The 288,358-nt window shown below is 39.0% G+C and overlaps 5 protein-coding genes across 20 annotated transcripts; 2 read left to right on the forward strand and 3 right to left on the reverse strand.

Moving 5' to 3' along the window:
- The first annotated feature begins 3,614 nt into the window (after window positions 1-3,614).
- Window positions 3,615-65,460, forward strand: PSPC1 (paraspeckle component 1). 5 transcript variants are annotated; one of them, XR_015257493.1, is made up of 11 exons: window positions 3,615-4,100; window positions 5,930-6,231; window positions 8,863-8,958; window positions 9,976-10,172; window positions 14,807-14,891; window positions 15,996-16,104; window positions 56,583-56,660; window positions 58,104-58,359; window positions 61,431-61,534; window positions 64,069-64,263; window positions 64,466-65,460. XR_015257493.1 is itself a non-coding variant. In XM_086739541.1 (9 exons), the coding sequence occupies exons 1-9, from the start codon at window positions 3,720-3,722 to the stop codon at window positions 42,427-42,429; spliced, it is 1,584 nt and encodes a 527-aa protein (XP_086595667.1). In that variant the 5' UTR covers window positions 3,616-3,719; the 3' UTR covers window positions 42,430-48,005. The 5 variants fall into 5 exon arrangements, 1 of the variants encoding a protein (XP_086595667.1); XR_015257491.1 differs by having other exon boundaries at window positions 64,069-65,460; XR_015257492.1 differs by having other exon boundaries at window positions 64,103-65,460.
- Window positions 65,461-66,197: 737 nt separating this feature from the next.
- Window positions 66,198-92,650, reverse strand: MPHOSPH8 (M-phase phosphoprotein 8). 5 transcript variants are annotated; one of them, XR_015257489.1, is made up of 15 exons: window positions 91,767-92,648; window positions 87,383-87,538; window positions 85,623-86,477; window positions 82,567-82,663; window positions 81,179-81,427; window positions 80,610-80,735; window positions 80,435-80,523; window positions 76,871-77,011; window positions 75,982-76,068; window positions 73,710-73,864; window positions 71,388-71,542; window positions 70,147-70,274; window positions 69,334-69,417; window positions 68,160-68,440; window positions 66,198-66,726 (listed from the first exon to the last, which is right to left on the reverse strand). XR_015257489.1 is itself a non-coding variant. In XM_086739538.1 (14 exons), exons 1-14 carry the CDS (start codon window positions 92,001-92,003, stop codon window positions 68,399-68,401), a joined length of 2,601 nt encoding a protein of 866 aa, XP_086595664.1. In that variant the 5' UTR covers window positions 92,004-92,648; the 3' UTR covers window positions 66,198-68,398. The 5 variants fall into 5 exon arrangements, 3 of the variants coding, with proteins under 3 accessions (XP_086595664.1, XP_086595666.1, XP_086595665.1); XR_015257490.1 differs by lacking the exon at window positions 66,198-66,726 and adding an exon at window positions 69,766-69,916 and having other exon boundaries at window positions 68,389-68,440; XM_086739538.1 differs by having other exon boundaries at window positions 66,198-68,440.
- Window positions 92,651-94,071: 1,421 nt separating this feature from the next.
- PARP4 (poly(ADP-ribose) polymerase family member 4) lies at window positions 94,072-156,269 on the reverse strand. The gene is given in 35 exon segments (XM_086760252.1): window positions 94,072-94,686; window positions 96,063-96,195; window positions 97,077-97,179; window positions 100,298-100,399; window positions 101,539-102,219; window positions 103,678-103,809; window positions 107,929-108,024; window positions 108,467-108,547; window positions 109,913-109,993; window positions 110,386-110,556; window positions 112,145-112,244; window positions 114,281-114,468; window positions 115,926-115,996; window positions 116,235-116,430; window positions 117,435-117,572; window positions 117,979-118,060; window positions 120,308-120,354; window positions 121,769-121,933; window positions 123,548-123,634; window positions 123,857-123,988; window positions 126,227-126,351; window positions 126,901-127,063; window positions 127,831-128,014; window positions 128,226-128,324; window positions 130,764-130,901; window positions 131,908-132,068; window positions 134,377-134,550; window positions 136,567-136,704; window positions 138,054-138,200; window positions 138,958-139,071; window positions 139,663-139,741; window positions 141,432-141,555; window positions 142,876-143,071; window positions 145,210-145,342; window positions 154,596-156,269. Coding segments are annotated over 34 exon segments (4,905 nt in total). The 5' UTR covers window positions 145,336-145,342; window positions 154,596-156,269; the 3' UTR covers window positions 94,072-94,535.
- Window positions 156,270-157,827: 1,558 nt separating this feature from the next.
- On the forward strand, window positions 157,828-172,282 carry CPAP (centrosome assembly and centriole elongation protein). Its single transcript, XM_086742395.1, has 16 exons — window positions 157,828-158,253; window positions 158,514-158,637; window positions 159,453-159,728; window positions 160,873-161,017; window positions 162,385-162,490; window positions 162,779-164,402; window positions 165,895-166,027; window positions 166,821-166,986; window positions 167,899-168,138; window positions 168,760-168,859; window positions 169,819-169,907; window positions 170,618-170,719; window positions 170,808-170,948; window positions 171,060-171,144; window positions 171,244-171,364; window positions 171,961-172,282. The coding sequence occupies exons 1-16, from the start codon at window positions 157,828-157,830 to the stop codon at window positions 172,151-172,153; spliced, it is 4,071 nt and encodes a 1,356-aa protein (XP_086598521.1). The 3' UTR covers window positions 172,154-172,282.
- Window positions 172,283-173,350: 1,068 nt separating this feature from the next.
- On the reverse strand, window positions 173,351-225,995 carry RNF17 (ring finger protein 17). Of its 8 annotated transcripts, XM_086739548.1 has the most exons (38): window positions 225,582-225,645; window positions 225,125-225,213; window positions 224,373-224,464; window positions 223,609-223,667; window positions 222,538-222,593; window positions 220,186-220,285; window positions 217,884-217,964; window positions 217,114-217,214; window positions 216,117-216,288; window positions 214,645-214,721; window positions 212,239-212,313; window positions 210,791-211,065; window positions 209,517-209,594; window positions 207,595-207,756; window positions 206,474-206,663; window positions 205,860-206,025; window positions 204,304-204,494; window positions 203,140-203,278; window positions 202,489-202,642; window positions 201,635-201,750; window positions 199,536-199,656; window positions 198,706-198,823; window positions 195,907-196,128; window positions 194,780-194,930; window positions 193,303-193,421; window positions 192,435-192,525; window positions 191,476-191,591; window positions 190,856-191,163; window positions 189,463-189,626; window positions 188,510-188,629; window positions 187,368-187,448; window positions 186,696-186,821; window positions 182,092-182,202; window positions 179,023-179,179; window positions 177,595-177,730; window positions 174,703-174,892; window positions 174,230-174,331; window positions 173,351-173,874 (listed from the first exon to the last, which is right to left on the reverse strand). In XM_086739548.1, the coding sequence occupies exons 2-37, from the start codon at window positions 225,199-225,201 to the stop codon at window positions 174,233-174,235; spliced, it is 4,791 nt and encodes a 1,596-aa protein (XP_086595674.1). In that variant the 5' UTR covers window positions 225,202-225,213; window positions 225,582-225,645; the 3' UTR covers window positions 173,351-173,874; window positions 174,230-174,232. The 8 variants fall into 8 exon arrangements, 7 of the variants coding, with proteins under 7 accessions (XP_086595674.1, XP_086595670.1, XP_086595669.1 ...); XM_086739544.1 differs by lacking the exons at window positions 187,368-187,448; window positions 225,582-225,645 and adding an exon at window positions 225,962-225,995; XM_086739543.1 differs by lacking the exon at window positions 187,368-187,448 and having other exon boundaries at window positions 225,125-225,209.
- Window positions 225,996-288,358: the final 62,363 nt, after the last annotated feature.

The raw sequence follows: 288,358 nt of genomic DNA on the forward strand, positions 1-288,358 counted from the left end.
AACTGCTAGAACTTGCTCTCCTTTGTTCAGTGGACTCAAACAGGCCTAGGGTGGACCCGCTGCTGGTCACGGCCGAGCCAATCGGTAGCAGATTGCGATAATGTATTTAAGAAGGGGAAAACAGGAAAAAAAGAAAAGTGAAGATGTGAAGAAGCTGAAGTGGAGACAGAGAGGGGGAGTCGTGGGCCTTGCAGGCCTCACCCTCTGGCCTCCTGCCGGGCAGCCAGTTGCAAGAAGTAGAGAGGAGGTGAGATGTGAATGAGATGTGAAAAGATCCTCACAGGCGTCTGCCAGCCTGTTGTGAAGAATTTTTCTTGTGAGAGGAACGACTGCAGATGCCAAAGTCAGTTCAGAAGGAGGGGGAGGAGAAATGCTGCTCCTGGCCAAAATTCCCCTGCAGCCTGTGGTGATGAGCATGGTGGAGCAGGTTGTCCCCTTGCAGCCCATGGAGGTCCATGGAGGAGCAGAGATCCACCTGCAGCCTGTGGAGGACCCCATGTTGGGGCAGGTGGATGCCTGAAGGCAGCTGTGGCCCATGGAGGTCCTGCTGAGACAGCTGTTCTGGAGGGACTGCACCCTGTGGAAGAGACGACCCATGCTGGAGCAGTTTCAGGAAGGACTGCGGCCCGTGGGAGGGACCCCACACTGGAGCAGGGGAGGAATGTGAGGAGTTCTTCCCCCGACCATGAAGCAGCGGCGTAAAACAACACATGATGAACTGACCACAACCCCCATTCCCTCTTCCCCCCTGTGCCGCTTGGGAGGGGGAAGGTAGTAGAGATAATGTTAAACCCAGGAAGAGGGAGGGGTGGGTGGAGGTTATCTTGTTCTCTGTCTCATTATCCTGATGGTTTTAGTAATAAATGGTTTTCTCCAAGTCGAGTCTGTTTTGCCCGTAACGGTAACTTTAAGGATTTTCTCCCTGTCCTTATCTCAAACCTCGAGCCATTTTTTCCTTATATTATCTCTGCCTATTCTCTCGGAGGGTGGGGGAAGTGAGAGAGAGACCGTGTAGTCTGGTCCTGATCGGGGCTGAACTGTAACAGCTGCATTCAAAGTATTAAATACCAAACTTACAGAGAGTGGCTGAAACAGCCTAGCAGAACTCCTCTGTGAGTTTCAATTAGTAAATAATAAAAAATTTAAGTGGATGTTTGTAACAGAAGGAAAGCATTGGAACAAGAGCATCAAGGGATCCTTTCTGTCTCCTTTCAAAATGTTTTTTGTTAACTGGTGACAGTGGCAAGGTATAGCAATCATCAAGCCACAAAGACTCTGGGCAGTTGTGTAGGAAATGAACTGTCTGGCGTTACCCCGATGTTTGAGTACAATGTGAAATAACATATTGTAAATGAAGGTGAGCAAGTGATTGAGCATAGAAGATACCAGGTTCTTTTTGTATATCACCCTAAAATGCTTGACTGTAGAGCTGTGCAAATTGCTTCTGCTCAACAAAGTTCAAAACCAGTGCAACTCTGTGCATTATGGTTATAGCACGAGTCTGACTAATGAAGGTAAGCTATGGATGCATGAGTATATTAAATATACATTTATCTCTTCTTTGCAGATATATTCATTATTTTATTGTTTCTGGAAGTTGCGATTTTATTGAGCTATTTTACTGGATTATCATTTACTATTCAGACATTGCTACAGCCAAGGAGAGGTAAGAATAGTACGTAAACTATTTGTAAACACTCTTTGCTCCTCCTACTGACTTTCTTATAGTACACAGGAAATCATGGTTGTATATTTAAATGGTTGTAGCTTTTATTACTAACCTGATTTGTAAAGCAGTGTCTGAAAACTATGACAATTTTATTACACATCATTGGCAATAACTTAACAAGCAGACTACCCTTTTCCCATCTACTGAGCTTTCAGTCTCTACAATGTATAGTCACATCATTTCTAACATGTATTTCCCTCCCTTTACATGCTTACCAGTTTTTAAAAGCTATTGGTTTGCTCCAAGTAATTCCTTTTTTTTTTTTTGTCTTAACAGTTGTTATTAAATCCCAAATATGCTACAAACCATAGCTCTTTAGACAGTCAAGGTGATTAAACTTCAGGGATCCTATACTGCTACTCTAATACTTCCCGCATGTTCCTACACTGCCAGAGTTCCTGCCTTTGCTGTGAGTAGATACTCTTCCTCTAATGACTGTATTTTCTGATTTTCAGAGGTTTAAATATGAGTTGTTAAATGCCCTACACCTACTACTAGTCCACTTCAGAAATAGGTGGATTGATAAAGTAATACATGATGTCTGGGAGCTTGTTTTCTCCAGATCCTGGTATGAGCTCAGAGATGGGAGGAAAGGGACTGGGATCTTTCCTGTGCCACAAAAGACAGAGGAACTTAAGATATTCCACAATGATTGCGGAAATCCCTGAGCAACGGTTTCATGCCCGTTGTAGAATTAACTTTTTCTTGACCATGTTGCTGTTTCAAAAGAGTAGTACCTGCCATGCACTAGCTGAAGTAACTATTAACCGCATGAGATTGTCTGGACATTTTCAGTGCTATAGTTGTATTAATAAAACAAATACAGTTATTTTCTCCTGAAGCCTCGCTCTGTTGTCTACTAGTTCCCCCGCACAATGCAAAGCTACACAGACACTTGAAGCACTCCAGCTACTATGGTAATTAGCCAAGAACTGATTATTATCAGGCTTTCTATGAGGCCCCAGTCAGACTGCTGAGCTCTTTATCTGAGAAACTATGCACCAGTTGAATTACTGGTTGAAGCACACAGGTCAAACCAAGCAACTGGGCATCTGGCAGGCGAGGAGAGAAAACCCTAATCTTATGCTGCAGACGAGACTTGTGGTCCTAGCTACAACGGGTGCCCAAGGAAGAAAGCACTGACTTCAGACCTCTCTGAAGAAAGTAATTCTCTTTATAATGAAAGCTGTTGCCCTGTAAGAAATTGTTCTGTGAGCAGCAGATGTGACAAGGCCTCTCTCCACTCAGATTTGTCTCCCCCATCTCACGCGGTGAACGCTTTCCCCGCGCTGCCCGCAGGCCGTCCCTCTCGTCCCCTGGGCCTTTCCCTAGCGCTCGGGCGTTCCTCCCCCGAGCCGTTCCCCCGCAGCCCCCTCAGGTTACAGCCCGCCTCCCTCTCCCGCAGCGACCAGACAGACACCCCGCCCGCCTGCCCTTCTCTCAGGGGAGACTGCGACAAGGCGTTCTTCGGCCTGGGGACGGACAGTTCGCGGAGCTGGCAGGCTCTGAACGCTGCCGAGACTCCTCCTCTAATCCAATATGGCTGCGGCTGCTCTCCGTGCGGGCGGGTCCGGCACCGAGGGAGCCGAGCTAGTAAGGAAGCTTCTGGGCAGGTTATCCTCTCAGGCAGTACAGCCCGCTGGTCTGTCTCTGTAGAGGCAAAGCCCGAGCTCTCGCGATTCGAGGCAGACTGGCCTGCACGCCAGAGCTGAAGAAAGAGCAGTGCAGAACGCCATGGACGGACACACCATCGCCACCGCCGCACAGGACAGCGCATGCGCAAACCCCTCCCCGCGCCCAGCAACGAGCAAGGGCAGTGGCGGGGAAGGCAGAGCGAGCGGCGGTGGGTGGGGCTTTCCTCAGGGACCTTACAACTCGTCGAGGTTAGTGGCGGCGCCATTTTGAATTGGCTGAGGGTCGGAGGGGGTTGTTGTCGAACCGGGCTCGGCGTCCCCCGAGAAAACCAGGGAGACAGGAGCGAGGTCTGAATATGGCAGCGAATAGGAACTTGAAGCAAGTACGGATCGAGAATAGTTCCCCAGCGGCGCCGCTCGGCATGGTGGGGGGTGGCGGCGGTGGTGGCAACCTGAAAGGATTGCGGGGCCTAGAAACGGAGAGCGAGGCAGCGGCGGCCATGGCGCTAGTGCCGAGCAAAGAAGGTGGAGATGAAGAGCAGGAGGTTGGCTTCACCATCGATATAAAAAGCTTTCTCAAACCTGGCGAGAAGAGTTACACGCAACGGTGTCGGCTCTTCGTGGGGAATCTGCCTACTGATATCACCGAGGAAGATTTCAAGCGCCTCTTTGAGCGCTACGGGGAGCCTAGCGAGGTCTTCATCAATCGGGACCGTGGCTTTGGCTTCATTCGCCTGGTGAGGATTCGCGCGAGCCTCTGTGGCTGCCCTGTAACTCCCCCCCCCTCCCGCCCTCCCCCTTTCCTTGTCGAGCGGCTGTAAAAAAGGACAGTAGCTGCCCTTCATCCTCTTTCTTTCTCCTTGCTGCTAGCGCTGTTCCCTCAACTTCCTCTTCCTCCTCCCCCTCCCCTATTTGCCTCTATATATCCAAGCCAGAGGCCTGCATTGTGACCAGCTTTCCCAGCCCCTCGCGTTCAGGTTCCCACCTCACTACGCAATACTCGGCTGGTTTCGGGGCCCCTCCACCAGTGACCATTTACGTGCTGCTACCACGGGTATACCTGCAGCCTGTTAGTCTTCAGTGGATGGAAGATGTGGTTGCGCGGTCTGCTTTGTTCGTATAATACCTGTATAAAGACTTTCCTTATTTAACTGGGAGAATTTATCGTATTTTAGGACTAGGAAAAAATTCTTCTGTGCGCAGAAGCAAATTGTAGCTTGTACATAGTTTGGTCTATGAAAACACAGTTAATTTAAAAGGTTATATTGTTTCGAAATACCACTGCTCACACATCGTGAAAACAGAACCTGTAATCTCAAAATTGCATAGAAATGGGGCCTTAGGTTGTTTAAATTACTTGTGTCCACATAAGACTAGATTTTTAGGGCTAATACAGTATTCGACTGAATAGGCTCAAGTCAGCATACAAAAAAGGAATAATCTGAAAAGCTTACCATACTGTATTTAAAAGTCAATTTAATGTGTGGCATTACTTTTCGTGACTGCCATGTCTAGAATGCACTGATTTATATCACTCTGGGAATAGCTTTAGAGTGCTTTGGGTGTCTCTAGTTACGATTTTTCCTTATATTTTACTAGTTAGGATTTTTTTCTTTTTGGTTGTCACCTTAAAGATAAGTGCTTGTGGCATTCTGCAGTACATCTTTTACCCTGAGAATCCTCGAGCCTGAAACAGCAATTTTTTAAAGGAAGTGTGATACATTTACATGTTATTACTCAGTTTTGTATGTGATATATAAAGTATAGCCTTTATCTGAACTTCCTCTTTCTGCTGTGTTTAGGGAATATCTTATTTTTTAACAATTTACCTAGTCAGTTGAACTGTGGAGAAAATTACTATGATATACAGAATAATTTATTTAAATATAAGGGATTGCAGGTATCAAACTCTGAAAATCTCTGAAATAGGGAAAGAGGCAGTTTTTGATGCAGACTGTCTCATGGATGTGGGTGCAGAAAGCCCATAAACGTGAGAAGAATGAATACATGAGGAAAGAAGGTAATTTCATCATTTGTTGATGAAATTCAAGTTGGACATCCATTGAGAGTTCATCCAACAGTGGTAATGAGCAAGGGTGGTATTTTCACTTATTTAAAACAAAAACTCAAACCAAAACCACCTTAGATCCTGTAGTGTGATCTTTGAAAATACTGTTTCCTGCTATATGGACCTAGGGATGCGAAATGTAGACATTTGAGTAGGTAAGTGTGAAAAAGCATAGAGTTTTCAACTCTGCTGAAAGCCTTTACGGGGCAGCACAAATTTATCCATCATAATGAGAATTTGTTGAGTCCTCTATGGTGCAACAAAATTTTTTGTCTGTCATTTTTTGGAATAAATTATAGGGAATGACAAATGAGTATTTTCTTCTCAATCAGTGAACAGGAACTTTGGGAGGGGGAAGGAGTTGAATGACCCTGATGCTAATGTGCTCAAGTAAAGGAAAAAAAAATTGCTGCTTTTCTGGGGAGGGGGGAAACCACTAAAGTGATACCTGTTATTTTTGAAAATAAAATATATAAAATATTTTATATCTTGAAAAAGGAATCTAGGACACTTGCTGAAATAGCGAAGGCAGAACTTGATGGTACTATTTTGAAGAGCAGACCACTTCGAATTCGATTTGCTACACATGGAGCTGCCCTAACTGTCAAGAATCTTTCGCCTGTGGTTTCTAATGAGCTACTGGAACAAGCATTCTCTCAATTTGGGCCAGTGGAAAGAGCTGTTGTTGTAGTAGATGATCGTGGCAGAGCTACAGGAAAAGGTTTTGTAGAGTTTGCAGCAAAACCTCCAGCACGGAAAGCTCTAGAAAGATGCAGTGATGGGGCATTCTTGCTAACAACGTAAGTTCACAGACTTTTGTTTGAATTTATATTGAGTATGTATTTCTGATGTGAAAGAAAACGGCATTCATGAGTATTCCCTAGTTTTATTTTCAAACTGTGAAAGCCATGAGGTGAGAAATTAAGGTGCTTTACATGAATACCCCCAAATACTCCTGTTTGTTTTTTTTTTTTGGTGAGGAAAACCATCTTTTTCTGCTTGCTGTTTACAAGACTTGTAATTACCATATAAGATTCTGATAGCAATATCTTGTTTTTCCTTGTCTATATGCAATATTACTTTTCCTTTAGGAAAAGTCCTTTAGGACTTTTTCTAGTGGCACTGATTTTCATTGATTGCACTCTGGGATCACCAGTAACAATGTGACAAAATAATATTTCTCTATTTCTTAGCGAAACGGTGCACTACATTTCTTACATTTCTGTAAACTCAAGAAAGTATTCCTGTGTTTATTTCTGTCATGAAAGCTTATGAAGACAGAATCTGCAGAAGTTTATGGCAGTGATCTCTGGAAAACTTTCTATTTCAAGAGCAAGCAAGCTTGCAAATTACAGCACTTGTGTCTTGCATCTCTTATTTCTGTACTTGCTGAAGAGTTGTTAGCTGCTGTGCTTTAACACATTCAGTAGTGACATTTTTAAATGCTTTCTTAAAGATGGTGTGAAATTACAGATAGTTGGGATTTTTTTTTTATTATTTTTTCAGACTCTTATTTGATAAAATAAGGCTATGGTTCCATAGTGTGGAAGCTTGCTGACATGAAATTGGGGAACTTTGCGTTCTGTTTCTCTTCCTGCCCTGGTTGTGCTGTTTATCTTTTATCCACTAGAAAACTTTCTGATGCTTCCATAAGCCACTTGTGCTTGCTAAAACAACAGAAAAGTGTTCAACTGTTTTTGTTGGGTTCATTTTTGGCTATTTAAGCACACGAATATGCTGATATGGGTGCTGTGAACATCAGGTCCAGGAGAGGATAAGGCACGAGGAGATTGGAGGTGGGGAAAGGTCTGAACTTCTCTTTGTTATTATAATCTCATAAATTTTGTGTGCCACTGAACTGACCTGGTGGCTATGTAGTAAATTCATAAATTCAATCTAAATATGTCTTTACTGTTACCCGTAGGTGCCAGCAATTTGTTCTTATCCTCTGGGTTTTCTTGGTGTTAGTATTTGAATAGAAGCATGGTAAGCCAAACCAGGGAACTAATATAGTTCAGTGTTACATGAATGCTATTCTTGGCATGAGAGATGTGTGACGGAAAAAGAAGCTGGGATATGAGAGAGGGTATTCCTGTTTTACCAGATTGATAGATACGTTAAATTGAAATGACCATCTAACCATGGCCTGAGAGAATAAAAAGCACTTGAGTTTTGTCTTGCTTAGGTGGCTGACATGTTCCCTAATGCACAGTTGCAAAGATAATTAGCAGGAATCTGCTGCCATGATGCTTTGATATTTTGCTTCAGAATCTAAAATTTTACATTTTTAGCTGAAAACTCTTTGCCTGATCAGAAGAAAATCTTAAATTCATGGGCTAAATATATCAAAACTAGGCATTTGAAACATTCGTTTTGTGATTTTAAAATGTTGCTTTAAAAAATAACTTATTAACACCACAGTTGAGTTGTGCTTAAGTAACAGAACTGCCAGCAATTGCCATGCAGATAACATCAGAAGAAACAGTTGCTGAGTTGTGCTCTGGGATTCCAGACTTTATCTTTTTAATTTGCACTTGATGCCCAGAGTTTTCTTTTTCAGCTGTTGATGTAATTAAAATATATATTTTTTTTTTTTTTCTGTGAAAAGATCTACAAAGTGCAATAAAGGTGTGGAACACAATAAACAAGCACTGGCATTTTGAAAATAGTGTCTCCAGCTCTTTGCTTGTTGCTTTAAGGTGTATATTATAGGTTGTGCTCCCAAGACTGATGCAGAGAGCTTTTGACACAGTTCAGGATCCTTATACTGCTATCCTTGGCAGTACTGGCTAATATGTGCCTCTGATTACATAGATAATGAGAATTCAAGGAAGGTATTTTCAAAGATAAATTAAGATTGTGGTTTGTGAGAATATGGTTGTTCACCGAATTAGTTTTTAATAACTTAATCAGAAATGTTTTTCTAATTATCACTGGAATTTTAATGCCAAATTGTCAAGCTGTTTTCAACTGTAGAGTAACTTTCAAAAGTAACTTTTAATATTCTGTGGAAATATGAATAGGTTCTGTTGCTCTATTTTGGGTTTGGTGCTTTCCCCATATAATCATGGCCCCTGCATTGCCCCACTGTTGAAAACAAAAAGGTAGTTCCTTCCTAAATATTTTGTATTTGTTCGTAGATGACTTCGAGATTTTTTTTTTTACTCTTTAAATATTCCATAGCAAACAGAACTACATCAAGTAAATTGTGGTTTCTAGGTAGAATAGCTGGTTTTGTGTGTAGAAACAATTACTTTCAAAGATAATTCTTAAAATCAGGATTTGTCAGAGTTCTGCAATTTAAGAAGAATTTGCAAGACATGGGAATGGTAGATGACATGTTAGCTTTCTGGAATGTTTCCTCAAAATACTAAAGTAACTTTTAACTGCTTCATTTATGTTTCATTTATTCAATTGAAACTGTCTTCCAGAACACCTCGACCTGTTGTTGTAGAACCAATGGAGCAATTTGATGATGAAGATGGGCTCCCGGAGAAGCTAATGCAAAAAACACAACAGTATCACAAGTAAGTTGTGTTTAGCTTTATTTTCTAAAATGTGATTTATGTTACTTAGCTTGGTAAATATATGCTAAATTTATTTTTGAATTTGTGTTACAGGAAGTAGTGTTTTTTGTGTTGTGCTGTTTTGTGTCAAAGGATTTGATAGGACCTTGCCAAGGTTTTCTAATCATAGTAAAATTCAAACTTGACTTGTTGGTTTAACAGTCTGTGCATTTACTAAAGTAGATGGATTCCTGACCTACAGTGAAATCAGTTGGAGCTTGTTGTCAGTTCTGCTACAGCCTTTTATGGATTGGGGATGTGGTCTAATCCTGCGGAGATCTGTATATCCACAGATACATATTTTTTTTTCTGTAACTGTAAAGTGAGTGGGGTGTAAATATTTGCAGCTTCCACAGTTCAGATAAAACTTGGAGCATGACATGAGAAAGTGAGTCTTGATCGTGAAGTTGAAGTTACCTAATCTGATAGTACTGATTTTTAATATTGAAATTTGATTGCCATTTAGAGATCGTGTTGCTTGAAGCTAAAATACTTATTTTGATAAGGCTATAGAATACCACTTTTTAAAAATGTGTCACTGATAGTTACAATATTAGTATTATAATGTGAAATAAAATGTTGGCACCTTTTAATGTTTAGCAATTCTGGCTAATATTTTAAGCTGTCTAGTAAGGTTTGATATTTGTTTAAGTAACTGGTTTTATGATTTGAATGCCTGCATTAGAAGACTGAACACAGTTAATCTAGTGTTGCAGCTTAGTATTTTGTCCTGATTTAAATATGAATTTTTATGTTAAAATTATGTAAATTGAACAGATCTTTATGTGGATGGTTTTGCTGATCATATTACTTGTCTTAACAGCCGAATTAAGCTTTGACTGGTTTAGAACATAGTCATCTGACAGGTTGATTTAAAGTCAGACCTACACTTGAAGTGATTGTTTATGAATTCCTTCTCTGTTGGCAGCTGTTGATCTAAATGTGTCCTGTACATTTTAACTGCAAAATTTTTATTAGGGAAAGAGAACAGCCTCCACGTTTTGCTCAGCCTGGAACATTTGAGTTTGAGTATGCTTCACGGTGGAAGGCTCTTGATGAGATGGAGAAGCAACAGCGTGAACAGGTTGACAGGAACATTAGAGAAGCCAAAGAGAAACTAGAGGCAGAAATGGAAGCAGCTAGACATGAGCATCAGCTAATGCTGATGAGGCAAGGTAAAATCAGATCATCTACTAGTATTACATTTGTTTTGTCACAGATTTTCTTTGTGTTGCGTATTGAGCTGTATGTTAAAACTTGGAGATTTTGCCCGATACTATCTAATTAAATGCATTGAACTGAGAAAAAGGAAGTAATATTTCTCCTTACACATATTCCTTGATGATTTGCAGAGATGGATTAAGAAACTGAGAAAGGGGTGATTGTCCAGGTCTGTTTTCTTCACTTTTTAAAAAGCTTGTATAGTGTAAGTAGTTTATGTAAAGAAATTGAATGGTAGCTTTACATGCAGAAAAATTATTTTCCATTTTTGGTGTTGCTTATGATACTAGATAGGACTAAACACTATTTGTGGGCCATGTGCAGGAAAAATAAAAAATGATAGCTCGTACTTCTTTTGACTGTTCTGTGCACCTCTGGTATGATTTGAAATGTTGCAGTAGCTAACGTTACTTTTTTCCTTTGAAACCCAACTGAGAAGTCTGTGTGCATAGTATTATATGTATGTAACAACTCAAAATAACTCACAGTTGCCATGAATTTCAGTCGTTCTTGAAATTTTAAGATCATGTATCCCTCTTCCGTAATTGTTTGGACATCTTGTCTTCTGCTAGTATTGGGGAAAAAAAAAGTCCTCTAACAATTGTTTTCAAGCCCTATCTTTAAAAATGGAGGTGAGTGGAGCTTGTGTTTCTTGGGCAGGGAGGACAGTAGCAGGGCTAGTATCTAGCACTTTCTGCTTGTTAGTCTTCTTCCCAAAACATGTCTTTCCCAAAATGCTGTGGCCATGCAATCACTGCGTTTTAGAACTATTGAACTACTACTTGATTTTAGTTCCCTCTGTATGACTGCGAAATTGCAAGACTTGAGTGGGTGAAGTTTAAATATATTGCAAATCTGTCGGAAAGGATCTCGAGGTTTGTTGCATGAAGGAAACACTGAAGTTGCTTTTTAAAAATATTAATTTAAGGGAGATCATGGCTACCTAAAAAAATTCTTGTCCCTAAGAAACAACACAATAACAAGCTTGATAGGCTGAATGAGTGTCTTGTTGTTTTAAAGGGATTTTAACTTAACGAGATTGTAAGTATTGGATGCATTTCAAAACTTAAACCCAGGTAACTCATACAAGCTGTCTGCTGCAATTATTTGGCTTTACTTAATGCTTGGTGTTAAGAAAGGACATTTTTGTTGGTAGTAAGACTTCCCTCTGTGAGGGTGATTTATCTTAATTTTTTTCTGCTGACTTGAATGACATGTTGAAAATACCAGTATGAGCTGGATTAGAATATTTGCTAGGTTGGTGGAACGAAAGCACCTAAATGCTTGGATATATTTAATGTAAACACATAGTCTGTTTTAAAACATTTTTGTAACTTGAAGAGATTTTTATTTTGTGTATATGTGTGACTTTGTTAAAGATGGTTCAGTGCTGAAAATACAGGTTGGATAAATTTACCATTAACTAATTGTTAATATTTGACAGCGCTAATGATCCAATTCTAGAATTTACACTCTTCAGATTTTTTTAGAATTGATCTACCTGTTGCCCATGCTTGACGGCAAAATTAGGGATTACTTTTTCCTAAATTGCCATGCCTTAATCATGTTTTAAACTGAGACAAGAAGACAGTAGCCTGTTTATTAAGATAGAAAAGGTCTTGATGGTAAAACATGGGAGAAGAACTTCGGTATGTTGTGTGGATATTAGGGTTTCTTTTCAGGACATGTGAAGGAAAAATGTTCCGGTTTTGAATATCTGTGAAGCTCCAGTTTTATATGGAAAAGGAAAAGAATTATTCCTTCTGTTAAAGAGCCACTGGAATATGAATGCTTTTGGTGCTGATATTTCAGTGAGGAAACTTGCTTTTTGTTAATGTGGGAAGAGGGTTTTTTCCTTCCCCATTTGGTTAACAGAGTACTTCTCTTTGGTACCAAATAACTTGGGATTCTGTTCAGATTATTAGATGTCCGCTTATGTATGCGCAGATGTTTAGCTTGCCAAACTCTAGGGGTTAGTAAGTGTTCCTTCTGTTCTAATCACATCAACTCTCCAGCTTCAGTGTATATGAAAATAAGATGTTTTCTTCCTCCTGTATTTGTTTTCAGACATTAGCTGGTTCTAAATCTTGCTGGTCTGAACAATGTCTCTGGATATGAGTTCAGTTAATGAGATTGGATCGCTGGGTTTGCATTGGAAAGGTGCAATGAAACTCTTGAGGCATCCAAACCTAGAATTAATATTTTTGTATACCTGAGGCACAAACCACAGATGTAGACGTGTATTGAGACAGTTATTCTGAAATGTGAAATATGGTATATTAATTATCTGGAGTTAAAAAGAAGATATGAAAGGTGAGCTTACTAGAGTCCGTATATTCCTGCAGGTGAAGATTTATAGGAGTTGCTTCATGATAGCTAGTAGGACTTGAACACGTTGGCATAAGTGCTCAGTTTGTCATGGTGTGGTATTAATACTGAAGGTAGACTTAATTCTTTTGATATGTGTAATTTTTCACTTTTAAGTGCTATGTTTTGACAGATTGAGTAAGAAGTAATTTGTAAAGCAGAATTGTGTTTCCATGTGTAAGTAAATTGGCATGATTGGTGGTATGCTTCAGACTTGTGTAAATATTCCCTCATAATGGTGGTTAAATAGTTAGTGAAAATACTGGAAAACATGACTGAAATTAACCAGAAGCTTAATTCTGAGTTACATGGAAGCTGAGTATTTGTTCTCTATCAACTTAAAACAACTTAAAAATCTTTTTGGACTTAGTATTCTTGCTTGTAGGATTAGCTTCTGAGGAGAGAGTACACTTTCACCTTCTGCCCTCTGCAGAAGGTTGAGGATAAAATGAAGACCTTGCACTTTTTTACTTCTTTAAGCACAAGAAAGTGCAGAAGCTAATAATAATGCTTTCTGTCTTTCTTTCACAGCTGCTGTACTGCAGTTTTTTTTTTTCTATTTGGAGAAGGGGCTTGTGTCCAACATGTCAGTCCAGAATTACCATCATTGCAGATCTTTTAATATGATTGGCTCGGTGCACAGCCGGAACTTCTAGATCTGTATTTTCATCTGTCTAGTAAGGTTTTGTGCCAATGTACTACCTTAATCAAATGGTACTTGATCATAAATTGCTATGTTGAACTTCAAAATACTAAGAATTTCAGGAAATGCAGTAATCAGAACTGTGCTGTGGAAAAAAATTGAGAGGACATTGGGAAAAGTAGGACTCTACTAGTGGTAGAGAGGAAGTAGGAAATCCTGTGCCAGTGAAATAACATGAGAAAAAGGGAATGCTACATAAATTTGAAAGAACAAAGAACTGACAGGGAAACAACTTTTCCAGCAGCGTATAACATTGAGCATAGAATGGGTCAGTTCTTGATCTCTGAAACAACCTAGAGGTTAATTTTAAAAGGAAGAAGTGTACTTGTACTCTGAAATAATATAAAGTGGGTTTTTTGGGTTTTTTTTTTTTTTTTTTTAAAGTGTGCTTGTGGCACTCCCTGAGATAAGAGTGGCCAAGCCTGCTACAGCAAGCACTATTGGAAAGAAGCAGCCTTCAGGCTTTGTGATTTGAGTGAATCTTCCATGTAATCATATTCTGTTGAAGTGTGAAATGTGTTAATTTTGCAGAAGAGATTGGAAAAACAAGCCTACGAAGTGTGATGGAGAAAGGACTTCTAATGTAAATATAGATACTGTGAGAGTAAAAATCTGATAATAATATTTGTTAGGGAAAAAAAATACATGATATTTTGGTGAAGTGTATTGGTCATTGTAGTTGTTTCTGAATATTAAACTAAAAGGTTAAGTTATAATAGATGCTGATGCAAGGCTGAGAAAAGTGATTTGCATAGGTAAAAAGATGCTTTAATTAGAATAGTGAAGAAATGCATAGAGAAATGTGTGGAGTAGTTGAACTAAAGCATAAAAGGCATATAATAGGTGGTATAGTGGAATGTTTCTCAGTGTCTGTAAATAACATCATATGGCCAATATCCTGTGAAGGTGGAAGAGGGAAACAACTGCTTTCTAACAAAAACTTCTGGGCAGAAATCAATAATGTGACTACTCAGAAACTACTACAGCAAAAGTAATTACTGTTGGTAGCGCCCTGCTTTTTAAGAACTTTTTAAGTGCTTTTTAAGAGGATATGGCACTTGAAGTTCCTGTCACTTTTTTCTGGTGTATGCCATGGTCTGCAAGAAGTGGTGGAGAGTATAAGCCCATATATGTTGTAGATGTTTTCTTACTAGTGTGAATTTAGCAGTACACAGCATTGTGAGAAACTTGATGTCTCGCCCTGGATGTAAAACTAGGATGTGATTTAAGTGATATAGCGTTTTTTCTCCTTTTCTGTTTTTGAGGACTTGAGATTTGTTTCTGTAACTTGCTTGGGAGGCTTTGCCAGTCTTGTACCTTTCTGTGTTTCTGTGAGCTATGGATTCAGTGTGTTTTTTCATATACTAAGCTTTATGGGAAGAAACTAGTTAAGTGTGTTGAGAAAATTCTGTACAAATTGAGTATTAGGACTATAATCTGACAATAATAGCATTTTTTTTGTGTTGCCACGTTGCTCATTGGCAGCTTTTATCTTTATTACATTTTAAATCCTATTAGATCTCATGAGACGTCAAGAAGAATTGAGGCGTTTGGAAGAACTTCGAAATCAAGAACTTCAAAAACGCAAGCAGATACAGTTGAGGTATTTTATTTTCTACTGTGCAAGGATATGGCATGTAGCTGTTGTAGGCCTGTGTGAATTTAGATACTCCAGCTTGTAGAGCCTCCTTTTGATATAAAATTTTTCTTCTGATATAAAATTTCTTCTGCTTCTAAGAGTTGCTTTTCAAAAGCATAATGTGTGATGTTTCTGAAATGTTCTTAAGCAGAAAAGAGTTCAGTTATGCTAATATAAAAGAATAGTTTCGGTAATATAAAAGAATAGTTTTAAGTATTTCTTGCCTTTTTTCCTTTTTTTTTTTTTTTTTTTTAATTTCAGCTCTACTGGTTCTGTTGTAAATTTCCGAGCTTTCTAAACAGTGTAGAAATGTCTTAACATATTTTTTTTAACTGTGTGACTGAAGCATAACTGTAATACAGCTATAATAGACATGCACATGCTCCTAAGATTTATGGGCAAGTGATCTGCATGTGGAATAGTATTACAAATGTGTAGTCTGACATGAGATCTTTGGGGGTGTTTTCACTTGATATTCTGGTATGTTGCAAACCATTTTTCCTTGAAGATTTGATTCATACAAATATTTGCTTTCATGCCTGTGCTGAAATTTAAGAAAACACAGACATAGTATCATCGTGTTGACTGAGTTTATACTTTTAATGTTAAATATCACAAGAAATGTAGACGAGGAAAAATAATAACAAAACACAAACACTTTGTAGGGTTAAAAATGTCTTTTGGCTGTATTGAAATGTTTTAATCCATAGTGGCTTGTTAAAAACTGGAGTATTTTAACCTGCTTACTGATATGTAGCCAGAAAAACAGGTATGAAATATACAGGTGTTGTAATTACCTGTATTCTGGTTAAAAAAAAAAAAACAAAAACAAAAACCAAAAACCCCAAACAAACAAACAAACAAAAAAACACAAACAAAAAAAAGCCCCAACAAAATACTTTAATAATATTCAAATCCATCAGGTGGAGTAGATTAGTACTTTACACTGTATAAAAAATTAAATAATGAGCAGTTTTGTTTATATCTTTGATTTTATTTCCTGAGACTGAATACAAGCCTGAACAGGTAAAGAATCTAAGTTGACATAATTTTTTAAACATATTCCAGACATGAAGAAGAACATCGACGTCGTGAAGAAGAGATGCTACGTCAGAGGGAGCAGGAGGAGTTACGACGACAGCAGGAGGGAGGATTTAAGCCAAATTTCATGGACAATGTAAGTAAAAGTCCAAATTGTAAAATATTATTTTTATTACAGTATTTTTATGTACTAGCTATTGAGCTGCTGCCTTCTTTACTGTTTTTCTTTCAGTATTCCATCATTCTCATGAGTGGAGTGGTACAAATTTAGTAGTGTAGTTATTCTCTAGTATGATGGCATCACTGTTACTTTTCCTACAAGCTGGTGATGTAACATTTCAGTTAAGTGAAAATGTTCAGATAATAATTTGACTTTTTTATTCAGGAAGTGATTTTTGCCAATAAAATAGAATTTTTCTAAGTGGGAGGACATTTCCATAAGAACGTGCCCTAGTTTGACTGAAGGTTTAAATTTTAAACCAGTTCAGGCTGCTAAGCCTGTTTGAGTTGCTTATTTTGGTAGGTGCTTAACTTACTAAGAGTAATGTATTTCAGAAACAAAATGGGCAGTATTAACTTCATATGGAGCCTAAAATAACTCTCCTCTTTGACCCTGCTCTAAAACTACATGAGGGTAACCTCCAAATCTTTAGTAAAGGAGATTGAAAGCTTATAAAGCTGGGGAATAAAAATGGTCCTCTGCTATAATTTCTACATTATTTATATTAGTAATTTAGATGTGTTCTACCTCTGAAGATTCATCCTGCAGGAGTAGCAAAATGGTAGTATCAGAGGAGTCGGCTTCTAAGTTTTCATGATGATCTGTTTTGGTCAAGGGTATGGTTTTTTTTCTGCCAACCAAAGCAGTTAAATGAATCCAACCTGTGTTGTGAATTCTTTAGTTTCCTGTGAAAAGGCTACCTTTTATAGCTATTCTTAGTGAGGAAACAATGAATAAGTAATACACACAATGCTCTTCTATATTATTATAACAGCTGTAGTCTGCAGAAGGGAATTTTGCTACCCCTTACAGGTACAACTTGATACACAGATTCAAAATAAACGCGGACTTCTCAGCTACTTTCTGATTTTGTGTTTTGTGGAAGAAATACCTATTTTACATTCTATACTGTAACTTTTTCTGTAGAGTTGAGAAGAATATATTATGTGTGTTCTGAGACATCCTAAGATAAGTTAGAAAATAAAAGATTTCCTTTTCTCAGCAGGACATCTTTTTTTACCATCCTTTGTCCCTTAGTGTTTTTAGTAAAGATGGGGAGGAGGTAAAATAGTTCCTTTGATGTAACTAACAGCTCTCCGTTGATTTTGCTGATTGTGTTTTGAGAAACTTGCAGAAAACAATCAATGATTTATTTCCATATGTGCTCAACTGTAAAAGAAAGCTGCTTTCAGCATATCTCTTCTTTGGGATGACGGAGATGAGGAATTCAAAACTCAATGTCCTTTAGTGTGTTTCCCCGTCTTACCAAACATACTTTGTGAAATAGCACTTAACAATTGTTTGATATGATTTAGAAGTAGCACTTATTGATTGTGGCTTCTGTAGTGCCAAATAAGAAATTTCATTTCACCTTAATAGCTTCAGGTGGCGTCTTTTGGGGTGGCCTGACTTTCAGACTTACCGTCAAAATCCTCCTGTGGCTGATCTGCGAGACCCATGCTACTTGCTGCAGGAAGGGGAAGCTGGGGAGTCAACCCGCATATTTGACATGCCAGTAGCTCCCTCAGATTCCATTGCTGTTAAGGGATTGTGGCCTATACTCTGCAGCTTGGGTGCTGGAAAACTAGATAATGTTGACCACAGCAACCTCTACTGGTTTTCTTCTTGCAGCTGTCTTGAGTTAATGTTACTTAGCTGCTATGCTTCAATTGCTTGCCACAGTTTGGCCATCCTCGTGCTTATCTGCATCTTTAAATTCTGAACTCTATATGAATAGAAACTGTTCAATTTGGTGTGCTGGACATGGCAAAAATGCAGTGTAAGGAAGAGGAATGGTTCAACTAGAAAGCACGTCAATCACCACACATAATTTTTGTAACTTTTATAGGGTTAATTTTTTGGGATGGAAAGGTAAAAGGTGGAAGAATGCTTTGGAAAAGTATAGCTTTTCCATTGAGTTATATTACTGGAATTTTGTATTAATCTGCAACTAATTAATACATTGCAAGCATATATAGATGTAGCTGTGCAGTGACAACCCTATCAAAAGTGTTATAAGTTATGTAAAAGAATATATAGTATAGGTGGTTTTTTTTAATGTCATATGAGGTTGAAGTGGCATATGCAAAAATTTTAAAAAATATTTTCTCTAGTCTTTAGTATTCTGCTCGTGTATTGACATGTTTTACTTCTAATGTCCTTTGCACTTTAAAAGAGGAGGAATTGAAACAAAAGTGGAGGTGATGTATTTATTTGCTTTCTTAAGCAACTGTTTCTAATAAGGGCAGCTATGTAACTCTAAGCATGGCCTGTCATTTTATAAGCTTTCATTATAACGTGTCTTTAGGTAATTGTACGTAAGTTTTTTGGTATGAATGGCAATTGAAAAAACCTTTGCATTTTGCAGCAGAGAAGAATTGTAAACCATTTCTGGAGATTGCAAAATGATACATCATATCTTTTTCAATTTAGTAGAGTTTCTTATACAACCAAACTTAAAAAAAATTATTCTTACTAATACTTGTTTACTGTGAACAACCTCCATCTCATCATTACTTCTAGTCTCAGATTACCATTGTACATACATTGAACAATGTTATTCTCTATTTTAAGGGTTTAAAAGTTGCCTTTTCGTGAAAATTGCATTTTATGATACTGGTGGATGGTTTTTACCGTTTCAGGTCTTGATGAACTCTTTTGGCTTAATCCTTATAACATATTAAAGTTTTCTGCCAACAGTGTGTTTAGAAGGAACAGAATTGTTTCTAATCCTTGTTCTTGTTTCTTAAAAGCTTTGAAAAGTAAGGTTCCTTCACTTACATGCTATCCCTTTTTACTGTTCACTATAAAAGAAGGACATAAATGGTAAGTGTAGAATTAGAACCTCTCATGTAAGGCTGCAGTATTAGACTTTCCTGTTTAAAATGTCTTTTCCCTGACTTGTTAAACTTGGTTTTATTTTATTTTTTTTTTCCAAGTATAGCTACTTTTGTAATCAAGTTTAATGCAGTTATCAGTTACTCAGTTTAGTTACAGATGATAAAAATATTTTCTATGTGAGGATTTCTCTCCCTGAAGCATTCTTGTTCATGGTGATGTATATTAAAAATTTGATTGCGTTGATTCTTAATCTAATGGGCAGCCTAGTGATGGCTAAACAATTTATTAATCTAGTTCTGTGATCTCTAGTAGATAAGTTCTTGATAAACACTTTTATATTGGTTAGGGTTTTCCCCTTGCTTTCTAAAAGTTGATTAGTTGAAATCTGCTGTTATAACTTAATATATGCCTTCTAGTTTCACTACTGCTTAATCAGGAAACTTGTTTTTCTGTAAAATTTTGCTGATTTTTATTTTGCATACATATTTTTTGCTGAAAGAGGAGCTTGCTGATGGTGATTGGAAGCAATATTTTATTTTTCAGCAGCACAAGTATTTTTTAAAAAGTATAGTACTTCTAAGTACTAGTAATACATTAGTTAATCAAACTGTGCAATGGTTACTATCCAATTTTGAATGGCTTACATAGATTTACATTGTTAAATCTCAGTCGAAGCCTTTTTACCAAATAATTCCAGTTTCAGGAACTACTTTTATTCATGTCATCAACTTAGAACTAAGAGTGAAAAGAGTGATTTAGATTTATTGTATTAAAATATTTTTTATGTGTCTAGAGATGAGACCAAAATATGTAGGTGTTGTCTTAGTTTTGTGGTGCACAGATTTAGTTCTGTAGTAACACTGCAAAATAGTGTCTGGTGTATGTTGTACTTAATGAGACAGTAGCTGTGATAATGACGTGCAGCTTACAGCTCTTTTCTGGTGTTATAAAGAGGCAGTAGAGATTTTTGGGTGTCCTTGTCCTCTTCCCTCCAAGGAAGCTCCTGCTTTTTCAAGTGTAACTTGCATGTGTAAGGAACTGTTTCTTGTGAGTTTATCAGTTTCAACTTCTGAATGCTTACTGTTCTTTCATGTAAGAATTTGTGTGCTAAATACTTAACTTTTTTATCTCCTAGTCTTTTCAAGAATTATTTCTGGATGTTGTTTTGCTTTCCTTTAATTTTTCTTATACAGAAGCACTGCTGCTCAAGTATGTTGTGTAAGTATCAACATAAAGTGGCAGCCACTGAAGCAGTGGAGATTAACTCAACAGCAGAGATTGTAGTGGACTTGGATCAAAAACTGTAAGATAAATGAGAGCAAGGGAGTGAAAAAGCACATCCCAAACCAACAACAAAGTTCATAGCTTCAGGAATGCCAGATTGGAAAAAAACCCATATATTTAGTCTTTATGTTAAAAGCTCTGTCCTTTGGAGTGATTTGTAAATGTTGCTTCCCGTTTCTTTGTTTTTTTAGAGCCAACTGAGGTGTATCTTATCCCTTACTTCTACATCCACTTGCAAGTGAAGTAGTATATGTTTCTGAAACAATCCTGTCAGGTTTCTTTGGACTTCTGTAATCCAGGAATAGGTTTTTTTTGCACCTCTTGACTCTTAAGTTAATAGAACTGCATTTTTTTTCGTCTTCTGACTCCATTATGCTCAAAAGCCCCAGTTATTTAAGAAGTTTGAATTTACATGGAATGCAGAATTGTTTCCTACCTTATTCAAAACTAAGCTAAGTTAAGGCAGATTTCCAATAGTAAGTAAATAATTCCAAAGATATTTTCAAATTTGATGTTTTCTACAAATAATATATTTTTATTACTTTATCTTGACAGCCTAGTGTACTAAATAAAGCTGATGATGGTGAAATTTTGTGAGGTTGTATGAATAAATTATCTGTTTCTTAACAAACTGCTATAAAGCTAAGCTGCTTTATAAAAGCTCTTTTGTACAGCTTGGTTGGGAGAGATGAATTACCTCCTTATTACAGTCCAGCATACATACTGGTGGAAGTAGTAGTTCATGTCTGACACCGTAAAAGCCTTTTAAGGTAAAACTGGCTTGGAGAAAGGCAGATCATTAAATGTAGAACTAAATAAAAAACCAACCTGATAAACCACTGCCAAGAAAGCAGAAATGTTTTTACTTCAGTTATCAAGTTTCTTCTTATACATAAAGCAACATAGGCTAGGCCTTTGAGCAGGCACTTCATAAATACGCAGTATGTGTTTTTATAGGTAGTCTTAGTTTTGGCAGTAGCGCTATTTTTTTTTTCTTAAATTTTTGTGAGATTGCAGTGATATATATCAGTAGACAGATACTTAAATCTTGTGTTTATTCTGTTCCTCAGTGGTTTAGATACTAAATTTGACGCTTGAGGCAAGAATAATAGTTCCTTAACAGACCTTAAAATAGTTGCATTATTTTCAGAAACTAAATAAATTATTTTCAGCCTTTTATTACATTGCCAGATGTAAAAACTGTTTTAACTGTCATGTCTGCTTTTAGTATGAAAAGACCTTGCGTAAAAATTAAGACAGATCTTTAGCTATCTATTTGTAGTATGTTATGTGTTTGTATACATAAACTGAAGCTATTTGTGGAATAAGTTTGTTTTTGGTTTTTTTTTTTTTTTTTGGTTGTAAGTATTTATTTCATGACCTTTATAGGATGGTTCCATAATGACTTTCTGGACTATGTTTTTATGTATACCAAAGATGCTACTTAAGGTAATTTTTCAGTAATGGAGCAAATAATAATTTCAGTGTTACATTTAATTTATAACTTTATCTTTCATTCTATGTGAACCGTGAATATTTAAGGTAATGTGATAAGTGTTCCTTGTATTTAGTTATGTTATAGATATTTAAGAGACTAAAATATTTTGTTCTTTTATTGTCTTGTATTGTTTGCACAAAATGCTTTAGGACATACTGATATTTACGTCCTGTGAACTTGCAAACAGAACAGGTGACCCTTCATAAGTATTTTTTATCCTTTAATGTGCTCTTAAATGCGCATAAATCTCCAGTATGATTTTAAGTCTTGCATTACTGCTTGTAAGTGTTCCCAGGTTTGTTCTTTTCTGCAGTAATTGATAAGGAATATTTTGTCTGTGTTCTTTTAGATTGTCTGGTTTTGTTTATGACAGTTTTCTTTTCAGTAAGACCCACGGATCAAGAAACTGAAATAACACTTTTCAGCTACTTCATACGCAATGGCAAAATTACGTTGGTCTTTTTCAGTCTTAAGTGTTTCATGAGGCCTCAGATTTAGCAGGTGCTATTTTTTTTTTTTCAGTTATTAATGGAAAGACTTCAAATGCATCTGGTGTGCTTGTTTGTGGAATACTCCATTTGCATGCTTCTATTTCATGGGTTTGACAAAAAATGAAAAAAATCTATTAAAGAGCAGATTTAATAAGTCTATATTCCATATTTTTAATACACTTTCTGAAAATTGTTACTACTTGCAAGTTAAAAAAAATCTACTTGCCTAAGTTTCTCAAGTACAGAGTTCTTAAATTTTTTGTCTTCTGACAAGTAAAAATGAGACTTTCGTAAATAATTTAGAAAAATCCTTTGTTAATGTGTTTGATAAATGCCCTATGTATTTTGAAGAAGCTAAAATTAATGTTTGCGTTAATAACTTTTGTTTTTCTTCCTTAGCTACTGGAGTTAAGTTTGACTTGAAGTTTATACATGTATATACCCAGACTAAGAAGAAACTAACTTTCAGTTTCAGTTGTCTACTTGATACCTATTTTGGACTCATCCACCTGTTTAAATCGTGAGATCTTATTTGGTGGCATTGAGACAGCCAAAATAAGTTTCTCTGCTTAGAAAAGTTTGTCGTTATTCAAAGGATCTGTGTTTAAAGAAAGACTAAAACACTCAAGAAGCAATATGTGAAATTTCTTTAGAAATAGTATTTTTTTGATGTGAGGAAACCTGTTAATGGATCTCTTGCTTAGTGTGAGGGAAGCTTGTTTATAGATCTGGTTTCTCTCTCAAGAGACTGCCTTCTGAGTAGTTTTTTTTCTTAGTGTGAGCAGTAAGCCTCTGACCTTTTGCTTATCCTCTTAACATTTTGCTTCTATAGCTGTCATGGAGTGGAAAATGTTAGTAGTGGTAATGCAGTAAACTCAAACATAGAAATTAGTTTGTCTTAGTGACATTGCCTGTCTTTTGATAACAGACTAAATGCTGTATTTTAATTAAAATATTTAGGATTTTTCTCATTAATATTTCACAAGCCTCCTTTCTCTAGTGTAGACATCAAGTAGGTTTATCTCATTACCAGAGCTAATGCTTGTTTTGGGTTAAGTCTTCCATGAGGAATATGGAATTTAAGTCTAATATTTCTCTCTTCTATCAAGTCTGTCTCTTTAGGTTCCACTTTAATTTTCCAGAGGTCAGGTATTATTGTTAGATGAATTAGCATTTTTAATAAGTAGTGGTTTTTGGGAAGAAAGATGAGATGAGTTTCTGTAGAGCTGTTTTGTAACTATTCAGATGGGGAGTTTAGTATCTTGATTAACATAAATTAACATTTAAAGAGTCAAATATATTTAACATTTAACATTTAAAGATATTTTTTTCTGAACATTATCATAGAATGATAGACTTTTAGATTGGAAGAGACCTTTAAAGGGCATCTAGTCCAACCCCCATGCAAGGATCAGGGATATCTCCAACCAGATCAGGTTGCTCAGAGCCCCATCCAACCTGGCCTTGAATGTTTCCAGGAATGGGGCATCTACCACATCTCTGGGCAACCTGTTCCAGTATTTACCCTCATTGTAAAGGATTTCTTCCTTATATGTAGTCAGAATCTATCTTCTAGTTTAAAACCATTACGCCTTGTCCTATCACTAGAGACCCTACTAAAAAGTCTGTCGTCATTATGATTTCCTACAGTGGCTAATGGCTCACAGATTTAGGCTTAGTGTTGTGTAGGATGAAAGAGTATTTGTATTAGTGGGTTTTTTTTGTATATGACTAGAAGTACACTGCTTTTACTAGTGTTGCTGAATGCAGTTCTGTTTATATGCTTGTGGCAGGTTACCTGGTAAGTGTCTTTTCTTAACGTATTATTACGAAAGATCTGAAAAAGACAATAAGTCAAAATTAGGTTCTTCAGGCTTTGTTTCTCTTTTGTATGTAGTGATGGTTTTTATAATCCTTTTAAAATTCTATTTACTTATGGAGTCCCTATGTTTGTTCCCCTCTGCCCTTTTCTGAATTATTAAACATTTGTTTGTCTGTAGGGGAACCTGTATGTTCTTTAGGTGAGAACCAGCTATTTTTGTTTGTCCCTATTCATTGTGATTCCCATTGTTTCCCTAACATGATTCTGACCTTTGTGTCTATAGTACATGAATAAAATAGTAGTTTTTGTTAGATATGTTTTGATGAAAGCAGTGCCTTTCTTCATTCAGGTCTGCCTTGTCTTACTTGTGTTTCACAGTAAATGACCTCCAGGTTGTGTAAAAGTACTAGCTGGAAAACTATGGAGAGCTGGAAAACTATGGAGACTGGTTTCATGCCAGGAAGTTTCTTTGATGCTTCTTTGTGTTTTGTATGTCTAAGCGCTGCATGTGTGACAGGCCAGATGTTGAGGAAATTTTAAACATTGAATTATTCTGATTGCAAGCAACATTCTTAACATATATAAAAGACTGTGGATCTATTTTAGAAGTTTCTCCTATAGGACTTCTTTGTAGCAATGAAAATATGCTTTGATCTTGGTTTAAGACTCTGGCTTTCAGTTTCTTTTTGGCAAATACTTGCATATTCTAATCACTTGGTAACTAGATTAGTTAACGGGATAGCAACTAGAACTGGACTTTTTTTTAATTACAGTTTTGGTCAGTGTATATAATATCTACTTGGTGAGGAAAAAACGTTAATACAATGACCTAGAAAAGAGTCATATTTAATGTACTGTGGCTGTAACTAGTGCTGCTTTTTGAAGTGTTTTCAGCTGATTTTTTGCAATGTTGTATCTGACATTCCAGTTAAGAAGTAGATTTTGACATAAAGACATAGTGATAAAGGATATTCTTGACTGGTTAATTTTTCTTCTGAGTAAACATTGATGACTTTCACTTCATCTTATCCTTGATCTTGCAGTTGGGGAAAATTATTGTTTTGAATCAGTCCAGTGTTCACTCTGTTTGAATATTGGCCTAGATTTCTTTCATGTGCAAGCAAAACTTAACATTTGGGAAATCTAAAATGCAGTATTGTTTTATAACACTCAATTTTCAGTTAAATATTTTAGTGTATTTCTCCATGATGGTACAGTTAGCCCAGAGTGGGCTTCCATGGATGTCTGTTTTGAGATTTTAATTTTAAGCTGCAGCATAAATTCTCTAATACAGCTCTGAAGATGTGAATGTGATGTGATTATGTTATCTATATCAGTTGTGAACTTGAAGATATGCTATATATTGCTTTCAGAAAGTAGTTTTGCAGGTAAGTAAACAGTTCAGTGCTTGATTACAAATGAAAAAAAATACTTGTTATGTTCAACTGTTGAACTGTATTTAATTTGTTCTAAATTTCATTACTGCCATTCAGAAAATGAAGCTAATAAAGGGGAAAAGTGTTTTTATATATTGGTTCCAGCTACCTAAAGTGGCTCTTAACTCCAGTGGAACCGATTGACTGACAGAATGCTGTAATGAGGAAAATGCAATCAAGAGAGTTAGTATATGGATACTTTTTTTTAAATGATTTTTCAGATGTGTTGAAGTGGTTACCTTCTCTAGGCATCTTTGTCTTGTAAAAAATTATTTCTGAATTTTACTTTAAAATATTTGAGAAGCGGAATTTTACCTTCTTGTGAGTGTTAGTTATTAGATCAAGGGGAAATTTTGCCAGAATACTTCTGTTCCTTTTTGCTCTCACATGGTCAGCAGTGATGGCATTTGGGGGGGGGGGGGGGGTGGAAAATCTGTCTTTGCAGTTACACCTTCATAGAGTGCTTCATCTGTATAGCCAGACACAGTGAAGGGACATGGTAGGGTTTTCCTTTGCCTGAACAGGTGATGTAAAGATTGAATAGAGGCATGGAATTCAAGTCTTTGGATTTTATTTCTGGCTACTGCTTATATGCAGTTTGTTTGGAACCAGATTTTGCCACCTGGATGCATTATTTTTTGGCTAGTGAATAACATTTTCCACAGATTGTGAGAAAATTAGGAGCTATAGTTAACTTGCCTTTTTAGTCAGTTTTGTTCTGTAGCTGTTGTATATACAGTATTTTACTGTATTATAACAAATGGAAGTGGGAGATGTGAGGGAAAAAACTCAGGAAATAATGATATATTAAAGCAGTGTTTTAAATGCAGTATTAAAATTCAGAGAAGGAGCAAGTAACTACATGACAAGTTAATGAAGCAGAAAAGGCATAAATCTCAATACGGAGCAAAGTCCTATAATCAACAGAGTAGATTCTATTGCAAAAGTTTAGTGTCTAAAGTCACTAGATAAAGACATTCAGAAATTCTCTAGGCATGTAGGCAAATCCTGTGGTAGTGACGGCCGGTTTTTATTATTGAAGATGGGTGAATATCTCTGCATACAAATCAGTGACTGAATTCTCATTTGTCTCTGTGATAAGTGTCTATTTGTGAATGTCTGAAAAAAAAAAAAGTTTCTGCTACTGCCTTTTCTGAGTCAGACAGTAAGTACTGTTTTGTTCACTTGTTCTGACATGAAGACCAGTAATGATTATTCACATTTAAAAAAAATAGTTTTGAATTTCATCTGTTTTTTCTAGTTCATTTGCCTTATTCCTGTAGTTCAGAGCAGTGGTTATTTTCTGCTTCTCATGACATAGGAGAGAGAAAATGTCTGATTGTATAGCAGTTGCAAGTATTTTGGAGTGTTTTTCTAATCTAGTTAATTTTCTACTCTAAACTTAAATTTTGAAAAAAATATCAATTTTTGACAGAATTTTAACAGTTTGCTGAGAGTGACTCATTACTGCAGACAAGTTTCACTCTACAGTATTAGCTATTCTCAGTTGACTTTTTTTTTTTAAACAGCTTCAACCAACTCTTAACTTGCCTTTTTGCATTAGTATTTTTCTACAAGATTTTTTAGTCTTCCCTTTGTTAATTTTGAAGTGGTAGCTGAAATGTATTTCCAGGCTGGAACAAGCCCAGTGTGCCATATGGAGGTTGATGAATAGCATGAGTATTTGGGAGTCTTTTGTGTTGTGAAAAATAAATGTACTTTTGTCTTTCAGTGGTGGTGTTTTGGTCCACGTTTAATGAAAAGATTTTTTTTTTAATCCAGTTTTACTTTTTTGATAGATATACTCGTGTTCTACAGGATGTCACAGATTTCTGTCTTAAAGGTGGAAATAACTAGAAAATTTTGGATTTAAAAAAAAAAAAAAGAGAAAGGGACACCTGAAATGTAAGTAAAATCTAGTAGATAAGATAATGGTTCTGCATTACAAAGGAGAGAACAACACGTGGACTGCTGTCTCTTATAAACAGCAGTTGTATTTGGAAAGTATGAAATACAATTTTTCTTGGCCAAGATACAAGAACAGCAAGTATATTAATATACTCAGCTGTCCTTTGACTTAGATTCTGAGGAAAACTTAAAAATCTTACAAGTCTTGTTGAAACTAATCTTAATAAAAAAGATTACTTGCAGCAGTATCTTTTAAGATAGTAGTGTAACAATTCTTCATTCTTGAATGTTTCCAGTACTTGTAATCAGATTGTGTTAATAAGACTTTGCAGCTGTTGCAGATGACAGTCTTTTTGACTAAATGCATACACTGGGATCTTTCAGTCTTCTTGATGCTCACAAATTGGAGGGGCCTCCAACTGGTCTGTGTGCTTACCTCTTTTACATTAGCCTAGTGACTTTCTCTTCTGTATTAAATAGTGTTTTCTTTCAGGAGATTGTTACGTGTTGCTACTTAGTGAGATGTCCCCTAAATGTCTTTGTAATATGAGTAATAATTGTGCAATTAAACTGCTTTCTTTTCCAAAACTGTCAGTGTAGACCTGATTTAAGCATCACATGAGCATTGATATGTTGAAAGGAAGTCACTTTTTCTTTAGATTTGGTTTTGCATAGAACTGTAGGAGGATGACTTAAAGACCAAAGCATACAGGGAGGATTGGAATTATTTAGTGCTGTACTGTTCCCCCTAAAATCCCAATAACTTGCATGTTTTGGAAAGTAGAAGCTAATTTTACATAAACAAAGGAGGGTCTTCAACTGTCTTCCATCTTGTAAAGATCAGAAATGGCTGGTATTAAAACAAAGGTAAATTTAAGAGAATATATAACTTTCTTTTTGAAAACAGTTCTAAATCTGGAAGACAGAAGTATTGAGTATACGTGTGTTCTCTTTCACACATAAACTGCAATCCATTTCTGTCTTTTCCAGTGTTAATGTGTTCGGTGATGCACTGAGACACTTTTCAATACCTAGTTAATGGAGTACTGTCGTACCCAATTCTTTGTTAATTCTATGTAAAATATACAAGTCTGTGTTACAAAGTATATTAAGACTGTCATTTTTAATATACTATAATAGCTGTCTTGCCAGTTAATATAAATTTAGTATTTTTTTTATTACAATAGATCTGTGATTTGAAAACATTGAGGTAAAGTATTTTTTGTGTTTTTAAAGAATAACTTCAGCTTAGAGTAGGAAATATTTTTGGCTTTTTTAAACTGCATTTAGGTTTTTTTTCTGTGAGGTTTAGATGCCGAGGACTACCCTCGGCAACTGAGTGCCCTCCAAAAGATAAAGAAGGGAAATGAAGGCAGGCCCCACAGAAGTTGAAGACTTTTCTTGTTTGTTCCCAAAACAAAAAAGCAGAGAACAAAGATCCTAGTGCATGGAGGATCTTTTCCTGTTAATTAGTTTAAAATATGTTTCCCTAATTTAATAACATTGATACTTCCTTTATAGTATTATTGAAATTATGGAGATATTTAAGGAATGCACTAATAATAATTCTTTATTTTCTGTAAGGGAAATAATTTTTTTTTTATCAACAGTTATAATTGTTATTACCATTGTGAATGTTTTTCCAACTTGTAGTGTTTACTGGAATATATGCATCTGCATACACACAATGTGTATTCCTGTTTTTACTGATGTGAAAGATTTTTTTAATATATAGGGTTTTTTAAGTGCTATAACTTAATGAGTCATCTCCATCAACTCTCTTCATGACTTAAGTCACCAGGGAGGAAATTGGCTTTAACTATCTGCTGTAGCAGATAGTTTTTCTCAAAAACCAAGTCCTGTTAACAACTGTTAAACCTAATGAAAAGTCTTTTCATTAGACTTGCTATTTAAAAATAGGGTTGTGTAGTTTCCTGTATGCTACATGTTTTATAGCTCCTTTATAACAATTTTAGTTGTTACCTAGTTTAATGTATTTGCTTGTGTAATTTTGTGTTGGGTAAGACAGCTTTATTCCCAAACTCCTGAGTGGGAGCTGTCATTCAGTTTGAGTACTGAGTTTGGAAGAGATCTCTTGAGTTATCTAGTATGATACCCAGCTCAGAGGAGGAATTAGCTCTGGATTTAGGTTGCAGTGCTCAGGAACACAGATATCTTACATTTTGAAAGGAGATCAGTACTTTTCATTTTAAATAATTTAATACTGCGTGTCATGGAATAAAATGAACTATTTTGGAATATTTTAACTTTTAGTTCTTACATATAGATCTTAGTTGATGGATCAGTCAAAAAGGGAAAGGTGACAAGACAGGTGGGTGGAAGAGAAGTCTTTTATTACTTTAACTCCTCGTTGGCAGCTTAACATGCAGTGAGCTAGTCATTTATTTGAAGCAGTGGAGTATTCTGAGGAAAAGACAAATATTGCACAATCAAAAGGATCCCCCAAATTCTAGTTTTGAGTGCCAAACTAGTGATTTTAATCACTTGTATTATTTATGTCTTTAAAATATAGGTATATTTAAGTAAATTACTATTTTATGTAAGGTTTAAGGGACTTAAGCCTCCTGGAGAGGCCTTTGGAAATAATTTTTCTTTAACTAGAAAGAACTTAATGAAATAAACCATTCTAGAAGGGGGTTATGAATTCTAGTGAGAGGTATAGAAATGTACCTATTTTGACAAATACAAAGTTTGCTAGAGAGTAGAATTCAGTTTCCATGTTAATGAAAACGGGTGAAAATCAACAGCACTGTTAGTTATATTTTTCTCTACACGTACAAATTGGGGAAAGTGCTAATTAAGTTACTGATTTTAATGTACAAGTGTAAGTTTGTGAGGTAAGTGTTTTTTTGTGGTTGGGTTTTGTTTTGTTTTGTTTTTTTTCTTTTAATAAGGGATATTTTTGATTCTCTGTCTTAGTGTTATTTTGACCACCATTCCTTAGCAAAAAGGTGAGTGAATAGTCCTGTGTTAATTGGAAAGTGCATCTCTTGGCCACAAACACTTGAAGAAAACTGTATGATCTGTCGTCTTAATATTTGATATCTTGCTTTTTGCTTTTTGAAAATATTCCATGCCATATTTATTCCATACTATATTTTTTTGACAGTTTTGTTACCATGAATGTTGCATCATTTGGAGTCAAGATTTTAAGTTTTCTTCAGACTGATGCAATTGCAAGGCCTGTTTTGGGGAAAAAGTGGTATTGTTTTATCAGTTAAAAAACCAGTTTTATAACTGCTTATATTTTTATTTTTAAGATGAGAAGGGAATTGCATCTGATATGTTCGCGTGTGTCAATTCTTAGGTGTCTTCTCAAAACAATTAGTTTCATGGTTTTATATTTTTTTTAGAAATCAGAAGAATCATCTTGGTGGTTCTCTGTATACTTAGGCAGCTGGTATCAGTGGTGATTGAGGTGTAAGAATGTTCTGCAGGGTACACCTAAAATGCTCAAGAAATCTTGTTTCTAATATTTATAAAAAGGGGAGAACCCATACTTATTAAATGTACATTATTTGTGTAATTTGAAAACTGGATGTAGCTATTTTTATTTTTGCATAGATCTGCTTTTTACAATAAAAGGAGTTGGAATTGTGAGAGATCTCATTTTTAGTGCCTACATCTAAAGTCATATGCCAGTCTAATACTATAGTTGCGATCATAGCAGTCTTTCTAAATGCAAGTTACTCAGGTGAATCAGACCTTGAGGTTTGTTTGGCTTAGTGAGTTCTGAAGTATTTTACAAGAATCCCACAACAGAAGTCATTTGGAAAGGTTTCTTTTGAGTTCTGTGAAGAATTATCCTTTTACATGAGATACTATTCTTTGCTTGCTTCCCTTTGTTTTTTGTTTGTGTTTTTTTAATCTTTCCAAAGGTTAAATGACTACATGTCCTTCGTCTTATGGCTTTCTTTTCCCCTTGTAGTTGCCTATCATCCATTTTTCTTGTTGTCTTCCAGTTTAAGTTGTTTTCCTAGGTACCAAGTGACTTCAGAGGTTCTTAATCACCTCCATACATATTTCTCTAGTAATAAAGTTTAGCTGTCCACTCTTGCTGCTCAATTTTAACTCCCTGTTATGGGTAGTTATGAGTGGCTTCAGGGAAGGAACTGAAGCAGACTGCTACTCAACAGAAGAATGGGCAGTCACATAGTGAGGAAAAGAAGCTCTCAGAAGATAATACTATCATTGTTATGTTCTGCAAAGGGTTTGAATGTCCAAGAATGAAGCTCTCAGGTGGGCTGAAATTTCAACAAGCACTGTTTTGACTACTCTGTTGTAACTGCCTCTTTGGTATTCTTTTCTCTGTCATATTTTGGGCAAAACCCATGGAACAGTTGACCTAACTTACCTGCAATAACTTGTTTATGCTCACATAGTAAATAGCTGTCTAGGATATGACGTATGTGGGATAGGACTGAATTTTTATTATCATGTAGACTACTGCAAATACAGACTTTGACCAGTCACCTAAGTACATACTTTTATAGTTAATATGTCAAGCATTTAATTACATTAATATTATATGCTGTCAGTTAACATTTGAAACAATATTTTCTGTTACGGGACTTATCTTAAATTTGCTAGTTCTATGTTAACTGTATAGAATTTCCTCATGCTGAAATTTGAAAAGAACATAGTAATTTGTGAACATGCAACAGTAGGAATAATAATAATTATTGTAGGCATGTTGATAGATTAACAAACAGGCAGCAAAGATAATACGTCGCACTTAAGGATCTTGAGTCTATAGCTGAAATTTTTTTAATATGGTAATTATTCCACACCGAAGTTAAAGCTACAAAATGGCAAATATTTACTTTGGTTTTTATAACAAAGATTAGACTACACTAAAAAAAAGTGTAGAAATGACAAGTTCTACCCCTTTTTTTTTTTTGTTTTTGTACTTACTGTTAACTGAAGACTGGTAGCATTTCAAGCTGAGAAATGAAACAGTGGTTTATTGCTGGGAGGAAGTGTAGTGTGCTTTTTAAAAGAGAGGTATATGTTACAGCTTGCCAATGCTTCTATCCTTTGCAAAGAAAACTAGTTAAGTTCTAGTAACTAGTACAACTTTATAACTCTGTACTTAACATCCTTATCTAGCTGGTATCGTATTTGGCCCTGCCTTATATGGCACATTTCACATTAAAAAAAAACACCCACTAACTTGCAGTTGAACCTGAGATGTGTGAAGTTAATGTGCAGTACTTCAAAATCTGGTACTCTTCCTTGTAGCTAAAAAGTATCTCACAGGTGTTTGTGGCATGTCCTGTTTTCACACACGCTTGCATGCTTACATGCACGCACAGTCTGATTGATGTAAACTGATAGCCACAATGTTTTTCTACCATGCTGGGCTAGGGATTGACATTAGGGATGTCAGTCCTTCTGCTTCTTCATGTCAGGGCTGAGGTATAAAAGCAGACTGATATCAACAAGGTTGTATGCTGATTTTGTGACTTACTAATTGGTATCAATTTATGGTTATGGTTGCTTAAAATAGGGATCGTGATTTATGTAGAATGTCAGTTGACATTACTGTGAAAGGTCTGACAAAGTAGTTGCATGTTCTCTTATAAATGTTGATTCCAGAGTCAGAACAAGAGGTCCTTATTGTTCATCCACGTCCTTTCGTAGCTGGACCTTAAAACTGCCTGTATCTTTTAGTTAGGAGGCCTTTTGCTTTACATGCTAAGCCATATTCCTTTGAAAATATAATCTTGTTTAGTTCATTTTCTAGGTTAATATGACTTACTAGAAACAAAGTTATTGACCTCAGAGCCTTTTGTCATGTCTCTTACGGCAATTTCCCATACCAGGATATTCTTTAAAAACTATTGACTCTGTTCTGTCAAATACTGGTGTCTGCTGCTTTAACTGCATGAAGATAGAAGACTCATGTTTGGCATCCCAAATGTGATTGAACAAAAAGGAATTAAATCATAAAAATGCTAAGAATGTATTTGGATTTGATTAGTGTTTCAGTTTAAAGGTTGCTTCTAGCAAGACTGATTCAGTTGCCTTGACACTATTGAATTGTTTCAAAGTGCATCTGAACTTGTGAATCATAAGTGGAATGATTTTCAGAATCAGGTACATTTTTTTGGATATGCTTATTCTCAGCACATGTATGTTCACTCAAGAGTGTAATTTACGTTAACATTCTTGCAGAAAATTCATAAGAATTCTTGGTATAAGTTTCATTACTTTTAATTTTGAACTGTAAATTTGTTTCTATTTCATCATTTTGATGTAAACAGTAATGCTAAAGTCCCTTGGAAGGATCTGTGATAGGTGTACTTTGTTTCCCCCAAAGTAATGGTTTTTGCCACCCCGGGTACTATCTTTTGAGTATTGTTTCACAGCAGGCCGTGGTTCATGATCAGTAATGTCAGAACTCTCGCTGTTGGATGAGCGAGCATTAATGTAATCTGGATCAATTTGGTGTGTTATTTGTCTAGTTAGTATAAATGCATGTTACATACATAGTTTGTGTTGTTACTACATTTTTATGCTGGTTTCAGAAGGCTGTTTGGTGTCTGAACTGACATAGCAATAGCATGATACAATTTACCAAAAAATATACCACTGCCAAGTTAAGTCAAAACTATTTGAACAAAGAAGAACTGGCAGATTTGAGTTTATATACCATAATATAACGCATCAGAGCTTGGTTTCCAATCAACAAAAGCATTTTTTGAATCATGAAGACAGATTGATTGCATTGTTGAACGACGGCCTTTAGGCAATACTCTAATAAGACCTTTTTTTTTGCAGTTAAAATGTAAATATACTACTACTTATTAATGAAAACCACTAGGTGAAGAATGATTCATTTGCAGTTGATCACAGAACTATCTGAGAACTTTAGACTGCTGCATCTGATAAATTAAACTTGTTTTAATTAACTTTTACCATTATGCAAAAATGTACAACATTCCTATATTGAACTTACTGTTCCATTTGATTTTATAAAAATAGAGGTGTACGGTTAACTTTTTTCCTTGTACGCTTTTTAAAACAATGGGCACTTTTGATACTTGAAAATTTTTATTTTCATGGAGTAAATGGGAATGTTTTAAATTCTAAGAATGATAGGTTGACCATGAAAACTATGTTTGCTTTCAGAGAGAACAGGAAATGAGAATGGGTGATATGGGTCCTCGAGGAGCAATAAACATGGGAGGTAGGGATCTGAAGGAAAAAGGCTTCTATAATGTAAAATTTATTTTTCTTTGGGACTGTACATGTTACTCAAGCACTATAAATTAATGACAACTGCAGGTAAAAAGGAGTAAACAGTATTATGAAATAAAAAAAATTTCACATATTTTGCTTCTAAACAGCTGGGGATTTTTTTCCAATGTGTGTCTTTATTTCGTTGTTTTGGCTACCTGTGGGAGAAAAATAGGTTGTACAAGTTAAGAGAAACAAAAAGGCAGGAAAAGATCATGCTCTAGAAATTATCTAATACAAAAGAGGAATTTTCTGTTCAGAAAGTATTTGACGTTCTGTTGGAGGGACTGTAATTGCATGCAGTGAAATGATGTAGATCTTAAAATTGGTAAGTTCTTGTTGATGTACCTGACAAAAGATTAATGAATAATGTGGTTTGTGTTGTACTAATTTATTGCAAGTTTGTATTTGCAAATATTCTTAGTTGACTTTTGTGACTTAAAATATTGTCACTGCTAAAAACTGTTACTATGAAGTCTGGAAAAGTATATTCTTAATAATTGGTGGTTGCTCTGTATACACAGACTGAAACAGTTTGGAATCCTACTTAACCAGAATATCTGCTTTTAAACAACATTGAAAGTTAGAATGTGTTTAAAAAAAAAAAAAATTCTTACTGAACTGTATTAGCTGTCAATATATATCTCTTTGAAGCTTCCTGATGTTCATTTAAAATAAATTAACATTACAATTTTAAGAAAAGTTAATACAATTTTTGCATATTTTAAATTTGAAAGTACATACAAGACTTAGTAAACATTGTAGCTTGAACTTTTGAGTAATGTGAATTTGTAGATTAATGAATCTGCTCTGTCCAGATTTTAAAATACATTATTCAGCATTTCCTTGCACTTATTGAGACACATAGCTGCAAAATAGACTTTTTCTGTTGGTGAAGATCTGGATTTTAGATTAGCTCACTGTAGAGATATTTTTTTCTCCAGCCCATTCAGAACCCCACCACTACAACAACAACAAAAAAAAAACCTGCCCCCAAAAACCTGCAGTAGACCTTTAAATACTAGACCATTAATTGTTAATCTTAACATCCTTTCTCAATGTTTCTCTTGGAATTCTAACTTTATTTTTAACTAGCCTTTACATTTGCCGTTTGCAATTTTTCATTGCTGGAGTTTGTTCAGGAATAGAAATAGAAATATCTGCATTATAATGTTATTAGAAAGCAAGGTACCTTTGTGATGGATTTAATTAGTGCTGGGTTGACTTGTGCAGGGCTTCTTTTTACATTGTTTTCTGCAGCAAACAAGTTCTGACAAAATCTGTATGTCTCACCATAGCACTTAACTGGATCTGTAATGCTAGGTGCAGCTGATAAACTTTGCAATACGGGAAAATAGAAGGTTTTTTTTGGGAACTGTCTCTGCATTGATGAGGATTACTGACTGTGGCTTGTTGCTCCCTTGGCATGTGCAGTTTGGACACTTAGAGTGTACTTTTTTAGCCTTCCAGGTTGCAGAAAAAGACTTTTTTTTAGTGTCTGTGCATTGTGGCACGAACACTGATGGTTACTTTCCATCTGTTGCTGAACCTGGTCCAGTGAATTTAACTGCCATCATCAGTGTCCCACCGACAAGAGTGGTCGATCGAGTGGTTAGCTCTTAGGGTCTGTTTTGGAGCTAGGAGGACATCTGAGGTATAGCTAAAATGCCATAGTGCCCTCATACTGAAACTGCAGGTCCTCACTCCTTGCATTACGCTCCCAAGCTGTCTTCCTGTCAGAGCTGAAACTGGCTTTAATAATACAGAGGTTTGATAGTGTAAGGTCACCGTATGTCACCCTGGAAGCAATATTGGTGCATTTGTATGATACAGAGGATAACAACTTTGTTGCAGTTGAAGGATAAGCGAACACTACCTGAGTGTTGCCAGCTGGCTAAGTTTAATTAGGCTGGTAAGCAAACGGATAACAGGTAGTTGAGCATTGACTTCTTTTAGTTAATGGCACTACTACTAGCACTAAGCACTGCCATCATGATAGTCCTGCAGAGTACTTCCAGGCTCTGAAAATAAGGTATTTGTCTTTATATTGGCAGTTTAGACTTCTCTGTTTCTTTCCACATTTAGTCACCGAATGAATGACACTTGAAACAGTTTTAGAGCATGTTCAACTGTAATTCTCTTGAATTGTAACACAGTCTTCTACCTGCTACATGAACTGATCTTGCTTGTGGGTAGGTAAGAGGCATCTGATGTGTGCGTGCCTTTGTTCTGGCTCAGTGTCATAGAGAAAAGTCTTGAGAGTTTCTCATTACTAAGCTCAAATGAGTTTTGCTTTTCAAAATTACAGGATTTTCCTCTATCGTATCTAATAAACTTGTGTAGCACTTTATGGTTTGTTTTTGTTAAGCAGCTTGCCGTTGGCGTTATGTATATGATCAAGCCCAGGTCTACAGTTCTAGCAGCCATGTCTGGGTGGAGTGGTTTCACTCACTACTGTGATATGTGTACTCAAAGCAGGTAATAAAGATGCAAGTTTGCATATGTACAAATAAATAGTACTGTATCTGTGCTAAATGGCCTGCTTACAATGACGTACATTTATATATCCCTTACTAAAGAAGTTAGAGTTTTGATGAGAGGGGAGAGATTGATTTTTGAAATAACAAATTTATTAGTCTAGCCACATGTCAGATTTCTCTATACTATCGTATGTTGTCATGACTTAAAACATAGGCTAGATTCCAAAGGCATATCTTCTTCCATTATCAAATTCTGCATGCACGCTTTTGGCTGAAAAGGGTGAATTATCATTGTGGGTGGAAAAAACCACATCATCACCAGTCTTAAGGTTGATGATATTTCATAATAGCAGATGTAAATGCTATATATAATCACACTTTTTTTCTGTCTTACAACAACATGAGAAAACGTTATGAAGGCAGTTTTACCTACCTGTTGAGTATGTTAGTGGGTACTGGCAGAGTGGTGTTTCCTAGCTCATTATTATAGCTAAATGATCTTCTCAAAAGATGTCTTAAGCTTTTCTTCTACCTTTTATTGTGAATCAGAATTGTGGAGGAGACTGTTCTGTTACTTTCAATTCTAACAAAACTTCCCTGGTTTTGTATTCTGGTGTTTTGCTGTAATAGTTTACATTTAAATGCAAGATTTATTTATGCCATATTACAAATAATTTATTGTAAAGTTGAGTGCTGTCTTTGGTGTTGATTTTAGGTGTTAGACTAATATACTGTAACACTATATACAGTTAACATAGTACTGGTAGAACAGTTCTTGCAAATGTATATTTAATATGTCATGATCCCTAGAGATCCAAGTTGCCGTAGAGCTACTAATTATTGCAAAAATCACATGGGATTTTTCCTAGTTTGTGGTGTATGTACTGCATGTATATGCTATCTGAACACTTCAGTTCCTGCACAGAAACCATACAGCTATATTTAGCTGTAAAGTTCAGGATTTTGAAATACACAAGGCAGATTATGTAATGAGAAATAGTAAGGATTAATGAAAATCCGTTTAAAAGCAGATGATTGAGATAAATGTACAGTCTCAAAGAATTTTTTTATTTCAAGTATTGGAAGTCTTGTACATTTGGCTTTTTAAATATTGTAAATTGTTTGTTTATTCTTATAAAATTCAGATAGGACAGCTCTAAGTATAGATTGTTTTGCATAGATGCGTTTAGCCCAGCACCTGCTGGTAACCAAGGCCCTCCTCCAATGATGGGTATGAATATGAACAACAGAGGAACTTTACCTGGCCCTGCAATGGGTCCTGGTCCTTCCATGGGACCAGAAGGAGCTGCAAATATTGGAACACCAATGATGCCAGATAATGGAACAGTGGTAACGTATCACAAATTTAATTACTTCGAATAGCTGTCATGTCTCATGGCCCATTTTTGTTACCGAAGATATTTTCACACTGCGTAAGAACGTGTTACATGCTTTGTATCTTGTAAAAGTAATTGATAAAACTTGTTCATGGGAATAAATTACAATACAGAAGGGAAATCTTTGTTTGATACTACCTTGAAAATCCTACTTCCCTTAGGAATGGGGTGAGTGATCTGTAACCAGGCTTTAAATTGAGGTTAAAATATACAGCATTTGTGGCAAAACTTGACATGTATGACCTGTCATGAAAAACTCACTGATAGAAGGAAATAACTTCTGTGAAGGAAGGAAAAACAGGGTAGAGTGATCTGTAAACTTAGGCATTTGCTGTTCTTTCCTTTCTGAAACTAAATTCTGTGTATTAACTTGTTGGGGTTTTTGATGCACAGTTAAATGTTGGAAGTAATGTAGTGTGAAGATATCTTTGTGTAAAATATTTAATTTTTTAAAGCAACTTTAATTTTTTTTGTATTTCCTTTCTAACAGTATTGAAGTATGAGATTATGACAGTAATTATGCCACTTAGAAAATAAGTATGCCAACAACTGTTAGGTATAACTGTCATATCAACATACAGAAAATAACATTGCCCAGTTGCCAAGAGTGGTAGGGAATGTCTTGTACACATCTGGAATTTTTTATCAAGAGCAAGTATGCCATTGGGATGCAATTAAAGCACTAGCCATTTTTGCTCCGTTCTCATAGCCAGTCACTTTTCCTAGCTGTAATGTCTTCTGTGGAGAAACAACTATATAGTTTTTAATCTGAGTTTTATGTATTTTTCAGTATTATTATGTAAATAGATAATTGGGATGTTCTAGGAGTGGTGTGATATAAATAAGTATATAGTATAAACAACTATTCCATTATAGTTTTATTGGAACACAGAAGAATTTTGTAGCTGTGTTTTTCTTAAACCTTCTCAACAGTATCTGTCTGTGACTGAGCAATCTCTATAATGAAGTTTGGACAAAATACTTTGTTCCTTAGGGGAAAAGGAGATTTTGATTGAGCACAAAACACATGATGAGTCTGGTCTTTAGCAGTAAAAAGAGAGGATCTCACCTCACTTAGAATCATAGAATACTTAAGGTTGGAAGGGACCTTTAAAAGGTCATTTGGTCCAACCGCCCTGCAAAGAACAGGGACATCTCCAACCAGATCAGGTTGCTCAGCGCTGTCCAGCCTGGCCTTGAATATTTCCAGGAATGGGGCATCCACCACCTCTCTGGGCAACCTGTTCCAGTATTCCACCATTCTCAATGTAAAAATTTTTTTCCTAGTATCTAACCTGAATCTACCTCCCTCTATTTGATAAGCATTACTCCTTGTCCTGTCACAACAGGCCCTGCTGAAGAGTTTTCCCATGTCTTTCTTATAAGCCCCCTTTAGGTACTGGAAGAGAAGCCATCATAGGAGTCTGCTCATTTTATCAATTGTATCATTTCTTACAAAGCATAGGGATGCTATTCAGAAAATAATGTTTTCAGAGATGCTTTTGCTGGAGAGCAGTGTGTTACTGGTCACCCCTGGAACATTCTCTTGTGGTTATATGGGCACTCAAAAAGACATGTAAGGAAAATAACGTGGTACCTATCTCAAACTGTTGTTTTTCTACAAAAAGTCATTCCAGCTATGGAAATGTAGGGGATAGACTGATACTTCAAAAAATATATGTTTAAAAAGTTGTTTTTTTTTTTTTTTTTTTTTTACTTCCATTTTCTTCTGCATACTACTGAAGGACAAATGAGATTTTTTTTTTTTTTTTTTTCTCATTTTGGAGTGATTAATTTGGTGAAGAAGTTCCTGCAGAAAGGCATAGTCCTATTGTATTTTTGCTGCTTCTGGAAAGACACTTTAATGATCTTTTGAGGGCTGTGCACTGAAACACTCTAAGAGTTAATTTAAATTTTCACTGAGAGAAATGGAGAATATGCTTTATAGACCAGAAATGCAGTTTTCAGTTTTTAAATTGGATGTTTTTCTGAAGTCTTTTAGGTAAAACTGGAGCAATCTTTTTGTTCCACTGCAGTTTTTTGAAACATAGATTATCTTTGAACATTTTAAAAACAGCTTTTTTTCCCCCCTACTTTATTGTAGATGGTTAATTACTGCAGTTTTCTTGTTAGCTGAAGAGGAGGGGTCCTTGTTAGGAGGAGGACTTGACTTTTTGTCTTAATGTCAAATGGTAAAAATTTTCACGAGTGTGTGATAAGCTATTTGTTGAAATTCGTATCTATCGCTAACAAGCTACGTGAGTTAAAAATAATTTCTAAACTATTTGTAACCAGTGCTGCAGATTTTAAGGTACTTTGGGACAATAGTAGGTTTTAATGTAGCTGTTGAAGTAACTTTTTTTCTGATTCAATGTTACATTTTAAACAATGCGCATATATATATATACACACACAACAATGATCTAAGTTACATAAATTTTCATATATATAGATATAATACTGTTTTAAAGTAATATATATATGAATTAGCAGACTTTAGAACTGTTGAGCTCTGCTACTGTTACTTAAGTTAGACTTTCAGAAGAAGAATTTTTTTCTGATTCAGGCACATAAATAAAGTGCTAGTCTTGAATGTTCTTTTTGAACTCTGAATACCTGGGCAGTTAATGTAGGTCTCTGTACAGAAGGAGATTTCTTCTGAAAGTATAACCGTCCTCAACAGGTAAATTATCAGTTATTTCAAGATCTGGTTGTACCATGTATCTGTGCTTTTACTGGTTTATGTTATGTTGAGTTAATGTTTTATATTTCATCATGTAAGGTTCTGTTTTTAAACACTTGCATAAATAGTGAACTGTAAGTGCTCAAACGCATGTTTTCTATTTCAGGTCTTAATTGCTATAGACAAATCTGTGTAACCACATACACTTTTATTAATATTAGGCACAGAACTAAGGAAAATAAATGTGGAACATTAACAGAATTTTCATCTAATATTGATAGTTAGGCTTTAGATATATGTCATGGGAGTTTTTTAAGCTAAGCGTAGTCCAGTTATGTATTTTATCACTAGTTGTGTTAGTTTATTTGGACTGGATTTTAAGTCTTAACTAAAGATTACTGAAGTGTCATACAAAAAGCTGACTTCAGGTAGTATGGACTGAAATATACTTTATCCACAGATATGTGGGTAGATAAGTCTGCAGGTTATATTGCTATTAAAAGAATAAAAGTGCAGTCTCTAGAAATATAATGTAAAAGCTGATTTTTTTTTTTGACAGTGTTTCTGTGTCTAATTTATTTAAGGGAGAAGCATTGTAGTTGGTATTAAAGGCAGAATAGGACTCTGGTATTAAAATGTTTTGCTCTCTCTACTGTTACATAGAGAATATGTATTGCTTCAGATGTGCTTGAAAGGATGAACTTACATTCAGCACCAGAGTTGGTCTTAATACTTGCTATTTAAATTTTTAGTTTACTTTACAAAGTTGGAGCGTAATATTAGCACTCTTTAATTTCCAGCTTTTTTTCCATAATAACTAATTGAATTGCTCCTTTCTTCCCTCTATGTGTGATCCTGATTCTGCCGGACTATCTGCTGAACTTCATGACAACATCACTTGTGGTTTTTCTTGTAACTCACATTTGGCATGTTCCAAATGGACTTGTATTAGCATAATGAGAGATTCCCTCAAGGAGGTCCATCACAGATGGGTTCGCCTCTGGTTAGTAGAACGGGCTCTGAAACTCCTCAGCCGCCAATGAGTGGTGTAGGTGCCGTGAGTGGTGGACCTGGTGGCTTTGGTAGAGGAAACCCAGGGGGCAACTTTGAAGGACCTAACAAGCGTCGCAGATACTAAAACTTATTTCATTCCTTACTGTTTAGAAATTCCAGTAAAAATATACAGTGATATGCCTTTATAATTTTAGCTGTTATCTGGAAACGGTTTTACTGTTACTGTAGTCAAACCAGTTTATTTTGTAAAACTTTTTTTGTATTCAGTCATAGGCTTTGTAGTATAGAGCAGAAGTGATGCAGATCATTATGTAAGGCAATGTGTTTGTGACTCTAGCAAAATACAATGTGTGACTATGCTGTAAAATGTGCGGTTATCTGATTACAATAAAATACAAAATCACTTGAAAGGATTTTGGGAATGTTATTGATAATAGTGGATGAGAATAATTTTATGCTTGATTGTGGGATATGTTTCATTCTTATGTAGTTTCTACTGTGTGTCAAGAAAGTTCCATTCTTAATAGTGAATCTGTTTAGCTAAACTGCATGTTGCAGTACATCGTATGAACGATTTATATCACAACTGCTTTTGTTTATTTTGACTTCTGAAGAGCGTCAAATTTTATACAAAGTGTTCTCGTTGATACTGTGTCCTTGTATCTCAGCCTCCCTTTGCAAACTTAGTCACAATAGGCTTGTCAACAGAGTATGGCCGTTACTCAAATTATTGAAAAATTTAACTGGGGGGAGTGTGCAACTTCAGAAAAGGAATATTTATGTATGCTTTATTCATAACAGTATGAATGAATTTACCTAAACCAGAAGAAAAATTGTTGTGACATCTGTGCATTCTACTGATGGTTAAAATGTCCTGTGATTGCAAGGAAGGGGGCATTTGTGCAAGCTGCTTTAAAGCCCACTGTATAATGCATCATTATAAGTATGCATCTCCCCCAATGGTTGGTTCGAATAGAAACGAGTCTGTTATCAATGATTAACTGTTTAATTAGGAGGCAAATACATGTTTTCAGTTAAAATAATTGTTCACTTAGAGTAATATACATTTGGAAGGATTGCATGTGAATATTCTTGATAAATGCTTAATAGAATGATGAATTTGAAAAGTACCCATTTCACACACAACTCAGGCTACAATTGCTGATTGAATCTTAAGATAAAACTGATGATAAAGCTATTAGGAAGCTGCTTATGACTCAGATTTTGTCAGTCGTGGAAGATGATGGAAAAGACCTATTGGTTCTATTCCTGCAGTGGTAAGAAAGTAGGGATATTTTTGGTTACTATTGCTTTTTTCCTGTGCAAAATAGTTGTAAAATATTAGTGATCTGTTTTTATCAGGTCACATTTTCAGAGATAGAAATTACTAAAATTTGTCTGCATGAATAGTGATATTAAATTGATTAAAAACCTGATTTGAGATAATATGATGCCATAATTATATCAAATGGTATGTACATAAAGCATAGGATGCAAGCAGCGGAGAGAGCATGTATGTGTTACTTCTTAACATAGCAGTGATGGTCTTGGTGAATTGAATTGTGAGCAAATAGGTAATTGCAGCATTGCTGACTTTTGGAAGCACACTGTTTATTTAAATTGCCAGTGTTATGTGGCTTAAGATGGAGATTGTTTTTATACGATTCAGGAGTCATCACTTGTAGATTCTCAACTGTGACATCTGTAACTACTGAGCATTTTCCTCTAGACTGTCTTTAATGTTGCCATTTTTTCTTTTTTTTTTGCTCAGCTTCAGATAGATGCCAGACTTTATAGTTTCTAATGCAGTAGTGAGTTGGGTTTAAAGTTTGAAATAATCTTTCCCCTAATTGATAAATGTGTCAAGCTGCAGCACTCGTTCTTCCAAAAAAAAAACCTGGAACTGATTTTACTTAGCACGCTATTCCTAAAACTTAACATTTGGGAAAATGGCTGGTTTTTTTCACTAGGTGTATGTTCGTGTTTGCATATAGCAGCTACCTAAGCTCTCCACTTTGGTGTACTGCATTCAGTTGAAAATGCAGTTTACATTGGTGTCTAAATATTACTTTTGTTTCATCTTTTCTGCCCTTGTACGTGGTGGGTTTTATGGGGATTGAGAAGGTGCTGGTGTAAGTTGGTAATTCTAAACTGTAAAGCTGTAAGGGGTACATGTTTTAAATATAACTTGAAGTAGATTAGAGAGATCTGTTCAGTTTTTCAAAGGCTGTGTCATTCAGGCTTTTGGCTAACTCTCCTGTATTTGTTCAGATATATACACCCTCACTCTTGTAGTATCTGAGTATGTTTCAGAAGTATGTTAAACATGCCAAATCTGCAAACTGTGGTTCATTCTTTTCCTTGCTAGCCTCATGCTGTTTTAAGCGCTTGTTAGTTCCACTGCACTTTTGTTGTTAGCAAGCAGAGATATTTATGTATATGTTTGAACGTTATTGAAGATTTTCGTTAATATTATTGATTTTCATTCCACAGTTGTGAGCTACTCATCCTTTAAAATTCTTGACTTGGATGGCTCTGCTGCATGGTAGTGTTGGGTTTGTCTGCTGCCCTTATTGCAGAAAATAATCTAATATCTTTTTAAATATCCATGAACCAAGCCTTTAAGTCCTAAAAAGTAAATACTGAAATGTTGAATTTGGGGACACTTTAACGATTTCCTGAAGAATTCCTTTTGTAGCTGATGACAGACTGCCAAATTCTGCTCTTAATAAGAGCTTTCTTAGGGCTACCTGGCCATATTGATTGCATACAGCTCAATGGTGAAGGCAGTGATTTTCATTTTCCCATATGTGGTAGTAACTGTCTCTAGCTATGCAATAAAAACATAATTTTGTCAGGAAAGGAATGGTCCCAATTTGGTTCTTAAAAATGGTATGTAGATGCGACCAAGCAGCGATTTTGCTTGGTGCTGCCCGTGTGCTGGAAGTGATTAATTTTTCTTATTCCTCATCTGACTGATCAGCTTATCGTTTTTTATGTGTACACAGGTTCTTAAGTTTTTAACAATCTTTGGTCTGTTTGACTAGAAAGCACAGTGAAGTCCTGACTGTTTCTGCTATATGCTATGGTAAATCAAATCAGCTTGGAGAGGATATGAAATTGACAACTACAGTGCATTCACTTTTGGTTGTACTTCTTGAGTTTTTATATTATTCCTGAAATTTCCGTCTAAACTGCTTAATTCTCATGTGAGATACAATTTTAAAACTTAAAGATAGCAAGACTTTACTATTCCATTTAAGTAAAAGAATACACAACACCACTACAATCCAGCTTGTCTAACTGCATTTGCATTTATCTCCTCAGTCATTTGAAGGGGAGCTATTTGGCACTTAAAATTAATTTTGATTGTGAGTTAGTTTCTATATAGTTTTGTCTAGTGTGCTCATTAGATAAAGTACATTGATATATTGGAAAGCAGTTCAGATACACTTTACTGTATTTATTTCCTGAGAAAAATACTTTAAAATTACTATGGATCACCTAGAATGAAAATTCCTAACCTTAAGCTATTTTGTGTGTTGTCCACGTCTATTTATCCAATTGGACATAAAGATACAATAAGCTAGACACTCTTATTAGAACAAAAGGCTAACACAGATGGAAAGAAGACAATAGGAACTAAATGTTGTGTTATTTTAATTTGAACTGTAATCCAATAGGACTTTATGGAATGTATTCTTTGAGGAGCATTCTGATTTAAAGTATACTGTCATATTTTAAAATGTTATACTAAACTAATTCCCATTGTCCACTTTTGATTTCAGATTTTTTAAACTTGAAAAATAGATTAATCTGTAATTACAAATTCTTTTTAAAGGTACTAAATACAAATGCGTTGACTTGACTATGAAGTAGTGATTGATAAATGGTCACGATGTGCCTTGAGATAACTTGATTCAAAAATACTGAAATAACCAAACTAAAGGAAGATTCTCAAGTGAAAAACAACCCCCCTTAGGCCTTTTGAAGAGAATATGCTTTGAGGTGAGATGTTCAGCAAATGAGTGGTATGCTTTGATGGCATATGAAGCTCATTTTTCTTAAACATGTTGTGGAAACTGATCTTTTTGCATACCTCTTAATGTATAATTTTTTGTCTAACCAGTTGGATCGTAGTTCTTCCCTTCTCAGTGAAGACAAGTAAAAATAAACTGTAATTGAACTATTAGAATGGCAAGGAAGACTGGGTAGCAACTGATGGAGTCAGTTTACACTGAACTGCCAGTGTGAATGGATTCTCAGTCCCATTCCTGAGACTTGAAGTGGTGCATATCCATAGGTGGGTTTATAGAGTCTGCATCCAGCAACTGTTAACTTGTGCTTGAGGCTGAGACTGGGGGACTTGAGAGAGCACATATTTCAAATGCAATTTAATTGTCTTAAGAGCCCTGAATTTATTAATTTAGCCACTGTGTTATCATTAAAATGCAGAACCATCTTGGGATTTTGTGTTTTCCTCAGGCTGTTAGCTCACTTGTAGCATAAGGGAATATCAGTCCAAACTTCCGTGATTCTTGAATAGTGAAGAGAGAGTGAGTATGACCTATGAAAAATGTAGAGTTTGGACATTTCTCCTTAAAATTATCAGCTGTTTAGTGCTAGGTTAGTAACAAACTTTGGGCTGTTTTCTTAGAAATGCATTTATTAAAATGTGAGAACTTAATAGAAGGCTTGACTGAAAACTTGCAATACTTAGTGGCAGGTATAATTTTTCCCATTGGATTAGCTTTTTGTTGCCTTTTGGGATATGCAGTAAAATATACTTAGTCTTAGTAGGTGGTCTTAATAATTTTGTGTTTTCCTGTTACGAAGAAATCTGTTTTGTTAATAGTTTTGGGTTATTCCCTATAAAGTATTTTAAAAATCATAGCATTTCAAGTTTGTTTTCATAGTAATCCATGAAATACGGAAGCTTATCAAAATTAAGTTACCTGTGTCTAAAGTGTGAGTTGTAGAATAGATAAACTGAGCATTATGTTTTAGTGAAAACAATAGTTTTGATGATTTTAAATGCATGGAAACAAGACCTCAAAGTGTTAGTTTTCAGTGGGATAGATTTAATAGGTCTTTTCCATCTTGAACTTCCTTAAGCTACTATGAAAATTAATGTAATTGAAATTTGGAGATATTCGTATTAATGACCTCAGCCTGACTTCGAGAAACATTTAGGAGGTAGGTTTCTTCAGAGGAGCAGTTTAGAACAGCAACTGTTTTTTCCCTAATTGAAGAAGCTAGTCAGAAAAGTTTAAGTTCCGAGATAAGCATACTATACTTACAGGTAAAACCATTTTTAAAAGCTACTTTCATATATTGATCATTTTATACCAAATTCACATTAAAAGAAAAACAAATCTTTGTAAATGTGGGTAAAAATTTACTGATTTATGTGTAGTCCCTTGAATAGAGGGACAAAATGATCATAGTAAGAGGTATGAGATTCAAAAGGAACTTAACTGTGTTACTGCATACATGTGTTGAGGTTTTTCCATTTGTTTTAGTAAATGACTCGTCTAGAGCTTCTATTGTTCCTGATTTTATTAGTGTGCTTTTATATCTTAATTTCTGTAGAGTAAAGCATAGCTGTAAAATTTGATTGAATTTACATGCTAACTGTATGCGGGATGTTAAATGCTCGACTTGGAAGAAGCGCAGTGAGAATAAAGATACTGTTCTTGCCTTCAATTTCTCAGTTAAAAAAAAAAAAATTGCATAAACCTTGAACGGGAATAAGTGTGATGAGTCCTGTATGTAAATTGAAAAAAGATGAGGGGAGGGGGAATAAAGTGCCACAATAAAAATGGAAGAAATGTTTGATTTTATATCTACTGCAGATTCACAAACTAACTTCAAAGCTTGTGAGAACCACAAACTAGCTGATTTTTGATGGAAAAGATGGAAATACCAGTTACATTAATGTCTTGGATTTTTTAAACTTTGAGTTTAGTGTTGTGCAGCAGGCCAAGGAATATGAGAATAAGTGAAATGAATTAATCTTCTAAAAATATTTTAATATTCAGGGGGTGTAGGATGGGATCACTGCGTTTGGATAGGTTTCTTCTATGTTCTTGTTACAAAATTGTTCCATTGATTTTTGTGGCTGTGTACAGCGTACACACCTGGTGTTGTCGTAAGTATGAAAGAGCTGATTTTGAGATTCTTAGCCTCTCATGAAACCGGTGAGAATCCAATCTTATGCCTATGTGTCATAGCCAGAAAAGCTCCAAACAGGAGATGGTGTAAAGGAAGATAAAATTGTGAATATTAGCATCTATGGGATAGGATTAAGGTATTTTCTTTAGTTTTTTTCCTTAATTTTACTGTAATCATTTTTTTAATTTATGTGAAAGGGAAACTTAATTTTTTTCTCGGTGAATATTTGAAAGAAAAACACCAAAACAAAATACCCCTCCCAAAACCTACCAAAACAAAAAAAAAACCCATGCCTAACCCCCCAAGCAAAACAGGTTTTCACTCTTTCAATAACCACGTAAACTTAAGCAAGTTGGAAGAGGAAATGTAATTTAGAAAGATGTGAAACCACAGGAATTTATTGTCATTCTTTTTGTAGCTGTTCGCTCTCGGTGTTTTGGGCATTTTAATATTTCTTTTTAACAACTCTATTACTGTTAATTATTTGCTATTAAATTATTTATTCTGCAGTGCTGTTACTAGGCTTTAAATATTTTTATCTAAGAAAAAACCCTGCATATGCTAGCTATTGCAGTACTGTAGAATGTAGTTTTTGAGCTGCCAGTTGGTAGTGGTTTTAAAGCTGTTTGCAAATTTTTAAATATTTGTATGCTAATGGGAAATTTTAAATCTTCGTTTGCATATTTAAAATAAGAATTCAATACATGCTTTGCTGCAGATAGGAATAGCCCTTTGCCCTCCTTGGTGCTTGGTCCTGCTTCCTGCCTGCTTTGTGCCACCCTCACATCTCTGTGCCGGGGCAGTGAGGAGGGTAAAAGGAACCCAGTGACAATTACCAATTCTGCTCATTTCTGTGTAGAAGGAAGGAACAGCAAGGAGTGGGCAGTAGAACAAGACTATTCCTAACTGTGCAGACATAGGTTAGTTAGTGCTATATCTACATGCCACATAGAGAATGTAGTTTTATATATGTTCTCGTTAAGTGAGTTTGGGTGACTTTTCAGTACTCTAAGAAATACCTTGCTTAGAAAATAAATATGTTTAGGGCTTTAGATATCTGAATAGCATGGTTATGTTTTATGTTCATAGTGATAGGTGGCCCAAGAGGACAAGTATTTGAAGTAATAAAAACCAGACACTGAAATGTTGAGCTAAATTATACATGAGCTTGATCTCTCTGTTCAGTTTCTGCAGTTGCCAAGAAGGTTACATGCAAACCAGTGAAGTACGGAAAATAGTATTCTTCGTGATTTCTCCAAGTAAGATGATGTTGCTTTAGAGAAGCAAGTCTAGTCATAAGTACTTTTTCTTGGAAGAAAATAGGTAAACTGCAGTTGCAAAGATGGGGAAGTGTACTGTCTTTTAAAATGGTAACATTCTTCATTCTTTGATAAAATAGCACTGCATTGTTCCGTATATTATGTTCCTCTTCGGAGTATGTAAAAGGTAAGCTGCAGCTCCAGTTTCAATCCACTTCAAATCAAAAGCCTTTTCCAGAAGGCACAGAAGGAAAACTTCTGTGAAACAGTAGTTCATCTTCAGTTTGTTCCAATGTGAAGCATTGTACTTGTAGAACTTCCAGCATTGTATCAGTAGCGGTTCCACATCTGATATTTTCAGAACCAGAACTGTTGGAGATAATAAAGTTTCTGCTTTTAGTGTGTGAAGAATACAATTATTACATATAAAAAACTAAATGTTCAGAGTTTTGAAAGGAAATATGTAAAATAATTGCCATATATTGAATTACTGGTTTAAAAGTGAAATTATGTTAACTTGGCAGTTGGGATAGTTATGCTTTTGGAATCATTTTGGTGTATGTGCCAGTTTATAATTGCCATGTTATGCTTTGTGTAGTTTTTGTAATATCACTTAATGCATGTTCAGCATCATTCTTGCATCACGGTTGTGTACAGTAATATTTTATTCACGCTGATGAATGCAAACGTCTGTAGAAGAGGGATGCTAGAGCGTTCGTGTAGTATTATGTAACTTGTTTAGGAGAATTTTTCATTGCCAAGCTTGCTTTCTGTTCTGTGTTCATTCTGCATGCTTTGTGCAAAATATGCTTTTTCTATTGCATATGGGGAAAAAAGTAGAAAGTCATGAAAAGGTTTTTGTTATCAAATTAAACAGAAGTCCTGGGTGCCTCTTACTGTTTCTAAAATGGCAACTGGCTCAGGAGAATAAAATTACTTGGTATACTTTCCTGCATGATTACATCTAGATTTTTTCTGCTTACGAGCCACTTCAGTATTAAATGTTAAAGATTAAAAAAAAAAAAAAAATCTGAGTTTAGTTTCCATAGATAATCTAGTTTTAAGCACAAGCATGTGTATAAGACAGTAAATTAATCACAAATGACTTTATGTTTGCCCTGAATAGTACTGTAACTCCCCAAGTTGTATTAAACATTAAAAAAAAATAGTTTGAGTTTCATCATTTTAAAAGGAAACTTTAAAAATTGTATAGAGTGAGAGTAAGCCAGTCCACTGGGTGGCGAGGGAAAGTACAAATCTGTGGAGAGTCATGCTCTTGTTTTGAGTTGCATTATGTTACTGGACATGCATTTTTTACTGTTTAAATTCGGACCATTGTGCAAAACTGTTTGTTATAAAGACTTAACAAGAAATACAATTTATCTTCTTTTACCTGCTTATAAGTATTTTTTTCCTTCCATTTAACCGTAAACCCGAATTTCCTAGATGTCTGATATTTTGGGGAAATAAATACTGATTTAAAAACACTGTGTCCAGAACCTTCATAATAAATTTGCATTTCTGGTTTATTGCTGTAATAGTCACAGAAATACTCACAGGTTTGAAAGTGTTCATCTAGATTTTTGGGGGAGGAAAAGGGATTGATTATTGTATGTTGCTTAACTCTTGAGCCCTCAGATGGGAAAACTGCTAATGTAGAAAAATCTTTATATTCTTGTAAAAAAACAAACAAACCCAACCAAAATTGTTTACAAATCAGGTATCTCTAAAACTGTCACTGTCAAGGGGCACTGTAATTTTAGAGAAGGTGGGAAAACTTTATTTTATTAGAAGTCTTACATATTTTGTGAAGTATTTGTAAATCTTTCACTAGTCTGACATAAAGGGCATTGTGACTCAGCCTAACCTTCTGTTAGTATTATGGTGAAAATTCTGCAAGCTTCTGCAAAGTTTTAGAAGTGATATGAGGAAGTATTGTGATATACTGACTGTAGGACTGGGCCAAATCATTCATCTTTGAAGATTGTCACTGGCCAGCTCTGGGTATCCTTATCCATTCCATTTAGGACTATGTTTCCTATTCTGTGTTCCAGGATTTCTTTTACTGTAAAATACTCTAACTTTTCCTGATGATGGGAACTTTGTTTGGGGGTTCTAGTACTAAACTTGATGGAAATGGGTTAAAGGAAGAAATCAGATGTTAGATGCACAGTAAAAACAGTTCTTTATGTGATTTGACAAGTCATTACATACCTCTCCATGTATATTTGTTAGTATATGGGTATAATGTATGTATTTTTAACTTGTGTCATTTAAAAGGATTTATAGCTCTTCTTGAGGGGAAAAATGACTTTGTTCTGGATGAATTTAATTTTGAATTTTCTCTTGTTTAAATCTATACATAATAACTAAGTGGCAGAATACATGAGAACTTAAAAAAATAGGTACCCTTAGGTACCCTTTCTTGACTCATAGGTATGTGGAAATAATAGTAGGGAAAAGTAAAAGTAGGTAAGTACTCTTAAAGGATTTACAGATGGGGGAGATATTAATGTGGAAAAGCATGAAGATGTGATTTGATCTCATCTTTCAGTTTCTTTCTTCTAAAATTTTGTAAGCTACCATAGAATTAAAAACAACAAATATGACTCTTGATAAACACACTTAAGAATTTTAGATTAAGTTCTGCCTATAAGTTAAACTAGTTCAGTGTAAACATGTAAATAAAATACATGCTTTAATGGACGAAAGTCCTGTGTTTCATTAAGATACAGAGAAAAGTAATGTTATTGGAGAGTTGACTACACTTTCTCATATTTTTTATTTTTGTTTATGTAATGTTGAAGGAACAGAGGTGGAACTTTATTAATGACATGCAGGTTAAATATACAAGAGAAAATTGTGCTGGGAAAGGACTGAAGTTCAAATATATATAATTTAATTTACTGATGCTTCCAGTAGACGACTTCTGTCACAAGTTTAGAGAGCTCGCATTTAAAAACAAATGGTGTCCAAATGTGGTCCTGCTCTTGTTGCAGGAAAATATCACCTTTGCCTTGATTGTGACAAAACAAAAATAGGACTGTTAAGATTTAAGTTTATGATCTTGCCACAGTGATAAATCTGAGTAGAACAGTGAACTGACGTGGCTTGTCTGCTGGTTGGGTATGTGTACAGGTACACAACGTACAGTCTTCCCAGGACTTTGAATATGGTAGTGCCTTCAGTTGTTTCAGCAGTTGCTTCACTTGTCTTCATTAATTAAGTTCCTTTATGGCTACGGGGATGCTTTTCAAAGTCTTCGTCTCTTCTGCTTAGCAAATTTCAGTTGCATAAGTGGCAGCTACTGCTGTTGTTGGCTGAGGGTGGTTATAGTCATGGAGCGCTTAAATCCGCATTTGCTCTTGCCAGTCGTCTTAGTTTACACCTTTTCAGTCATTGCAGTGCGCTTCCAAACATTACCTTTCATGGATTATAAATGTGGTATTCTCAATGAGGTATTGATCTGAGCAAGCTTCAGTAGACACGTAAAAAGTATTATGTACAAATTTTTGAAAAATACAAACTGGTTACACTTGTACTGTCAATGACACAAATTCCTTTGATAATTTGAAGTGTTACAGAAAAGTTGGATGGTTATTTCAGATTCTCTGATTTTGTAATGAAGATGTGAAGACCTGGTTTTACCTCCAGGTGCTGAGGTTCTTCTTTAAACTATTTGGATATCTGCATTTATTTTAGTTTACACAGTGTGGTGCAAACCAGAATCACTCAGACTTTATGGATAAATACACCGTGTCAGAACGTACTTGGCAATCAGATGCTGGTCAGATGTGAGATTTTGCAGAGCTCAGGATGGAAGTAAGCTGACTAAAATAGGCTGTTAAATGATGGAAATAAAGTTACAAGAAGGCAAGAACCAGGTTCAGCAGAATAGGAGAGCAAACTGTGAACTCTTTGAAGATGATCTGTAAAAAGTAGTGGGATAATCTGATAACAGGTAAATGTTCTGTGAACCTTTCAGAGAAATTGATGCATCAGTATGCATGATTTGAAATGCGGACTTGTGTATATCAAGTCACAAACAGGTAACTGAAGCTTTTATGTTCTAGTCTGTGTTCGTAACCATTTTCACCTTAATGTGTTTATGTTTACAAATTTGTCACCTGACATAATCCTGATAACTTATTTTAATACATATTTTAAATGTGAGAATTAAGGTATGATCTTGCATCTTGAAATATGGATGAACCATGATGAAAAATAGTGCCAACAGTGAATCTCTTTGACTTGAAGTATTTTAGTCTTTCGTATGATGTCAGCGGACTACCTTTGTATGTAAGACGATAACAAAAGGAAGTACCCTATTTCTTACTATGTGGTCTTGGCTTAGTCCTGGGCAAGCAGGGTTTCATCATTAAGGCCTTTGTACTTTGTTGTTCTCAAGTGAAGGAAGTTGTAGCCAACTGGAGTGTGGGTTGGGGGGGGGGGGGGAGGGGGCAGTGTGTAGATGGTGGAAGGGTTAATTTTAATAGTATTCCTAACGTACACTGAGATGCCTGATAGTTAACTTTGTTATTCAAAGTTGAAATTATTCCTAATGTGCTTTTCAGTCCTCTTCATTACATGTTAGCAGGTGCTTCCTCAGCTCTATGCATATGAGAGTTGAGGCTTAGTGCTTTTTGATACTTGCTTAGAAAGCTATTTCACTCTGGGTAGGAACAATAACTTTATCTTACATGTAGTATCCACTTCTACTAAAATAAGGAATGTAAAATGGTAATAGAAAGTTGAGATAAATCTGGTTTATTGCAGCATCAGCAGTAATTGTCCAGTTGTGCAAGTAAAGGACAAAAAGCCTTGAGTTCCAGCTTGCCAGACGATGGAGCTTATACAACAGTAGCAAGTAGAGAATCTCTGATCTTCAGTTTTATGTATTTGAGTTCACTGCACGTTCTGCCTTAAAAATGTTAACGGATTCCTCCGTGTTAAGCACAACTTTTTAGCCCAGGTCTGAATAGTAATCTGCTTGGACTGGGCACATGTAGGCTTGGTTTGTTGCAAGGACCAGTTATGTCATATTGAAACAGATCTGTAAATGCCTTAATCTCTGCAAAACACAAGTTTTCATGAGAAATGGTACTTCTGTTCAACATTGCTTTGTGGGTTTTTTTGTAAACAGGTAAGTCTTTATGTCATTGGACCAATATGCGATAAAGCACTTGCAGGATTTTTGTTAACCCTGCAGTTTGTTAATACTGTTATGTTGTCTTTGTCTTGAAATACAGATTCCACTTCCTGTGTATGTCAAATCTAATGTAAGATTTTTTTTTTCTACCAAATACTTTATTATGGTGCAAGCTAGAAGCTGGTGTTCTGTATTTGCCATGAAGTAATCAGACATAAAATTTCCCACTGAACAAAATTAGCATAGGAAGGAAGTTACTTAATTGCACAATGAATTACTAAATCTTTTGACAGAACCAGAAGCAGTGGGCACAAACTGAAACACAGGAGGCTCATCCTGAACATTAGGAAAAAAAATTTTAATGAGAGAGCAACTGAGCACTGGCACAGATTGCCCAGGGAGGTTGTGGAGTCTCCATCCTTGGTCTGGACTGGACCGGACGTGGTCCTGGGCAGCCGGCTCTAGGTGGCCCTGCTTGAGCAGGGAAGTTGGCCCAGATGACTTCCAGAGGTCACTGCCAACATTAACCCTTCTGTGATTCTGTCATCTAAATAAAGCTTTGACTTCATTGAACTTTATATGAATTAATGTTAAAAACCTTTATATGCTTAGGTATTTGAATGCTTCCTTACTAGGTTTCATTTAAATATAGATGTATATATTGCTTAGTATTGTTAAATTTTACGTTTTCAAATTAAGCACGTCAAAGATTAAAGCTCTTTGAGTGAATCTTAAGTTGTTGCTCTTTATAAGGACCATGCAAAGTCTTACGGCTTCAGAGATTTTAGCCCCACAAAGATAATCAATTCTGCTGTCATTATTTTGGAAGAGGAGGTTAGGACACTGGCCTAACTTGGCACCTGCTGCAAAAATGACAGGTAAGGAATCCTACAGGAGGGAATGGGGAGTGTTGTTTGAAGTTGTGTAAAGCAGCATTGGTAACACTTCGGAAGTAAATGTGCTGTGTATCCCAGTTTCATAATTCCTTGGAAATGCTGTTTTTTAAAATTAGAGAAAGTCAGATTATGCACCATCTAGGAAGTTTCCCTTGAAACTTAATTCCTTCTTAGTTTTTGGAAGATCCAAAATAGCTTCAAACTAGTGAGGTCATCACATCTCAACTATATATAGTGTATTTTTCTATAAGGCAAAGTTTATGCTGATTTTCTGTAGTCTTAAAAAAATGTAAAATCTGAGAAAACTGTCTTTTAGGTTTTGCCTATACATGTTGTTGCTACTTTAAAATAATTTTTAAAAATATTTTGAAATCAGACTAAATCAATATTAATAAAACTACCTATTTAAATGTCTCTAAGATTTTCATAGTGATTCTCATCTCAGATTGCGTAATTGCAAACTTGCGCTACACACTGTGCAAACAGTGATAACTTGGCTTCTGTTAAAGTAGTAAAGCAATACTACTTTATGCTAGCTGTGCTGGTTTAACTGTATCTAGTTTACAGCAGACTTTTCTTAATCCATTTCAAATTCTGTGTGTAAAGAAGCCCTAAGTTTCTGTGATAGGTGAACTTATTTGAGAATTTCTAGAATCTGACATAAAACAAGCTAATGAAATTTTAAATCTTAACTTCCAGTGCAGACTGATGCAATGGTTTCAGATGCTGTTGATCTGTCAGGTTTCTTAAGTTTTCTTGGTTAATTGGTGAAGTCACCTCTATACATCATTATTTCTAGGTGAAAGAGATGATGAGGGTTAAAGGTTATTCCCTTGCTCCTTCAACAGTTTTGTACTTCTTAGCTGTTCATAATAAGGTAAAGTATCACAAAATGCTCAGGAACTTTGCATCTCTGTAACAGGGCACATGAGTTCTGAATGGAGAAAATGATCCTGTTACTGGGATGTTTTCTGAGCTACTTAGCATGAACACAGTCATTGAAAGTAGAAATCTGAACATCTGAAGACATTGCTGCTGCAGTAACATCAATATGTGTAGAATGGATAATTATAAAGATCGGTGTCTGATTAGCCAGCTGTTCTGGTGCTGCCGTGTCTTCAACTTGACATGAGAATGTCAGCAGTATAGGGGAGGGGGCTGTATTCAAAAATATGGGATTGAGTTGCTCATTATTTTAATGACTTTGTGTGCCTGCAGCCTTACAGTTCATATAAATTTGCAAAAAAATGTGTATATATATAATATATATAAAAATACAGCACTTTACTCAGGCGCCTACCGCACACTATAATTAATGTTAAGAAGTTAAAGGCTTAATTTCTTCTGCTGATCAAATTCAGACTTCTTTGAAATTGTAGGGAATCTTTTTTACAAAAAAAAAATTGAATCCTCCTTTTGTATTAAAAGTACAGTCTTACATCTAGGAACATAATGATTTGCAAATGAACAATTTCTATTAAATTTACAAAGTACTACTAAATTTCGGCATCTTCAAATTCAGACCTTACTTAAGCTGCACAGATGAAATCTTTGTCCTTTCTCTTTAAATCTTTTCAGACGTACTCATCATTCCCCAAATAATGAAGAACAGTTTTAATTTCTGTATAAGTGAAGTTTTTGTAGTCCAGGCAAAACAGAAAAATAACTGTCCCTTGATCATAGTACTGTCACTGGTACAGGTTTATTGCCTAGCCACTAGTAACTGCTACCGTTTTTTTTCTTTTTTGAAGTCTGATTCCAAAAGAGGAATATTACTACATGTTCCTCATTCTGTGTAAGATGCTGACTTTAGATACTATTTGCCTTAAAAATTGTGAAATAGATGTAAAATGTTTTTAATAACCATGTCAAGGAAATAAAATGCCTTGCTGGCTCAATTCAAGTAATTGCCCTTTTGCTTTTAGGAAGTTAATTTTCCTTGTGAGCCTTAATTTGGTAATATTCACTTTTTCCCTTAAATACTCATTTGGTTCTAGCTCTCTGCAAGTATATGCTGTTAAGGAGAGAATTTGGGAAACATAAGATTGGGAAAGGTTATGTTGCAGTTTCTCCTGTCATCACTGGCAGCTGTGCAATGATGCCCAGGTGACAACTGATTTACTCTCTAGTTTTACTGTTGCAAATGTGTGCTTTTGTCCTCAGCAGGGACTACTCACGATTAAGGTGAGCGGGCCAGACTTGGTAAAAACTAAGAGAAGAATGGGGAGGAAAAGATTGCTTGACCATTTAAAAATGTCTAGCATTGTGTCTTCTGTTAGTACATCAGCAGCCAACATTGTTATCTGTTACCTTTTGATAGGTAAACCTGAACAAACGCAAACACGAACACAGCTCTGCGGATCATCTCGGGTTCCCTTTGGAAACCCCAAATAAATGGCCACAAGGGATTGTGTGTTTTCCTGAGAACAGCTCAGCACTGGAGTTCTTCCTTTCTGTGTGATGGATAGTGGCTCTGCTACTCTCACAATGGTCCCTATTCCTGCTGGTGCAAAGTGTCGTACGGTCCACTTCAGTGGAAGTCAAAATTTACCTGTGCTGCTGTTCTGTGTCGCTAGGTAATTTTTAAAGTAGACATAAAACAAAGGGGGAAATGGAGGGACATATAGGGGGGGAAGCTCTTTGTTACAGTAGCCACAAAAAATCCTGGTTTTGATTGTTTTTTTTTTTTTTTAAAAAGCAACTTGTTCTGTCATGAAGCTGCATAGCATCAGTGTGCAAGGTAAATGGAAAATGTCCTTCGGTGTTGTGGATTGTCACAGCTGTTTCTGATGGTATGCTGCTGTGGTGACTTGGAGCTTGTCTCGCACAGCAGTTCTGTATTGGAAGGACAGCAGTGGAGAGTACTTCATTAAGCTGAATGTGCGTTACTTGAAATAGGTTGTACTGAGGAGCTGGTTTTCAGTTTTCGATGATAATGGCACAATATGTGCGCAATGTCACTCAGTTTGTGTGATGCATCTGTTCTCTTCAGTACAGGCACGTTCTCATGCTGTTAGCCTTAGAATATTCCAGATTTATTTTTCTTGGCACCATACCAACTTTGAGCCTTAATTTAAAGAAGGGCTTTATCATATGAATGAAGATTATTCGGAGTCTGTTACTTTAGAAATAACTGTTTGCTGTGTTCCTGCTCACTCTAACAAATGCCTTTTTTTTTCAGCACTAGCTGCTGGGATACATTCGGTTCTAACAAAGTAATCACTGTTAATCATAAACAGTAGGGTTTATATAGGGTAGAGAGATTGGAATTATCTTAATTTCTTGTAGAGAGAAAATCCTGAAGAGAGGCAGACAGATACTGTTAAAAAGTGCACACACTATAGTAATTTTTAAAGTATTTGAGTAAATTATTAATTTGTAAGTATTTGAGTTATGGTAAATAGTTAATTTGTAGCACTGCCATATGGTCTTACTGACTGGTTTTAGGAGTTGTCTTCAAAAACATACCAGATTGATTTGGCTACAGTTTTGTCACTAGTATCCACTAGTTGCCAAGAATCTGGCTCACTGCTTTCTTTTCAGTAAATCTGGGTGGCCAAGAAATAGAGTCTGGAGAAGACTGTGTTAGGTATTTGGAGGTCTTAGTCTTGCTGGGGGGCGTGGGGGGGAAGCCTCTTTTTTTCATAGTATTAAAATAGAGACTGAAAGATGTGCAGTTTCTAATTGTAGCTTCCCTTTAAGATGGGTACGTACCTGTCAATAGCTGGATTAGTTTCACCGTGTGGCGGTAATGTCTCAGGACAGTAATATTTGTTCAGATGACAATTCCAACCAGGTCCTTATAGCTGATAGTCATCGCTGTGGCCATTTTTGTATTTGACCTGCAAAATGCTTTTAATAGTAGCCGTTGTAAAGTTATAGCTCTAGTTATAAAGGGTTGGTGGGTTGTGCTCTGTCATATTTGCTTTAGGAAGAAAGTATCCATCTTGCTGAATGTCTGTGTTATGGAATAGGTAACAGAACTTTTGAAATTGGATGTATAGCAAGCTGCACCGTGGAGGGGAAAAGATGAAAAGGAAACAAATGGGAGGATTGATGAATTAACAGCACTTTTAATAGGACTCAGACATTAAATTGTGCCAACTTTGAAATCATATTTATTCTGTGCTGCTAGCCTCTGCCTTTTTTCAGCTGTATCTCATAAGGTAAATGTTACCTTTGTTGTAAATGTTTGTGGTCATGTGTTGTAATTTGCACATATGTCACTTCTGAGTTGCTTTTTAGGGCTGCTCCTGAGGCAAAGCTAGCCTGAAACGTGCAACCTGTAACAAATACTTTGCAGGGTGTGCTAAGTTTTCTGATCATCAAACAAGACCTCAAGATGTTGGTAAATTGTTTTAAGACGTCTTTATCTGAGAGCATACAGAGCTCTTTGTCCCCTTGCAGTGCTGCAGGCGGGGCTTTCCAAGCAATCTCCCTCTCTGCAGAGATTTCCTTAGGGTTTCTTAGCTCTGCAGTGTGTTTCTGTGTCTGCTTTCCCAGCCCGAGTCATGGACTATGTTAAAAGCTATCAAATATTGCAGTATTTGCATTTCATTTTAAAACAGATATTTGTGGAGAAGAGGTGATTTTTAATTGGGGGTGGGGGAGGAGGGAATGTGTGCATATGGGTGAGAGCTGTTTTGAAGCCTGAAAGCCTGGGACAGGGAGCTGTAGAATTTTAAACACTTCAGATAATTATTTTGTATGTGGACTCTGGAAGCAGACACACAGAGTTCAGGATGAATACCCTTATTAGTGCCTTCAGTTTTTATTTAGGCCTTTTTGAATTAATTACAATCATTTTAATTATGAATTAATAAATGTAATAGGAATAAAAATTATAATCTGACTTACTGGTTTTGCTTCCAACTGCACTTACTGCAAATGCAAGCAGATGTATTGCAGAAGTGTGAAACTTCTGCATCAGTTTCTAATGCTTTTAGTAGTAAAATGTATTTTAATGAGACTTGTATACGGTTCTGTTCTAAGATGTTGTTCTAAAGTAGGACAACATTTCACTCTAATTTCATATATAGCTTTGCCCCTTTTAAGTATCCGTTAAATGCCGGTACCACAGCAGGCTACGGAACAGGGAGGAGATGGTATTTGTGCTTCCATGCCCTCAGTACAACTACAGTGAGAGCAGTTAGTTCTCAGGTTTCATTAATAACTCTGTTGTGTGCAGGGATACTAATTATTATAGTGGCAATAATATGAGAAGGATGAAATGTCACTTTGGCCACATGCATTGGCAGACCTAGAAGAAGACAGTGTGGTGTTTCACATGTGTGTTTTAAAAACCCTGCAAAGATAAATGACTTGGGGCTTTTTGGAACAGAACTGCACTTAATCTACTCTAAGCAGAGGTATGAAAATCTAGGAACTTGATAATGTTCTTGGAACAGCTGGTTTTTAACTGCTGAGATAGTAAAATTAAATTTAAAATCTTTAGAGAAATCTATGTAGTACAACTAAGTGGTAAGAATGGGTAGAGAATAAATGGATTTTTTTTTTCTGTTAATGTGAAGTTTTATTATGGTTTATTTCTCCATATTATACTTACAGGTGTTTGAAAAGAGAAGCTACTATATTTTCTAGTTTGTTTGAAGTGTTGCAGTTATTTACTGTGTCTTTATTTTTTTAGGTTACTATTAAAATCTTAAAGTGCAGATGAAGACTGGCTTGTGCAGAATCCTTCTGCTATCTTACGCATACAAAAGAGGATCCTGAACCAAGTGTTAATATGAGGTATGTATTAGGATATTTGGCTTTATTCAGCGAGTACTACAATTAGGAGCCCTCTTCTTGTTGACATTTGAGATTTGATGTAGAATAATTCTGCTTCTACGCTTCAACTAATACTTGCTTTCAGATACTGTAATTCCTTGCATAATTCCTGTGACACGTTAACCTGTTTTCAAAGAACTTGAATATACGTACACAGCTTTTTGCAGACAGCTCAAAAACTGGCTCATGATGTGTCTTAGATCCAGAACCATCGTGCCCCATTAATAATGACGCTGTGTCTGAGCTACTGGATGTTACCCGATACATTGCACTCAGAATACAGTTTTTATGATCAACATTGTAGTTTCTGATTCCGAATGGTCCTTGGGATTAGCCAGTAGGCTAATTAATAATTTTAAACACTGACGGGATTTAACTGACATGTGCACGTTCTGGTGATAAAGCAAGAGGAACGTGGGTTCGTTCTCTTCTGCGTTCATGTGGCCTAGTGAACATACTCTGAGTTGTCTCTATAGTTGTGTTAACAGTAAGTAGAGAACTAGCTGTATATAGAACAAGATACATTGAGCTATTTATTAACGACATGTGAAAGATGTCCCTGCCCACGGCAAGAGGGTTGGACTACTCGACCTTTAAAGATCACTTCCAACCCAAACTATTCTGTGATTCTGTAGTAGTAGTCTACATGATTTATTGCTCATTAGAGGGGTCCTTTTACGATTTCCAAGTCAGCTAGTAAATTAAGTGTGGGAAGTAAGCAGGTAAAACTTCAGAGAGTTGCATGGGAAGTATAAACAAGAAGGGGTCCTTAGTCTGTAAAAAGCATGGGAAGGGCAACATGAGAGAAATCTTTCTGCAGTAATACATCCCAAACTGTTCTGTGAGTTGGAACTCACACTGAAAAATTGCCTGCGTGGTCTTTGATTCCCTAGACTGAAATAGTTCAAACTTTCTACTCAAGACAGGCAGAATCCTATTATACTCTCCACAGAAGCTCTGTCTCCTTTTTTTCTACCTTTTACTCTCTACCTGCTATGCCTTGTTGCATCTTTCACTACTCCCAGTTACCTTCTTGTTGTTCTTGGTCTGGAAGTGGTTTCCAGGAGTAGCTGGTCCATCCCCTTTCCAGGGCCTGTAGTTCCCTGGGTCCTCCTTCCTGCCCTGCTTGAAGATGGGAGTGACAGTTGCTTTCCTCCAGTCCTCACACCCCTCTCCCTGATAGTGGCCCTGCTGTGCCCTCTCCCTGATAGTGGCCTCCCAGCAGTGGCTGCCAGCTCCCTCCCATCAGGCCCAATGCACGTAACTTGTGTCCAGTTTAAGTCTTCCCTGTCCTGGACCCTGTCACCCATTTGATACTGAGGGGAGGCGGGGCAGGGCAGAGGACGTGGGAAAACTTATGTGCTTTGTTTTGTGATTTTTGCCTTGCCCTTTACGAAGGAGTTCCCTGTTACGTTGTAGTAAAATCACCATCAAATTGCAATATAATATGATATAATATAATATCACACAATAATGTGCAATATCCACCAGGCTATGGAAATATGCAGGCTACAAGCATTTACTCACAAAATCTAAAAAAGACAATACAGTTAAAACTCTTCAGTAGCAGTAGTAACAGAAGAAACACTTGATTATTTTTTGCAAAGTTTGATTCAAAAGAGATTTGTCTGTCCAGCTGACGTTTTGACAATGTAGCTGTTGGGAATTCAGCCTTCTTGCTTGCCCTTATGGATCAGGCTGCCCCTGTGCACAAGAGCCATTGAGGAGCCTTGATGTTTGGCAGGGTTCCCAGGTGTCTCAGAATTTTTCTGTCCTCAAATTTCAGTTTCCTTCCTGTGAAGGGAAGAGCAGATGGCCAACGTTCCTTGGCCATACAAGTGTTTCTTTGACTGTCTAAATAATGACTCTTTGTCTCAGTGGAGTGATAAAATCCTTTCTTTCTCTTTGCGCACTGTTCCTGTGTGTGCACTTCAGATTGCAGCATGAACCTGGCCGACAAAGCCTAATGGCCTAATCACATTGTGTTAAAAATTGAGGGAAGATAAAAATGTGAGTGGATTGCATTGTATTTGGGACATAGTGTGCAACAGCAAACTGTGAAAAAGTTGCAAAAGACTGGGAGAGCCAGCCAAATCAGTCACATAAAAAAAAGTTACACCTGGTCAGTTTGATCTTCCGTAACTTGTTGCTGAGCAGTATTTCGTGGAGGTGAGAGCTGGCCTTGGTGTGTCACTGCCTTCCCCTCTTCAGCTCTGAAATAAAGCTGCATACAGTTCTGTTCTACCAGAAAATGCACTGGGCTCCAATTTCGTCTGTAGTGAGGTCAAAATGTTCTGCCAGGCTGCCTGCTGCTGGGGTTCTTGAACAGTGGTGGAGGATTCCAGGTAACCTCTTGGAAGGGCTATGTAGGAAAGCATTAGCATTTCCCAGCTCTTTATCCAGCTGTGTTTGCTATTTGAGTATTTGCTCTACTTTGACGACAAAAGCACGTTTTCAGGGAAGTTACCACTGAAGTGTCTCTTGTAACTCCTCAGCCTGGATCACGCTCACTTTTCTCCATTGCATCAGGTCTTCATGAAAACCACTGGTGGCTGTGAACCCTCAGAACTGAAGATGGCTTTCTGCTAAACCATGATCACGTGCAAATGCTGCTCTTCAGGTTGGAATTCCAGGGACCATCGGGGTGAGGATATAATCATGCTGTCACTCATTAGAGCACTTAACAGTGGGTGTGACTTTTGTGATGTAATGTTCCCTTTATGTTCGGTTATCAGTCTCTTTTTGTATTACTTTTGTGCTTAATGTGCTTTTTTCTCTCTTGTTCTCTGTGCTCTTGGGCACAAGAACAATGCTGTTATCAAATAGTAACAGAATCTGTGGAGAGGGATGAGTGAATGACTCTCACTTAAGCTATATTCTTTCTACTTGCAGCCAGGTCTGCCCTGTGAGACTGGAGGGAACCTGGCCGTTTGAAATTACGGGAAGAGCAGCACAGAGGTGGTGTGTCCCCCACCAGCACGCCAGACTGGAAAAGACACGTCAGGAGAATCTGAATATGATGTCTGCTTGTGATGTGAGGAGATGAGTTACAGCTTTTGTGACGTTACGCTCTTCAGCCTCCGGCAGAGGTGCTGGTAGCCAGTGTTAACCGAAGCTGAGTGTTTAATAGTAAAGCTGATGTTGGCCACCTCTGATGTGTAACTGAGGCCTTGGCCCCCATTTTGTCTAGACTGTACCAGAAGCAGATTTTCTTTCCTGATCTCCAGTACTAGTGCTGGGAAATGGTGTTGCTAATAGGATTGAAGCTTGTACATGCTACAACAGGAATCAGCGTAAATGTTATATTAAAAGGCTGCTCCTTGGCTAAATGAGTTTGTGACAAAAGTTAGGAAAGTGGTGGTTTTTATATGGAAAGAAAAAACAGTAGTGGGGATTGTGTTGAAGTTGCAGTAGAGTTTAAAAGAGAACAGAAGTATCAGTTACCTAGAGAAGAGTGTATGAGCCAGCAACAGCTGAAAAGGACTGGAAGGAAAGTAAGGTTTTACTGTTTGTGCAGTAAATTTGAGCACAGCGCAGCAGGGGCAAGGGAAGCAATCCTTCCTCTCTGTTCAGGACTTCTGAAACTGCAGCTGCAGCACTGTGACCAGTTCTGGGCTCCTGAAGCCAAGACAGGTATGGGGACAAGTCCAGTGGAGGCCACCAAGATGATCGGGGGTTAGAGCACAGGAGCCGTGGGGATCGATGGCACGGTTTGTTCAGTCTGGAAAGCAGGAGGGTAGGAAATCTTACTTCAGCTGTGTAACGGGAGCGGGTAGGGATGATGGAGCCAGGTCAGTCTTAGCGGTGCACAGTAAGGAGGAAGTCTTCTGTAATTTTCAGTGTCTGTTAATGTTGCGTCTTACCACTAATAAAAGGAGCACAAGTCAGACCTGTGTTGCTGTACTTGATTGGACTCCCCACAGTGGAACCACTGGGAGTTACTGGTAATGCTTCTGCTTCAGGAAGGGTGGATGCAGGGGACCCAGTCGGGGGGGTTTGTGTGGGGCAATGGCCACTTGTGCTTTAGGGATCATCATCCTACTGGTCGCACAACTATCGGCTGTTCCAGTATTAAGACAGCAGAGACAGATCAGGAACGCAAGGGAAACTTCAAATGCTTGCACATCTCCTGTGCAAACTTTTCCAGATGGGTTGTCAAAACCAGCCTGGTAAAGCCTTTTTAAAAACAAACTAAAACCCCCCCAAGCAAGCACAGCCTTTGCAGGCTGGGGCTCAGGCTGCTTGTTTTTAGGGCATGGACAGCAGCTTTTCCCTCACAATAGCGATGACCTGTGGTAGTGTCAGCTGTGTCACCCACCAGTGTTCAGGGTCTGTGCAGGAAGCCAGGAACACAAGTACTGCTGATGGTGCAGCAGTGAAAGATAATGAATCCGAGCCTTCAGAACAATTTACTGCCATTGCAGTTTAGAGTAACTACAGCTGCTCAGCTTGCTGACAGAGAGCAGCAAGGAGAAGTGGAGCAAGTACTTCAACGGTACTTCTCCACGTGCTTGAAGAGGTGTTTTTTATTATAGCTACTTTCTCTTTTATCTACCAAAACCTTTTTTCTTAGCAAATGGATAAAAACCATCAAGTAAAATCAGACAAAAACCAGCTTCAAATATCTTTTCATACACCTTTTATGCATCTTCAGTAGGGAATATGAATTTATATTGCCAACTAAAAGAGAAAAATCCCTTCCTCAATACAAGCATCATGAACCCAAATTTTATTCTCATATTGTATAAAACTCCTCCCTTGCTCCCAAATGCCTCAAAGAAAAACAACAACAACAATAAAAAAAACCCAAACAAAAACAAACCCCCAAAATCAGCAGCCTTGGCCAAACTACTTGCTGTGTCAACTCTTGTTGCATTACTAGACGTTTTTAGGTTAGACTGCACAACAGTTTCTAAACAGCATCTGCATTATATATGGACATTTGTTCACAAACCTGCTGTCCCAGCCTCCAACAGCTCGAGCATTTCCCACTGACGTGTGCTGTACAGAGCTTGTCTCACACTCTGTACCGTTGCGTGTACAACGCAGGAGTAACTGAGGAAGGGGCAGCCGCACACATGAACCCAGCGCTCTAACGTACCAGAACACAACCGGACCCTTTCCTTGCTGATCTTCACGGTTATGCACAGCGACTAAAATGAAACACAGCTACACAAAGTCCCAAGTGCTCAATTCTCAGGCAGTGCTCTTCATGCAGTTCAGGTGTTCACACTTAGCAAAATGAGGTATTTAGTGTATTTAGAGAGGTGGAAGTAATAAAGCTGTTCCAAACCCAGCCTTGTTAACAGCTCATCAATACTGTTTGCAAAAAGACAGGCGATTATTCTAAACTGAAACAGAAATGAGTTTTTGTATGTTATGTTGCTGTTCTAGTTTTATATAGCTTAATGTGCATTCTGCAGAATTGAAATAACGATGTGCTCTGTTACTCATTTGGCATCTCTGAAATATTAAAGTTTTAAACTTTCAAGAATCAAAAATTTAAAACCTGGTTACTTGAACTTTGTATTAAAAAGTCACAGTTCTAAAAGGATACTTAATACATCTGCACCATCTTGAAGGTCAGCACTCAAATACAGAAAGAATTTATCCACAACAGTTTTGCTAGTAAGATAAGAGAGGCACATAGCGGCATGTAAACTACACCTGGCAACCAGAACAGCAAAGGCACAATCTGGATTTTTTTTTTCTTTTCCTTTTTTTTTTCTTTTTTTTTTACTTTTCAAGATGTTAATTTACAAAGAAAAAATATTCTATACTTCATGCAGAAGTATTACATTTGTATTTTATAGCACAGGACCATTACAGAACTGCTGTCATCTGATAAAATAGGACACTTAAATTATTAAAAAAAAAAAAAAAATAGCAGCTCTTTGCACTGAGGAACTGAATTTCTGAATTCAAGAGCAATATACGTTCTCATCTGTCAGGCTGAGAACATCTGAAATCCTCTATGGATCTTCTTGTCTACAGAAAGCACTGCCTGCATATTTTAAGGTACTTACAAGTTTTCCGATTTGCTGTTTTCAGCTTGTATTTGTTTTCCCATTTGTCACTCGACTAAGAACTCAAGATGCTTCTCTAACACAAAAGTAGGTTTAAAACAACGCTGTAACTCGGAATCTGGTTGTGATCCTCTCTGAGTTGAGCCTATTCAGATGTCTATGTTCATACGTGCAGGCCTAACTGTGTTTGTTCCAAGGGAATCACTCTAAGCGCAACTGCTTCTCATCAGGAGACAAGAGCAGGAAAAGTTTCAAACCAGAACACAGCCCTCAGCGATTCCAACATAAATGTAATGCAGTGACTTCAAAGTGTAATTTCTGCCCACGGCTCGAAGAATATGACAGTTCTGCATTTTACATAGAAACATTACAGTTAGAGTTAAGTAGAAAATTTTAGTTTACAAATGGAAAAGATCTTTCTATTAAAAAAGACATTTCATGTAGTTACTTTAAATAGTTCTTATATGCACCATTCCACATTGTGGAAAAGCTGAAATATGCAGTCTGGACTCCACAAGTTAAAGAAAACCGGAATTATATGTATTGGCACAAATACTTACATCTACATCTGTACAAAGTAAAAAAAGCTGACAGCCCAGTCCCACCAGTGAGCGTATCAAACTGCTCTCCAACACACACTGTCCTATGTGACTGCCAGCGAGTGACAGCGAGATGGGGACCTCAGTCTTAAGAGCGTGGTGCCAAAAAGTTCCAAACTGCTTTGTGAGTCTCTCAACAGAGGAATCAGAAGTACAGCCAGAAGAGTGTCGGTCCACTCAACAATGCTCGCAGCCTGAGGTCACTGCAACTGCACTCGGTATGCGCCTATCAGCAGCTTTACCTGGAAAAGCAAACAAAGGTCTCATATAAAGATTGTTCACATGCAACTACTGTGTTAAACACTTCTAATGTAAGAAAAGCATGAGGAAAGGCACACAATTGCTAGAGATTAAGGAAAAAAAAAAAAAACAACAAGTTACAATCTGTGTTTAATTAAATCAGTTTGGGCTTGTAGAAGCACTAAGTAGAACACTCCTGCGTCAGGTGGTGTTCAAACAAGCCAGCCCCAGATCTGAACTAGACACGCACATATACTTTCATCTGAATACGAGTTCAATTTTTTCCCTTAAATAAAAAAAAAAAAGTACAATAAACATTTAAGAGTTAAATTTTAAATCTGAAGATCTAGAGAATTTACTGGTCCATATTCCAGGGATAAAAATAAACGTGGCCAGAAAAGAATCCGTTACGGGTTTTGCAGCATGTAGGGGGACTACTGCCTGCACCACCTGGAAAATACAACCGACTGCGCAGGCTATTTAAAAGCAGACTGCGTATCCTAGTAAACATTCCCAAGTCCTCCTAAACACACAAGCCAAAACATCTGTATGCAAAATATAACTGACACCCCACGTATCTGTTTGTTAGTTACTCAATTTACAAAATGGACGGGGAAAAGCGTTGAGCTGTAACATTACTTTATCCTGGTGCGTGAGTTATTCTGCCTGCAGCACAAGAACATTTAATTATGACAGAACTAACACCCTTGGCAATGCTCCTAAGTTCTGGCAGTGTCACAGGATGGAACTGCAACTGATGGGAACTGGGATGAGGAGACAGTGGGAAGTCCTTAGTTTTACATCTGCAACATACAACTGGGAAGCATTTAGACTACGGAAGAATCACTGCACAAGTTAACATACATACAGATTTAATTTTCAGAGCATTGCGTACCTTGGCAGTAGGAGCTTCTGCCAACCGTATAAAAAGCTTGTTAAGGCCTGCAGTAGGGCTGAAGGAATAAATAAAGTGACTATCCTGAAAGGAAAACGAAAAGGGACACAGTTAATGGCAGGCTATGGCTGGAAGTGCTATGCGAGTGGAGTAACAGAACACAACATTTTAACTATGCATGTTTGGAAAGAAAGGTGTGCATACTGCAAAGAACCTTTGGTGCAACCACAGAGAAAACAAGAGGACTTTAAAAAGTGTGCATAGTGATGCATTTAATAGATTTTTAAAAACAATTAAAAATAGGAATTAATAATTACAGGTATGAGGTAGGTTGTTAAGGCAAAGTAGTTATGTTTAAGAACTTACTTGGGTCAAAAATTTGAGGCTATGTGAACTTCAGAAGTGAAACAGCTTTAAATTCAGAATCCTCACCTGCCTGCTCAAACCCTCAGTTCTGACGTCACAGAATCACAGAAGTGTTGAGGTTGGAGGGGACCTCTGGAGGTCATCTGGTCCAACCAGGCACCGTCTGGTGCGCAAGCAGGGCCGCCTAGAAGCGAGCTGTCCAGCACCATGTCCCTGCCTTTTGAGGCATAAGTTTTTGGGGAGTCTAGTATATGCAAGGTTTGTAGTTCTCTCCATATACAAAGAGTTACGTTTCATTAGAAAAAAACCAAACCAAACCAAACAAAACAAGCCTATCATGATAAAAAACTACTTCATCACAATACTTACAACCCAAATCAAGGCACTAAGATTTCCCAGACTTTATAAAGCAGTTTTGCAGTCAATGAGTTGTATGAAAAGATTTACCAAAAATACAGGGAGCTGGAATTTGTCGTTTAAAACCACAGCTTGTACACTGCATGGTCCACAGAGCCGAGCAACGACGTCTTTACCAAAGAAATTTGCATGGAAAACAAAGAGAAGAATTCCAGATCCTGAAAAGGAAGGCAATTCAGTCACATGAATTTGAAATGAGATGTTATTCAGAACAACTGCATACACTGAAAGTTTGAGGTCAGTTAGGTACAAATATATATATAAATATAAATATTATATAGTACCTATTAAACACCAATGGAGTACCACAGCAACATGCAGAAATCCAATAAGCAACAATCTTCAATACCCACAAATGCCTCACTTTCATACATAAACTTCTATATAATGTTTCTTAATTCTACAAAGGATACCTATAATCAAGAACTGGAAAACTTACATTATAACTCCTAACAACCTGAAAACCAGGGAGGCACAACCACGTTCCATCTTAGCTGAAGTAGTATTTCAGTCACACTGATGTATTATATCAAGAAAAATCAGTATCAGTAGGTATTTTCCTGATACACTCAAAGGTGAATAAAAATGATTCAGCTAAGCCCAGCATCAGAGATTAGTTTCTGCGTTCCTGAAAGAATGAAGAACATTCTCAAGGAGCCTGGAGAATTTGATTCCCAGCTTTTTCAAAGGGTCTCTGGGCAAAACAGAGTTGACTGATGCTGGCTTCTTTTTTATAGTATTTCAACACTGCATTTGTATCACAGTGCTGTGACTGTACTCCCAAGACTCCAGTGCAGTAGGTACTGTTTAAAAACATGATGATCCACTATGAGAGTTTCAAAGTTATACTTAGATTAAGATTTTTTTCAAAATTATTAATTCTAAGGTAAATTGCTCCTTTCCTGTAATACCTGTTGCTTAGTTAATGTAAGCCTCACAAAGCTAACTAACCCACAAACAGAAGCAAGCAGCTGTTTATGTGGCAATAAAAAAAAACCACCTCATAAAGAGATACATACAAACCCCACCCACACTGCATCAAAACATTGCTGCTCTCCCTACACCCCATAATCAGGGCATCCTTAATGTTACGTACTGCAATATAATAGTCATACAAAAATAATTTTGCAGAGAGATACTTTTAAGACATACATCCATTTCTTAACACACCATTCTACCCCCCCCACTTTACAAAAAAAAAAAAAACAAAACAAAAAAAAAAACCAACAACCAAACAAACAAAAAACCCACCACAAGAACAAACCCCTTACCTTCTGGCACATTTTGTGGGGGTTTATAGTTAAAATCTGTAGAAAAGTCTGGCCCTTCACAGAGTCGGTGACACGCAATTGGAAAGACTGGCTCCAGCAAAGCAAGACGAGCTTCAAAATAATCCCTGATGGTATCTTCTGCTACTCTTGAGAGCCTAAAAGACCAAGCAAGTGAGGCCCATACTTCACAGCGTAAAATTACTTTACCAGACAGACTTCATGACAGCTGACACAAAAAAGGATTCCAGACGACCCTTTTGGATTCTCAATTTACCAGACCAAATGCCTTCATCACTTCATCATCATTTACGCATAGATGAACCCCAAGTCCCAATACTTTGTCAATAAAACATTTTATCAGTGATCTGTTCATGAAATTAATCTACCAGGTCCACAAAACCAAAAAGCTGAGACAGAAGTACTGCAGGAGATTAAAAAAAAAAATTCCAACTAGCCATATATTCTGAAGGCTCTTCATGCAGAAAGATGTCACCGAAACATCAATAGGTACCTCGTGGGTAAGCAGACAACCACTTCCCCAGCATGGCTGATTTATCAACCTCACTGCAAAATAAGTAAGTTACTGTGCAATTTTACTGGCAATACGACTGGAAAAAATGCAGTTCCCAATTAACTCTACTAAAATGCACTACCATTAAATAGCCAAATTGGAGAGTTCCGCTTGTTTGTTGGGTTGGGAGAGGTTTAATCTAAGTGAGGAGCCTGTCCTTCAAAAGAGAGACCACATTAACCAGAAGTTATTTGGCAGTTTTACAAGCATGTTACTAAGTAGTCCTCTTCAGAAAGCTGTTTTGACGCAAATGGGTTTTAAACACTTTTGCAAGGCAAAGGTCCTGACTCTCTCAGCTTTATAGCTTTTTGAGCTATTACTCAGCACACACTTCCCCTCCACGCTACCCAAAATTACCATCTGCAGAATCTAAAACTTAAGTGTTTGATTGGAAAGAAACCACAAGAATTGCCGTACCAAAGCACGCCTGGAAGCCCAGCTAGCCTGGTTTCCAGACGCTAGACAAACCTGGATTAAATATGGGAAATTAAACAGCTATCTTTTTTGGGTACATTGTCCTAGTTTCCAGCAATCTAATTTAGAGGCATCCAAAACTAGAGACTGCAGCTGAATCGTACCTCTCCTTAGATCTACTCAAATCCCTTCTAAAAATCCCATGCATTTGTGATCACAGCGTTCTGCAACGAGATCCATAACTCAGTTTTTCTGTGCAAAAATATTCCTCCTTTTCAAACCCACCACTAAATCATTTAACAGGATGGCCAGTAAAACCTGCCTTTTAATCTGTCCCAAGGTGACGTGTATCCCTCGGTCTGTCCTCACAGAAGCTGTTCTGTATCTCTAATCATCTTTACTTTTCCTTTTTGCTTCATCTGTTTTTTAAAACAACGTAACTGGAATGGCATGTGCTATTTAAGGCATTCGGACATCATGGATTCGCGTTTTATTTTCAGCTCCACTACTATTGCATTATCTTCCTTTTTGACTGACAGAGGTACTGAAATGATACTTTCATGTAAGGAGCCCAGAAGCTCCCATAATTGGCAAGAGCTGTGTCACTCCCTGTACAATTCACATTACTACAGTGATACGCCATGGACATCACTTTGCATTTATCAGTATTTAATGTCAAATTTCACTGGCAAAAATTACATGTTTGAGATCTTCCAAACCCTATTATTCATATTAGCCAAAACTGAAGGTGGCAGATTTTAAATACGAAACAAAGTGGAAAAAGTCATCAAATAGTGAATGAGGGACAAAGTTTCAATACACTGCACAGCAGGTACCAGACTGCTTTTATCTCCACGCTTACTGTTGCCTTCAAAACCTTAACTCACAAGTCACGATTTCCTTCCCTGGGAAAGAATCAGCATACTCCATTTACCCACTTCCACTGCCCCTGCTCACTTTAACAAGTTTCCTATGTTTGAAAAGTTACTATTTACATTCAACTGTCCAGTGCTTATACACTTTTTAGTTTTTCCCACTGCTGTATTTCTAGTTTAAAAAAAAAAAAAAAAAAACCAAACAAAAAAAACCTAACAACTTTCATTTCTAGCAATTCCCTTTTCTGCTTTTCCACCTTTTTACTCAGGGTTTAAGCAAGTGTCTGCAATTCTGTTAGCTCACACCATTTTCGTTTCTCGTGATTTATTAGTTAACTTTCTGCCCAAATCAGATCTGTTTTCTTCCCAAAATCTCCTCTTCCCTGTGTTTTAAACCAAAATTATGACACACCTAGTATTGCAAACTTCACCAGAACAAACTTCAAAGTACAGTTTACTCACGTTTCCAAATGACTCTTGAGCTGCTCATACACCAGTACGTTATTACATTGTTTAGCAAAATGCAGTGCACTGTTCTGATGGTTTGACAAAATGTTACAGTCTGCTCCGCTTTCAATCATAAGCCGCACTATATCCGAATTCCCTCTTTTACAAGCCTGTGCAGAAAGTGAGGAGATGGAAGGATGGACAACAATGACAAATTCACCGTTAGAACAGAACGTAACACTGAAGTAAGGAGAAGTGCAGAAATCAATTATAATCCAAAATCAGTTACAATTCAGAAAACAAGTTTAGTTATTTGCTCTGCACATGCTAACACAACTCAAAACTCAGGATCACATTCCAAATATTTTGTCTCTGCCCACGCAACACTACACACCTGATCCCACAGAAGCAGCAACACCCAGGATTACCAAGTGGATTTAATTATGGGGGGGGAAAAAAAAAGTTAAAAAAATAAAATAAAACAAGCCCTCAAAGTTCTGTGAAAACATCTAATCTGCTGGAGTTCTGTAAACTTTCCTGCAACTGTTTACCTGAATAAATGGGTTTCTGCAGAAGTATTCAGAATGACTAAAGTAACACTTACAAGTGCCTTGTTTCTAGGAAACTCAATTCAAATGGTAATTCAAGTGTACAACAAATTAACAGAATTTGCCCCACACTGTATTTAGCTGTGTTAGACACTCACTATTATCAACTGCCTAAGTGTCCAAGGCTGTTCAAAGTTACTTACAGCAAGAATTTCACAGATGAGGCTCTGAGCAACCTGATCTGGTTGGAGATGTCCCTGCTCCTAGCAGGAGGGCTGGACTAGATGACCTTTGAAGGTTCCTTCCAACCCTAACGGTTCTATGATTCTATGTCAACCAAAGACTTGACAAAATACAGGAAAGTCTAAAGAAAGCTTTACTTTGAAGAATGCAAACATGTGCTCTTGGTTGCTTGTTTTCAATCATTTCACTCAGACAAATTAGGGAAAGACACAAGAGAAAAAAAATGTTATCTTCATGAGGCCTTTCAGAAGTTAACTTCTGAAATTTGTCTCAGCTCTGAACTTTCATCTGTGCTTTCAATCCATAATGTTCCATAAACAAACTCACCTGTGGCCTCCAAACAAAAAAAAAAAAAAAAAAAAAAAAAACCAACCCACAAAAATCACATACCAGCTCAGAAAACGCAATTAAGTGCCAAGGCTTTTTTTTCCCCCCCTATCCTAAGGGTTTTTCCCCCCCTTTCCTCAGGGATCAGGGTTAAATAAGAGTGACTTGATAAACACATTTATATGTTTATGCACACATGGCTAAACTTGTTCCAGTAAGTTACTGGAAACGAAGACCCTGTTCTTTCCATCTGCACAGCAAAACAAATATCCAGAGTAAGTCACTGCAGGCTGCCAGTTAGAAAGTATGTACAGCTGTGTATCAAATACTAACAAAACCTTTAAAAACAATGAAGGTCAAAACTGAGGTTCACAGAGGTGGCCAAATTACAAAAAGATTTTGGATTAAGTGGCTGAGGAAACCACAAGTGTGTTATCACTTTCTTCACAGAAAAATGAGTTCCCCACACTTGTTAAGCCTTGCAGAGGATAGAAGAGAAACAATATCACATTGTCTTGGACAGAAAAGGTTTTGTAACCTCTTCTGCAAATGAAGTGCCTTAAACAGCCTACATATAAATACAGCAAGTTTATCAGGAAGGAGAACTTTGGTGAAATTATTTAATATAAACAAAAAAAAATATTAAGAGGAGCACAGACTGTTTTAAGGATCTTCAAATTTTCCCATAAAAAAAAAAAAAAAAAGAAAATTTAAAAATTTCCTGGGGGATGGGGAGTGTAAAGGTGCAGAACAGGCAATGGGAAGGAGACTGCAAACTGGTTATTTTATTTCTGGCCTGCAATGAAACGACAAGTCAATCACAGCAACATCCAACGGAAAGATGTCTCCTCTCTGGAATTTTTTCTCCTCCTGCTGAAAACCAGATCATGTTTTAAGAACACACCCGCGTTTCTTTGAGCCAAGCAATGGAAGAGGACGATGAGCCACATTTAGCACTGTACACTGAAGGCATTTGCATTTATTGTTTAGATATAACAGTACATTTAAAATAATTGACTAAAACATTGCATAGAGTAACTAAGAGTAGCATTTGTATTTCAAATATAGTATATGTTCCCTAAATCAACTCTACAAATACACTTTTATGTTTTATTAGTTTGTCAGAAGTATTCACTATTAAACCATATCAGGACAAACATTAGATTTACCTTCATTAAAGCAGTTTCACCACTGCTCTGCTGCATGTTCACATATGCCCCAGCTTCCAGAAGAATAGCTACTGTTGTCAGAAAATTCTGGAAAAAAAACAAAACCACAAGACAAGTAAGTAGAAAATATTCTGGTTTTGTTTCAGAATATAAAGTGACATTTATTTATAACCCATCAGTAAAATCCAAAGCATGAGGCATAACGTAATTAACAGTTTGCTCCCATGGCTAAAAGTGCAATTCAGACTTGGGCAAGTAGATAACCATGAGTATTTACAATTCTTATTTTTTTCTAAATCTTGCAATAGTGAACACCACAGGAAGAAAACAGTATGTTTCCATTAATCACTAAAGTGCAGTCAAGCTCCCTTTTGGCCTTGTATCTACCGGACATGGGAAAACACACAGACCGACTTGAACAGAAGAGCGCTCCCATGAAACATCCTCTGACTTACTCATCTAGTTGATCTTAGTTTGAGAAGAGCTTGCCACTGTCTCCACCTCTCAACTCTCAAACAGTAAACCCTGCTCAATCAGAGATTTGCTCTCAAAGTCTCCCAAGTTCGGATCCTGTGTAGCCAGAGATCACAAGAAGCAATTCTAACACAAGAACCTCAGCCCCCGTGACAGACAAATTCAGAGATACCATCTGCCTACGCTTTCCCTCTAGGTAGACCAAGGACAGTCTCTACTCAGGGCAGGGCTTCTGGTCAGAATTTATTTACACCGCAGTAACCACAGCTGCTGAAATTATGCAGTTAAGGTCACCCTGCTACACCCTGCTGACTACTTTTTAGGCATCATGCAAGGGAAAAATATTATCTACCACTTTAAAATGGAAGTAAAAGAGCCAAGAAGCACAAATACGATAAACAACAACCAAGCCAACCTTTTCAGCTGCGTGTATTAATGCAGTTGTTCCATTTTTCTGTCTACCGTTAACTTTAGCTCCTTTCCTGATTAGGACTCGAAGAAGGTCATCGTGCCCACCAGCAGCAGCAAGCATTACTAGGGTCATTCCACTTGAGTCCTGCAACAAAAATCATTGCCATTAAAAAAAACCAACCAAACAAACAAAAAAAATCTAATACTTCAAGATAAATCAAAGCCAGAAGACAGAAACTGCAAGTGCGTCAACAAATTTTACAGATTCCCCTTCCTGGCAGAAGAATTCACACATACATGGCTGCCAGATACTGACAAATGATCACCTCCCACTTCTCTTGCCCACAGGGCTCACACTCTGAGCTCTATAATCCTCTATAATCTGCAAAACCTGTAAAATTCCGAGGACCAGAACAAAAAGGAGGAAAAACAGAATGAGCCAAGAAGAAAGGCAGCAAGGTATTTGAGGGTGGGGAAGACAACAAGACAGTAGAAAAAGAAATCAGAAGCCACCGGAGGAAAAACTCAATGACTTAAGTCAGCCGCTACCACAATGCTGCTTTGGGATTTTATGAAGAGTATAAGTATGAAGAGACTTCTGTGAGTGGCCAGTGTCCTCACTCATTCTTGCATTTTCCACCGTACTCTACAATTCAAGGAACACATGCTTGCCTCATAGTTCCTTTGACATCTTTTCTACTACTCTACAGAAGTGTTAACATAATGTATACTTCTCAAAATGCTACATAATACAGCTGCACAAAATCGCCAGTGAAAATACTGATATCAGAGATTTTAATCCTCAAAAATGGAGCTACAGTACTATTTAACAGGAAAATAGATCCTTGAAAGAAAAACCGCTAAAAACACAGCTGATGAAGAACTGGCAGAAAACTAATTATTCATGGAGTGAAGCAGCCCCAGTGAAACAGAACATTAAGTCTTTTGGGTGCTGTTTTTTTTTTTTCTTTATTTTACATAGTCTAGCCACTTGACCTCATGGGTATCATCATTCCTTATACCATGTAAAGTTCCAAATTTAATATTTGTGGTGTAACTGCCACAAAGAGTCACTCGCCAAGGCAATCAGCTCCAGTGCAGGAATGCTGGGGGACTGCAGCACACAGCAGGGGGTCTCCCGAGCTGGGGAAATCCTAGGAGAGCACAGAGACCTGCCAGGAGCCAGCAGCTCTGACGAGGCATAGGTGGCAGCCACCCCCTACCCCCAACAAGAGGCAGCCCGAGGGAGTGCTGGCAACCAGGATGGGCAAACGGGGCACGGTGTGGCAGTCTGTGCAGGAGGGCACCTCTTCAAAGGGGCGCCCCCATTCCACGGGGCGAGTGGGAGGCTTCAAGTGCACATAACCTCGCAACTGAGCGCTGCTCTCCAACCATCAGCACAGGTCAAAGACACTCATCCTACCTGACCCTCCAGGCAGAATGGTCCAAGAGAAAAGGCTGCAGCTCTGGCTGGGTGAGGGGTCTGCACCATCCCTTCCAGCGGTGGCCAATGCCTCCACGCAGATGGAGCTGCTGAAGGGAGAGGCAGACCTCAGACTGCCTGGAGCTTTCTCCTGGGGCAGGGACAGGCGGCAGCCCTGCCTGCAGAAGGTGTGCCCCGATGGAGCAGCTCCCGCAGCAGGCCACTGAGCTGCTGGATGTGGTTAAAAGGCACTGTAGCACCAGGGAGGCTGAGAAGGAGTTGGACAGCTGGTTCCAAGTGCAGTCTGCAGTGCACCCACAGCCCCTGGCCAAACAGTCAAAAACTCCCCCACTGGCACACAGAGAAGCCGGGGGGTGGGCAATGATGCAGAAGAACGGAAGCTTGCAACAGCAAGGATCAGCAGAAGGAAGAGACTTCCCCCGAAGCCTGAGGTGCCCTTGCAGAACTGCTTCACTGCTCTGCAGACTGAAGAGGAAAGAGCTGTCACATCAGGAGAGACACTGGAGCTGAGTAAGGCAGCCCAACCTGCTCCCCATATAACGACCAGCGCAACTAAGAAAAGGCAAGGGGTGACAGCGTTGGGTGACTCTTCTGAGAGGTATGGAAGCACCTATTTGCTGACCTGATACTCTAGAGAGGTGTGCTGCTTACCAGTGGCTTGTATTAGTGATGTCACCAAGAGACTACCAAGACTCGTACAGCCCACTGACTGCTACTGAAGGTCAAACAAAGTATATCCCCCTGATAAGCAAGACTGGTGAACCGGTAACAACGGATGAGGAGAAGGCTGAGGTACTCATCAGGTTTTTGTTGTGTGGGTTTTTTTTTGGTTTTTTTTTTTTGGCTCAGTCTTCCCTGGTAACCCCTCTTCTCAATTCTCTCAAGCGGATGGACCACAAGACAGGGACTGGGGGAGCAAAGTCCCCCTCGCTGCAAGAGAAGATCAGGTTCGTGACCACCTGAGGACCTGAACATACGTAAGTCTATGGGACCTGATGAAATGCATCGCAGAGTCCTGAGGGAATTGTTTGATGCAGTTGCCAAGCCACTCTCCATGACATTTGACAAGTCATGGCAGTCAGGTGAAGTCCTTGGTGACTGGAAAAAGGAAACATTGCAACCATTTTTAAAAAGGGTAGAAAGGATCAGTGGATAAGGTCGAGCAACTGACATGATCTACCTGGAGTTGTGCAAAGCATTTGACACTGTCCCACACAACATCCTTCTCTCTAAAGTGGAGAGACACGGATTTGACAGACCACTCAGTAGCTAAGGAACTGAACTGAAAGGGATGCAATCAGTGGGTTGATGTCCAAGTGGAGACCAGAGACGAGTGGTGTTCCTCAGGGGTCTGTATTGGGACGGGCCCTATTTAACATCTTTGTCGGTGACATGGACAGTGGGATAGAGGGCACTCTCAGTAAGTTCGCTGATGACACCAAGCTGTGTGGTGCTGTTGACACGCTGGAGGGAAGGGATGCCATCCAGAGGGACCTCAACAGGCTGGAGAGGTGGGCCTGTGCAAACCTTAAGAAGTTCAACCAGGCTAAGTGCAAGGTCCTGCGCATGGGTTGCGGCAATCCCAGGCACAAATACAGGCTGGGTGGTGAGGGCAGCCCTGAGGAGAAGGGCTTGGGGATACTGGTAGGTGAAAAACTGGACATCAGCCAGCAATGTGCACTTGCAGCCCAGAAAGCAAACTGTATCCTGGGCTGCATCAAAAAAAGTGTGGCCAGCAGGTTGAGGGAGGGCACGCAGTGATACGACAAAGGGTGATGGTTTTAAACTGAAAGACGGTAGATTTAGATTAGGTATCTTTAGCATCCCTTCCAACCCAAACCTTTCTATGATTCTATTCTATGATGCGGTTAAATCCAGTGGCAAACCTTCTGCAAATCCAGCTACTGTGACGCTTCTACCAAACTTCATTTTTTCTTTGGAAGAAATGGAGAGCAAGTATTGAAGCCTCAAATTCTGTACTTCCTTTTCTTACCTTGTGCTTTTTTTTTCCAAGGTGAGACAGAATTGTGCTACTAGCAAGACAGGAAAACTTTTCAAACAATCAAAACCTGTACTCTTCCCTCCTGCCCCACCCCCCCTATGCTTCTACTGCAGAAAAATTACCTCTTGATCCAGATTATATTCCTCGTTTGAAGAAAGTGCCATCTTCACTGTCATATAATCTCCACTTTTAACAGCATCCCTCAGGAGAGCTAGAAAATAAATTCAATGCAGTTATAGGATATTTCACTTTGAAACGCCAGCTAAGAAATGCCCCTTCCTCCCAGCAACTACTCACTACTTGATATCGGTTCTGCTGACACATGGTTCTCATCTTCTCCATCAAGATGCTTCTGAAAGTCTTCTAGTGTCAGCCATTCTAATTGCATGTCCATACCCAAACTCAAGACTTGTTGCTTGCCATCTATCAGGCATTTGGTTTTACGGAAGAAAAAAAGGCAAATTAAATCATAAGTAACGTATAAATTTCCAAATCATTCATTGCTTGCCATTGCTTCAATGATCAGCATCTTAATATAGTACTACTATAGATTCAAGTATGAACCTGCAAGTCAGTGTGGAATTGTTCCAAACAATGAAGGTTACGTTACAAACTCACATAAAATGCTTTTACTTGAAACAAACTGTTTGTTGTAATAAATGAGGCTGAAGTGATAAGAGAAGGCGAACACTTTGTTACTGTAATAGCAGAAACACACCGAAAAGTTATCAGTGAGTTGTAAAGGAAAACATCATTTCAGCCTTCTGGGGAGACAAGAAATGGAGCACTAAAAGACGCAAACAAGAATGGATGAAATATTAACTGCCAGTGCTCAACTTTCCCCTGCGTTTGTTTCTACTGCTCACCAGAGTTTTCCATTTGACACACATCCACTACTTCTCGATCACCTTCTGCAGCAATGTAAGTCCATGTGTCTTTTTCATCTCTTATGTTCCTCCTTTCCTTGTACACCTTGCTGTCTTTTGATTTTAATTCTTCTATGATTTTATATTCTAGCGAAGATTCTTCTCTTTTGCAGTTATTCTCAGAATATTCACTTTTTTCTTCTGAAGCTACATTAAACAAGTCAAATGCACTTTTGATGTCCTTAAAGCCTAGAATATTAAGACAGTTACCAAGAGTGACTACTTGAGCCACTAAAGACTACATAACAAAGTTTAAGTGAGTGACCAGAGTTAATTTACAAAATGTCTGTTCTCTTTCCATAGGTTAATAATTGCTGAAGCGTAGGAGCAAGCTTAACAAAAGCCAAAAATCAGGAGAGCTAGTTCATCTCAAGCTACCCTGGTAAGTTTGAGCTCTGACTGCTTTCAACAATCTTTTTAAGAAATGTAGTTTAGAATTATGCACAAATTACTACTTCGAAAATATGGTTCAGTAGCTGTGATGAACAAAGGACTCATGCTCTATAAGGAACAGTAATTAATCATTCTGTGTGTTACTACTTTTCTTAAGTATTGTAGGCATCTTTCCTACTTTCACAGAAAGATGTTTCTCTAGCCACAGCTATCGAAGGATCACAGCTCCTCCTATATCCATTCATGATTATCAAAGGGGGAGTTACCTAGTTTTCCTCAGTTTGTTCTCATCATAGTAGTGAGGGAATTTATCCTGAATAGAATCACCCAGAATTGAGATCAAGAGTGGTAAAATTAATACTCCATTATACTACTAAGAATATAAATACAACCTAGACATTTTCCTTCACGTATCAAATAATCCAGTCCTGGTGATATTCTAAGGGTCGTATAATATAACTCATCATTATGGCTAAAGCAAGAAGTTTGTCTGATGGGAACCTCTATTAGTTTTCCTAAACATAGAAAGTGTGTATTCATAGTATCATCAGAACATTTCTGGAAATAGCCCATACTTGGATGGTTTCCTCTAAATAAAAATAAAAATTAAAAAAAAAAAAAAAAAAAAGATTACTGTTACTTGCCACAGAAACATAGTTGACAATATTAAACGAAACAGGGCAAAATCTTGACTTGTCTACAAAACCAGAGATTTCTATAGACTTCCACGCTTCATACATAAAAGTAAATAATTATTCTCATGAAGCATATAATAACAAAGCCATTAAAGAGCACACTTTTGCTTCCTAAAATAAAAGTAGAAATTCTTGTTTCTAGATATGTCAAAAAACTACACAATATCTGCTCCTGTAGAAATAAGAAGATAACGTCCTGAAGGGTCTTTCCATTCTCTCTTTTAAGCAGGTAGCACTTACTTTTTAGGCCCTTTTGTTCTTTTCTGCTCTTTTCTTCTTTTTCAGACTCTTTTTTTTGAGATTTTTCTTTTGTTTCAGTTTTCTTTACTTCTTTCTCCTGAGATTGAGAAACAAAGATCAAATTGAAGTGGTAGAGAAAAAATGGCAAATAAACTTTTTTCAGCACTCCAGTGATAAAATAAATTTAAAATTAATACTACTGAAATCTGTTTATAAAAGACTCATGGACATCCCTAGGGAAAGAACTAAACAAGGAGTCAGGAGTTAAGTCTGTGAAGGCTTCTTCCATATGAGAAGAAGCGTTATTTCCAAAGTAAAGCAACTTCAATTCAGACTTTTACTGCATCCCAGCCATGCAAGCTGCTTTATGGCATGAGGTGCAGATATGCCCAAACCAGCATTCTGAAGGAGACTGAAATTCATTTGTCCAAATACTGAACCTGAAGAGAATATAATTATTTCAAAGTATTTAACATCTTTGTAGCACCATATTCAAAGCAGTTATCATAGCACTGATCTGAACCTTAACTGAGAAAACCTGACATTTATACAGAAGGTTCCAAGTTTTACATTTTATATATACAGAACATTATGGCAATACTCATTTGTGAAAAACAGACACTCAAAAAATCCACCCAAACCCGCCATTTCCACACAGAAGACTGAGCTTAGCAATATCCAGTATCACAGAAGAAATTTACGGTAGATGTAGACATATAATCAAATTTGCCAAAACAGAATTTAACTGCCTCCACCAAAAGTTGCCTCTCTTCTGTAGTTCTCTCTCTCCATTTAGCCAGCAAATTCCAAACCGCAGAGTACATTGGAGAAGGCCCCTTTGCATGGCTTTGTATCAGCCCCTGACACAACCTGGTACATGGAATAGCACCAGCTTTCTGAAAAACTGCCCCAAAAGAAGTCCCAACAAGAACTACAGATTGAATTTATCCTTAAATGGTACAATTTCTTTGACATAGGAAAAACTTAAATTAAAATAGACGGATTTGGTGTATCATAATGTGTTAGCAGAGCTGAGACATTTAAGAGTCTTTCTCCCTGCCCCCAAACCTCTGCTTTTCATCACTGACGTGATTAACTAGTAGCACAAACAGCTGCTAATCCCAGCAGATGCCTGGTATTCAGGAGACCCAAAACTTACTAAAGGGATTACTGGATACTTGCTACACACAGGGGCTATTAAAATCAGCAGTCTTGAATTCTAGTCCAGATTTGCAATACTGATCAAATGCACAATGTACACTATACATTTATTTTTGGAGGTAAATTGAACAGAAAGAATGGTTTGGCATGCAAACTGACTCCAAACAGAGAATACTGTATTATAAATTGACACAACAGTGTTCTGTAATCAAAGCTACATAAGGAAAGACAGGTAGCCGAAACATACACAATGATTTTATTTCAGAATAATTATCTGCTTTGGCCAGCAATTTAGTGAAGCCAAAAAAACTTTCAGAACTCTCCACCAAACCCTTTCATACAGTAAGTCTACAGCTGCTCTGGAGAATAACTAACCAGTTACAGAAAACAGTGTTTAAGCCTCCTAGACTAAAAATAAAAGCAAGGAGTAGAATGCCTTCCTTGCTTCTTTGGAGCATGACCATGAGAAAGACAGAGACAACTCACTGAGAACACTGCCTGAAGAGCCATAAGCAAACCAGCTTTCATCTGCTGTTGATTTCTTCATGTTTGGGGTGACAGGGTTTTTACACTACTTGCAAATAAAACAGAATTCCAAAGATTTATCTGATTATTGTCATTGATCTCTCTTGTGAATGATATAGCCTCGAACTACAAGAAAATACCAGAGTAATAAAGGGCCATACCGCTTAAGTTATTTAATTATGTTTTTGGAACTGGGCTATGCCTCATAGTAACCTTGTTTACACGAACTTTCACAACTGACCTCCTGCAAAAACACTACTTTCGTGTAACTCTGCTCTGAGATTATGCCATATAATTCTCCACTGCAAAATCAACTTCCCTATGTTCAAGGTGACCTACTCCATCTACACAACAATCTTAAGCAGAGGACCACAGTCAAACCTACAGAAGAAAATTGCCACCACAGAATTATGGCTTCAGAAGAAGTGGGGTATTATTCAGTAAGTATCAAGGTATTTTGGCTCCAGTCTTGGTACAAATCAGAAAGGAGTTTCTCTGAACAGCCAAAGTTTTATGAACTGCAAACTGTATTAGAACAGTTTGAAGCAGCTGAAAGAAATTATATTCTCAGAAACATTCCAGAAATATTGTTTCATTTTTTCCCTTTTGTTTTTTTTCCTTTTAGCTTTATTGTCCTGCCTTTCTTAAAACACTACTGTTTAAGGAAAAATAAATATGCCAATATTTGCTTAGCTCATTTCTTAGAACAGGTATAGCAATTAAAATTAACATGAAACTGTGTCATGAAACGAAGCATTTTCTATACGCACCCCAGGAATTCTAACAAGATAAGCCAGCTGCACAACTATCTGGGAGAGCTGGGTTTAGAAGCAATTTCAGTATTCCAATTCTCAGGTAGGTGTTAATGCATGTAAGGTATAATGGAGTGTCTGGCTTTGCAGAGAGATCAAGTGTGTGCTTCCGCTCAGCAGTGCACTTCATTGTGCAGTGCTGGACAGACAGCTGCTCAAGACTGAATGTCGTATTACACAAGTAGAAAAAAGTCAAACTGAGGCAACTGTTGAAGGTGAGGAGGAACAAAGCTAAAAATGACAGCATGCTTTGAAGGAATAGTAAATTTAGTTCTAAGTAAGCACACAAAACAAACAAGAGAAATTCATACTTTTGCATTTAAAGACACCCTTATCTCCTAAAGTGTTTCCTCCTTTATAGTGTTCAGAATCCAGAAATGTTTCACTCTGTTCTACACATTGTGCAGTGGGCCCTTCTTTACCTTCATCCAGCTCATTAACTTTCCAATTTGTATTTCTCCCTTTGCCATCATGAACAGTAGGCTTTTGAGATATCTGTACCTCAAAGATGTTTGATTTGATCCCCAGCCCCCACTCCAATGTCTTAACATTGCTTACCTCCCCAGTTACATCAGTGGACTTGCGCCCTCTTTCATCAGCACTCAACTTCAAACTCTTCTGAACTGCTGAAGGAGCAGGTAACATTTTCTCCAGCTCTCCCGGTACCATTTTTACTTTTTCTTGACCTTTTTGCCTTTTGTGCATGCTTTTCTTCTCTAAATAGGTATCGTGAGTTTCCCCCTTTCTACCTTCCTCTTTATAATCTTCAGTTTTCTGAACTTTTTTCTTCTTTCTTTTAACCTTAATATCAACACTATCTTCCTCATTACTCACCGATCCATCAAGATGCCTATCAGCAATGGAATCTTTTTCAGTAAGTTCTTCTTCCAATCTCTCTTCTCCACTTATTACCTTCTGCTTCTCGTCTTTATTTTCAGAATTTAAGTCTGAACTTTCATTATCAATTCCTTGAAAAAATACATCATCTAGAGTACTTGATTCTGAGTCAAACTGAACATCTCCATGCTTCTCCTTCCGTGATTTTTTATTTTCTTTAGAATCTTCTTTAGATTTTATTCTTACATCTTTAACTTCTCCCTTCTTTTTCTTGATTTCTTTAGTATCTTCTTTCCTCTGCTTCTTCGGGTCCTTTGAATCCTCCTTGGTTTCTGAAGTCCTTTTTTTTGGTTTTGAATCTGAAACCAAAGTATGTAAGGAATTTTCACATTCTGTTCTGGGCTTTTCTTTAAGTTTTGCAGACTTAGATTTTTTCTTCTTCAGATTATCTGGACTTCTATCCTCTGCATCTTTTGATTTCTTCTTTTTCTTCTTTGGTGAAACATCACCTTTTGTTTCACTTTGCCAGTCACTGTCAGATTCTGCTTCAAATACATCGTCATTTAGAGATAGTTTCTAAAAGTTAGGGGGGGAAAAAAAAAAAATATTTCTTTCTCCATTAAACTGTTATCACTTTGGTGTAAACTATATAAAAATAGTAGCGGTGGTGCTTGGCAAAAGTAAGTTTTTAAACATGTAAAGCTTTTTGTTGCTGCAAACATCATTCCTCACTGCCAAATTGTAGAATTTGTAAATATAACTCTAGCTCACTTACCTAAATTACATTACTGCTTGGATGAGAATCAATACATAAACAAGTGAAGTAAACCAATCAGACATCCAACAACTAGATTCCAGAACAGAACCAAATCTGAACTATTTTACATCAAAAACAATTAACCTGATTTTGTAAAATTTAGCTATAGGTTTCCCAGAAGTAGGGTACCAGTTTTCAAAAAAATTCTTAGGCTTCATTTTCAAACTGACTGAGCAGTTAAAGAGAAGAAAAAGCCATATGTGGTGTTCTGGCAATTAATATTTCTGTATTCCTGTCTTACCAAATTTAATGGTTAACATGCAAAAATTCATCAATCTGCTACAAAAAGCAAGAGGGTGAACTGAGCAGTGCTCAGCTTCACTGACAAGACAATATGCATGCAGGTAAGAAAGGAGGTTGTTTATGTTCTCAAGAATAAACTAAAATAACCATATATAAAATTTATATAGTCCCACTAAAAACTGAGATAAAGTTTAGATGGATTTACAGTCTATAAGCACACTTGTCAATTAACAAAAAAATCCCTAACCAGAGAGCAGCAAAACATTCAGTTTCACAAGAAACAAAACACTCTGAGATCAAAGAGATTCTTTAAGTCTTGTTAATTCCGTACCTCAAACATCTTCCCTTCTCCCTCCCCCCATTAGCAGAGCCTACATAGGGAATAAGCCTTCAATGCAAGACACTGGAAGGTGAAACACACCTGTATGTCTTTTTTAACAGGTTTAGGCTTATTGTCCACAATTTTTTTTCTGAATTCAAGCAGCACTTCTTTGCAGTCTTCCAAATGAACCTCTGGTTCCCAAGTATCATCATCAGAGGTATATCCTTTCCACCGTACTTTGTAGAGAATTTTACCCTATAAGACAAAAACCCAACATTTAATACAACACAGCATAATATTGCATCATCTACTCAACACTTGGGGATCTCAGTGGATATATAATTTTGTGTATATAGAAATGAATATAATGGGAGTTCAACCCAGTGTTGACATAAGAATTCCCAGGATTATTTCCATCTGCATCACATACTGAACTAAGTAGGTTGTAAAATGTTTCAGTAGTTGGAGTGGTTTTATCTGAAATATTTGTAAAATGTTAAATTTGTTCAGAACCACAGCTATGGTGTAGAAATCATATACTTCCAGTCATTTTACTGAAATGGATTTTCTGACAGCTATGAAACGAATTTTTAAAAAGTTTTAATATTTCTTCCATAAAAATTGCAAGCTTGAATTGCTTCTCTTTGTTGAAGAAGTTGATATAAAACCTTATGACTTATAACGCATTAACACCATTCACCTAGTTTTATATCGGAATTTATAACTTATGTTGGATTTATAATCAATGCCACTTCTGATAAACTGAAATATCAACAATCAGATTAAAAAATCCGACCCGCAACATCAAGTTAAACCTAGCCAAAATCTGAGTGTGTGTGTCTCAATGGAGTTAGTTACAAAGGTTTTGGTAAAAAATTACATATGAAAGTCCTAGACCAATTGTTTCAAGTATTTAACAATATTTAACTTCACTACAAGATGAAATTGCACCTTTTAGTCTCTATCTTGTTTTTTCATCATTAAAAAAAAAAAAGCTTGCCATCAAATTATCTCTTGCCTTTCTTCTAAATAAATCAAGTAGTCTGAATCCTTATGTTTCTCAAGATGGACTCCTTTTCTTGCTGACAGGCAAGGCTTATTAGCTTGGACTCAGCATGCTGCTGATATAGCCAGATAAGTGGCAACTCAGGGCCTCCTGCACCAAGCTTAACTGAAAAGCAGAGACATGTCCTATGAAATCAATGCGGTCACCTTTACTGATTAAGCCTGCAGTCTCTTTAAACAGATATATAACAAAGCTAGCACCAAACTTAAGAAAATCCATTGTCCATATAGATAAAGCTAATAATGAATACATGGCAACATAGCCGTTCCTGAACTTTTTTTTTTTTAATAAAAAGGATTAGCAAACGTGTTAAGGAAAGTACCTTTGGAGAGGCAAAATAATACTCTCTCTTTCTTTCCAAAGTAATAGTAATAATGCTCTGAAAGACATATAAAAATAGCCTAGATTCAGACACACTAGTGTAATACCTCTCCAGTGATAATTTAGTTTAACCACACACTCTTAATTTAGGAATTAGTTTTCAAAGTCATGTTCACCAGCCTCTCTTTCTTCTAATGGGATTAATCATTAAATAAACAACTAGTAACTTTCTTACTACAGTCACAGAGTAATTTAGGGTATAAGGGATCTCCAGAACTAACAAGTAAAATGCCCTGCTCAAAGCAGGACAAACTACATCAAGCTGCTCAGAAATCTGCCCAGTCATGTGTATCTATTCAGATTTCCCTGTGTTTCAGCTTGTGTCCGCTGCCTCTCTCACGCTTTCACTGTGCGCCTCTGAGAAGGAGCTGACTATGCCCCCTCTACATCCTCCCATTAAATAGATATAGACGCCACTGTGATCATCCCCGATTCTTCTTGTCTTACAGCAGAGCAAACCCAGCTCTCTCAGCCTCCTGTGATCCAGCTCCTTAAACTGTTCTCATACCCCTTCGCTCCAGTATGTCCCTGTCTTTTCTGTCCTGGGGAACTCAGAACTTGACACAGTACTCCAGATGCATCTCACCAGCGATGAGAAGAAAAGAAGAAGGATCTCCCTCGATCTGCTGGCTACGCTCTGGGATGCTGTTGGTCCTTTTTGCTGCAAGAACTGCTGACTCACATTCAACTTACTTGTCTGCAGGGACTCCCAGCTCCTTTCCTGCAAATCTCCTTCCTAGCCAGCTGGCTGTTGAATGACTCTACATTCAGTACACAAAGAGTGATACAAAAACACTGCTTAAGTGAAGACAGGGGATTGATCACTGTCCTGAAGATATATAAACAGCTTTACACTCAACCTGTCAACATTATTTTACTCAACATTGTTATTTCTTTCCCCTGTATCACTTAAAAATAATACAATACTTCCAAGCATTTTTATACTGCTGTAGCTTATATGAGAACTAGTGATGGGCTAGAACCAACTCCTACAGAAAGGGGTACCAGCATGTCATTAAAGAGCAGAGTTAAGGTTACCCATTTCCACTGGGGAACATCATGATTTGCACTGGAGCCTGTTGTTTTAGTATAATTAGTATGGAAGGCCTTCTAGATGTACTGAGAGGAAGCATTTCCAAACTTTTATTGCTTGATCTCTTAAGTAGGACATCTCAATGTTTCATTTATCAGCAGGTCTTAACTCCCCAGCCCAATACCATCCCAAGAGTGCTGTCTCTCATGCTACCTTTACTACCAGCTCCAGTAACACCAGGGCTGCAAATGAAAAGAGCTTCTCTGTGCGGTGCTCTCCAGCTCTCTTGCTTCTGCAATTGTGAACACATTGATTGGCCTTATGCTATGCTGGACAGTGGCCGACTTGATGTATCCGCTTGGACTTTGTATCAGACTTGGGAATCTGCAAGCTGGGAACAACGAGTCTAAAGCAGACTACATAAAATATCCTCCACTGAATATGACACACAGCTTTTTCCAGCCATTTTGTAAGTTAGGATTGGATGTATCTGTCTTGCCCTGCATTTCTGAAGCACAGGAGCATGGCTCCCATTGAAGAGCAAAAGAAAGGTGATCTTATGCAACTGGAGCCCATGCGACAAAGCTACAACCAACACATACGGGGTAAGGCATGTGCATACACTAAGGCTAGCTACACTGACCCAGCCTGGAAACCTCAAATGCATGTGGCTCAGAACCTGTGTAAGACACCTTTTTACCAGCACATGCTGACATTTTAAGGAGATTGTACTAAAATGTATTCTAGTATTCTTTAGAGGTGTGTGGAACACTATTATTCCTCCCAGTATATAGATTTCAGGTTCCATTCACTTGGCAGGGTGAAGGAAAAAGAAAAAAAAAAGTGGTGATTCTGTCTTCAAGCCTGACTTACTATTTTGACCAACACTTCATACACGCAAGCTATAAATTCTGTATTACCTTGAGAGCATAACGTTCTTAAGCCATAGAGACATTTCAGCCAAGATACAATCTAATCATGACATCATCACAAATATGTAAGAAATTATTGATCTGAAGGTTCTCCAGCCTATGGGTTTCAAAACCCTGATGTTTTACACTAAACAGGCATAACTCTGTATGATCATATACTTGACTGAAGCCTAAAACAAAAACCATGAATTAATTAAAATACAAAATTTTCAGACATCATTAAAAAAAAAAAAAAAGAGCTGTGTTAATAATTTTTTGTATTTGAGGTTTAGGAAATTTTAGAAGAAATTCAGCCAACCTAGGCTGTTTTCAAAGAAAGACGAGAAGGTACAATATTTCTGTTTAAACAAAGCAAAGATCACTACAGCAAGTTACTTTAATTGGAAGAAGCCTCTCCTATTTTAATAAGTCTTCACTCATTTCATAAGCCAGTAGACACAGTCTCACTAAACATACCTCCATGTTCTCCATTATATTTCTGCCCGTTTCTGCACTCAGACACTTTACAACAAAATACTACTGCCGTTCAGCCATAAGACCAAACAGTAGTTTAACAATGTAGACAAAAAAAAAACCTTAGTAAATATACTCTATGTTTAGCCTCTATAGTCAAAGCTGTAAGATACAAAAAGCTTGCTTGCAAAGCGTTTTACACTACAGTTATAACGGAGCTACTATTTTTCCATGGTTCTCGCCCAAGTATAAAAGAATCGGGCAGGGAAATCTGCCTGAACAGCAGTCTCCGCCTGTGCAGCCCGCACAGCCCGCCCGCACAGAAAGCGAGGGAAGAGGACGAGACAACCAAGCGCCCTCAGGCCCGCCCCGCTGCCAGCGCATGCTTCGCTGCCGCGCTGCCCTCCACCTTCTCGGGGAGCAGGGCGAAACCCGACCCCGGGGCAGCCGCCGGCCCCAGGCGAGGGGCGGCCGGGCTGCCCGCCAGCCCCGCCACCGCAGGGCGCAGCAGCCCCCATGAGGGACCCGCCGCCGCTGCACCACCCTGGGAGCCCCGCTGCAGCCCCGGGAGAGCGGCCGGGGGCGCCGGGCTGACAGGCAGCGGCGCCGCCCACTCACCCCCTCGGTCTTCACGTCAAGGATCTTCTCCACCTCGAAGACGTCCTCCTCCTCCTCGCTCTCGCCACCGCCGCCGGCCTCCCCTGTTGCCGTCGCCGCGCCCACCGCCTTGCCAGCACCACCGCCGTCTTCCTCCCCGTCCTCCTCATCCTCTGCTGCGGCCGCCGTCTCCTCCTCTTCCTCCGCCCCCTCCAGCCTGGCGGCCGCCGCCTCAGCCCCGCTCCCGGCCGCCGCCATTTTGGGCCGAATTTCAAACGACAACGGTGAAAAGCGGCTGCGACATCCACCTCCGGGCCAGGAGGGAGCGAGGCGGTGGCCACAGCCAATCGGCGCCCTGCCAGCCCGTGACGCAAGGGGCGGGGCCCCGAGCCCGGAGGCCTTCGTACCCTCCGCGCGGCGGCCCGCGGCAGCCAGTGGGCGGGGCGGCAGGAGGAGGCCCCGGCAGGGTCCGGTGACCGCGGGCTCCCGCTGGGCCCGCCCTGCGGAGGCGCCGCTGCTGGCCTGGCCTGGCCTGGCCTGGCCTCCAGCCCAGTGTCTGCCGTGGAGCCGGGCGGCAGGAGCGGGCAGCCCGGTGCCGTCCCGCTCCGCCCGCCCGCCCGCCAGTGCTGGCCGTCGTGGGTCTTGGCACTACGGCTGCCGGGAGCCCCGATCGGCACGCTGTCCCGGGAACCCCTTCCTCGAAAGCGTGACCGAATCCTAGCTCGGCCCCCCTGTGAGGTTTCGCTGCCTGACGCGCAGGGGCCCTTCTCCGGCGAAGGGAGGTGGTTCCCGGTGGCCGGAGGCACTCACAGGCACCTTCACACTGTTGACCTTTCTGCCAGGAGATCCGGTGCCCGGGTGGGCCTGGCTTGTCCAAATAAAAGCAGTGCTGAATATCCCGGTACGAAAGTATTTTTTGCCCTCAGCTGGATGAGGTTTTGGGGAAACGCACAGGAAGGACGTACACAGACACCTCAGGCCAAGGTCCTGCTGAGGAATGGGGTTTCTCACTAGGAAAAAGAATCCTTTAAAATTCCGTAGTATTTTGCATGTTAAAAGAACTGCCTATAAGCAAGCACAGCTTCTTTTAGTTAACATGCAGGAGAAAAAACAGACAATCTTGTAAGTAAAAGCAAATAAACCACACCCTGTTTGCTTATTTAACTGCTTTTGCTAGAGCCAGAGTGTTAATACACTGCATCTCAGAAACAGTTTCTTAAAAGAACACACATCACTCAAATGAAACACAGGCTTCAGTGTGAATATATACTTTTCATACACGCCCATATAGGATGTATTATTGCAACAGTGAAAACATCAAACTATTTGAATAATGAACTGCAGTGAAGGAAAACAAATTTATTAATTTTATTTATATTTTTGCCCGCACTTCCCTCCCATGGTAACTCTAGTAACGCAGCAGTTGACAATAGGGAGGCTTAATAGCAGATATAGAAGCTAGTTCATCACTGTCAACATTAAGGATTCTTTCTAAGTTCTGAAGAAACCCATATCTTAGCTCTTTTCAAATAGAAAGTGTAGTACAAATCTCCTTTGCATTATTTACTAAAAAGAGCCAGTATCTTACACACATGAAAGCAAGGATTCAGAGCACCTTAGAAACAGAAGGACCTCAGGATATCCCTCTTACCAACCTCCTCTACAAGATGAAGTGTATCTACTCCATCTTTGGCAGATGTTTCTTAAATTCTCGTGAAAACATCTATGAAAGAGATTCCACAGTTTTCCTTAGTAACCTCTTACAACACTTCTCTATTACTGCTAGGAGCACTCTCCGTTTGCAAGGGCAGTGTAACACATTACCTGTGGTGGCTGTGGAATCTCCTGCTTCTGAATATTTTCAATGGTTGGACAAATAAGTGTAAAGTATGTTCTGGACACACTTGGTCCAGCCTCAGTGCAAGCAACTGTACTAAGTCTCTAAGTATATCTCCTTGGATCACAAAGTGCCGAAGTATAATTCCGTGCAGCTCCTTAATTTAGAAGAGGTAACGTGTTTATTCAAACACCTGTGAAAAGCCTATTAAATTAAAATAAATCACTATTAGTCTGGTTTTGTTATTAGGCTTCAGTGTTTGGTCCACTATAAAATAAAACTAATCAGTTTTTCATCAGAATAAAATCAGAATACAGAGTAACAGCAGGGAAAAAAAAAGAGAACTCATGCCTCCTAACAAAACTGACCTATGTATTCGCAAATATAACTGATAAGAAAAGCAGTGCAGGGAAAAAATAACTGTTCTGCTGTTTGCATTTCAAGGCACACTCTAGGAACTGCAAAACCATCCACAACTGAAAACACAGGTATGTTATGAAGATATTTATTTGTTCTTTGTTTATCACATTCTTTTATCTGTCAAAACATCTCCTGCCACATTGAACTGAGTTACTACATTACGCTTTCTTTACTGTGCCATTAAATGAGTACGTAAGATTTTAGGAGAAATCAAAACAAATATATTATAAAAGTACTTTTATAATCTGCAACGAACCCAAGATATTAATGTAAAAAAGTGAAATTTAAGGTATTTTTAACAGAGTTGCAGGTAAGTAAAATAATACATATATGTAAAATCAAGACCTACTAACTATGAGACCGTTTATTTCCATACCTTTAAGTCTGTGACTATGAGAATTATTATTCAGGAATAATATAAGAGCAAATGTTCTCAATGTAAACATTTTACACAAAACTACAAGGAATGCTAACTCTGCTAGTATCGTAAAGAATTATGTGATTAAATATTTTAAGTAGAAAGAGAACTGATGTTAGATACACTTGATACCCAGTATCTTCTTGGTGGCAGTATCCCAGTCTTTCCCAAGTTCAAGTCGATAGCAAATAGATGGAAATTGCCTCTCAACTCTTCTTACCCACTCTACTGCTTTCTTGATCAACTCAAAAGCCCAATGAACACCACTGTGTGTAGAAATGAAGTTTTATTATAATAAAATATTGTAAATCCACCAAAGGAGCAAGAAGAAAATAATTTATTCTAACTATAATTTTCTATAGTACCATGATCCAGCCTGTATAAAATACCATCTGATGCAGATGCCGTATCTTTTTAGAATCTTCCCCATGGGAAGTATGTAGACTCCTAATCATTACTTGCATTTATTTGCATTATTCCAATCAGCACAGTAAAGTACTATACATTTCATAAAGGCAAACTTGACTCCTTTATTGTACATTCACATATGTTAGAATTCTTTTATTTTTTTTTGGTCTACCCAGCCTGCTTTCATCCAGCAGTCAATGCAATTTTATTTGTGTTCCTGACTAGAGCAGCCAAACTAATACAACCAATTTTTCCCTCTGTCAAGGAGTTTCAAAAGAGAGAGGAAGATTTCCAGGGCTCACTTGTCTGTTTCTTTATCCTGTTCCTACATAACATGTAAAGTGCCTAAAGCTTCCCATTTTGGCACAAGGAATCTGTTGGTGGCTAGGGCAATCCAGATTCACTGGAGATCTATTACTTCATGAGTCTTTGAAGACCTTTGTCTTTCCTCTATACCAAAAAACTGGTCAGCTGCTAATTGTTCACTTCACCCTCAAAGAAAGGGAATTTCCAGATGCAGGGACCCTATATTCAAAAGATAATAGAGTACTGGCACATACAGCAGTGAGGGGGATGGGGTTCGGAGTGAGCCAGCACCAGTATTCCCCCAGCTAAAGGAAATTGTGCTGTGAAGAAGCATCTGCTCTAATAATTTAAAAAGTCTTGTCCAGAATATTTTATGGTGTATACTTGTGAAGAACACAAAGCCATAAATATAATCCTGAAAAAGGGTGCAGACTGACAGGCACAAGTTACATGAAGGAAAAGTCTGATATAATTTTTTTCCTAATTTCTAAAATAAGTTATATTAAATACTGGAAAGTTGCCCTTAAAAAAGTTGAGGTTGATGAATCTCCATCTTTAAAGGATATTTAAAACTCAGCTGGGCAAGATCCTGAACAATTTATCCAACATCTGAGTTAGCCCTACTTTAAGGAAGAGATGACCTCCAGAGGTCATATCCGACCTGAATTATTCCATTATTCTAATAAGAAGTACAAAATATCTTTTACTGCTTTGTATACTTCTCAATTTTTGTATAATATTTTGCAAAGTATTCCTTCCTCCATCCATTCTCTTAAAAGAAACCATATGCCACCAATATGATTAATACCTTTTCCATAGCCGTATCCTATAATACAGTCACTGACTCTCCATAATGAAATTAATCTTCTGTATGTTGAGAAGGTTCATATTACTACATTAAATTATAAGATTTTATTTAAAAGCACACCTTGAATTAGATGAATCATCCAGTTTCATCAGTGTTTTGAAAACTATCCCTTTCAGTTCCTTTGTGCAGCGTATGAACTGTAGCACAAGAAGAGCAGCAATCAACTGCAGTAGCTTTTCCTTTCCGTTTGGGCCTAAGGAAGAGGAAAAGGGAAGCAGCATTACTATTTAAATGCTTTCTTGACCACAGAAAAGGTACTTTCAGCAAAGTACTCCATATTACTTTAAAACACCAGTTGTCCTAATGCTATTTAATTGTTTCACCATACCATCTACTACTATCAAGAGTATTCATATTAGTGATTTGACAAACATGCTCCTGGCTTTCTGACTTAAATTTGCTAAGGCTTTGTTGGGGTTTCTGCAGTTTGTGTTTGCTTGGGCTCTAATCTACTTTGATTTTAACACATGCAGTAATGGTAAGCATGTTAAGATTTCTGTCTTTTGATGAAGTGTTGCATGCTCTAATAATTTAGAAAGAAGGAACTGCCTTTTTATCCTCCCGGTTTTCTGGTCTGCTACCAGCAAAGAGAGCACCAGTTGACTGAGTCAAACAGCAAAGTGTGTGTAGGTGGAGGGCATACTGAATGCTGCAGTGTGTGTGCGGGGAAGAGTTATATAAATATTATTCATATTATTTGAAATGTGAAAAGCAGAAGTGATCTCTGCCTCTCTCCTAGGAGAGACTTTTCTTCCGTTTTTTTCTTTAGTAGATATTAATATAGCAGAGACAATAATTGAGATAAAAGAATCTCTGTTGCTACTCCAACTATCTCACATCCTCCACATATTTCTCCAGGAGATGTGCTTACCAATCAGGACACTACATTGTCAGAGAAGTTGAGAATAAACTGTATTAGTAAAATCAGGCACTTTTGTAAACTTTAAGAGATCCATTTAAGCATAGATCTGAGCATATCTTATTGAGAGTTCCACTAGACATATAGAGTAATAATAGATACAGACAGGAAATATAATACAATGCACTGTTTTTTAATGACAGAAAAGTATTTACCAAGTGACTGAATGCCTTTTTTAATAAGGACATTGTTAATTAAATGATCAACATCAAATTTCAAGATTTTTCCCAACTGTGGACTGAGATTCCAAGAGCCATCCTATGAAATAAACAAAGATATGGATAAGCCAAAGATTCAGGACACTGAAAATATATTTGACATGAACAAAATTGACATAAGAGAATAACCTTGAATATTTTTTAAAAAGCTTACACAAACACAAAACCTGAAATCCACATAATCAATTCAGGTGATTTAAATATTAAACTTCAAAAACCTTTGATATATCATCAAATATCTGTAATTGACCTGGAAAATTGACCTTGTAAAAAACTCTTAAACAGTAAGAACAAAGTAATTTTGAAATCATTCCCATATAAAGTATGCACAATGACAACACTAGCCGTTTTCAAATTTATTTCAATCAAATTCCTTCTGAAAATTATTTTTTAAAGTTCTAAAAACTAAGCAGTCCTCTTACTCAAAAGAAACAATAAAGGATCCCTCTGCTCTGCTGAGAATGCAAAGTCTCTACAAAATTGTTCACTATATATGTTGTTAAACACAGTTATTAACAAAATCCTATTTTATCTGACTTCCCCTGACAAAAATTAAACAACTCTCATGATTAAAATTAACTGCCAAATTGTCTGCTATGCTCAGATCAGATGGAAGACAGGCTTTCAACAGGACGTTCAAGTAGTTATTCTTCAGTATTGTGAGACAATGGCTAGGGAGGGAAATTAATTTCTCTAAGGTTCATCCGAATAGAAGAATTTCTAGGGTAAAATGCAGTTGCTACTTCCAAGAGAAAATGTGGTTGGCATGCTCGCCACAGCAGTTCCCTAGGCAACACACCCCACCTCCCTTAGCGTATGCTAAGATGAACTGAACAAACAGAACAGAGGGTGGAGTGGAGACACCGTGGCCAAACTCTGTTACACTCCCTTGCTGGGACAGGAACTTCATGGTACCTGGTGGCTAGTAGGCCATACAGTAGCTGATGAACTGCATTGCAACTGTCAAACAGTAAGAATACCAGTTGCTGAGCCAAGAATTGTGGCAAAATCCTGTCCTTTAGATGAACTTTGCTCATTATAATGTCATTATAATACCAAAACACACCTCTATCCCAAAAGCTACCTGCCTCCGAGGTGCGACCACCCCTCACTGAGCATGTGTTCTGAATTTCTTTTAGTCTATAGCTTTAAAAGCAAAGCAAGAAAAATTGACACCAATCCTAACAAAGGTATGTGTGACTAGAGTCATTCAAGCTCCACATAAAAGTAAAAAACCGTATAAAAATGGCTTAAGAAAAGGGAGATATTGGGGAAGGCTTCCATTGGAATGTCTGGGACCAGTTGACGGGCTGACCCTCTCTATCCCCCACACAGGGACGCCTGTTGGGTAAGAGCTCTGTGTTATGCGCCCTTAGATACCAACATCTTGCTAGCTATTAAAGCTTATCACAAGTTCTGTGTGTGTGTGTGTATAGATATATATTGTTTCAAGTTTGTTTTCACAGTCATTATCTTATCACCGGCTGTCTTCGAACCTTTATCATGTCACAAATATATATAATAACATTTGTTTATCTAGAAATATAAGTTTCTGGAAACTTTAATAATTGATATAGGGGATATAAGGGATTTGTCTTAGTGTCGTGGCCTGTGAAGAGTCCCTGAACAGGTTAGGCGACCACCCTCCGACCTTGCGGGCTGTCCAGAGGGATTTGTCCCCGTGATGCTGTCAGCACCAGCCTGACAGGCTGGCCAAATGGCAAAGGGTTCGAGGAAACCCCCCTTGTCCTTAAACGCAGTGTGGCAGGCTGGTCGGATACGAGAGTCTCGTCTTTCTTGGGAAACTGGCAGGCTGGTCAAATCAAAAAGCGTTCGAGGTAACTCTCCTCTCTGTTCTCTGTCGACACAATATCGTGTCTTATCGTGACAAGTGTTAAATACTTTTGAAACTCTACCTATCCTTGCAGCTTTATTAATTAGTGTAAAAACCTGTGAGACACTTTTCTTTTTAAAATTAAACAATTGGCAATTCTGTTGAAAAAGAAATAATCTTGAACTGCACTTCAGGAGTTAATGCCCACAAGAGTCGGTCACAAGTCTACTACTCTGATTCCCACTGTATCCATGTGGCATATCATAATGGTTCAATGTTTACAAATAATTTGATAAAAGTGTCCTGTCAAAAATGTAGGAAAAATACGTATCTCTTCTTGATGCTGACGTTGGCTATACTTCACTATTTTCACATACCAACTTCATACATAAAATAGTTAATTACACACAGAATGAAGTAATGCTTTTAAAAAACAGCAAGAAGGAGTCATGAGGATGCAAATACTAAGTGGACTCTGCTGCACAAAGGAACGGGAAGCTGAGGCACCTGGAAGAGTCAGTGAGTCCAGTGTACAGGGTGTATTCCCAGCAAAAGGGAATTCAATATTACCACCATGCTGAATAGCCAATCTCTGCCAATAAACAACAGGAGTCTCCACTGAGGGCATCCCACGGTGGCTTCTTCAGTTGGATCATGTAATACTCCTGAAAACCTCCTTCTGTTTATTACTTACAGATATTGACTGTGTGACACGCACTATCACCCCTTACGCTGGTAAGATGACCAAACCGGTGATGGGTTATGTGGAACAGGGACTTCTCCCACCACAAGGGGCATACCAAACCAACACAGCTAAACATTACCTGCTCTGACTCCTACCTGCAGGATTCTTGGACAGTACGGTTTCATTCAGTTTCCCTAGCAATTGGTCTGACTTTCCAGGGGAAGTTCCTGCTGCAACATCTCTCAGTCCAATCCTCTAAAACCCAACTACTTTTTATTTTCCTGCATAATATGCGTTATTTGCATCCACTTCTTCCACTTATTTTCCCATGTATGATTTTATACTTGTCCCAGGAAGTCCCCAAGCTGCAAATTGATGGAAGCTGTAAAAGGTTCTGGAGGTGTATAAACTACCTGTTGGCCCTGATTTTATACTGTTCCTTACACACCTTGCTGAGTTACCCGTGAAGCAATAAAACATAGCATGACTGATGTCATCATACACTTGTAAATTCTGTTTATAAACATTTTATAAATGTATTTTACTTTATCTCAGGACAGGGTTAAAGTAAAACTATTTTTTTCCTTCTACCTATATTTTATTTTTAAGTAATGCACAAATAGACTATGGGTGCTGTACCTGATTCTGGAGCGCAAAAATTTCTTTCCAGTTCACAGAAGTCAACTCAGTTCTCTGTTGAATCCATTCTTTCTCTGTTGTTATAAAGCAACTTGATGGTTCCTGGAGAGGATAATGTTCACTAAGAATCTTACAACTATTACCCATGCAGCTACTGCATCATGATACAAAGTAATTGCATTTAAAAGATTAAAAAACACTCCTCTTTAAAAAGAAACCTTTTTTTTCTGGTTGAAGAAGGTGCATTCTCTCCCACTTAGGAAAGCATTTGCACAAACATCATCTACAGCTGGAGAAAGTTCCTGTTTAGCAAAATGACAAGGAATTAAATAATTCCAGAGTGAATGAGATATTTTTTCTCTTTTTAATCAAAACTGTATGTCTTCTTGTATTATGTACATTATCATTATACTGTCATTTGTATGTTCAAAATGAAACTGTTTAAAAATAGAAATTTCTTACCCTGTTCCACCTTACACTGGGCAAATCCCGAGTAAAATTTGATTGTGGAGACGTTATCACCACTTGTTGGCTCTGATTTTATACTGTTTCTTAAGCATGATGGATTGCCCATGAAAGGAACAAAAAATAGCGCGACTTTGATGTCATCATGCTCTTTATAAAATCAGTTGATAAAGCAAAGAAAACAAAATAATTTACAAAATGTTTATCTCAGGGCAGGGCTGAAGATACTTTTCCCTTCTACTGCATCTTATTTTTAGGTAATGCATGAATAGAGGATCAATACTGCATCTGGTTTTGGAGCTCAGGAATTTCATTCCTATTTACCAAACTGAATGGAAGTCTTAGTTGAATCCTGTGTTGGCATAAAACAGCCAGATTGTTCCATAGCAAACAGAGTCATGTTCATTAAGAATCTTATTCTACCACTATTACCTGTATAGCTACTACTTCATGATACAAAATAACTAAATTTAAAAGTTGTCTATTAGAGTAGTAGGGAACAAGCGGCAGAATTCAGAGTATAATATTTATCACTTTGAAAAAGAATAACTAAAATCCAACCAAACAAAGAGAATGCTTTCTGCATTTCTGGTTCAGATTTCTTGAACTGGAAAGCAGTCTCATTACCAGCCTTAGAATATTATTTTTTTGGCTGTACATCCATGAACCTTGAAACACAAATGTAAAAGGCAGCTTTCTTTAGCTGAATGCAGCCTGGATTTCAACATGACATGTGCAGCATTCTATATATAAAAGACTACTGATGGAAGACTTACCACAACCTTAAACTCCTCAGTAAATCCTCCTTCAGGAACCGTAACAGCACGCCGACATACTGCCTTTTTCTTACACTTTAACCATGGCAATGCTTCTTTTCTATTTGCTTGAAAACCAGGAAATTTGTGAATAACTTGCTTTTCAACATTAGTCTTTTCAGAATTTGTGCATGTAGAGGCAGATGAACCAAACAGTCCTGAACCCTGCATCGGAGCAACAGAAGAAAAAGAAACTGGTTCTGTGCCTCCTGCCGCTACTTGAAAGAAGGGAGCTAAGGGAAAAGCAGATGCAGAAACACCCACAAAAACATCTGTTGAGAGTGCAGGTGTCTGAAGTGATTTTTGTTGAGTGAAATCAATTCCTCCTCCTGGCTCAGGTTTAAAAGCAAGTAATGAGAGAGGTTCAGCAACTTCCAGCAGATGAAGGTCATATGGTGAAGGTGACCTTGTTCCAGATGATCTCTCCTTTGTGATATCTCTAGCAAAACCAAAATTTGATTTGAGGCTGCAAGGACTACTTCCAAATTCAGAAACATTTACAAAGCCCTGTGCTGTGCTTTTTGCTGAGATGCGCTTTTGAATAATAGCAACTTCTTCAGGCTGAACTTGGCAGCTTTCAGGTTCACCTTCCTCACTTAGGAAATCAGCTGAACAAACATCGGCTGCTGCTTGGGAAAATACCTGTTTAGTAAAATTACAAGGAGACAAAATAATTCCAGAATTAGTAAAATACTTTTATCTTTTTAATCAAAAAATGGTATTTCTTTTTATATTGTGTGCAGTATCATTATGCTGTTATTCATATGTTCAAAATGAAAGCAATATATTAGTTAAACTAAACATTTCTTACCCTATTCTGCCTTACACTGGACAAATTCAGAGGAAAATCTGACTGTGACAAAAAATGGGAGCAGAGAAGCAGTTTGCATTATTAAGATAAAAATGATTAATATAATGATGATTAGAAGCCAAGGAAATTCCACTGTACAATACTGTTGTATATACATAAAAGACAGATCTACGCAAAGTGAAGCATGGATTCTGGTTGTGCTGACTCAAGCTGGGAAGTTCACATGTTGCACAGCAGTTCTGGCAGATGTACCAGCTGAGGTCCAGCAGCTGCTGCATACAAGCTAGTGAGCCTGGCCTGTACTGACACCATACACCGACATAGATGTTTGGTACTCTTCTGCTTAGGAATTCTTTGGCCAAAGGATCAGGAAAATGGCTTTATATGACTTGACCTAACTTAAAGAACACCCAGATACCGTTCTAAATAGCTCACAATCTCAGTACCTTACAGACTACAGGCTGATACGATATTCCTGAGTTGTATTAAATGCACATCACGGTCATGTGCACCATATTTTAATAGACAAGTAAGTGTTTCCTTGAGTCCCCTACACAGTTTGGAGATGTAAAGCTTTCATCTGTTATGACTTCACAGACTGACAGAATTAATACCTGCTGGCTAACGGATGCAGACATCTCTTATATTTTCCAAAGTCAAGACAGAGCTACCATAACTAGCAAACATTGAATTCCACTAGTTAAAAGTTTCTCTCGTTGCTCCCCCCTCATCGCAGAGACTGTCCCATTGCATGCTACCAATATGTCCTCTTCTTCCAGTCAAGCTTATCCCCATTCCCAGTAGTCTCTCTGCTTTGCCTGTACCTCTCCTCCTAGTGGAGACTTAGTTATGGATAAATAGTTTTCTTGAAACTCTGCCTCCCCTCATCCCCCAGCTTCTTAGAGTTGAATTTAAGGCTTTATCTACACTGGTCTATTCTTATGAAAGAATGCTCTAACAGGTGTTAGTTTCTTCTGGAAGGGAGAAGTAGTCTGTATTATCATATTGTCTCTCAAAACTTCTGCTGCACTCCTGATATTTTTAGGTGTACTTTATTTTTGGGACAGATTCCTCCAAATTTTCATGTTTATATTAAAATTCCACACGGTACTTGTGTGACATTAATTATATTCAAAATAATTAAAAATCGAACAGATTTCATTAACAATTACTATATGGCTGAACATACAATACAGCACCACAACTGGATAATATACCAAAAATGTTAGCAATAAGAATATATATTTATTAAATGTAGTTACCATGTTGCTAAAGGCAAATTAATCTGAAAAGGAAGAGCGAAAGGAGCCAGATTCCATTGAGTTTTGCTCCCAATCCATGTAAGGTAAAAAATCTACATCTTCTTGAGCTATAATTTCCAGTATGTTTGGAGCATCAGCGGAACAAGTTTCATTAGCATCCTAAATTAAAATGCATCACAGTTACGAAACTGAACATTCTCTGGCATTACAGAGACAGGGCATTTTTCTTTGTGAGCTTGAAATGTGCTGAAAACAGGGAATAAGTGGATAACGCAGTACATTAAAAATACACAGTATATATACAAAAAAAACCCAGTAAATGTGACTTGGCATTTTTTACTATATTGAGGGACAATGTATTGTCAGTAATTAGATTCACCTGAAATGTAAAGTTGGACAGTATATATTTGTATGTATAATTTGTTCAAATCCACGTAATTGAAATAAAATGCTAATCTTATGCAGTTCTTTTTGCCAGAATCCTATTGCCACCCTTTAAAGGAAAGCAACCATAAGCATCATTATAGACGTGCTTAAAATACATTGCATTCTGCAAAATCATGTGAAGAAGACAAATTACATAGCATATACAGTGCCAAGCTGAATGGGCTAGTCTGGGTATTTCTGCATGGTACTGCATTGCGTTGTGTAGGTGCTTTTTCTTTAAGATGTCTACAATGTTTTGTTCCACTGGGTCAAAAAAGTAATTCTAGAAATGAGATTAAAGCTATTATATTTACAGACATAATTCAAACATAACATTCTAGAAGTCTGTTTCTTGAGAGGCTGTGTTGGCTTTATTTAGTTGCAGTTCCTTCTGCTGGAAGTTTCCCCTTTGTCTGCTGGACTCGTTCGGGTCTACGGCAGACCCACCACTGGGTCATGGAATGTTTAGTGATAACGTATTTAAGAAGGGGAAAATAATGAAAAAAAAAGGAAAGGAGTGAAGAAGCGGTGGGCAGAGAGGGGGAGGCGTGAGCCTTGTGGGCCTTGCGGCCCTCACCCTCTGGCCTCCTGCTGTGCGGCCCACTGGGCCCAACGCGGCCCAGCAAGAAGTGGAGAGGAGATGAGATGTGAAGAGAACCTGAGAGGTGTCTGTCTGAGCCTATTGTGAAGAATTTCTTGTGAGAGGAACGTCTGCAGATGCCAAGGTCAGTGAAGAAGGAGGGGGAGCAGTAATGCGGCTCCTGGCCAAGATTCCCCTGCAGCCCGTGGTGCAGCCCATGGTGGAGCAGGCTGTCCCCCTGCAGCCCGTGGAGGCCCACGGAGGAGAGTCGAGTCTGTTTCACCTGTAACTGTAACTTAAATGATGTCTCTGTGTCATTACCTCAAACCTTGAGCTTTTTGTTATATTATCTCTCCCTCATTCCTTCGGAGAGTTGGGGGAGTGAGTGAGAGACTGTAGCTTAGTCCTGAGCAGAGCTGAACCATGATAAAGGCATCATATTGACAAGGGGAAACTGAATCTTTTGAAGAATTCCAAAAACAGATACATGAAAATCAGAATGACAGATAATAATCTGTTGACATCCTTCATAAATAGCTAGTTCATGAAATCACACAAGTTTTCCCTTGCTAATCTGCAACATATCTTTTCTTCTTTCTTCTTCCTTCTTTTCTTTCTGTGCATTACAGAAAGATATTTAAATTGACTCAGTTGAGTTATCTTATTTTGAAAAGTAGTCCTGACCTGGGAATTTCTAATAACTTCACATCATTGCATTTTATAGTTGCTTTTTAATCAGATGCTTTTTGGAAAGTATGTCTGTCTTTTGATCTTTAACTGCAAATGTTTGAGTTGTTACTCAGGAAAGCAATATTTCCAGAAAAATCTAACTCTTATAATGTACATATGCTACTGGTACTGCTTTTTTTCATAATGTAGACATCAAGATGAAACAGTAAAAAATAGGAAAAGGTATTGTTGTTTTATCCAGCATCTCCATTGAATTCTTCATTCAGGCCTACTTTTATTTATGTTAATATACCATATGAAATAGTAAATTGTGGTGATGAAAGAACTGTTTTGGACACTGTAAAAAGCTGTAAAAATTATCTGTTTTGAACTTCACAAGGTTCCTGGTAGCCCATTTCTCCAGCCTATTGAGGTACTTCTGGATGGCAGCACAACCCTCTGGTGTACCAGCTCCCCTTCCCAGTTTTCTATCATTAGCAAACTTGCTGAAGGTACAACTCTGTCCCATCATCCAGAATATTAATGAAGATTTTGAACATGACAGGCACCACTATTGGCTGCTGGGGTCACTGGTGTCCAACTACACTTCCTGCCACTGATCACCACCCTCGGGGCCTGGCCATTCAGCCAGTTTTCAATCCACCTCACTGTCTGCTCATCCAGCCCATACTTCATCAACTTCTGTATAAGATCATATGGGAGACAGTGTCAAAAGCCTTCCTGAAGTTCACGTAGACAATATCCATTGCTCTCCCCTCATCTAAGATGTCAGTCATTTAATCTTCAAAGTTTATCAAGTTGGTCAAGCTTGACTTCCCCATGGTGAATCCATGTTGGCTACTTCTGATGACTTTCTTATCCTTCATGTGCCTGGAAATGGTTTCTAGGATTAGCTGCTCCACCACCTTCCCAGGGATCAAGGTGAGGCTGATCAGCTTGTGGTTCCCTGAGTCCTCTTTCTTGCCCTTCCTGAACATAGGAGTAACACTTGCTTTCCTCCAGTCTTTGGACACTTCTCCCAATTGCCATGATCATGCAATGATTTTTGAGAGTGGCCTCCCAATGACATCAGCCAGCTCCCTCAGCCCTTGTGGGTGCATCCCATCAGGGCCCATGGACTTATGTATGTCCAGTTTGCTTAAGTATTTCTTAACCTGATACTCTTCCACCAAGGGTGCATCTTCCTTGTTCTAAACTTCCCCTATGGTCTCTGGGGCCTTGAATTTCCAAAGGTTGGTCTTGCTAGTAAAGACTGAGGCAACAGAGGTGTTCAGTACCTCAGCCTTTTCCATGTCCTGTGTCACCAGTTCCCTTGCCCTATTCAGCAGCAGGCCTACATTTTCCCTAGTGTTCCTTTTGCCACTTATGTACTTACAGAAACCCTTCATGTTGTCCTTCACACCCACAACCCCACGTGGACTTCAGCTTTCCTAAAAATGTCAATGCATAGTCAGATAGCGTTTCTGTATTCCTTCCAGGTTACCCGTCCCTGCTTCCACTGTCAGTGCACTTCCCTTTTATGTTCGAGTTTTTCCAGGAGTTCCTTTTTCATCCATGTTCACGCCAGGCCTCCTGGCATTTTTGCCTGACTTCCTGTTCATTGGGATCAACTGCTCTTGAGCTTGGAGGAAGCGATCCTTGAATCTGAAATAGTGACTACAGGTAACTCCTATAATCAGTGCTGAGAAAACAACCTCTTCAGAAAATTCATCTGAACTGGTTTAGGAATTGAACTTTAGTATGAGATGAATCAAGCTCTAGAAGTATCTATTTATTTCCATTGACCATGAGAGGAAGGCAAATGTGACTGATTTATTGCTAAATGTACACACACGTATTTGGTCACATGAATTCCCATTCTCTGTGCTCCACCTAATACTTAATCCAATTGATACCATCTTGCTTATCGTGATACAGCTTTCCATTTGAAAACTCTTCTTACCAAGTTTTGAATTTCAAGGTTGTCATTTATATGTACTTCTTTCCATTTGCTGCAAAGCCTCTGTTTCTCCTACCACTGCCCTAACACTGAAAACAAATGAAGAGGTTCCATAGTTTACTGCAATATTAAAGAGAGATTTTTCAAGTTTTGCTTTCCTTGTGACTTCCACCTGACACAGACTCCCCTAGAATGCCTTTTGCCAATACAAAATCCATTACTTCAGCAATTCATGGCTAGAGTGGCCAGTTTGCTATAGTCTGGCATCCGTACTGTTTATGAGAAAGGGTTCTGTGGCTTATGCACTGAGGAGTGCTCTTCATCTGGCCTTGTCCTTTGACCTGTCTGGCTCCCACAGCAATATTAGGAATTACAGCCCGTGTAGAAAATCACAGCAGGAACACATAGATTCACAAACTTTGATTGTAAAGTAAGGACAAGCAATACAAAAGAAAAAAAAAAGGAAAATAACTTGCTATATTGCAGAAGAAACCGAAATAATGTCAAAAATAATAGTTTTAGCTCTATTGTAAAGAATAATCATTGTTCAGCAAAAGGAAGACTGGTTTTGATGTGTACAAGGCTAAGAATTTAAGAGTCTTTTGACAGAAGCTAATGGGAACAAAATATATAGAAAACATACCCTTTTCTCAACTGCAACAAAGCTTGTAAACTGGCTTATAATCGAGTTCTCCAAGCTGAGGTGAATAATCATGTTTTTCAAGATTTGTTTCTTCATCTAGATTGTTAAGTATTAACAAATGGAACAGGTAGAAAAAAATGATCAATTAAAAGAAACATTGATGTAAAACTGAACACATATAAACTACAAAGCACACTTATGTGCTTTTGATTTTCACAAAACTAAAACATTATGTGTCACAGGAAAAGAAGAATCACCAATGACCTACAACAGGGTATAGATTAGGAAAAATATGAACACATTATGCCAATAGAGGACATTCTACATTCTTACGGTGGGGAAGAAGAAAAGACTGTCCCAAAATTTTTTAAAATCTTATCTGTGAGCATATTTCTATGTGGTGACTTTAACCTTAAACTGATATTAGAATTGTAACCTTCTAGTTACATTTAACAAAGCACGAAAATCTTCTCTATTCCACTGAAATGTGTGCTATTTAGCATTTTAAATGTATACTTTTTATTTCAGAATATCAAACCTCATGTTCTGTTTCATCCTCATGAAGAATCCCATCTTCATAGTCATTAATGAAAGCTCTTGCTGCGAGTTTGTGCAGCACCTAGAAAGAAAAGAAAGTAAAGATAGTCTAGCATGTTCAACTTCAAAAAAATAATTAGGTCTACCATAATAAAGTAATTTTTGACCCGAGGGGCTGTATGCAGAAAAGGGAAATACTGAACTGTATTAATCAGAAATTACTTTTTTTTTTAATTAAACCAGTCTTTCATGGAAAAGAAAAACAATTTTGTCTCGTCAATATGTTAAAGCTAACAAAGAGAGGGAGCTTTGTGGGAGCAATTTGGTGAAGTTCAGCTGTATTCCAGTTCCAATTCCAAAACATTCCCCCTGGCTCATTTTTGGAAGAATAGATTAGATGCCAAAGAGAGCCACTTCGAAGAAAACCTCCTAAGCAAATAGTTACTTTTTGAGCTAAGGTAAATTGACAAAAGAAACAGGTAGGAGTTCTCAGAGTTTATCTAAAGGATCAAGATTTTTTTTTTCTAATTTTGACCTTGTTTTTACCATTTTGCCATTTCAGTTTCAAAACTGTTTTTTTTTTTTTTTTAACTCCACCTGGAATTTGTAGTACAGGTATTTTTATAAAAGCAAAAATTTATTACAGCAAGCTTCTGCTTGCCAATTTTATTTGCCTGTAGAAGGGCACATCCCTGGCAGCTAACCGTCCTTATGGAAATCAACGCAACTGACATGTCCATGGAAACCAGCCCACAGTAGCAGCTTTCAAAGTGGATTACACTAAATAGGGAACAAAATAATTTCTATTTGAAAACAAATCAGCTTCCCTTAGTGGGGAAGGGGTGACAGTCATATCAGAATTATTACTGAAGGTTGACTATTATTCTGACACCTGTTAGATTTAATAAATGGTTCTTTTTAGCTTGTTTTCCTTTTCAAAATGGGTGCTGTGTTTTCCTCTGCACAAAGACTCCTTAATTCATTGTTACTGAATGAGAGAAAAGGCTAGTAACACTTTACTGCCTCTTTTTCCACAGATTTCTAGAGATGACAGACTAGAGATGAGATGTTCCACATAGCAAAAATTTATAACATGAAAGAGAATGCTGCAGCAGCACATTCCCAGAGGTCGCCTAAAGAACAGCTAACCCAAAGATAAAACTAGAGCCCAAACAAGCTGCCAGAATAAGAAGCAGCAGTTCCTATTTTGAGGAGCTTAAGTTTTGTGTTAGAAAGCACAGAGAAAGGTGTCACTTCTATGTAAAACAGTTTCCCTTTAGAAGTCTCAAAATTGAAGCTCTGTTAAAACATCAGAAATGAAAATAAGAGTGCAAGAGCTGCTGAAAACAGGGATTTCAATTCCTTCAAAAGAGCATGAGGCAGTACATAGTTGTTTAAAGCAGCTTGTCTCACTATGGCATGTACAAATAACGTTGGCCAAACTCACTGTTCCTGTCGTCTTCTGTAGTTCAGTAGTTGACACCACAGTCTCTAGCTCTTGGTCATTTAGTACTGCTCTTAAGGTGGCCTAAAAGGAAAAAAAATAATACTGTTTCCTTCTCTCTCATGCTATGTTACCAGCACACATGTATGCTGTTCTATCTCCTGAATGTAACGCAAATCTTAAGTCTTCGCATGTCTAGGTTTATAAATACTTCTCCTTACAGTTGTAAGTAATGGAATCCTGTATTTATCAAAGCACAATGACAGGAACATTAAATTAAGTAACTTTTTCCTCTCTGCTTCTTAGAGGGAAGGCTAATAATGACAATTAGATAGTAACTTAATTATATTTAGGAATGAAAAAGAAGCTAAGAGCATGCTGCATAGTGGATATATAATACAGCATTATATTTCCTTTGTGATTGTTTTACATATGAATTTCTATCCAGTATAGTGCATGTGTATTCTAGTCTTTACCTGAGTACAGTGAGGGATGAATCCATAGACAAGAAGCCTCTCATTGTTAAATAAAGACTGTATTTGAGCAGGAGCTTGCATTGGCTCTGGTGCACCTGTATTAAACTGTTGCCATTTAATAGAAACTGAACTGCATCCTGGAGAAAATATTCTAGATACCTGGCTCTGTATCTGTGTAAAGAAGGAAAACAAATTAGCTCTGTTTGTTAGCAGGCTTTCAAAAGAAAACATAATCTCTTAATAGAATATAACATGATTCCCATGTGAATGGCACTAATTTCCTTTTTTTTTTTTTAAACAACTAAAACAAGCCACATGCTTGTAAAAATTAGTCCAATGTTTGAAAGTAATAAGGAGAATAACTCAGCCATTATTCTACTGGCTTCTCTAATAATGAGACTTCTTTTAAGTAAAAGCTCAAATTTGAGAGTAAAGATTCTATTAATCAGGGTTGTCAAACAGGCTAGGGAATCTGGCTGGCTACACTTCGCACCATCTCCTGCATGTGAACTCCAAGATATGCAAACAGTTCTGCACATCTCCATGGCCTGCTCTGGATAGTTCTGCATAGTTCTTGAAAGGAGGTTGTAGAGAGATTGGTGTCAGTCTCCCAAGTAAGAAGTATTAGGACAAGAGGAAATGGTCTCAATTTACACCAGGGGAGGATTAGAATTTATATTAGGAAAAATTTCTTCACCAAAAGGGTTGTCAAGCATTGGAATAGGCTGCCTAGGGAGGCGATGGAGTCACCATCCCTGGAGGTATTTAAAAGACGTGTAGATGTGGTGCTCAGGGACATGGTTTAGTGGTGGACTTGGCAGTGCTCAGTTAATGGTTGGACTTGATCTTAAAGGCCTTTTCCAACCTAAATGAGTCTAGGATTCTATATCACTCAAATGACAGCTATAATAGCAAGAGGAGAAATCTATGCTGTCATCCATTCCCCCAGGCAAAAATATGCCAGACGCTAGTCTTGCTGCAGCACCTTCCTTCCTGTCACTGTTCCAGGAGGAACCACATGCAAGGCATAGGATAGTGCTGTAGACACGTAACTGTAGAGGGAAACTGAAAAGCACAGATGGGGTTCTAGATTGCCTGAAACTTCTAGATGCACCAACAGTCAGAACTTAGAGAATAGAATTGCTGCAGGTCTCATCACTACAGCAGGGACAATGCTGTAGATGGACTGTGACCTATGACAGAAGTAAAGCCATGTTTTTCCCTTCAGGGACAATTATTTATATAGCTTGAGATTTTAAAAATTTTTTCCAAGTTGGTGTTACTGCACAAGAAAAGTACAGGAACTCTCTCAGAAAGAATAGAAGAAAAAAAAAGTCATGGCTTCCTTGTTTGCTTTTACACATTCAGTGACCAATCTGAATGAGGCGGTAGGGCAACTACAGTGACAAATTCCCTTCCTTGTCAACGAACTGAGGCTACTCTACAGCTCTCATATCCCTTCCTATAGCACTCGTGTTCCTGCTGAAAATAAAGCACCTTTGTAATACTCAAACTAAACAGTTCTATTTCTCACTTGATATCAATTTATATTTAAAATAAAAGAAGGCTTAACAGACAAACATCTCTCCCACCACCTTCTATCAAATGTTTCTTAAACTATCTTATTGTAATAGCAAAGCCATGAGATCCCATGAAAAGTACTAATTCCCATTTTGAGATACTAAAGATATACAGTATCAGGTATTGATATATCAGACAATTATCACATACTGAGTATAGTCAAGATTTATAAATGTACCTTTGCCTCCCAGTTTGACTTTGACTTTGAGTCGAAGTATTCAAATGCTCCAGCACCATACTGGGACAAGGATCTCAGCATGTGTCGATTTGCTGTGGAACTAACAAAACCAATTCTTTATGTACTACTGAATTAAATTGTTCACCTGATACTATTTCTAAATATTTTGGTTTTAATTAGTACTGCAAACTTTTTACATTTGAATGTTTTAAATTTTATCCCTTTTTCAGGGGACAGACCAAAGGAAAGCAACCAAACCAATGACTGTGCTGCTGTATTAGAGATTTCTTAACATTTGAAGAAATTACATGGTATAGGAGTTTTTACATGTCTTCGTGCAGAGCTGTGCAGAGAAATTAACTTAGGTCCAAACACCAATAAGGCTGCATCAAAATAATCCTAATCTTGAACTAATTAACCTCAGTCTCAGCAGAGCTATTTAGCAAGGACACAGCTATCTTACAGCTAAGTCCAGTGTCAGCTAGGGAATGTTACTATCTGAACAACTTGGATATAACCAATATGGTGACACTTATTAGCCTGCTAGAACAGTAGGCTCTGCTCACCAACAGTCTGACTGTTAATTAAGCAGATGAGAATTCTTCTGGGCAAGAAACAGCACAGTATATCTCAAATCTATGTTGCACAGAAAATAGACTAATTCCTCAACAGGACGTCTTAGTGAATTAGTGAATCCTCACCAAAACCCCTCAAGGCAAATTTAAATTGTACAATTGTGTCTATGCCAAGAACACATAACATCTTGGGTTTAAAGTTTACTGCTCTTTTAGAAGTCTTTCTATAGATTTTGCTGCCTTGTACAACTCTGTAAAATACAAATCTTGCACTATTTAAATATTTTTTTTCATTTACCCACAGAGAATTATCACAGATAAAACAGAAGTAGTGTTCTGTATTAATTCAGCCTTCTAGAAAACACTCTCTTTGTCTACACAGGAGTATGAACCAGAGTGAAGTTCTCTTTTACATTACATCTTCACCATTATTACTGTACCAATGCAACACATTACATGCAGATTGTGCCTACTGAAAGCAAATTGTTGCACATTAGCACATTAATGTTAGTGGTCTAGAGGAACCATTAAAAGCCATGCCCTCTCGGACTACTAGCACTGAGGTAATCCATCGCCAGGCATAGTTCCATCATATCAATAACCGATAATCAATGAATGTAAATATGCTTAACATGAACGTAATAGGAATGTAAATATGTTGAAGATGGTGTCACTGTACTGCTAATGGACACATTCTATCTGCTCTTTATTGTGTGATGATGCAAATTCTATTGTAGTCATAACGCATGATTACTCTGGAAGAGCACTGGGATATCTGGTATGGGGCCTGAAGGGTGTGCTGGGAGAGGGCCCACAGCCATGAGTTCTGGGGAATGTTGCAGGAGCTATGGTGAAGGTGTAATTAAAAAAAAAAAGTCCTAGAAGAACATGACCCTCACCACTGGTCTTTATTTTGCCTCACAGAATATGGTAAGAACCTAACATCTCCCTGACCCTTTCCCATGTATGCCTTGCAATCTGAAATATGTAACTGACTCTTTTTTTTTTTTAAAAAAAAAAAGTTGTTTCAGTTGTTGTTACTGAAAACAGTCAAACTCCATTACAATGAATTTCAGTGAGGTTTTGTCTGTTCCTCTGATTGCTGAGAAGTCTAGAGCTTACTTTGTCTTTAAGTAATACTTTACAAACAAATGAAAATTAAATAATAAAATTATACAACTATTAAAGTTGCATTGAAATTGCACTATTAAAATGAAACTATACCAAAACATGAAATACAAAGTTTTAAAATGTTAACTCTTGTATTGTCCAATTATACTCTTAAATAGTAAAGTTGTAATAATAGAAAATATATGAATAGGTAAGACTACCTGGACATAGAATGAATATTATTATAGGCATCTGAACTTTGAAATTCCTTACATATTTTCCATTCTGTTATTAAAGGTATGCAAACACTTCTGTATTTAATCTAAACATACATATATATTTAACACAGTATACTCAGGCATCTGTCAGTTCTCAGCTTATTAACTTCTCATTTCAAATAAATTATCAGGGATTTAAAACAAATGCAATTGCTAGCTATCTTCATACTTACTCAACACCACATGTAAATAACTGCGTATGTTGGACATTATCTTTCACAATCTGGAAGGTCACACTCTCATTCTGAATGTGTCCATCTGATATAAGAAGAATGTTGCGATGTCCTTGAGAAGGAAATAGCAGACTTAAGTAACGTAAGGTCTTCCATAAATCAGTGTTTCCCAGTGTTGCAGTAGCAGACTGAAAAGTAAAGTATTACAATTTTAGTTTGAATTTATTTTTTCCTAAAATAACAAAATTTATAACTTAATCTTTAATTATACATGACTCCTAGTTTCAAAATATAAATGATTAGTTCTGAAGTGTTATTTGTTCCTGCTCTTCCATAATTACTATTAGAGACAGAGCTTAAGGCCCATCTAGTCCTGTATCTTTTCTGGCTTAGGCAAAAGGTGCAGGCAAAATAGATAAGAAAAAATGGTAAATTCTTCTCCTACGTTATTTTCAGAGCTTTCAGTAACCACTGGTTTGGGGACTTCTTGAACTAGAGTTTTCATCCACACTATTGCATCTAAAATGCTATTTACTGCTCTGCCTTTCAATTTGCCAACCTGCTTTCTGAACTGAATTACAGTTTAGCCTCTACATCAAGCATGACAAGAAGTTCTGCTATTTATTATGCATGAAAAGGACTGTTTGGGTTTTGGTTTAGATCTGCCGACTGATCATTTTGCTGGGTGTCCTGTGATCCTGGCAAGTAACCATCCCTGTTCCCCTTTTCTTCTGTTTATCCTGGAAAAGAGATTACTCTGTAAAGATTCAACAGAGGCTAAAAAATTCAGGATGAGTCCTCTTCTTGTACAGCAGGTCTTCCATATATCTGGCCATCTTTGCTTTCTGTCTCTCTAGCTCTTTGCTTTGAGATGGAGTGACCAGAAGCATACAGAGTATTCAAGATGCCAGAGCGATACAGATTTATACAGCTACAGAAGTGTTCTACCTTTTTGACTGCTGCTGAACACTGGGCTACTATTTAAAAATGACTGTTCACAGTGGCTCCAGCATCTCTTTTCTGGGTGAAGCCCAACATTGTACAGGTACAGGTAGTGTTGTTTTCCCTTGTGCTAATCTGTATTGATGATCAAGACATCCATTGTATGAGTATCTTATGCATTTGCTAGCATCAAGGAGCATTAGTTACAGATGAGAAGCCCAATTCTGGCACTGACAAGATACGGTACTAATCCAAACCTGTTGTCTTCAGTAGTCTACATCTGATCTTCTGGTGCCAAAAAGCATTCTCCTTTTCACTGAAAGTCCTTTGGCTTAAGCACTGCCTTCATTTACAAATTATAGATTTCCAGAAGGAAGTAAATAATTTCCTCTCTTTCTGCTGTGAGCAGGCAATGAGAGGTATGAAATTCCAAAAGATAAATTTAGGGAGAAACACTGATGTCCTAACACTGATAGCTACTCAGCTTCAAAACAACAATGTAAGCAATTGCTTAAAGCCAAACTTAATATTCAGATGTGGCTGTGCTTTTTACTAGGGAAACAGACTAAATTACAGAAAAAATTTAGAAGCTGCCCTGAAGAAAAAGAAAAAAAGAGGAAAAATTGCATAACAGAGTTTTGCAATGATAAGCATCCCATACAAAGAAGCATTCTTTAGAATACAACCAAACTGATTTACTTACTGTAATAAACTCCTTCAGTGATGCCAAATCATTTATGATGTTCATTGAAAAAGAAGAACATTCTGTGAAATCTGTGAATAAATATTGATATTAAAAGCATTAAAATATTAATCATGTAGCAACAATATGGAAATAGAAGTTCAAGTTTTATGACTGGAATGTCAGAGTAGAAATATTCCATACTGCTACATGTTCCAGGTTGCAATTCAGTTTATTATGCTGGTTTGATAATAATGATGTGCATGAAGTTAAGCCATGACAAGAAGGTAAAAGGTGGCTTTCAGGTAAAAAGGAAATAGAGAAACTCACTTGTGCCAAATTTTATTACATTCACTCTTTGTCTGAAACAAAATAGTTCCAAAGCGCATAAAGCAATCTGCTTTGTTTGGTGTAGAGCTGAACCTGCCATAGAATTTGAGCAATCTAATAAAATAATTATTTCACTGGACAGGTGCTCTTCTTCAAATGTAGTTTCAAACTCTGGTTGGAATACAAGCATGCAAGCCTATCGAGGGAGAAACAAAATCATCAGCACAGTGGACAAACACTATTTCATTAGAAGTGTACCCATTTTTCTTATTATAGAATAAGAGCAGAATATAGCCATATTTCAAAATTTTAACAAATATATGTAATTTACTCTTAATGCCTGAGAAGTGCAACTTCTCTGTCCTTTACCTATATCCCAGGTCTCACATGAAAAACCAAAAAAGGAGTTTTGTGGTTTCACGTTCCTATCTGATTCACTTTTCTGCAAACAGCACTAGATTCTCTTCTACAAGTTAAAAAACAAACAAACAAACTAAATCACATGTATCACCTTTTACAATCATCACTGCCACCATCAGTTTGTGGAAAGTACTAGAATTATAAAAAATATCTAAACCAGAAATGCATGCTGTCCTTGCTATGAACAGAGATGCTATAAAAACCAAAGATTTTCAAAAGTGGAACAATGAAATGCTTGAAGGAGTGAAAGTGTTTCCAATAGGGAAGGAAAGGTTTGCAGTTTGGAAACAGAAACAGGAATCTCTTTCTTTCTCCTTTCCTTGGGGGAATATCAGTATTATTGCAGTCATCAGAAAGAAATCCCTAAACTAATATATTTAAACTAAGCAACTCAGATTAAAAGGAAGAAAAATAAGACATCATTGGAGGAAGGAAAACCATCTTATCTGTCATTTTACTTATTTTAATCAATTTCAGCATTGGACTGACATATTGGTAATATCAAGACTTTACATTTCACCTCAGCAACATTTTATCTTATTTAAGGAAAAAAAAAAAAAAAAAAAGAGGATCTAAAAATGCCACAGACTTCACTCCACAATAAATGTGGGAGAATGAAAAAGCTTCTAATATCTTGGAATCACATATTTCAAGATGATACACTCTTAAGTTTTAAATTTATTTCTCAGTGTCCTGGTTTCGGAGAAACTAAACTGTTCCTATTTGTTATGTTTTAGCATATTCAGTATTACCTCACAAACAGTACAAGTTATGCAGTACCTCACTCATTTTGTTAGGATGCTTCTCTACCCACATTCGAGGTAGGTAGACCTGAGAAATCCAGATATCTAGAACAAAGCCGCTTTCATCCAAGGAGCTATTCTCCACAGTCTTAATTACAGCCTTGCAGTCTGTTCGCTGGAAGAAAGGAAAAATAGGCATTTAAATATCTATTTAATAACAATACAGCGAATATTATTTACTTTGTGAGGACAGGGAATGACAACAGCATATTTAATAGGGATAGTCCCAAAGCTTTTTGCCAGAAAGGTTACAGACAGTTTAGAAGGTACAGTTTCTATTTACGTATTACATTCTTTAAAGTATCATTCACTTTCCTGAATATATTTTTAGACAAGAAGACAATGAAAACAGAAGGGCTTCAAGCACAACAGAAATTTTCAGAGAACCAAGCTGTTTGCCGAATAAACAGTGCACAAAGCCAGACAGATCTGGCACAAGCGTTTTCTAGGATAAAACTTCCATTTAAAATACACAGCAGAATTACCAAGGCAGAGACATAGCTACAGTGAAATTAATTTACCTTCATTTTAAGTTTATGTGTCCAACTATGTATGCGTTCAATACTAGATGGCATCTCAATAGACATACCCACAGAAAATCCACTAAATAAAGAGAAAAGAAAAAAAAAACCTGAATGGCACTCCAGAGACGATGATATTTAATCTGCATGCCATGACGTCTCCAAGAGAAGGAGCCGTGTTTCCTGTCCTTTTTAACTCTTTGGATGAAAGTGGAGAATACTGAACCAGTTAGACAAGTTTCTGTCTCTAGGATACCCAAAGAATAACCATGCTGATTCACTACGGGTATTCATAGCTTAAAAGGTTAGAGGGGATCAAGAGGTCATTTGACATGATCTCCCCTAAAACACGTTACATAACATTTTAGCCAAATATCTCTTCATTTAACATAATTTTTTATTTTCTAAAGCAAAGTTTCATAGCAGACAGCCAAACTGGATTTCAGAGAAGGAAAAGTTCATTGCTTTCCCTGGCTAACTGTTCCAAACCTTACTGCTAAAACTGCATGTCTTTTTTTCTTACTCAGCTTAATTTCCAGTCTTTGCTTATTAGTGTAGTTCTACAATGACATTAAAAAGCAATTTGATAAGAGCAAAGATACATACATAAAAGACATAAGATACCATATGACGTCATGGAATCACCTCCCAGCTTGCAGACAGAGATCAATGCGTTGTGGCCTTGAGGCTGGGTTTTTTTGGTTGTTGTTGTTGGGTTTGGGGTTTTTATGTTTTGGGTTGTTTTCATTTTTTTTAACATCTTCCAATTGGCACTTTGGCAATTTCAGTTGGTCTTGCCTGACAAAGTAAAATAATCTTCTCTCTTTGATACTTCTTGGTTTGTGTATTTTGGAATTGCATTAGCCATTTTTGCCACAATATCTCAACAGTTGTTCATTCTAGGTTGTTGCCTTACTGGGTGAGGAATAAACCCTGGTTTAGTGGTAGTCTCTGCATTCCAGGATATCATCTTCCAAGACACAGATGCATATGGCTGCTATCAATTCATCTCCGTTTAGCCTTGCATTTGTCAGTCTTACAGCATTTTTGTTACATGGGCCCATTTTAATAAATATTCTTGACTATTCTGAGTCCTAGCCTCAATTATTGTTAATGTACCATGAATCTGTGTAGCCTCTGCATATCATATGAGCAATTATTTTCTATTTACAGCCACATCTCCATTATCCTTAAGATGCTTCTGGATAAAACATACAACACATTTGCACAGCTCCAAAGTATCTGCAGAGAGAACCAGCCTACAGCCAGAAAAACTTACTATGTTAATAATATAATATTAGTAAGTTTGCCACTAACTTGGATGTCTGTGCTGCTCCTTCTAGAACCTGAAGCTAAAAAGAGTGAGGTAGAGATACCTGATCTCCATTCTCACACAATAACTATCCTTAAGTGTTTCTTAATTTTTTTTTCATATTTTCTCGTTGAATTTCCCTGAACATTAAAAACTAAATTGTTTTATCGCTTTAAATACCTTTTCTACAACTGGATGTATAGTGTCTGAAACTTGTTAATATAGTTCTGATATATGGCAGACAGCATCAAATCTTTAACCGATCAGTACAATATTTCTACTAACCAGTAGCAATTGTACTAAACAAAACCAAGTTAATAATAGGAAACACCATTTCAAGATTAACCATAACTTTAAAAAAAATATAACAGATACAGTTTTGTACCTGCTTTGCAGACAGAACAGAGAAGAAACTAGGACATGCTCATGAAAAGCACTTTTCATGGCTTTTAGTATGGAAATACGAATAGCATTAAGTTTTGACACATTTACTGCTACTACTACCTGCATTGCTTGTTATTCTGGTTGAGAACGGCCGTATGCGGAAATGTTACTGGGAATACAATTATAATACTCAGTTTACAATAAGTCTTAGTTTACCAGCAACATCACAGTTTCAGATAACTGTAAAATTTTATTTAAAATAAAATGCAAAGAAATGCTAAAATATTAGGTGCAGTGATATTAAAATAAAAAAAAAAAGAAGATCATGGTCTCATTAAGTTTTGTGATTTGGGAATTTATATATAATCCTTAGTAACAGAAATGTTTCATAAACAAAAGGAAGTATTTAGTGAAGAAAAAGAGTGTAATGATTAAATGCTATTTCCCTATGGTATTCCCTAAGGATAACAACATATCAGAGTGAAAGATGAAATTAAGCTACATTCTTGATAATGCAAATTACCATCAAACATTCCACACAAATAGAAAAACATTAAATTTAAATGTTTTACCTTAATCATTTAAGGTATTGATAAAATAAAGCAGATAACAATATTAATGAAAGCAACTTACTTTTTCAGTGGTTTTACTTCTTTAATACAAACCTTTTTTATTGTGTCCTACAAGGAAAAAATTTTTTTTTAGCTGCACCAGTTATGAAATATTTGTAGGTCATTCCTGACACTTTTATCACCATGGAGCTCCTTTCTCTTATTATATCACTAAGCTGGGATTGCATGCAACCCTCTTTACTTCATTTAATCATATAGCTGTTATCTGAGTATCATAGCAGCAGAAGAACCCGCGCACGTTTCTCTCCCAAGGACACAGTGAACTTCAGAATTCAGTATAATACAGCTCTAAAGCAGAAGGCGTGTGTATTGGGTTTCTGTGGCAAGGTTTTGGTAGCAGAGAGGCTACAGGGTGGCTTCAGTGAGAAGCTGCTAGAAGCTTTCCCAGGTCCAATGGAGCTGACGCCAGCCGGCTCCACGATGCACCCACTGCTGGCCAAGGCCGAGCCCAGCAGCGACAGTGGTAGCAACTCTGGGATAACATAGTTAAGAAGGGGAAAAAAACCTGAAAATGCCTGAAGGAGGCTGTGGCCCGTGGAGGGCCTGCACTGGGGCAGGCTCCTGGAAGGAGCTGTGGTCCCGTAGAAAGAGAAGCCCCTGCTGGAGCAGGTTCGGTGGCAGGACTTGTGACTCCACGGGGTACCCACGCTGGAGCAGTCTGTTCCTGAGGGACTGCAGCCCATGGAAAGGACCCATGCTGGAGCAGTTCATGAAGAACTGAGCCCATGGGAAGGATCCACCTTGGAGAAGTTTGTGTAGGACGGTCTCCCATGGGAGGGACCCCACGCTGGAGCAGGGGCAGAGTGTGAGGAGTCCTCCCTCTGAGGAGGAAGGTGCGGCAGCAGAGACTGCGTGTGATGAACTGACCGCAACCCTCATTCTCTATATCCCTGCGCTGCTGTGGTGGGAAGAGGTAGAGAATTTGTGAGTGAAGTTGACCACAAGGACCATCTCTGGCTCTTTACCAGCATTTAAACACAGAAATTACCTCCCCTCCCACCTGGACAATTCAGGAGCCTTGATCAAGGGCATCCAAACAAATGGATGGGCAACCTTGTCCCTGAAGCAGAGAAGGACAATAGCAGAGTGTTCAGCAGATGCTCAGGTGCAGCTTCATGATGGAGATAATATAATGTCTTTGCAAGCCAAAGGAGGAACAGCAGCATAGAAACAGCCGATAACTCAAAATATGAGATCTAACACGTGCCAACTCAAGTCAACTTTCTAAGCCCTGCAGGAGTAAATACATCCTCAGAGATAATTAGAGGCTTTCTACCAATCACAACATTCCTAAGTTTGTTTTCACATTGCTTTATGACAAGAATGGTTACAAACAATTATAATCTATTAAAAGAGAAGAAATGAAAAGGAAAACAATCACTTGTATAACTACAATCCCCTAGGCATGGAACTTTTGCTTCGAAACAAGAAGATGCTATTTTAAGACTGTACTTTAACAAACCTGTGTGTTTTCATTTAATGCTTTGTCCTGTTGCCATGGTGACACAGAAGCAGGCATATGAAAGGTGATACAACCATGCTCAAAGCTCAGTTCAGTGATATAGGTGATTTTGATCACAACTGTAGAATTTGGAGGTAAGTTTCCAACACTTATTACAAAAATATCCTAAAAAAAACCAAACAAAAAACCACAAACTAGCTTTAATGACATAATTAAGGTCTATGTTTTCTAAATCAATTCATTTGGTGTTTAGGCACAGTGAAACCAAATGCTAACACAGCAACTACTACTTGGTTTTGCTGAAGTGTAAGGAAAAATGAGATTATTACATGAAATGTCAAATGTTCAATAATTCCTTAATCTCTGGGAAAAACTGATCAACAGTAACTCAATAAATCAATCTTTTACAAAAAAAACCCAAAACAAAACAAAAAGGAAACCACCTGAAAGAGAAATATCATAGAATCATAGAATAGTTTGGGTTGGAAGGGACCTTTAAAGGTCATCTAGTCCAACCCCCCTGCAAGGAGCAGCGACATCTCCAACCAGATCAGGCTGCTCAGACCCCCATCCAACCTGGCCTTGAATGTTTCCAGGGATGGGGCATCCACCACCTCTCTGAGCAACCTGTTCCACCATCCTCATTGTAAAATTTTTTTCCTTATATCAAGTCTAAATCTACCTACTTCTAGTTTAAAACCATTGTCTCTTGTCCTATCTTAACAGGCTCTGGTAAAGAGTTTCTCCCTGTCTTTCTTATAAGCCCCCTTGAGGTACTGGAAGGCCACTATAAGGTCTCCCCGGAGCCTTCTCTTCTCCAGGCTGAACAGACCCAACTCTCTCAGCCTGTCCTCATAGGAGAGGTGCTCCAGCCCCTCTGACCATCTTCATGGCCCTCCTCTGGACTCTTTCCAACAGGTCCATGTCCTTCTGATGTTGGGGGCTCCAGAGTTGGATGCAGTACTCCAGGTGGGGTCTCACCAGAGCAGAGTAGAGGGGGAGCATCACCTCCCTTGACTCACTCGCCACGCTTCTCTTGATGCAGCCCAAGGTATGGTTGGCTTTCTGGGCTGCAAGTGCACATTTCTGGCTCATATTGAGATTTTCATCCACCAGTACCCCCAAGTCCTTCTCCTCAGGGCTGCACTCAATCCATTTTCTGCCCAGCCTGTATTTGTGCTTGGGATTGCTCGGACCCACGTGCAGGACCTTGCACTTGGCCTTGCTGAACTTCATGAGGTTTTCATGGGCCCACCCCTCCAGCTTTCCAGGTCCCTCTGGATAGCAGCCCTTCCGTCCAGTGTGTCAATGGCACCACACATCTTGGTGTCATCAGCGAACTTGCCAACACTGTCCATGTCACCAGTTAAGATGTTAAACAGTGCTAGTCCCAGTACTGATACCTGAAGAACATCACTCATCACTGGTCTCCATTTGGATATTGAGCCATTGATTGCAATTCTTTGAGTGCAACCATCTAGACAATTCTTTGTACACTGAGTTGTTCATCCATCAAATACATCTCTCTCCAATTTAGAGACAAGGATGTCATGCGGGACAGTGTCAAATGCTTTGCACAAGTCCAGGCAGATGATGTCAGTATCTGTTTTATGTAAGCCATAGCACATATTTATGGAAACAACAGTGGTTTAAAAAATGTTAAAATGTATGGTCCAAATAAGTTCTAGTAAAAATGAGTTTCCCAACAAAGACATGATTCAGCAAATTGAGTAGCTGCAAAATTTTCAAGTAGGTACTAAACCACAAAATTTAACATACCGGTGCATCCTGGTCCATTAGATAAGCTCCATCACCCTGACTGATAGCTTTCTGATATTCCTTATGTGCTTGTTTCTTTTCTTTAACCTATGAAAGATTGTTCCAAAATAAGTCATTTCACCTCTATAGACAGAAAACTTAACCAATATTCTCTTAAATGACATGACTACCTTGAAATTCAGTCAAGTGGTAACAACAAAAGACATGAGAAACCAAAATTAGTGTTGCACATCTTCATTACTAATTAAGGGCTTTCAGATCTTGAGACTGAAGGAGCTACATCAAAGGCAAAATACAACAACACTTTACCTCTCCAATGATGTGTTTTCCATTGATAAAAGCTTCAAATCCACAAACAGCAGCTTTATCATCCAAAGGAAAGACATATTTGGCTTCAGTTGGTTTATTGGCTTGATTAGTGTAGGTCTGAAACATTACTACCTGAAATGAATATTTTTTGCATAACTGTAATGTTAAAATGTACTTAAGACATCAATACTTTAAGTAGAACAGGGTACCTGCTGAGCACTGTGAAATGTCACTATGTATGCCACAACCAGAACTTCTATTGTACCTTACAAATGAAGGTATGGCATTCACCAGTACTTGACAAATATGTATCTCCAGAAACATGCAAGGAACTATAGAACTTCTAATCTCTATATCATTAATCAGATCTCTTCCAGAAGAAGAGCAATCACAACCTTCTAAAGGTTATCTGATATACTGGCAGAGCTGGAGCTGTCAAGCTACAAAAGAAGTCACCACTGCAATCCATCTGTAATAGCTTCAAGCTAGTAAGGACTAAACAAGAAAGAAGAGTAAATCTCCACAAAAAAAAAAATTGATCTATTTTTATGTTATACTAAACGAGGTGTTTAGAAAAGCCTGTTAGTTTTATTTGTATAGTATCCATCTTCTAGTGCCAGAATTTCTGTCTCTGAGGTGGCAGATTGCATCTGTCTTTCTTCTCACATCTGCTCTTCTGTTTACTTTCTGTGTGTCATAACAAAACTGTAGCAATTCCTTATTCCCCTTTGTTGCCATTCTTATTGTCCCTTGTCATCTGATAATTTCTGATGTATGCTCTGTATTGGGTCATTGCCACTGGATAGTAATTCATTTCACAGGAAACCAGACAAAAACCAAAACAAAACAGAACCAAAAAACCAACATCCCCCCAACAATCCTTCATGAGAAGAACAGTTGTTCAAAGGAATCAGACTGATCAGACAACACCTGTGAGTGTTGGAACAGTTTAAGCACAAACTCATCTGTAAACAATTATTTCAGATCCTTTTATCTCCTGTTTTCCCCTGCATTCTTTTTTAAGGCTTTAGCAACAACGTATAGAATCATAGAATGGTTAGGATTGGAAGGGACCTTTAAAGGTCATCTAGTCCAACCCCCCTGCAGACACATCTCCAGCCAGATCAGGTTGCTCAGAGCCTCATCCAACCTGGCCTTGAACATTTCCAGAAATGGGGCATCTACCACCTCTCTGGGCAACCGGTTCCACTGTTCCACCACCCTCAGTGTAAAAAATTTCTTCCTAATATCTAATCTAAATATACCTCCCTCTATTTTGAAACCATTAGCCCTAGTCCTGTCACAACAGGCCCTACTGAACTGTCTCTCCCTGTCTTTCCTGTAGGCTTCCTTGAGGTATTGAGGCTCCCTTCCGCTCCTTATAGCGGAAGACCGCTATAAGGTCTCCCCGGAGCCTTCTCTTCTCCAGGCTGAACAGACCCAACTCTCTCAGCCTGTCCTCATAGGAAAGGTGCTCCAGCCCTCTGGTCATCTTCGTGGCCCTCCTCTGGACCCTCTCCAACAGGTCCATGTCCTTCTTATGTTGGGTTCTCCAGAACTGGATGCACTACTCCAGGTGGGGTCTCAAAAAGCATTATTTGCTTTTATGAAGCTACTTTGGCACTAGAAACCCCTGAACACACATTCTTGTGCAGAGACATAGATGTGACAGAACTCAGTAAAGCCATAGCTTTAGCATGGTTGAGATAGCTCCAGACAGGATGCAGTCAAAGTGTGGGAGGGAGACAGGAATTATGCTCTGGGATTGGGAACGAACTTGACAGAATGTGTTCTTAGGGCATATGTACTAAAAAAAAGGTGGGCCCTTATTTTAGCCTACTTGGCTAGCTTTTATTAGTTAATTTTTCAGAACAGAACAGCAAGTTCTTCTGTATTGATTGACATTTTGCTTGTGACAGCTAATTTAGGTTGTCTAACCGAAGTAAAAATGGAAAACCAAACACATTTCCAGAAACCTTTAATCATCCTATGTATTTCTCACTGGTTTATAATTCAGCTAGCAAACAGATCACCAAGAAGGTCTTTTAAAGGGAACAGAATGCGTACACTGCTGCAGAAAGTTTCTCCTCACTGGGGACATGATTACGCATAGGCAGGAAACAGACTTAAAAATAAAGCCAAGCCTTTCACTGACCAAAGAGCCTTTGGCATTTGTTTGACTATACATCTTTAAGAATAAAAACTATTTACACTCAGTTTCAGGACTTTCCTTAGAGACTCAATTACCTTTTTTTTTTTTTTTGCAATTAACTAAATACTAAATAACATTTTGACTAAAATAGTATTTAATAAATTGATTACTTTTTCAGGGCTGACTTATGGAAGAGGACAATAAATAGCATACTCTACCTGTGCTACAAAGTCTATTATCCTCGCCTTGATATGAATACCTTCCAGAGGGACAGGATTCCCCAATCTGTCCTGAAGACCAGTTTTTACAGGATTTGAAGGATTTGCATCTGGTAATGCATAGCCTAAACAAAGAGTTTACAAAAGATTAAAAAGGTATTTCTTGAAATAAACATTCGGGAAGGACAATTGACACTGATCCTATATCAATGGCCCATGTTTATTTATGCAATTCAGAAACAGAATAGTTACAAAAGTAACAATTTCTGTTATGAATACCTGTGTTGTATTGCTGAGCTGTACTGCTGTCTGTCTAAGGGACCAGAAGTTCATGATAGTTCTTTAAGGTCTTACAAAGTCTTTGTTTAGAACCTTGCATTTTAATTACTTAAAGACTATTTGATGATTTATGCAAAAGTGCTTCCTGTGCTTGTCTTGAAACACACTGTGACAGGAGGAGTTGCAACTGCTGTTGGTAATTATGCCTACAGGAAATCAGTAAACAGATGCTACACAGACGCCATGTGGTAATCACTAATTTGGTAACAACCGCAAATAAACTACAAATTATTTCTTATTACGTTATCTTCATACAAGTACTCTAGAAAGGGTTCTGATAAGTATTTCGGAAACTCTGGAAGCAAGGCAATCTACAAACAGAAAACTTTTCTTACTCTCAGGCTGTAAATGACATTGTGACTCTGGCTCACTGTTATATTGTTCCAGTTCCACTCCAATGGCAGGCTGAAATGGTTTTACTTGATCTTCAGTGAGGCAAAATTTAACAACATATCTAATTTTAATCTGACAGGTTTTATACACAACAAATTCATCATCCTGGTAGAAACAAAGAAAGGTATTTTACAATAAAAACAAAGCTGTAGATAATATCTAAAACAATGCAAATTGATTAAGAGGTCAACCTAAATGACACATCATTTTTGAAAACGATAAGAATCTGACAGCTTTTATTTTCACTCCCCTAATCTCTCTGTATCAGTACCATTTACATCTCTTATCTTCTTACTTTGTATTCTCCACACTCCTCTTATTTCCTTTTCTCCAAAAAGCACAATCATTCCTCAAAATAACTACAAACAAAAAAAAAGTAATAAATGGGTGGATATCTAGACGGCAACTTTATCTGTTAGTGTGCCACTACAGCTATCATCCCTGCCTTAAGAGTACCAACCTATAAGGACAGGGATTTTTATCAGCTGGATTTATTTACAGAACAATGAACCTTCCATGGTACTGATTTCTTATTCCATACAAAGTAGAATATTCTTCCAAATATCAAATTAAATATCACAGACCCGATATTTATACAATTATTCAGTTATAATAAAATACAATATTCACATCTTTAAGTACTGTTTTCTTTCAAGAATTCTTTCAAGAATTCTTTACAAATAGTCTTAGAGACTTAGTAGTTTCATTCACACTTTACAGGTGCAATACAGACAAAAGCGATTTTACGCATAACTGCATAGAGATTTAGTGTCTGAACTAAAATGCAGGTTACATTCATTGTTATCTATCACTGGTATAATAAACCCAAACTTCGGAGCCTTTTCAGGTGCCCAGTACTGCAGGACCAGTACCTCAAAGTCTGAAGAGACGTCTGCTGTTTTACGGACTCCGTGCACACTGTCATAACCTGATGGTGCATTATTTAACGAATAATCTCTTTCATACAAATCTAAGCAAGATCCAAGTGCCACATCACAAACTGCCAGGAGCTGAGTTCCATCCATTTCACTGGGTGAAGAATACTTAATACTGGTGCTACATGTAAAGAGAGGTCATTCACATTTTATTAGAATTTATATTAATGTAAATATCATAGGAGTTTAAGAATACACAGGTACTTCTGAACAGATGGATAGGAATAAACTTTATAACTGAATTACCTTAAAAGTATTAAGCATTATATCTACTTAATTTCAAAAGTAAAAAGAATAAACAAAGGATAAAGAGATATTGTTGTTACTCAGACCTAACAGAATCACTGAAGTAAATGCCACTGCCCAGATTCCCAATGTCAGTTCTTTCCAGGCCATGATGTTCAACAACCACTTCCGGCATTAGGAGTCCTCTAGAGAAAAAAAAGTCACACAATGAATGAAGTACAAAATACTTCTGCATATAGCATATGGGCCAATACACATTGTGCAATTACGAACCACAAAGGATTAAAACAAAGTACACTTTACAGAAACCATTCATAGACACTCAAGGAAAATAAAGTCTATTCATAAAAAAATAAATCCCAAAGTCATATTAATCACCAAGACACTGATTACATAAGCAATAAAGACTGTTAGCTTTTCTTCATTTAGCAGAAAAACAATGCATTTTCCAGATTAATTGACAAATATTCAAAATAATTATTTGGTTATTAGATGAGTAGTTCTACATTTCTAGCAGCTTAGCTGTATTTCCTTTCAAAAAACTGTATGAAATTTTTGTATCTAACAAAAATAAAGTATGAGCTTTAAAGGTAAAATGATGGGGAATGGATACCTAGAAACTTTTCCAATGTTTGATTTGCAAACCTATTAGTGTAGAGATACCATCCTTAGACTGTTTATGAGAAATTAGAATTACTTCTGATTGATGCCCACAGAAAAATTTTATATATTTCTATATAAAATATATTAAAAATGTATAGAATGTAAAAAGACATTATATTTAAATAAGTTCAACAGTTTTCTGACTGTTGTGGTTTTGTTTCGGGGGAGGGAGGGGGCTACGGTGGCAGCTTCTGTAGGAAACTGCTAGAAGTTGCTCCCCTTTATTCAGTGGACTTGGCCAGGCCTAGGGCGGACACACTGCTAGCCAAGGCCGAGCCAATTGGTAGCAGAATGTTCTGTGATAATGCCTCTGTGACAACATATTTAAGAAGGGGAAAACAGAAAAAAAAAAAAAGAGAAGATATGAAGAAGCTGAGCGGGGACAAAGGCACAGAGGGGGAGGGCTTTGCAGGCCTCATCCTCTGGCCTCTCGCCAGGCGGCCAACTGGGCCAACTCGGCCTGGCCTGGCTGCAAGAAGTGGAGAGGAGATGAAATGGATGATGTGAAGAGAACCTGAGAGGCGTCTGCCAGCCTATTGTGAAGAACTTTTCTTGTGAGAAGAACAGCTGCAGACGCCAAGGTCAGTTCAGAAGGAGGGGGAGGAGTAATGCGGCTCCTGGCCAAGATTCCCCTGCAGCCTGTGGTGCAGCCCATGGTGGAGCAGGCTGTCCCCCTGCAGCCCATGGAGGTCCACAGAGGAGAAGAGATCCACCTGCAGCCCGTGAAGGACCCCACACCGGGGGAAGTGGATGCCTGAAGGCGGCTGTGGCCCGTGGAGGGCCCGCTGGGACAGCCATTCTGGAGAAACTGCACCCCATGGAAGAGATGACCCACGCCGGAGCAGTTTCATGAAGGACTGTGGCGTATCGGTGGGACCCCATGAAGGAGCAGGGGAGGAATGTGAGGAGTTCTTCCCCTGAGGATGAAGCAGTGGCGTAAAAAACGTGTGATGAACTGACCACGACCCCCATTCCCTCTTCCCCCCTGTGCCGCTCAGGGGATGGGGGAAGGTAGTAGAGATAATGTTAAGCTTGGGAAGAGGGAGGAGTAGGGGGAGGTTATCTTGTTCTCTGTCTCATTATCATGCTGAATGAATAGCTTTCCCCAAGTCCAGTCTGTTTTGCCCGTAACTCTAAGGATTTCTCGCTGTCCTTATCTCAAACCTCGAGCAGTTTTTCTTATATTATCTCTCCCTATTCTCTTGGAGGGTGGGGGGAGTGAGAGAGAGACTGCGTAGCCTGGTCCCGATCAGGGCTGAACTACGACACTGACTTATTATTAAAATCTGCAGTATGAGGAAAACAGATGCTAATATGACTTGAGGTATTTGAATTCTGATGGTGCTATATATCAGATTTTTAAAAATATCTTTAAATTTTCAGTGGCTGATAGTCACTTCCAACATGCTATGATGAAGATTTAAATATGTCAGGCTACCAGAGGTTATATTATTTTAGCATTATTACCATGACTGAGTGAATCCATGGTATTCAGTCATGGAACTAGATATTCTGCTATTCCAAGAAATTACAATAATCTAAAAATATGCCAAACAAAGTAGTTGTGGGTAAATAATGTACAGAAGTGGAAGGAGGAAATTGTCAATGCAGTTCTTTCCTAAAATAGAATAAATTTTCCACACAGCCATTGCTCTCCTACTCTCTCCATTTTATCATCTTTCACCTCAATTTAAACCATACTCCTCACCATCATATCCAAACAGCTGCATCTCAAGCCTAATCTACCTGGAGAGTATTTAAATTTATCACTACAAAAGACTGATTTTTCCTTCCAGAGGTCTGTAGAAGTATATAGATGTTCATATAAATGTTAACAGTGAAAAAAAATAGGCTAAACGTAGTACAAAAGAGCTTCCTTAAAGCAAAAGAAAGTCAAAATATATTTAAGAATATAGTTAAGTCTGATTCAATGTCACAAAAAATGGAATGTAAATTTTTACCTGGAAAGAATTCCCATGAAGTTGCGCACAGATGATGCATGGAATAAGGATCGAACATTTCCAAGACTACTCAGAAATTCTGCTGTTTCACTTATTCTGCCAACCCTATACACTTGTAAAATTTTCACTGGACAGTCACTGCAAGAAATTTGAAATAATCTTTGAGATTTCAAAACTTAGAAAGTGCATTTAAGATCAATACACTGCTAAAAGAGAAAGTGTTATTCTAAATTTCAAAGCAATGTTCAACTTTTTTTTTTGTTAGCACTTTGGGTGGCAGTTATTAAAGAAAAATGTAGCATAAGAGAACAATCACCAGATATTAAAAATTTTATTACTAAATTCAAGACCTATTTAGACATTTTGGAAGACATTGGAAATGTGTTTTGATGCTTAAAGTAATATAAAATTATCTTATTTGACATTTTGGGATCTAAATTCAAAGATGTGACATACAAAATGCCATAAAAGTCTGTGCAGCTCAGAGTCTGTAAGTGTATAAATTATTGCCAGCAAATTTAACTTGTACTAAAAATTATTTTACTGAGAATACTGAGACACTTCACTGTGTTGGCTGAACTACAAACATCTTAGCATCACAGTTCAGGCTATCTGGAGCTGGTAACTCTCAATTAACAAAAAACTTGGGAGGAAAACTTGGGTTGCAATCCCACCTCCAGCAAGATTTATGCATTTTACATACAGTAGATACTAGACAGAGCTGTCACCAAGATTCTTGTCCTTCCCTTCCTGTGATTACACACAAGAGAGTCAGATTCTCTGTTTACCTCTTCTTACTTTTATCCTTACCAGCTGAATGCTCTACTTAGCTATTGTGTAAAGGTCTGAGTGCCTAACAGTGTGCTCACCACCTTCCCTCTGCATAAGCAGTCTGCTGCGTACACACGCTCGGAATATACTTCCTCAGATGACAGATTCTGGACTAAGGACTGAGTGGCCTAACAGTATAAATTTACCTCCATTTTGTTCTAGTATAAGTTATGGTAAATATGCCAGCTCTGCAACCCCATTAGTGCAATCAACACTGCACAGTAGCAGACCCTGATAATTCAGTCCTCTTTAGAGGTATTTTGTACATTACACCTTAAACGTTACTGGAATTGCGTAACTATGAAACACTCACTTGTAATTGTTTTTTAACACTTGTCGTTCAACATTGAGAAATTCACAACTCGTTGAGTCAACAGCTTCAATCTTGCACCTCAGAGCCCTGTATTTGGCCAAAGATGATGGGTTTGGGCATGACATATTTGTTTCATGTATATTCAGCATGTCTCTGATTAGCTAGAAAATACAGACAGACATTTATGAATACTTCATACATTTTAATTAAGGAAACATGCAAATCAGACTGAATTTTTATATAAACTTATAGCCAGATTGAATTATATAAAGTTACAGTGTAGTAACAATGAAATGGAATACTCAAAAGAACATTTCCACTTGTTAGATACAGTTTGGAACAAAAGCAAACAGCTATAGAGTGCCGTGAAAACAATTCAGAAGAAAAACCTATATGAGAAATAGTGTTAAACTGCTTCTCTACAACTCCAAATCAAGATTTGGATAGAGCCTGCTCACAACAGCTCCAAAAACCAGTATTTGTGCTTAGTTACCATTTTGATTTTGCTTATGAGGCAATCCTTACTTGTTAAAATCTGGCATGTTGTCCCTGACATCACTATCCAGCTTAGGGCAGCAGCACAAGGCACCCATGTGATTTTGTTACAGCAGAAGAAAGGAGGATATTGAGCTTTGAAGAGACTGTACAGTTCACTAAGCCATGAAAAAGCTTTATGAGACACTGGATTTTTATATATAAATATATATCAGAAATATTAAAAGATTTTAATTATCAAAAGATTTCCAAGTTTAAAGGCACTATTAACATTTGTTCTTTTAGAACAGTAAGGAGCCTCTTTACCTCTCCCCCTTTATATTTTGTAGCTTACAGAAGACTGACTTCTGGATGTCCTTTGCCAACAGAAAGGGGTATCTCTGGCAGAATCTATGGAATTTACATTATAATTCCAATACAAGGAGGAAATTGAATTTGCTCTATAGTTACAAGAGTGATGTAGCCATCAGAGCCCTGAATATCTCCTGCCTCTCCAGAGGGCCTGGCTGCTTCAGCTCAGGACCAGCTTTGACAGTGCAGCTGTGGAGCCTTGAAAGAGAGCTCTGAGAATACTCAGCAGATTCCTGCCCCTCCTTTGCTCAAGAGATGCCTTTGAGCTTAGGCTCTTGCCCTTGGTCTCTTGGCTGAGTTATGTTGCCGATACACCTGCATTCAGCCTCCCACCTCCCTGGTTCTGACCCAGGTCCTGTGGACTTGAGTTCCTGGTTTGACCTTGGACCTGCCAGACAAGCCATAATGAGGAGGCAATCTACACTGATGCTGGCTACCATCACCAGCAGTCACTGTCACCTGCTCTTCCTATTTGGGTACTGTGGGGCTGAGCCCCTGCCAGTGGTGTGACTGCCCTGGCCTTGCTCACTTTCACCCCCTGCCCCATCCAGCTGCCCTTGTGGAGCAGCCAGCCCTTGCTGCTGAGCACAAGGGCTGCATCTGTGTGCACTCAGCACACCTCATCAGCAATCCCCCTGGCTGGCTGAGAATTTTCCCGCTAGTTTCTGCAAAGATGTGACAATGTACTGACTTGCTGCACAGTAATTGAACTCCCTATTGACTGAACTGCTAGCCAGCTTAAAAATGAAGGATCTGACTAAATAACACAGAAACTGAGGGGGAGCTACGTGGGAGATCCCTGGAGATTCCCCGAGGCAGGTCAGCTGTGCTGAGATCAACTGAAAGATGTTATCTGGTTATAGATGTGCTGACTAAGTTCTTGCACTAACAATCCAGGAAGTCCAGGGAACTCCCCCCAGGCAGTCTGTGCTGTAGGAGTAGGAGCAGATCAAGCTGTACATAGATTGGTAATTTTAAACAGTCTCTAGAAATTGTTCCTGCATATGTAGGAAAGCAAAGGGTACACAGAACAGTCTTTGCATACAGTTAAAATAGCTTATATTTTTTTAATATACTTTAAGATAATAGAAACTCATTATATATATGCTGGAGTAGTTGCTAGGGTCAGCTGGATGATAACAACAGTTCTGTGACTCTCATTTGATCCAGCTTTTCTGTGTCTCAATAGTATGTCCAGAATATCACTCCCTATAGCATTTCAGCATGTGAACATGTCATTATACACTTTAGATAATGCCAGGAAAATGCATGCGACTATAAGGCAGGTGCATCCAGCTCCTATAAATAGACAGATTTTCATAATTAAGTAAAAAAAAAAAAAAGAGATAAATACCCCACCAAAAGTGAACAAGACAGAACAAGATGCCATCACAACAATGACTGCAATGGAAACTGCTGTCGCCGTCTGGACAACAACTGGTCTTCCTGTTCAAAACAATGAATTCTCTCCATTCAGAAGATTCCAATAAATTATTATTTTTTTTAAACTGACAGCCCTATGACTAGCTGTGCAAAGTATCCCATGAATTTATCTAGTGAGCTCATTCAAAAACGGTGTAGTGCAGTGCAGATCAGGGCTTACTAGTAATATGGAAAAGTTACCTGACACAGGTCCTGTTTTCTAGATAGCAGATTTTTGGAAACTTTATAGTCTATTTCAGTTTTGTGACGTATAACTTGATAGAATTCCATCATCATCTCTTGTAGTGCTTCTTCGCCAGCTCCCTCATCCAGTGCATTCTTTACTTGGAGTAAAATACCTTCTGCTTTGCTCACCTTTAAAAGAAGATATTATTAAACTGAAAGCTATCACAAAATTGCAGAAAGAGGGCAAAGCAATAAATACTGAAAATGGATTGTTTAATTCCACATTGAAATAAAACTTTAACTCTTGTTAGTGCAATAGCCACAAAGTATTTTCTTGCAGCTAGGATATGAAAACAGTATTTCAAAGTTGGATATCATTCTGCCCTTATACTGGGCTACTTGCAAAGTACCTCAAGCAGAGCTAAGAGACACTAAGATAACCTCCCTGAAATAAAACGGAATGTGAATCAGATAGAAAGATAATGTTCCTTAACATCTTGTTGATTCATATTGCCAGATTTAATGCGTTGATGAAATAACAGAAAGTAGAGGACAACAAATTTCTTACTAAATGTCTAAGTGTACTAGTTCATCCTAAAATATATAAAGCAGAGTAGAAGTCCTATTTATAATGTGCAACCTACAGATGAAATGAAAGTAATGATTAATTTTAGACAGTTTGGCAGACAGACAGGATATAGATTTTCTTGTATCTGCATATTTCTTCTCAATTGGAAATTTTTCACTGAATATTCTACATGATTTTGTCTTCTCAAGGCACAAGGAAAAAGGCAAAATGTTTTTTAGTTTACATGAACCACAGGCAACAGCTAGTAAAATGCTGACATTAGAAGCTGCATAGCAATGTCTAACTGCATTGATCCAAGACTGGTCTCTGTCTCACAAATGCCTTCGAGAAAAAAAATGGAGGATTAATCTAATTGAATGGCAATCCATTTCTTAATTATTGTGTTTCAAAAATCCAGAGATTTTTTTCTCTCAATACAAATGTTATTTTTCTTTCAAATATAATTATAAGTGGGAAGAGTTAGTGAAAGCAGTTTTATCATATTCTTACAGATCGATACATTGAGATACAGAATTTTTTAGGTCTAAGGTTCAGCTCTTGCAAAAGCTACCCATGACTGAATATTATTTATAAAATTTCACCTACCTGAAATATGTTAGGAATCTTAATATCCAAACAACTGGACCTCATAAAAAGCATTTATCACAAACAGCATTTCCTTATGTTTGTTGATTTATGCAATGTATTCACTATTGTCTCTGAGTACATGTATACAATATTTCTCATGTTCTGCTTCCTCACTAGAACCTACATAAATGTGTATTATTTCCACATCTAAAAGTAAAAGGAATATTCTTCTACCACACATCAATTGAAGAGCATCAAAAGTAAGTTTCACATAATAAGATTAAGGCAAAGTCATTCCAGAATTGGGGATCTTCTACCGGCAAAGCTCTTCCAATTTAAAACCAACAAATCTTCAGGTAATTTTGCCTTCAGTGATAACAGAGATGAACAAAACACTAATCTTAAACAGCTATTTTGTTAGCCATTTGTTAAGTTACATGAACTTAAATGACATGAATAAACATTACCCTCTTATGTGTCTAGGGAGCAAAGCAAAATAATTGAGGTGTGTGGGAAACTGGGATTACATGAGCCATAGATTTGAGAAAGGAGTGGATAGGCAGTTACTCCTAATAACAGCTGTAATATCCAAAGGCCTTCAAGAGTAGCTGTGTGTTAATTACATGTGCCATCTGATAATGCAGACAGGGACTATAATTAAAACTATTTTTCCATGACAAGAGAATGGCTGACTGAAGTATGGTTGAAACATACTGGCAGGAGACAGTAACCTGCTATTATGCATTGCCTTCTATGACTATCTTCTTCTGTGACTTGACTTATCTTGTGGAAGGGATCCTCCCATCAGAACTGTGTAAATTGCTATAAAATGGAAAAGGCCTCGGAGGTACAGCGTGTTTTTAGTGTCACAATTCTAAAGCAAAATTTAAGACAAAAATTTCTGAAGCATGGATTTGCTGAAGTGCAGGAGTATCAAAAGTGTAATTACCAGTTCCAATCTGAAACACAGCATACATGTTTGCTGGGAAAAAATTACTTCTAACAGCATTTACGTATTCAACCGCACAGAGTAACAGGAATTAACTTACATCATTTAGGCTTATGTTGTTTACGGATTCAAGCAGTAAACTATACAGGTGGCCAATAGCTTCTGCCCAGATCAATTCCACAAAATCACTAACTTCCTGACATATAGCACTTGAATGGATGGCTTCTTCTAGAAGTAACTGTAGTAAAATAAACACAATTCAGTGAAAAGACAAAGATGCAAGTCACAGCAGTGAAGTTCTTACAGAGATAATTAAACTTTCCTATTGTCATAAACAATACAGTGTGCAATGCTCATTCATGCCTAATATAATTTCTTCAGTCCCATCGAACTGAAGGGAAGGTTTGCTTTTATAAATTCTTTCAAGTAGAGAGCATGGCAGGCCAAATGGCCATGACCTCTCTTGAAAACTGAGACATAAAGTCCTGGAGAAGACAGAAGTTGATTTGCTTGATATCTTTATCAGTACATTGTACTATCAAGAACATGGACATAACAGTCTGCAGATCCCAGCCATTTCCTTTTTTGCACAGGTAGTAAAAGAATAGGTGGTCCAAAATGGCCAGTGTTTTACAACATCTCTAACAGATGACACTAGATCTCTAATTTAGAAAGCTCTAGTGGGAAATACATTATTCCTGCAAAAATAAAAAATTGGAACAGCAAAGCTACAGGAGAATAGTGAGGCCATGAAAATCAGTGCAATTCTTACACCAAAAAGAGTTGTGAATACAGTTTTTCTCATGTTTTTCTGAGGAACACTGTTAAAGCATTACTTGAGCTTTTTCTCACTGTTCTACAACTCCAGAAGATGCCATTAAACTTGATGCCATTAAGCAATTCTCACACAAGTTTGGACACTCTACATTACTTTTTTATATGGCATCAACCACACAGCTTCTGAGATCACTACAGGACATATGTGGGCCTTTCACCATTGCTGAATATAATCCATGTGCCAGCTGTCCCCTATAACAGAAGCTAACCATGATGGAAGACAGAAGTATATGAAGTACAGTGAGAATGTAAATGGGAAGAAAATTTCTGTCACATTATGACCATTTTTAAATAGCAGTAAAACGCTGTCTGAGGACTACTTTAGGGAGCAGAATCCAACTGCTATTGCCAGTGGCGGGAGTCCTGTTACTGATTCCAATACGATCTACATCAAGCCTGTGACATCTGTATAGTGTGCAGAGTAATTTGACAGTCATACATCACACCACAATTCTGTTTGCTATATTAGCACATCACTTTTTAGGTATCACATTAGTTTATAATGCATCTACTAAGAAAAAAAACAACTATAATGAATATGATTACATTTGCTTTTAATGTTTTTAAGTACTGGGAACATTCACTCAATATTCTGAAATAAAATAATTTCAAAACATTCGCATATTAACAGTTTCCCTTAATTTATGGCTGTATCACTGTAATCTACACAACATTTACCACATTGAGAAAATTGGAAACTAAACCAAATCATTAAGGACAGAAAAGTGTAAACATGCAAGTTGTACAAGCCTTTTGCAATTTTGAAGAAGCTAAACATTCTGCTTCTGGTGGGAAAGATTCTTTGAGCAAGAATTCCTGGCTCTTCAAGTCTGCAATAAAATTCTCATACGTTTCTCTTATTTCTTCAGCAGTACTAGTTACAAATTGTTTATTATTCTGTAAATTGAAAGAGTAAAGTTAGTCAAAGAAACTATATAGAGACTTAAAGAATAAATTTTAGCATACACTGCTCTAACAGCTGACAATCCACACTTAACTTTTGGTTTGTGATTTAAGAGGCTTCCAACAAGGCAGTGCTTTCATGAGGGTTCACAGGACAGGAAGAACAAGCACAGGGCTCCATATACAAACCCCACAGTGACAAGACAGGTTCATCTAAACATGTGCTGCAATAACCTGTTCTATCAATGGAACTACTAAAAATTCATCCCTGATAGAGCTCCTTTGACTCGAGTCTAATGTTACAATGACACAGATTGCAAGTGCTATACCAGAGTGCATACACTACTTGCATGGTGAGAAATATGTTTAGGCTGCCCTTGAGACAAGCTTTTCTGTCTCTCAACAGTATGTCCAGAATATCACTTACTATAGTATTTTAGCATATGAATATGTCATTATACAGCTTAGATATTGCCAGGGAAACGTATGTGACTATGAGGCAGGTGCATGTGGGACCACGCTGTCCCGCTGCCAAGTTCCAAAACAGTTCTTTTGAGCAAGCTGTAAGCAAACGCACAGAGCGGAGGAGCCAACTATAAATCAAACGTTTAATGACAAAGCTTAACAGAGTGACCTGCTATTATCTATATCTAAGAATTACCCTGCAAATAAGAATGAAAAGCATCAGAAGCTCTCTAGAATGTTCAACGTGCATAAAGAAACACAGGTAACGTCAAAGAGTATTTCATACCTTTGTTCCATCTGATGCACTGAAGTGTGCATATAGTCAAAAGGGAAACTTGTAATGCTTTTGGCAACACTGTAATTCAATAACTACTAAGTCTTTGCTTTCCTTGGAGTTAACCTAAATGGAGAGATAAATAAAGCCCCCCAACCCTCAATTTATTGCTTAAGTATATTTCATTCACATGCTATTGCACCACGTACTTCCCCTTGCCCTACATATTTTTTCACCCCATTTAGTACCACACACTATGACTGGCTAAGAAAAGAAGTAGAATTATTCATTATTTGTATCATAGCAACAAGCAGAAGCTCCTCTCAGGGCTTCACTGTACTTATTACTGTACATGTCCATCATTTTTTTGTTTTGCAAGACTTTTAGTAAAAAAGTTTAAAATTTATATTCGATTTAACACATATCAGGCATGATAACACGTATCTTGTCAGAAGCAAACATATAATTCTGCTTCAACACTTTGGTGAGAACACTACAGTGATAATAGAAAAGTTTTATTTGGGTAGAATTAGGCTGCACTAAAAGACAGAGAGCATTAAAGTACTTTTCAATACTCCTCTTTGCATTGTAGTACATGATAACATAGAAGAATTACTGTTGATGTGTATAAAACTGTAAACCTTTTATTAATCTACTGATCCTCCTACATTCTCTCACAATAACTTTGTGAGACAAAGGCTCTCGCAAAAGGCTTACTTTTTCAAGGACACTGTATTTTGCAACTTCAAAATCCTGGGGGAAAAAAGGAGTATCTTGATCATTTTCACTGTAAAATCTGGAATGGAATGAGAGTAATTAAAATCACATATACCCAATAAATACCGCACTGTATTAGGCTGCAACATAATACTGAAGTAGTAACTAATATAAGATAAATGTATTTTTCAGCAGCAAAATAACAACAAAAAAGTTCTGAGAAATGAAATCCCACCAAGACAAGCTGCTGCACTAACAGGCCAGAATGACTAGTGTGAACCTGAAGACAAAGACAAGATTTCAATATTCATTCTTTAGAAAAACTATGGAAGCAACGCAATGAATGTGTTTTCATTGCCTGGTTACATGTTAATTTCTTAACAGCTTGGTCAGCAACCTGTGCTATGTGGGGCTAATGTGTAGAAGTGTACTTCTAGTTACAGTAGAAGTGTAACTTCTAGTACATTCCCACAGAGTACCTAAATACCTATCTGTTGTGGTTTAGCCCTAGTCACCACACAGTTTTTTGCTCACCTTCCCCCTCCCCAGTGAGAATGGGGGAGAGAATTGGGAAGAAAGGAAAACTCGTGGGTTGAGATGAAGACAGTTTACTAAAATAATGAAGGAAAACTACAATAATAACAAAATATAAGGATATTCATATATACAAAATGAACAATGTCCGAATGACCAATACATCCCATCCCAAGCAGCGATCACAGAAACAAAACCAAGCAGCAAGCAAAGGAGCAAAAGGGAGCCAGTAAGATAGAGAGAACGATGCTAGTGAGCAAGGGAGAGAGGGTTGGATGCCAGGAAGGCAGATACCACCCCTACCCTGGGCAACCCCCCACTTATATACTAAGCATGACGTTTATGGCATGGAACACTCTCTTTGGTTACTTTGGGTCAATTATTCTGTCTGCCTTTCTCCCAGCTTCCTGCATCCACACATTAGCGAGACTTGGAAAGCCGGATAGTGTCCTTGGTCTCATTAGCAACAACTCATATCATCAGGGTATTTAGCAACATTCTTCACACACAAAATCCAAAACACACCAGCTACTGAGAGGAAAACTAACTCCATCCCTGCCAAAACCAGGACACTACTCTATGACTGAATAGCAGTATCTAAAAGTGAAAGGTGCATTTTGTCAATAGATTTAAGAGTGTTGGAGCTGGTTTTGTTCATTTAACTCAATAATTAGAAACAATTATAACAATACTGCTTCGCTATCAAATAAGAGCAGTCTCAGGTATCTTGACTTTCAGCATCTCCAGGAGAAAGAGATGCTCAGCACTTCTGAAACCAATGAATCGGACTGGATTGCAAAAATCCGTGTGAACCAAGACAAGAAAAAAATTGTGATGATAAACAGATCTCCAATCAGAAAATCATAAAGCTTGAGCCATACCAATGCCTGCTGAGTTGACTGAAGCTTTGCATGTATTAGGGAGCTGGACTGTAGGTGTACACTGAGATGGAAAAATGTAAAATCAATTTCCACAGCCAGATACGAAGGTAAAAAATAAAAGAAAAAGAAGTCGCTATAAATTCATACAGAGAGAATACAGAAAATGAAGAAAGAATAATGCTATCTTCCATTAAATTACTAAGATAATGAAAATCAGCTCCAGAAGTCACTGAAACAGACTGGCAAGTGTGGAGAGGGGTGTTTGTTTGGTTGAGTTTTTTTCAATTGACAGAAATATCAACATAGATGTATCAAAAGAGATCTTCAATTTTACTTTATTTTATTTTACTTTACCTAGGAGTCCCCACTTTGGACTCAATTCTTCTCTCACTGTCTTCAGTAACAGTAAGGTTGGAATTGTTGTTTTCATTTTTCTCTGTGGCATTTTTATTTCCAGAAGATTATATGTTTTCCACATCTGCAATCAAAACATTTCTTTACTTGGTAAAATATCTTGTTTCTCTAATTTAACTCACGAACAGTTAATAAAAACAATAGTACTACTTAATATTCATACTTGTATTACGTGTTGAAACAAGGTAACAGCTTCTAAGGTCACATTTTATTTAGTCGCATAACTGGCAGGATATGGAGTGAAGTATTAAAGGCCAACTGCCCCAACTGTGTCACTGCTAAAATTAGAACCTCCCTGGGCTATTTATTCCCAGGTGTTTATTCCCTCCAGGCACTTCGCCATCCTGACTTCTGTGTCATGAATGCAGTTTTACTTTCAGCTTAAAACTATTTAGGACTGCTACTGAATGGATCTACCCAGCTTCAGCCATGCGTGCCTACGGCCTCTGCTGTCCAAAACCAGATTTGTCTAACAGACTCAATAACACAGCAAACGTACAAATGCAAGGGTCCTGATTCTCATTCTCATGTAGTTCTGAAAATTGTACTGATTCATGACATAAGAATGTTCATAAAATAAAATGTATTATGTCAAAAGTAATTACTTCAAAAAACACTTAAAGGAAAGACTAGCACTCAGCAAAATGCAAGAGAAGCAAAAGTAAAAGGAAATAAAAAGTGTAGTTACTAGGATAAAAAAAGAGAATTAAAACACTAATAACTTTCAGGATGATAATTTTTTGCTGACTGTACACATTAAATAGAATTATCTTCCTTATATTTCACGTTCTTTCGCTTGTCCCGCAGCATTAAAATAAACTTTTGTCTTTTTTCCTTCTACACAGAGTTATATCTGTTGCATCTGAACCATGTCATGTATTGGAATGCCTGAAGTTGTTCTGTTTTAATTATATTGCAATAAATATTTCTAGGCCATGTTAATCTGTTCTCTAGCTATCTTATTTTCTCGTCACTTTGACTTCAAAACCATAACACTTCCTCATATGAAGGAAATGAAAAGCCACTGCATTTTGTTGAAATTAACCAAAACTTCCAGGTTACTGCCATTTTTTTTTCTAGTGACGTCAAATAAAGACAGCCATTGGAGTAAATTTTTTGTTATTGTTAATATTTTATCCACATTTCCAAATTGAAGTCTTATTTGAAGTTTTATTAAAAGAAAATGAAAAAAAAATCAATAGAAAGACTCCACAGAATGGAACTAGTATTTATTTTCAAAAAAAAAATCTAATTTTAAAAATCAACTTTATTGCCAGTTTCCATGGTTGCTGATTTCTTAAAAGCTGATTCTAAATATTCATCTTCTAAAAGATTCCTTTCCAAAGTAACTGACAGATCAATAAACTATGTCAAATATACATACCCTGTCTGTTGGGCCTTTGGTCAGAAGTGTCATCTGGTGCTTTATTAACTTTAAATGCATCAACCTGTAAAAGCTTCCCCTTTTCAACAGACTTCCAAATGAAATCTGGACATAAAACAGGGAGCTGATACTTCTGAATATTTTTTAGATTACAACAGTTGAGGACATCAGCAGTATCCAGAAGAACGTGTGTACTCTGAAAGACAGGTTACAATGACAATTGCTATGCACATATTACTACAATATTAATCCAAATACTGTTTATTTGCAATTCATACTGGTACAATCCTAGAGTTCAAAGGAAATATTTAAAAACACACAACCTTTCTGGACCATATTTTAATGGAAATATCTGGTTTAGAAACATGATACCTCTGCCCTTCATCCACAGACAGCAGAGAGAGCAGGGCTCTTTCTGGTGACAGTTCACCTCAACTGAAATATGGGTATCTTCAGAGTGTGTCCACTTTTCTACAGTAACTATGAAGATATGAAGGTGATCAGGTGCCTAATGTTGTTCTGTAGAGCTTTTAGCAGCACAAAGGAGGTCCAATAAAGGGGCAAGTTTGGTTGTGGCCAACAGAGTACAAACCAAAAGCTATTTGTGGTAAGAATGTTAAAAAGAAAAGCTGGGCAGAATGCTAAATAACCATAATATGCTTTGGTAGCCTTATAAAGAATCGTACATTGATTTATGGAATCACATATATGCTGAAAGCTAAAACTTTCTGCATAGTTAGGACAAAATAAAAATATTTAGAGAAGTCAAATCAAATAAAACGGACTTGGGGGTGTTGGTTGATGAGAAGCTCAGCATAAGGCAATGTGCACTTGCAGTCCAGAGGGCCAACCACATCCTGGGCTGCATTAAAACAAGTGTGGGCAGCAGGTCCAGGGAGATGATTCTGCCCCTCTACTCCGCTCTCTTGAGACCCCACCTGGAGTACTGCATCCAGCTCTGGAGAACCCAACATAAGAAGGATGTGGACCAGTTGGAGAGGGTCCAGAGGAGGGCCACAAAGATGATAAGAGGGCTGGAGCACCTTTCCTATGAGAGCAGGCTGAGAGAGTTGGGGCTGTTCAGCCTGGAGAAGAGAAGGCTCTGAGGAGAACTTATTGCAGCCTTCCAGTACCTAAAAGGGGGCCTACAAGAAAGCTGGAGAGGGACTTCTGACAAGGGCATGTAGTGATAGGACAAGGGGTAATGTGAATACTTATATTGTTAAGGCATTCCTTGTGCATTCCTTGGCACACTTCTAGCTTCTGCCAGTTGACTGGTTGACCAGTTTCAAGGCATGGTTTGGGAGACAGAACATCACCATGACCGCTCCAATTAGGCGGTCTGGATATGAACACTTAGTGCTGAGGACCAAGAGAGTTCACTAGTGTAGGCGTGTGCCAAGCCATGCCAGCTGGCCACAGTCTCTGCGAGCATTCCTAGGCAGGTAATATACCAGTACAGATGCAGCTCACTGATATAATTGCTGTCCATGTCATGCAAACAGGATCCTTGATTTATCCCTGCTGAATGTTCAATATATATTCAAAATAAAAAATTGTATTTAAATAAAAAACTGCAGTATCACAGACTTTGAACTCTACAACCATCTTTTCCTCTTTCTAATCAAATACCTGTATTAACCATAACAATCCAATTCAGTGATGCACCTCCTTATTCAGAGTTTCCCCTCTCTGACAATGAGAGAAGAAAAACAGCACAACAATTTTATCGAGGAAAAAAACCTCCCCAATCATTTTGTGGAGGGAGAATATTGTGCTTAATTTTTTATGTGACTTTTTAGTACTACAGAACCAGGTGCATTAAAAATGTAAACGGAATATTTTAATTTAAATATTGAACAGAGGCTCCGGGGAGACCTTATAGTGGTCTTCCAGTACCTCAAGGGGTCCTACAGGAAAGATGGGGAGAGACTCTTCAGTAGGGCCTATTGTGACAGGACGAGGGGTAATGGTTTTAAAATAGAGGGAGGTGGATTTAGATTCGATATTAGGAAGAAATTTTTTACAATGAGGGTTGTAGAGCACTGGAACAGGTTGCCCAGAGAGGTGGTGGAAGACCCATCCCTCGAAACGTTCAAGGCCAGGCTGGATGAAGCTCTGAGCAACCTGATCTGGTTGGGGATGTCCGTGTTCCTTGCAGGGGGGTTGGACTAGATGACCTTTAAAGGCCCCTTCCAATCCTAACCATTCTATGATTCTATAATCTCTGTGGTTCTTATTTCTCTACATGAGATTAACAAGGTTAATACTCTACAACACTTGCAGGACTTGATATTTTCCTACTGGGATCTCACAAATAAATCTGGAACTTACCTTCTGATTAAGCACAAAATTAACTACTCCACCATTTTCTTTTATGCACGCTTTCAACTTGCTCTTCTCTTTAACCGGTAAATACTTAACTTTAATAAAGAACACACAGTCTGCAAAGATTGCCATTGCACTCCTGTTAAAAGAGAAAATAATACTTTTCTTTTTTTTCGGCTGAGAAAACTTTCATCCCCTAAGCAGCTTCTCACCAAATATATTCTTTGCAACTCTAACAAGTTCCAAAACAAATCCCATTTCATTAGCATGGCAATCAAATCCACCCAGAACATCTATTAATCAGTTTTATTATTATTACTTTTAATTATGTGGAAAATTTATTGTGACCTACATTATCAGTAAAGTCGTGGCTTGAACTAAGAGCCAAACTCTTGTCTTGATCTGTTTCTGCCAATACCCACTGTTAGTAATGTGGCATTATCGTAATTTAGACTGGAACAACTTCTGTTTTAGTTCCCCTTTCACACAGTACCATTATAAAATAACCCTCTTTTTCAAGAATGTAGGCTGCTTTTCATGTTTTTACTCATAGATCTATAATCTGAAAATATATTAAAAAAAAATCCCACAACATTTTAAAAGAACTTCGGAAAACTGACTGTTGTAGTTTAGCCCTGCTCAGGACCAAGCTATGCAGCCTCTCACTCACTCTCCTCACCCTCTGTGGGAATGGGGGAGAGATAATATAACAAAAAGCTCAAGGTTTGAGGTAAGGACATGGAGAGATCACTTAAGTTACCATTACAAGCAAAACAGACTCGATTTGGGGAAAACTACCTCAACTCATTATTAATAAAACCAAAGCAGTATAACAAGGAAGAGAACAAAAACAACTTCCCCTCACCCTCGCCCTCTTCCAGGGCTTGACTTCATTTGAAATTATCTCTACCTCCTTCCCCCTGGAAGTGGCACAGTGAGGAACAGGGAATGGGGGTTATGGTCAGTTCATCACATATTGCTTTATGACACTTCTTCCTACACTGGAGAAGAACTCCTCACGTTCCTCCCCTGCTGCACCACAGGGTCCCTCCCAGGGGCTACAGTCCTTCACGAACTGCTCCAGCATGGGTCATTTTTCCACAGAGTGCAGTCCCTCCAGAACAGCCTCAGTGGGCCCTCCATGGCCAACAGCCTCCTTCAGGCATCCGCCTGCCCCAGTGTGGGGTCCTCCACAGGCTGCAAGTGGATCTCTGCTCCTCCGTGCACTGCCATGGGCTGCAGGGGGACAGCCTGCCTCACCATGGGCTGCAGGGGAATCTTGGCCAGGAGCAGCATTACTGCTCCCCCTCCTTCTCCACTGACCTTGGCGTTTGCAGACGTTCCTGCAAGGCCCACAAGGCTCGTGCCTCCCCCTCTCTGCCTCCACTTTGGCTTCTTTGCTCCTATTTTTTTTTTCATTGTTTTCCCCTTCTTAAATACATTATCACAGAGGCATTATCACTGTTGTCAATTGGCTTGGCCCTGGCCAGCAGCAGGTCTGCCCTAGACCTGGCCAAGTCCACTGGACAAAGGGGAACCTTCGAGCAGCTTCTTGCAGAAGCTGCCACATTAGCTGCCCCTCCTACACAAAACCAGCACACTGATCCAGATTAAACCCAAACCAACAAAACCCTCAAAACCAAGAGGCTAGTTTAATCCAGATCTGTCTTCCGATTGAAATCACCCTCAGGCCTACAACAAAGATTTACAAGAAGGAGTACTGTAGGAGTGGAGAGGCAGGGGAGAGATGGAACTAGGGGGATTGCTTCTTTTCTCAGCAGCATTAACCTAAATTGCCTGTAGAACAACTTGAATGAAAATTGGCTGTATGTCATTTATCACAAAGTATCCTAAGATATGAGAGGCTGGGAAAGTTTTATTTAAACAGGAGTAGAATTTAAGACAAAATATAACAGCAGCATCTGGTTTAAGTGATTAAAATGCATCATCAATGTATATTTATTTTCCTGGATGCCCATGAGTGTAAAGATACTTTAAAAACAGATGAGAATTATAAATATAGTGTAAATGAGAACACTATATAGGACACTGAGCTCTTTATACAGCATGTTTGTTCTTCAGCACACCACAGGCTTTCTAGGGTTTCAGAGCCCTTCCTTGCTAAATGAGCATTAAGTGCGAGCTAGAGGGCCTTATGACCGGCTGGGTTCAGACAGAAGCCAAAACCAATGCCCCCGCCAAGCTTATTTGAAGCACAGTGCCCAGTTTGGTTTGATGGTTTTTTCTCTGAAAGTTTTTTCAGATGGTGCACCTCAAAACCACTTCAAGAACTTAATCAACACAAGGCAGCTCTTCACAACCAGAAGATTTGGCTTAAAATTGCATGGCTGTTCCAAGCCAAACTGCTAACGCAGACACACTGCTAACGCTATAGTAACGAGCACAAAGAGAACATATGCTTGTAAACCAAAATATGCAGGTCATAAATTCTTTTAACCAGTTATGCTTTGGATCCCAGTACACCATGTCCATATCTCATCCATAGGGTCAGTATCAGTATCACTGGTAAAGACTTTGTTTTTACTCTGTTTGTATTTCTGGAAAAGCTACTTGATGATGTAAATTTTCCACAGTGACTTAAAGCCAAATAATTTTATTTGTGAGATAACTGGACAAAACTGACACTCTAGAATACTTGACCTCTCCAAATCCTGGACTCACAGGATGAGGCAGAACAAATAAGAGATTGCTTGTTCGAAAGTAAAGATAATGTGAAAGGAAAGCAGTTCTTGGGTTAGCCCAAGACATCTGATATTAACTGCCCTCTATCTTGGGGAGGACATTTGTAGCAAAAATGACCTTTCTCCAACTTAATGAGAGCATCCACATAGACTGCAAATTCTGATTAAGCTTCTATCCTCCTACTCCTATAAATAAAAACCACCTACATTAAAGACTGCAAAAAGGAAAGCAGATGGTGTTTGAACTACTTGCGTTCATTTACCACTTCACATTTTCCTGCACTATGTATGTGCAAATGAGGAAACATTTATTAGAACAGTTTCTTTACTAGTTTCTTAGGACTAAAGCCAAAGAATTTAATTACCCAGTAGGTTCTTCTAGCTTAAAAATGAGTATTGGTCAAATTGCATCAAATTCTTACATCAACCCTGGAGAAAGGGTAGTGTGGAGAGAGATAGTAACGATGTTTAAGACCAAATGTTTAAATGGCACTGACAACAGCACTCACAATCTAAGATTATTGTTTGATTAATTTATCAAGCACTCAAGTCTAGAGCAGATTATTAGAATAAGGTTTCAGATTTAAAACCCCCCCCAAACCAAAACACACTAGCCTGAGACAGTTTTGAGGTGGAATTTAGAGTATGTTACCTATACTACATTTAATGAATATGTGTGTATTCCTACTCTGTAGCCTATTTGATTTTCAATGTATGCAAGTGAAGTTGTTCTTTGGTGCAACAAAAAAGGAATCAGATGGCCAGCTACTGTGGAATAACTTAAATTATGAGCTAAAAAATAAGTAGTAAGTCAAGGAGAGAGAGCATAATTCATTTGAATTTGGGGTTTCATAAAAATCTGGAAAATCAACAGTATCAGACATGACTTTATACATGTGTGTATACTTTTATCTCAGAAAGGTGATCTATAGGAAGGGCCCAAATCACACACCTGACAGAACTGGCAACTCTGTAATGGTAATACATACATTTACATCAGGCAGATAGCAGATCAAAGGGCACACGAGGTCATTATATATCTATATTTTGTGGCTTGTTTTTGTTTCTTATGGAATTAGCAGTGCTTTTGGCATAAAAGTATTTTCTGCTCACACAAAAAATCAACTCTCCATATTTTAACTAAGAAGTTTTCACAAGATGCTATGTTATCTGAGGTGACAAAAATCTTTTATAATTGTCGTGGTTTTGTTAGTGAGGGGGGGCCTAAGGTGGTAGCTTCTGTAGAAAACTGTTAGAAGTCGCTCCCCTTTGTTCAGTGGACTCGGCCGGGCCTAGGGCAGACCTGCTGCTGGCCAAGGCCGAGCCGATTGGTAGCAGAATGTTCCGTGATAACGCCTCCGCGATAACGTATTTAAGAAGGGGAAAACAGAAAAAAAAAAAAAAGAGAGAAGAGAAGATGTGAAGAAGCTGAGTGGGGGCAGAGGCGCAGAGGGGGAGGCACAGGCCTCATGGGCCTTGCAGGCCTCACCCTCTGGCCTCTCGCCAGGCAGCCGACTGGGCCTGACTCGGCCCGGCCCAGCTGCAAAAAGTGGAAAGGAGATGAGAAGTGAAGTGAATAAGATGTAAAAGAGATCCTGAGAGACATCTACCAGCCTGTTGTGAGGAACGGCTGCAGACGCCAAGGTCAGTGAAGAAGGAGGGGGAGGAGTAATGCGGCTCCTGGCCAAGATTCCCCTGCAGCCTGTGGTGACGACCATGGTGGAGCAGGTTGTCCCCCTGCAGCCCATGGAGGTCCACAGAGGAGAAGAGATCCACCTGCAGCCCGTGAAGGACCCCACACCGGGGGACGTGGATGCCTGAAGGAGGCTGTGGCCCGTGGAGGGCCCGCTGGGGCAGCTCTTCTGGAGAAACTGCACCCCATGGAAGAGATGACCCATGCCGGAGCAGTTTCACGAAGGACTGTGGCGTATGGGTGGGACCCCACAACGGAGCAGGGGAGGAACGCGAGGAGTTCTTCCCCCAACCATGAAGCAGCGGCGTGAAACAACGTGTGATGAACTGACCACAACCCCCATTCCCTCTTCCCCCCTTGTGCCGCTCGGGAGGGGAAGGTAGTAGAGATAATGTTAAGCTCAGGAAGAGGGAGGGGTGGGGGGAGGTTATCTTGTTCTCTGTCTCATTATCCTGCTGTTTGTAATAATAAATGAATAGTTTTCCCCAAGTCGAGTCTGTTTTGCCCATGACGGTAACTTTAAGGATTTCTCCCTGTCCTTATCTCAAACCTTGAGCCGTTTTTCCTTATATTTTCTCTCCCTGTTCTCTCGGAGGGTGAGGGGAGTGAGAGAGAGACTGAGTAGTCTGGTCCGATCGGGGCTGAACTACGACAATAACGTACCCTTGTTCTAACTTGGCTCTGTTGGAAACTGTACCTTCCAGAAACCCTAATTTGTGATATAAAGTAATATTTTAAGCTGCTTTTATCAATTTTACTTTGAATCCTGTCACAAACAAGATAGATTAATTTGAGGCATATATAAGGGCAAAGGCTTCCTTTAATAATCATAGAATAGATCTGGGCACTGCCTCCCTCTTCACTAGAGCTCTGTGTACACTGGTTTTCTCAATATTTTCTCTAAAGCTGATTCTGTCGGATACTGCTGAAGTATCACTAGAAGTTGTTTCCTCAGGAAATAATGAGCTGTTCTTGCACAGCTAAAACAAAAAGTTTATTAGAAGGCAATAAAATACATACAACCTATTGAAAGCACCAGCCCTGCCTACACATCCACATCTCATCTGGAAAACACCAGAAGCAACTGAAATTGGTAACTACACGTGATGCAAAACTCCATAGAAGTATTTTATATTACATTCGCTCATGAAAATCAAGGTGCTAAGAGCTGAGGAAGAAAAATTATTACGAGAACTGATCTGTTTATAAACCACAGATCAGCGAGTAAGCAGAAAGGAATGCATAAACTTGAAGGATTCATTTCTTCCAAGTCTGTCTGCGAAGACAACTTCCCCTTCCCTGTTTCCAGCAGTAGAGGTAACAAATGTTACCTCGGGGGAGGCACTGGAGCCGTGCAAGGTAGCCTGACCGGCTCGCGTGATAACTAGCACTACCAAGAAAAAGAGATGCGTGGTAGTAGTGTGTGACTCCCTCCTGAGAGGTATGGAGGCACCCATCTGCCGCCCCGATGCGCTCTCGGGAGGTATGCTGTCTCCCGGGGGCTCGTATCAGGGATGTCACCGAGAGACTACCTAGCCTCATACGGCCCACAGACTATTATCCACTGCTGGTGTTTCATGTGGGGGCCAGCGACACAGCTAGCAGCAGTCTGAGAAACATCAAAAGGGATTTCAGGGCTCTGGGTTCAACAGTCAAAGACTCTGGGGCGCAGGTGGTATTCTCATCAATCCTCCCAGTTGAAGGGCAGGGACCTGAAAGGGCCAGACATATCTGGCAGGAGTTGTGGCTCAGGGAGTGGTGGTACAGCCAGGGCTTTGGGCATCTAGACCATGGGGTGTGCTTTGAGAAGCCCGGGCTGCTAGGGGCGGATGGCATGCACCTAACTGAGAAGGGGAAGAGTGTGCTTGGACAAAGGCTTGCCAGACTCGTCCGGAGGGCTTTAAACTGGTGTTGCTGGGGGAGGGGGAGCACAGTTCAGCCCACTGCTGTCAGCATGGTGCCACTGCCAGCACCAAGGGTCCAGAAGCTGAGGAAGGATCGCAGGTACGTGCAAATGAACCTAAACTGCGGTCCAACAGAACCCCTGTCGCTCCAGGCAGCAAGTTGGCTTTGTCGGGGACCAGCTGAAGTGTCTCTATACCAATGCATGCAGCATGGGGAATAAACAGGAAGAGCTGGAGATACGTGCACACGAGCGGGGCTACGACCTTGTTGGCATCACGGAGACGTGGTGGGATGACCCGTACGACTGGAGCATCAACATGGAGGGGTATAGGCTTTTTACAAAGGACAGGAAGGGGAGACGAGGAGGGGGTGTCGCTCTCTACATCAGCAACTGGCTGGAGTGTGTGGAGCTCCGCCTGGGGATGGAGGAGGAGCTGACAGAGAGCTTATGTGTCAAGATTAGAGGACGGGGACAGACAGGGGACATTACGGTGGGGGTCTGTTACAGGCCGCCTGGCCAGGAGGACAGAGCAGATGAGGCGCTCTATAGCCAGATAGGAGCAGCCTCATGGTCACAAGCCCTGGTCCTCATGGGGGACTTCAACCACCCTGACATCTGTTGGAGAGACAACACGGCAGGGCACAGGCAGCCCAGGAGGTTCCTGGAATGCGTGGATGACAACTTCCTCCTGCAGGTGATAGAGGAGCCGACAAGGAGGGGTGCCATGCTCGACCTTGTGCTCACCAACAGGGAGGGGCTGGTGGGGGATGTGAAACTGAAGGACAGCCTTGGCTGCAGCGACCACGACACAGTGGAGTTCAAGATCCACGGGGCAGCGAGGAAACTACACGGCAAGCTCTCAGCCCTAGATTTCAAGAAGGCGGACTTCGGCCTCCTCAGGGACCTGATGGGCAAAGTGCCATGGGAGGCGGCCCTGGAGGGAAGAGGGGCCCAGGAAAGTTGGTCCATATTCAAGGAGCACCTCCTCCAAGCTCAGCAGAGGTGCATCCCAATGAAGAAAAAGTCAGGCAAAAAGGCCGGGAGGCCGGCGTGGATGAGCAAGGAGCTCCTGGACCAACTGAAAGTGAAGAGGAAAGCCTATAGAGGGTGGAAGCGGAGACAGGTAGCCTGGGAGGACTACAAAGAGGCTGTGCAAGCGGTCAGGGATCACGTGAGGAAGGCTAAAGCCCTGACGGAACTGAATCTGGCCAGGGATATAAAAAGCAACAAGAAAAGCTTCCATAGGTATATAGGGGACAAAAGAAAGTCCAAGGAGAATGTAGGCCCCCTCCGGAAGGAAACCAGTGTCCTGGTTACAAGGGACATGGAGAAGGCTGAGGTACTCAATGACTTTTTTGCCTCAGTCTTCACCGATAAGGGCTCTTGTCCCACCACCCAAGCTGTAGAAGACGCAAGCAGGGACTACGAGGATGAAGAACCGCCCACTGTACTCGAAGAGCAGGTTCGGGAACATCTGAGGAACTTGAAGATGCACAAGTCCATGGGACCTGATGAGATCCATTCACGGGTCCTGAGGGAACTGGCAGATGAAGTTGCCAAGCCACTGGCCATTGTATTTGAGAAGTCGTGGTGGTCTGGTGAGGTCCCCGATGACTGGAACATAATCCCAATTTTTAAAAAGGGGAACAAGGACGACCTGGGCAGCTACAGGCCGGTCAGCCTCACCTCTGTGCCTGGCAAGGTCATGAAGCAGATTCTCCTGGAAACCATGCTAAGGCACATGGAGAGCAAGGAGGTGGTTGGTGACAGCCAACATGGCTTCACCAAGGGCAGATTGTGCCTGACGAATTTGGTGGCCTTCTGTGATGGGGTGACAGCATTGGTGGACAAGGGACGAGCAACTGACATCATCTACCTGGACTTGTGCAAAGCTTTTGACACTGTCCCGCACAACATCCTTCTCTCTAAACTAGAGAGGCATGGCTTTGATGGACAGACCACTCGGTGGATAAGCAGTTGGCTGGATGGCCGCACTCAGAGAGTGGTGGTCAACGGCTCGATGTCCAAGTAGAGACCTGTCACAAGTGGCGTCCGTCAGGAGTCTGTGTTGGGCCCAGCCCTGTCCAACATCTTTGTCGGTGATATGGACAGTGGGATAGAGTGCACCCTCAGCAAGTTCGCTGATGACACCAAGCTGTGTGGTGCCGTCGACACGCTGGAAAGGAGGGATGCCATCCAGAGGGACCTGGACAGGCTGGAGAGGTGGGCCTGTGCCAACCTCATGAAGTTCAACCAGGCCAAGTGCAAGGTCCTGCATGTGGGTCGTGGCAATCCCAGGCACAAATACAGGCTGGGCGGGGAATGGGTTGAGAGCAGCCCTGAGGAGAAGGACTTGGGAATGCTGGTGGATGAGAAGCTCAACATGAGCCAGCAATGCGCTCTTGTGGCCCAGAAGGCCAACAGCATCCTGGGCTGCATCAAGAGGAGTGTGGCCAGCAGGTCGAGGGAGGTGATTCTCCCCCTCTACTCTGCCTTGGTGAGACCCCACCTGGAGTACTGTGTCCAGTTCTGGAGCCCCCAACATAAGAAGGACATGGACCAGTTGGAGAGAGTCCAGAGGAGGGCAACGAAGATGATCAGAGGGGCTGGAGCACCTTTCCTATGAGGACAGGCTGAGAGAGTTGGGGCTGTTCAGCCTGCAGAAGAGGAGGCTCCGGGGAGATCTGATAGCGGTCTTCCAGTACCTCAACGGGGCCTGCAAGAAAGGTGGGGAGAGGCTGTTCAGTAGGGCCTGTTGCGATAGGATGAGGGGTAATGATTTTAAACTAGAGGGGGGTAGATTTAGATTGGATATTAGGAAAAAATTTTTTACAATGCGAGTTGTAGAACACTGGAACAGGTTGCCCAGAGAGGTGGTGGATGTCCTATCCCTGGAAACGTTCAAGGCCGGGTTGGATGGGGCTCTGAGCAACCTGATCTAATCGGGGATGTCCTTGTTCCTTGCAGGGAGGTTGGACTAGATGACCTTTGAAGGTCTCTTCCAACTCTAACCATTCTATGATTCTATGAAATGACCCCTGATCCCACTCCTCTCTTTAGATTTTGAGGGAGCCAAATCATTTACACTCACCTGCTCTGGCAGCTGCCCTCCCTGAGGGATCTTCCTGCTTCCCCAACAGTTTAAGGTACAACTGGAGAGCCTGGTTGTAAGCAGGAGGGGCTAGGACACACTCATACCTCCCTGTAAAGCGCCCAAAGGCACAGCAACCTGGTCAAATAAACAACCAAGCAAAGTGCAGTCTACTGCACAAAAAGGGGCAGTAACCCTCACTGCACTTGTAAGGAGGAGGAAATTGTCACTGTTAAAGCACAAGTGAACTCTGGAATACCTGACAGAGAGCAGGAGACTGAGTTAAAACCTGTTCAAAGTCTGTTCCCAGCAGCTTTTATCTCCCTTGAGTGAAGATTTTGTTCCCTTTCATTGTTGATGAATGCTACCTCTTCTTCTATTTCCCTAGAGAACCAAAATTCTCAAGGAATTTTGGCAGTATTTGGCTTTATTCTTTTTGAATGGCAAAATTTTCAGAATTCAAAATCAGAATAGAGAACTATTGTATTTAATTGGTGTGTTGAGAATGAATTAACTGCTGATAAATACTTTTATAACTGGAATACTATGTTGTTGCAGCACCGTATAAGGACATTACATAAAGTGGAACTGCTGACAATTACCACTGATTTAATTCTTACAATTTTAATTTACGTTGGTAAGGCCCCAATAGCCTCAAAAAGATTTCACAAAAGCACATGAGCTTGTTCCTCATGATCAAACCACAAATTCAACACTATTGATAGCAATGGGTTATATTTTTAGCACAGAGAGGGAGCCAAAAATAAATTTTTGTTGTCCAACAATAGACCATGAAAAATCTGGAGTGCTGTAAGGCCTTCAGTGTGCAGGTAAACGGAAAACAAACCTCTGCTGTATTTTCCTACTGAAGGTGTCAAAGGGACTGAATGCGATGCTGTGCTTTGAAAAAGCACGAGTGCAAATCCTTGTATATGCTAGCCGAGTAACTTATCTCTGTTAATCACGTAGACAACACATTCACAACTGGCAAAACCAAAGTGCAGGAAAGACAACGGGAGGTTCAGCAGAAAGAGCCCTGCGGAACAGCGGAAAGCCAGGCCAGCGGCAGCAGCAGACACTGACAGGGCCGCCCTGGGTTCGTACAACAGAGCTCGGCTTTGTGCCTGCCCACAACAGCCGCAAAAAGAGGTCACAGCCACGCGTTTTCGGAGCGTGATGCTCTGCCACTCACTGGAGTTCAGAGAAAAACACCAATTTCTCTCAGTAAGAGGTGCCCGAAGCACAAAATGTCAGAACGGCAGGGGATGCCTTCTGCCCGTTCATTTTCTCGTTATGCCCTGACCGCAGCTATTTAAAGATTAAAAGCCTGCAAGGAGCCGCGATAAAAGCACACTAAGAGTGCCGAGCCGCACCCCTGCAGCGAACCCCGCGCCCCGAAAGGCCCGCGGACGGCACAGCTCACTGCACGGGAATCTCCTCACGCACCGCGCCGGGGCGGCCGCCGGGGATGGCTGCGCGGACACGGCCTTCCGCCTTCTGCCGGAGCGGCGGCACCGCCCGGGGAGAAACCCCGGCTCCCGAAGGCGATGTGGGGAGGACCCGGGAGCCACCTCCACCTGCGGGCCGCCCTCAGGAGCGGGATCCCCGCCGCCTCTTCCCGCCCCCGAGACAGAGGCGACCGCGGGCACAACGCTTCGCTGTTCCCTGTTGCTGCCCGTCAACGGCCCTTTCGCCGATGAGGCTCTTAGGAGCTGTAGTTCGAGGGCCGAAGCACCGCCGCTCAGGAGGGCGGGAAAAGCTGTGGCTTGGGACTACAACTCCCAGCATGCCCGGCGCCGGGGCGGTGCCCAGCCAGTGGCGCCGGGAGGCTGCGCGATGGCGGCAGGTTTGTAATAGAAGGAGGGAGGTGGCGGACAGAGCGGTGCCTTCCTGTGGCAGCGGCCTGGGGAACGGCGACTCTGCTGTCGTCTCGGTACTCGCAAGGGTCCGCGGGTCAGAGCTGTCGCGGTGCAAGTGCGTCGGGGCCGAGGGAGCGGCGGGCGCTGGCGGCGCGACTGGGGTGTCCGTGTCCGTGTCCGTGTCCGTGTCCGTGTCCGTGTCCGTGTCCGTGTCCGTGTCCGTGTCCGGCCCCTCGGCAGGGCTGCGGAGCGTGGCTGCGCTCGTCTCCCCGCCGGCGGCCTCTCGGGGGGATCCCTTCGTCCGTCCTCGCCCTCCCGGACGGGTCAGCTTCTGCCCTGCCAGCTCTTTGGGCTGGCGCGAAGGTGCTGCTGCCCTCAGAGCTGAGGGGAAGCTTTGGCCTGACAGGCTGCCTCGAAGGGGTCTCCAAAAGGTGTCGGGGAAAATAGCGTGTGAATGTGCCTATGCGGGAATCTGGACCTTGCTGGGAAACTTCCAGTGGTGTCTCAAGACATAAGGCAGTTGAAAAACATTTTTCTAAGGGAATTCTTTGGTTTCTCCTAGTCACAGTTTCAAAGTGTGAGCCCCTTTTACAGTGGGGAAAACTATGTAAGAGCTGGCATGAACGGATCTCTTGGGAACGAGGAAGCTTTGAAGTTATTTCCTGGTCAGCAGGACTGTTGAGCCTGGGCCGCTGTGATTGTCTGTCCTTTGTCTGCTGGACCTTTCTCTCCCTGTATTCCCTGTGACGCAGAGAGTTCAGTGCCCTGGGACTGGTTTGGGGGAGCGGGGCTGAGCAGTCAGCACCCTGCTGCCACATCGTCATCTGCAGTGGTTCCATCTCTTCTTCTTCCTAAGTAAGGAAATCGCTTTGGGTCTCCTACCTACCTGAATTCATTCACGTTTTATGACACTTGTTAATATGTAGGTCCTGTAAGAGGAGTCTCTCTTTCAGGTCCTCAAATAACCTCGCTTCTTTTACTGCAGACACTTAAAAAAAATTCTGAATCCCTCCCTGTACTATTGAAGAAAATGTTATACACAGCTTTATAGTAGCTGTGATAATGTTAACTGCACTCAAATAAATAGTAAGATTAAAAGTTGGATTATGTTGACTTCCTGCAGAGAAAGTATTTGTTACTGGTTGTCCAAATTGTTTCTGTAGCCCAGGGAAAAGTAGATTGTGACTTATTTTTAAGAATACACTAGATTGGTTATAAGAGATAACAGATTTCCAGTAAAAGAAAGTTATCGTAGATTTCTTATTTTGTTTATCTGCTTAATTTTTAGGTGCTAAAAGTAGGTAATGGTCCATACCGAATATCTGGAACTTTGGAAGTTTTACTCTCCTAATGCTACATAACATCATATTGTTATGTTAATGCTACATCAGCAAATAAATTGGAATACAATTTACACGATGCCAACTGTTGAAGATCCCAGTAGTGAACAAAACTTCATTGCACATTGGATGTCCAATAGTTTCCGTGCTGGAGTCTTATTAGACCCTAGTTTTACCAGTTTGAAAATCAACAAAGAAAATTTGTTACCTGGACCTGAAAATACCACACCTTTCCCTGCTGAAGTATTGCATCTTTCAGACAGCTGTTCTGTAAGCGATGACTCCTTGTGTGAAGAAGAGTCCGGCAGCTCTTGTAGACTTCAGCAATATACCACTGAAACGTCTTTCCCAGCAGCAGCATATAACGTAGAGGCCTCTAAAACAGACTTTGTCCATAGTGAAGTGGATGGTCAGAATAAATCCGCTCACAGCGATCCACTCTTACAAAAACTTGAACAGGTAAAAGTTCTAGAATTCCTTAACATACGCCATCTAAGATTTATTTTGTTTCTGCATATGACTGGTCATACCTGGAGGCAAGCAAACTCTTTGCAATGTATAGAACATGGTAAGCTCAAAGAGCAAGTCCTAAGTCAGTTATACTTGCCTAATGGAACATCTTTAAAACAAGAAATACCTATTGTCTTGATGACATTAATCCTGTGATACGTTCTAAGTAAACCTAGCCTCTAACACAGCTATTTTTTTTGTTTGAAAAGCTGAAGGAATTGCAACAACAGAAACAGGAACAGCTAAAGAAACAACAGATGGAGCAACTTCAAAGGCTAATGGAAGAGCAGCAGAAGCTACTTAACATGGTATCTGGCCAGACAGCAGTTCTTGGTAAGTTGAAAAAAAGTATATGACATACTTTGGGTAAACTGAGGAATTTAATCTCATTTTCCAGTTAAAATCTGAAAGTGCAGTCAGTGTTCTTAATCTTAAGACTATTTAATTAGTCAAAAATAAATGCTGCAATGCTTCAGTGACTGAAAATTGAGTGCTACTGTAGAAAGAATACTGTCCTCTTTAGATAAAATGCCAACTATAACCTGATCAATGTGTGCTATGATGGGACCTCTTGTTTTGAAGAATGTATTTTAAATATAAAAAACAGAACAGAAAACAAACAGTTGCTTTCCTTTCTGATTAGCTGTTTCTCACAATACTTCTGATTGCTTTAAGCTGTCACAGTATCCAAATGAAGTGGTCCCTCTTTGTTTGTGCTCATGCAGCACAAATTTATTCAGGTGACAAACTGAACTAGACTGGGGAGCTGATCTGAACTGAAAAACAAACACCTGTAACCTGTATCGGTTTTCCAGTTTCGTTTGCTGTGTGCAAAGGGAGGGGACAGCGCTGGGCTGGAAAAACCTTTTAGAGTTGACCAGGGGTACTTTCTTTTATTGGCAGTATCAGTCCAACCTGACTTAAGTGAATATCCTTCTTTCACTCTGACTACCTGAGAAAATGAATTTAGGACTTACCATTAGGAGAACAAATTCCAGATTGCCTAATCCCCTGTTCTTGATCAGTAACATAAGGATGGAGGCTGGGTGATCAATCTTGCCCTTCAGCGCCATTTCTTTTCTCCTGTGGAATAGCGGTGTTGTAATACAAATACAATGACACACCCATTTTTTACTTTTGATTTCAAGGCTATACTCTAACAGCTGGGAGTCAAAAGCTAAGACCTGAGCATTCAGCAGGCTTAACAACTCTGCACCAGTTGCCCTCATCTGAGCGTCAGAATCACTTTGAAGACGGAGCTTGTGCTTCTTCACATACACAAGATGGTGATTTTCTACAAAAGTTAAACAACAATGAATACACATCATCGTTGAAGAACAATCTTTTAGGAGTGTCTGCCTGTGAGAAACAAGGTCTGGGTGCGCCGAATTGTTTGAAAAATGAGGAAGACAAATTTATTACTGGTTAGTCATTTAGAGAAAAAAAATTTGGTGTGTGGAGGTGGTTTTTTGTTTGTTTGTTTTTTTCCCCTTTGTAGTTATTGAGTATAATTTTCCACTACTTATTGGGAAGATTTTATACAAATGTTGGTTTAGTGACAGCTTACAGACCTCAGTGTTCCTGTTGATGCCCATGGGAGTTTTGTTAAAAGCAGCATGAGGAAAGAATCAAGTTCTTCTGTCTGTATGAAATGCTTGTCTGTTTTAGGGAACAAAAAGATAATCTTTACTGCTAAAGTATATATATGATAAAGACTAGGAAAATAGCAAATAATGACAGACATTGGATAGCTGAATTGTTTGCGCTGAACTGTACCAATATTTTCACATGGCAAATGGAAAATAAGTCTATCCAGGAATACAGAATGTCTTCAGACCAGCTCTGTTGTGAGGATTAGGAACTGAACTGGAATTAGAAGTCAAGATATGTTGACAAAAAGTTCCTGTCATATTATAAAAGATTATTTGTACATCAGAAGTAATGCACTGGGGTTCTTTATCTTTCCTCCTCAGTTTTACCATTGACACCAGCATGACTACTATGCTGCTATGACTGGAATAGTGGTTTTGGTTTTAATCTAGCAATTTTAATAAGGTTGCTGAAAACATCTAGAGTTTTTCAGGAAAAGGTATGAGATTGCATTTCATCATACTTCATACCAGCTTTAAAGCTTTTAATCAGAGGGCTTGGTCTAAAAGGATGTGAAAAGATAAATTGATCTTAATTTATACAGGTATACATGGGAAACAGAAGCTTGATAAGAGCTCTTCAGTACAGTAGACACCCAAATTTGTTCAGTTATTTTCTTTTTAAGCCATAAATTAACAATAGAAAAGAACAACTATCAGAACGAGTTATTTAAGGTCTGTGGAAAAATTTTAATACATAATTGGATGTTCCTTTAAAAAGAAAGCTCAAATTCAAATAAGAATTAATTTGGGGAAATCTTAGCACTATTTTGTCTAGGAATTCAGACTACATTACCATGAAGCTCCCTTCTGGTTATAATCTGACCTGAATGCTGCTTAAAGTATGAGCTGAAAATGGAGTTGTTGGGGAGGAAAAAAAATTCTTTTTTTTTTTTTTTTTTTTTTTTTTTTTTTTTAGGAAAAAATATATGGCGTCCAGAACAAAAGATGGAAATAGTAATGGAGAGTGAAGATGATCACATTGATCCTTTATGTGTGGAAAGTGCAGATCTCTCTGAAAATTCCAGTGGAGGAAAACATTTGTGGACTAATACAGAGGAAAGGTAATTCAGGCTACTATTATGCAGTTTATATCAAATATATAATAGAAGTTTGGTCAAATTCTAAGTCCTTATTGAAAGAGTCTGATATTCTCAATTTGTGTAGCTTTCTCAACCAAAGATTCTATTTTGCTAGGTACTGTGGAGACCTGTAGTAAGAGAGACTCTGGCTTGAAATTGCTTTGCTGTGAAAGATGTGATGTTGTGTATTGGCTGAGGAGGTGCGTGCAACCTTGGGTAATGACAGTTTAGAAGCACATTTTGGTATAGGCTTAGTATGTAAGCGGTTATCATTACTGTTCCCAGCTTGATTTATTACAATCTCCTATCCACTGTTATGTGGCGAAAGTAGTAACATGAGGGAGTGTGAGGCTGTGACTTCCTAATTTATTACCAGGAATTATGTTTGTTTAAACATCTGTAGATGGATAAGAAGTAATAATAGTGCTTGTGGAAGAAGCCTTCTCATGTATGGTAAAGCTTTGTTTATGGAGTTGGTAGAACAAAAGTAGTGGTTGGCATTGTTTTAAAGCTCTGTCTTGTCTGCTGGGTCATCACGAAAGCAAGAAACAATTGTTCCAGGCTGTGGTGGGTTGAGCCCCGCCAGCAACTGAGAACCCACCCAGTTGCTTGCTCACTCTGTCCTCCAGAGCAGAGTGGGAGAGAGTATCAGAGGAGCAAACTCAAGAAGACTTGTGGATTGAGATAAGAACAGTTTACAATTTGTGTCAGCTATTCTGCCTGCATCCCCTCTCAGCTTCTTGCCCACCCCAGCCTACTTGCTGAGGGTGAGGGAGGAGCATGAAAAGCCAAAGAAAGATTTGATGCTGTGCAGGCAGTACTCAGTAACAGCTAAAACATTGGTGTGTCGTCACAAATCCAAAACACAGCACTACGTGGGCTCACTCCATCCCAGCCAGACCTGGTACAAGGCTGTGAAGGAGGAGTATCAAAGGGAGAGATACGGAACACGATCTCAGCAGCGTTGCTGAGTGGGAAGGTAATACTGTAAAAATTGGCGATATAACTAAAATACCAGTGAAAGTTTGGTAGTCTGGGCTGAAGAAAGGATCATTGAGAAAAGCAGTGAAAGAAGAAATAACAAAACCTGCATACAGTATCTTTAAATATGTATATTAACTGTAGCAGGGATTTGATAAACCATTTCTCAAAAGATAAACAGCTAGTGCTATAATGCATTTCTAAGATTTAAGCTTGACCCTTAATGACCAAAGTACCTCATAATTTGTCATCTTTTACATAATTGAATCTTAGGTCTTTGAATAGCAGTGACATTAAACACAGTTATTTTACATAGAAATGTAAGACTTTTATTATTATTATTATTATTTTTTTTTAAATTACACTAGACCTATTAAAGCTGCGATTCATGAGAAGAAACAGACATTTGAAGAATTCCTGGAAGAACAGATACAACTAGAAGAGCAGCGTCTCAAGCAAAAACAGAAGTTACAGGTTATTTATTTATTTATTTTTTTAACTGTGCCAAGATACTATAGGTGCTGTAAAAATGTACAAGGAAGATTCTAGCATCAAAAACTTAATACTGAAGGCAATATTCACATTATTAAAAATAAAACAATAAGCCTCAAGTATTTAGCTTGTTTAAGATGTACATTTCTACTGGATTGCTAAAGACTATATAAATTCCTACTTCTATATGTGTTTTATTTGAAGAAATCTTCAAACTGTGTAAGGAGCTCTTTAATGTTTTGTGTTTTACTTTTCCTTATGCCTTTTCAGCAGACAAATGGATCAGCCATTCAAAAACCCGTGATCAAACGACCCTTCCTGAAAAGAGGAGAAGGCTTAACAAGATTTGCTAATGCCAAATCTAAAACTACAAAACTTGGAGAAAATGCCCCTAAACTTCAACAAAGGGCTTCAGATGACAGAAATGTTATCAAAGTGGACAGATCACAAATACAGAAGAAAACTATGCCTCCTGGCAAAGAACTGGTTTCTGAGAACCCTTTTGCACCATGTAAAAAATATAGCCACCCTGATAAAGCAAAATATTGTTCTATTCAGAAGACCCTAGTACTCAGAAATCACAATGGAAAAAATACCTCGCCATTAGAAACAAGAATGCAACCTGGAAAAAATAATAATGGACAGATGAGAGATTCTTTTCCATTAGAAATTAACAACAAAATAGAAAATAAAGAGAACATAGTAGAATTTGCTAAGTTGAACACTGGGAAAATGGGAAACAAATTACCTGGCACAGAAAAGCCTCAGTTGTCTCCTGAGCTAGCCAGTGCCTTTTCTAATTCTAGATGTCCTTTAGATCACCCCGTAAAAGATCCAGAACTGTCTTTTGAAGTTTCATTTCAAAATAAGCTGGAAAACTGGGAAAAAGAAAAAGAAAAAGAGAATCTTGAATTAGATGAATTTTTGTTTCTAGAACAAGCTGCAGATGAAATATCATTCTCAAGTAATTCCTCATTTGTGCAAAGGATCTTGGATCAAGATCAGCAAACTTTAAAAGGCCGTAGAATGTCTTCTACTCCTATCAAGGCCAAACAGCAGCAAGTAAAGGAGCTGGCTGTTGAACTTATAAATAAGAGAAATAAAAAGGCAGACTGTATGACACAGGGAAATAGAAATGATAGAGCAGTTACGCATACAGTCTCAAATTCAGGAACAGCTTTTAGAATGAAGGATCCATTGAATAAAATGGACAGTGCAGTATTTTCAGCTTCTTCCATGACAGCAGCTCCTGCTTTAAAAAGTAATCAGTGGATTGTAAATGAGGATAAGGGTGAGGACAATAGTGATACTACTACAGATTCTGAGAATGAATCTGAGGCCACGTTAAAGCATGAAGATGGAGATGCTAAGACATCCTTTGTGAGCCATAGAGAAAGTGATCCAGAATTTTTTGATCATGAAGGTTCTGTTACAGATGTCAGCAAAGAAAGCAAAAATGGAGATGCTGACCTTGGCTTGTCAGACAAAGACTGCAGTGCACTGTCAAAGCAAAAGATTATAAAAGCTTCAGGCCGTCAGAGAAGCATGTCTTGTATAAGTAGGAGTAAGTTTGAGTTTGATGATGAAAGAACATGGAGTGATCTTGATGAAAATTACGTTAACAGTGATTTACCTGAAAAATATACTAAAATACCTTTACAGACGGACTTTTCCAGTAAGAATGATACAACTGTCCCAGATAAAGCAATAAAAAGAAAAGTTGCCTCCAAGAGAGGAGATGAAATGTCCAAAGAGTCTGCAGTGGACAGTGATTCAAATAGACCTCCTGTCTCAAACCTGATGATGAAGCTGTTTCCTTCACTGAAACCAAAACAGAAGGCAGGCTGTCATTCAGGGTGTGAAAACAAATCAAATGTGGAACAGGAGCCAGGAGGTGAGAGAACAGCAACTGGTAGGAAACACTGAAGAAGACATAAATTACAAGTCTTTCATTTTAACGCTTAAGCTGCATGTTGACATTACACCAAAGGGTGTAAGTACAGACTTCTGCTGCAGGGAATGGCCGTGTTCTCACCTTTTATCTCCTCTCCTGGTTGTGTGTCTGATGTCAGATCTAACAGTTATGCAGCTTGCAGAATGAGTGCGATGAGTGACAACTTTTTATTCCTTCCCCCTGCCCTGGAGGCTAGTTTTCTGTCAGACCAGCTTATTGAACTAACTTGATTTGGAGCTGTTCCATCACTGTTTCCAAGTCAAGGAAAGTGTCAAAAGCATGCTGAAATGTCCCTTGCCAGTGACAGAGTGCATTTACACCACAGTAGGGTAATGCTATTCACTGTTAGATTAGCTTAGTCCCCTTATAAGTAGGTGGCAGCCCTGTCCATATTTTCCGACACTAGTATAGTACCTAGAGAACTCACATGGAATATGGGAAACACTGATTCATTTTTCCGTTTTTCATTTTTTTGGGCTTTGCCTAAGTTGGTTGCAACCATATGGTTCTAGTCTGGGGAAGGACTGCCTCTAAAAGCTTCTAAAAGTTTCTGCTCTAAAAGGACTGCCTCTAAAAGCTTCTGCTCTAAAAGTTGAAGCTTTTGCATTTATGTGAGCTCATTAGAAATGCAGTTTTTCAGTGAAAGCATGATGGCATAGTCTAGCATTTATATGTCTTCTCTGAAAGGTGGTGAGATCTTGATTTCAAACTCTGTTCCAGTGAGCATTTAGGATTTTGTTTAGGTTTTTATGAGAAGTTTATATGAAAGCTGCTACTTCTGCTTACTGTTTTGTGGTGAATTGATTTTGTAGAGTTGTCTAAAGATGCCTGCTAGATCTCGTTTGCAGGAAGGTGTAGGGTTTTTACTGAATCTCAGAGCATTTAGGGGTGAATGACACAACTACCTGCACTGCATCCTCAGTATTTAGGCTCTTCTCTTGCATACTCAAAGCAGACTGTTATAACCCTGTGAACGTTAAGTAGTGACTGAACAGGAAACTGGGATGGCAAAAAAACCCCAGAAATCCTATTATTGGCCTCTGCAATGGATTTCATATTGGTGATGGGTGTGAGCAGACTTTGTTGTGAACTCACAACCGTAAACTTTCCTGTTTGATGCTTGGCCCTTATACCTTCATGTAATTTCTCTAGCTTGGTGTGAAACCCTTCACATTCCAATTCCTAATATATGCTTAGTTCTACAAAGATGATAGATATACTCAATATTCGAGGTACTTGACTAAATAGCACAGAGTGGTTTAAAATGTCACTTCTGTATTATTTGAATAGTAGGAACTTTTTGCAATACTACTACTACTATCTAAAATGATGTAACTTGATTTTTTTTTTTTTTAAACTGGTGTGTAATAATTGTTTACTTCAGTCTTATGCATGCTGCTTAGATAACGTGCATCTGGCTGTTCTTTGACAGGAAACACTGTTCCATCCCAGGTGCTGAGAGAGAAACTCACTGACTTGGAAACTGAAATAGAGAGATTTAGAGCTGAAAACACAACTCTAACTAAACTCCGTGAAGAAAGAGAGAATGCCTTGGCAAATATCAGGTAATTTTTAACTGAAACATTTTGGTGCTTTCACTTACGCAGGATGTTCCAATCATAATGATCAGTTACTAACAGCACAGGTAAACAAATTGCTGTGTTTCAGTTACAGTGGAGACATATGTCAAGAAGTTAGTTGTTGCTCTTTGTAATTATTAATGAAACTGTAATTATTACTCGCACACATTATAATATTAAGAACTCCTGCTAGTTTAATATGCTATCCTTAAAGGCTATACGTGGGAGAACTGGTATACTTTTTTTGTATACAGTCCTAAATTGGTCTTGCAAAACTGATCTTCATGCTAACATGATTGATGCTCTTCCTTTGTATTGGAGAATGTTTTCACTTGAACTGGGGGACTTATAAGCAGCATAGAGAGGAGGGTAATTATCTCTGGCAACTTAAACGTGGCATATCTATTCCTACCAAAGTCTCTTTTGTTTTGTTTGGAAACAGCATCGTGTTTTGGCTAATGTTTGCTTTGTGACCTCCTGCAGTTAGCAGATTCTTTTCCCTGGGGAATTCTTCTGGGGATTAGTATTCTACTGCTTTGAAGAACATTGGAAGACTTTAGCAAAGCTGTGTTAAATTTGGGATAACTTTTGTGACTAGAATATATAAATATAGAAATTCTTAGACTTCAAATACTAGCTGTGCAACAATTCTTACTCCTTAAATAAGTAATACCATTTATAGGTAAGTCTTCCTGGGGGTAACAGATGCTAGATGGGAATCAATGACCACAAAACTCAGAGTCTTCTCTAAACCAACAACTTTGTTTCATAATTATAGGAAAGAAATTGCAGACTTTCAACAACAGAAAGCCCAAGAACTGGCTGAAATAGAAGAATATAAAAAAAAGGAAATGAAAAAACTACAAAAGGAGCGTAAAGTTTTTGAAAAATATACCACAGAAGCTAGAGCAATTCCAGATAAAAAAGAACGTGATGAAATTCAGGTATAAAAATGTTATTCTTCTAGTCCACCCAGGAACACTTAAATTCATTTAAAGGTAGTTGAGAGCTAAATTCCAACTTAATTGAAAGGTTGCAAGTGATTTCAAGATGAAAACTGTTAGTAGAGATGGCCTAATTGAGGAAGGAACTACAGTCTTCACAATGTCGTTTGATGGTTTTAAGGCAAAAACATGTGATGAGCAAAACTTTTTGTCACATTTCCGTACTAAAAACTGCTTGTGACTATGGTAGAATGATCTTCGTCTTCGAAACAAAATTAGTGTAGTTAATATTAAGTTGTAAGTTTTTAATCATGGTAGTGGATCAAAGTGCAAACTAGAACTGTAGTTGAGTTTTATTCTGTCTATAACTGTTGTACAGTAAATGTCATAATCTACAATTTTCAGTTACATTTTTTTATTACTTGCAGGTCTTTAAGTATCAGAGATGTAAAAAACGAGATGTTTGTTCCTTCATTGTCTGTACACCTCATGTACCATACATCCTGACAAGTTGTATTAAACTTCATGCATGGATTTCCTTCCTCCTTCCCTACAAATTTTCCTCACATAACTGCAACAGATTGAAGTTACATTTGCTAGGCAGATTCACATGTGTTTATGCGATTGTCCTCTGTATTTTCCTGTGCCAAAATTTTTGAAGGGCCCTCTCAAAGGTAGCCTTAAAGATTTCATTCCTCTGTCTCAAGTGTATTTGTACTGGCCAATCTATAAAGTGTAAAGGATACCAAGAGGGCGATAAAGACACTTCCTGTAACTGAAGCTGAGCTCATCTTTTTTTTTGCCACTCTTGTGCTTTTTTTTTTGGTGCTTTTATTTCTATTAGAACATTAAAATCTTTTAACATAATAAAAAATGAAAGTTCTTTAATTTATAAACATGCATTTTTCTAAGGCTTTAAAACAGCAGATTGCAGAGTTACAGGAAGATTTAAAACGAAAAGAGGTAAAATGGTCAACCACCCATCGACGCCTGAAAGATCAAATAGAAGCTTTAGTGAATGAGAATATGGAGCTAAAAGAGGAAGTCAAAATTATGGAGAGGTTTCGTCTAGAAGCTTGGAAGAAAGTAGAAGCTGCTGGAAGCAAGAGAAAAATGGAAAATTCTGGGACAACTCTAAAAAGAGCAGAATCTGTAAGTTATTAATCTTAGTGTTTTAAATTTATCAGTGTGAACGCTCTGACTTTTGGATCATAAACTGGGAATCCAATAGCTACAGCCTAAGTATCTACTTTTTATTTACTGATCTTGGGACTGCAGAAGTGGTGACACAGAGTTTTGTTAATGTCACATTCTCTCCCAAATGTGAATGTTCACAGTGTACACCATCCATTCTGTTGAGGAACCCATCTTAGAAATTCAAGATGAAGCAACTATGAGAGAACAATAATAGATTGGATCTTACCTGTGAACTGCTGCACCTTAAGGATCAGCCAGGCAAACCAGGCAGTTCACCATTGCCTAAAGCAGCTATATTTAGTTTTGAAATTATAACTATTATTCTGGATTGCTTGCACCAAGTTAACATTCCGCAGTTGTTGGTAGCGAGGCAGCAGATAGATGAAAAGTTCCAAGGTATAACTTGAGCTCCATCAATCACATAAGCCCTTCTGCTGACTAAATCTCAAAAATGTATAGCTTGTGAAGAAAGCTTCCAGTAAATTTCATGTGACGTGGTGTTTAAATTTTGTTGCCGCTGTATGAACAGTTATGAATAAATGTCACATAAATTATAATTAACTTCCTTTCTTTTAGTATCTACCAAATAGAGGCCCAAAAAGTCAAACTGCATCTCTGCTTCTTCCAGTACAGAAGTGCAGCAAGATAAATGGCAAGAATTATTCACAGGCAAAAGGTATGAATGTTTGTCTAATCAGAGCATTCTGTTAACTCCTTAAAAGAAAATTAATGTAGATTTTTTTCTTTTATTAAAAAGAGTGCATCACCACCTCAAAAGTAGATAAGAGAATGGTTGTAACGGACTTGTGTGTGGATAATACCTCTCAGGGTAAGATTCCAGAGAAAGCTGTGATAAGCTGAGACCATTCTGTTCTTCTGGTTGCGTTTCGTGCTCTGGAGCATACCAGCAGCTGCATTCTGTAATCCAAAATGGCATTCAGCATTGATGTTCTCCAAGCTGCGGATGTTGATTAGATAACTATGCTGATAGAATTGGAATAGCTGTTTATTCAAAATCTTCTGTTATCAGAATCTGTAATCTTGTGGGCAACACTGTCGTGGATGTTCCTTGTTCACAGGAGCAAATGCTGTTGGTAGCTGTACCCCTTCCTAATGAATAATCTACTTATGGAAAGTAACTGGAGGGTACTCTTTTTGACACCTGACAGCTCAGACAACCATTATGTTACCTGTTAGAGGAGTATGTTCCAGAACTGAAGCCCTTGCTGGTTTTATTTTGGTAATCTTTCTGGTGTGCTGGATGAGACATGAGAAAAGTCTGCCAGTCAGTTCCTGTTTGTCTGTCTTTATACATTATAAGGCATAACTAATAATGTTGTCTAGATCTCTAAGGGGGTGGAAAAGAAAATTCCTTTGCAAATCTACAGAAATGAAATAGGAAAGGGCAAGTATTATGCCTGTTGCAATGATTCTTCAGTTGTAGCTTCTTGCTGACACATGAAGCAATGACATACCTGAGGGAGCTGTCTTGTAATTTCTTTTCATAAATATACTGCTTTCAGTTTCTACTGCACTTAAGTGTAGGTGTCTTGTACAGCTTGATCTCCTATATAACACTTAAACTATACTTGAAGTTAATTTGGACAGTAAAATTAATTACATGTATCTGATTAGGAAAATTTTCTGGAACACCTGCACCTGCTAGTGACAGAAGCAACGCTGAGACAATGACAGCACTAGAAGATTCTTCTAGGACTTCTATGGTAGTAAGTCCTGTATCTTGATTTCATTTTTAAGGGAAGAGGGAAACCCAAAATAGAACAAAAATTACTTGTACTTAAAAGAGTACCTGGAGGGTGACTGGTGCGGCTGTTGACTCAAATGCTGTGCTTTTCAACTGCAATTTTATTATCACACCAGAAAATGTCTATGTAGTAGTTAATGCAGAGTGTTTTACGTGCGTCTAGTAGTTGCAACATTCTTTGGCTGAGGAATATAAAATAAAATAATAATCTCCTGCTCCCTTGAATTTTGTAAAATGTTTTACCTTTTGAGGGAGGGGAATAAGATGGATGTTTATATGCTCCATGAGGGAAACCATGCAAGAATCTTGTAAATAGTTGAATTCTTACATTAATTGCTGCAAGTAAAAGTTTTATGAAACTTCATCAATTGTTTCCTACCTTGATATGGATGACTTAAGGCAGTTGAGCACCATGCTACAACAAAACACTGAATTCCACTTTAGTCCAGACTACAGCTGACCAAAGGCAAATAATTATTAGTGAGTCTCAGTCTATCTTGAATTATATTAGGAGGTGCATAAAACCCAGATTGTATTTATACCTTCCTATACATGTCTTCCTCCTCTGATGCTCCTGGTTTTCCAAAATACCTGTCAGCCTAGGAAAAAACCACGTACGGAGACAAAGCTTGATTTGAGTTTATGCTTAGATTATTGTTGTAATTTCAGGACACCTCTCCTCCTATTGAAGCTCATGTGTCACTACCATCTGGACCTGCATATACAGACAGTGAAGAGATACAGAGAGAAACTGCTTATCCCGATGGAAAGGTAAAATGAGAGCTCAGCACTCTGCAATTCTGCAAGACAGCTGTTGTGTGGTGGCTCAGTACTGACCTCTCTGTAATGTATTCATTAGGTTGAAAAGGTTTTGAAAAATGGCTGTCACCTCATATTTTTCCCCAATGGGACATGGAAAAAAGTGGCTTCTGATGGGAAGACTGTAACTATAACCTTCTTCAATGGGGATGTGAAGCAGGTTATGCCTGATCAAACAGTGGTATGTATCCTACACCTTCTGTGCTTCTCTATAAATATTATTTATGTGCACGTGTACATGCACATGTAAAATTTCTCACTAGCTATGTTAAATCTGAACTGTTTTCTTCAGATTTATTATTATGCTGATGCTAAGACTACACATACTACATATGCCGATGGCTTAGAGGTCTTGCAGTTTTCAAATGGACAAATAGGTAAATAAATTATCCACCCCAACCAACCCTCAAAACTGCTGCCCATATATATAGATCTGTATTTATGTAATAAGCATGTTGTCTTGAAATACATTTCAGAGAAGCATTATCCTGATGGCAAGAAAGAAATTACTTTTCCAGATCAAACTATTAAAAACTTATTTACCGATGGGCAAGAAGAAAGTATCTTTCCAGATGGTACCATAGTTCGTATTCAGCGGTAAGCATTACCTTTTCAGGTATCCTCGCCTGATGATGGTAAGGGAGCAGTTAGGGCTCACTGGCAGAGGCAGTCTATGGTGGCAGATCTGTTCCCAGAAGAATATGCTGTATGGTGAATGCTGTTTGAAACTTCGATTCTTTCTGTATCTTGGAGGAGACACAAACACTGAATGCTTGTGTGTATTTTCTCATACCCTAACCTCAGAGATTTTTGTGATTTGTGCATAATTCTAGAGGACATGTGACAACCTAGCTGGCAAGCTGCTCTGACATAAACTGATAGTGCTCAAAACATTAGGTTTTAAACTTCTCTTGGACTGTTTCAGCAATAGATTTAGTGCAGATAAAGTGTGGTAGAGGCTCTCAAGTATAAAGAAGTTATGTCAAAAGGTTTTTGAGAACCAACTAGCTGGGATGATATTTAACAAAACAGTCTTTTCACAAATACTAAGTTCTCCTTTCATCTAGGCTTGCATACTTATGTTTGTTCTGAGGTTAAGCTTAAGCCTATGTATAGTCCTTGCAATGTTGTGGGTTTTGTTGGTTTGTTTTTTTTTTTAGTTTTAAATACTTACTTATATTTATTTAATGCAGAGATGGAAGCAAAACTATAGAGTTCAATAATGGCCAGAGAGAACTACACACATCACAGTTCAAGAGACGGGAGTATCCAGATGGTACTGTCAAGACTGTGTATGTGAATGGACAGCAGGAAACAAAGTATGTCTCTGGGAGAGTAAGAATAAAGGACAAGGATGGTAATATTATCATGGACACTAAGTTGTAGGTCATGTCAAAACTGTTGGAAGTGTTAGCACATCAGCAAAAATAATGTACATTCCTGTAAACAAGAAAAGAAAACTTTTTAAGATTGTTCTGTATATATTGTTTATAGTTTTCTTGAAATAAATTTGTTTTTCAGTGGGTGTTACTACATGAAAGCTTTTTGTAATTTTTTTTTCCCCATTTCCACTTTTAAGAAGCAGTTTATTGATTCAGTATTGTTATGAGTGGTTTAAAGGTGGTTGGTTTGTTTGGGTTTGGTTTTTTTTTTTTCAATCAGGTGTCAGTGAAAATTCATCAAACAGCTGTAGGTTACCTTAATTTAGGCATCTAAGAGAAGATTCCTTAATCCAAGATAAAAAGCTGTGCTGTTGGAACCCCTGCTGTGGTGAAATACAGCAGGCGGCCAGATTTAAAAGTCTGGGTATCGGTTTACTTTACTTACCGCTTGACTTAAGTGTAAACAAATGGCAGTATTCCTTTTCAGTTAGCCTTACGCTATTCTTCCCTCAATGTTATTTTTAATCCATCTCACAGTTAGGAGGCAACAGCATTAGCAGACACCTAAGTCTGTTCTGTTAACTACTCCTCTATATTAATAAAGCTAGGACAGGTGAAACTGGGGGATGAGTTAATTCTCCAAGCTACTTAGAAAGGTGGGAGGAAACACCAGAAATCAAAAAAGGTTCTCTCATTTGATTTTTAAGCTGACTTGCCTTTTAAAATTCTGCAGTTACCACAAGGTAACTTGCAGGGGGTTGGACTAGACAGCCTTTAAAGGTCCCTTCCAACCCTAACCATTCTATGAAACATGGGCACGCAGTGGCCACAGGAGGTTCCCTCTGAACATCAAGAAACACTTTTTTTACTGTTACAGAGTCTTCATTGTGCATGTTTTTTCTTTGATAATCCAGACAAAATTATGGGGCGACTGAAAGGGAATGAGCTTTAAATGTAAAGGATATACTACACTAGTACAATAGAGACATCCAAAGAAACCTTACATACTGCAGTAGAAAAGGAAAACAAGCTTTCAGATATATGCTGAGCAAGTGCTCCTTTTTATTCCAACACTTTCAAATGAACACTGCATCTGCAGAAGTAGGAAGGAGGTGCAAGGACACCCAAAACACATCCATCTCATAACTGAAAACAGAAAACACAGCAGCAATGCAAACAAGTTCCAGAACAAAGACAAACTGTTCACTCTCGATTCCAGACTCTGGTACTGGAGAAGTCTGTCACCAAATATGCCTGAAACATGAACAGGAGTTACATCACAGTAATAACCAAACTAGCATCTTCCCCCCAAGTCTTCTAACAAGACAGTAAAACAAGTGTGACCAGCATCAGTTTTTTTTTATCTATTTCTTTACTACTGTATGTTCATTCTATCTACTCTTATGAAAAGGATATCACAGAACAGTACTTAAGGTTCTAAGATCAAGAGATTGAGATGTGAGTATCTAGTTTCACTATTTCAAGATTCAGAAGTGTTGGGAACATTATTTAAACATCGATTAGAAGAATGCTTATAAAATGGGAGGGAAAATGGCTACTTAATGTAGAGTTTGCCAAGAAATCTGAAAATCCAAGTCTCCAGTTTTCTCTGTAGACAACACAAACTGTACAGCTTTTCATTTAAATTATTTGGCTAGATGTATGGACCATATGTTCTCAGACAGATCCAAGATAACAACTGGCACAAGTCATTGAGACTACACGCTGAAAATGAAGAAAAACAATTAATTTTGATTGTTGGGCAGAGTACACTGCCACACATCAAGTTACCTTCTTCAGTTACCAGCAGCAAAAGCTCTATGTTATGTTGCCTTAGGGCTCTGTTTCAGTACCTGTTCATAAAGCTATACTGTGGGCTTCAGTAATGTGTACGTAAATAAATTCATTTTTTTTTAACAGCATTTTATTTTATCAAAAGAGTGGAAGCGTGGACAAAAAGCATTTTTTTTTTTAATAAATTCTAGTTGTTAACATACTGACAATTTAGACTTTGCTTAACACTTCTGCAATCATACCTTTGGAATGGTATGAATTTGTAGTTCATATTCACTGTACTTACATGTCACTCATCCAAATCTGCGAGTCCCATTTCTATCAGTTTCATATGCACTAGATTTTTGTCATCTTCATACAAAGAAATGGTGACCTCTGGTGAAAGAGCCTGAAAACCAGATGTTGACAGTTTTGACACTAACAGATTTAAATCTCAAGCTAACCAATAGTAAAAGTTATTTCACTGACTATACTCACTGCCTACGTAGATCTGTGAATATACAAAGAGCATTTCTGTTTTTAAGAAAAGGAAAGAAAGGTTTTAAAGTAACAGGAATGCTCAGAAACTTTTTCCTTGCCGGATTAAGAAGAACGCCACATGATTTTGTCTCTTCATCAGCATTCTTTCATGGTAAATGGTTCACAATTTGAAATTATGACAGTTCACAGTGAAACAAATACTGAGGAATTCTACTAAGAGCACTAATAAGAATTTTTAGCTGAGCAAGAACCAGGAGAATGAAAGAAAATATTTCTCACAAGCATGGAAGCAGAGAGCTGTTTTCCTTCAACGCATGCCATCATAGCCCACAACGCTTCCTCACTCCATTCTGGGGAATAAGGAATTCTTTTCAGGTTTTTGTCATGTAAAGCAGGTTTAAATCCAGCCAACAGAGCTCGTACTGCCTGAACAGGATACTTCAGCAGACGATAAGGTATGTGACGCAATCTAAAACAAAAATGAAAAATGGTTGCCTGCAACAATCCATCTATCAAGCCAAACTCTCTGTATGGACGTAAGAATAGCTTAACAGTTCATGCAGATAATTTACAGTGGGATCAGAGTCCTTGCTTTACAAGAACATGCCAGTGTCAGACCAAACAATTCATCAGGTAGGGCTAGGCTGTCTGAAGGACTTCAGCACAGTAACTATCAAGAAGCAGGCCACTATCACACAGACCCCTCAGCCGTCAGGCACTCTGATTCCCCATTACAATGTCTGGGGAGGAGACTCAAGTGCCCCATACAGACTTGAGGAACGCAAGTGCAAGTCACCACAATGCAGGCTCCAAAACTGGTACGTCTGGAAAATGACATACTTTTGTGGTCCACAGTGCTTTCGCACCTGGATGTGCTCTTGACACCCTACTGGAAAAAGGTACCTTGGTTTTATATTAGCATCTCCCCATTCTTCTGTCTTTCTATCCTAGATTCAAGGGAACGGGGAACCAGAGCAGGAAGTGCAACCCTGAAATAGAACACACACTCTCTCCCCATGATCCTACAGTCTGTGAGGCAGGAAAACTGTTCAAATCCCCATCTTGCCTCATCTTCAGCAAGGACGTGTAGATTCCCCAATGATCTCAAAAACAAGTGAATGTCATTTAGCAATACATACATACAAAGTGAAAGTGCTTCAAGAGAAAAATTCAGATGAGCTTAGGGGACCCTAAAAGCCCGGGGTGTTTGACACACTGAACTGATATCTGTGTGTCAGCACAGGAGCAGTTCCTAGAGTGGCTCAGCACCAGGCAGAACAGGGATTTGAACGTCCATTTTCCACACAAGCAGAGCAGAGCGTGTCCTACTCAGATACTCCCTTATCTTATTCCGCAGCTGCCTTCTGTGCAGATTGCAGCTGCATAGGATCAGAGGATTTGTTTGTACACCTGGAGGGCTCAGTCCCTATTTTGTGTAAACTTCTTGGATGCAAAAGCAGATAAGTCTGAGCCTACTTCACAGGTTAAGTAACCTGAAGATGATGGAGAAATCTGATATAATAATAATAGGCTTCTCAGAACAACTTCAGCAAGAGCAAGAGACCCAGGTAACTACAGGCTGGTCAGCCTCACCTCTGTGCCTGGCAAGGTCATGGAGCAGATTCTCCTGGAACCATGCTAAGGCACATGGAGAGCAAGGAGGTGGTTGGTGACAGCCAACATGGCTTCACCAAGGGCAGATCGTGCCTGACCAATTTGGTGGCCTTCTATGACGGGGTGACGGCATCGGTGGACAAGGGACGAGCAACTGACATCATCTACCTGGACTTGTGCAAAGCTTTTGACACTGTCCCGCATGACATCCTTCTCTCTAAACTAGAGAGACATGGGTTTGATGGACGGACCACTCGGTGGATAAGGAGTTGGCTGGATGGCCGCACTCAGAGAGCGGTGGTCAACGGCTCAATGTCCAGGTGGAGACCGGTCACGAGTGGCGTCCCTCAGGGGTCTGTGCTGGGCCCGGCCCTGTTCAACATCTTTGTCGGTGATATGGACAGTGGGATAGAGTGCACCCTCAGCAAGTTCGCTGACGACACTAAGTTGTGTGGTGCCGTCGACATGCTGGAAGGGAGGGATGCCATCCAGAGGGACCTTGACAGGCTGGAGAGGTGGGCCTGTGCCAACCTCATGAAGTTCAACCAGGCCAAGTGCAAGGTCCTGCACCTGGGTCGTGGCAATCCCAGGAACAAATACAGGCTGGGCGGGGAATGGATTGAGAGCAGCCCTGAGGAGAAGGACTTGGGAGTGCTGGTGGATGAGAAGCTTAACATGAGCAGGCAATGCGCCCTTGCGGCCCAGAAGGCCAACCGCATCCTGGGCTGCATCAAGAGAAGCGTGGCCAGCAGGTCGAGGGAGGTGATTCTGCCCCTCTACTCTGCCCTGGTGAGACCCCACCTGGAGTACTGTGTCCAGTTCTGGAGCCCCCAGCACAAGGACGTGGACCAGTTGGAGAAGGTCCAGAGGAGGGCCACAAAGATGATAAAAGGGCTGGAGCACCTCTCTTATGAGGACAGGCTGAGAGAGTTGGGGCTGTTCAGCCTGGAGAAGAGGAGGCTCCGGGGAGACCTGATAGCAGTCTTCCAGTACCTCAAGGGGGCCTACAGGAAAGATGGGGAGAGGCTGTTTAGTAGGGCCTGTTGCGATAGGACGAGAGGTAATGGTTTTAAAATAGAGAGGGGTAGATTTAGATTAGAAATTAGGAAAAAAATTTTTACGATGCGAGTTATAGAACACTGGAACAGGTTGCCCAGAAAGGTGGTGGAGGCCCCATCTCTAGAAGTGTTCAAGGCCAGGCTGGATGAGGCTCTGAGCAACCTGACCTAGTCAGGGATGTCCCTGCTCCTTGCAGGGGGGTTGGACTAGATGACCTTTGAAGGTCCCTTCCAACCCTAACCATTCTATGATTCTATGATTCTAAGAGAAGGAGGTGCATAACCCACATACTCTGCAGACAAGGATTATTTAACCAACCAACCAACTTTCTCTCCAACTGAAATCTAATGCAAGATTATTATATATAGTTCTATAAAAATAAATAATAATAAATGTAAAAATACATACACTTATTTATGAGTACATATTTTATAATATAAGTGTTTACAAACATACAGACACAGACATTTTGCATCCATTTTTTTCTTATATATTTACCTGCTTGTTGGGACAACTGAAAAATTACCATAGTCAACAAACTGAACCAGGACCTTAACAGGGTCATATTCTTCAATGGAGAGGAGCTTTGCTCTATACCATAAGCCATCCTGGTATTCCACAAGGCAAGGCATTTCTGTAAAAAGAAAAAAAAATGAACTACAGAACACCCCAAAATATACTTACAGGGCAGTACAAACTAACTGAACTTGAAAATCCATTTGACTTTGTGACCAAGTTTTTTCTCCCTTCTCTAATTCATGCTATTTTGTTTTATGCATCCTCCAATTCCGTCTGAACTCAAATTCACAATCATTAGTATGCAATTTAAGTTAAGTTTCTCTACCTCATATGGCAATGATAAGAATTAACAGAAAATTGCTTGGTAAAGATTGTGATCCAAAGTGTTTAACGTTTAAGCTTTTCAACTTTGACTCATTTGCACATTTCGGTTAGCGAACAGATCAATTGTAAGAGAACAGACAATAGTTGGAGGACACAAGGCAGATGCCACTTAGGCACTTTAGAATCTCAACTAGAATTTTACTAGTTGGTAGAACCAAGTACTAACAATAACTGGTTTCTTTACAAAGTTCTAGACCCACATACTTTATGTTATTTTAGGCTCAACAGCTGTGGACAAGAGAATTATAGCCCATCTTTTGCCTGAATGGAGAAACTGAGAACTAAAGTGAAGTGATGCTATTTAGGGTTCACAGAATTTCTAACTCTTGGTAACATGATTTTCTGTACATAACCTGTGCCATTTGAAAATTTAATAGCAAGATTTTCACAGTCACAGCTTCAGAGAACAGTTTTATTTTTGCCATATGCCAATATGCAAACTCAGTTCATCAACTTTAACAGGCATTTGAAGTCAGAGTTCTTTCCATCATTTTCCAGCAGAGCAGAATGACACAGAAGTCTTAATTTCATGAAAAGTAAAACCACATGATTATAGAAGCCAAGTCCACCACTAAACCATGTCCCTAAGTGCAACATCTACACATCTTTTAAATAGCTCCAGGGATGGTGACTCAACCGTTTCCCTGGGCAGTCTGTTCCAGTGCTTGACAACCCTTCCAGTGAAGAAATTTTTCCTAATATCCACTCCAAACCTCCCTGGCACAACTTCAGGCTATTTCCTCTCATCCAATCACTTCTTACTGGGGAGAAGTAACCCAACACCCAGCTCACTACAACCTCCTTTCAGGTGGTTGTAGAGGGCGATAAGGTCTCCCCTCAGCCTCCTTTTATTACACTCCTGATTATAGCGTACCATATGATTATAGTGTAGTGTTACTCCTTATATTCAGAAGTTTTATTTAAAGATGCACAGAAATATAATTATTCCTGTTCTTCAGAAATAATTTCAGGCTTTTTGTACATTCACATGAAACAACAGGGAAAATAAACACACTAATATACCTGTTTGGAAGTGTGTTAGAAGAGGAAAAGACTCCACACTTGTATTGCACCATTTCAAGGCTTCATCAAGGCTCTCCAACTCTGAGTCACAGCTGGCATCACCCTCTGCAGTAGACGGCTTCGTAAGGTTCTTAGAAGGATCAAGGCAAATATATACCTACCCAACAAAAATGCTCTTGTATTACAATTTTTGCAGATGACTTAGAACCTTCAAATTCCATCAGGATCAAGGATTACTAGATTACTTGTTCCCATCTTTGAAAGGTTCAGCACATCCTTGCTCCTCAATTTATGAATGATTTCATATTTACAGATTTTTTTTTTTCCAAAAGCAGAAGAGAGTAATGATTTATTAACACTTCAATGTTGAAAAGAAAGAATGAAAGGAACACACATACTAGAGAATATACTCATACAAGATTTCACAGCTGTGTCTTACTAGGATTTCTCCTTCCTGCTACTTCGTAAATAATCTCATTTTGTAATATCTAACCAAAGAATAATTTTGAAGTTAATGAAAGAAGAACTTTTGAAATGGTGTTTTGTTTGCTATGCAAAGACATTCCATTCGCCTAATTTATAACTAGATCATCAGTATAATGCTGAAGGCCAAGGAAATGAAAGTTTAAGCACCACGCAGAGGCAAATTAAAATCTATGTAACAGCTTGTAATTGCGATGCCCTTTTAAAAAAAACAAACAAAACAAAACAAACCAGAACCATTTCAGAACATTACGGTATTTTACTGAAAGTCCAAACAAATTAATGTTTTTTTTTTCTTTTCTACACTCAGCATTGTAATTCACTAGCCAGGAAAAAAATTAATTTTAATTTTCTAATTTGTACGCAATATAATCAAGGCACAACTCCATCATGCAACTGCTACTTAAACATACAGGAGTCCACAGCAGGATCTAGTCTTTACAATTATACACCGTGTTCAAAAGCAAGAGTTCAAATCATTTGCATGAACTGAACAAAAAAATATTGATTACATTTCTCCTGTAAGAGAGGAAGCAGAATACACAATTTACGAAAAGCTCTTTTTCTGAGATAGCCAAACAATTCCATCTTATATTTAGGCAAAACAGTGGTATATGTACATTATACATTTTTAAAATTTTTTTTTATTTTATTTTTTTTTTTAAAAGATGTGTATACTCAAGTGAATCAGTGGGGTGAATTTACATTAGAACATGATGCTGAATTTAAAGCAACCGCTTCAGTACTATTGTCGTGGTTTTGTTAGTGAGGGGGGGCCTAAGGTGGTAGCTTCTGTAGGAAACTGCTAGAAGTCGCTCCCCTTTGTTCAGTGGACTCGGCCGGGCCTAGGGCGGACCCGCTGCTGGCCAAGGCTGAGCCAATTGGTAGCAGAATGTCCCGTGATAACGCCTCTGCAATAACGTATTTAAGAAGGGGAAAACAGAAAAAAAAAAGACAGAAGAGAAGATGTGAAGAAGCTGAGCGGGGGCAGAGGCGCAGAGGGGGAGGCGCAGGCCTCATGGGCCTTGCAGGCCTCACCCTCTGGCCTCTCGCCAGGCAGCCAACCGGGCCTGACTCAGTCCAGCCCGGCTGTAAGAAGTGGAGAGGAGATGAGAAGTGAATAAGATGTAAAAGAGATCCTGAGAGACATCTACCAGCCTGTTGTGAGGAACGGCTGCAGACGCCAAGGTCAGTTCAGAAGGAGGGGGAGGAGTAATGTGACTCCTGGCCAAGGTTCCCCTGCAGCCTGTGGTGACGACCATGGTGGAGCAGGTTGTCCCCCTGCAGCCCATGGAGGTCCACGGAGGAGCAGAGATCCACTTGGAGCCCATGAAGGACCCCACACCGGGGGAGGTGGATGCCTGAAGGCAGCTGTGGCCCATGGAGGGCCCGCTGGGACAGCTGTTCTAGAGGGACTGCACCCCGTGGAAGAGATGACCCATGCCGGAGCAATTCCACGAAGGACTGTGGCCCGTGGGAGGGACCCCACGATGGAGCAGGGGAGGAATGTGAGGAGTTCTTCCCCCGACCATGAAGCAGCGGCGTGAAACAACGTATGATGAACTGACCACAACCCCCATTCCCTCTTCCCCCCCCGTGCCACTCGGGAGGGGAAGTTGGTAGAGATAATGTTAAGCTCGGGAAGAGGGAGGGGTGGGGGGAGGTTATCTTGTTCTCTGTCTCATTATCCTGCTATTTGTAGTAATAAATGAATAGTTTTCCCCAAGTCGAGTCTGTTTTGCCTGTGACGGTAACTTTAAGGATTTCTCCCTGTCCTTATCCCAAACCTTGAGCCGTTTTTCCTTATATTTTCTCTCCCTCTTCTCTCGGAAGGTGGGGGGAGTGAGAGAGAGACTGCGTAGTCTCATCCTGATCAGGGCTGAACTACGACAACTATGAAACCTGTTATTTGGTTTAAAGATTTACCAAAAAAACCAAATACAAGCACTTCAGTATAAACCAATCCACTTAGTAGATGTTAGGTTTTGTAACTTCTCACTGCTTCCTGTTTCCTATTTCATCACTCAACATTCAAAGCCCACAGAGGAATCTTTTATTTGACCAATGAACACTGCATCCACCCTTCCACCTGGCAGACACACAGAGGGAAGCTGTGTGGGTTTACACAAAAATCAGTGATCAATCATTGACCAAAGGCAATAAAATATAACTGTAACAGCCAGAAAATATTCACATTACTGTACAATGTTCCACTAATTTAATTTTTAGAAAATACAGAAGAGAGAAATCATTATTGTTCTGTCAAATTAAAGTCCAAAGACCTATTTTCTTATTATACAAGGTGAGTAAGCACCAGACCCCAGTACTGTAATTCTTAAAAGTAGTTTTTTTAGGGAAATGGTAGGTATTTGTCTCCCCCACCCAAGAGGCTATTTAAACTAAGAGTTTTTTCTGATAGTTGCACTGCACAACCATCTATATCAATAACACAATAGCATTTTGCGACCTTACTAATACTTTTTTTTCTATTATCTAAAATTGTTATCCATTATTTCCTTTTCACCAGCACAACGGGACTGCAACATTTCCTGTCTGCAACACATATGAGATGTTTACAAAACGTACCTCGTTAGGTGACACCAAATGGGTAACTCTGACAGGAAAGGTATCTCCTGGAACAGGCAGTGGTGGCAATGTGTATGAAGGCAAAACAGGAATGCCTCCCTCAAGCAGGTCCTAGACCAAGAGAGACTTTAGTCAAGCATTATATTTAGTAACAAAATGCAAACTAGCTTTTGTATCATTTCTGGTTCAAAGGAGTTACCTAATAATGTCAACAGTGTGTTTGTCATGAAAAGAAGTATTAATCAGTACTTCATTTAAATACTTATTAGGCTTTAAAAAAAGCTTTAGCTAAAAGATATGGAACTAGTTAATTAACACTTAAAAAAATATATATCTTTGAAATGCTCCTAACATACTGACTTGCTAACTTGATTGCCATAAATTAAAAAAGTCATTAACTAAGGAATTCTCCTTAGAAACAGAAAATATGTAGAAACAAATGCTAAAACAATAGCAATTAATTAGCACAGACTGTCCTGAATACCATGCTCAATGTCACTGCCGTTTGCCAGAGCAAGATATCCCTTAAGGGAAAGGCAAAAACTCCTCAAGTCACCAGAATTATCACAGATTTTGCAAAGTACAGATCCCTATTGTCTCACTAGCATACCATGCTCCAATGTAGAATCAAAGAATCATAGAATGGTTAGAGTTGGAAGGGACCTTCAAAGGTCATCTAATCCAACCCCCATGCAAGGACCAGGGACATCTCCGACTGGATCAGGTTGCTCAGAGCCCCGTCCAACCTGGCCTTGAATGTTTCCAGGGATGGGGCATCCACCACTTCTCTGGGCAACCTGTGCCAGTGTTCTACCACCCTCAGCGAAAAAAATTTCTTTCTTATGTCCAGTTTGAATCTGCCTCCCTCTATTTTAAAACCATTACCCCTTGTCCCATCACAAGAGGCCCTGCTAAAAACTTTCTCCCCATCTTTCTTATAAGCTCCCTTTATGTACTGGAAGACCACTATAACATCTCCTTGGAGCCTTCCCCTCTCCAGGCTGAACAGCCCCAACTCTTTCAGCCTGTCCTCACAGGAGGTGCTCCAGCCCCTCTGATCATCTTCATGGCCCTCCTCTGCACTTGCTCCAACAGGTCCATGTTCTTCTTATGTTGGGGCTCCAGAGCTGGACGCAGTACCCCAGGTGGGGTCTCACGAGAGTGGAGCAGAGGGTCAGAATCACCTTCCTCGACCTGCTAGCCCTGCTTCTTTTGATGCAGCCCAGGATGCAGTTGGCTTTCTGGGCTGGATGCACAAATTGCTGGCTCATGTTCAGCTTCTCATAGACCAGCACTCCCAAGTCCTTCTCCTCAGGGTTGCTCTCGATCCATTCTCTGCCCAGCCTGTATTTGTGCCTAGGACTGCCCTGACTCATGTGCAGGACCTTGCACTTGGCCTGGTTGATCTTCATGAGGTTTGCATGGGCCCACCTCTCCAGCCTGACAAAGACCCTCTGGATGGCATCCCTTCCCTCCAGCATGTCGACCGCACCACACAGCTTGGTGTTGTCGGCAAACTTGCTGAGGGTGCACTCTATCCCACTGTCCCCCTCACTGACAAAGATGTTAAACAGGGCTGGGCCCAACACAGACCCCTGACAGACATCACTCATCACCAATCTCCACTTAGACATCAAGACGTTGATGACAACCCTTTGAGTGCGACCATCCAGTCAGCTCTTTATTCACCGACTGGTCCATCTGTCTTTCCACTTTAGAGAGAAGGACGTCGGGTGGAACACTGTCAAATGCTTTGCACAAGTCCAGGCAGACGATGTCAGTTGCTCATCCCTTGTCCACTGATGCTGTAAACCCATCATAGAAAGCCACCAAATTTGTCAGGCACAATTTGCCCTTAGTCAAGAGCAAATGCTGGCTGCCACCAGTCGCCTCCTTATTTCCCACGTGCCTTAGCATAGTTTCCAGGAGGTTCTCCTCTACGATCTTGCCTGGCACAGATGTGACGCTGACCAGCCTGTAGTTCCTCGGGTCTTCCTTGTTTCCCTTTTTAAAAATGGGGGTTATGTTTCCCCTTTTCCAGTCATTGGGAACCTACCACACGGCCAGAACTTCTCAAATACAATGGCCAGTGGCTTGGCAACTTCATCCACCCACGGAGTTCCCTCAGGATACACGGATACATCTCATCAGGTCTCATGGACTTGTGCACCTTCAAGTTCCTTAGATGGCCTCGAACCTGCTCTTCTCCTACAGTGGGCAGTTCTTCATTCTCCCAGTCCCTGCTTTTGCCTTCTGTGGCTTCAGTGACATGGCTAGGCCCCTTACTGGTGAAGACTGAGGCAAAAAAGTCATTGAAGTACCTCAGCCTTCTTCATGTCCTGGGTAACCAGGCCTCCCATTTTCTTTCAGGAAGGGCCTACATTCTCCCTTGTCTTCTTTTTATTCCCGAGGTACCTATATACAAGCTTTTCTTGTTGAACTTGATGTCCCTGGCCAGATTTAATTCTATCAGGGCTTTAAACTGCCTTACCTGAACCCTGGCTGCTCAACTACTCTGTAATCCTCCCAGGCTACCTTGTCCTTGCTTCCACCCTCTGTAGGCCTCCTTCTTGATTTTCAATTGGTACAGTTCATCCATGTAGGCCTCCTGGCTTTTTTGCCTGACTTCCTCTTTGCTGGGATGCATTGCTCCTGAGCATGGAGAAGGTGATCCTTGGATATCAAGCAACTTCCCTGGCCTCCTCTTCCCTCCAGAGCTTTATGCCATCACACTGTACCCCACACATCAGATCCGTGAAGGGGGCAAAGTCTGTTCTCCTCAAGTCCAGGGTAGAGAACTTGCTGCACGTTCTCCTTGATGCGCTAAGGATCTTGAACTCCACCACATCTCATGATCACTGCAGCCGAGGCTGCCCTTGAGCTCCACGTTACTCACCAGCCCCTCCCTCTTGGTGAGAACAAGGTCCAGTATAACATCTCTCCTCGTTGGCTCCTCTGTGACTTGCAGGAGAAAGTTGTCATCCACACATTCCAGCAACCTTCTGGATTGCTCGTGCCCTGCTGTGTTGTCCTTCCAACAGATACCGGGGTGGTTGAAGTCCCTCATGAGGACCAGGGCTTGTGACCATGAAGCTGCTTCTATCTGTCTGTAGAGAGCATCCTCTCCTCGGTCCTCCTGGTCAGGTGGCCTGTAACACACCCCCACTGTAATGTCACCTGTCCCTGTCCTCTCTTTAATCCTGGCCCATAAGCTCTGTCAGCTCCTCATCCATGCCCAGGTGGAGCCCCATGCACTCCAGCTGGTTGCTGACACAGCGACACCCTCTCCTTATCCCCCCTGCCTGTCCTTCCTAAAGAGCTTATATCCTTCCATTCCAAAGCTTCAGTCATAGGAGCCATCCCACCGTGTCTCAGTGATGCCAACAAGATTGCAGCCCTGCAGGCATGCGCACATCTCTAACCTTTCCTGTTTGTTCCCCATGCAATGAGTGTTTGCACAGAGCAGTTAAGCTGACTTGCTGGCTGGAGCAATAGGAATTCCTTTGAGCTGCATTCTAAGTGTTCTTGTACTTACCTGCGATCTTTCCCCAGGTTCTGGGTACCTGGAATGGATCTGCTTAATGCTGTATTCCTTGCAGAAAGCATTTCAGGCTTTCTGAATGCTTCTTGCTTACAACCTTCTTACATGGCTTTATTTTTGTTTTCCTAATTTATTTTAAGGGTACAATCTCATTTCAACATCCAGATTTAGTCTGCTGGAAGTTGTGTGTCATGTGGTGACTTCATGAAAATGCAAAAAGGGACTGATTTACAATCAGGTTTTCCATGGTTACTCAGCTCTAATACACATTAAGAGATTTTTTAACTGCCTCACAAGTCCACTGGTAAAGAGGACAAGACTTAACATGAGTAGTGACAGCAGCATACTCTATTGTAAAAATATTTTCTGAAGTAGAGACTCATGTTGAAAAGAAAAATACATTGGCAGACTTAAACAGAATTAAAGAGAAAAATAAAACAACAAAGCCATAGCAATTTGAAGAAATCTGATCCTCAGATTTCAAGGAAAAAAAAATACAGAGAAATTACTTATCTCATTTTTTTTTTTTGTGTTAAGACAACGAAGTTTGGTGAAAATGTCAATCCACCTCTACAGAATATCAGATGAATATCCCAGACACTTGGAATGAAGAACCTAGGTAACTCCCTTAGAAATGACAATATTTACGTTGAAATACTTGAATAAATTTACTTTTGAATATCTGCATCCTTGGATATATTTCTAGGATTAACTAATCCCTTCAAATGATAAAAATACTACCCTACTCCTACCCTTTTAAGTTTCAGAGGAACACAAAAACTAACTGGACTTTAAACAGAAATGCAAACATCTCTTTTCAGTAAGGACTCCAAAAATAAACTCTTGGCAATTTGCTATTCCATAGACTCTTACCAACACATCATATCTACACTTGTTATACTACAGAGCTGTGTACTTAGTCTTACTGCTGTTTACATCACAAAACTGAACAGAAATATAAAAAGAATAACAAATCATCAAAGGTCACAACAAGCAAATGACTGGTCTTTTTAATGTCAAAATAACAACAGAAAAAGCCACACACAAACACACAAAATCTCACCAACTCTGATATGTCCTGACAATCTTCAGCAACGCAGTACTTCTGGTACGCCATGAAGGAAGAAAGCGACATTCCACCAAAATACAGGCTGATGGACAATTTGCCCCATGGGTTATCTGGTAATTCCTACTTCCACAAGACAAAATAAGATTATAACAGTAATAGTGTGGCTCAAGTTTCAGAAACAGTGACCAGGAAATTCAAACTGTCATTCCTATGTGCACCATAGTAATTCATCAAAGATACAAAACCAGTAAGAATGGCTATTAACATCAGTTACGACACAAATGGGAATGTATCTCTGGAATGGCAGCACTGACTACGCAGTCTAACACCAAAACATTGGCAACCATGTTTGCTCACTCAACGAGAAACTCTTCTGTTTCACAATTTATCATTAGAAATGAAACTATCTGAAATTGCAGGTTTTCAGACGATACAGATTATGTGTTTCCGTATAATGTTTATATATTAATTTAAGTACGTAAATACTTAATTATGCCAATTTTTAATAAATTAAAATTGCATTTATAAAAAAAAATTATGCTGTTGGTAGGTAGGTTGCTGGTAAAAATGATTATTATCTTTATGCAACTTAAAACAAAAAACAAACAAAAAAAAAAAGAGAACAAAAAGTAAGCTTCATTCCACGCTATGAATAAATTAAGCTACCTGAACATGTATTTCAACCTCTTCATCTGTAAGTAGTTCTTGAAGGCAATCTACTGCTTCCTGCTGCCAAAAATTTCCACTCTATTTGGTGAAAAGCAAAAAACTCCCACACATTAAGACGCTGACAATACTCTTACTGTTCTTAATGTGGTAAGACGAAAATACATGCCTACCACTGAAAGACTTATTTGAAAACAATCATCAGTAGTCTGGTTTGTCTACAACAGTTTAAATATTACCTGCTATTTGATAAACTAAAACTTACTGTGCAACAAAACTGATCAGCAATTTTCAGATCTTGAAGTGGCTTAGAAAGAGATACTGCTTGCCAAACCTAACTTTTACTATACACATAATAATGTATGTGTGCATAATTACCAAAAGCTTAACCCAAAGATATAGAATCACACTCGAGGGTAACTTAACTGACAACAGAAAACACAAGTTACTTTAAATACTCATTTTATTCCCTGCAATATCTGTTTGCCTCTCAATCCATAGACTTATAAACCTGTCTGTCTGAATCTCTCAGCTGAACTGCTTCCAGCAACATTTTCTTTAAAAATAAGTTTAAAACTAAGCTAGTCATTTCAGTATTTCACATTTACTAAATGCATCATTCAAATTTGAATAAGATGTTATGATATATGAGATGTTATTTACATATCAATTACTTACTAACAAAACCCCTAAATCAGTTCACTTGTATTAGTTTAGTGTAACAGACTGTTTCCTACACAGCTAAGTTCAGAATGACAGAAATACTTCTGCAGGACTTGAAGATTTACAATTTTCTGGCCGTTTTACATTAAGAAATCCAGGCCTTACTTCTTGTTGCTGCTATTGCAAAACAAACTACCACTTCAGAGTATCATCCTGTCAACTACTGCAGTGTCTTGTCTCACAAAGATTTAATTCCAATGACAGCTACTTTTAAAGCACAGTTACTTCATAAAGCAATCTGGCATTTCCTGATAAAAGGTTGCCTTGCTGAAACAATCCTCATCAGCTACTCTCCGAATCCTCACAGGTAAGAAAACATACCAGCAATCCAGCAACTAGTCATAACCTTTGCATGACTGAGTAGCGTATTGATTTGATTAACTTCCTACTAAAACGTCTTCGAGTTTACCATTACTTACTGGTACTGTCTTGTAGAGCTGACATGGTATGCAAAATGGAGGAATATGAGTATACAATGTAGTTGGATAGAGATGACACTGAGGAATCCTCTCTATGCAACCACGGTCTATGTACTGTACCTATACGAGAAGAAAAGCTTTCTTGAAATAATTTTTTAAATTCAAGCTTAATAAGAGAAAGAGCATTCATTTACAGCATTCAGTTTTCTGGAAGAAAAAAGAATGGTTTGGTGATACGTAGGTGATGTGACAAAGTGGAAAGGATTAAAAAACTGGTACAGCAGGTTAGAAGTTCAGTTTCGAAATGTGTCTTGCAAAAGATGAAATTACTTTTTGTGTAATATTTAAAATAATTAAACAATTAAGAAATTACTTTTTGTGTAATACACTACAGCAATTTAAAATGGAAAGAAAGAAAAAATTTCTTTCTAGGAGAGTGTCAGACTTGCAAATCTACATTCAAAAAGCATAAGCAGACTCAGGAGTTAGGTAAGATTAACTGCTAATTAGAAGAAGTAACTCTATACCTCTGCAGCAGAAAGCATTCAAACCAGACAGCCACTACTTTCTGGGTGCAGGGAAGCCAAACCTAAGTATTTTCAAAGCATTCCACACAAGATAACAACAACAAAAGAAGAAAAAACCTAAAAGGGGTTACTTAAAAGTGATCAAGGGTAGTTTTTTACATAAGAACATTTATCATCATGAGGAAAACTAATGGAAAAATTGTGACAACTGAAACAGGCAGATAGAATTAATCTTTAAAATAAATGTAAAAATTGGGACAGTTATCACACTTTTAAGCAGAATGAGCATTTGGATATTCAGGTCAGCTGAACAAAAAAGTTGTAATCCTAATTTATTTCAGAAGACTAGATTATTTGCCACTTTTTTTTTTTTTTTAACATAGACGGGCACATGTTCACACACACACGACATATAATCAAACCTACCTGGAGAGTATTACCACCGAGTTCTACAACTTTACCTCGGTACCACATGGTATCTGATCCTCTTATAACACAAGCTTCTCCCTTTTTCCAGCAGTAGGGTTCCAGAAGACCAAGGCATTTGAAGTTACTCTGTATTTCAGTCATCAGTTTGTTTAGTTCAATTTCTGGAGTAAGGAATAAAAAATAAAAATAATAAAAAAAAAAATCACAGTAGTGTGTAACATATTAGCATGAACTATTTCAATCACTAAAAATCAACAGATTCATACAAAGACATGTATAAACATAAAAAACACGTGCTGCTCCAAAACATGCGTTACAACACTGATACAATATGTATGTTCAACTTCTGGTATATGCAAACAAATTACTGCTTAAACAAAAAGTAAACTGCATTTTCAACTGCGAAGCCATTAGTAATTCTGGATTCTAATCTCAGAGAAGTGTCCATAAATTTTGCAACTGACACCTTGGCAGCACTAATACAATCCCTCTTCATGAAGAAAACAAAGAGATTCCCAGAGACAGTGGTAGGACACCATGAAATAACACAAAGCAGGTGTCCAGAAGACCGTCTTCTGCTATAAGTACAGTCTACAGTTAACACCTGCAAGAAGAATACAGTCTTGGGCAAGTGGGGTTACTGTATTTTGAATTTCAAAGTTTTATGATATGATTGAAGTTAAATGTACCTGTAGAGTTAAAAAAAAAAAATGTTCTCTTATGGAAACATTTCTCTAAAGCACAATATATTATCATGGTACTGAAGACCGACACTACATCTGTCAGATGAAAATGTACCTCTTTCAAACAGTCCAAAGAGAAAATATTTACAAAATCTATCACAGTACAAATAAAGAGACTAAGGAATCTGAGTACTGAACTCACACTGAAGGAAAACAATCCAGTAATATCTGAGAACCAGCCTAACTTCTGAGAATCTTTTATCTTCATTATTATTAGCGAAATGTATCACAATTTCAACATGATAAAATAAAGCACTTGCTGCTTTACGCAGTACTGTCTAGAGAAGAGAGGCAAGTAACCTGACCATCCAAGCATTTGGGTTTTTTCGATTTCTTGGGATAGTGGAAGGACAGGAGAGCTGATTTTGACAAGTCTAAGGACATGGGCCCACCTCCAGGGGATGTGGGCTTCCCATCAGGAAACTGCAGGACCTCTCCTCAACACTGCAGAGAAAGGAGTGCACAGGCATGCACTCCTCACGCCAAAGGCCTCGTAACCTCACAAAAGAAATCCTCCCAACCTGGAATCTTCCAGAACTGTGTTCTGATACAGAACACATTTACTAGAACACATCTCTGATATATTCTGATACACTGAAGCAATCAGATTCATAGACCCAAAGTTATTTTCTTCTGTGTTATCTTACCAAATGATTTCGGTATTATATAAATAGTTCCATCATGTCCAACGCAACTCACTACAGCCTGAAAAATTTTTGTTTCAGGTATAACAGGGGATTTATATATTTCATCCATTCCTGAATGAAGCAGTGCCTTATATGTTTCACATGATTTCTGTTCGCTCTCTGAAACAGTGGTGTTTTTGTCTGAGGCAGTGCTGTTTTTTCCACGTGCAGTTTCTGAATTACAGCCATCCAGTCGTGTGTTCTCTTTCTCTAAATGTACTTTAAGATGTTCCTTGGAGACTGAGCAAGCCACACCAGCTTCATCAGTTCTAGCAGATTAAATCAAATCGTATCAACATATTACTTATAAAGTGCAAAAGAATAAAATAACAGAAGTGAAAAAACATACGAAGATTGCAAATGCTTGTTCAAATACTATCAATCACCTCATCTACCAACTTTAGAGAACTGAAATGTGCAATGGATACAATTCATAATGCTATACTCAAGTAACTTCTTTAAAGATGGAGTTTTGTTGCTATATGTGCTGTAGAGGACAACTGAAATTTCTGTTTTACTTAGTAGCTTATCACAATGTGAATATGAGAGTCTGAAAGAATATAAAAGAAAAGCATCCAAACCTCCTTCTTCTAAAAGCCAAACCCTTTTTAATAAGGTGTTCTGAAACATCAGTCCATTGTCCTATCTCATCTTTGCAAAAAATTTTCACAGGCAATGCACAAGCCACGTCACTTTCCTGGAAAAAAAATGAGAGCCGGATAACATATTACAATATGCATTTCCTCTACACTACAGGAACATTTTTCATTTTAGTCGTACCAACTACAAATTAGATGTTTTTGAACAAGTGATGTCCACATCAGAAGACAAAATTTATTTAGTCCACATCACAGTTCCCATCAACTGTTCTAAGCATGACATTAAAAAAAAGTAACAGAGTAAAACTCTGCCTCTTCCCTTAGGTGTTTTATCAGAATGAACTGCCAAACACTTATTTTCTTCTAGCAGGGGCTTTAAACCCACTCATAAATAATTTTGCTTATTAGTGTTTTTATTTCCAGACACCCTGTAAAACCTCATTGGCAGCTGCCAACAGACACCAAACACATCAAACTCTCATAATAATTCAGTTTTTTTTTTTCAGCAGTGGAAGAAATCAATCACTAATTACGTTTGTACACCACTGGACTCAATCTTTCAGTTTCTGAGGCTTGAAAACTAATAGTAGCTGCTGAAATTACTCTCATTAAAAACATGAGCATCTTGCTCGTCTTTCCATAAAAGTTGTCAGCATCAGTGATCTCAAAGATATAAATATTATTCTTCAGTAACAAAATATATCTAAGACTGTATTCTTTACACACTGAGTAGCCAAACTGCTCTAATGCTCCAGTGAATAACAAAAACAAAGCGGAAAATAGAAAAAACACCTTTTCTGCTACAGCAGACAGCAATCTAACCAAGTTCCACTCAGAACTTTTTTGAAGAGTGACAATATTCAGAAAAGACTTAAATTATCAGACAACCTGACGGAAATTTTACAAATACCGCTCATTCTGATTACAAAGTGATTACAAACCTGTATGATTACTCTCACTTGTGCCCCGGTTAGGTAATAGGATAAACATTCACACACTGTTGCTGTCCACTGTGTGCTTCCACCTGTTGGTCTAAGAGAGAAGAAATTATAATCTCCTTCAGTATAAGAAAAATTGGCATCTCCTGAGCTTAACTTTCCCTTTCTTTTACTGAGATTTTGATTTTTTGAGACTGTCTGAACTGTGAGGGGAAAAAAAGACAATCTCCATTACAGTCATTAATAAAAAGAAATGGTTATATATCTCTGGATCCCTATGACAAGAATAATTCAGAAATATAACCCAAAAGCTTCAAAATGAGGAGGATCTTGAGTTCCAGAAGTATGACACCTGTCTTAACAACAAAGGAAAATCCATACTTCATCTGCAAATTAGCCTTTTTATATTAATTCACGGAATAAGTATTACAAACATGATTATTTTTTCTTCACAGTACAGACTGCACACAAACAAATGCACGGGAGAATATCCCGGTTTTCCATCTTTTCTACAGTCTAGAAAAGAGAGACCTCCTGTACACATTCATGAGATCTGATTCATCTTAAATTCTGAGACAAAGAAAGAAGCATTCAGTGAAATAAGAAAACCCTCTATCATCTGTCTAGTATTTTATAATTCATTGTATAAATAGTGTTCCTTTCTATAGCACAATTTCTGCTTTACTGTTATGTAGTGTAACCCTTAGAAAAAAAATCCCTTTATAAAACAAATAAAAGCCACCCCATTTTTTCTTTATTCAAAGAGAAAACTACACCTAAATCTTAGATGATCAGTGTTAACACAGCAAAATACCAGGCTATGTCATTATCAGGTTCCTAATGCTGCTGCTGAGTATAAGGGAAAGGCTACCTTATATCTGCCAAGGAACATTCTACTGCTAATGTTCTAATTATCTTCATATTTTCCTCAAGTTTTCTTAAACAGCTGATATCCACTGTTTTTTCAGCTCCATAATCATAAAGTATTACCTGTTACAGACAAGAAATACAACGAAACAGAAAAAAACCCCCTCTTAGTATTATCTGCAATGAATGATAATTCAAAGCATGAGTTGAAAAGGCAAACAAAATTCAAACAAGCATTACCAGGATTACATGAATGGCCTTTGCACTGAAGTACACCACAGAACACCACAAATGGCTACCACAGCGTACCAAGAGGACAAAAACACACAAGTGTGCTCAAAGGGGGTTAAACAACGGGTTAAACTACTGAGGCTGTTACTTGAAAACTTCTTCTCCCATAAAATCATGGAATGGTTATGGTTAGAAGGGACCTTTAAAGGCCATCTATTTCAACCCCCTGCAAGGAGCAGGGACATGCTTCAAGTAGATCAGGTTGCTCAGAGTCCCCTCCAACCTGGCTAAGTCCAGAGGTGAGGCTGACCAGCCTGTAGTTCCCTGAGTCTTCACTGTTTCCCTTTTTAAAAATGCAGATTATGTTACCCCTTTTCCAGTCAGCTTGAATCCCATGCTTCAGTTACGTTGGTGCATTCAAATCTGTACATCTAGAAACGCAGAAATAGCTACCCTTCACCCCTTGCTTTTTATTCTGATGTGGTTAAATAGCTGCTCAATGGCTCTTAGCCCCAGAAAGCAGAAGTATATAAAATCCCACTTCTGCTTCCTAACAATAACACCCACAGGCATTATCTGAGAGAGAGAATAATCTTGTGGAGAGAATCAATGGTGATCCCATTCTGGATTATCTGTATGATTAAAAAGGCACTCTTACTTTTGAGACAAGTAGTTATCTGTTTACGAAATGCCTCTTCCTCTTTTCAAATGAGTGCAAGAAAAACCCATGTTTAAAGCAGCACTGTGTGAGAAGTTACTGTGGAAAAATGTTACACGTACATGGCACAGCGCATCATCATCAGTACAGGGTTCAAGCAACAACATGACCACACGTGCTCCTGTGCTGTTGCACTCGGTTCAACTTGCTCCACATTATAGCAAGGAGCATTAAGTTTGAATTAATGTGACCCCTGGGTTCACACAGCTTCTGGAATCTAAGCTAAATTGTTAGGCTACAGCCTGGGAATCCGTGCTATGTTGCAAAGTGTCCTGTAAACATACACACAGTCAGCCTCATGAGCCTTCCTCAACTACCAGGTTCCCGCTAAAGACAACTGAGCTTTGACAGGACAGTAATCTTATTTGCAGCAATGTACAGTGTAACTTAAAACTCTTAACAAAAAGCAAAAGGCTGCATGAGACAATATTAACACAGAAGTAAAAAGCAAAGATTTGACATAATTTTAATCAATGAATGCTTACAAACTTTAGAAAGAAAAGTATGAATCCTCTTCCGGTAACATGTTTACCTCTGCACTTGTTTCAGACACAATCCTGCTTATTTGACCTCTTTGCCACTGTTTCAGATCACGTACGTAAACAGCACAGTGCATACTACTTTCCCACTTCACAGACTGTGGCTGGGATTCTTTGTAGATAGTAGCCATCTTCTCCTGTAAACTAACATTCAAAAATGCAGGAAAACATTTTTTGTTTTAGTAAAACTTTATCCAGTGAACAAAGGATTTACTTAGTTCATTACTGCTTAACAAGCACACAGACAAGTTTTAGTAACCGTTTCACAGACACACAGTATTGCAGTATCTCTTCATGACGTTAGAAATACATGAAATGGAGCTTCAAAACACATGCAATCTGATTACAATTCTGTCAAGCTATCGTGTTTTCTCAAACAACAGAATTAGTCTGAGTGATCCTGATCCTTTTGTATAGCACTATTTGAAAGATGCACTATTTTCTCTTGACAATTTGAGACTGTGGTACTCATTTAGTATCATGACTAATTCAATGTGGCTCTAGGTAGCTACATGCAAAAAGGTAAAGACGAAAGACAAGAGGCAGAAAATAAGCAACTTGCACTAAGCGATGATATTTCCATTTAACTGTCTTCAAACAGTATGCACTATACACGTTACCTAAATACCTACCAAAGGAAGGCTGACACACTATGTCTAGAAATTGCCTTCAAACTTTCATAACAGCATATCAGAATCATGTTGCAAGAAATAGCTTGACTGAAGGTCTAGGACTTAGGATACTGGTATTACTTAACAAGATTTCTAGCAAAGGAATGGGGAGCATAAAAGGAAGAGCAGAAAGATTTAATGTTTCTAGACAGCTTTGCATTTATAAGGCCCCAATACTTACTACATTAAAACTCATCTGAAATAGGAGTTAGATCATGTACTTAATTTGGAATCACAAATATTTAAGAAACCACCACATAGTGCCAATCTGTTTTCCTATACTTTCCTCAACAAAGCAAGGTAAGTCAACAGCACTCAAAAGAGTATCAAGTGCCAAATGCAACCTTACTCAGAGTCTGTTCTAGCTATACAGTTTGTATATAAGTTACAAACTATATAGTTTGTAACTAAGAATGCCTTAACTCAAGAAAGTTCTTTGAATTTAGTACCTTTTGAGTACACTTTCTGACGACAGCCATTGTATAAAAATTTTACTAGGGGACACAACATGACTAATTCTCACTTGTAATTCTTTTTTAGAAAGTAATTTGAAATCTCCTTCATCCACAGATTGCATGTCTATAGGATTCGAAGCTTCTGAGGTCTCAGGAATTTCTTCTAGAGGAACATCCCATATTTCATTGGGCCTTACAGCAGTACTTTCAGAGTACCTGTAAGGAGCATAAAGTAACTAAAATCGAAAGTCTGAACACATTTTAAACAAAATTAAAAAGAGCTCAATAATCACAGTTCAACATGACATGAATCATTCAACATGAGTAAGAGTAAAGAATAACTTATAAAAGCAGAAAAAAAATCCCAACAAAAGATAAAAACATTTCTAAATGCCACTTCTGAAAGACTCACTAGAGCAACTTATTTTTGTTCTCCTTCAGAAAGTATCCCTGCACATTCTGCTGACAAATGAAAGCACTACGCAATATAGGCTGCCAGGAGAAAAGCAAGCCTGACACAGATCGGCTGCTGAACGTTAACATTTGTGTCTGGCTTAAGAGACATTCAATTACTAGTGTCGTGCTTCTGGAAATCAGTGTTGCCTCTGAGAGAAAGCTGCAACATTCAACTTCTGAGATATGTAAATATTCTTCTCAGAAGTAAATAATATTAACATTAGTGAAACATTCACCTTTCTAGCAATCCCTGATGATGCAAATACAACACAACCAGTGCTAGTACCTTCCTATGTAGAGTAATGAATGAAGTATGGTGTCCTGGTTCTGGCCAGGATAGAGTTAATATTTACCTGAGCTGGGTGGAGAACTGAAGCTGGTAGCCCCTATGGCTGGGATAGTTAACTAATTAGCTAACAGCTGGAGTTCATTTACCCAAATTAGCCAAAGGGCTATTCCATCCCATCTGACATCATGCTCAGTATATAAGTGAGGAGGGTGCTGAAGGGAGGCTCCCTGCTACTTGGAAAAGACTGGGTGTAGAGATCTGTTGTGAGCTATTGTACTGTATTTGTGTTCCATCACTGTTTTGTTTTCTTCTGTCATTACTGTTAAATTTACTTTTTGTTCAATCTCAACCCACGTGTTTGTTTTTTTTTTTTTTCTTCTGGTTTTCTTTGGTTTGCCAAATCTCCTCCTATTCTCTCGGAGGGTGGGGGGAGTGAGAGAGAGACTGCATAGTCTGGTCCCAATCGGGGCTGAACTACGACATATGGTCACGATAATACCTTGATGAAAGCCTGTTTAAATTGCGTGAACCGGACAGAATAAAGCCCAATAGCAACCAAGAGTTGGCTGGTATGTATTTTGAGCCACAACCCAGCTTGGTACAAATCTGCGTGAATTGTGCCAACTAGAGACATAAGAGATTGCAGCTTGGAAAAAACCCAGCCTGTTAACGCAAAAGAACTGGCTTCTTGTAAACATCACTGACTAAAGAAGATAGTAAATACGAGTTTAACTGCTGGCCATTTCTAGGCCTCCAGGAAGAAAGTCTCTTCTGTTTTCAGAGATGTACCACCCTGTCTTTTCCTTCACGGGAAGAAAACAAACTGCTCTGTCAGAGAAAAACACACAAAGTATTGAATCATCCACTATATACTGCTACACAAGTTATTCTGTGGGGAGGACAGGTGCTGTCTCTTGTGTCCCAATGCTCAAATCAGTAATTAAATATTTATGCTGATCAGTAATTAATTAAGTTAAATTAAGCCTGTTTTGCCCGCAACAGTACTTGGTGAGCAATTTCCCTGTCTTTATTTTGACCCACGAGTTTCCTTCTTCCGTTTCTTCAATTTTCTTCTCAGTGCAACTAAACAAGGGGGAGTGAATGAGCAACTAAAAAATCCACATTAGTAAAGTTATCAGTGTCACACAGCAATTTATATTAAAAGTAATATATCCGCTTGGTCGCAGGCCACAAGCAGGCATTTAAGTATTGGTGCAACACAACAAAACACACTACTGACAGTGACAAAACAATTCAGATGTTCAAGTTTAAATAAAGCTGCTTAATATTACAAAAATCTTACTAAAATTGTGATGAGTACAAGAAAAGTGTTACTAAGGTTTAGTTATATTTCTGAGCTAAGAGATTAAAATCCACTTATTTGCTTTCTCCTCAAAAAAACAAATTCAGGAACTCCTGTTCGGAATCAAAACTTTCGAATTAACACTCTTAATTTTCATCAGTATTCAAAATTACTAATGAAAGAATAATTACTGATTTTCATTAATACAGCCAATGGGTATTTTGTTAAAAAGCCAACAAATGAAATGCACCAGTGTTACCTCCTTATCAGCCTCATCTCTCCTAGCATGCTTCCCAACTCTTCTGTCTGTCACTGTCATAGTTGGTTATCAGAGTATTTGTTTTCTAAGAACAGACCTTTCAAAGAGATGACTTACCTTAGATGCTGGTTACACCCACAAAAGTGGTATTTCTGTTCTTACTACAAGGGAATGGGATCCTTAATAATAACCAGCTTGGGAAGATTTGGCACTTAAGTACATTAGAAGTATGACACAAACATTTCACCTCTAGCTTTTGAATCAGTATCAATAAATTATGTTAGTCAAGATTTAGTTTGAGAATTCAACTATGCCAAACTGCAGAGTTACACTCTTTAACTTATGTCTGTTGATGGATGTGGCTTGTAAAGAATTTATCACAAATGCGGTAAATTCCAGGCACTGGAGGTGGCATACTGAAGCCATTAATTCTGTTAGACAAATTCAGTATTTTTAAATGCTTTAAGTTATGCACACTGTAATTACCCAGGTATGTAGGATGCTAGTTCTTCTTTAACTAGCTGGCAGTTAATACTAAAGCTTCTTCCACAAACAGTAGAGGAGTCAAAGAGTTGAACAGATAAGATGTTATTATTTAAAGTTTCTGCGAATAAATAATATAAACATCATTAGTGCCAATCAGTGACAAGACTATTTATGGTTTTGGATACATGGCAAATGGTACTAGGAGGCAGAATTTTGTAAAATTACATTTGATTTACAAAATAACTGATTCTGAACATCAGCGATACATAGAGGCTTAGCTTTGCACTATCTATAAACATAACTTACAATACATCAAAAATTACAAAATACTTTTGTACAAAGAAATCAACTGCTACATGTAATTTTATTATTATATAAATTCCACAGACACTGAAAAATAACTAGCTGCGTATTAACAATAAATGGTATTGAGAAAAAATTCCTACTAAGGTATATATACGTGTTATTTGAATTTTTTTTTGTTTGTTCTTGCAATGTTTTAGACCGGCAGTGATCACACTCCCAGCTACTAATAAAGTCAGGAAGAGTCAGGGATAGCTAGTCCTTTTGGAAACAAGACCATCTTAATAAACCAGTAATGCTGCTGTGGTCCACAAGAGAATACATAAACAGAGCTTCTGTCAGAATTTTATCTGTTACATCTCCTCCAATTAGTTAATGTTTAGACATTCTCACTCCAGGCTACTTGTTGCAAGTATGAACATAAGCATTTCAAATAAATACTACTTAAAACATGGAAGTGCATGTTTCTACATTTGCAATCACTTAATAATATTTAAATATAAATTAATACACTCCTGGTAACTCACCAACAACTGAACACAGCATAAGCTTATCTTCAGTCATTTCTTCAAATCTTTCCTTGGCTTCTCTGTTCCACTCATTTGCCCCTTTATGAGGCTCAATGCAAGCCAGCCTGCACCTGATTGCCTAAAGAACAACTCAGATTATGTATCTACCATCACATAGCAAGACCTTATCACAGCCAAATCACAGCCTTTGCTTTGCACTCATGCAGGACAGCAAGACAGCATGATCTTGGCTTCCGGTTCCACATTACCATTATTTGATTTGATTTAAGAAGATATCCCTCCCGCCTTCACCAGCAGCTGAGCATGAACCTCAAATTCAGATACATTCTTGCTGAAATAGAAAGAGCTTACTTCTTGCCTTCCTTTATGGTGAGGCATAGAACTGGCTGCAGAGACCAGGAAAGATTACTCCAGAGAGGAAATAAAGAAAGCCTTCATCCTGTTTTGCTTATCATGATGTAAATAACTCAGACTCAAAAGTATCTAAGATTAACACGACTATACCACTGTAGAAGTCTGAAGGACTAAACACAGAGACATCAGAGTACCACAGTACCTACGTTGGGAAATTCCTGCCAGGTTTTTGAAAGATGTTAATTAGGAGACATAGAAAAAGAGATACATAGAAATCAGATGAGATTATGTACTTTGATTAAAAGACTTTTTGTTTAGCATCTTTATTGCAAACTTTGGTAGCTACACTATGGCTCAATTTTAAATTAACTGTGAATGTTATTGTTTCCTTCTTCTTGTTTACTGCAGCAAAAGAAAGAAGGGTAACACAAGTGCAGGAAAAAGGGAGAGAAAGGAAATAAAGACAACAGAAATAAGGTTTTGTGCAGATTTTCTCAGGAAACAGGCAGTCAGGAATATGAAAATAAGACTGACTGATAGGTTTAATAACCATTAAAATAAAGGGCTGCGGACGACAAACCCAATGCTACATTAAGCACTGCTCACTCCAGTCTTGGCAGCCAAGATTCCTGCATGACCCAAGCCCACTAAAATGCCTGCAAACCATACTAATGGGCTGAAAAAAATCCAGCTTTTAACAGCCTAATTCAAATCTCTTAAACAACCAACTTACATTTGAAGCAATGCAAAATGTGTGAAGACTTACCAATGCTTACATGCAACAGGATAGACCTGCACAACCAACCTCACTTCTGATACTCTTACCTCTGAATGCTGGATTTTTACAATCTTGTGTTTGTTCATGTTTCAAAAAAATTTAAATCCTAATTTTTTTTTTTTTAAACAGAAAAGTTGTGAAAGCATAGCAACACATAAGCAGACTCAAGCCTGCTGATCTTTCTATTACTTGCATTAAAACTAAAAGCAACAGGAAGCTGTTAATTCTTAGCAAACTTAAAGTGTAAACACTTCGCTAGAGTGTTTCACCATAACAATGCTGAAATTTGAGAATAACTGATGGGTTCAAGTTTTTTTTAGACAATTCTCTAGTGGTCATATACCCATCTGTATCTGTAACTCTTCAGCTCCTTCTCTGTTATGTTCAAAGTGAGGAGGCCTAGTAGTATGTGCTCAAGACAAACTCGTGAAGGGATTTTTCTGAGGATTTGTATTTGGTTCATAACAAGCCATCAGTTGGAATGATGTCATAACACACACGAAAAATCCCAACACCCTTATTCATTAGCTGCTTTGATCCGAAGCATTAAGACACTGCAACTGCAAGAACGTTTTGCTATTTTCAGAACGTTTCTTCTCCCTTGCTGTCAAAAAAGGGCTCAATTATTTTGTCTGAAACTTTCCCAAGAATCATATGGTTAATATAAAAACAATTAAGTCCTACTGTCAGTAAAAGATGCTGGCCAACCTTGGTTACAACAATCACTAGTTCTGGTGCCTACGACTGGTTAAAAAACCCCTATCAACATATGAAGCTTTAAAATTTAGCATAATTATGGTTGGCAACCAGAACTACTGAATGAACAGCTAAAGAAAAAGAATTATTTTCTTCTTTTGTGAGGCTTTTATTTGATAGAAATACTTTGCCATTTCCTTTCCCACTCAGTTTTTCTCCTTGTCAGAAGGGCGATATTCCTACAGTATCGAAGTAAACACTACTTTACCTTTTCTGGAAAGCTCAGAAACTCCTTTTTTACTCTGCGTATGTCTTTAAGAGTTAAGTTAGCAATGTTGCCGAAGTCAACATATTTTACTGTAACTTCTTGGTGGCTTGGCAGCCCTTCAAGAGAAACAACCCAGGTTACTAAAATAAAAAATGAGCATCTGATACATGTTAAAGCACTAGAATTTCAGAGCAACATCTACATTTACACCATGTAACCATAAAATACCAAATTTTCAAATGTTTAATAACCCAACTCAAAACCAATATTCTTTAAGAGCCAGCTCTTTCAGGTTCCTGAAATTACAGAGTTGGCATTTCGGTCCCCTTTCATCTAATCACTTTATGAGATGCGGCACATTAAATAGATGCCAAGTAGACATGCCAGCACACAGGCATGCTACACTGCCCAGACAGGCAACACAGAGGTCAGCACAAGCACACTCCTCATTCCCTTTGGAATTACTATGCAGAATTACTAACGCACACTAGTTACACTCAGAAGTTGGTTATAACAGACAAATCTATAGTTCAAACCATAACAGTATGTGAAACATTAATTAAAGTAATTTATAATAGAATCTCAATAATATATAGAAAATTAAGTATACCACTTCTCTTTTTTTAAATGTATAAACTACTTCATTAACAGAAAAATAATGTTATGTATTAGTACTGTAATTAGTACTGTAACATGAATTAGTAGTACTGACTTTATGAACCTACTTGTTAGTATAAGAATGCAGAGTAAAAATAATGGTTGTTTGTTACTATTCATATCCAGTGTGTTACTCTGTTCTAGAGCCACATCTGATTTTGCAACCTAGCATCAGACTGAAAGGATCAATACTTCACCTATAACTTGTGCTCTGTACCAGTTCCCATCTTCCTGTTTTGCAATACAGGCTTGGCCTTCAACTGGGCAGACTATTTCAAAGTTCTTCCCATATTCATGTTCATATGTCTCCTGAATTTTCTTTGGAAGAGCTAAAGAATCCAGGCTATCACTCTAAAATAAGAAAAACAAATATACATACACACCAGATTTTTTTTTTTTAAATGCTACTTTTTTATCTTTTAAGGGACATTTTTTTTCTAGTGGTGTACTTCCTAGTCTTCTCCCCTCAAATTAAAGAGTGTTTATGAACACGTAAAGTGAATTAAAAAGCCTAACAATTGTTGAATGTTGCCCTGCTCAATCACCACTCTGAACAGCAGAACACTACATACCCGCGTAGGAATTAACCATGTAACTAAACTGACAAAAAAAAAAAAAAAAAAGCATAACCTTTTGGAATTTCCGTAATTCCTGTAATTAATCTAAGATTATTCTAGGATTGTAGGAATTCATCTAATCTATTAGAATTAGATCTAGGAATCTTAAAACTAGTAACAAGTGACAGAAGTTAATGGAAACTGTAGCTTATTTATTGTGGACTACAAGTAGCTCAACATTAAGATATTTGCTCAGACTTTTATTTAAATAGATCTTAATTCTAGACTTACCAACTGGAGATAGAAATCACTTGGACTATTAATGTGACAAACTACAACAGAGACGACTTCTCTTTCTTGTGGAATCTTAGGTGGACTATACTGCAAGACGCTATTATTTTCTAACTGACTGGGAAACTGGGATCTAAACCTAAGGTAAATAAAATGAAATTTGGAATAAATTATGTCAAAATTAAGTGAGAGGGAACCCTTTTACATTCAAATGTCAAGTTTACAATAAAAAACCCACAAAATGGTCTTACAAAAATAACTTGATTAATGTTTGTATGAACAGCTTGAACTTTCCCTCTTGCAGTTGGTGCAGCAAGTTCTCTCTAATGCTTCTCCCATCACAAATGTTAACATATGAAGAATGATACACAGTAGCTGGCTCCCAAAAAGTTTTTTTTTTTGTTTGAGATGCAATAGCATACATTTAAATTGTTAAAATAACCAAGTAAAAGGTGAGAAACCATTATATTGACAAAACCATTTTCTTTTAGATTTCCTTTTCCTCATTTACAATAAAAAAGTAACTTACCTGAGGAAAACTGATGCAGTAAAAATTATTTCTCACTGTTCTCACCACAGCTAGTTATGCTCAAATATAAACAAAGAACTTTCTCAGTGTGCAGCAAAATGAACTACAATTTCCTACAGATTTGCACGCTGCACCCCTGTACCCAAACACCAAAACACTCATGTTCTCTATCTCCTGCCTCTTCCACTGGTCCCTCCCAAGCAGCTCTCCCCTGTCCTAATGCCAACATCGAGTTCCCTCTTATGCCCTATTTGTTGTGCTATACGCATCATGTCACATGGCTAGCTCACACGTGCTGACTGGCCTGTCAGTGCCTACCAGTCAAATTAAATAGATGTTCTTCTGTGCATGGTAGACCCTAAAGGCTTTTCCTTTCATCCCCTTGTTATTCAAACTTGCACAGAAATTTAAATTTTGTCATTTTCTAAAATAAAGATCATTATCCAAATAAAGCCCTGACTAGTGCAAATGAGTATTCTACAGTGCTTATCAGTGAAGGTGAAAAAAGGAAATCACAAATATTGCTGAAGATTAATACATCACACACTGAAAAAACAACCTGCTTGGTAAATGTCACTTTGTACATATTACACTGTTAGTATTTATAGCATAAGAGCATAAAGGAAAATACATACCTTGCCAAATCTAAAAAAACTAATGCATCCTTGAGAGACACTGGCATGTTATTGCTTATTTTATTCAGTGAAGGTTTTTTTAAATCAACAATGAGAACACCATCCTCTTCTCTAAATATAGTCATTAAAAGAACTTTATTATTAACCATTCCTGAAAATGTTGTGTTTGCTTCCTCTCCCCAACCTTCACTCTGTGTTAGGAAGAAAAGAAAAAGTTACTGAAGATGTCACAGAATGTTAAAACAAAAATACAAATGGTAATTAAAAATAAATCAAATAAAGTATAAGCAAGGAAGGGGGCACAAGACGCATCTGAACAGATTAAATACTGAATACACTGTTAGACTGTCTAGTCCATAGGAGGATGGCACTAAATAGTATTCTTCCATGACAGATTTATATGTGTTTTTACCTGTATAAAGCTGAGTCAGATCAAAGGGCTAGAGTCTTCACCATGTTTCTTTTAAAGATTCTAGATTTCATCCCCTTTGATTCTTCTGACAGACAAACCAGAATTGTCGTATGCCATTTAATCTCATTACTTACATTTCTGCTCTCCCAAGTAATTTCAAAGTTTATTCTTATTTTTTTTGTGTGTGTCTTTATACAAACGTACAATATAGTTTGGTCAATTTACACACATTCCTCCTCTCCACAACATCCTTCTTGACATTTTATCTACCTTGAAAAAGCCTGTCTGAATTTATTTCTCTTGGATCAAGTTAATTCATTTCCCATTTGATACTGCAAATTCGTGCTTTTCAGATGTGAAAAAAATGAAAGCATATACAAGGCAGGCATTTTACCCACACCTGTGAAAATTGTTCCAGATCTTTCCTATTTAAAGCTATTTCAGACAACATCAGATTGGTAAGAAAACCCAAACCAACCAGCAGTTATACTGCTACAGCTATGCTGGACATAGTTCTCTCCCACATGACTGCTGCAAAAATAAAGAAAGCCTAATAATAAGTGAATATTGAAGAAAATAATCCTGCATTATACATCGTTTTGCTAACAGAATAAAGGCTGGCAGTACTTTATTTGCTGTTACACCAAAAGAGAACAAAAGAGAACTTTTCAATATGTGGCAAAATTTTTTAAGTAAGAAAGGACAATCCCTGAAAAGATTCTCTTTCAAATTCTGAAGCCATTTCTTTTCTGTTTGGATGACGTCTGAAAATTACTACTTGCATAAAGTTTTCAGACAGCCATGAAGTAAGAATATCTGTAAAAAGTTCTGTAACCTGTTTTAAAATTTGACAAAAGAACATTTCTATAGTAAGAGTAGGGAGATTTAAACCTGAAATATGTATTTTTAAACACAGATGCTTTTTAGACTGCTACAAGCTCTTTTCCTTTCCAATGAAAGCAATGCAACCAATCTTTCTCGAAGAGATGATTTAACTCTTAAAAAAAATATACTCTGTACTCCTCTTGACTTTCCTTCTGTTTACACCTGAATAAGATAATTGTAAATTACTTGAAGTTCTTTAATACAAATCTTATGAAGAAGAAAAAAATCACCTGAAAGACTACCAACAGCTTTTACTTACAGCATTTGTGGGAACTACATCTTCCAATGAACACCGTACTGCTAAAGGAGGAACAGCTGCAAGTTCTGCCTCAATATGCTTATCAGGTTTCCTTACAAACAAACAGATGTCATCTGTTTCAATAGTTTGCAGAGCAGCAAGATCAGGTCTTTTAGCAGGAACAAATCTATTGTCAAAGGGAATAAAAGCAGCACTAGCTTAAAAGAAAAGGAATAAATCTCAAACATCGAAAAACCCTCCCCAAACCAAGCCCCAGGCTTAAAATAAATGCAATAATTGGCATAACGTCATGTAATTGAAACAAAACTAAAAAGTCTCAATGAAATGCGTGTTTTTTTTTTTTTTTTTAACATTGAGGACTCATGTGTTCTCTTTTACAATGCAAGTCTAAGTTAAACATTTTAACGTGTGAAGGCTTGTACACTTGTGTACTTACATACACTGCCGCTTTTTCCTGTGAAAAATACATACGTGCAGAACAGTAGTGTCATTTGGATATCTGGTTATCTGCTTGTGTGAAGCCGATGGAGGACTTGCTTCTTAGTAGAGATCCTCTTGAGTAACAACAGTCAAAGACAACAACTGCAGACAAAAATGTCCTTCTGTATACATACCCTGAGAAAATTAGAACTACAGAGCTTCCAAAATCTATCAGGAATACTTCCAGGAGTGCAATATCACAAACTTTGTATCTTATTGGACCACAAGGCTTCCTCTCATTTTTACTTTTTAGGGGAATTAGTTCAGTGATAGTTCCACGGCACCACATTCCAGTTTCCTTATTCTTAACAAAAGTTCCAGCACCTACACAGAAGCAAATAAAAAAAGACTACATTCAGTATTTGTAGATATTTCACATGGGAAGTACTATTACAGTCTGCATAATGTTCCATTGTTGCTTATCTTCCACACAGGCACTAAGAGTGCTACCACTAAAATAAAGACACAAACACATTAAAAACTTTGTCTCAATAGCCACCAGAAGTTTTCTCCCCACATTCATTTACACAATGTTTGTAAGGCTAGGAGGGATTTGGTTTATATTAAGAAGTAATTTCTGGCAAACTTTCTATACCTCTTAGCAAAGCAGCAAAAAAACACTTAAGTTGAGGGCTATTATATACTTTTTATCAGTTTTCTAAACACCTTCTAGAAGTGAGTAACATTGTCAATGTGTGCGCCAGAAAGTGATTTTAATGATTTAGCGGTGCATTACTGTCTTTTGTTTTTGCTTCCTGAATAGTTTCTATTCAGTTAGTGAACTTTAAAAAAAAAATAATCTGTCCACTCAAAGGGAATGTTGCTTGCATGAGAGAAAGCTGATTTCCTGAAGTAATGAAAGAACTAGGCTAGTCATTAAAATCAGTATGCTGAAAAACATCAGTTAACAATCACCACTTAATGCTGGGAAACATTAAGTTTACAGACAGGTATTTCAACTGCTGGTTACTCTAAACACTCAATTTGTTGAGGCTGAGAAGAACTGCAGAGTCTTTTTCACTTCTACTGTTTTCATTTACATGACTCAATAGAAGTCTACAGAACAATGTGTACCATGGTTGGCAAAAAGCAGTAATTGTAGATTCCACAACATATAAGGATTGCTCTACTATGTAAGGGGGCGGGGGGAGGACGGACATGACACAACGAAGAAAAAAAAAAAAAAAAAAAAAGAATATTATACTGCAAGATAACATCTTAAGCTAACGTAGACCTTTAAATATTAATCATTTACCTAGTTCCAAAACATCTGAAGGCAAGAGATATGAACTCTCTTGACAACAAAAGTTTTTCAGTTTCTCCTCCAAAATCACTGCTTCTTTCTTTTTTGAGTAGCCCCGAATATAGAAGTGGCATGGATTTATAACATGGCTTACAAACACTAGTTCTGTCGAACCTGAGTAAGACATAAAACAGATCATCAAACACTCTCCAAGCGACTTCAACTTGTACTAGACAAGTGATTAGGTTTATGTTGCATTAATCGTAACAGTACCTCAAATAGCTTTTAAACTGACAAGTCTGTTCACACTTGTTTCAAACTAGTTACCATGTTTGCCTTCTGATTAAATGCGCTCTTTTGAATTACCTCCCTTAAGCTACCCTGCAAAACGAAAGGCTTTCTCACTGCTTACAAAGTGCTCGTCTGAATTCAAGCAGGGAATTCAGAGTTTGTACTCCCTCTATTTAACAGAGAAACAGGAAGCTTCTAGAAAGCAAATTAGAGAGATTAAGACTCCTATCTCTAAGAACAGGTATGCTAAGCACTTTTGTGTAGTTATTCAGTGATAATGCATGAAGATCAAGGAACAGCCTGAGGTCAGCCAAGAGAGGACCCTGTGTAAGATAGTACTTCCAACAAAGCATTGAAATTGTTTGTACTGCAGGTGATTCCCTTGATCTGGGATCCAAAACCAGGCTTCTCTTTCTGAAGCTACTCACCAAAGGTTGCGGACAGGTCAGAAGTTTCTAGAAGCTCAGCAACTGATTCCTACAAGAGTATTTTACACCACAAAACTTCCCACAAGGAATGGATAGCACCATCTAGATCAAATACCACCTGCGTGACTGACTATGGCACATCAGACAGATTTACAGCACCCTAAAGCACTCCCATCTCTGAACTACAACTGGTCATGGGCAAAAGATGGTACAAAGAATCTGGCATTTGAAACATTCTTAGCACGTATGAAGGACTGTGCTTGGAAGGTTAGGAAACGGGACCGTGTCCAGAATAGACGCAAGACTACTCTTGGGCACTTCCAGTGGAAAAGATGGTACCTGATTAAAAATCTGAATTACTTGAAAGATTTCAGCTATAGGTATACTAACTCTTCTAGATCACCCCTGCTCACTGTCTACAATGATGTGATGAGTCCACTAGCTTAAGTACACCAGGAAAAGTATGTATTAACAGCCACTCCACTAGATTAGTGAAGGCTCATACCTTCAGCCAAAAACAGTAACAGGAGCTGGGCTAGTTCTGGATCACTAGAGCCAGATGGACCCAGAAGAAATGTCTTTAAGATGTTTGAGAATGTTCCTTAAACTAAATGCAAACAAACAAAAAAAATCTCAACAAACCACAGCTGCCTGAAAACAACTTGAAGAATTTATCAAATATGATTAGTCTGCTAACCACCCCTACCAGCAGGAGAGAACGCAAAACTCTTTATCAAATTTCAAATGACGCTTCCCATAATCCAAAAAGACCCAGTATTGCACAGAAATACATGTTTTAGCATATTACTGATAAAAACAACCACATCAAGTAACTCTATGACCATTTTACCTCTTAATATCTTGTTCTCTCTTAAAAGACGGTATAGCCTTTACAGTAGCAAAGAAAGCAGACCGGGGAGCATTTTTGCAGAGCAAAACTGCTGGTGCTAAGCATGACACCCGCACTGTAAGAAACTTCCAGACTAGTTTTAACTGGAAGGAAATAAATTCCTGTGCCCCAAGTCTGCTCTTAGATGTGAGCAAATACAGGCTACCTAGTGATGGAGATCTCCTTCCTCATACATTCCTGATCCCAACTAGAATGCTACCATATGTATTCAATTCTCCAACAAATTCTAGTGTCTGCTCTTACTGTTTAGAGGATGGGCCCCTTCTAGTAAACGAAACCATTTACTAGATAGGAAAACTACTAACCAGTTTTGGGTTGAAAAGGTGTTTCCTTCTTGAGAAGTTTGTTCCTCTTTTCATCAGCATGATACTCTGTGGGAAACTCTGTTCATTGTTTTAGAAGAGAAGTTTAATGAATTAGGTTAGTTAAGTATTTCCACATATGTAGTAAAGCAGCAAACACAGTAAAGATAAGTTACCAGTATTGTAAGGGTACTGCAAAGGCAAAAATTCTCCTATTTGATGCGACTGAAACAGATGCACACACAGTGACTATGTGCATGTGGCCAGCCCACACGCTAATTCCAAGATTACAAAACTATTATTTAGATTTTAGATTCAAGACATGCAAAACTCATGCAACACTGCAGTCTGAAGGAATTTTGTTCTGAGTTTTGTGAAGGCAACTGGGATCCTGGAATATGCTATTTTAGACAGTCAGGTCCAAGCTCTGAAATTTACTTCACCTTGATCACCGCTGTGTGCTACCACAACTACTCTCACATACCACTCCCACCTCCGCTCTCATCCTCCCCAAGCATTAATCACAGAATCATAGAATGGTTAGGATTTGCTAGGTATGTTGTGGACATATAACACTCTGAAGCTAAGCATCTTAATTATACTGTGGAACGCACCTGTCTATTCCCTATTATCTAACTGGAATTTCCATGTTCCAACTTGCTCCTGATGTCTTCAGCCTTATCCCTGATGGCCTTGTGGACATCAGCTTGGCAGGCTCTACTGGACTCACTCCAGTATGACAGTGACTTTCGGTACTGCAGGTCCAAAACTGGACACAGTACTCCAAACTGAGTCTCACAAGAGCCTCACAGAGGGGAAGGATCACTTCCTGGACCTGTCAGCTCTTACAAATACAGTTCAGGGGAAACCCAACCAGCTGAAGAACCTAACTGTTATTGTGAGTTAACATAGGACAATATCCTGGGAGAAGATTCGGGAAGCCAAGGGAACTGCCAGAAAAGCATCCCCCTGGTGCCAATGCTGGAAAACCGAGGGGGACTGTAACAACTAAAAGTCAAAGAGAATCATCCAGGCAAACACAGAAACTTACGACTCCTCTTTGAGAGAACTTGTGAAAAAGTTTTTGCTAAGCTAAGCTGAAGTAGGACAAAAAAGGAATGATGCTACCTCAAAAGAATATAAAGGGAAATACAGATACCATTAAAAAATTAATATGAACTGAGTATAACTACAAACACACAACAGAACATAAAACGCTTAAGTAACTTCAAGCTCCACAATTGAATATTGGAAGCATCAGGTGTTAAGAAACTTACTTTCCACGTCATCTTCAAATATTTCTTCTATTATAACATCAGGGCTGGATGGAGACTTGTGCAGAGCAGGAATACTCTGGTGATGTATCATAGGAAGTGTTGCTGGTACTTTAGTATTTTTCATTTCTTTGCGAACACTGACTTTATTTGCAAGAGCCTTTATTTTACTTTCTCTGATAAGTGCTGGAAACAAATTCTCTACAGATGTCTGAGTAACGCAGCCAGGCATTTCTTTTTTGTCATCAAGCATAACAGTGTGTTGTTCATTGTCTTCACTATGTTTGGGAAAACATTTATTTGGAGATGTATTAACATAATTCCATCCATTTTCAGAAAAGCACACAAGTCAAAGTAGAGGTTTTATTAAGAACCTATCACTACGTTAAGAAAATACGTCATAAGAGCTGGTTGGAATAAATTGTATTATGTTTTTGAATACCAAGACAACAAAAACAATAACATGATTTCTGAAACCTAAAAAGGATTGGCACAGAAATGGCACGTATTCTTGGGCACAGCTCAGTACAAGAGTTAGCTCTGCTTAAGTGATCAAACAGAGACCACAGGTACAAAGACAAACTATTTGAAAAAAATGTGAATAATGTGATAGATGTTGATGTTAAAAACAAAAAGCATGTCATACTTCTGTATTAACAGTTACTCTTCACTGTAATCTGCATGATTTTCAAATATTACAATATGCAATAAGCCTTTTTTAACACAACCAGTGCTAACTACAACTGCCGTAAAAGCAATTACATTCCATTCTCTCAAAGTTTTTCTCAAAAACTACAGGAAAAAATAGATAAAGTGGACTAATAAAATAAAAGCAACCGTAATTTTTTAAAAGAAAAGCCTTTTTTTCCTAGTTCAAGTTCATCTTAGACTAATTTCTTTTGGCATTTAACACAATCAGTATTTAAGACTGTGAAGTGGAAATACTATAAATTTCAGTATTCACTGTTGATTTTAGAGATTTACACCTATATGAAGTAATTTTCATATGCTGAAATGATAAACATATTTATTACGTGTACTATTAACATGCATATGTGGTGCTTAGGGACATGGTTTAGTGGTGAACTTTGTTGGCAGTGTTAGGTTTACGGCTGGACTCTGTGATCTTAAAGGTCTTTTCCAACCTACATGATTCTGATCCTATGATTGTATCATTAAACGCCAGCCAAAGCCGAAAAGCACACAGTGTAAAAAAAAAATCTTGGAAACTTAAGTGATACAGTGAAAAATAGTTAAGTGAAACACAAGTAGAACTGAAACACTAACTGGATTAACTGGAGTGCTGATTGAAATACCAGCATGTGAAGTTTTGCTTTGTTTCATTATACTCTTAGAAACCCATAAGCATATATATATTTAATCTCCAATAATTAACATTAGAAGAATGTGTAAGTTACTGTACCTATCCTCTTTATTAAAAAAATACTTACTGCCCTGTTGTTCCCCACTCAATCTTGCCCAAATTTTTTAACACAGGTGTAATCTCATCAGTGTTTAGGACGAATCTCGAGAGAACAGAAGAAACATTACAGAAGATGACATGAATACTTAAATCACTCTCACAGTTTGAGATGTACAATATTTTTCAGCACAATATTCACTGAGGGGCAAAATAAGAGATTAATTACCTACTAGTTTCATTCTTCCACTCCTATTAACAACAGATTTAGTTGCTCATTTATCTTCACATTCACACTTTAAAAACTCTCACTTTTTACTTTCTCTCTCTAATGTAGAGAGTACTGCAACATGCACACAACTGAGTCTTCACATCTATACCCAGTTTAGTTCAACAAACTATTCTGCAGAGAGGAAAAGAATTCTCTAGCAGTCTTGAAGAACAAGACCATAACTGAAGTCCAAACTGTATGTTCTGTTTTGTTTGTTACACTAGTAAACTGATGAAAGCTAGCAAAATCTTTTTAGTACTTTTACAGATAGGCTAACAAACTGTAAAAAACTTCATTCAATGAAATCCTTAGCTTTGCTGTCCAGTTATAATGAACAATTTGTGAAAACTTAAGTGTAAGCAGGATGTAACCGTCCATCTTTTCTTCTCCCTTCTGTCCCTTCAGGAATGTATCTACCTTTCATTCTACAGTATTTCATGTCTACAGAACGTGCCTCAACTTCTATGCACCTCCTAGCTGTGATTTCTTTCACCTTTGGCATTATTTTGGAGTGGCACTGGCATGCAAGTCCTTTATACTCATCCTCCATCAGAACTCCCTTTCCTCCTGTTTTGTTCAAGTTCTTAAAAGGTCTTCCAATGCAAACAAATTTGATTTTGTCAAGTTTTAGCTTTCTTCTAGGTTGGGAGAGTTTGCCATTGTGCACTTAAATAGGCTTCTTTGAAATTCTCGTTCACCACTGACACTACCTTCAAAACAGGCCATACCTACCAAGTAACGAAGTCTAATAAAAGGCAATTTTAAAGATTCCTTTACCCATATTCTAATGACTCAACTAACATATGACAGAAGAGTTGTGATTTTTGTCGAGCATTAGAACATGCTGCCCAGGAAAAGTGGTTGTCATCAATGCATGCTCCAGATGGAGTCACCATCCCTGGAAGCATCTGTCTGAGTTGGGGCTGTTCAGCCTGGAGAAGAGAAGGCTCCAGGGAGACCTGATAGCAGCCTTTCAATACTTAAGGGGGGCTTAGAAGAAAGACGAGGACAGCCTTTTTAAGGGCCTGCAGCAACACAACAAGGGGTAATGGTTTTAAAACAGAAGGAGGTAGATTCAGAGTAGACATAAGGAAGAAATTTTTTACAATGAGGGTGGTAGAACACTGGAACAGGTGGCCCAGAGAGGTGGTGGATGCCCCATCCCTGGAAACGTTCAAGGCCAGGCTGGATGGGGCTCTGAGCAACCTGATCTGGTTGGAGATGTCCCTGGTCCTTGCAGTGGGTTGGACTAGATGGCCTTTGAAGGTCCCTTCCTATTCTAATATTCTACAATTTAAAAGACATGCAGATACAGCATATGCAGGACTTTGTAGTGTAAGGTTAATGGTTAGACTTGATGATCTTAAGGGTCTTTTCCAACCTAAATGATTCTATGATAAATTTTCACACCCTGCATGCAAGTAATCAACTTTGAGCTTCATTCTTCTGTGCCAGTCAGTCTCTGATGACACACAGCCACTCTATCCCCCAGAGTGATTCCATGTCCTGAAATATAACGGGATACCCAAGATGTTCGAACCTAATACCATTTTTGTTCTGTCCCTCCTTCATTGTTCCTGAATGCAGCCTTTATACGCTATGACTGCAGTACTCTAACCAGCCTTACGACCAAGCTGCATAGGGTCAGCTGTACCACAGCCACGGCACATTCTCTTGCTCACTTCTGACAGAGAAATGATGTTTCTTACTTCCAGTGCGGGCAACATGGTAAACTGTGATTTTCCACAAATTTCTTCTTAAGACATCAGTGCCCTAAAAAGCATTTAAGTCTTTCCTGAAGGTCAGACACAGATTCATTAAAAAAAAAAAAAAAAAAAAAAAAGCCATTATTTCCCCAATTTATTTCTACTTGTATGGGAAGAAGAGGAAGTTTAAGAGCGGCAGAAGTCTGTAAAGGAGTTTTAAAATGCGTATGTATTTGTTTACATAGCGGCAAACTGTATGTGTTCTTCCTGATGCCTCAGATGAAGGCTACTGTGCATTGTTACTGATGAGTTTATATACATCTGAACTAGCAGTTTTTCAGTAAAATGCAAGTGAAGCAGCTCTATTTCTGCTGTTTAACTTTGTATGAACAGTTTTTGTAATTAAGATAACCAGTCCATCCATTTACCTCCCAATATACCTCCCACTCCAGTCATTTACCTCGGAGATACTTTTTCCTTCAAATTGTTCACTCTTGAGAGCTCAGCCTCAACTGACAACTTTAAATTACAAATAACCTGAAATTAAGAAGTACAGTCTTAGCTTCTATTTTACAAAAAGTAGATTATACAAGAAGTCTATTATCTACAATATGACAAAGTCAGAGTATGAAAAAAAACCCTCAAGAGTTTACTCAGTAACAGCCAAGAGCCACCTCTCAATTATGTCTTCTTACATTGCTGAGATGTAATGGTTGGGGATTTTGTAATGCTAGCATGTGAACAGAAGCAGGAGTCTGATTTTCCTTTTGTATTAACAGCTACTGAGGTGACTTTAAGTGAGAAGGCAGGCCTATGGGAGGACAGCAGTGGGTGCTGGGTGCCAGCTCCTCAAAGTGACACTGGGCAAGATGGAAAAAATATCAGAAAAAAAGAGGGATCACATGAGATAGACTAAGTTTCTTCATATGAAAAAAGCAACAATGGGATGCAGGGAATGTGACAGTCTAAAATAGTCACACTACTTCAAAGAACAACAAGATCAGTAATTTTTCTCAACACAAGGACTACAAAGGCTCCAAATGAAGTACCTGAGTAACACATTTAGAAAGAATAGAGGGAGCTATTTTATAAACACCTCATTTTAAATATTAAAATGTGGAACTCACTATGACTGCATATGAATGCATACATATAATGTACATATATGTACATTATACATATATATACACACAATGCCACAAGCACTATGAAGACATTCAAAGAAGTGTTACACAAGCTTATGACACAATGAGGTAGTTTACTCAGTGAAATGATCCAGATGTACCCTAGGGCGTATAAAATCCTTAACATTCAACCTCTAGTACTCACTAAATGCCCAGGTTCTTCAATTCTTCCTCCAAGCATCTTTTCCTCTCTGCTGTCAGAGACAGGAGACTTCACAGGATAGACCTTTGGTCTGGTACAGAATAGCAGGTAGCGTGGGTTTCTATGAACAGCAAATATGATGGGGAGGAAGAATGGAAGTAAAGGCCTGGACCAAGAGGATCCAGAGAGTGTGGCTATTAGTTCTGGAGTAGTTCAGTGAGAGGGCTGGAGAGCTCTAGAATAGGAAAGGCTTGAGAGACTTCTGAAGTGCTGAAAACACTGCTCTTTCACTCATCAGTACCATGACACAGTTTTTGTGTCCTCTCCTTCCATTTCCTGCTTCAGATAGCAAGCCCTTCGAGGCAGGAACTGTCGTCAGTTACCAGACCCTAATTTGTGACCAAGATCAAATATAAACTGGGGGGGGGGGGGGGGGGGGGGCAGGGGGAGCGGGTGTGTGTGTGTAGGGGTGGGCTAAGAATACATTACTGCAAAAATCTCAATACTTAAGTCAGCAAACTGAAACACAGATCACGGAAGCCTTCAATCCAAATTTGAATGTACTCATTAAAAATAAATTCCTTCACAGTACAAGAATGTAACTACCTGAGTAAGATCACAACACGTTCTTAAAGAAGGTGCAATTTTTAATTCCTCTGCAATCCTAATGATACCAGTCAAGCACTTTTTCTTCTCTTCAATGGCTTCCTTAGCTTTTGCAATATTAGCACTGTAGTTGTCGATGGTCTTCACTAATTCCGCACACAACTTCTTTTTCCTGTATCAAAAATAGTACTTTTCTGAATTTAGTAAGCACTTAGCCGTATATTCAAACTTCAACTGTAACACACAATTGCTAGTTATACCACAATACAAAGTGAATACACCTCACACAGAAGTATAATTTTCCTCAAATAGTGACAAATGGAAAGCATAAAAAACCCACTTACTAATCAGAGGAACCACGGAAGTTAAGAGTTCACACTGAAATGCCACTTTGTTTAGAGGAACATTTTTTAATTAAATGTTTAAAGCACTCTTCCATTCAAGCCTCCTGGTATTTCCATACACATCCAACTGAAAACTAAATAGTTGGATTCTACAATTCAGTCTATTAAGATATCAGGTCCCCCTCTCACAGGCTCTTCTGGAATCCTAAGCTTTGACAATCCCCCTAACCCCAACCCCTGCTAAATCTGAAGATAAAAGTATTTTTTAAAATGAAGAAATAAAGTGTCCTTGGGCTTCTATCATCTTGAAAAATTTTTTAAAAGTTATTATTGCTGTTAAACTGATCATCCACTAATGGCAATATAAAAAAACCCTCATAATTGAGCTATTTCAAAAAACTACATCATTAAGCGTATTCTAAGTTTATTCTGCGTTTGAAGAGCAGAGGCTGGATACACTAGTGCTTTCCAACCATGCAAACCAGCTCCACGATGTCACTATGAAAGTGCAAAAATATTGCACAAAAATCAGATATTATGAAATACTGCTAAAAGGAAGACTGAAATTTCATTTAGAATTCTTTTATCTGAACTAGAAACAACTTCTTGACAAAAGCAACTCACCCCCATCATCCTACAAACCAGATTACTACCTTGACAGGAGAGAAGTAATAAGTTCATCAAACATTCTATCTGCAGTTTCTGCAACTTTGTCTCCTTCTTCCTTCACTTCCAATTCCAAATATTTCAGCATCTATTTCATTCAGTATTGAATAAACATGTATTTATTATTTTGTTATTATTACTTAATTATTCTCATATTACTACTTTTTTGTAAAAAAGTAAAGTTAAAGTTTAAATAAAATAATTATCATTTATGAAGTTCATAGGTTACTCAGTAAAACCTACTAACAGCGTTACTCAGTATTCTAGGATTCTTCATTTTATACTGTGCATAAAAACGAATTACTTGATTTACATGTTTTGCATACTGCATCTGTTAAAATTATTACTTCTGTTGCCCATACAATTTCTTTTCCACCTTTAAATTCAGAAAGAGGCAGGTGAAAACTAGGAAGTCTGCATAGCCACTACAGCAAAAACAAATGCTGAATTTTACCCTGATCCAAGTAATCAAAAAGTTAAGACTTAAAGACTGGCCTACAAATAGTTCTGTTAAATATATGGATTGACCTTGTAACTTTAAATTATGCACAGGTTTATGTACTCCTTTACAGACTACTCCTGTCATCTGTAAACTCCAAAAACAGCACAAACAGCTGACAGACAAAAGTGATGTCAAAATGAAGGCAGTGAATGCATGTTTAAATAGCATGTTAATGTGTGACTACTTGTAACAAAAAGCTTCAAATCAAGGACAGGATTTAATATTTCATTATTTATTTAACTTATTTTCACTCACCTCGTCTGCATCATGTAAGTGTCTGAGATTATAAACAGCTATGCACAAAGCTTCATCAATATCTTCCAATGTTTTGCTATCCTGGAGAAAGATTTTCCAATGAATATAAAACTGCTTGAACGACTGGAAGACAAGATGGGCTATACTCATTTGCCATTTTGCCAAAGAGGCACTTGATGTGGGTGACCGATGATGTGTGTAAGGCTCTGAGCAGCCCTACAGCTGCAAACAGGCCCAAAATACTTAGCTCACCTCAATTACACTGAGAACATTTACACTGTAGTGTTTCTGAAACACAGATTCTAAATCTTTCTGTTTCTTAAATATAAGCAATTTATTTGCACAGATATGTACACACAAAAACCAAATGAAAAGATAGTACATGAAGGAAAAGGAAAATAAAGTTACTAATATAGAGGAAAGAAAACATGCAAGATTGAAGAATGGGAATATTGTAGCCTAGGAAAAAAAGTAAAATATTAGGAATATCATTTGGGAAAAGCCAGCAAAAATGAAACATATGTACTAAGTGCCTGGTATTACACAGATGCAATAGAAGAGAATAGAATAGTTGCATACAAATTGACACAGAACCAAACGTACATACAAAAGTGTCTTATTTTGTTACTGGCACTACTAAAGCTAGTGTTAAGAGTGCTGGTTAGAGTGCTGGTATTTTGCTAAAAGCAAAATGAGATCATTATCAGCTGGGGATGCCCCAAAAAGTCAGGCATAGTGCTGTGTAAGCCTGTCACTATTAGGCAACCAGTTCACCTTGCCAAAAGGCAACTTAACTAACATGCAAGCATCTCCAACTTCTGAAGGGTTCCTCACTAGGGTTAAGGAGAACAAACACAAACTAGAGAGAAATTAAAGCTTAAAATTCAAAAACCTGAAATAGTTCTGCCTCTGACCAGACACCTGTATAAGTGAAAGGAAGTGCTGCCCACAATCTGGGAGAGACCGTTTAGTCACACACAACATTATGGAGTTTATTAAAGATTTTTGTTGCCACCTTCATTTCTAGAACAACTTTCCAACTAATGTATTTGAACATCTCAGAGCAATTACGTCTCCTTCCTAGGAGCAGAAAAAGGGAAGGAAACTCTCCTCCTACTATGACTCGGATGTTAACTGTGTTATGAATACTTCACTATGACAACTATTCCCATTCTATTTTGAGCAAATGTAAGGAGACATTAGTAGGTAGGAATGCCATGGAATTACATTGCTACCTCTCTACTTTGTGGTTCTCGTTATGATCAATGATGCAGTAATAAAAATTCCTACAAAACTCAAAGAGATATGGATATACACATTCAGTGATGTAAGAAATGATACTGGCAAAGATCTGGTAATTACCAGACATAAAATAAGTCAGTCTGAAAAAAACTTAAGAAATAAAAGTAGACTAGGATCTCAATAAGTGTGATTTTTCACAGGAGCTCATTCTCAACAACTTCCTTCAAAAAACCCCAAATATTCTACCATCAAAATATTTCTTATGACATCAAACTCAAGATACTTCAAAGGTAACCTCAGGCTATTTCCTTTAATATTTTGTCAATAGTAATATACTGAACTTTAAGATAACATGACATCACTTTATTTCAAATAGACTTTTCAAAAAATGTTCAGAAAATAAAACAATTTTCAAACTTTAATGGGCACCACAACAAAACTACCTAAGAAGCCAAGACAGGCATTTGCAAGGTACAGTTCCTTCAAGGTAACTGTACAGGACAACCTACATAGAAGAAAACAAGACCAGCACAGGATGTATAATTTATTTCAGTTTTGTTCTGTCATTTTAGAATATCTGCAACATTAATTCACTTGGCCTAAAACTTCACAAACTTCATTCAGAAAGATCAGGCTAGAAAACTTAGTAGATTGTCTCAAGAAAGATCCATTTGTCCAACAACCTTGTTGTCCTGAACAACTACTTTAAGAATGTGTTGCATGAACCTTGCAGATGCCTCAAATTTAGAAAGAAATAAAAAAGCCCCAAATCCAAATACTGTGAAGCCTCCTGTGTTTTTTTTAAAAAAAGCTAAATTCAAAATACAGTTTCATAGCCATGCGAATGTAATAGCCCTCCTCAGCTATGACCTGGTTGGGTTTGAGCTGTATTAATTTTGTCAAGTTATTTTATTAACACTGTAGCTGCACATCAACTCTATTAATAGAATAATACTACATAACTATTAAGGCTGCAAGTTCCTGTGTTTTAAGAAGTGTGGTATTAACCATGCATATACAAAAAACCCATAATATATAAGGAAATTTCATATTAACACACCATGTCTGCTGATGGAGCTAGAGCTGGTTTATCCCTCAGCCCACTATTTGAAGAAACTGGGTGCTGAGCATTTTCCTTTTCAGTATTGTGACTGAAGGGCCTGCAAAACAGAACTTTAAGGAAAAAACCTACACATTTAAATAAAATATCAAAGTTCTCACAAATAATCTAGAGTATTTCAAAATCTGTCATTAAATACACACAGCTATCTTTTTTTAAAACAGCAGAATTCACACTGTGATACACTAGACACCTCATTCTTCAAAAAGTTTTCTTTCTACTAGCATCACCTTAAAATTCACCTTCAGTAACTATTTTTCATCTCACAATTTCAGCAAGGCTGACGAAAACCTTAGTAGGTGGTAGTGATTTTTATCCTCAATGAGAGTAAAATGCATTATTATTAATATTCCAGAATTCCTTTTTCACTTGTTGCTCAAGTGTTTTCCTTTAGATACCCCATCAGATAGTGATTAGGCTGTTAAAATCTTCAGAGTACAGGACAGACTATACTTAAACTACCTACTGATAACCTGCTAGGAAGGCTCTTAAATCGCATTGCATGGTCACAAACTCCGGCCCTTCTGCAAGTACACACAGATCTAAACAGCTGTCCAGACTCTCACAAAAGTAGTTTACATAAACCAGCCTAAATACAGGAAGGAAGCACTATGTCGTTCTTCGCTTGCTCAGTTTGTTGTTTCCAATGGACCGTGAGAGGACTTGGAGAACACTGCTGCAGAGACTGACAGCCATACACGAAATCTTGAGTTATCATTTCACTTTGGGCAAGGTTCATAGAATCACAGAATGGTTTGGGTTGGAAGGGACCTTTAAAGGTTATCCAGGACCAGGGACGTCTCCAACCACACCAAGTTGCTCAGAGTCCTGTCCAACCTGGCCCTGAATGTTCCCAGCGATGGAGATCTACTACCTTTCTAGGCAACCTGTTCCAGTATTCCACCACCCCCACCACCCACCCTCTTCCTTATGTGTAATCTACATCTACCTCCTTCTAGTTTGAAACCATTACCCCTCATCCTATCACAACAGGCCCTGCTGAAGAGTTTCTCCGTGTCTTTCTGCACGCCCCCTTTAGGTACCGGAAGGCCACTATAAGGTATCCCTGGAACCTCTTCTTCTCAAGGCTGAACAGCCCCAACTCTCTCAGCCTGTCCTCATAGAAGAGGTGCTCCGGCCCCTCTGATCATCTTCTTGGCCCTCCTCTGGACTTGCTCCAACAGGTCCATGTGCTTCCTATGCTGGGGGCTCCATAGCTGGACACAGTACTCCAGGTGGGGTCTCACAAGAGCAGAGTACAAGGGAAGAATCATCTCCCTCAACCTGCTGGCCACACTTCTTTTGATGCAGTCCAGGGTATGGTTGGCTTTCTGGGCAGCAAGCGCAAACTGCTGGCTCATGTTGAGCTTCTCGTCCACCAGTAGCCTGCACTCCCTCAGGGCTGCTCTCAATCCATTCTCTGCCCAGCCTGTATTTGTGCTTGGGATTGCCCCGACTCAAGGGCAGGACCTTGCACTTGGCCCTGTTGAACTTGATGAGATTTTCACGGGCCCACCTCTCAAGACTGTCAAGGTATCTCTGGATGGCATCCCTTCCCTCCAGTATTTTGAGCGTACCACAGCTAGCATGCTACGCACTAGGTTAACAATGCAGGTTACACGCACTAATTTCAGAAGATCAATTTCCTATAACTCCCTTACAGAACAGATCTGTGCAGAACAGGTCCCTTATGCAATGTTATCTGTAAGAATAATCTGGGCCTATTCTCATTTGTATCAATGTGAATCTCCACAGCAATGGTAGCAGAGGAAAGACACTCACTTTAAGACTTCAAGTTCACATAGGCCAGACAAATAAGCAAGTTAATGTAGATAAGACAATACCATGGAACATTGCTGGTATCTAATCTTTATAGCTGTGACGGGTTATCAAAGCAGAAGGTGTAATGGAAGCAGCAGGGTATGGGGTGGGGAAGAAGGCACTTCAATGATACAGTCCTTCCTACCACAGTCTGACATTTCAGCATTTCTCTACTCTCCCTCTGAACCATCACAGTGCTTCAAACTTACAGTTCCAAACATTTTCAAGCCAAACCAATTTGTTGCTGCATTTCAGTAAAATGTTATTTGTACTCAACTGTCAAGCAAGTTGTGTTCTGACAGTACTCTACACCCATAGTGAGAACATATTAGTAAAGTTTAAAGAATATATTAGAATAAATACATAAATAAATAAGCCAAAGAAAAACAGCTGGAAATGCTTACTTGGTCAAGTCATCCCCCAGTCTAGCACCTAAACACATAAAAATCAGTTGAGTTAATAAAGGTTTACCTTGCTTGCCTTTTCGACTTGTCACTGCACAGCCCAAGTTCAAAACCAGTTTTGGTCTAAATTCAGAAGGAAGAAGTAAAGCAAGTTCAAATAGAGGGTTAAATCGAAGTCCCAGTTAAAAAATGTTCTATAAGCCTGTTTTCACCTTCAGTACCCATCCCCCCTCATTTCAATGAGGCCGAGCTTCAAAGCAAGTGCTGTTGAATTGAGCAACAAGAGGGGTAAGAAAACAGCTTCCAAGACGAAGCTCTGTAGCCAGCAGTGTACCTTTGTGGAAAATGAAAGGTGTTCCTAGCAAAAGGAATGCTGACTTCCTGTTTGCTCTTAGTATTTTTCTCACTATTTGCAAAACTTTAACATATTGCATTAGTGAACCTGATTATAACTTATTTTTTCCAATAAAGCTGGAATTCCAAAGATTTGACTTATCTGTATTTTGCAATAAAGGCTAAATCTGAATTTCATAACAGAAAAAACAGGACGGCCATGCTCTCTCTTTTGCATGTTTTTTTTTTTTAAAAGCATTTAATGTTTGTCCAAAATATAGACTTCAGTGAAACAAATGGCATTAATATGTCATAACACAGAAAAGAATCACAAGCAGAAAATTTTTTTTAATGCAGAAACAGAAATATATTAATAAGTTATGCACTAGCATGCAAAGTGAAGTTGTATTTTTAAAAAAGTCCTTTTATTTGGGGGCTGACAGGGAAGAAGGTTTGGATTTTTTTTTTTTTAATGTACATATGCACCAGTTACTTTCTTGCACATTATGTGCAGATGAGAGGGTGAAATGGAGTTGGCAAAATGGGGCACTAACAAGAATGGTAAATGAAACTTCCCTAAAACCAGACTTTGGACATCAGATGTGCACTACATAGCTACACTGCATAACAAGAAATGCTAGCAAGACCTTGCTGAGCAGCAGGTAGTTATAAATTGCAGGCCCTTATCTCAGAGGGGACCTCCGCTTGCTTTAATAACTACCAATGAAAATGCAAAAGATCCTATAATATCATTATTTCAGACCACCACAGTGACTACTGAACAGAAAGCTTCAGGTCAACTTACTTCTACAGAAGAGAAACCAAATAAATCAGTGTCTTCATCCTTCACATCATCATGCAACGCTGCAAAAGCAAGGACAGGAAACACTAGACTGCGAATGTTGTTAACTGGAGGGCATCTTAATCAATGAGACAAACACAAATACATGATCACTGGAGTAATCTTCTACATAGTACTAATCAAATCAACAGGAATTTGGACATTAAGTTTTGTAATGACAGAATTTAAAAAGTAGGAATAGAAGTCCAGATAAATAGGTATGGAAGTTATCCAGGAATTATTAAAAAAAAAAAAAGTTACTTGCCTTTAAAGATTAGGGTATTATCTGCATGATTAGCTCTATTAGGTTGCTGCTACATTCAGGACAGGATAAATACATGAAAGTGTAGGCAAAATGGCAGAAGAAAACATGCATTCAAAACATGTACCTCTAGTACAGAAAAAAAAGAGTTTAATAAAAGCATTCATAAATACCATGTAGTCAAAATGATTTTGCAACTCTTGGAAAAAAGATACTCAAGCAGAAAATCCCAGAAAAAAGAGGTTTCTTTCAAAACAAACTTTTCAGCAGCTTTGTCAAGAAAAATAGCAGAAAGGGAACAGAGAGGTATTGGTCATTCTTGCTAAGCACTGGAAATGTAGTAAATAATGTCTTATTCAAATCTGGCATCCCATCTATTGTCTCTAAGAAACCATATTAAATATAAATTAACAGTGAATACTGCACACCACAAAACTGCTGGAAATAAAAGATCCGAAACTCTTACCTTTCACGCTCATAGCTCTTGACGTACGACACAAATCCTTGTTTCTCTGACTTGGTTCTGTAAAATCCTCTTCTAGTATCTTAACACATTGCCTTCAGAAGTAAAAGTAAAGGTTTAAGATCATAAGGTATATCAACCAAACATGAATTCTGACTTCCAGCTTACAACTAAGCTCGTCCACTTTTTACCAAATGACATTATGTTGAAGAAGGTGCAGGTAATAAAACACACACTATGCACATAAAAATTCTGTTACCCTCTTAAGTATAGGAGAAGCAATTTAGCCCTATGATACTGAATTCATCTTCCATAAAAGCACTACTAGAGCTTTTAAGTATACAGAACCAGCATTTAAGGTAACAAAAATCTCTAATAATAGATTGTTATACAATAAATACTAATCACATTAATTCAACGGTTATTTAACTAGAAATGTATTAATAGATCAACAGTGATTTATTTATTTGTAAAAATATACGTACAGATCAATATGAGATATTGGTAGCCTAATTACTCAGTATTTGACAACATCCCAAGATGCATTTAAGACTTCTTTTTCCATGAACCTACTCCACATGCCAAAACTTCACACAAACTGCATGTTTTACACACATACGTAACACATAAAAATGGACTCACTTGCAACACTGAATATAAGTGTTTTCTATACTTCCCCAATACTATTTCCTGATAATTATGTTGCCAAACTTAAAAATAACAAAGCAACCAGAGTAATCTCAAAATTCACATACCTTATAGCTTTCATTTTCCTTCTATTAAGCTCTTCATTACTGTCATCCACCAAGGAGAACTCTTTCTTGCTACTCATAATGGTGTCTCACTTTAAAAAAACAAACAAACAAAAAAAGTGAAAAATTGTTTACAGCATACATATTTCACCACTTGAGCAAACACTACAGGCTACTTACTTGTCAAAGTGTAAAATGAAGAAGACAGATATAAAATAAAACACACATCAATTATTGCCTTGAAAAGCAAGACTTTTGAACACACGACAAAACCCTGGCCTGTTTTGCACTACCCAGCTACTGCACTCCCAATCTTACCACTACCAGACACATGAGGAGACACTACTGGTTTTCAAACTGTCTTCCCGATCACATATCCTCAATATGATTATTTCTCTTTTCTGCAGTATCTCAAGACTGTAGGTTCACACTCTGTTCACGATCCACCACACATACTGACCCTGCCTCCTTTCCTTAAAGCCTGCTACTATTTGTTTTCCCTTCTGTATTTGCTTATACGCAACATCTTCACCTCCCCCCCCCTTTTTTTTTTTCCCCCCTTCCCCCCCGCCCCTTTTTTTTTTTTCCCCTTTCCTATCTGTGTGTGTACTACTCGACGGCAGACGTGCTCTCTCCTCCCAGCCAGCGCCCGGAGCACCACAGCCGGCGCCGATGCCGGTGCCAGGAGGCCGCCGGTGAGCAGGCTGGTGCAGGGACATACCGAGACCACCGAGGACAGGACGCGATTCCTCTCGGCCACAAAGCAAAAACAACCCCCCACCACCACGCAGCCCGGCAGAGCCCACCGCGCGCCAAAACAGCCCCGCAAGCACCAATCACCGAGCGCGTCGTCAGCACTTGTTCCCATCACAGCCAATCGAGGCGAGGCAGGAGTGAGAGGGCGGTGATGGTGGCGGCGGCGGCGGTGGTGGTGGCTCACGCGGGCGCCCGTCGCCGCCATCTTAGCGCCTTGGGTAGCAGTTGGGTTGTAGCGATTGCTGAGGCGCTGGCTGGCTTGGTCTCTCCGTGCATCTGCTGGGGGATCAGAGGTTCTTTTTTTTGAAGACAGGGTGTTTCCTGGGCTAGAAGCTATTAAAGCATGGATAGGATTACTTTATTCTACAGACATTCTCATTTGCAGAACAAGAAAGAGATGTTTTTGCAGTGTTTCACCACTCCTGTTTTGGCTTTCATAAATTTAGCATGATAGTCCCCAGAGCTGTCTTTAAATCAACTCTAGTAAAATACATTTACATTTTAAATTAAAAATACACTGGTTTTCCTCTGCACCTTTTAGACACTTGGCAAATCGTTAACTATCCCAGCTTCCCAAGAAGCAAGTTTCCTAACCAAATCTAGGTTGTTCATATTTTTGCACTGTTTGCACAGTAAAACTTGATTCTACCCTAAACTTTTCATTTTAAATGTGCTAAGTAAGTGTTTGTTAGCCTGGGGTTTTGACTCAGATAAAGGGAGAGCTTGAAAGGTCACACAAACTTTAGGTTTTCTTAACAGTAGGGAGTACTCAGTGGTCTGGCCAAGGCAAGCGGGAGCTCTGTTGAGAAAAGAGCCAAAGGAGAAGACTACAGCTCTGCTGAAAGGGCAAAAGAAGAATTTCAGGAATAATGGGAAAAAAAGCTCAAAGGAAGGAGCAGTGAGGTTAAAAATTAGCCAATTCTATGGAGCTACTTTTTGGTAAAACACCCAAATGAGGCAAGCTTGCATTGGTTTTGTTCATCTACACTTGAATGTGCATTATTTATTTGTGAGGGGCAGAACTTTCCAGAAGTTATCCTCAACTGATTCAGCTTGTAAATAATTTCCTTTAGAAGCCCTCATTGTTAACCAGGACCAGATTAGACTTGACTTTGTATAAAATCCTTGTGGAGAGCTGTTGTCAAATTTTAACAGATGTGCCTCATGCCTAATCTGGTTCTCTTTAGTGGGATCTGGCCTGCAGAAAGTTTGTAGGAAACCCTGTCTGTGAGAATAAAATCAGTAAGTACCAGGCTGAACTTGCACATACAATATAACTCGCAATTACAAGTAGCATGTTTTTCAGAAACAACTTCTGAAGAACTTTTACAAAATACTGTAATAAAATGGAGCTAGGAGCTGAAATTCTTTTTTTTCTCCTTGGGATTAAAACTTAGACTCAGGTTAGACACGGTTCTATGGGACATGATCATAGTCCCATCTTCAGCTAGCCCATGCTCCACAGGCCACAAATTAACCATCTCTCTTTCTGTCCTGTAAGAGCTAAACCTCCTTCTTCTGCTCGGTAAATACCAGAGTTTTCTCAAACTTGTATTTAGCTTTGGAAATTGCTTCTTCTGTTTTAAAGGTAAGGAAAGGCTTGTGCACCCAAAATTTTGTCTTTATTTTCTATATTCTATGTTAATTTCCATTTAAAAATTATCTCTTATAAAAATTACTTAAGAACACAGTAAATAACTGAGGGGTAAAATGTAGGGTGGGTGATGGGAGACCTATTGTGAACGTAGGAGGGAAAGGGAAATGACAGGAAAGGTTGCCTTGGTTAATGGTCTGATTGCAATTTTAAACCAGCAGTGTACAGGATTGTCTGGAAAGTAGCGTAACCAGCTCTTTGATGAGAAGCCTAATTAGGCCTAATTAGCTCTTTGGTGGGAAGACAGGTCATCCTTTCTTTTATTTCAAGTTCAGCTCCATTTAATAATGAAGTGAACAATAGCAACAAATGCTGATGTTATAATTTTCTGCTTATGCATTTGTCAAAATTCATAAAAACAGAGCTACACATTCTGTTCTCTATGCCTTTACAAAGAATTATAAAAGATATACATGCATGTTATGTTATATATCATGCATATAATACGTTTGTTTGTAGCTCTGTCAGCCTGTACATGAAAGAATGAATATGCTACACTCCTTGAGTTTTGCGCTCATTCCACTCTGAAAATCTGAAGACAAAACTGGCAACTCCGTTTATTATTTCTGAAAAGACAACAGTAATTTTCCAGAAAAGAAGGAACACCTCTCTGTGCCGTTAGCTATTCAGAGAACATTGGTGATGTCTCCTAGTTTGACACGGCAGTATTTAAAATGCAGGCAGTGTAAAGTCTGTGTTTCTGATGTGGGTGACCACAAGATGGCAGCATGGATCAACCCTGGCTGGGCTCGCTGCTGCTGCTGCTGCTGCTGCTGCTGCTGCCTTCTGCTTGCACAGGTCTGATCCTAGGCACTTCCCTGGCTTTGTATGTGGTAGAAAGTACATGGTACGAGAAAGATAATACAGAACAGGCTATCACCTTTGGTGTGAACAATGTACTTGTATTTAAAAATCATAGTCAAATGTGGGTTGGAAACACATATATATTGTTTAAATCTTCTTTCCAGACAGGAACATACAATCATAGAATAGTTAGGTCCATTGGAAGGGACCTTTAAAGGTCATGTAGTCCAACCCCCCTGCAAGGAGCAGGGACATCTCCAACCAGATCAGGTTGCTCAGAGTCCTGTCCAACCTGGCCCTGAATGTTTCCAAGGATGGGGCATCCACCACCTCTCTGGGCAACCTGTTCCAGTGTTCCACCACCCTCATTGTAAAAAATGTCTTCCTTATGTCTAAATCTGCCTCCCTCTGTTTTAAAACCATTACCCCTTGTCCTATCACAACAGGCCCTGCTAAAAACTTTCTCCCCATCTTCCCTATAAGCCCCCTTTAGGTACTGGAAGACCACTGTAAGGTCTCCTGGGAGCATTTGCCAGGCTGAACAGCCCCAAGTCTCTCAGCCTGTCCTTACAGGAGAGGTGCTCCAGCCCTCTGATCATCTTCGTGACCCTCCTCTGGACCCACTCCAACAGATCCATGTCCTTCTTATGTTGGGGGCTCCATTTTTACTCTTTTGGATGCTTTACAGATTGCAGCCATACTGTAATCTACTGCCTTCATGGTTTAATTTAAAATGTTATTTTGATTTTTGTAAGACACCTTTAATGCTTGAATCAAGCTTTCATCCTTTAAAATTCGTCTTACAAGCTTTTTACTGTGAGCATGGCATAGTACTTTTTGTTTAAATTCTGTCTTTCTTTAGCATGTAGGGAAATAGCAGCCAGAGGTTAGATTGTGAGTTAGCCTTGTCCATTGTGCTCAGCTGGGAGCCTGACAGAGCTGAGGCTGTTGCAGCTCCATCTCTCCAGGTCCAGCCAGGTGTGAGGCTGAGCATGGATTCCCAATTTTAATTTGCTATTGAAAAGACTACAATGCATCTTGACCACATATATAAATAGGGATATCTGGAAATAAAAGACTTGTTAAACAAGCAGAAAGTCTTTTTTTTGACTTAATCTTTCAATCTCTGAAACTCAATAAGTCTGTAGCAAGGCACAAATTTGGGCCCTAATGCAGAAATGAGTATCAAAGAGACAGACTGTGATATCCTGCGGCGTCTGACTGAAGGCTCTGTGTAGGCACTGAAGTTTGTTTGGAGGTCTTTCAATTGTATTTGTGTGTATGGAGATATATAAAAGATGTTGACATTTTTTCAAATTGCATGTTGTAGATCATTCTGTCTCTAGGCAAACCAAGCTTTCCCTTTTGTTTTTAAAATCTTTAAGAAACTTGGTTTCACAGCAAAAATGCCATCTGAAATTATTCTTCATGAAATACCCTTTCTAGTCCAAATCTGTGGAGCATAAATTATTGTTTAGTTAGTACAACAGGGGGGAAAAAAGTCTGCGTTTTTAGGGTCTAAACACATAGCTGAGAGGAACATGCTGGTGAGCAGGCTTGTTATTTGTTTTTACCCTGTCATATAATCCAACTTTAAGCTCATCCTTATCGCTTAGGTGATTTTAAAACATAGCTTCAAAAATACTAAAGGTACACAGAGCCCTCAGGAAACTTTATTAGAGCTTAAGGAATAGCAGCATTTGAATAACATGTGTACTAACAAATGCTCTGCAATGCTTTTTGGAAGCAAATATTTCAACTGCATACGTGCTTGTGTAGTCCAGAATTAACTATAAACTCTCCAGGAAAGATCAGAGTGTCTCTCTGTGCCACTGCTTTCAGAAACCAAATGAGATGATAGACTGTAGTAATAGTGATTCCATAGTCTGTGGAATATAATATTGCAGAAAGTACTGTAATACACTGTGCTGCAAAGGCTGCATATAGTTTTGACTGCCATATTTCTGCTCATGCATGGGGAGAACAACTCCAGTTAGGTTTTATGGAGCTTGTTTGCAAGAGAGGGAAGACGTGGTAACCTGGGCAACCAGACTCTGGTAAGCTTTACGGTGCACACTGAAGCTTGCAGTGTTGTCTTTTAATGTATTACTGTCTGAACTAACTGGATCCAAGGTAATTATATGCATATTGCAACCACATCCCTCACCGTAGTATGTTTATTATTCAGAGATAAAGATGAAAATTATTTGCCAGTCACAAGGTGGTGGAGGCAAAGGCTTAGGAAAGGCATAACCACTCTGGAAAACAGGCATGATCTCTTCTTATGTCCACAGAGATTACATATGGAAAAGAGGCTGAAGGGAGATTTGCCTCACGACCTACATTGAACTTTTTGTGCAAGGGCTATGAGTAGCCAGAATGCCTCACCTGAAATGGACAGAGAAGACGTTTCTTCTCTCAGTTCTCCTTTGGGGTCTTTCTAAGTCAACAGCTATGCACTGTATGATGCGATGGATTCTGAAATAAATGCAGTGATCTGGTCCTATGATAAATAGTACACCCAGCAAATAATCTTTTGTTAAGAACAAAATTTATTAGAATATTTGCTGGAATCACCTATGTGAGATGAAAGTTAAAAGATCAACAGTATTCTTTCAGTGCCTGTACACAAAGTTTCAGCAGCTCAAGATGCAAATATGCAATGAAATTCCCCTCAAAGCAGATTGTTGAAAATACAATTTACCATGTGTGTCTGTATAAGCCTTTCAGCATCCCACTGGGCTTACTCAGCTTTGGTGTCCCTTACTGGACCTCTCTGTAAGACAAAACCACTAGCTTCTTTGTCTTTTATAACCAATAGATAGAAAATAGTTGATTTCTTAAGAAGGCATTTAGAGGATTTACTGGTTAGAATTCTTCATAATGCATTGAAAATTAGATTGATGAAGGGAGAGTATGGATTATTCCTATGATTAATAAGGCTTTGTCTGATGATTATGAGCTTGGATATTGAAATGGATGAAATGACAGTTTAGTACCGTAATCCTCCAGTACCTCCTTGTATGACCTTGAGCAAGTTGGTTACTTGGTCATCAGTTCCCCTTGTCTGTTTTGGTTGTTTCGTGATGTTTAGTCCAAACCTGTAGACAAAGGAGTTGGGGGTTGTAATACACATGAGAACTATCACATACCATTGGTTCTGAATTCTGTTGCTTTACTGATAAAAGTGATATTGTTTAAGATGAACAGGATTACCGCCCTGTGGCACACACATTCCAATCCCTGACATTGTAATTACTATCAAATTAATTCTGCCTATTTTAGGAAAGATACTGAAGTATTTTACTAGAAGGTACTCTATGTCTTAAGATTTTTGTGTTACTCATGCATAAAGAAAAAGGAATGGAATTAATGACAAATAAAGAATCTGAATTTAAAGAGGCAGCTAAGCAAGTGGTGCATATTCTCAAGACTGTGACTATTTTAATTTTAAATCTATCACTCTACACAAGAGTATAAATAGTATAAAATAAATAAATAAAATAAATAAATAGTATAAATCCAAGAAACATAGTGTTTATGGTTCCAGAGAAAGCAATGATTTTTTGTCTCTTGTACCTGCTTTTCCCAGAAATGATCTTTGTATTGTTCATTTTTTTGAGTGCACATCTGCTATTTGAGAAAGTGTAAAGTGTTGCTGCTATGTATACAGTGTATGACAATTAATATAACCAGAGCTTTTGTTGATTAAAAAAAAAAATCTGTATTTAAGTTCACTTGATTTCAAAATGCAAGAAAATATAATGAACAGAAAGTCTTTTTATTTACTTTGGCTAGTATAGCTGGCTGCTTCATCTTTCATGTGCTTATCCATCTTTCTGATTTTTTTCTGGAATAATAATTGAAATATGTGGTTAATAACTTTTATTGGTGAAAAAGCTGTTTCTTTTAGTACATTCATATAATGCTAAGCATAAAATTGAGGTTGATAATCCCATACAAGGAAAAATGACTCCAGACCACTTACAGGAACATTAACTTTTGTTCTTTGCATTTGAAGGTAGAGATAAAAATAACTGTGAATGATTAGAAATACACAGAGATTTCTGTAGGGAAGGCGCTATAACCCTTAGGATGGATGTCGCTGAAGAACAGAGTATGCGATAAGAGTTTTCTGTAAGAACATAAACAGGCATGGTTGTTCATTCCTTCTAAGTATCATAAGAACCAGAAGGCACTCGATGAAATGATAAAATGGCAGACTTAAATTAAACAAGAAGAAGTACTTTTGAAAACAATCCATAATTTAACAATAAAAATTACTTCCTACAGAATTACACATGTATTAAAATATGATCAGTCAATTATATGGTCCATGAATTAGACCAGAAGAACTGTCAAAAAAGGATGATGCACAAATGATCTGTTATATCTTTGCTAGTCACTAAATGCTCATAGCAAGAGGGCCTAGTAAGGGAAGCACCATTCCACACTGGCCTATTTTTTGTGCGTTTGCTCTAAACAGCCACTTATGGCCACTTTTCTCAAATTGTCTCTTGGTATGGACCAGTATATTTTTGCTTTTATTTCCATGCTTATAGATTCTGACCCCAAAAATCTCAGAAAGGTCTAATACCAAGTTAATACTGTAGAGTAATACAGTGATATAGTGCCTCTCTTTTTAGAGAACTAAATTCAGACATGGCACAAGATGATTGAGTATACATCCAATAAAATTTTTACACTTATATACTTATTTCAAGTGTGTGATTAGTTTTTTATATGTTATTTATATCCATTTATGATACCAGTGACTAAGTAGTTACTGCTAAGTTGCTATCTATTTGTTGGCATCACTGAGATACATTTTGAGTTTTAGTGCATTCTCTGGTTGGGAAAACATCCCAATTAGCATTTTGGCTGCTAGGTTAACTTTAGCAAAGAGACAGTGTTTGAGATGAGAATAGGAAAAACATTATTTCACATGAAGATATAATTCTTCCAATAAAGGCTGATGGCTTGCTGATGAAATGCAGTGGGGAATTTTGAAGAGAGTTGAAGCACAGGCTTACGTTTCCTATGATAGGCATTCTGGCACCTTATTTAATTCAGACATGAGCTTGTTTGTGAATACTTATAACATGTCTCAAGGTTGTGTCATTTCAGAGAATATTTAATGAAAATTTATGAGATGTATTAATCAAGGGACAAAAAACATGAGCATTTCCAAGTGTCTGTGTTCTGTGAAGGAAGGGCTTTGCTGGATTTTTTTCTCCATGTTACTTTCTCTGTTTCTTCAGTCACACTTGTCAGGCTGAAATAATCTGTGGAAGCTCTTCCCTGTAAATCACATATGTTCCAGGAATCACTGGACTTGAAAGTGGAAAATGTGAAACCGGTTCTTCTAAACTGAGCAACATACACAGCCAGATTGGAGCAGTAGAGCAGTGGCTGGAACAAGGAGAAAAACAAATCCGAACTTTTCAAGCAGACTTAATTAAAGCAATGGAAAATACTAGGATAGAATCAGAAATTCTATAAATTCCTCTGAATGTATTTCCATGTATTTACAAAGGGGAGCTCCATCACATTCCAGGCTAAGTTGATCAGTTCATCCGTGGCCGGTTGTTTTCAGTCTTTCCAAGCAGGTCATAGGTCCAAGAGTCCTGGACACGTGTTTAGAAACCCAAATCAAGTTGTTTGTATCCTGGGGTTGCTAGTCAGTCCAGGAAAAAGCCTACAGGTTAGTTTAAAAGTGTATGTTTTGGGTATATTTTTTTGTCAAGCACTTTAAAAAAAAACATCCCTCTCAGATGGGGTTCTGTATGGAGTTTGCAGTTGAGGAATGTCCTTAAGTAAGACAGGTTGGTTTAGCAGCTTCTGGATGTGGACTTGAAGGGAGATTGCTTGAGAATGTAAAGAGAAGAGCTATGGTGTTTGTGAAAGTGTAGATGGGAAGAAAGGACTTTAGAAGAGAAAGCTTGATAAAAAGTGTATTCATCCCTGTCCAAAATACTCTGCTGAAAATTTTACCTGTTTTTATTTACCTTTATTTTTTGTTCATTAGAAGCACTTCTTAGGACTGAGAAGAGCCCATAAATTTTACTAGTTCTTGAGGCTAATAAGAGTCTTGTATTTTCCAGGTTTCATGTAGTAGTATTAAAAGGTACAGGTTCACAAGGTGTTCCAAAGCTGTAGAGAGTTCTGTTAAGCTATGTTGCTCTCCATTACAACAGTTATCTCAGGCTAGGAAGAACTGAAGATGGCAAACAGCAATATGGCTTCATTAGATTCTTCCTGGAAGATTGCCAAAAGCATCACAAGAAAAGGTTTGAAAACATGTTGTATCTGGCTAACTTATTCTTCTCCCTCCTGTCACCCAGCTTACATCCTCCAAAGGAAGCCAGGGCCAGAAGAACTCTGAGCAGAAATGGCCATGCAGAATAATGTTTTCCAGATGGGTCTGGTTCCCTGCAAATACTCCATGAGTGCAGTTTCAGCCCTTGTTTAGCCCTGCTTGTGAATAAGCTGACTTGCCTAACCCTTACTTGTGAATAAGCTGACCAGAATGACATGGGACCCAGAGAAGTGGAGAATACCAGCTCTCTGGTACTTGTGAAGAACGATCATGTCTGCAACCGTAACAGACATTTGCTATGTCACCTCAAGGGTCAGTTTATAATCATATGAATTCCTAGATTTTTGCAACCTGGATATGATTCATCTGACTACTGTCTTATAATTAGCAAAGAGCAACAGGCACTTTTAGAATACCAGTCTTTGCATTCTCACAGAGATGTTTAAAGCAAAACAGATGAATCACACTTAGAAGTGCCTGTTTTTCTCCTTGGACCATAAAGGGAACTTAGAGAGACTAGCTGAGATGAAGACATCTGCATTACAACCTTTCACTGAGATGAATCCTGCCCAGATGATTCTGCTGTCTAATAATGTGTCTGAAAGAATTTTCCTCTTTCCAGCCTGTAAAAGTTCTGTCGTGTTCTGTCCATGCACATTAGCCATATACTGGGTTTGGGATGTATTAATACTTTCAGGGACAACTGAGAGAAGACCAAAGTGCAATTGTTTACTACAAGTGAAACTTTGAAAAAATGTGCAGAAGTGCCAAGGGTGCCTGAAATCTCAGTCCCTAGGAAAAAAGGAAAGGTTTCATTTTATGCTCATCCAGCAACTGACTTTTCAAAGTTGAATTAATTCAGCCCAAATGGTAAAATAATCTGACCACAGGGAACAGACTTACAGAGTATCTTTTCTTTAGCAGAGTACCTAAAAGTGCATTTTTTTTTGTGCTGCTATATTAAAGACACCGTCCTCATGCTCCTGAAGTCATGTGTTTTTATCCACTCTGATGGCAGGCTTCAGAATTGTCCATCTGGTATGAGAGTTTACTGAACGTTTTTTTTTTTTAAGATTCACATGTCTTACTTTCTTAAAAAATAAAAAGCATTGTGATGCTATTACTGATTTCTCTCCATCCAGTTTAAAAACTACGGCCTACACTGTGAATTTATTTGCAAATTGCCATAAATGGAATTAATATAACTGTGGTTCTAGAGGCATAAAATTAAATTAACATTAGCTGAAATGATGTCAGTCTTTTGCCAAGTTTTGCAAAGATGGTACAAATCAGTTCAGTCATGTGACTTTTACTTATTTTCTTTGTTTCTTTGTTTTATTGTAATTTCTGTTTGTAATTATTACTGTAATTAATTGATAAAGGTTTAGAGCAAACAACTAATAAAAAAGCCGTTGACAAGAGAAGCTTGTTTGTGTTTTTCTAATAAGATATAGCATTTGCTTTCTGATGATTCAAGTGGCAGGTTATGTAAACATTACTATTTCTGATCCTTCTAAGGCTTTTGTCTCTTAAGTATTTTGTGGGGGAAAACATGATCATCGAGTCGGCAATCTGCCTAGGATTTCAGAATGGTATGAAAATAAATAATTACACACAACGAAAACATTTAGGATATTACATTGCAGTCATTTCATATCACTGGCAGACATGTTTCAGGAAGAAAAACAGCATTACATAAAGTCTAGTGGTACAGTAAACAAGGGGATTTAAAGACTGATGGATATTGCTGTCTGTTCTCTCCCTAGGATAAAGTATCAACTGTAATACTTTAAAATTAGGTTTTCTTTTTTTTTTTTTTTGTGTCCACAACAGAGAAATCTGCAGGTGGCTGATAATAAATAATAACACTTTGGCAGTCTGTAATAGTTCTTATTGGAAAGAGAAGACTAGAGGGAACAGAGGAGTTGATTTCATAGAATGATTTCCCTCCAAGATCACCGGAATTTGTGAACATCGTCACCTACCTGTCATATGGAGGAACATAGCTAATCAGTTCCAAGTTCCAGGCCTGAATAATACAGTGTCTTTGTAATATTCATAATTGCCTTCAGAATCCAAGTGCAGATGATATTCTTTATTTATTTCTTTTATCATTGCTCTGACTATAGTGCTAATACTTATCTGAGCTTCAGCCCAGGAGGAAAGTTTGAGATACACGCTGCATCAAAGGAGGAGGTGAAAATGTTCATTAAATGACAAGGTGACCTAATTTAATGTAATTAATCTACTGTATTAAAAATAGCTTGGTCTGTTTTTCAGAAGTGCTACACTTCCAGAAGGCTGGTAGAAGACAGTGGCATTAGCACTTTTGTAAAACAGTTCCTATGCCCATATGCATGTGGGAACAGAAGCTTTTGACATCTCCTGTGGAGCTATATATGTTTCTATACTTTTAAATATTTATCTTGCCCTCTGATCTCATAAAGTGGATCTACTTAATAAACAAAGCAGCTGGAAGACCTCTTTAAACAAAATTCAAGAGATGTTGTTACATCCTTGGTTTGTGCCAGCTCTCATTCTTGAAACCCTTAAAGTTACTAACGAGTGCTTCTACCACGCATCTTCTTCTAATGTGAACCTGCTTTTGTATCAAAGGAGTCCCCTTGTCTTCTCCCATTTGGAAAGCTACGTGATCCCTCCGTACTACTGAATAAGTGATACAAGGTGTGTGATTCCCATTGATCTTACCCTGAATTAGTGGGAGTTTGGGAGTGGAGTGACTGGACACATTTTGTCTTTGAAAGAAACAGAGGAATTGTCTCATCAGTAAGGCATCATGCAAAAAGCAGGTAATTCATAATGAGAAGTTGTTTGTGTTAATTTATGACAGACGCATGAGGACATAGAGATTTTATTTACAAGAGTGGCTCTTGCAGGCCTTATCTTCAACAATAACATGGAGATAATAGATGTTTTACACTATGTTCGTGCAAGGTGATCTGGTTGGATTCACTTCAAAGAATGGCAGAAAGTCTTCAGAGTTGGGTACTTAATTTTGCTATAGGTTTTTGGGAAACACAAATGCTTTGCTGTGTAGAAGTAACACATCCTCACTTGCCTTTGCCATATCTCCTCTGTGACTGCTAACCCACCTCTTCTATGGAGTGACAGCCTTTTTCAGATGTTGTTAGGAGGGAAGGTCATGTTCCAGGACCATTAGTGCAACTTTCTTCCATCAGACACTGTGTTTTGCATCATCATCAACCAAAATATAAACTCGACCTGTATATATTATTTGATAGGATTTTGAAATTATGTACTTTAGAAGTCACAAACTAAATGTGAGTCCATATTGGTATGGTATTGCCAGCAAGGTAAGTGTCATCTGCAAGATTCTTGGTGTACTTTTTCTGTTTGGCAGGCCTCACTGCTCTATTATGCCAGTTTAGGGGAAGCACACCAAGAAAAAGGTGAACTGGTTGGATAAAGTCCCAAGGAAAACAGCTAGACTTGTCAGGGGACAGGAAAGCACAACCAATGAAAATTGAAGGAGGGGAGATTGTCCAGGAATGTGAATAACAGTGAGATGGGATGTCTTGGAGTAAATAAAAGGTATCAGAAAGGAAGAAGTCAATAGACTGCTCTCCATGTTCACTGAAGAAGGAAGTTCCTTTTGGAGCTTTAGGTGAACACAATTTGGACTTTAGCTGAAACGGAGACTATTTAGGTTAAATACTGTGGAAAAGCGTTCAAATGTTAAGGAGAGACAAACTGGGTAAATATTATTTGAAAAGTACTGCACACCTTAAGACTGTATCAAACAAACATCTCTCAGCAACAATATTTGACCCCTGAGTTAGAGTAAGGTGTTGGACCAAATGACCTTATAATGTTCCTTCTCTACCTCTGGCCTATGATTTTATGGTAACTACCTACATTATCAGCCTTGAGAAGGTGAAAACTCAGAGCGCCAGTTTATAGGAATAGCCTTATAGGATCAGACCAGAGATTGGAGTAAGTCACTAAATCAGCATGACCACGTACCTCTCTGGAGTGCCTGTATACTAGTGCATGCAGCATGGGGAGCAAGCGGGAGTTAAAGGTCTGCATCTAGCTGCAGGGTTGCAGTCTCACTGTCATCACAGCAACATGGTAGGATAGCTGCAGTGGACAGGAAGGACAGGCTGGGAGGACAAGGAGGGGAAGTACGAGAACGTGATGGACATGGCCATATGAGGAGAGGCTTAGAGAGCTGGGACTGTTTATCATGGAGAAGACTCAGAGATCCTTATTGCTGTTTATAAATACTTGGTGAGAGGGTGTAAAGAAGATTGAGCCAGAGGTTTCTAAGTGGTATCCAGTGACAGGACAAGAGGAGTGTGCACAAATCCAAAACCAGGGAATTCTCTTTGAACATAAGAAAAAGGTTTCTTACTGTAAAGGTGGTCCGACTTTGGAAAAGATGGCCCAGAGAGACTGTGGGGTCTCCCTCCTTGAAGATATTCGAACATGTCTGTGAACCACCCATTCTAGGTGACCCTGCTCTTAGGAGAGCTGTTGTAGTAGATGATTTCCAGAGGTCCCTTCCAACCTCAGTGAATCTGGGATTCTATCAAGCTATGGTAAACAGTGGATGCATAGAGAAACAGTTGAGGAACAGATTGCTGCTTCCCGTGGTTTGTCCTTTTAGCTTCTGGAGTCAGTAGGTTAAATATTAATCATATTTAATAGTAATTGAAAGATCTCTGCATAAATCTGTTTATTTTTTAAAAACCTATTTATGCATATGATCTCTCTGACATACTGTGATAATGAATTCCACAATTTGATTAGGCATAGCATAGTTCATGCAGCCAGGACTATAAAAACCGGCCAGTGAATTCCCCAAAGCACAGAGTTCTTTGCCATTTATATCAGTAGGAAGGTTGCATGGGGATCAGAGGGTGAAATGACTTTCTGTGGTAACTAAACACTTAGGTCCTTGTGATATATTTAGTGCCTTTTGTTTATATTTGTGAATCACTAAGAAAATCTGGTTCACTCTAGGCTGCTGCTGTATTTTGTTCACTTTTATCTCTCTGCTCCTTCTTTCCCGTTCCTGTCTTTCAAAGGTTTCTGTCTTTTTTTGGGTAACATTTCCCTCCATGGTGCAACTCTCAACTCAGCGGAGCTATTTTCACTCTAGTGCCTACCCTATCTGAACGACTGATATGACTGGTTCTTGATGAGATAGTTTTGATTCCAGATGACTTTTACATGCTTTAAAGCAGAGTCCAGCAAAGGAGGACTTATGACTGTGTTTTGGTAGATAATGTAGGATGAATTGTCGCATGCTTTTAAGGGTCTCTGTAACCATGAGAGAGGCTAAGACATACAAAAAAGTGATAGGTGGAATTCTAGAGATTTTTTTGTAAATGTATCTATAGCTATATAAATGTATTGTGCCATCTCATACATTTGAAAGCCTTTCTGTAAAGCTTTCTTTAACAGGATACAATGTAAGACTAGTATTAGAATATGTTTTTACTTTGACAACATCATCTAAGTTGTATACTGAGTTACAATCTTAGAAAACTATCCTTAAAGCTTTCCTCAGACAATACAAAATTAATGACTAATGTTTTTTCAATAATGTAAAAAAAAAAATTGTCCTTTTAAAAATGCTTGAAATGCCATTTAGATTACTAAAGCTGGTTTTTTTTTTTACTGCTATGGTTACTTCTATCACTACCAAAAATAACAAAGCTTTGCAACTGGTCCTGATCCGGTTGAAGTAAAGATTGTTTTTGTGTGAAAGAACCTGGTTGAGAATTAGCTTGAATTATATTGAGTGCAATTCATATTGTTTTTTAAAATGAGTTACCATTATGAACTTAATTTCTTGCTTTTCTCTTCACTAGTTCAGAACATTATAATATTAGACTACTTAAAATATACAAATCTTATCTCATTTCTCAAAGAACATTTTGCAGTAAATGTTTCCTGGTTACTGTTTTCTTTTGTTTAACTTAATGAATTAGGAAATACTCCAGCTCTTTCTCTGTAATTTTGAAATTACTTGTATTTTAGAAAAAAAATTAGAAAAATAAGAAACAAAGGTGTGTAATGGAGCAAGACAGAGAAATTATGCTAGAAAAGCTGGATTCTGAGTAAATTCAGTTTATTATGTGGGAGAATATTGGAGCCATTGGCTGGCTGTGGAAGTTTGACCTTTAGCTCAGACGTGGTTCTTTAGCCACAGCTCTCCTAGGCCTGTGTGATTCAGGCTGTTGTGCTCTGTATGAAATTGTAGGCTTCCCTGCCTGTCTTCACATGATTGTCTCAACTGGGTGTTCATGGTGCCACGAGTTGGGCTGCAGGTGTGATACCAGACCTGCTTCACCTCCCTCTTTGTTACATCCAGATCTGCTTGGTGCACTCGATTTGAGGCCAATGGAAAGACAGGCAGAAGGGTCTCTCTGTGAGAGAGAGATGCTCTAGAATGAGATGGAGCATGGGTTTCAAAGACTGTATATTAACATTAATACAGTCCACTCATAAAATTAAAATGTTCCTAGAGATAGCTTTGGAGAAAGGTTTAACTAGCATAAATTACAAAATTAGAGGAACTGGGATTAGGAGTATTTCCTGTGAAAATCTTTCCTTGCATTGCATTGACAAGAGGGTGATGTACATACACAACAGCCAAAACCAGATGCAGAGGTGGTAACCCAAGGTCCTGCTGAGCCAAGGAGCACTAAGAGCATTACCTCCACACTCCTTTCAGCTCCCCTTGCCCCTTCGTGACTCTGCTGAGCTGTAAATTAGACGGATGAAGAGAGTGTGCTGGGAGCATAGCTTTCCCATGTGTGACAGAGTTCAAGCAGATGGATGTTTCCAGCACAAGGGACACGGGACAGCTGGAGTAGTTATCCTACTGTGTCTATATGGAGAAGGTCAGAAAGCATCTCTCAGCATCTCCACTGTGACAGCCTGCCCCGTGGGAGCTCTGCTGCTTGGAGGGAGCTTGAAGGCTGGCCTGCTGTGATGGAGAGCATGCACAGGTCCAACAAGATGCTAGCACCCGCTGTCAGAGCTGATGGGGCTCACGGAGGAGGTAGTCGGTATGCTTTTAGTTCAGGAAGGTGCACTGTGTGCCCTAGCAATTTTGGAGAAGACCCTTGTGAAGAGAAGACTTTTTAGGCTAACTGGGAGGTAGAATGGGTTAGGAGGGACTAGCACTGAGAATTAACCCACTTTTTTTTTTTTCTTTAACAGCTTTATTTTAAAAAGACTGTGAAAAGAAGGCATTCCACTAGTCTCCGTGGAAAAGCAAAAGTCAGAAACTTTTAAATGATTGTCCCTTTGACAGCCTTTCCTCTGGGAGCTGGTTTACACACTGTTATGTTGTTGTACACTATGGCAGAGGGCTTACAGCCCTCGGCTCATTGCAGGAGAGGGAACCAATGCACAAGGAGATGGATTTTTATAAATGCGTTCTCTCACTTATAAATGCACATATAAATGTACCAGCTAGCAAAATCTAGTCTAATCTAATCTAATCTAATCTAATCTTTAACATGGATTTTTCACTTTAGAAAATGGGAAGAAGAAAATTACCTTTACTGTGACAATATCAAGCATGCAAAGATGGACTGGGTCAGGAGAAGACCACTGTTACTGCCAAAAAGCTTTGGATTGAGTTTTCTTCTTCTACTGAAGAGATTTCCTATATTTTGTTCTCTATGATGTCTCTTGTCATCTTACATAACTCATGTGAAACTGTTCTATTCATGGTAAAAAATGAACACAGGGCTGAGAGAGAGAAAGTTCAGGAAATAAAGTAAGTAAGCAGAAGATTCATTATAAATCCTTGCAATGTCAGGCAGGCAACATTAAGTAGTAACTGTAGAAGCATAAAGAAATGAATGCCAAATGAAGTAGCATACTTTTTACTGTGTGAAGGTGAAAAAGTTCTGGAAACATTGGGTCTGCCAGAAGCTACCAGCCACTCAGGAACTAACAGCTGCCCTTTAGAAAAGTGTGCAATGCACAAAGATATACAAAATACTGTCAGGTCAAGGCTGTACAGAAGATATTCCCCTGGGAGCAGATCCTTGTCCTGATGATGTAAAGTCGCCTCTCTGTAAGGCAGCAGGGAATTTGCCCCCGGCAGTTTAACTATAGCTGTCCTCAGCAGACTTGTGAAGAGCATTGGATTTGTGTGTTTGTCTTATAGTAGCCTTCTCAGTGGGCTGCTGTCTGTGGTCTCACTACTCTTGCAATCTTAGTATGTAACATTTTGAAAGTGTTCCCTGTACACTTGAGAATTTAGAACAAAATCTTTTATCAAAATAATAAATTTGGTAATGAACTGTTTGAGTGTCGCATCCATGATGAAGGCAGTCTCATAAGTGAGTTTTACTGAGTGCATACAGAATTGTGTAAAGCTAAGCAACAATATGTAAGCATGTTAGCAAGAGGTCACTGTTACCTGTGCAGTGGTCAAACACTGAACTGGATCGGCAGTTTTGCTATTTGGTATGAGAGATGGCACCTCCCAGGGTGCTGGAATGGATGTCTTAGAAGTGATGAGAGAGATGAACAGTGTGGGAAATAGAAAATGCACAAGGAAAAAAAATCTTTATGCAGACCTATTCCCTTCATCATTTAAAATGTTTAAAAAACTGTTCATGGAAGGCATTGTATGTTCCTGTCTCTTCTTACTAAAAAGTGGCGACAAAGGGGTTTCTGAAGAGGATGCTAGAACTGTATGAGGATACATACCTGCCAGTGATCCAAACGCTTCAAAGTACTAGCATTAAGATCTAAATGGCTAATATGTTAGGAAATAATTTATTAAAAGCATTTTTATAAATATAATACTTTTAAGTTCTTTGTATTTTTATTTCTGTGGTCATCACAGAAATTGAGTTGCAGATATTGGTAACAGTCTTTTTAAAGAAAAGAATTTTAAAGTCAAAGGTTACGATATTATACAAGATAAAGAATAGGTAACATTTACATCTTAATATCATGCTAATATAAGGCATAATCTGTCAGAATTACCATTTATTCCAAACAGAACTAATTTGAACAGACCTGGCTCATTGTATAAGAGAAATGCACTTTATTTAAGGAAGCAAGGAAAAGATACTGCCCTCAGTTCTTGCTTTTCTGGTGGTGAGATCTCGGTGTGCCTGAACTCTCATACCTGTGCATCCTGCTGAGCTGTGTCCAACCATTGAATAGTTGAGGTTTTGTATCAGATCAGGATTAATTTGATTGGAGTTTCTTCTTATTATTATTTCCTCCATTGCCTTATCTGAAAATGGACATTTTCTTCTTACTTGTTCTCTGTACGTAATGTGACTACTTATATTCTATTGCTGGTGGATAACATCAACAGAGAAAACACGTCTGAGCAATTGCATGTGGGAAATACACTTGCAATATTCTTCAGATGGTGAAGAGCCACTGGCTTTGGGAGAGGAGTCAATTGGAAGTCAAACTGTCGCAAATATGTTCTAGGTCAACACATTTAACCATAATTCAGCAATTGTTATGAGCTTCATCCCTCTGCTGTATTCCTGTTTATTTATTTATTTAGTCATTTATTTATTATTTTACAATTCAGTTAATATAAGTGAAGTGAAACTGGTATAAAACTGATGTGAGGGAATGGAAGACTGGATTCCCTCTGAGTGCACTGATGTGTTGTGACTGAAGTACTGTGTTCCGGCATTTAGAGAAGATAATGTAACTGTGAAAATGTCATGTTCATTATCAAGATCTGAATGTTATCATCCTTTGACCTCAGAGTTCTGTAAAGATTGGTAACTATAAAAAAGGTGGTGTTTTCCTTCCCCATTTGTCTTCTTAGCAGAGTTTCTGCTGCTTTGGGAACAGCACTGACATTTATTTGAGAACTTAGTGGCAGGCACAAGATCACATCCTGAAAACAAACGTATAGAAACTTGTTGAGACCTTCTGGCAGCTAGATACTTTCAACTGTGCTGCTTTTCAGATCTCCGTAGGCAGACATTTAGTAGAAAATGGGTGTCACAGAAGAGATGCGAGCAATATGGGTAATACTGACTTCCTGATGCTCAGGAAATTCTTGACTTCCGATAGATTCTGCTCTGAGTGTAGGCAGGAGTGAATGTGAGAAAGATTATGGGTTCTTTATATGGTAGCTTGTCTGGCAAGTGACTGACTTGCACAACCTCTAGAAAAACCACGGTATTGCAAATGCTAATGCAGTCTGTGACCTTTGCATAATAAGAACATTGATAATGGATTTTCCAGTGATGCACTCACTAATAAAGCATAGGGAATGGGGCTAGTATGATGGGTGTGAGGCAGATAGAATTAGTCAGTATTTTTAATCATCTCTTCTTGATGATTGAATGGCTTCACACACATTTATCTTGGAGGCATGGGCTGGAATTATACATCAGACTTCTCCAGCCTCATTAATATCCAAGTAAAGATTAATATGCTTTTCAAAATGATGCCGGACACATTTCTACCTGGCCTGGTGTCTGAGACCACAGGTGCTGATAACACAGATAGGATGTACTTATTAGGGTATGCAGTGTCCTGTGGGGATGAAGGGTCATGCCTTAACCAAATGTTTAGAGTTCTATCCAGTTTTAGAAGTCACTGGCAACAAAGTCCATTTAGTGCAGGATGTGAATGAATTAATTTTCATTGAAATATTCTGCCAATGAACTGCTAATTTGTACTGAATCTTCCCAAAAAGAAGCAGAGTATTGACCCGGTCTTCCCCTGGCAAGGAAGCCACTTTGCTGCTGGGAACAGCGCTGGCATGCTTACCAGGAAAAAGGTAAAACATGCTCCTACAGGAATATGGGCAACAGCATTTATTTAGGCAAGACTTAGAAGTATCAGTGGTATATTAGTACTGTATATACTGTGTACAACAGAATCCTCCCCTGGATGAGTTAACCTGGAGGGGAGCATTGTGCCAAGAAAGGTTTGAGAAGGATCCAAAAAATCAGACAGTAAATGAAGGAAACACATTCTGTGGTCATCATACACAATTGTCCTTTATTTTGATGAGAATGAAGCCATCACTAGAGGCACTGTAAATTCCACTGATCTCATAGAAGTAGCCCAAGAAAGTAAGCATTAATCTGTAAAGCACTGAAGAGGCCATTTATTCCAACTGTATAAATGTGTGAGGAGGCTGAACTCAGACACACTGCTTTCGTGAAAAGACATTTGATGCTGTTTTTGAAATGTGAATCCGAAATCCTTGGTAGAGGGTTCTCTGGCCTCATAGTAACTTCATTTCTTACTTCACTACAGACTTGTTTTGTGGTGCGAGGCTTTGCAGTCACTCAGGTGTTTCCTGGAAGAGGTTAGTTTTAGACCAAAATTAAGTTCAGGAGTGGATTGAGTAATTATCTGAGGCTGGGGATGTTGATAGTGATCTCTTTGTTGACAATGTGGAAAGGTGTAATTATTATTTTTGGAATCAGTTTAGATACTCTCAATTTGTTGCCAGTGTGGCATATAGAGTATGTTTTAATGAAATAAATGTCGCCATGGACACATATTAAGAATATGTATTACCTGTCAGCCCTCTGAAGACTGAAATGCAATCTGTAATGAGGAAAAAGGTCCAAAGTAAAGAACAAAGAACTGCACAAGGGATTCCAGATGGTGTGGAATCTGCTCTAAATTTCTCCAAGTAATACCTATTACTTCAGCTTCATGTTTCAATTACCTATAAGAAAGAGAGAAGTAAGATTGCTCAGAATTTATATATATATATTTTTTTAAATAAAACTGCCAAAAAGTAAAAAGACTAAAGTGATGAACAGGAGACCTCTTTTCTACTAACCTTGTTGGTTATGTGTTCCTATGGTCCCATTCCCTGAGCATCTGTACTGCCTTGCTCTGGGAGTGTACTTGACAACACCATGAGCTGTTTACTTCGAGTGCCAGGTCCAAAACACCCAGGGGTGTCCTTCAGCCAGTGTATGCACCCTTCAACCACTGTGTACATATGGCACATCGTCTGGCTCTGGTATTACCAGTGGGCTGTCTGAGGTGGAGTTGCCACATGGCCCAAATGCACCAAGTGACTAGCCAGCTCGGGGCTCAGAGTGGCCCCAGCACGTTTGGATAGCCTTTGCCAGGATTCTGCATATTTGGATGAAGTAGTTTGGTCTGTCACCTTCTACTGTATGTAGTTGCAACCACTGTGTGCTTAGGTCTTTTGCCCCTTTCTCATCAGACAGCAAAACTTGTGCCAGCCAGCTACTGCATTGCAAAGAGGTACCAGCATCAGCCTTGCTTCATGTAGATGTGCAGGCATACAGATAGCATCCTGGGAAGAGGAGCCAGAGGAGCTGTCTCCCTCTGGACCCAAAATGTTCTCATACTTCCCTATTGCTGCAGCTCTGTCCTGCCTCTTCTTCTGCAACGTGAGCTACATTTCCAGATGCTGCCGAAGGAAAGGAGAGTGCGTGGCCCCGTGTCACCCACCCAGCTGGTGTGAGGTCCCAGACTTTGGCTTGGCACCACCGGTTGTGGTGTGTAAGTACTGAGCAGGAATTCGATACAGCATGCCCCAGACTGCTACAAGTCATCCTTGGGGATGGGCAGCACAGGAGTCAGGACTGCCACAGTCAGTCGACCTCCTCTACTCGCTAGTAACAATACAAGTGCTTTGACAAGCAGCTTTTTGGTCATATCTGTGCTTTATGAAGTCTATCAGAGGATTTGGAAGGGTCTGATATGGAGGGACAGCCTTCTCTCCATGAGGCAGCCTTTGCAAGGAGACTGGCAGATGTGTCTAAAGGCTGAGAGAGAAGATTGTGAGATCAAGAAAACCAGCTGGCCATTTAAATTTTTTATATAATTACCACTGGCATCCGCACTTTCCTTCTGTCTTTAAATGTATTTAAATTCTCCCTAGCATGACTGTCAGGACATAAACCAATCCCCTCTCCAGTGCAACTTTCAGCATTTCTCGCAGCTATCCTCCAATAAGTATGGAGCAGCCACTGGTTCTTCAGCGCATCTTGCGTGAAGACTTCCCTCAAGTGTTTAGGGAAACACAAGCTGGAAGGCTCTCTTAACCCTACCAGCAGACTCTCTTCTCCCTGGAGAAAGTCAGTTGCTGTTAACTTTACCTGAAAGCACTGGCCTCTGTGGGACCTCTGTGGTGCTCTTGTGGTCCTGGCTGTCTTTGTGCTTCTCTGAAACATCGAGATACAGTATTGGGACCATCTTCTTGTCCAGTTACGCTCCTGGCAGCCTTTACAGTGAATCTATATGAATCAGATTTTTGCATGTTTATTTGGTGGTGAAGGGGAGATGTATTTACTCGCCTTCTATTCTTGCATCTTTTGCTTAAGTTTTAATTGTGGCATCCCAAAGTGTCAAATTAAGATACTATTTTGCATTAGAGAGAAATGAGAAGAAAATCATACAGTTCATTATGAAACGTTCTAACTGTATTTAGGAGAAATCACACTGTTCAGAATGAGACCATCTGATTATTCGTGAAATAATAGAATGTACTATGTTCCAGGCGTCTGAGTGGATATAATGATCAGATTGCAGCTCTGGTATGTAATGTGCTGAAAATTGCTTGCTCTTACTTTTTTTTTTTTTTTCTAAAGCAATTTGAGTTCTTCCTCCACTTGCATCTACAGGCCTTTGGCTTTCATAGAGTCATTACGGTTGGAAAAGACCTCTAAGATCATCAAGTCCAACCGTCAACCCAATTATGTCTCGAAGTGCCACATCTACATGTTTTTTGAACACCTCCAGGGATGGTCACTCCACCACTTCCTTAAGCAGCCTGTTGCACTGCTTGACCACTCTTTCAATAAATAATTTTTTCCTAATATCCAATCTAAACCTCCCTGGATGCAACTTGAGGCCATTTCCTCTCATCCTATCACTAGTTACTTGGGAGGAGAGACCGACACCCGCCTTCCTACAACCTCCTTTCAGGTAGCTGTAGAGAGGGATAAGGTCTCCCCTCAGTCTCTTCTTCTCCAGACTAAAGATTTTTTTTTCAAGAAGGACCAATCTCATTTATTCAAAAGGGAATTTTGCCTCACTTAAGATTGCCATTTCAGGGTGGGTGCTTATAATTCTCACAGATGTCTGTACCACGCACAGGAATTGGAAATTACAGTGACACAACCTCTGGGAAATGACATGAGCTATAATAACCATAGAAAAACATCTCATAGGAATTAGACAGTAGGAAAAAAAACAGTGAGAAACTGTACTGTCAGGAGCAAATGTGAACTGGCATAAAACCAAATAGTGTCATGCATCTTCCTTTCTAAATTCTACTATTTTGTTTGTTCAAGCTTGTATGTACACAAAAAGCTCTGCTAGGTTAAATAGGATTTGTGATAAGACTGAAATCGCTATCTCACCAGTCACTAGGACTGGAAGTGTTCCTGTTACACTGCTTACTGGATTTGAAGTATTATGTTACAATGGTACAAAGAACAAATTTTCTTAGATGGATAAACTGTAAGACATGAAAGAATAATAAAAAAAAAACTCATTAGACGTAGGCCTATGAAGCCCTGCTGACCCTAAGAGGGGTCCACAGCAGATGCCTAGGTAAGAATGTAAGAAGTGAGCAGCATTTAGTGATGTTTTTTCCTACTGTTTTGGTATGGAGGAGAAAGAACTTCCTGTAGTATTGAAGATGTAGTTGCCTGTAGTGTGATCTGTGATACTTTCTTTTTTTTGTCTTCCAGTACTTTCAAAAGAATGGTTTGGATTTCATACAAGGTTATTGTTATTCACATTTAGCTATGTGAGGACCTTTCCTCTTGTCCATTTTAGTTTGGTTCTTTAAAACCTCTCACAGTAAGCCCTGCCAGATGTTTTTTTGGAAATGCAAGTAGATTATATGAAGGGCATCTTCTTTGTTTATTAAAAGTATAATCATAGAATTCCAACAGATTTGTGACGCTCAATCTCTATGCAGGCTGTGTTGATTTTCCCCACTTTGTACCTGCTAATTCTATTCCTTAGAGGAGTTGCTAACTATTTCCCCAGTGGAGATGTTGAGGTCATTTGCTTATGATTTCTCAAATCTCTTTTGAAAGCCTTTGTAAATACTGTTGCCACTTTTCTGGTCGTGAGGCAGTTTTAAGGGCTTTTTTTTACCTTTAGAAATCATGAGTTCCTATCAGCTTCTCCTGTCCAGTTGTTACCACTCTTTTTTACCCCATAACTACTTCTATTGAGAACTTGAGTTGTGACAGATCTTCCATGTGCTCACCACAAAAAAGTGTTCTGATAGGTATCAGTGTCTACTCTTTCCCCACCTCCCGCCCAGCAAATCCAGTTACAAAATACACTTCATTTTTCTGCTACTGCCTCATTTTTTTTTTCTGAGCCTTTCTGTTGTAGCTTCATCATCTGTTGTCTCTGCAGGGTCGCTGATACATTTCTTGCTCTTGCTGTGTTCGAAAATTTATGATGTTTTTATTCCTTATGATGTTTCAATACCAGTTATTTGGCTTCTTCTCTCTACTTACCTGAACTCTGTCAAAATTTTGCAGCTATCGTCATGAGAATTGTTATTTGTGGAAATGTCTGGATTTTATTCTTTTATAATTTACAACAGGCCAAGCTAAGAATAACACTAAAATCAGTAGAGTTAATCAGTGATCTTTTTAAAGGAAAAGAGGAGTTAGAACCCTTGAATTTGCCAAAGCTTTTATGTGACCTCTAGATCTGAGAATCGCACATCTGTTGGTCTAGGAATCCAGGATGTGATCATACCTCAGCCTCCAATACAGAAATAATGTAGATACATAAAGTTTCAGCCTAATGCCCTTTTTGATCCCCATTAAGAGCACAATAAATGTCTGACACATGTACAAGACTTGTGTCTCTAAGACTTTGTACCCAAATGCTTACTTACCCCCGTCCCCAAAGCCAAGTGAGGGGATGATTCAGCCTTTGGCAAACAAACAGTGTTCCAAATACTTGCTTGTACCAACCAGAGTCTTGTTCTAGATGACAATTTTAGGAAAAAGCAACTTTTTAGCTTTTAAGTGTCTTATTTTTTCACAAAGGTAATCCAGATGACTTCCAAAATCTGGCGTTCAGCTAGAGGAATACTGGAAAGAATAATGTTACTGCAAACAACATGAACATAGCCCGATACATCATATTGGGTAATATATGTAGCAAAATGTCGCCTTATTCTTCAGTCAGTGCCGGCATTTCAGGCTTTCCCTTTGTAGGGCCCATCCAGAAACATGACACTGAACTGGGTAATCAAGTTTGAAAGGCTGCTTATAAGCTTTTACTGCGAGTCCAGCAATTGGATAGATTCTATCAAAACAGAAAGATTCGAGGAACCTTTTTGTTCCCTGTCTCACCTTTCAGATCTCTGACACTGTTTCACCTGTTCTGGATCACAGATGAAATAATTTAAATGAGGAAAATGTGAGAATATAATATGTGCTGTGTAAACAGAATTCAGAAATCAAATTTATTAAACTTCTCAGACCCTGATTTGTCACTTGCAAAATTTACAATTGCTGAGGCAAAACAAGCAAAATTGTACCTCTTTTACAAAGAGTAAAAGCAAATTGCTTTTGAGCGGACTAGTTTCCCAGATTGTCTCAAAAGACTGACAGTGAGCTTTGATGCTTGAACTACAGAGAAGGAAATAAAAAGAAATCCTCTCCTCCTCCAATTTTTAAAACTAATACGGGAAAATTTTCTGCCTCCACACTATAGAAAGCAAGTAGGTGTAAGCGAGAGGCAAGTAGAGGATACCTGTCATAGGGCTTTATTAAAATGTAATGTCATAATATCAATTTGTAGGAACAATAATTGACATACATAATTGTACTGATGTGGTATCTGCTTATAAGATACATTGCCTTTGATTAAATTATTCAGAATTACATGCCTATGAAAGATGCAGAAAGTGATGTGTTTAATCCCAGCCCCAAGGAGATGCGTCTTTGCTGTTTTGCATGGGTGTTTGAGAGATGCGATATCTCAGCTGTATACCTAGTATGGCTTTGTTCCCATTTGCTTTTCTGACTGTTCTGCACCAAAACACACCAATATGCTTTACTGTTTCCTTTATTTAGCTGAGAAGTACAGGAATATCTTCTTCAGTGAGGGAATCTGATTGTGGCCTTGGGATGCGTAGCTTGCTGGAGTCTTGTCTTTATGCCACAGAGCTCCCAGTACGTGTTCTCACTAAGCAGAAGAACCGTTAAGCCAAAGTACTCAGAACAGCTGGGATGCTGTTCGTGATGGGTGAATAGGTTCCCACTATGAAAAAGAAAGGTCCCATTACCACTGTAGCTCCACACTGGAACCTTGTTTAGAAATGCTGGCAAGTGGCTGCAGAGTCACAGTGTCTTACTAACTTTGGCAAAGAGGGAAGGGCTACAGCTTTCCTTTCTCTGAGAGTCAGCTATATAATACAGAATACTCAGAACTTCTTTGAAGTAAGCAACAACTGAGATAGATACATATAAAATGGGTCATCCTAAATTCTCACATGACGTGAAGAAATTCTTTGTGGGAATGAGAACTGTTAGGTTACAGAATCGCTTCTGAAGGGAAGCAGGAGGAACGCTAAGACCTGCAACATTGACAGGCTATAAAATGTACGGAAACTGTAAATAAGAAAATGTAAATACAATCATGTAGTTGTAAGGAGGTAGACTTTGTTGCCCACTAAGTGTTCTGAAAATAGGCCATGTCAAGACAGAGGATGAGGAGAAACTGATGGCAACAGGACAAGATTTTTTTATAAGTGAGTAAAGCTTGCTCCAGTCTTATTCGACTCTTAGCAGATGGCAATGCGCTCCCATTCTTGGCAAATTATTTTAGCAGGCTCTCTGAGCAAATGCATGTGGGGGTGGAAGTTATGATGCAGTTCTAAAGTAGAAAAATCACTTATAACTCAACCTTTATGTATTTTAAGCTATTATGAGCAGCTGTGAAAACACATATTTATTTTGACTATTTGCCTTAGCTTCAAAATTTGTAATTGGAATGAGAAATCGCAGGGTGTTCCCTTTCTGTTTCCTTTTTAAAGAATTTGTGTGCAGGGCTTCTTTACACCTGTGGATTCCAGAGTTATACGTAATGCGATAAAAGTCTGATCCAAATCACACTGAAATGGGCAAGTGGCTTTCCGTGGCTGGGTGGGGCTTTCTGAGGCTTTCTGATGGCCCTTCTGTAGCTTTGCATCCAGCCAGATGCTTTACTGTTTTCTCATATACATAAAAACTGCCTATTTTGAGAGTCTTGTTTAGAATGTTGGGCAGGAGTTATTTCCCTTTCAGGCTCTGACACGACTGAGTCAAACTTGCACATCTGCAACTTTGCAGAGTTGCAACTCTGTCTACTGGGTTTAAACTGAAGTAGAAGTGAAGTAGAAGTGAAGGGCCTAATGTCTCGACTGAGATGTTTTTAGGAAGATGCTGGGCTCTTAGACTGTGCTTCTCTGAGCATGCCCCAAAACAGAGCGCCAAGAGAACTTGGGGTCCCACCCATCCAGCTGGAGAGCTTTGGCAGTGATAGACTAGAGCTTTCTGACTTGGTTCTCAGATTTGGAGACATAAGTGTCCTCCGTCATCCCAGTGTGAGCACTTCTGTGTCTCGCTGGTTTTGTATTTCCCTTATAGTCTACCATCTGCTTCACTCCCTTTGTTTACCAACTGAAGGAAAGAGTAGTTTAAAATCCAGAGTGAGACTGTAGAGTCATTCATGACCAGGTATAACAGGAATAGCTCATTCTTGACTCATTTGAGAGTTTGTTTAAATTTTGAGAGCACTTTTCCAGAAAGTACATCAACCTGAAAATTCAGCTCATCAAAATAAATTCATACCATAAAAACCAAGGAACTATAGATTAAAATGTCATACTGAGTAGTTCCAGGTAACTGACTTCATCACCTATGAATGGAAAAGAGAAAAGTTGTCTTCTGCCAGTATTTCTTGGGACCTTAAAGGGAGCTCCATGGAGTGAGATAGATGGTGCTGCTTGGAAACACTTGCTGTAGCTGGAGTGATTGACCCTCCCGGTGGTAGAGGGTTTCCCACTGAGTGCTCAACAACTGCAGGCTTCACTCTGGTCTTTCGGCCCCTTTCATGAGGAGGGGGTTTATCTCTTTCAAAGAGATAAACACACTCTGTGGTATCCATGGCTATGAGATGCTAATCTCTCTAATTATAAACCACTGTGAATCACTAGGTACATTTTGCCTCTCAATAGGAGAGAGTTTATGTTGCTTAGCTATGGCTGCTGAGATTAAATCTTCTCTGGACACTGACTCTAAGGGACTTCAAGGAGGGTTGATTATGTCCACACTGTGTTTACTTTAAGCTCATTAAGTAACAATTAAAATGGTATCTGTGAAGCTTGTTGAAAAATTAAATTGCTTTTAAGGTTGCTGTGGGCTATTTTGAAATAATTAAGTTCTGCTTTGTAGGATATAGCATCTAGTTTGAAGAAATGTGTTTTAAAACTCCTAAAAATTAGTTTGATTAGTCTTCAGTAGTAATGAAATAGCTTCATATGCATTAGAAGGACTAATTTTTGTGTTTATATTAAATTGTGAAGGTCAAGTAATCCACTCTTTTATATCAGTTTTATTCCAGAGGAAGTCTAGAATGAGAGACTAACCTTTTCATGAAGAAGTTCTTTCTCCAGCACTATTTGTAGGGTGCTGAATCCCTACCTGGTTTTGATTGTGCCTATACGGAGAATTCAGCTTCAAGTTGAGGCTTCATAGAGGTGTTTCATGCATCGCTATTAGTTTGTGTACAAAAAGTGGAGAATGGTTTAAGGTGCAAAATCAAGCAGTTGTATTTAGTAAAAAAAAAATGGAGTACTTGCCTATTATTTTCTTTTAAAACTCTTTCAGTCAATTTTCAGACTAGTTGCAATAATTAAGTTTGACCATGCACTCTGAATTCTGAAATGCTCTGTCTTTCATTCATAATTTAGGTCACAGTTTTAGGAACCTTGATTTCAGAGGATCGGGTGGTAGGGGCCCAGATTACAGTTCTTCCTTACACCTTTCCCGTGCATGTAGAGTTCCCACTTGCTTTGAGAGAGGAGTGACACAGAAACTAAAGGGGTCTTCTCCCACAGGGAAGTACCTTCATGTTGGTTCAGATGTTTACACCTTATAGGGTGACCCCACTACTCAGGAGGTATGGAGATTGTCTGCAACATGGACTTTTCTCTGATCTGATCTTAAAGACCTTTGCCTGGAATTTGGGATCTGTGAATTCAAAGCTGGGGGGGCTTACACATCACAGAATCACAGAATCACAGAATTATCAAGATTGGAAAAGACCTAAAAGATCATCCAGTCCAACCATCACCAATACTTCTCAGCTAAATCATATCCCTCAACACAACATCCAAACGTTTCTTGAACACCCCCATGGTCGGTGACTCCACCACCTTCCTGGGCAGTGCGTTCCAGTGCCTGACTACCCTTTCCGAGAAGTAATATTTCCTAATGTCCGGCCTGAATCTCCCCTGGCGCAGCTTGAAACCATTGCCTCTAGTTCTATCACTGTCTACAAGAGAGAAAAGGCCTCTTCTTGTTCCTCAGTAGGGCTCCAATTTCTTTGTTCCAAAAAAAACCCCCACAACCTCTTGATTTGCTGTCTTCTTTAACATCACTCACTCCCTTGATTGCTCTCTCTACCTATCAGTGTCTGACTCGAAATCAAGGTGTTGGTCTAAATTGTGAGTGGAAGCTGGTAGCCATGGAGAAGGCCTGAGTGAGGCACCTGTGTAGATGTCTGCCGGTATGTCTGGCCTTTTGTATGACTGACTCCTGCTCTCGTTTGGTGTTTGGAAAGGCCAAGTTATGCAGAGTGGTGCCTAGAATTGTTACAAAATCAATGGTAAAGCGTAATGCCTCACTTACCTGCCTATAATTCCTCTTAGAATAGTCTTGACCTCTCCTTTTACTATATGGAAAGCCCTACTGTCCTGGTTTCAGCTGGGATGGAGCTAATTTTCTTCTCAGTAGCTTTTGGATTTAGTATGGGATTTGGAGTGTGAAGAACATTGATAATACATTGATATTATTAGTTGTTGCTAAAGAGACCAAGGACACTTTCCAGCTTCTCAGGTTTTGTTAATGTGCAGGTGCAGGAAGCTGGGAGGGGTATAGCCAGTACAGTTGACCCAAACTGGCCAAAGGGAGTATTCCATACTATAGACCTCGTGGTGTTGTGGTTTTGTTTAGTGAAGGGGGGCCTAAGGTGGCAGCTTCCGTAGGAAACTGCTAGAAGTCGCTCCCCTTTGTTCAGTGGACTCGGCTGAGCCTAGGGCGGACCCGCTGCTGGCCAAGGCCGAGCTGATTGGTAGCAGAATGTTCTGTGATAACGTCTCTGCAATAACGTATTTAAGAAGGGGAAAACAGAAAAAAAAAAAGGGAGAAGAGAAGATGTGAAGAAGCTGAGTGGGAGCAGAGGCGCCCCATGGAGGTCCATGGAGGAGCAGAGATCCACTTGGAGCCCATGAAGGACCCCACACCGGGGGAGGTGGATGCCTGAAGGCGGCTGTGGCCCGTGGAGGGCCCGCTGGGACAGCCGTTCTGGAGAGACTGCACTCCGTGGAAGAGATGACCCATGCCGGAGCAGTTTCACGAAGGACTGTGGCGTATGGGTGGGACCCCACAACAGAGCAGGGGAGGAATGTGAGGAGTTCTTCCCCCGACCATGAAGCAGCGGCGTAAAAAAACATGTGATGAACTGACTGGGACCCCCATTCCCTCTTCCCCCGTGCCGCTCGGGGGGGAAGGTAGTTGAGATAATGTTAAGCTTGGGAAGAGGGAGGGGTGAGGGGAGGTTATCTTGTTTCTCTGTCTCATTATCCTGCTGTTTGTAGTAATAAATGAATAGTTTTCTCCAAGTCGAGTCTGTTTTGCCCGTGATGGTAACTTTAAGGATTTTCTCCCTGTCCTTATCTCAAACCTCGAGCCATTTTTGTTATATCATCTCCCGCTACTCTCTCTGAGGGTGGGGGGAGTGAGAGAGAGACTGCGTAGTTTGGTCCCAGTCAGGGCTGAACTACGACACATGGTCAGTAGGGGTTGGCTGGTGGGCTGACTCACTTTTTCTCTCACTATTGGGAATTGTTCCAGGATAGTTTTTCCATTTTTTGTTCCATGGTTACTGCTTGGGACGGGTTGTGTTGGTCATCAGGTCATTGGGTAGTGAGAAATTGTGCATTGTTCATTTTGTATATTTTATTATTCCTATTAGTAGTAGTATTATTATTATTCATATATATTATTATCTTTTCCTTTGCTATCCTGATAAACAGTCTTTATCTCAACCCACAAGTTTTCTTTTCTTCCCGATTCTCTTCCCCCATCCTGTTGGAGAGCGGGAGGGTGAACGAGAGGCTGTGTGGTACTCGATTGCCGACTGGGCTTAAACCTTGACGCTCACCCAGTAGTGGCAACTTTTTTGAGGGCAGAAGACCAACTTACTAAAAAAAATCAACTTTGCTATGACTAGAGGTGCTAGTGTGAGTAGCTGGCAACATAGAGACTCAGTGCAATGTCTGCTGTTGCAGATCTGTGGGAAGCATCATAATCCTGTACCTGAGTGCGGCTGCTTTGAGAGTTACATATGTCACACTCATTTACTCTATAAGACATTCACTTGTATTGCATTTTAGGTCCTTCTTAACTGAGAACAGCTTTTTGGAGAAATACATTGATTCAAAAAAGTTCACCTTGTCAGTGGTAAAAATTCCATGTGCAAGAATTTCTAGGCTCTTAGGATTTAATTTTTGATTAACACTTGATGTTTCACATTGAAGAGTTTTAAATTTTTCTTCTATATAAATTATATATAATTTTTACAAATTGGATTCAGCTGGACTTCTCATGAAATAATTAAATTGAAAAAATTACTTTCTACCTCCATGTTCCATGTTTATTGTCAGCATTGTTGTGAAAATGCTCTCTTCTTATCAAAGTAGCTTCAGTAATAGGAAACATTCTAATTTTTCAAATGTGTCGTAGTTCAGCCCTGATCAGGACCAGACTACGCAGTCTCTCTCCCGCTCCCCCCACCCTCCGAGAGAACAGGGGGAGATGATATAAGAAAAACGGCTCAAGGTTTGAGATAAGGACGGGGAGAAATCCTTAAAGTTACCGTCACGGGCAAAACAGACTCGACTTGGGGAAAACTATTCATTTATTTTCTAAAATTAGCAGGAGAATGAGACAGGGAACAAGATAACCTCCCCCCACCCCTCCCTCTTCCCGGGCTTAACATTATCTCTACTACCTTCCCCTCCCGAGCGGCACGGGGGGGGAAAAGGGAATGGGGGTCGCGGTCAGTTCATCACGCGTTGTTTTACGCCGCTGTATCATCGTCAGGGGAAGAACTCCTCGCATTCCTCCTCTGCTCCAGCGTGGGGTCCCTCCCACGGGCCACAGTCCTCCGTGAAACTGCTCCGGCGTGGGTCATCTCTTCCACGGGGTGCAGTCCCTCTAGAACAGCTGTCCCAGCGGGCCCTCCACGGGCCACAGCCTCCTTCAGGCCTCCACCTGCTCTGGCGTGGGGTCCTCCACGAGCTGCAGGTGGATCTCTGCCCCTCCGTGGACCTCCATGGGCTGCAGGGGGACAACCCGCTCCACCATGGTCTTCACCACGAGTTGCAGAGGAATCTTGGCCAGGAGCCATATTACTCCTCCCCCTCCTTCTGAACTGACCTTGGCGTCTGCAGCCGTTCCTCACAACAGGCTGGCAGACGCCTCTCAGGATCCTTTTTACATCTTATTCACTTCTCATCTCCTCTCCACTTCTTGCAGCCAGGCCGGGCCGAGTTGGGCCCAGTCGGCTGCCCGGCGGGAGGCCAGAGGGTGAGGCCTGCAAGGCCCATGAGGCTCGCGCCTCCCCCTCTCTGCCCCCCGCTCCGCTGCTTCACATCTTCTCCTCCTCTTTTTCCTGTTTTCCCCTACTTAAATACGTTATCGCAGAGGCATTATCACGGGACATTCTGCTACCAATTGGCTCGGCCTTGGCCAGCAGCAGGTCTGCCCTAGGCCCGGCCGAGTCCACTGAACAAAGGGGAGCGACTTCTAGCAGTTTCCTACAGAAGCTACCACCTTAGGCCCCCCCTCACTAACAAAACCAGAACAAAATGTGATCCTTGAAAATAGTTTTTCTTAAACCTCGAACGTAATTTGCACATTTTTTTCATGATCGTGAAATAGATAGTTTAGCATTTTGAGATCAAGATTAAAATTAGCAAAATACTTGAGGCCTGTGGGCTACTGTTGATAACACAGTTATGGATAATTTTGGCCAATGGAGGCTAACCATACTGTTGCCTCTTCCAAATTCTGAATAAAGTTCTGAAACACTTGCATATGACTGAATTCTAGCTAAATTCCACTACTTTAAGTAGTGAATGATGTAAATCTAACTAACCAGCACCAGGAATTCCTCAGAGCTGATGTCAGCAAGGGACTTTCAATAATTTCAGAGGGGAGATATTTGTAAGCTGAAAAAACATTTTTATTACGTTTATTACTAGGATTAAGAAAAATAGACTTGTTATCCCAAAGGCCTGAAAAAATATCGTTGCACAGTATTAAGACAAAACTGAAGGGAACCTCTGTGATGTAAGAGAAACTCCAAATGCCTTCTTGTCCAAAGACAAATTTGACTTTGATACCTAAAGCACAACTCCCTTGGACTGTTTTCTATGACGGCAGAAGAACATCTTTTATTCTTACACCTTAAAGTACACAGATGGTCTGTGTCAATGCAATCACCTTTCTTGCATAACGGAGAAGGGAACAGATGATAGAAGTTAAATTAGAAATGTGAAAGTGCTAAGTAAGAAAGTGCTAGAGAGGTCTGTTCATTTCTCTCACCTCCAAGTCTGCAGTAGCCTCCGTGTACAAAATGTGGAGGCCTGTGGTCTGCAGTATCACAAGGGGTGGCTGCTGGAGCAGCTGGAGGCAATGAAAAGGCAAGCTGGAAGGCACTGACTTCAGAGACCTTCATATGTCAAACAGGAAGAAGAAGATAGTCTTGAAAAGTGCAGTAATAGAAATGAAAAAAAAAAGGCAACAATACAGAGCACAGGACCATGTAGTTACGAAGTAATAGAAAAGCTTCTTCTGCAGTAATGTAGGAATTCATCACTGGGAAAGATCTGACCAGAAAAGAAGAGTGGTGTTATTAAGAGCTGGATGTAATTAGGAGCAATCATGGGACCATGAGCAACAACTCTGTTACAGCTGTGAAATACACAAATATGTTCACACAAGATGTTTCCATTGGATGTAATCTCATCAACAAGTGCTCCCCTGGAGTGTTGCTCTCTGCTCTGACTGTGTGTGTTGGAAGCTCAAGGAAGAGTTAATTGCAGAGCACCAGATAGAGGGAGGGGTTGTTTGCATGATGGAGGGAATAGAAAGGATCTTCTCTGAGAGAAATAAAAAGATCTTGGTTTCTTCTAGTGAACTGAAGTTAGCAAGTGGACATTATTGCTCCATAAATTTAACTGGATGTGGCAGAAAGGAGGGGAAAGGAAGAAATGAAAGAGCAACATAAATGCTGGAGAAGAAACAGGATTATTTAAACAGTATTGACAATTTTGGCACAAGACCTAGTCTTGCCTTGAAAATTCTCAGTTATACAGACAAAGTACTGTTCTGCTGGAAATAGAGTCCTTCAGGCAGTAATTCAGTTTTGCAGTAATGGCAGAGTAGATGCCATAGAAGATCAGGAAAGGATGGGCACCAGGAGACCTCAGGGGAGGTGGTGAGGTCCTGTGGTGGGTCAGCGGGAGGCTGGGAAGGTGAAGGAGGGCTGGCCATTTCTTGTGGGGCTGTGGGAGATACGGCTGAAAAAAAGTCTTAGTGGGAGCTTTCAGTCAGATAATAGACCACTGTTTCTCTAGGGGACACTGGTTAAGTTGGGTGACTGGGAGGGCTCATCATAGCTTGATGGGGAACTTTGGATGTGGATAAGGTGATGGGAGACATCAATTTCTGTGCGCTGTGGAAGGCTTTGTATGTAGATGGGGACTTTTTTACTGTTTTCCTCCTATGCTTTTCAGGAGAAAGGGAAACCTTGGTGCACCTCACTACCAAGGTTCAACAGATTCTCCCCTACCTCTTCAGCTGCCTACCTACTCCCTATCTTGCTGCAAGAATACATATAAGTGGGAAATGAGAATAATATTTTTGCCATCATGGAAAGGAGGCTCTGGAATAAGAACAGTGGAGATAAAATATCTAACAAATTTAAAGGTGAAACTAGTTCACTTCATGAAAGTCTTTATGAAACATTTACTGCAGAGCAAGGCAAGACCCCCTGGACATCCTTTCTAGTCTTAGATTTCTATGAAAAAAAATACTCTTAAGTTATGTCTTCTGTTGCCTTAAATAAATGTTTTATGCTCAAAGAAACAAGACAATGAAAGCACTGCTAATGTCTATACACATCAGTGGTTTCTACAGAAAAATCACAAGGCATGGGCAGCCAAAGGGGTGCCTTGGAAATGAAAGAGCTTTTATGAGAATATCTGACCCACTCTGTGACCCTCTCTTCTATCTTACTTTACTGCGGATCTGATTTACAGCACACTGGACCCCTTCTCTATAAGTTTAAGTAGGAATAGAGAAGCAAAACTGAATAAAGTGATGCTGCCTTGAACTAGGTTTTCTGTTCATACAGTAGCAAAGGATTGAAGGGCCAGACTTCACCCAATTACTTCTGCTTTTCACCAAACCACTCCAAAATATCACTACGATTTTATTCTTGTTCAGATGAAGAGATATTGAAAAAACCCCTTTATATTCAAACCTCTGTAATTTTCATTACACAAAAACTACGAAGTGCTGAGAATGCAGGGTGATTTTGTCCGTGAAGGTAAATATTAACAGCATGAAACTGAACAACCACTATCAGTCAAGTCTGTCATATTTATCTGCATCATTAAAGAAAATGTTTTTTGTCAGAAAGAAGGCTTTGGCTCAGTGGTCATGATTAAAGCTTTTGACATCTATTCTGATGAATAGCTACCCTGAATTTTCAAAACACAGCGCTTTTCTCCTGTCAGACATAATTCTTCCAGAAATAACAAGTATACTTTGAGTATATATTGTGCAGGGAGGTCAGCTGTGATGTGAAATAGCAAATTCTGCTAATACTGGACTTGCCTTCTCTCTGCCATGCCAAAAATAAAGGTTTATCATCTGCGACCTTCAGAAAAGACTCTTAGAAAGAGGCTTTCAGGTTGTTTCAATAAGGAGGCCTTCTCCCATTCCCCAGTAAGATGTCCCACCCCATTTAAAGTACCTGCCCAAGTGTAGATTAAACATCCTTTAAGAAAGAAGAGCAAAAGCTGCGATGGGTGTTGAAGCATTCAGTGTTTCCTAAGCCAGAAAGCTTTCCACAAGGCAATTGGTGTTGGCAAGGAGTGCAGCCTCCACCCCAAAGCTATTCCTTGCACAGTTAAACAAGCAGTTGGACTCTTTTCCAGGCAGCATATAAGGTTTCGCTTGGAAAGAGAAAATCAAGGTCAATCCATCAATAGTGGATTTTGTGGCAGGGAGATGGACTGGGTGGTTACAGTGCAGTACCCCAACCCACAAACCTTGCACGGCTGAGGTCAACAGAATTGTTTTATTTTGCTTTTTTAAAATGAGGAGGGAGGATAAATGTCATGCAGAAATCCCATCTCTTCTTTCTTGTTTATGAATGCAATCAATAGATCTGCTTTAAATTAAGGAACCAGCCCTTCCTTTCTGCTATCAAGGATTAATGTCAGCATTAATGAGGCCAAGGTTCTCTTTGGAAGAGAAAGCGTCTCCCAGATTAACAACTGAGATGTGAATCAAACCCATGCGTACTTTGAACTCCAGTGACATTCCTTACCTTTCTTTCTTTGAACACTGGAAAAAATCAATCTGACTATGTGCTACACATCAAGGAATGCATATTCAGATGCACATAGAGATGTGTGGCCAGTATGGGACTGGTTTTCAAAAGGATAGAGCATCCATAGCACAGATTCAGGTAAATATGAAACAGTACTGCTCAACACCTGTGAAGAAACCAAGGCCAAGTTATTATAAACTGAGCTTCTCTCTACATGACTGAAGTTCATGAAAAGTAGTGGTTAGTTTGAAAAAGGGTATGGCAGTGATTTTCCCATGTACACGTAGAACCTAATAAAGTATTTGAAATGCCAGAAGCAATTTAATCAGTCTGGCATTGTAGTGGTTCTTTCTCCCCTGTCTTCTTTATTTTTTCTCTCTCAGGGGCACAATTTTTAATCATTCTCCATGAGAAAAATAGAAGCATGAGGGCAGTGCCATGAAGGTATTTTTGCTTTCAGCTGTCTTTGTACATGTTAGCAGGGGACATACTGAGTAGATGTTTAAGCATACATGTCAGCATAACACATGTATACACTCATATGGCAACTGCCATCCCTGCACAGGATTTTTCTGCTAAACAGTAGAGGTTAAATTTATATAGCTAAAGGAAAGATTACGGTGTACAATACAAGCAGCATCCAGCATTCAGGAGTGATAGATGAAGATTAGCCTTTGAAAGAGAAAGCCAGCCACCTTCTGTTTTCTCACATTGCAAAGAGCATGGCAGGAGGATGGAGGCAGGTGCTCCCCTGTCCCGTAAAAAGTGTTTGGATTAAGTGGGAGCACGTGAACAAGCCTGGGAGATCAGCTTGTGCTGCTGTATGACAGGGCCCACTGTTTTCTGTGGGTAGACAGTAAGAGCAAAAAGATATCTGTTTGTTTGAGTAGCTGCAGAAGTGCTAAAATACAGCCATGAAAATATCTTTTATGTTTTTGGACACCAAAGATGACTGCAAAGAGCTTCCTATTATGTGACATCAGATCTTCTCGTAAACCTTGCTCTCAGCCCGTGCTCTTCACTGTGCTGATATCATGATGAATTAGTGGGAGCTCCCTACAGGAGCCACAGCTGCAGGCCAGTACTGTGAACTGATTTTTCATACTCTGGGAACTCATCTGCACCTGAAGTTCAGCCACGGGGACAGCTGTCCTGATGCAAAGTCTTCGGCAGACACAACTTGCAGTACCGCTATAGAAGTCACTCAGTGCTGGTGTGGACCATGCTTACCTGAGAGAATTGCATGGGGACAGCTACACCAGTGGCAGATGCACCTCCAGACAAGAGATGGGTTACAGACACGAGTGACCTCCGTCGGTGGAGCTGCCAGCTTTCAATAACCAGGTTTTGTGCTGGCTGGGACATCTGCAGCGTGTGCTTCCTGCACATTGCACATTAATGCCCCATCAGGTTGCATTAACCTCTTTTATCTTAACAAATGCAGATATCTGTGGTGATGATGAAGGAATCCCGTGGCAAAGCTGGTGTTGTATCCCCCCTCTCACTCCCCGCTGATTCTGCAATCCCCGAAGAACCGTACCCCCATCTCAGCTGGCAGCCCTCCAGGCGCGGGGTGCCCTGCTTTCTGGGGCCGCGGCTGCTTTCACGTAATTCTCTGTAGGCATCTTTATCTAGCACAGTGTGCTTTGAAGCTCGTTTTACATTAACTTGCACCACAGTTCCTCAATCAGCAGCACGCAAGACAAAGAAACATATGGGCCTTTATCGCTGTCATTACTGTAATGATGATTACCCAGGGAAAAAGGGAAGATAGTTAAGAGCAAAATCTAAATGACAAGATTCTTATATTAACATGCCATTCTAATCAAGTAATCTGGTTTAAGTAATTACATTATGATTACTCAGAAGGTATTCATTTTGAGATCCAGAAATCTAAATTTATGTAAGGCCAAAGCCCTGTAGCATCTGTGTTATTACTGCAATGCATATGTCATTGTCTGGACTAGATTTGGGAAGACTTTTTCTAGAACATTTGCTTTGCAGTGAAAGTAGGTTTCTTTACTATGTATGAATAACTTAAATCAATCCTTTCTTCTAAAGTAAGACTTTTCCTTTCTTCTTTTGAGATTTTAAAGACAGGTGTATTTAAATGCCTATGGTAAATTTCTCTAATTTTTCTGTATTAAAAGAAAGACTGTAACAACTTCTATATAAATGTGCAATAGTTAATGATAATCAATATTTTGCCTAATGTACCGATATCTATGTAAATCATGAAGATTAGCTAAGGAATTTTCCTTTGATGATTAAATGATATATAACATTGCACAATAGCTGAATAAATCTAATTTAGTGTTGGCCTGCTCCTTTTAAAACACCTATATACTAGCAGTTTGTCATGCATTACTAATGACAGTCATAGTAAATTTGGACTGGTTTGTTCTGTTACTATCTCATCTTATTAGTTTAAGCATAAAGCAAAGAACAGAACCCACAGTTAGCAGTAGACTCAAAATGCAGTTCTAGGTTCAGAGCTGCATAATGAATTTCACTTATTGCTGCAAAAATGCACGTATGGTTCATCTGCCTTTACCAGTTTATGTTAGAAGGATTATTTGAAAACTTGTTTCCCTTTAATTTTGCTCTTCTTCATTTGAAACCTTGCTCTCAAGTATCTCCAGCCAGCTTGATCTGCTGAGATTTTCAGGGCAGCCCTCATTCCCAGTGAAATACGGGTATGATATAAGGTCAGACCATAGGTTTAGGGATGCCGCTAAGCTTACATGAACCTTTTCCCTCACATGTATGCAGAGGCTTTTCCGCAGCTGTGTTCCTTCTGACCCTGATCCTCTGTAGTGGCTGCCTCCAAGAATACCTGCATCTATTTGCCTCTTTAGGCTCCAGCTGCTTGCTGGTCTTTTTTACTTCTCTCAGACTCTGTTATTTTTCCCTGTAGCTGTGCGTTTACTTCTGTAAAGCCTTTTGGACACAATTTACATTTAAAATGTTAGACAAAATAAGACCATATTGCATGAAGTTCGGGCTTACGCTTCATCCACAGCTGGTAGTAATAGAAAAACTGAAACATTATCAAGTTGATTGTGATACTGCTTGAATAAAGAGCTGTGATTTCATATAGAGGCTCCATTTTTTTTTTTAATAGAAAGCTCTAACATGTCTTTCTGTGCAATTTCATTAAAAAAGCACAAGCTTCAGTTTTGTTTGGCAGGAAACAATGGGCACTAACAGCCCAGTGACCAGCATTTGGCAAGTACCGTGTCCAGAACACGTATTTGCTGGGTAAACAAGCTACGTGGAGTTAGGAAACTGCTGATTTGATGGTGCAAAGACTGTGAATATCTTCTCATGTAGAAAGCATGTGGTGCCTTTCTAATAAACCCTACAGGTAGAGTATGTGTCATTCTTTAATGCTGCTATGGGGAAAATTGCAAAATGGAAAAAATACTAATAAGCTTTTCCAGACGGCAATATAAAAACATTATTGCTTCTGCTACCATGCCTGCTATTTATTATATCTCCTGTTACACAAGCATGGCTTAACTCTATCATAAGTTTCCCTCAGTTCAGTTCTGTTGGAAATGGCTAGGACAGAAATATGGAGAAGGTCTTCTGCTGAAGGTCATAGCTTAAGAATGTACTTCATTTTAATAACTTTGTATTAAAATGCTGGGATTTTTTGAGGCAGATTATCTGGTGCTGATATTTGCAACAGTTTTTTTTTTTAGTTTGATTCTAATTCCTGTATTTGCTATTCCTCTAGTTTTGGCATCAACTACATAGAAGGGAAAGGAAGGAAAGGGAAGGCCAAAAAACATCAAGACATCGAGACACTTTTAAAGTCACGGTTTAGTTAAACTGTTAGGCTCAAGTCTTTTGTTGGTGTGACAACAGGTGATGCCATTATGTATGCTGTCAGGCAGCAGTGTGTGAATGCTCTGGAGGACACTTTCTCAGTGTTCAGTCAGTGGTAGGTCAGGGACTGTAAGGCGCTTTCGCTGAGAAGTCACATTGAAAACCATGGCAGAAGAAGGGCTGATGCCAAGGAGGTGCCCAGTGAGGGATTCAAGAGACAGTAGAGGCCCCCAGGCAGTCTGTAGGCTGGACCCAGCCTGCAGGAGGTGTCATCCCCATCACCAGAAGCCTGCAGCCTCCTGCCAGCTTTCCCAGTGGCCCCTCAGCCATGTCTTCTCTAGTACCTAGAAATATATTAATGACATGCCCTTTGCTGCATGGTCGGTCCATGTGCACACCTCTGTTAAGGGCTGTGAACATACTACAATGGTAAATAGTGGCCTGACTGTGCTAATGGTTGCTCCCATAACAAGACACTGATCCAGACCAATGCTATCCAGAGAAGGGGCGTCTGTTTGCTGGAAACTGTATGGATCAAATTAATTGTTGGAGAAAGTCAGTGAAATCCTGTGGAGATATTTTGGATTCACACCAAGGAATTGAGCTTGAATTGTTTTATCACTGGGAGTAGGATTTGCTTGACAGGTATTGGAATGGGAACAGCTAAACAAGAACTGAATATCTGGTAACTGGGTACTGTTTCAGATGTCAAGGTTAAAATCAGAGCTACCATTTTACCATACAAGAGACTTATAAGGTGAATAGCCTAAGAGACTGGATACGATTTTCTGTTGTGGACTTTTCTCTAAGTGGGCTCTTCCTCCAGAGGAAAGTACTGTGAAGGCTCTGAGGAGTCAAAGACTAGTGCTGTGTAGCTCCCCAGCAGGGATGAGGTTCTTGTTCACACTGCACAGAATGAACCAAAGCATGCTAATGAATAGGATCACTAAGGAAGGATTTCTGGCTAGCAAAAATAAAAGTCCTGTAATCTGTGAGATCAGTGCTCGAAGACTGCAAAGAGAATCCACATGTTTTGGAATGTCTCTGTTACACACTAGTAGAACAATATCCCAAGCAAGGTTTGTATATTTTTCTCCCCCTAGTGTCAGTGAATATATGTCATTACAAAAACTGCCTGGAATTCTTTTCCCCAGATTTATGGGGATTTGCTTTTCCCAAGGATGTGCTGATGTTATATGTATCTGGCATAAATGATTCTGAATTCAGTCATTGCCGAGTCTGAGAGCTGGCTCATCTGCATGTTGCTGGCTTGATTGCTTTTAATGGATCAATGGGTTGGATTTTGAGAGAGTTTTTGGGAGAATAGCTTCTGAGAAATGTAGTCCTTGATCTGTTCCAGGGTAGATGAATGTTTGCCATTTCTAACAACCCTCTTCCTTTAGTGGCTTGAAATCTGTGTGCTCCTAGGCCAGTCAGTTGCCTCCTGTTGTCTCCTGCTTGCAGCAGTCCCATAATTCCCTGAGATAGCAATCAGACGGTGTAGTAATGGCATGTCTAGTGCAGAGGGGGTAGATATTCATATCTAGCAATCTATTAATTAAAGAGTTAAGGGTGAAAAGAAAGAAAGCTTTTATTTGCTGAGGGAGAAGGAAATTAAACTGTGAATGATGTGTGACATTTGTGTCCATATACATAAAGGAAGCTGGAAGCAAATGATGACCCACCGCTGAGCAGTCTGAATTAGTCCTACTTCAGCTGAAATGGTAAAAAGCTTTAAAGAGACATTGTTAAGGTTGAAGATGAAAATGCCCCCCTTCATCCTGCTTCTCAGCAGAAATACCTGGGTGAGAGAGGGAGCTGAGGGAGGCTGGCTGTGTCTGTGAAGTCCAGATGATTTTCCTACTCACGCCTCAGAGATGCAGGTTACAAGCTGCTTTGAGCCAGGGTCAACCCGTCACAGAAGGTGCAAGTTCTTTTGCAGAAACAATAGCAATAATAGGTTTCAAGAAACAAAAAGATAGTAAAATATGTAAATAATAATAAACTTCCTTGTTGTTGATTATTCTTTCTTAAAATCCTGTATGATATGCAGTGAACGCTGTGGCATTACTAATTGGTCGAGTTAATTCTTCTGTGGCCTTGAATGGTTTAGGAGTTGAGTACAACCTTCTTGTTGACCAAGGACACCAGACGTGGCAAGCTGTCTCACTGGCTGAAGTGGTATGATGATGCCTGCAGAACTGGTTGTTGCCTCTAATGGAGGAAGCCAGACTGTCTTCGAAAATACAGCATCAGAGGCCTTTCCTCTTCAGCTGAGGTATGTACCTCCCCTCAGCCTGTCTTTACATGAATGGGTCCAGCAGTGTTTTTTTTTCAGAAGGCTTGTGATTTTTTTGAGCGTGTGGTCCTGCTTTTAGAAGTCCTCCTGCCTTTCTGATGAATGTCTTCTGTGCTCTTGTATAGCATAGCACTGTCCATTCCTTGGATTCAGGCTGCTACCATAGCAGAACAGTGGAGCAGAGGACAATGCATTGATTTTTTCTGTGTCAGATGAAGATAAATAAAGTTGCAGCTTCTGCTTTACCATGCGCATGTGAGAGTTTCCTTCAAGGAGCTGGAAGCCCTGTGGGCATTGCTTGGGGTTCAGCTGCTCATGTGCACTCTTTGACATGCTCCGTCAAGAGATCGAGGGCTGTGAGTTGTGGCAGGCCTTCTGGGAGTGCATTGCTCTCCCTGTTTTCCATTAAAATAGAGCTGCCCATCTTGTTCTCTCTGTTGGTAAAAAGTTTCCTTTGGTAAGAAAGGGAGACACCTTTGTTCTTGTTTTCCCTGCCCTTTCCATGCAGTAGTAGTCAAAGCCTTTCATATGTTAAGAGGCAATCCTAGTGCACGAGTCCAACTCCGAAGATGGCAAAGCCACCAGCAGGAAGAACTTGCCTACAGCTGTGTTCCCAGACGGCCTGGAGTGCTGGTGAAAAAGACATCCAGGCTGGTACCACAGGGAGTCTGATGAGCCTGCTGGAGGAGAAGGAAGCCAGACTTCCTTCATGGTGCAAAATTGCTGTTCCCTTATGTGACTCAGCTAACTCTCTCTTGCAAAAGGCTGGCATACTTAGTGTGGGTGACAGCCTCACCCTCTGTGCAAGAATTTGTTACTTGGGAAAATGGAATTAGGTCTCATTGGTTTTTTTTTAGCCATTTGAAAATGCCAGAAGTTCTTTAGACTATTTGAGCTCCTGTGTCTCACTGACTTGGAAATGACTTTGTATTTCTTAATAAACAGGGTGTTGAAATTTAGATGTTGGTTATGAGGTTTTACATGGAATTAAGATTGTCTTATATTTTTACAGAAACCCTATCAAAATTTATGGTTGAATAGCTTAAACCTGTGACAGCCTAATGCATTTTGTTTCTCTTTTGTCTAGCCTCAGTCTAGATTCAGTATTATCCCATATATTCGCCACATTTCTAGGTTTCTGTAAAATGCATAGTTAATTTCCATGTTTGCTTGGAATGTAATATCCAGTGTTTGTAAGGACTACACATTTATGTGCTTTCTTTGCATTTCAGATTGAAAAGAACAAGTCATCTCTCTGTGGGTTAGTGATTTGCTAATACTCAGTCAAACACTTGAGTTCTATTTAGCTGATTTTGTGAAGTGTTCAGTGAAGATGCCTCCAACTAGCTAACCTCAGGGGTATTTTGAAATCTGGGAAGTGCTGGTAGTAGCAGGTTGAAAATCTTTCTTCAGTTGAAGATTGTGAAATCCTTGTGAGGAGAAGGACTGGAATGCAAATAACTGTCTAAGTTTGGCCTGGGATCTAAAAGCCAGTTGTTCCTCTGTGGAAGCAATCTGAGAACATAATAGAAATAAGATCCCCATTCATTTGATCACAAAGCCTACAGAAAACACTAAAGAGCATATGGAGGAAACACATTGAGCTGCCTGTCCAAACTGCTCTGTGTGTATTTTCATGTGATGCTTCTGTAAATGTCAGTGTAAGAGATGATCCCAAATTTCTACTGCTATAAAAATTTCCTTCCTACTCTATGGGAATGAGAACTCATGCGGTCCCTAGGCAGATTAATGATTTTGCAATAATGTATATATATCGAGTCTCATCTGAGTTCCTGATAGCCTTGCAGAGCACCGGGAGCTGGAACAGTGTTTCCAAAGAAGACATGAAGGATGTATGTTTTAGGACTTTTTCTTAGTTGTAGATACATCTTATATGGGCCTTAATGGGAAATTTACTGATCTGCACTCTTCAAAAAATATTATGGGTAGGGAGAAACTTTCATAGGAGGACAGATTATAGAGACAGATGACCAGTTTCTGTATCATTTTGCTATGCATAATTTCATTTAGCATCAAAGAAGAGGCAATATTTGTAATGTTAGGAAAATATTAGGAAGAGATACAAGAATGAGAAACTTGTATACTAAAGAGCAGCAATGATTGAACACCTATGAACTACTACAGGCTGATGGAAGAGACTCGGCTCTTCCAGAACCACTCTGAGTGGTTCACCCTGCCATGTGGTGTACAAATGTACGAGGCTGTCCTACTACACTTCCTCCAGTGCTGGGGTGGGAGGCTAAAAAGTCCATGCTTACCCCATTGCACTTTGTTCCATTTGCACTGAGAGTGTTGGGGCCTCTATAGAATCATAGAATAGTTTGGTTTGGAAGGGACCTTTAAAGACCATCTAGTCCAACCACCCCTGCAAGGAGCAGGGACATCTCCAACCAGATCAGGTTGCTCAGAGTCCCATCCAACCTGGCCTTGAATCTTTCCAGGGATGGGGCATCAACCACCTCTCTGGGCAACCTGTGCCAGTGTTCCACCACCCTCATTGTAAAAAAAAAATTCCTGATGTCCAGTCTGAACCTGCCTTCTTCTATTTTAAAACTGTTACCCCTTATCCTATCGCAACAGGCCTTGCTGAATAGTTTCTCCCCATCTTTCCAGGCATGGCAAGTACCCCTTTAGGTACTGGAAGACTGCTATATGGAGGATTTTGTTGGTCTCTAGCCTTACCAACCTTGCTTCATCATCCTGGTAGGCAGGGGCTGGTGATGATCTTCATGTGGATTGGACTGTTCTAGCTCCTGCACTTCTACAGTTGGAGACCACGTCTTGCCCAACATGTTGGTTTTCTCAGACCCGTCTGCTTTGCACCTTTGTAGCATAAGTAAAACTGCAAAATACCCATCATGTTGCATAATGTGGCCCTACTTATAGAAACAGAAATCATAGCACAAGGGAAAATGGAAGATGGATATGCTTTGGGTAAATGTATACTCATCTGTGCTTAAAATGAATTAAATACATTTTCTGTTATTGCAATTACCTTGGCTGCTGGAATAATCCGGAATATTGATTCTGTCTAGTTAGAACAACTTATCTGACTACTTTTTTTTGTGTTATAAAGTGATGTCATCAGATGTTAGGTGGAACCAAATGCTAGAGCCCATACATTGTTAAGGGTCAATGTCAGCACATGGAGAACTAGGGCAAGGAGACAGATTGGGCATTCCTACAGAAACATGCAAGACCAGCGCTTTCTGTGCAGCTTTCTGTGCCTCTGCTTCCTTCCCCAGGTCTGGTACAAGGTGAGTCTGTGCAATGTAGAGTTGCTGGTGAAAAAGGGCAATGTCATGACTCCTAATGACATACCAGTGTGATATTAATAGGAGGAAAATGGAAGTGAGGTCAAAGATGAGGATGAAGAAATACAGTCATCCTCTGCTGTACCAGTTTGGTCCTTTGCAGTGGGTGCAAATTAACGCATTGCTCTGAACCTGCCATTAAATTGGCTGGGTTTGCCCTCTGTGCCTTCACAAGATATTGGGAAGTTGTTTATGCTATTTCTGCCAGTGAGCTGATATATTTTTTCTGGTAAAAGCTTTTTTTTTTTTTTTGAATATAATTAGAATACATAAAACACTGATACATGTTAATTATGAAGGAATGAACTTAAAGACAATGTTATTGTGTTAGAGCTAAGTGCTTCGATTGAACTACTATACTCAGTTCTTGAAAGAGAGTCACTCTGCGTACGGCTTTGTTTGTGGGAAGGCTGGTGTTCTGCCAGGGTCTTGGGTACAGGGAGGCTCAGTCACACGCATAAAAAGATCTATCTGTTTCTATAATCCTTCCTTGTTTAGCTGTTGAGGTCATTGCAGATGGATGACTGTGCTATGGCCCTCAACAGAAAGACATACTTCTGAGACAGGGTAACCACAAATAGACAGAAGGAGAGAATAATAGAAAATATAAGTAATTACAGGGAATAACAAATGATACAACGTTTTATCCAGGTTTAATTTCCCGCTGACATTAAATAAGCTGTTTCTTTTGCTTTCTGACATATCTATTTTTTGAAGCAGAAAAAACATTTGTAAGTAGTTGAACTTTTTAAGTTTGGAAAACTTGAAAACTGGAAAACAAGCTGCTTCTGACTTGCTTTCCTATGTCCACATGGCTGTCTAGAAAGTAGCAGCAGCTGGACAGGCAGAGAGACAGTTTATGAAACACAGAAACAAAAAAATAAGACTTGCCTGTGGAGGAGTGGAAACCAGTTCCCCTCATGGATTTCAGAGTTGCAGACACCAAGCGTGTTTCTTCTTGATGTGATTAATGGCACATTCTTTCAATGTGCTCCATGGACTGGTCCAGAATTGGCAAGTGATAAAATGTGATTCAGTGGCTTATCAGAGCCACTGCCAAAACGTATGACTGTTAGTGCAAGGCAACCCTTGAGATAAATAATTAAGTGGCTGTGGTGCGCAGGAAGGACTCGAGCATTTCTTCCTCATCAACTTTGACTTCTCACAACAAGCTGCCAGCATGGTCCTTGCTGAGGCTGAGCTCAAGCTACGACGACAGCGCTCTGCAGGATGATCTCTGTCTCTTTCCAGATGCTTTATTGGAATTATCTGGGACAAGGAAACCGCCTGAGCACCGACTGTCACTGCTACTGTCCTGCTGGCCTCGCTGGATGCTGATCTGTACCATGGCAACAGCAATGCTGTCTCTATTGCTTTCGACCTTTTCATATTCTTGCTGTGCTTTCTTTTGATTTTCTGACACATGCTGTCACTTAGCAATAATAAAGCTGTCAATGCTATCAACAACTGATCTTTTAATATGAGATCAAGAAGACTGACAAGAGCAAAGGGAATGCCAGCTTTCTAGTGGCAGGTTAATTTATTCAAAGTGCTCTGAAAATTATTTCCATTTCTGTTCTATGCAGATGATGCCCAGCAAGGCCAGTGCCTGCAAGATGGGATGCAGGCTGCAGAAGGATTCAGCGTGCAGAAATTCTGTTAAGTAAATGGTTTAGCTACAAGCCAAGCTAATAGCTAAAAGCTGTTTGCTAAATATCCTGAGACAGAGCCTGTAGGAATGAGTTGGAATTACTATTTATTTGAATGGGCTATGAATCAAATTTTCAATTCCCTGTCCATATTCCTAGGTGGTCTCAGCAGATAGATAAGCTCTTTCCAAAGAGCCCGGCTCAGCAACAGGCTTTCTCAGGAAGCCTCATCACCCAGGATCCTGGGTGCCACTCAGTGCTGAAACATACAACACTGCTTGTTTTAAAAAGTATTTTTTCAGATCTGAGTTCAGTGGCAAGTGGAACTCCAAGGTAATTTATTGAGGTGCAGAGTGAGAAACCAGTTTTCACATAGGGTCTCCAAGGACTTAAAAAATGGTCCTATGCTCTGCTACAAGTGACCTGTTAGTAAACAATCCCCAGGAAACAGTTCACTGGAGAGAATTATTTTGCTTCAGTACATTAGAATCGTAGTTGTATTTTTTTTTTTAAGTTATTAGTGACTTTAAGTCTATCTTTTGTGTTTAGCACACACATACGGTGCCTAGTTTACAGAGAGGAGAGTAGATCCTCACTTTTCAAAAGGGAGGCATCTTTAAGAGGCCTGGAAACTGGGTATCTCTAAACTGATGCATTCAAATCCACTAGTCACTTAAAATATCTAGAAAAGCATGGTTATGAGATGCCACACAATTTGAAAACCTTTTATATATCATTGGAGGATTAACAGGGGATTTTTCCTGAGACTAGATTGGATTGTAATAATTACAAATATGAAGTAGTTATCCATAATTTGCAGAGGAAGATCCAAATAGGCTCATCGATATTTTAACATCCCTTTGCTGAGTTTTTTTTTGTCATCAAAGAGGGCAAACACGGTGGATAGCAGTGGCTTTCAGCAGAAGTGAAAGGCAAAACATAGGTGACATTTTAAAATACAGTAAATTTTGTTTATTTCTGTACAATTTTTTGGAGCCAAGAGGGTACAAGGGCAAGAATAATATGGAAAATGAGGCCATCTACAAGCAAATTAATTGGATGAGTTTAAAAAATATGTTAAGAATCTTTATGCTTCAATGCATAGGCCAGTCACAGGGCATAGGAAGACTGTGTAGTTCATCATTCCATTTCCTCTGAAGCATCAGGTAATTAATTAAATTGGACTGATTTGTTCCACTGTGTCAATCTCTGTGTTCATGTGACACATAAAGATTGTGCATAGCAAATCAAGCATTTAAAAATCAACTTGACAATTTAAAATAAATTATTTTCACCTTTTAGTCTCGTCTACCCTCTTGTGACTGAATATCATCTTAAACAATGCCAGGCAGTTCTCAGAATTTTCTCCGTGACCCAGCTCTTCCAAGGTACGTTCAGTGTCTTGGCTAAGGTCAGCCGCAGGACGTGCTGTGTCTCAGGAGTGTGGCTGGAGATCAGGCATTGCGGCAGCACTGGTGAATCTGGCTTCTGCTTTGCTCATCCTGACCTTTCTTTGTGCTGTGTCTTAGCGAGGCGGAATGACTGTTTCTGATGCCTCTTAGTGCCTTTTGACATTCAGAGGACCATGGGTAGGCTACGCAGCAGCAGGGCTCAGGCTGTGCTGTCTGACCCTGTACATTTCTCAGTGCGCTTTTCCCATCTACCCACCGTACTGCTACACATGTCCTAACCCTTATCCTACCAAATCCCAGCTGACAGCTTTTTGCATGCCTGCTGGCAGGAACATGGTTATTTTTGTTCTGTTTACAACAGTGGACAATTCTGCCTCTGACTGTGTTGGTTTTTTTGAGGATATTCACAATTTTAGTTTCTTTTTCACTCTAGGTATTCCTTGGACTGTAGGCTGAGTTAAATCATTAGTACAAGGAGAAGATGCAGATCCACGCCCTTGTGCCCTCTTCTGCCAGAGGAAGTGCTCCAGCTGGTAATGCACCTTCTCCTGGAGGCCTGACATCAGTTTACTTCTCTGAGCATATTAGTTCAGTTTTAGAGGACCGGCACTGCTCCTGGTCTAACAAACTATTTATTTCATAAATCCCTTAAATTCTAAGTGGTCACAACGTGATACTGCAAGCTGACAGCTTATTCTCTGCGCCCTTTCTGCTTCTGTTGTCAAAAACTCACTATATACCATCCATAGGACCATACCAGTGTTTTTTTCCAAGAAAAAGAGAGTGTTGTAGTTCAGCCCCGATCGGGACCAAACTACGCAGTCTCTCTCTCACTCCCCCCACCCTCAGAGAGAGTAGGGGGAGATAATATAAGAAAAATGGCTCAAGGTTTGAGATGAGGACGGGGAGAAATCCTTAAAATTACCGTCACGGGCAAAACAGACTCGACTTGGGGAAAAGTATTCATTTCTTTCTAAAACTAGCAGGAGAATGAGACAGAGAACAATATAACCTCCACCCACCCCTCCCTCTTCCCGGGCTTAATGTTATCTCTACTACCTTTCCCCCCGAATGGGGGGAAGAGTGAATGGGGGTCGCGGTCAGTTCATCACGTGTTGTTTTACACCGCTGCATCATTGTCGGGGGAAGAAGAACTCGCATTCCTCCCCTGCTTCTTTGTGGGGTCCCTCCCATGGGCCACAGTCCTTCGTGAAACTGCTCTGGCATGGGTCATCTCTTCCACGGGGTGCAGTCTCTCCCGAACAGCTGTCCCAGCGGGCCCTCCATGGGCCACAGCCTCCTTCAGGCATCCACCTGTTCCAGCATGGGGTCCTCCATGGGCTGCCGGTGAATCTCTGCCCCTCCGTGGACCTCCATGGGCTGCAGGGGGACAGCCTGCTCCACCATGGTCGTCACCACAGGTGGCAGGGGAATCTTGGCCAGGAGCCGCATTACTCATTCCCCTCCTTCTTCACTGACCTGGGCGTCTGCAGCCCTTCCTCACGACAGGCTGGCAGACACCTCTCAGGATCCTTTTTACATCTTATTCACTTCTCATCTCCTCTCCACTTCTTGCAGCCAGGCCGGGCTGAGTTGGGCCCAGTCAGCTGCCCGGTGGGAGGCCAGAGGGTGAGGCCTGCAAGGCCCACAAGGCTCGTGCCTCCCCCTCTCTGCACTCGCTCAGCTGCTTCACATCTTCTTCCCTTTTTTTTTTCCTGTTTTCCCCTACTTAAATATGTTATCGCAGAGGTGTTATCACGGGACATTCTGCTACCAATTGGCTTGGCCTTGGCCAGCAGCAGGTCTGCCCTAGGCCCGGCCGAGTCCACTAAACAAAGGGAAACGACTTCTAGCAGTTTCCTACAGAAGCTACTACCTTAGCACCCCCCCCCCCTCACTAAACAAAACCAGAACAGAGAGTTACAGAGGAGTTAAAAAAAAAAAAAGAACGACCAGAAGCTCAGATTTTCAAAGGTGATTTACAAGCATATAATCCGAGTCGTCCTGAAAGGTCTACAAATGTCTAGGACTCTAAAGATCTAGGATTTTGACATTTGACTGATACTTCTGAAAAATGTGTGCATCATAACTATAAGGGAACAGACCTAGGTCTTTTGCTACTAGTGGTGTTTTTTTTTCTCTGTGGTTAGCCATGTTTTTCTTTTAAGAACTGTTAGGTGGCAGTACCTGAGGAAGAACAAGTCCTCTGGACAAACATGAAGATCACTGAAGTCCCATAGTCAAATAGTCATGAAAGACAAGAATACTGGTCAGTTAAAAAAGGTGTTAAAGGTTTGTAATTGTTAGATATTGCAAATTTAACACCGGTACTGCATTGTTCAAAGCACACATATTAAAATATACTAAATTCAGCGATAACTCCCAAGGCCATAGTATGACAGACAGGAATTTGTAATGAAGTTGTGGTGACACATTTGAGTTCTCCTGATGATATCCAGACACTAGTGCAAGACAAGCCTTTCCGAAGAGATGGAGAGTAGGAGACAGAGGTGGGGCTTCTGGGAATTGATATTTAATTTGTTTCTCCACAATCAGACTTCTGTGCCATATATGAGCAAAGTGCTATTTGAAAAAAGTATTTTCTAATTACAGTAACTTATTAAACTTTAATGAAAAATTATGCTTTATTTAACTGCTTCTATGAAGTTTATACTGCATTCATTCAAGGTAATTTATCTATTGTCTTCTTGATCTGGGAAAAGATTGCTCTGAAATTGCAGCATAGTTAATCTAAAAGAGACGTGATCAAAGCATTTCTTCTAATTGCTTTAAATGGACATGAGAAAACAATGAAGTCTCCTCCTCTTCTTTTAATATGTCATTTTAAGGATTTTTCTATACTGTTTTCCAGCTGATACGCATCTGCAACTCCAGTTAACAATTATATTAATTGCTGGCAATCATTAAGAGGAGAACACACCTCTGTATTGCACACATATTGTTAGGCTCATCCCAGCTATCATCTAGCCATTTGAAAGGTGTGATCTGGTTTAAGCTAGTCATCAAGGCTTCCTCATTCTCTTCTGGAGAGAGGTGAGCAACTCTGAGAAGTGACTCATCCCATGGTAAGACAGGTCTTTGATTTTACTTGGTCTTTTTCTTTAGTTTTCCACAAAAGTTAATGGCACTTCAGCCAGGTGAATTGAGTCAGAAGAGCTCCTACTTCAAAACACAGGAGGCTGTGGTAGGATCATGTACCCCGGTTTCCTGGGATCCTAAATCAGAGTCTGCCTTTGGAGCAAGACAGATCAACTGTGGGGAATGTAAACAGATTTCTATCTGACTTTAACTGGAAAATAACTGAAATCCATCCATCTTTGGGAATGTTTTAATTTCAACAGACTTACAAAATCTGAAGAAAATTGTTCCACCATGACTTTTAAAATGTGTAGCTTTAAAGACATAAAGGGATTGAAATTCGGGAGATTTAGATTCAGTTTCCAGCTTTGTGTCTGTGAGACTGGATGAGCAATGTCACCTCTGTGTTTTGTTGATCCTTCTCTCCTTGATCTGTGTTGTCCCCTCTTTGGTGATCTCCTCCATTGTGCTTGCATGAGGTACCACCACAGGGACACCAAAGCAGTAATAATACACATTTATTAAGCCAGTCTACTGCTACATTGTTTCATTTGTTATGCAGGCTGATAAATACTTCTCGATTTCACACTTAATCAAGTATTAATTTAAAATAAACTTCAGTGTAATTCAGTACATTATTTCTTCATTAAATAAAAACTATCCTTTTTATCCTGTCACCATTGCTGTTGTCTGAATATTTAGACTAAACTGGCTTTTCCTACAGCATTTTTGTGAGCAACATTACAATACCTAGTGATTATTATGCATCCTTTATAGATTGAAATTATAGCCAACCTCTAAAGCACAGTAGGTGCTGGTGAGATAAGTGTGACTCTATCTATCTATTCGCAGCAATTAAAGAATTAACCTGCTGGAAAGCAGCTTGGCAGAGAACCTGACTGGACGTGGTCCTGAGCAACCTGCTGTGGGTCACCCTGCTTTGAGCAGGGGCTTGGACTAGGTGATCTACAGAGGTCCCTTCCAGCCTCAGCTATTTTGTGATTATTAGTATCTCATCCACTATAAATACAGTAGAAAAATGGTATATAAGCATTATTATATGGTTTTTATTATCACCACTGGGTATTTTGCCTACACCTAGGCATAAGAGTTCTAAAGTATCTGCCCATCTTGGTATTAGTTCAGTAACAGCCATAACAGAATACTTCTCAGAAACAGAATGAAGTTTTTTATCTAGAGGTTTTTCTCCAGGCTAAGGCCCAATAACAAGGTAAAATGGACGCAGGGAGAAGAGATGAAGCCTAATTCTTTATTTGTAGTTAATATTGTCGGCTCCCATTAAGCCTGTGAAGCAAATAAAAGCCCAATTAGAGATGGAATTCCCCTACTACAGGAGAAGCCATTAAACATAACCTCTAACTGTAAGAACTGATGCCAGTGCCTTGGAGATAATAATTATTTTTTAATTCTTTCTCTTATATTTCACTTGCCTAATACATGATTACATCACTAAAATAGGCTATTTCTTTCTTCTCATACATGAGTCTCCCTGCTTTCTCCTTCTACTCCACATCAGAATAATTCCACTACTAATATGTATTCACTCTTTGTACTACATCTACAAAGAGAAAGATAAGTCCCCTTTCTGAACATCAAGCAATACTAATGAAACTGTTATTTCCTTGAACTTCAAGAGATATTTAATTTCTCTTCAGGAGTAAAAAACCTGTGCTTTGTTCCACATGTACAGCTCTCACTGCAGTGACGGGGCTTTTAGTCACATAAAATTTAGCCCAAGGTAGATTCTGCCAACAGGAGATGACATGCCTTTTCATTTTCGCAGTAACACGCAGCCTATTGCGAGATTAAATACTTCTGAGAATATATATTTTGAATTCTGTTCAACACTGGACTTAGTATTTCTTATATTTCATTTAGGCTCTCAAATAAACTTAAAGAATGAGTAGGTATTGCATAGCTTTGGGCACAAGGGTAAATCACATGCATTCTGACTGTCCTCCAACTCAGCTTTGTCCCTGGATCGTTCCTGTGCACAAGCAGAAGTGATTTCTCTTCATGCCTCTGTGAGAATCCTCCCTGTTAATAGAATTACCCGCCTCACAGGCGAGGATGTGCCCTTTTGACACTGACTTTGTTCGCAGTCCTTTAATGCTCTCGTGTAAAAATGCATGTCTATATCTGCATATATATTTTATACCTTCAAAATGTCAAGATAGACCCATAGTTCTGTGGCACAGGAAGGTAAAACTAATATTGCTAATGATCCAACCCATTTCTCTGTAAAAGTGTCTCTCCGCCCTCTTGGAGAGCCATGTGGACCGCAGGAACTCCATGCAGATGCATGAAGCTGTCTGACGCAACTGCACCTTTGCTTGCTGAAACTAATGGCAATGCAGCAAACCTGGCAATCAGGGTAGCTAGATTATCAGTTGCTTAATCTTGCCTCCACTGAAGCCAAAACCAAAATTCATTTGGAGATGAAAGATTTTTTCACTTATCTCTGTGGTTTTGCCTGTGGACCCATATAGACTGTTCGGGTTTACCCAGGCAAATGCTCTGACATCAACAATATATAAATTAAAGTCAGAAGGGGCCATCTTCTATTCTTCTCTTTTCAAACCACAAGTCACAGGATTTTGCTGACTTCATGTATGTCTGATCCAGAGCACCATTTTTGAAAAAGTGATCATGCATTTAACTTCAACTTCCACCTATTGGTTCCTCATTACATGTCTTTTTTCAACATAATGGGAAAAGTAGAAGGAACTGTCAAAGAACCGCATTATGACATTTCTGGAGGTATTAAAAATGATGATAAAATCTATCTAAAATGTCCTTCTTGGTAAATTGAGAGATTATGCCTTTATCAGTTTGGCATCTTTTAGTCCACATAATACATGCCCTGTAGATATTGTGTGGTTATATTTTGTTTAAAATGTCATGCAGTCTTAAGTCAGTTTGCTTACATAAGACTGCTGTTATTATACCAACACTAGTCTTTTTATCATCCAAACCTATAATCCTGTGAAAAAAATTCATTCAGCTGTTTCACCAAATCTGTTTTCTATAAATCCACACTGATATTCAAAGATTGCACTAACTTCTGTTGTTCTGTAGTAACTGTGTATAGGTCGCCCGTATTCTTATTTTTCTGGGACTCAGTGTCAGCTAACAAGCTTGCAAGTGCACAGGTCATACTAGCACAACACTATTTCTCTGAATGTCAAGACTTTTAAGGCCTTTTAATGTCCATGTTTCTTAAGGACTGAATAAAAAATCTGAGCATGAATGATCCAGAAAACTCCTGGGCTGGCTCCTTCAAGCTCTCATGTACAGAATTTGTTTAGGCAGATATGCTTAAATAAATGCATAATAACTACTGATTTTCACTTGTTGCTTTTGAAATAAATTTATTTTGTCATCATTTCATATCAAGACTTTTTTTTTTTTGGCCTGTGTAGAATGGAAACATACATGGAACGCTTTTGCCTACTTTTTGTAATTGCTCAAGACTAAAATGAATATATGGTACAGGAAGTTCACTTAACTGTCTTTGTGGATTCACTTCTGTGATGGGTTGACCCTGACTGGATCCTGGTGCCCACTAAAGTTGCTCTGTCACTCCCCACCTCAGCTGGACAGGGGAGTTTTAGAAAATACAATGAAAGGTTCATGGGTCGAGATAAGGACAGGGAGATCACTCAGCAATTACCGTCATGGGTAAAATAGACTTGACTCAGGAAAATTGATTTAATTTATGACTAATCAAATTAGAGTAGGGTACTGAGAAATAAAACCAGATCTTAAAACATCTTCCCCCTACCGCTCCCTTCTTCCAGGGCTCAGCTTCACTCCCTAATTCTCTACCTCCTCCCCACAAGAGCAGAAGGGGATGGGGAGTGGGGGTTGCGGTCAGTTCACCACACACTGTCTCTGACGCTCCTTCCTCCTCAGGGGGAGGACTCCTCAAACTCTTCCCCTGCTCCAGCATGGGGTCCCTCCCATGTGAGACAGTCCTCCATGAACTTCTCCAGCATGAGTCCGTCCCATGGGATGCAGTTCTTCACAAACTGCTCCAGTGTGGGTCCTCTGCAGGGTCACAGTCCTAGCCAGTAAACCTGCTCCAACGTGGGCTCCTCTCTCCCTGGGGCCACAGCTACTTCCAGGAGCCTGCCCCAGCGGAGGCCCTCCATGGCCTGCAGTAGTGTGGGGTCCTCCACGGGCTGCAGGTGGATCTTTGCTTGTCCGTGGGCCTCCATGGGCTGTAGGGGCACAACTGGCCTCACCATGGGCTGCACCACGGGCTGCAGGGGAATCTCTGCTCTGGTGCCTGGAGCACCTCCTCCTCCCCTCCTTCAGTGACCTAAACTGAACAGCTGCTGAGCTGTTTCTCTCACATGTTCTCATTCCTCTTTCTCTCTGCAGTTACTGTTGTGCAGGTTTTATTTCTCCTTCTTAACTATGTTATCCCAGAGGCACTACCATGGGCTCGGCCTTGGCCAGCAGTGGGTCCATCATGGAGCCAGCTGGCGTTGGCTCCATTGGACATGGGGGAAGCTTCTAGCAGCTTCTTACCGAAGCCACCCTGTAGCCTCTCTGCTACCAAAACCTTGCCACGCAAACTCTATACAGCTTTCCTTTTTAATTTTCTTAAATTTCTACTTTTTAATCTGTTATTATGAGAAAACATATAATAATATTCACATTGCTACTATTGTCCCTGCTTTACTTTCTCTTTAAGCCAGGCTGATTTGCTAATCAGACAAGCCTTATTTTTCATTCATGTCTTTTACTTAAATTCATTCTCATAACCAATTCAGTGCATAACAATCTTTGTGAAACCAGCCCTTTCAAGCTGCCAAGTTTAGTGGTCAAGGCATTTGCTCTAAGAACTGTAATCAATGCACAAGCACTTTTTACTGGAGCAGCCACTCCAATTGGAGCAACATTTTCTATAATCAGCTTTATTTTCTGTGTCAAGATGAAGCCTAATATAGATTTTTTCCACATTTTGCATGAGCTAGGAAAGTGAAATACATATTTTTAGAAATCTTAGGCATCACTTAGTACTGGCAGCATAAAAAATTGAGCGCATGTCACTCAAATCAAAGGGTCTATCAGAACACTTTTATTCCCACTGTATGAATTACAGTATTTTTAAAGGAGCTGCTATGTAGCAGATACCAGCTATTGTCCTCTTATATATGCTTTTTATAGTAGCATATTAATTTCTAACTGAAAACTACTTGCTTCTGAGCCATCACAGCTAAGAGAACAGGCAGTGCCTTTTTTTGACACAAAGGGTGTAATTTATGTGACCAAAAATAATATTGACCCTATTTGCATCTGCTCTAGTTATTGCCATCCTGCCTCCTTTGTAGCTAGCAAACAGGCACAGTCAGGCCACAGTATTTCATCCTAAATCTGAGGTGGGTGAGGGGAATCATGCCTTAAAAGCAGCTGTGTCTCTGCCCTTGGCCACTGAAGGAGCTGAATTTGGCAGAGAGGAATTTCACCTAGAGCATCATCCCTGTTTGGAGAGCTCGGTCCATCCCACCAAACCATGGCAGGTTTTTGTTTATAAAGCAGGTGTCTACCATGGAAATTACACTAGTATAACTGAGCCATACCAGGAGGGATTTTTGCTGCTTTAACTTTACCGAGATCGCTGAAGCACTAATTTCTGTGCAGGCACTGAAGATTTGGCAAGTTGTACTTTGGCGCATGATGAAGTCCAGGCTTTTCCCAATACTGTAACTATGTCAGCATGGCCTGGTCTTTACAGGAGTTTTAGTTAGTAGAGTTTTAGGCTATGTCTTCACTGTTAAATAAGATGAGCTTTTGCTTTAGAAGATGTTAGTGAACAAGGACAGTCTACCATCATACAGGTGAACATTGAGTCCCTACTCTTCTTTCTGGAAAACGGCTGGTTTTAACCAGAATTAATTAACTCACTCTGTCTGAAATTTCTGTGATGAGAAGTCAGTTTGCAATTTTTATTGGTTTATCAGGTTGAGACACAGAGGTAGCTTCTTCTAACTATTTTCCATGGTGAAGATAATTGTTTCATTAGAAGAGGGTCCCTGTGTGCAGCTGGTTTGCAGAGGAGAGGGCTGGATGGGATATGTCTGCTTTCTCCACTAGAAAAAGGGACAAGCAGATGTTACTGTCATCAGGAAAAACAATGCTGTGCCTATAAGGTGTCAGCAATCTGTATTACTGTGTTGGTTTTGTTTAGCAAAGCGGGGCTACAGTGACAGCTTCTGCAAGAAACTGCTAGAAGTTCCCCCTTTGTCCGGTGGACTCGGCCAGGCCTAGTCCTTGCAGACTACCAGGCAGGTGATCTCTCATTTCCATAGGCTTATAGTCAACAGCTGATGAGCATTATAGGGTTTGAAAGGACCCCAAAATCCCTATCTTGACTTCTTATTTTTAAGAAGTTTTGAGTGAGTTTCTCTTCTGTGTATTTGAGTAAATCTACTTAATCTACCCAGAGACACACAGTAAGTTTTGCACAATGCTCCATTTGGTGTGGGTAGAATCTGTACTTGTTTTCATATCCGTTACTTTCCTTCTGCTGAATTGGCTACCCAAAGGTACAAAGCTGTGATTTTACTTCCTGAGTCACTCCAGCCTTTTCTTCGCTCAAAGGGCATTTTCTTTTCCTAATCCTTTTGTGTGTAGTGCTTTTCAATGCATTGCGTGGTTATCTGTAGTGTTCATGCTTTAAAGCACACAAGTCTGGTGAAAAAGCCCTGCTGTTAATTGCTAAAAACAAAGTTGCAATTACTCTTAATACTTCAGCTTCCCATATTGGCTGTTGCCAGACAATAAAATCCCTCGTGTTCCTTTCACCTACTGTGATAAAGCAGGCTTTCATGTAACACCCAGCGCAGTAAATGGGTTAGACCTGCCTTCCGAAACTGCAGTCTTTTACTTACAGACTATTTGAGATAATAAATAATTCAAGGAGAGCTCAGGGCCTACAGCTGTACCAACTTTCTGTATCCCATTGAAATCAGTCGGGCTGCTGACCAGAGGAAAGCTTACTTCCTTTGGCAGACCACAGTGGCTTTGAATTGATGAAAGGTTGCCTCCTCTGGACTACAATTCTCCGTAACCCCTGCCATGCTCCTAGTCTCTGTTTCCAGCTGGCTTCCCCTGATCTGAATCGTTGTACTTTGTTCCTCATGCCCTGTGCTGTCATTGCTGCCTTATTTCTTTTTCTTCCTTCTCTCCATCTCCTTCTTGCCCCATAATGTGAATTCTCCTGCTGGAGTCCTTGCTGTGACGGTCAGCCAGATACCTGCAAGGCACTGGACCTGGGAGAGACATGTTGTGTGACTGTGATGCAGAGATGGGCCAAGGTGGGACAAGAAGGGGCTGAAGCTAATGAGATCTAAGCTATGAGCATGTAACTTATAAAATTGGACTGAACAGGTAAATGTTGCATTCAGCAGCTGTGTGTGCCCTGAAGGACAGCGTGGCATTGTGCAGTGCAGGAAGAGCCAAAGAGGGCAAAGCCTTCATCTCTCTGCTTGCTTGTATCTACTAAGTTGTACTGGTGGGGATGACAGAGCTTGATGTACAAAAATTTGTAATTGGGCTGTTCCTGAGAACAGCCTTACCTGTCTGATTCAGCCATTTTGTTGATAAAGAAGTTATTTTTTTACGTGCTTTCATGGTCAGTTTTGCAGCAACTGCTAGTATTGTCTCAAGAAACCCATAAAGATTGAATCACAAATTTGCTGTGGATGAGTAATAACTTACTAATGTCTATGTCTTATGTAATTTTGTTCTTCTTAGGTTGAAAGTGCTTTACAGAAATTATCACCTAAACTCATTGACAGAGAAGGAGTTCAAGACACAGGGGAGTGAAGTGACCTTTGTTGAGCACCCCACGCTGTCCCAGAGGAAAACCACATCTCCAGGCTCTCAGCCCAGCAGCCCGCTCACATTGCTCTCCCTTGCAGTCCATCTTTATTTATCTGGCAATCTTAGCAGACCTTTTTACATTTCCTTGTACATTATCATAAATGCTGGGCTTTTTCTTACCTGTTCTTTACTGTGGCCTGTGCTGCTTTGGAGTCCAACTAAAACAGAGTTGAAAGTGACTTCTTGTGGCTTTCTAGATAGTTGTCATCCCCTCCCTGCCTTCCCAAACAGGGAACTGAAGAATACGGCTTTAGGTGTCCTGTTCTTAGCAGCTGTTGAAAAATGTCAGGAACACCACTGTGCTGTCTATGATAACAGGCTTCTTACACCAGCCCACACATGGAGAAATTTTCAGTACTGTGATTTCTGTAAGAGTGAAGCTGTTTAAGCAAATATCTCAGCTGGTGTGAATCTAACCTGGCCTGTGCAAAATTACATTTAACAAAGGTAATAGCTGCAGCCATAACTATGGTAATATTTCAGCTGAAAACCTTAATTTTCCTAGAATTCAAGGCTGATGCAGCTGGACAGATGAATTAATAACCTTTCTTCACATAAACAAGGAACCTATTCTTAATGCAGGTGCATTTGTATTTTACCAATACATAGATTTAAAAAATTTGACAGTATTTCATAAATAAAACATTAACACTCATGCCATTGCCACTGACATAGGCAAGACATAGTAAGAAAAGCAATTATTTGTTTCCTTAATGAATTTGCTTTTGAGATGGAACTCTCCTGTTGTAACTAGTGCATCACAGTTTAAGATAGGAAGTGAAAATAAGGAGATTGTAGGTATGCATAGGGAGGATCTGAGCTGCATAATTACACTGATTTGAGCTTGAAATCAGTCAAACATTGCCCTCCCTTCTTTGCTGTGCTGTGCTGCGCTGTGTTATGTTATGCTAATTTCTCAGCAGCACAGCACCTTCTAGGAATGAATTCTTTGACACAACTAATATGTAATACGCTTTTCCTGTTCCTTTCAGCTGGTAATTTTCCAGGTGGTGCTTTAATTTTGAGTGTCTAAAGAAGATATATCAGTGTGCATAGGTGTGGCTCTTTTTGGAGGAGACTGGGTCAAAAAAATGTGCTCTGCTGGGGGAGGGGAGGCAGAGAGGTTGGGGATGGTCTTTAGTTTCATGTGCACCTCAATGTTTAGTTCTGTCTCCTGAGGAAGTCTGGATTTTTTTTCCCTGTACGGAAGTTTTTATTCTTACCTTAGTAAGTTTTATTGTGCTGCAGACGTGAAGTGTCGCACGGAGACTTCATCTAGATGTAAGTGCAGGCTGCAGTGTGCCTTAGAGACCTGTTTGGGATCTTGGTTTCAGATTTATTACTCGGGGGAAGCCTAGGAGAGGTGGTGTGGGAGAGTGAGGGTAGTTTGATTTGTTTCTTAGTGCTAGCGTGTCTGAGGATATCTCAGATGTGAAGCTTGTGTGCTAACTGGAATCTTCCAAGTCCTGAGTCACATCCACTGTCTTGTTTATTTAACACATCTCATTAACAATATTGCTATTATTGTTACTATTATATTGCAAACCAACAAGGAGGTAACAAAGCTGTGGAAGCCAATGGCCAGACCATAGCTTGCAGGGAACGGAGTCTTCTAAGTACCCATAGAAAATTAAGTGATTTGGGGCCTCTGATGCTTTGTTGTTTTCAGGAAGTCAAGTTTTCATTTCTTGCAGAATAATATGATCATACTGAGTTTCTGGAAAATTGAGAGTAGAATATATTTTAACTTTAGCAAGGAATTTACTATTGATATCACATGATTTTCACCATAGAAACTGGAAAAATATTAACTGGATGGAATAAAAAGAATGAACAATCATCCTTATATTTCATAATGAAAATACTTTATGTGTATCAAATAACTTTGCTACTTGGATGGAAGTAAACAAGTGCTTAAAAGAAGTGTTAGCAGAAATCACAAATCATGGTAGGACTGGAGAACTTGGCACAGACCTTGTGTATCTGGAAAAGCATGTGTGGAAATATGCTGCAGAGAGGGGAGCATCAAGTAGCACACTTCAGCTCACTTTAAAGACTTCACATTTCCAATTACTGCTGTGAGTTCAAACCTCAGAGCTGAAAATACTGCTCATGCAGTGCTCAGAATTGTTTCCTCTGAAAGATGAAAGGCAATATTCAGGTTTGGGAAATTTCTTGAATTAGCTTAAGTAGTTTTGAAAGCAGAAATTATGAAACTCCAAAAGGCTCTGCAGCAGTTAGATCAAATTCAGTCTTCTTGATAAA

Source organism: Chlamydotis macqueenii, chromosome 1 (assembly GCF_036417535.1).
Source record: "Chlamydotis macqueenii isolate bChlMac1 chromosome 1, bChlMac1.mat, whole genome shotgun sequence".
NCBI lineage: Eukaryota > Metazoa > Chordata > Aves > Otidiformes > Otididae > Chlamydotis > Chlamydotis macqueenii.

Coding starts and splice junctions, on each gene's coding strand:
- PSPC1 (XM_086739541.1), top strand. CDS start 3,720: ATGGCAGCGAATAGGAACTTGAAGCAAGTACGGATCGAGAATAGTTCC. Junction 8,959..9,975: donor AAAACACAACAGTATCACAA/GTAAGTTGTGTT, acceptor AATTTTTATTAG/GGAAAGAGAACAGCCTCCAC. Junction 38,562..42,243: donor TGCCAGATAATGGAACAGTG/GTAACGTATCAC, acceptor GACTTGTATTAG/CATAATGAGAGATTCCCTCA.
- MPHOSPH8 (XM_086739538.1), bottom strand. CDS start 92,003: ATGGCGGCGGCCGGGAGCGGGGCTGAGGCGGCGGCCGCCAGGCTGGAG. Junction 71,543..73,709: donor CTCAAGAGTCATTTGGAAAC/GTGAGTAAACTG, acceptor TTGGTCTTTTAG/GCTCTCAAGAGTAGCAGAAG. Junction 68,441..69,333: donor CAGAAGCTCCTACTGCCAAG/GTACGCAATGCT, acceptor TTGCTTTTCCAG/GTAAAGCTGCTGATAGGCGC.
- CPAP (XM_086742395.1), top strand. CDS start 157,828: ATGTTAATGCTACATCAGCAAATAAATTGGAATACAATTTACACGATG. Junction 161,018..162,384: donor TGGACTAATACAGAGGAAAG/GTAATTCAGGCT, acceptor AAATTACACTAG/ACCTATTAAAGCTGCGATTC. Junction 166,028..166,820: donor AATGCCTTGGCAAATATCAG/GTAATTTTTAAC, acceptor TCATAATTATAG/GAAAGAAATTGCAGACTTTC.
- RNF17 (XM_086739548.1), bottom strand. CDS start 225,201: ATGAGTAGCAAGAAAGAGTTCTCCTTGGTGGATGACAGTAATGAAGAG. Junction 192,526..193,302: donor TGTTCCTTGGCAGATATAAG/GTAGCCTTTCCC, acceptor CTTCTCTCTTAG/ACCAACAGGTGGAAGCACAC. Junction 179,180..182,091: donor ATTTGGTGTCACCTAACGAG/GTACGTTTTGTA, acceptor TTTGTTGGGTAG/GTATATATTTGCCTTGATCC.